Source organism: Carcharodon carcharias, chromosome 10 (assembly GCF_017639515.1).
Source record: "Carcharodon carcharias isolate sCarCar2 chromosome 10, sCarCar2.pri, whole genome shotgun sequence".
Lineage (NCBI taxonomy): Eukaryota > Metazoa > Chordata > Chondrichthyes > Lamniformes > Lamnidae > Carcharodon > Carcharodon carcharias.
The window spans coordinates 29,277,271-29,565,628 of record NC_054476.1 but is presented as its reverse complement, the minus strand read 5'-3'; the positions used below and the strand labels follow the sequence as shown (position 1 = coordinate 29,565,628).

General features: G+C 43.6%; 2 protein-coding genes and 1 long non-coding RNA gene across 9 annotated transcripts; 1 reads left to right on the top strand and 2 right to left on the bottom strand.

Moving 5' to 3' along the window:
* Nucleotides 1-61,936: 61,936 nt before the first annotated feature.
* Nucleotides 61,937-107,286, top strand: rcn1 (reticulocalbin 1, EF-hand calcium binding domain). 3 transcript variants are annotated; one of them, XR_005944197.1, is made up of 8 exons: nt 61,937-62,103; nt 62,204-62,451; nt 83,147-83,340; nt 89,190-89,368; nt 92,593-92,653; nt 98,183-98,382; nt 100,165-100,244; nt 102,838-107,286. XR_005944197.1 is itself a non-coding variant. In XM_041197300.1 (7 exons), the coding sequence occupies exons 2-7, from the start codon at nt 62,231-62,233 to the stop codon at nt 102,943-102,945; spliced, it is 963 nt and encodes a 320-aa protein (XP_041053234.1). In that variant the 5' UTR covers nt 61,937-62,103; nt 62,204-62,230; the 3' UTR covers nt 102,946-107,286. The 3 variants fall into 3 exon arrangements, 2 of the variants coding, with proteins under 2 accessions (XP_041053234.1, XP_041053235.1); XM_041197300.1 differs by lacking the exon at nt 100,165-100,244; XM_041197301.1 differs by lacking the exon at nt 102,838-107,286 and having other exon boundaries at nt 100,165-100,245.
* A 2,151-nt stretch (nt 107,287-109,437) lies between these two features.
* On the bottom strand, nt 109,438-245,042 carry LOC121283147. Of its 5 annotated transcripts, none has more exons than XM_041197303.1 (5): nt 238,594-238,892; nt 228,833-228,967; nt 220,058-220,125; nt 192,685-192,942; nt 109,438-116,107 (listed from the first exon to the last, which is right to left on the bottom strand). In XM_041197303.1, the coding sequence occupies exons 4-5, from the start codon at nt 192,912-192,914 to the stop codon at nt 115,717-115,719; spliced, it is 621 nt and encodes a 206-aa protein (XP_041053237.1). In that variant the 5' UTR covers nt 192,915-192,942; nt 220,058-220,125; nt 228,833-228,967; nt 238,594-238,892; the 3' UTR covers nt 109,438-115,716. The 5 variants fall into 5 exon arrangements, with proteins under 5 accessions (XP_041053237.1, XP_041053239.1, XP_041053240.1 ...); XM_041197305.1 differs by having other exon boundaries at nt 228,833-228,964; XM_041197306.1 differs by lacking the exons at nt 228,833-228,967; nt 238,594-238,892 and adding an exon at nt 244,893-245,042.
* On the bottom strand, nt 153,484-154,799 carry LOC121283148. Its single transcript, XR_005944198.1, has 3 exons — nt 154,614-154,799; nt 154,195-154,338; nt 153,484-153,968 (listed from the first exon to the last, which is right to left on the bottom strand). It is a non-coding gene; the product is annotated as an uncharacterized LOC121283148 (long non-coding RNA).
* Nucleotides 245,043-288,358: the final 43,316 nt, after the last annotated feature.

Below are 288,358 nucleotides of genomic sequence, written 5' to 3'. Positions count from 1 at the left end.
TAATAGTGGAAGGAGAAGGACCCAGTCTTTTAGGCTGAGGCTGGTTACAGAAGATCAAGCTGGACTGGTCTGAGATATGTCACCTGAAATCAGGCAGAGTTCCTGAATTGCTAAGAAAATACATCGAATTTCAGGATGAATTAGGGAAGGTAAAAGACGTGTAGGCCAAGATATATGTGGATCCTCAGGGGACACCATGTTTCTTTAAGGCCAGACCTGTGTCTTATGCATTTAAGAAGGAGGTGGGTGCAGAACAGAGCTGGTTAGAAAAATTAGGCATCATCCATCCTGTCCAATTCTCAGAATGGACAGCACCCATAGTTCCAGTGGTTAAGCCTGACCAGACTCTATGCATTTGTGGGGACTATAAATTGGCCATATATTAGGCAGCAAAACCAGACAAGTACCCCATTCCAATGATAGATAACTTATATACAAAGCTGGCTGGAGGCAAGTCCTATACAAAATTGGACATGAGCCATACCTACCAACAATTAAATCTGGACAACACATCGAGAGAATACGTGATTATTAACATACACAAGGGTCCCTTTGGAATCTCGTCTGCAAACGATATCTTCCAAAGGAAAATGGAGAGTCTATTGCAATGACTTCCCTGAGTGGTAGTATACCCAGATGATGCTCTAATCACAGGGTCAACTGAGACGGAACACTTGGCCAACCCGGTGCTAAGAAGATTCATGGGAGCCGGCGTATGGTTAAAGAAGGAAAAATGCACATTTCAAGCACTAGAAGTTACTTACCTGGGTCACAGGGTGGATGCCGTGGGTTTGTGTCTGGCAGAAGAGAAAGTTTGGGCAATAAAAGATGCCCCCTCACCATCCAAAGTAACCGAACTCAAGTACTTCCTGGGTATGATCAACTACTGTAGCCGTTTCTTGCCAAACTTACCAACTGTGTTGGCACCATTACATTTGTTGTTTAAAAAGAATCACCATTGGACATGGAATTCACAGCAGGAAGAAGCCTTTGTGAAAGTAAAGAAACTGTTGCATTCACCGTGTTTATTGGTACATTACAACCCCTCAAAAGAAAAGAGTCGGCATGAACATGTGATACCTCTGCTTATGGGGTAGGAGCTGTTTTATCACATAGACTGGAAAATGGATCAGAAAGACCCATTGGCTATGTCTCAAGAACCCTATCCACAGCTGAGAAGGATTATTCCCAGCTAGAAAAGGAAGGTTTATCGGTGGTAGTCAGAGTGAAGAAATTCCACCACTACCTATATGGACGACATTCCACCATTGCGTTGGAAAATAAACCATTAATGGGTTTATTCAGTGAGGATAAGGCCATTCCGCCAATAGCATCAGCAAGAATACAACGTTGGGTTATGATGTTATCTGTGTATGAGTATACTTTTATGTACAGCCCTGGCTTACACATTACAAATGTAGATGCACTCAGTAATCTCCCATTACCAGGTAGCATTGTACATGCCCCTGTTCCACAAGAAGTAGTGCTATTACTGAATTTCTTTGATTCTTCACGTGTGTGCGAAGCAAATTAGAAATTGGATGAACAGAGATCCAATATTGTTGAATGTCAGAGACTTTGTTTTACAAGGATGGTCAAATTCACCTGTATCTGAAGATTTGAGACCATTCCAATGCAGAAATATAGAGTTAAGCCATCAAGATGGAATTTTGTTGTGGAGATTGAGAGTTTTAGTCCCAACACAAGGTAGAGAACCACTCTTGACAGAGTTTCACAGTGTGTATCCAGGCATATCAAAGATGAAAATGCTTGTGTGAAGCTACGTCTGGTGGCCGGGCATTGACAGTGACATTGAAAGTATGGTCAAACACTTTCTCCGTTATTAGCAACAACAGAAGTTGCCTGTTTTAGCTCCCCTGCATCTTTGGGAGTGGCCTGGTCGACCCTGGGTTAGACTACATATCAATTATGTTGGACCATTCTTAGGTACCAAGTTTTTGCTAATTGTAACTCTTTCGAGTACAAACACATTTCCATCTGTTTCGGATGACGTTACATTGTTTCATAATTTGCCATTGTGAGATTTGAACTCTTGATCTTGGGGTTACAAACCCAGTACCATAACCACAATTGTAGATGCACATTCAAAGTGGATGGACCTGTACGAATGCCAAATCGCCAACATCGAACGCAACTATCAAGAAGCTACGTTATTGTTTTAGCATATGTGGCCGATCTGAAATTGTGGTTTCTGAAAATGGTACAGCCTTTACCAGCACAGAGTTTCAGAAATTCATGGATCTGAATGGAATCCACCAAATAAAGACAGCCCCTTGGCAACCCTCATCGAATGGTTTAGCTGAGAGAGCTGTGCAAACTTTCAAGTGTGATATAAAAAGGTTATCAGAAGGTACTCCAGAATCTCGATATGCCGGTTTTCTTTTTAGTTACCGTACAACACCATGTTCGACTACGGGTTCAACACCATCTGAATTATTGATGAAACACCACCTTCGTACATGGTTCAGCCTGGTGTTTCCAAATTTAGAGGGGAAGGTGGAGCGGAATCAGAGAAATCAAAAATTTAATCACGCCATACACAGCAAAGCTCACATATTCAGAGTAGGTGACAAGATATTCATGTGAAATTTCAGAAGTGGACCTTTTTGGTCTCCTGGAACCATTGTCTCAGAGACTGGTCCATTATCTTTCCAAGTACAAGTGGAAGATAGAACATCCATAAGCACATAGATCATATTCATGCTAGAGAGACATTCTAACAATCAACTATTCCACCTATGATTAACATTGAACCATCAATTCCTGAGGTGACTGATTGACCTAAAATAGAAATGCCTGATGTCTCTGTAGAGTTGCAAAAATCTGAACTGCCACTTTCTAATGATGTGTCTCATGCTGCAGTTCCAGATCCTGTTAATCCTGTTGAGGAACCTCAAGTGGTAAAGGTACGCCGCTCTATCCATATAAAGAGAGCATTTTTTTTAATCACCTGAAGTTGTATATATGTATAAATCGTTAGATATTCAAATGTTTTCCTGTAAATAGAAAGTGTAAAAACTAAAGGAGGGGGAATTGTAGTAACTAAGGGTAATGCCCCTCCTGTCTATCAGGATGATGTTCTGGGAGGCTCCGACCAATGAGCCCTAAGCGCGGGCAACCCAGGGATGGGGCTTCCTGACGATAGTCCTGATTGAGCATGTTGCACCTGGAAAGCTCTCTGTAATAAAGTTGATCTGTTTCTTGTTGAAACCTGTCTGCTTCATTGAGTCATTACATTTAGCATTGCCATTTTCGGTTTTACGCCATTTGCACTCTGGCCCTGGCCCCTACACTGCCCTCTGGTCCCTACGCTGCCCTCTGGTCCCTGCGCTGCCCTCTGGCCTCTGTGCTGCCCTCTGGCCCCTATGCTGCCCTCTGGGCCAGCCGCTGCCATCTTTTGATGTTGGAGCCGCTGCTGCCATCACCAGAGGCCAAGGCTGCAGGGAGAGAGCAAGGCCTAAGATCCAGGAGCAGGAACACAAGGCAGGAGCCTGACCAGAGGCTTTACCGGGACAGTCACCGCCACCCGGAGAGGTGCCATGGCGGCTCAGGATGGGAAGCAGCTGACTGGGTAGTGAAGTGTGTGTAACCAACCCCACACTGCCTCCCCAATGCCCCCCCCCCCCCCTCCCACAGCTCAACCTGAGACCCAGGGCTCAATCTGCAGCCTGGAACAGGGGCTCAGCCACTGCAAACCTTCAGGAAGGTGTCCAGGCTATGGAGAGAGAGACAGAGTGGGAAAGGAATGAGGGAGAGATACAGTGGGAAATGAAAGAGAGAGAGAGAGAGAGAAGGAACCAGAGTGGGAAAGGAGAGAGACAGAGTGGGAAAAGGAAGAGAGAGAATCCGAGTGGGACGGGACAGAGAGAGAGAGAGAGAGAGAGGGAAAGGAGAGAGATAGAGAGTGGGAGAGAGAGAGAGAGAAAAAGACAGGGAACCAGAATTGGAAAAGAGAGAGGGAGAGACAGAATGGGGAAGTGAGAGAGGAATGAGGGAAAGGAGAGAGAGAGAGTGGAAAAGGAGAGAGGGATAGAGAGGGACAGACAGAATGGGAAAAGGGAGAGAGAGAGAGAGAGACAGAGTTGGAACGGAAAGCAAGCAGGAAGCTGAGCTGAGTTTCAGGAGTGCTGTGCTGCTCAGGGCTTGTTTGGCCAGGTGATTTAGTGTTTTCTAATTTAAATTTATATAGTATTTCTGTTATATTCAGTGATTTATTTCACCTTATAAGTTATTCCAACTAGGAATGCACAGTGATGCACATGTAGGGTACAGTATTTCAACTTGTACATTGGCCTTTCCAGGCAAGAAATGTCTGAAGGAACCCAACTCCAGCTTTAACATTGATTCCTATGGGAACCCATGATTCACGTTAAGTTTTTTCACTTAAAGTCACGATTTTCAGGAAAAGGGCCACAACTTTAAGTGAGGACTTACTGTGAGCAAAACAATCTTGATGTAAGAATCTCAGAGTTACAGCGCCAACCTTTTCTGTAATTACAGAGAGTGAAGATATTTCAGCCTTTGAAGTATTCTGGGGGGAAAAAAATCAATGCAATTAAACAGCAGGTAATGCTAAAATAAAGATTAAAATTATTGGGATCAAGCAGCACCTTTAAGCCATCATGGGTGCTTCCTGACAGGAAAATTATTCCTACGTTTATACAGCTCTTAAAAAAGACCCTCAAAGGTTAATTGAAATTGAATTTATTTGATTAAAAACAATGTTCCAATAGCTAAAAATCAGAGTCTGCGGCCTGCATACGGAAAGGTCATTATACAGAGAGACAACACATGCCATTGGTTCTGCCAGCAAATTCTTTCCTGCCTTTAATATTCAGGCTGAAAACTTTGAATATGTTTAACATTTTAACTGCTTGTCAGGGTCACCCCTGTCTCCTGTCACATTCATAATTATATGTTCTGATAAAGTTTCATTAGTGTCTCTGCGTCCCCCTTTTATACAATTGAAATACTGTCTCCTGGTAAGAAAAGATGAGCAACGTTTTACGTCAGATCATTTGACCATTTGACAACCATTGTGTGATCAAACTAAAATATGAGGAATTCAGCATGCAGAGAGGGAGAGAGGAGGGGGGGAGAGAAAGAAAAAAAACCTGTGGAATATTAGCAATAGAAAAAGCATACACAAATAATAATGTAAACTGACTTCATTTTATTAGTGTTTTACATGGGTATGGTAATTAAAATTGACTGAACGTGTTGTACTTAAATAAATTACCAATTCTTTTATAAAGTGGTGTATTACCTAGAGGCATTAAGTACATCATCTTGTTTCGATTGTAAGTGTCTGCGACAGAGACATAGGATTTAAAAAGCACAATGCAGCATTACGGCTTTTCAGTATCTTTCTGGTTGGTTATGATTATTCCCATCACGTTAGGCGACAGTTCTAAAAAATGCAGATACAATTTTTTGCTTCAGCAAGCCGCAGATATGCGAGATACCATCATGTTTCTGTTTATCACAGATTGATACCAATTGTGACCTGAAATGATGTTTTATTGTCTGGAACTCCAAAATGCTGACACAAACATTGATATCTATTCAGTCATCAACAAAACTGGAGATAGATACAATGGCGATATCATGTACTTCACCGCGGAATGTGACTAAAGCACTTGACTAAATTACAAAAGGGAAAAAATAAACTGCATTTAAATGGTGCAATGAATGATTTATACTTAATCCTTTTAAAAACCACATGGATATCTAAAATTTCATGTTATATATGAAAGGACTTGCACTTATATAACACCATACACAAGCTCAGGACGTCCTAAAGCATTTGATGCAATTAAACATTTTTGAAGTGTAGCCATTGTTGTAACACAGGAAAGGAAGCAGCCAATTCACAGACAACAATCTCCTACAAACAGCAATGCGATTATCATCAGATCATTTATTTTTTAGTGATGTTGACTGAGAGATAAATATTGCCCAGGACACCAGGGGAAATGCCTCAGCTTTTCTTTGAAATAGTGCAGTGGAGCTTTTTACATCTGGCCGTGAGGACAGATGGAACCTTGGTTTAAATGTCTCATTTGAAAGTTGACACCTCTGACACTGCAGCACTCCCTCAGTACTTTAATGGAGTGTCAGCTTAGATTTTTTGCTTAGGTTTCTGGAATGGAGCTTGAAGCCAGAGTCTTCTGACTCAGAGGGAAGAGTACTACCATAGACCAAGAAAACCTCAACAAGCCTCACTAGTGTTTTTTGAGGTGGGGCTGGCGGCAGTGGGTGAGGGTGGGGGAGGGGTGGATGGTGGCCTTGGAAGACAGGAGCAAGTTGGAGTGTTTCAGTGTGGGAGGAAGTGTCAGAATGACTGTAGAGCCTGAAAGGCCATTAAGCAATGAAGTTAGATGATGCACCCTCCTTCACTGCGATGCGGGAGGTGCAGCTGAGCACACATGCTAAAGGTAATATGGTCTTATGGTATAATGGGGAAAGATGATCATCTGTTACTGGTTCCCCTGTGTTACTGGGCCATTGGGAATTAGTTATGCGTTGCCTTTTTCCTGGTGGCCACTGGAGATGGCAAGGAGTACAAACCACAGGCAGGGGCTGATTTGAAAGGATTTTGTTTCTTGTCACTTTTCAAAGTCAAGGTGTTGCTGTCACTCAATAAAAACCAAAAGCCACTGCACATTTTGGGCAGATTCAAATGAAACTATCACATAAAATGGCGACAACATTTAATTATATCCAAATAGAAAAATAACGAGTGCTTCCTAATCTTGAGGTGAGATAATGGAATTAAAATACTATATGGTGTGTAAGGGTGGTGGGGGGATGGGAGAGAGGCTCGAGGCTGACGCCAGACAGTGAATCATTGTTTACAGACCCTGAGCGCACAGTAAATCCCTGACGGGACTCCATTGTCACAAACAATCCCAAATGTTCCAGACAGCACATGCCAAAGTCATATCACCCCCTTATTGCAATAAACTTTCACAGTTTGAAATGCTGTTTTCTCAATCCTGGGAATGTCTTTGGACTGTAAAAATGAAATGTTAACATTACTGGTAAATTCTGATATATCATTTTAGCATCACAAGCAAAAAAATAGCCAGGTTATATTTTACTTTTTTGTACTCTTCAGATTAAAAAGTAACATGGATGCTGAGACTCCTGGTGATACACAACAGGTCTGCCTGAATCTGTAAAGAGAAAAAGCAGCTTAAGATTTTGGCTCCACACTCTTCAACAGAATTGATGCATAAATGGCAGGTTGTGATTCCACCCAATTCTCTTACTTTAAAGCATTTAACAACACTCACAGGCCCTTAACCTTTTGGAAATATATGATTTAAGGCATACAGTCTACAAATGGCAAGTCCTCATCACTTCCAAAAAAGGCTTTACCTTTGCCATGCTTAAGGAGTCAAATATCAACTTTAAATTAATTTGAATTTTTACTTTGAGATACAGCTGCAAGTAGGTGAAAAGGGCAGAATATCCATAGCAGCCAACAACAACTTGCACTTACGTAGCACCTTTAACATAGTAACACGTCCCAAGGGGCATCTTAGGAGTGTCTCAAATTTAACACCCAGCAACATAAGGAGATACTAGAAGAGGTGACCAAAAGTTTGGTCAAAGTCATAGATTTGAAGGAGTATCTTAAAGGAGCAGAGAAAGGTAGAGAGGCAGAGACGCTTAGGGAGAGAATTACAGAGTTTAGGGTCTGGCAACTGAAGGCATGGCCATCACTGGTGGAAGGAAGGAAGTGGGTGATGCACAAGAGGCCAGTGTTGGAGGAACAAGGAGTTTTTTTTATAGCTGATCCAATGAAGTATTCACAAAGAATCTCACAAATTGGCATCAGCATCTAAAGGTTTAAACATCATGCAATAGCCTTCTCATTTAGTTGGTTGTAAGTGAAATGTCCTTGCATTTGTTAATAGATTTATAGCCTTTTCTTACTTATTCCTCAGACAGGATTTTTAAAATAATGTATTTTTGGATAGCGGTCAGTCAATGAGCCTGTCAGAGTGTATTCCTGTACAACTACTGTATGGTCAAAATTATTTTAATGCTTCTCTTTCTGAGTTAGAAAAACCCCTGACAATATTTAACAGAGATTGAATTTGACAACAAATTTTTGCAAACAAAAATATGCCTAACAGCCTCCTTCATAACACAATATTTTTGTAAGCATGTGTCTACGGTACAGTCATGATGAACAATTGGCACACAGCCCAGTAGTGTCTGCTTGTAGATTAAGGCTAAGTAACTTCAGACTACCCAGGGAATGGCAGCAAGTTGAACAATAGGTGAGCAGTGTTGCTAAATGGTCTCATTAGAGATAATTGTGAAGTGTCTGGATTCAAATTGGTTGATCCTATTGCTGCTTTTTAAGTTCAGCGAGGTGCCAGGTAGAAAATTACATCTCAACAAAGACAACTTACATTTATACACAGCACCTTAAACAAGATAAAACATCCCAAGGCACTTCACAGGAGCATTAGCAAACAAAGTTTACACAGAGCCACATAAGGAGATGTTAGGAAAGGTGACCATAGACTTGTTCAAAGAGATAGATGTTCAGGAACATCTTTGGGAGGAGAGGGAGGCAGAGAAGTGGGGAGATTTAGGGAGGGAATTCCAATGTTTAGGGCCTTGGCAACTGAAGGTACAGCTACCAGTGGTGGAGTAATGAAAATCGGAGGATTCGCAAGAAACCAGAATTGAAGAACAGAGATCTTGAAGGAATGTGGGGCTTGAGGACACTACAGGGTTGGGGTTGGAGTCAAGGCCATGGAAAGATTTGAAAACAAGGATAACAAATCTAGGCATTGACGGACTCCGAGCCAAAGCGGGTCAGCAAAAGCAGAGGTAATGGGTGAACAGATCTCAGTGCAAATTAGGGTACAGCCAGCTGAACTTTGGATGAGTTCAAGTTTACGGATTTTTCAAATTGGAGGCTGGCAAGGAGAGCCATTGTTCTTGGCTACAACAGATGCAGAACGGGAACCTCCTTAATCAAGACTAGCACTGCAACATTTAGTTACTACATTCAGTGTAACTAGTACAAATTAAAGAATCATAACATTACAATTTTCAAATTAATTCTCAAGCTATAGGCATCACTGACAAGGCACAAGATACAACAATACTGAAGTTGGTGACTAATCATTGCAGTCAATGCCTCCCAATTAGTCTAAAACAGACCCAGGCATGAGGTGAGGAAAGCCCCAGTGGTGGGGAGCTTTGGGAAGGAGAGATCCAAAGGTTGCTACACTTAGAAGGGAACAGATGCAGCACAGCCTGCAGGATGGAATCACATTGTAACTGTGTAGTTCAGGGGTAACAGATGATGTGAGCCCTGAAAGAATATTGCATGCATGAGTGTGTTGGTAGTGGAGAGGGCAGGGGTGGGGGTGGGGGTGGGGGTGGGGGCAAGAAAGGTTCGTTGGAATCTAACTAGCAAAAATCTACCATGCTACCCATATCACTGCATTTCAGATGAAGGACTTATAAAACCAAATGTCCTTCACAATGCAATCATCACTTTTTATATTAGGCTTTAATCTTGACACATTCTGCCTGAACACAATGCAAAACTAATAATAATAATAGCGGAACAAGGTACTGCCTCATATCCCTGAGGCAAACATACATGACTATGAGACGAAATGCAAGAGAGAGGCAATCTGATTAAAATAAAAGGCAAACAAAACCACGAAGTTCATTCCTAAAGGAATATGATGATGTTAAACTTGTATTGAACCTTGGTGGAGACTGGAGTATTGGGTACAGTTCTAGTATCCTTATTACAAAAGGATTGAGAGGCACTGGAGAAGGGGCAAAGAAGATTCACAAAGATATCAGAACTGAGAAGTTATAACTTAACAGGTCGAGGCTGATTTCTTTGGAACAAAGCTGAGAGGTGACCTGAAAGAAGTCTTTAAAATTATAAGGCGTTTAATAGGGTAGATGTAGAGAAGATGTTTTCACTTTTGTACAGTGCAAACTAGGGATCATTTATATAAGATAGTCATTAATAAATCCAATAAGGAACTCAGGAGAAATTCCTAATCCAGAGAGTGGTTAGAATATGAAACTTATTACCACAGGGAGGTGATAAGTTCATTCAAGAAGGGAGGAAGGGATAAACCAGGGAACCTCAGGCCAGTCAGTCTAACCTCAGTGGTGGGGAAACTATTGGAAGCAATTCTGAGGGACAGAATTAATCTACACTTGGAGAGGCAGGGATTAGTATAGGACATTCAGTATGGTTTTGTTAAGAGAAGGTCATGTCTGACCAATTTCATTGAATTTTTCGAAGAGGTGACCGGGTATATAGATGAGTGCAAGGCATTTGACGTAGTCTACTTGGGCTTCAGCAAAGTTTTTGATAAGGTCCTGCATGGGAGACTGATAACAAAGGTAAGAGCCCATGGGATTCAAGGCAATTTGGCAAATTGGATCCAGAATTGGCTGAGTGGCAGGAAGCAGAGGGTGATGGTCAAGGGGTGTTTTTCTGATTGGGTGCCTGTGTCCTGTGGGGTTCCACAGGGATCGGTGTTGGGTCCCTTGCTGTTTGTGTTATATATAAACGATTTAGAATTGAATGTAGGAGGGTTGATCAGTAAGTTCGTGGATGACACAAAAATTGGTGGGGTGGTAAATAGTGAGGAGAATAGTCTTAGATTACAGGAGTTTATAGATGGGCTGGTCAGATGGGCTGATCAGTGGCAAATGGAATTTAATCTGATAAGTGAGGTGATGCACTTGGGCAGGACAGACAAGGCACAGGAATACATGATGAATGGTGGAACCCTGGGAAGTACCGAGGTTCAGAGGGACATTGGTGTGCACATCCACCGGTCCCTTAAGGTCACAGGACAGGTAGATAAGGTGGTTAAGAAGGCATATGGGATACTTGCCTTTATTAGCTGAGGCATAGAATATAAGAGCATGGCGGTTATGCTGGAACTGTATAAAATGCTGGTTAGGGCACAGCTAGAGTAATGCGTGCAGTTCTGGAATCAGCATTATTGGAGGGATGTGATTGCACTCGAGAGAGTGTGCAGAGGAGATTTACCAGGATGTTGCCTGGGCTGGAGAGTTTTAATTATGAGGAGAGATTGGATAGACTGGGGTTATTTTCCCTGGAGCAGAGGAGATTGAGGGGGGACATGATTGAGGTTCATAAAATTATGAGGGGCATAGAAAGGATAGACAGGAAGGAACTTTTCCCCTTGGTGGAGGGACCAATAACTGGGGGTCATAGATTTAAGGTAAGGGGCAAGAGGTTTAGAGGGGTGTGAGGAAAACTTCTTCCACCCAGAGGGTGGTGGGAATCTGGAACCCACTGCCTGAAAGGGTGGTAGAGGCAGATACCCTCATAACATTTAAGAAGTATTTGGATGTGCACTTGCGATGCCATGGCATAAAAGGCTATGGGCCTAGTGCTGGAAAATGGGATTAGAATAGTTAGATACTTGTTTGACCGGCGCAGACTCAATGGGCCAAAGGGCCTTTTTCTGTGCTGTAGACCTCTATGACTATGGCTTTATTTAAGGGGGAGATAGATAAACATGTAAGGAGGAAAGGAATAGATGGATATGTTGATAGGTTGAGATGAAGTAGGATGTGAGAAGGGTTGTGTGCAGCATAAAAACTGACATTGGCCAGTTTGGCCAAATGGCCTCTTTCTGTACTGCAAATACTGTGTAATTTGCCAAATATAGAAAAGTTGACATAATATGTAAAATTGTAAATCCAGAAATCAAAACCACAACCACTGAATTTGGTTGAAAGAATACCCTACAATTAAAAAAATGGAAAACTTGACTGTACCTACATATATTTTCTCAAGGATGGATTGAACCAGTTCTTATGGACTTTCCAAACCCTCATTTTGTATTATTCCTATTCACCAGCAGGTGGTGCTATTGAAACCAAAAAAGCAACACCAAACACCCATAGCAAAGTGGATGAGAACCTCCTGAATGTTCTTCCCACCATTTGGATTTAATGTGATTTTTATTTGAATGTGTCATAACTTCATTTTGTTTCAACACTTTAGCCTGGAAATTGCTCTTGACCATATATCAGCCTGTAGGGGAAGTGCCAGCCTATTTAAAATAAATGGGCTGGTAACTGTGCAAAAACAGTTGGTTGAGGAATGTTATATGAAAGCATTTGGCCCCAGTACCAATGATTGTAACCCCTCAGCCAATATAAGAAAGTTTACCTGGTGTAAATTGATTAAATATAAATTTGTGGTTAAGACCTCTGTAGGGAAGCCCCTTTGCCTGGTACCAAATAGAGTACTGACTCCAGATTAAGGAGTCTGTAAAGACTCTAAGCAGTGGGGGAATTACTGTTAGTGGGGCCCTGTGCTCAGTTTCATTTTTGGGGCCCCCTGGGGACCGCACCCTCCCCAAACCCACTGGGACCCTCAGGCCAAAGCCAAGAAGATACACAAATTGATTGGTGCTCCTTCACTTGTAAAAGCATGTCTCTGAATAATCGCCTTGTTGAAATCCAAGCTTACCTCTTGTCTGAATGATGGTAAAAATGGTAAATATTGTGACATGAGGTGGGCAAACATGGAACTTGCTGACAAGAAAAGCCAAAAACCGAGGACAGATTATACATAGAGAGAGAGAGAGAGAGTGTCTGCAGGTAGGAGAGGGAAGCTGACCAGATAACCACTCGAACATTGATATGTCAATCTGTTGGTATACTTTTGTTCAAAGGTGGAGACACCAGTCTGGAGCCAACACTTCACTGAGGCAAAACAGCACTGACAACACATTTGTTACTAGGAGACCCGAGAAACATTGCACTTTACTGAGATCTCATCACTCAGTGGAAAATCTGACAATAGTGTTGCTCAGTTGAAGAGCATGAGCTGCTGCTGTGGTTTCAGGTCAGCCCCCGTGACAATCATTTAAATTAAAATCAAATTAAAACTCAGCTTGAGGTCAATGTTTCAACCTCTGACCAAACTGGCCGAAGTTTGATTGAAACTCCCCTCCCCGTCAAAGTCTGCTGATTAAAGAGGGAATGGGAATGTGTGGAGTCTGGCTCCGGAACTGCTCAGCATCTTCCCTCCAACATCCAACCACGATCCGCTTTCCAAACCAGTTTCTGGTGTCTCTCTGCGCTGGACACAATGTCTGGTGTGAGAGCGAAGGAACGATTCTGAAGGTGTTACTATGAAACCAGCTGATAGGATGTAGCCCAGAGCAGTGCCAGGTGAATCTATCTCTATTTATTTCCTGTCATTGAGTCTAACTTGGCATTATTGAGATAAGAGGTTAGCCGTAAGCATGCGTGTGGACTACAATTCCTCCTGTCCCAGCATGATGGGCTGGTACTTTTAAAGCCACCTCGAAGCCATACCAAAATTTAAAGACTTGCAATTATCTCGCACCTTTCACGACCACCTGAAGTCCCAAAGCTGTACAGTCAATGAAATACTTTTGAAATGGGAATGTGGGAAACGCCACAGCCAGTTTGTATCCAGTAAGCTCCCACAAACAATGTGATAATGACCAGAATCTGTTTTGTGTGATGTTGATTGAGAGATAAATACTGGCCAGGACACCAAGGGTAACTCACCTACTCTTCTTCAAAATAGCCTCATAGGACCTTTTACATCCACTTTTACATAGAGTGAGTGAGCTCCCGACTCACATTGGTGATCATGGGCTGAGGGGAGCGGACTGACTTAACTATTGTTGGGCAAAGCAAGTTGGCTCACCATCTGCCCCTAGTGGTCTGCTTTAGGCTTGTTAGCAAATGGCATATCTTATATCAGAGAGAGAATGTATGTGGGAAGAGAGGGATTAATCAAAAAAAAGGGGCAATATAATTGCTGCAGCAACCTGAATGGAAAAAGAGCAATTCCCAGCTATCTGTTATTATAATTTCTGAACATTTCAATCTCCTTTCAAACTTCCTTTTCTAAGCATTGCTTTCCTGGTGGAATAGCAGAGTCTTACTGTTTACTTTGTGATGGTTTGAGAGAGACTGATACAGACCCACTTTGCCAAATGATCATCTGTCAGTAAAATGAATGCATCTGAAAGACGTTTCCTTCAGGTATGTTTTCGTAGCTGATCAGAAGCAGAGAACTTGCCAACGTCACTCCGGGTGCCTGTTATTCCCATCACACAGGACTCAGTCCTAAAATAACATTTACTCGGTGTTTCCTGTTTTAACTTTGCAAATGCAACATCAGTTTGTGCACGCAGTTTGAATGTTTTGTTCTATCGTCACTGACAACCATGGTTAGAAATGATCCCACTTTAAAGGTCCAGTTTCTGATCTTGGGGCTGGTCAGAAAACAAAAATCTGTTCCTAATCCCACCTGGAAACTTAATGAATCCCAGGATTGTCCCTGGCCTGCAGAATGTCAGATCGGCCGCTAATGACAAAATGTTATTCAGGATTTGCACCAACCGCTGATAAAAGATTTATAAGTTGGAGAGACCGCTGCGAATTAACCAGCACCTCCACTGCTGATACCTGGCCCGGTAAAACTTTATCCAGCTTCTCTCACCTGAAGTCACTTGGGAACTATCATTCTTTGATCCGATTTCACATTAACATGATGCCACTTGAGAGACGTGAGAGAGTGACTTTGCATGTGCAGTACACATTAGAAGTCCAAGATATGAACTGGATGTGGTGAAAGTGGACTGCTTTTTTTAAGTCATCAGTTAATAGTTCCCACCTGTCTAGAGTGCTTCCCCAGCACACCAAGTGTTATAGATATATACTGGGGAAAATAAACAAGTTCATTGTAAAGCGATTTGCCTACTCAAAGTCCTGTGTCTACGTGTCATGCTTCCTGACTGGAGTCTGTAACAATAACCAGCATTAGGCCACAGGGCACATTAGACCACAAATCGGATTTGATACTGCCGATTTTGTTGTAATATTGGTAGAATCCATCTCCTTGAGTTCACCCTTCTCAATGTTTTAAAGGTCCTTACCTGCAGAGCAGAGGCGCTGTCTACCGTCGGGAATGTTTTGAAACTTGTTCATTTTGGGGCCCCCCTGTCGTTTGGGGGGTCCCCGTGCCACAGCACAGTGTGTTTCACTGTAAATCTGCCCCTGACTCTACAGCTACAATGCAAAGGCAGCCTTAACATTGCTCTGTTAAAATATGCATTGTTCATTCAATTTTTACCATTAAAATGAATTGTATTTATATAGCATCATTCATGACTTCATGGTGCACCAAAGAGATTTACAATCAACGAAGTACTTTCTGACATGCAGTCCCTGTTGTAATGTAGGTGATATTAGTACAATGATACATCCCTTGGACAGTTAATGATCAGCAGTTAATATTAGGCACATCTTGAGACTATGAAAGGAGCTATGTAAATGCAAATGATTGTTATTTAGCAATCAAAATTTGAAATGTACACCATATTCTAACTAATAAAGCTATTTAAAAGAACATTAGAAAGAACAAGTTTGAAGATTTGAATGGCTTCTCCTGGTGCTTTGTTTCTGAGAGGTCAAGGCAGTCCTTTGCCTGCAGGTCAAGAGCAGCTTTAGGCTCCATTGTGGGCCTACATATGGTTTGAAACTTAGGAACAGAATTCACTTCCAGAGTGGGCAGTTACTGAAGATGAGAAGCCCGGCAAGGCAGAGAACACCTTTAAAGGGAATATTTATGTGTCTTCCTCTTTGACATGATTCAGGCCCCCAGGTGCCTCTTCTTGAAGTGGTAGGGTTTTGCTCTGACTTACACCTCTTCAGACGGGCAGCCACATCTAATGCACCAATAGAGCAGAGGATGCCCACCCTGAATATTTGAATGATCCCCATCCCCAGAATTGGGATGAAGGGTTTATCACTTTTCTACCTGTGGGAGCTTGCTATGCATCAAATTGGCTGCCACGTTTCCTTACATTACCACAAAGACTGCTTTTCTACAGCACTTCATTATCTGTGAAGCACTTTAAGATGTCTTGAGGTTGTGAAAATTGCCATATAAATGTGAGTTTCTTTCTAACATGGGACATGTGAACTAAGCCCTTCTCAATCCTTCCAGACACTTACGCCAACCTGGAGACCAGATTTAGGGCCTAGATGTCTGAAGGTGCAGACACCAATATTGCAACAAGTAAGATCAGGAATGCTCAAGTGGCCAGAATTAGATGAGCGCAGATATCTTGGAGGGTTGTGGGCCGGAGGAGGTTGGAAAGATAGAGAGGGGTGAGGCTGTAGACGGGATTGAAAACAAGTAGAGAATTTTAAAATCAAGGTGTTGTTTAACCAGGAGCCAATATGGGTCAGTAAGCACAGAAGTGATGGGTGAACAGGGCTTTGTGCGAGTAAGGACACGGACAGTAGAGTTTTGGATGACCTCAAGTTCCTTGTGATGCAGCTCGATCCCTTCACTGTAAAGGGATACTTTGCATTAATCATGTACCCTTTCAAATGCAAACAATCTTACTTTCTTAAACAGCTAATATTTTATTGTCAAAGAATAGAATGACTCAGAGAAAGGTTATCCTCTGCTATTCCTCTGGTATGTTCTGGTCTACAAGTTAAACAGGGAAACAGAACAACACTCGACTTGTGTGATCATTGTGCTGCCTAATGTCCCATGTACTGATTTCCAGTGAGGTTTAATTCTGCCAATATCCTCCCAACTTTAGGCTGGTAGTCCCTGCATTATGGATCCTATTCAATTGACAGTGCCTTGGGCAAATGTTTATACTTATTTTTGTGAGTGTAGTTGGTGAGTGCAGAGACAATTTAAAGTATCATGTTGTGAATTAAGTTGTGCTTGCATTATGTTGCCCCTGGAGTGGAAGTGGGGTCCTGGAGTCATGACAGAACCCAGCCCTGGACCCAGCTGCTTGTTTTTTTCATACAGTGAGAGATGCCAGCTTAGAGTTGCCAATTCTCCAGGACTGTCCTGGAGTCTCCAGGAATTGAAAATTAATCTAAAGGTGCTGCTGGGAGCAACCCAGGAGAAAATTAAGCCACAGGACATTAAAAATAATAATTTTCATCCAACATTATTGTTTAATAGTCATAAAAACATTGAAGCTGGAGAGGGCAGAGGCTGTTTGGTCAACAGCCAAGAAAGATCCAATTTTTTTTCCCACTCATTCCTGGGATGCGAACATCAACATTTATTACCTATCCCTAATTGCCCTTGAGATGTTAGTGGTGATCCACCTTTTTGAACTATTACTGTTCAGGTGGTGTAGGTACACCCAAAATGTTATTAGGAAAGGAGTTCCAGGATTTTGACCCAGCGACAGTAAAGGAAAAGCGACGTATTTCCAAGTCAGGATGGTGTGTGACTTGGAGGGGAACGTGCAGATGATGGTGTTCCCATGCATTTGCTGCCCTTGCCCTTGTTCTTGGTGGCAGATGTTTTGCTATATGTTTGGGGTTTTTATACTCCCAAAGAAAGCTGCCTGAGACTATAGTTTCTTAAAACCATTACTCTATTTTTACAGCAACTATGTACATATCAGGACCTCTGCACGAGCTTGGAATTTCAGCTCCTTCCAGATCGCTATTGCTCAGTCATGTGATCTGACATTATTACATCAGCATTATGTATGCTCCTGATGTTAACCCTTTACTGGTGAGTTGCCACAGTGCATCTTGTAGATGGTACACACACCTGCCGCTGTGTGTCGGTGGTTAGGAGGTAAATGTTTAAGGTGGTGGATGAGGCGCTGGTTAAGTGAACTGTTTTGTCCTGGATGGTGTCGAGCTTCTTGATTGTTATGAAGAAACTGTTAGCTATCCAATCGGTCGTGGTTGTGTTGTGTTGTGCTGTGAGAATATACATTTCGGGTGACCAATGGGACAGGGGAACATAGTGGGGTGCAGGGGGTTGCTGGGCAGTTGGAGAGAAGAGGTCATGTGGAATACATCCAGCCTGATTTGGTGACCCTGTACCAGCAGAAGTTGTAACAGTGCTGTTCAGCTGCTCAGTTGTTTGGGTGTAGTGGGGCACAGCTCAGCCAAGCAGTGGAGCAGAATCTGCCACATTGATCCGCTTCAAGCTCCAAACAAGCAAAAAGGGTATAACATCATTCCCTGTGGCTGACTGCTCCTGTCACTGATATCCTGAGACAGTTTTGTGTCTCAGCTGTCTTCATTTTTTGATGAGGAATGAAATGGAATAGTTTCTATTTTAAAGTCTACACCTTCTCAACTCAAGCTTGTCTTTCAAAGCCTCAGGATGTCTCAAAGCTCTTTATAGTCCATGAAGTACTTTTGAAGTGATCTATGTAGAAAAAGCTGGAGCCAATTTGTGCACAACAAGATCCCACAAACAGCGATGTGATAATGATCAAATCACCTGTTTCGGTGATGCCAGTCGAGAGTTGTTTGTTGGCCAGGACGCTGAGGAGAACTCGCTGCTCTTCTCTGAATCCTTTGTGTCTATCTGAGAGTGCAGATGGGGCCTCAATTTAACATCTCCTCCAAAAGCCATTACTTCCGACAGTGCAGCACTCCCTCAGTCCTGAACTGGATTATCAGCCTTGGCTATGTGGTCAAGTCACAGCAAGAAGTGGGAACTTTTCACAAGATTACTCCCTGTGAATATCAAGAATGTCATATTGAGTCTTAGTGAGAAAAATGAGCAGCTTAGTTAGTCACTGTTGGTCACATTCTTCATTGTGCTTTAATCTTTACCAAATAACAGATGTGCAATCAAGGCTATGAGAGCAGTGGAAAGCAGTAATAGATTATTTAACCAATATGCCCTCCTATCAAGTGTTATTCTGAGAGAAAAAAAAAGAAAAAGAGTGAGAAAGCACAATACCCCTTGACATGCTTTATATCAGCTATTGCATATGGCGGCAAATAACATTCACATGAAGGTGTTTGTTCAAGATGGCATGAGACTGCTATCTGCTCTGGTCATCCACCTATATGGTTATCTCTTACAAGAAGGAATAGGAAATAGATTTAAAGTTATTGGTAAAAGAACTAGAGAGGGAAATGAAGATAAATTTCCTCACATGGAGTGTTGATAAGATCTGCAACACACTAGCTGAAACTGTGGTGGAATCAGATTCAATAGGAATTTTCAAAAGTAACTCGGACATATGTTTTAAGAGGACTAATTTGCAGAGAAAAATGCTGGGATGTGATTTAAGTTGGCTAGTTCTTGCAAAGAGCTGGCACAGTCATGATGGGCTGAATGATTTCCTTCTGTGCTATAAAATTTCAGGATTCTATACAATATTGATGAGCCAATATCACCTGCATTCTAAGATGAAAAGGAAGTTGGAAGTTTGGTACCACTATAGGTAATGTTAATATAGTCATCACTGGTGGGCAGATTAAGCTTACAGTTCAAGCTGTCTAAACTGTAATTTTGATATCTTTATATATCAGTTAACAATTGAAAGAATGACACACCAAGATTTCACTTTTTAAAACTTTTACTGTAAGAAATGACTAAAAACACCATTGGCTAAACAGTGTTTTCTTTTTGTAAACAAATTGTACTTTAAACTACAAAAATTTGACTATTGGCACAACTGAAAATCTCCCATTATGGTTATATATTACATTACACCTTAACTGGACACTTCAACCTCCAGAACCAGTCTAAAACTATTCTCAGATCATGATGGCTTGCTTCCTTTCCCCTTTGCTGGACAGGTATTCCTGATCCCAAAACTAATTTTCACTGTGATGGTTACACTGTAAATTCTTCCCTCCAGCCCAAACTAGGCGAATCTTCCCAACCTCCTTTAAATCCTTATGACTTTAGTCTGTTCAATCTGGGCATGAGCTCCCACCCATGTTCTGCATAGTAAACAATAAAGCCAGCATTTTCTTTGCTTCAGGTGCAGGACTGGCTGCCTCTAAGTGCTGCTCTCTGTCTCTGAAATGGCTGCAGACCACATCAAAAAAAATTGCTGTCAGTGTGTGATATTCATGATTTGTAGGCAAGCGTGTAACCCAATCTCAAAAATGGCTTCCTCTGCCTTCTTCCCCATGGCAACATAAAACATATTGGATTTGTATCTAGGTATAAATACTAATGAATTATCTTTGGTTTCAACTCCCTTTCATCTTAGAAGTAAATGGATAGTTTACAGTACAACTGTTTACACCCTGATGCCTATAATACTTTTTTGAGACTTTTGAGGAGTCCCAGTCTACTCATGGTAGACCTGAGATTGCTGCTATTGTCTCCAAGTGTAAATATCCTGCAGCCATCTTCTCAGAAACACAACCTGAGCCCTCCTTTGATCGATAACAATCAAAGCACCCAGGCCTATTGTCAGGCAGATGGCAGATCAGACCGCATGACCCCATTACATTAGCCCTATATTTAAGGCAATGATCCAAATATATAATATTATAAACCTCATAATTGTAGCAATACTGATTTAATATTCATGCTATCCAAGACCAGGCTGTATAGAGTAGATATTAAAATTACCTATGCTCAAGAGTGTGGCATAAAATGAAAGCTGTGATTCACTGAGTAGCACCCTTGCCTTTTGGTCAGGAAATCATGGGTTCAAGTACTTCTCCAGGGACTTGAGTACAAAATCCAGGCTGCAATTCCCAATCTGCCATTGAGGGAGATGCCACCTTTTGGATGAGATGTTAAATTGAGGCCCCAGTTTCCCTCTCAGGTGGATGTAAAAGATTCCACAACACTATATTGATGAGCAGGGGAATTTGCCCCAGTGTCCTGGCCAATATTTATCCCTCAACCAACTTAGTTCTACTTAGCTCTGTCGAAGGGTCATGAGGACTCGAAACGTCAACTCTTTTCTTCTCCGCCGATGCTGCCAGACCTGCTAAGTTTTTCCAGGTAATTCTGTTTTTATCACTAAGAAATAGTTTATCTGGTCTGATTGCACTGGTCCTGCCTGCCTTTTCTCAGTTGTCTTGCATGTGTCTGGCTGGAGAAGGAATGTACAATTTCTTCTGAGATACTGCAGGCACTGGAGGCAATAGTCGATGGTGGAAATGATATCATTATTTAATCATTTTCCTTTCTTGTGATTTAGTTTTCTATTTGTTGTGCTCTTCTTAAACAAAGGGAGCACTTTTGTTATTATCTTTTGTTTAATTACACTGGAGCAAATCCATTGTTTTCTTCTAATTGAAAGAGGAAACACGGCGAAGATGCTGTCAGTCGGTTGAGAGCCGATAGACTTATCTCAACAACGGCAAACAGATTAAAATGACGGGCAGCTGTGGAGCTGCCACCACTACCATCTGCTGGGGAACCTGGCACAGCAGCTTGTTATTCTGCCTGGGCAGATCATTCTTCGGAGCAGTACGCTGGTGTGCGATCATTGCTCATCTTCATCTCTTCATTCAACAAGCAGGCTCTAGATGCAGGTGGGGTTGAGTGAGGAACATTTTTAAAAGCTGATCTGGTGGAGCTTTCAATACCTTTGAATTAATTTGCAGGAGTCAAATCCATTTATTGCTCACACAGGCAATGATCAGGCCACTAAACTGGCACCAGCCACGATTGCCATATTAGATCAACCTAGAACAGGAAGATTAGTTGCTCAAAGAAAGAAAAGGTTTGCATTTATAGACCCTTTCTACAAATTTAGGGCAATCGAAAGTACAATACAACCAATGAAGCCTTTTTAAAGTATAGTCACTGCTCCGTCACTATTCCAATATAGGAAACGTAACAATCAATTTGTGCACAGCAAATTCCCACAAACAACAATGGGATAATGCAATCATCTGTTTTCTGTGATGTGGGTCGAAGGATAAATATTGGCCAGGACACCAGTGAGAGGTCCTCTGTTCTTCTTTGAAACAGTGGGCAAAATCTTTACCTTGGCGAGCGGGTACGCACCCAACCCACTCAAGTGGAAAATGACACGCGTTGATGTTGGGTGAGCATCCTGATGTCAATGTGCAGTCACGCGATAATTCAATCAGCAGACATGTGCACGAATTACCCGCGTGCCTTCTGACATTTAAAAGGCCTGTTAAGGCCATTGAAGTCTTAATTAACTTGATTTACATTTTTTGCTGCCTGTCCAACCATACGGTTGGCTGGCAGGCGGAAAGGTCAAGTGGTCTTTGCACTTTTTAGGAAACCTTATCCACGGGTGGGATGAGGTTTCCAAAAGCAAATAAAAATGAAATTAAAACTTGATTAATAACATGCCCCTGCTCATGTGACAGAGTCACATGAGGGGACATATTTTATAATATTTTATGAGCCTTTATTTATTTCTCTGAAAACTCTTCATCTCCCAGAGGCTGCTCTGTGCCTCAGGGAGATTTGCATGCACGCACTGGCGCAAGTTTGCGCTTGCGCTCCCCTCCCCCCCACCACACCCCCACTGGCAGCGCTGAGCGCTGCTGCGCATGTTTCACTCTGGGCGGACTTTGGCCCGCCAATGTGAAGTCGCGCTCTGGCCCTGATCACCGAGCCTTCCCGACAAGGGCTAAATTCTGCCCAGTGTCTTGAGATCTTTTACCTCCATCTTAGAGACAAGACCTCAGTTTAACATTGCTTTCAAAGAATAGCACCTTCAACATTGCAGCACTCCCTCAGTGTTGTAGTGGCATGTCAGCTTGAGTTACATATTGTACTCAAATCTCTAAATCAGAGGTAAGTGCAATACATAATGGTGTGAGGCAATGAAGTTAAAGCATTGGTTTCACCTTTTGGTCAGACAATAGCTGCTACAGAATTGTTTTATTTTATAGTAATAATAATAAGCAAGGAGTCAGATGGTTTTGAGTATTTAAAGAGGTAACTCAGGCTGATTGGATGAGGAGTGCATTGGGATGTGACAAAGATGGCATGAAGGCTCTGAACTGCATTATGATGCCATCATTCACAACGTCAAGAAATGAGTAAGAGTTAATGAAGGCAAATGATTTGATTTTCCTGTCCCAAATGAGCCAAGAGATGGTTAGCAGATGTCGTAAGATAACTGTTGCAATAAAGGGTTGTTAGTCAAGCGACAATAAACTCACTTCAGATTCTGTCCCATGTAGTTTGTAGCATTCATATATATGTATAAACTTTAAGATATTACTGAAATATTAGTTTTTATATAACTCTCCTACTGCATTACATTGAGTGTTGAGCAATCACTGCAACTGGTTTATTTTTACTCAAATCCTTGTTTAAAGTGATCAAACATATAGGGCAGAATTCTCATGGCCATGTGGAGATGGACCTAAGCTTGGGGTGGAGGTAGTCGGGGTGGCAGAGGTTGAGGACTGGATCACTAGATGGAAAGCTGAGGCTGCTTGGCTCCCCCAAGGCAGGCCAGGATGCGGATTAACTGTCTGCTACAAAGAGGCCGGCAACCAATTTAAGTAAGTAAGGCCCCAGTTAGGGGCATATATTCAGGCTCACTGGCATTTTGCTGATAGCAGGGTGGTCTCCTGTTGCAGGAGGCTGCCAGCTCAAAGGAAGCTCCATGATCCAATGATGGGACTGCAGCAAGGAAAGGCTGTCCCCATGGCTCCAACGCTTTGCCCCAAAGAGATTTCCCCTCCATTCCGCAGGGCCAGCTGCCTTCTCCCCCTCTAACATGTTTAATTATTAGCACTCTACCAAGGGCACCTCCATTTTGAGGCGGCCTCATGTTTTCACACCTGCCTCAGCAGACCCCACATCTCCTGGTGGGGCAGCAAGTGCAGAAGTAGCTAATTAGGAGGCTGCCTCCAGGAGAATAACTCCATTTGATTCCAAGGTCGGGGTCCTGAAGCTCACATAACTGTGCATAATCTTTCAGGGGTGAACAGCTGACCACCAGGTTTCTGATCTTTAAGAGAAGCATGTCCCGTTCTTTTATTATGCAGCTAACCTGTGCTGGCATCTATGCAGAGGTTGACATTGGCTGAGGTCATATGTTTAGGTGTCTATCCTACTTATAGCCTTACAGCTTTCATCTCTGTTCTATGAGTTTTGCTTTCGGTCCTGGGAAATTCAGAAGTCACTCGACCTTGCTTGTTGATCTTAGCAACTGTTTCCTTACTTTGGCCGTACAAGCTGTGGCTCAATTGATAGCATTTTTCCTCTGAAAGTTATGGATTCAGTCCCTCTCCAGAGACTTAAGCACGTAATCTCACCTAACACTCCAGTGCAGTTAGAAGCATGGGATACTTTGACCAATTTAAAACATATTAAGATAATCTAACAGAGACTATTCCCTGAATTCTAGGTCATAGTGGTTTGTCATCACTGACAAGGACAACAGTTGACCTAACAGAATTACTGTAAATTGGGTTGAAATAAAAGCCATTAAACTGCTCTGTGTCTACAATGCAGAAGGGTGATATGAGTTGTCCTGGCATTCATTATTCACAGTGCCAGTCTGTCGCTATTTTTACACCAGATAAAATGTTAGTTGATGTATCTTGTGGAGAATGACAAAATTAGTCCCACAGTTATGGGTAGGCATTCACCATAGCTCAAAGTCCCTGGGCTGAATTTACCAGCTCACTTGATGGCGGGTGGGGAGGCAGGGAAGCTGACTAAATGGTTCACGACGGCCATTTTGCCAGTGGTTGGAAAGGTGGCAGGTGGTCTGTCTGCCTGCAGCCCAGCTGAGCCACTTAATTGGCCAATTAAGTGCTTCTTCCTGCCTCTGCATGTATTTTGCCCATGGCGGGATATCCCAGTCCCAGGTGAATTGTGTCAGCTTCCTGGTGGGCTATGGCATGGGGGTTGGGGGTGTTGGGGAGGTGGTGTCTCTTTTTTTTTGGAAACTCTTTGGCCCTTCCTGCAATCCCAGAAGGGAAAAAAAAACAGTTTGGACCAGTACTCAGTTTTTACTGAGTAACCAATATAGGAGTAGCATGGGCTACCTTTGTAGTCAATAGTCCGTAGTTAGTAGTCAGAAGTATTGAGATACGCCTTGATGTGAAAGCACACATGAGTAGCCGCTGAGTACCTTTGTAAATAAACAGAATGTGTTCGTTTAGGAAGAGAAGCCACTGAATCTCAGAAACATCAAACAATTGGGAAATACGGAAACGGTAAGTAAGCTGAATATGCCATTATTTAAAATTAGCTGTTTCTGTTGTCAATTGTTACTGCTTACGATTTGAGAATTTTGGACTGGAACATGAAATTGATTAATTTTGGTAAGACGAACATGGAGAGACAATATAAAATAAGGGGTACAACTCTAAAGGCTGTGCAGGAGCAGAGGGACCTGCGTGTATATGTGCATAAGTTATTAAAGGTGACAGCTCAGGTGGAGAGAGCAGTTGATAAAGCATAGAGTATCCTAGGCTTTATTAATATGGGTGTAGAGTACAAAGGCAAGGAGGTTATGTTGAACTTGTATAGGACATTAGTTAGATCTCAGCTGGAGTATTGTGTACAGTTCTGGGTGCCACACTTTAGGAAAGATGTCAATGCATTAGAGAGAGTTCACAAGAGGTTTACAAAAATAGTTCCAGGGATGAGAAACTTCAGTAATGAAGATAGATTAGAAAAGTTGGGACTGTTTTCCTTGGCGAGGAGAAGGCTAAGAGGAGATTTGGTAGAGGCATTCAAAATCATGAGGAAGCTGGACAGTAGATAGGGAGAAACTGTTCCCACTCGTAAAAGGATCGAGAATGGGGGGGAACAGATTTAGTGATTTGCGAAAGAAGCTAGTGGTTCAGGTCTGGAATGCACTGCCTGGAAGTGTGGTGGAGGCAGGTTCAATCTAGGCATTCAATAGGGCATTGGATGATGATTTAAATAGAAAAAATGTGCGGGGTTATGGGGAAAAGGCACTGAGTCACAGTGCTTTTTTGGAGAGCTGGTGCAGACACAATGGGCCAAATGGCCTCCTTCTGCACTGTAACAATTCTAGGACTTTGTAATAAGGGAGAATATTGGTAGTTAGCCGTTCTGAAACCAAACGTCACATTTGGATTTTCTCAGACTTCAAATATTTCAAATTAGAACATGAATATAAATTATAGTTAATAACATAAATAGGGTAGAGTTTTTGCTTCAGGATCAATTGGGAATTCTAGCTATTCACAATGTATATTAATGATTTAGATGAGGGAACTAACTGTAATATCTCCAAATTTGCATCTGACACAAAGCTGGGTGAGCTGTGAGTAAGATGCAGAGATTCTTCAGTGTGATTTGGATAAGCTGAATGAAAGGGCAAAAGCATGGCAGATGCAGTATAATGTGGATAAATGTGAGGTTATCCACTTTTGGTAGCAAAAACAGGAAGGCAGATTATTATCTGAATGGCTATAAATTGAGAGAGGGGAATGTGCAACGAGACCTGGGTGTCCTCGTACACCAGTCACTGAAGGTAAGCATGCAGGTGCAGCAGGTGGTAAAGAAGGCTAAGAGTATGTTGGCCTTCATAACGAGAGGATTCGAGTACAGGAGCAGGGATGTCTTGCTGCAGTTATACAGGGCCTTGGTGAGACCACACCTGGAATATTGTGTGTAGTTTTGGTCTCCTCATCTGAGGAAGAATGTTCTTGCTATAGAGGGAGTGCAGCGAAGGTTTACCAGACTGATTCCTGGGATGGCAGGACTGACATTTAAGGAGAGATTGAGTCAGTTGGGATTATATTCACTGGAGTTCAGAAGAATGAGGGGGGGATCTCATAGAAACCTATAAAATTCTAACAGGACCAGAGAGGATAGATGCAGGAAGGATGTTCCTGATGGTGGGGGAGTCCAGAACCAGGGGTCACAATCAGAGGATATGGGGTAAACCATTTAGGACTGAGATGAGGAGAAATTTCTTCACCCAGAGAGTGGTGAGCCTGTGGAATTTGCTACCACAGAAAGTAGTTGAAGCCAAAACATTGTATGTTTTCAAGAAGAAGTTAGATATAGTTCTTGGGGCAAAAGGGATCAAAGGATATAGGGAGAAAGCGGGAGCAGACTATCAAGTTGGATGATCAGCCATGATCATAATGAATGGCGGAGCAGGCTTGAAGGGCTGAATGGCCTACTCCTGCTCCTGTTTTCTATGTTTCTATGTTTTTTCCACCTAAGAAGTGCCTGCCGACCAACTCTACCTATAATATCAACTCAGCCATCCCACAACAATTGTGCAACTGGGTTTCACAAGTCCCAACACCTGTCTTTCAGGGCCCCCAGTCATTGAGGTGCCCATTCCCTACAGCTGCAGTCTTAGCAATGGCTGCTGCTTGCAGTAGCACTACTGAGGCTGCTTAGCTGCTGGTCCTTTTATTGGGATGGCAGTTCTTGGGTACCAGTCCACCATATTTAATAGGGTGGCAGCCCCAACAAAATGAGGCAGAGGGTTCCACCACTTGTCAAAGCGGGTTGGCCCCACCCGCCCACCATTCCTTTCATCTCCAGCAGCGGAACTTCTGCTGTTTCTGCGGCATTGTGCCCCATGGTTCAACTCTTCCCATAAAGCCTCAGTAAGATTAGCTTTTTAATTGGTCGTAGTAGGGATGAATTGGATTTAACGTTAACAGGAAGTGCTGGAAATACTCAACAGGCCATTAACCTTTGTTTCTGTCTCCAATCAAGCTGCCAGGTCTGCTGAGCGCTTCTGACATTTTCTGTTTACATTTCAGATTTCCAGCATCCACAATATTTTCCTTTGCGTTGGACTTAATGTCTGACTTACAAAGTGCAATCTTAATGTCTTAACCCTCTGATAGCCTTCTAGCCACAGCAGCCAGGCTGTAGGTGTTGTCTGCTCAGCAGGATAGATTCTATCGATAAAACCAATTCACATGATACCTGTGGGGAACAACATCATATCAACAATCTCTGGAGCTCTGAAGAAGAGTCATTTGGATTTGAAACGTTGACTCTGTTTCTCTCTCCACAGATGCTGCCAGACCTGCTGAGTTCTTCCAGCATTTTCTGTTTTTATGTCAGATCTCCAGCATCTGCAGTGTTTTGCTTTGGCCATATCAATGATGTTACTTAGACCTTGCTAACAATCAAGGCATGCAACAATAATTTATTGTACTGATACAACTTTTAAATTACATAAGCATGTTCCTTTAGTGAAATTAAAGCTGATAATAACATATTATCAATGCCAATTTACTTATGAGGAGAAGGTGGGAGAATGGCACAAGTATATTGCTCATCTGGAAAGCCATTGCAGACACGATGGGCCGAATGGCCTCTTTTTGTGCTGTATAAATTCTGCGATTATGTGAAATAGCAACATTGCCTTCAACCACTTGTGTTGTACTTTAATGCCAAGATGAAAATACAACCAAATAGAATATATGCACTTGTCTCTTATGGATGCCTATCCATTAATGTTGTTATTTCAACCAGCTAGCTTCTCTCATTTAAATTCATGCATAAATTTAATTTATATGCCAGAGTTTTAATCTGTTTACCCCACCCCCTGCAGTTAATTACTTTAATTAATCTCTTTTTTTCTCTACACAGCTATAAAATTATACATGAAAAGCCATAAGTTCAGTAATAAATAAACCTTATTAGCTTACCCTTTTCCATTCAGTTTGATAGATTTGATTCTGTTGTATGTCAGCTTGGTCACATTATGTTTTTGTTTTCTTGACTGTAAACTCCTGAAGCCAACGGGCTGGCATTTTCTTTCCATCTCTACCGCACTAGATCATGCAGAACAAAATTAGTTTGGAAGACATAAGTCCATTCTATATTACATTGAGTGCATTAATACATTTCATGGAAAGACACTTATAGATTTAAGGTACTGATCCCTAATTCTCTCTCAAGTAGACATTCTTTATTTGTGTGCTCAGGCAATGAGCATCAGTGAGATATTTGACTATAAGAGGCATCAGAACTGGCATCCATCCTCACCCACACCCAACCATGTTGCACTTTTCCCAAGAGGATTGCAGAATAGGAATTCCTCCCCGCTTTCCCACAGCACCTTCCCATGCAAGCACAAGAGATGCAACCTCTGCCCTTTTACTAGCCTTCCTATTATCCAAGGCCCCAAACATTCTAGGTGAGACAGCTAACCTCCAGTAGCTGGTGAGTGTTCAAAGACATTAATTAGGTGAGTAGGTAAGCAATTACCTGGTGAGTTGCAAGGTGACCGAGGTTGGGAAATAAATATTCCAGGGTACACAACATTTCAAAAAAACAGGCAGAATGGAAAAGGGGGTGTGGGATGGGTTGGGTTGGGGGGTAGCCGTGATAATAAAAGATAACATAATGACATTAATGAGAAAGGATCTTAGCTCAGAAAATCAGGAAGTAGAATCAATATGGGCGGAGATTAGGATTAGGAAGGGACAGAAAATTCTGGTGGGTGTAGGCCCCCTAACAGTAGTAATACCATTGGATAGAGCATTAAACAAAAAATTATTGCAACTTGTAACAAAGGCAATATAATAGTTATGGGAGACTTTAATCTTCATATAGACTGGATAATCAAATTGGCAAAGGTGCTCTGGAAGATGAGTTTGTGGAATTCTTTCATAACAGTTTCCTGGAGCAAAATGTTGTGGAACCAAGTAGGGACAAAACTATTAAGACCTCACGCTGTGCAAAGAGGAAGGGCAAGCTGGCACACAACAAGAGGGAGAGGTCACTTACCAGTGGAGGAATTCCTCAAATCAAGATCCTCACGGACTTTGAAAACAGAGCCCTCCAGCTGGCCAGTGAGGATCTGGACTGTTCCTATTCTGACGGCAAGGTCGGTGGTGAGGATCCAGCAGTGCAATGTCCATGAGACAGCCATGCTGTGAATGATGTGTACTGTTTCACAGGCCACTGTCATGCACTAATTATCTCTTGCTTTCGCAGGCACATCCGCCAAACAGCCGACAGAGTCCATGACCCAGGGCATCCAATCAAGCCCCAAGAATCCACTGAAGAGGAATCTGAAGGCACCCTCCCTGAAGTCCCGTCACAACGCTCACCAACACCCTCCACCAGCACAGAGACAGACACATTGGTGGGATCTAGCTTTAGAGTTGCTTAGGGATCACATTCTGGTGAGCACATCACACTTTCTGATCCACATTAGGTGGCGACAGGGACTTCCCCGGTGTCTGGCACTCGGAGGACTGCTGGAGGCCAGAAATTTGCTGATTCTGAGACAGATGACGAGGCTCTGGGCTCGGTCACGTCACAGTTGCTGGAGCTGCAAAAGCAAGCTCGGGAACATCAGGAAAGAATGTCCACTGTACTCCTCAGATTGCAAGGCATGATGGAGGATTCCATCCATCTTCAGGCTGAGGTGATAGCGCCGGTATGTTAACGCACTGAGCTCAACACTGGTAGGATGGCAGCCACCATGGAGACCTTGGTCCTGGATGTCGCTCCTGCACTGCTGTGCGGGCTCAACTCCATCGCTGACACCACAGTTTGCCTCCAAACTGTGTACACGAGAGGGGTGCAGGGCAGCTTGATCTCACCTCAGTTAGCAGGCTGCCTCCAGCTCAGCTGTGGCTGTCTAGGGAGCACCAAGACAGGGTTAGGAAGGTTAAGAAGATGCAATTGCACTGTCTGGGTACGGGTGTGAATCATTTGTACATAATGTTCACTATTGTCAATAAACTCCCAAGGATGTCTCCCTGTCTATGGCTTCTTGTTCTGATGAGCAGTATTCCTGTCACTCAGATGTGAATCCTTCCTGCACAAGACAAAGGCAGGTGTCTCAGTCCAGAGCCTCTTCCCTCTGCTTTGTACAGTGGAGGAAGGTTGATGATAAGATAGAAAGCGGGAGAGATTAACTAACAAAACTACTTGCAGGGCAAAGAGAAGTGGCAATTGGGCAAATAAAGAAACAAAAGAGAATCACAGAATTTTTACAGCACAGAAGGAGGCCATTCAGCTCATTGTGTCTGCGCTGTCTCTCTGAATAAGCAATTTAACTGTGCCATTCTCCCACCTTCTCCCCATAAATAAAGTTGCATTGATAATATGTATACATGATATTATCAGCTTTAATTTCACTAAAGGAACATGTTTATGTAATTTAAAAGTTGTACCAGTACAATAAGTTGTTGTTTCATGCTTTGACTGTTAGCAAGTTCTAAGTAACATTGTTGATATGATGTTTGAAGAGGTATAAATGGCAGTAGCAGAATTACTAACATCTCCTGTCCAAAAAATGGGAGCAGTGATTACGATCTGAAATTATTGAAATCCAAGTCCAAAAGGTTGTCAAGTGTTATGTTAAATCGCTAATATTTTTCCAGTTGTCAGTAACTGAGTCATACTCATTGCCTGTCACATTATATACATTTCCAAGTATGTTTTTGCTATCTGTATAATTCAAACCTCTGTGTTTTTCTGTTCAGTGCATATACATATATGACATGATGTTTTCCCATTTCATTTATTCAGTGATGTCCCTCAAGCCAAAGGATAGTGTGGAAGTAAAGCAGAAACTTGGGAACATTTTTCTTTTGCTTTGGGACCAGAACCTCCTCCGAGTACATCACACAAAACCTGAGTTATTCTGTTGGGTACATGTTGGTCTCCAGCCAAGAAAAATGTCCTCTGTATCCATATGTGCAAATAATGCCAATTGCATTTTAATGTTAAGAAAGAGTTGACAGGATAGTTGAACATTTTACTGACATTAAAAAGGTGAAGCAGTAAACAAAAGAAATCACATGCAATTATATGTTGCCTTTCACCCTTTGGGACATCCCAAAGCTCTTCACAGCCAATGAAGTACTTCTGAAGTGCAGTCGCTATTCTAAATGCTGGGAACACAGCAGTTAATTAGCGCTCGGCAAGGTCCCACAAACAGCAATTAAATCAATGATCAGATCTGTTTTTGTGATGTTGGTTGAGGGATAAATATTGGCCAGGACACCAGGGAGGTCTCCTGTAGTCTTCCTTGAAATAGTGCCATGGAATCTTTTACATCCACCTGAGAAGGCAGATGGGGCCTCATTTTAACATCTCATCCTAAAGACAGCACAAGATAAATGGCGGGAGAGAGTAACTAACAAAGGGAGTGATAGTACAGAGCAAAGTGGAGTGGTAATTGGGCAAGTAAAGAAACAAAAAAGAATCACATTTGTTCCAGCATTGATGTGTCAGCCTAGATTTTGTGCTGGTGGGGACTTGAGCCCATGATCTTTCTGGCTCTGAGGTCATAAATGTTAAAAAAAAATCAAATATGAGCATCAGCGCTTGTGCCTGAAGTGAAGGAGTGTCGTGTCAACTCACCGCTGGAAAGAAAAGCTGCCAGACTGAAGCCGAAAAAAGAAAGTGTGGTAGGTTCTGTGAGAAATGACAGGAGCACAGCGCGTGACAGTGAGAAACAGGGGGCATTGCAAGTCCCAGGATGAATCACTGCAAGAAATAGTCAGGCTCCAGATGAGCCATGTGATTCCTGCCTACTGCACAGCAGAGCACCCCCAGGAATCACAGCAAGAAGCGAGAGCTTATCACAAGATCACTCAAGAAACAAGTGTCCTGATTAATTAGTTAATCCCTGTAAATATCAAAAATGTCACATTGAGTCTTTCCAAGAGAAAAGAGTATCACGTTGTGTCACTGTATGTCATATTCTTGAATGTGCTTTAATCTTTACAATACCAGCAGATATGTGCAGGCAGTGGTATGAGACCTGTAGAAAGCAGTAATGAATTATTCAACCAATCTGTCCTCCAATTGAAGACAGGAAAGATAGAGCAATAACCTATGACAAACATTACACCTGGTAGGTGAATCATGTTTATCTGAATGTGTCTGTTATCAAGAGTGGGGACTGTGCACAAAACAGTGGAATCTTTTATATCCACCTGAAATGAACCTTAGTAAAACATTACATTTGAAAGGAAAACCCAGACACTAATACACCAAAGCATCAGCCTAGATTATTGTCCCACCCCTCCTTAAACCAGTTTATATTTCACCTCTCTTCTATTTTTACTTAGTCATGTTGAAGAGTCATACAGACTCGAAAAGTTAACTGTGCTCCTCTCCACAGATGCTGCCAGACCTGCTGAGTTTTTCCAGGTATTTTTATTTTTGATTTCCAGCATCTGCAGTTTTTTGCTTTTAGCCTAGATTATGCACTGATGTCTCTGGAGCAGGGTTTGAACCCTCAAACTTTTAATGCAGAGGAAAGAGTGCAACCCACTGAACAAAGACTAACACTTTACTTATGCTAAGCCAACTTGATTGCCATGTCTTGGTCTACTTCGGGGCTGATACTACCCATTGCAAATTATGGTGACAGGTAAAGTGTTTGCATTGCCACTGTTCCTGTTCTTTCATTATATAATTTGAATTTGGAACAAAGAAACAAAGAGAAGGAGGAGGCCATCACCACAAACCTGTTCAAGACCGGTCTACATTTTAATTCAGTCTGCCTACCTAGGTTCCATATCCTTACAGTTTGAGTTCCAGATTTTCATTAGATTAAAGCAAAATACTGCGGATGCTGGAAATCTGAAACAAAAACAAAAATTGCTGGAAAAACTCAGCAGGTCTGACAGCATCTGTGGAGAGAAAGACAGAGTTAATTACATTTTCATTGACATTTTCATTATCCTACTTGTGAAGGAGTGTTTCCTGATATTATCCCTGAGGGCCCAGCTCTGAATTTAAGTTTATGTCCCTTCATTTTTGATTCCACCACCACAGGAAATAGTTTCTCTCCATTTACTCAATCAAATGTTTTAATCATCTTAAACACCTCAATTAGATCACCCCTTAATTTGAATTGGTTTTATTAATTGTAATATTATATAATTACATGTGTGATTAATGATTCCATAACAACTATTTGCACAATTATTGGTATCAAATGTATTCATAATAGTCTCAGTCACATAGAGCAGAATTTTCTGCCTGTTGGGTGGGCCATGCAGGAGCGGGCGTGGACCTGATCGTCACCCGCAATCGGGTGCACGCCACCACTTTCTGCGGGCGGGCCAATTTTGGATGGCAAGCATGAAACATGGCTCCCGAGGACAGCGAGAGTGGGAGGGTGGTAGTGGGACTTCTATGACCTCTGGGTCCAGTGGCGAACCAGCAGCCTGTTTTAAAGATCTCCTCCTGCAGCCTTGCAAACACTGTCAATCATGGGCAGCAGAAGGGCTCCCCAGAGCGCTGCTGGAGAGCAGGCCAGGCAGGAGGGTAGGGCAAGGGGGGCCACTGTGCCAGACGATTGCCTTGCTACCTCCTCCAGGAGGTGGCAGCATGGCGGGAGGTCCTTGTCCCCAGGGAAGGGAGGAGGAGGACCTCCCCACATGACCAAATGTGCCTGGGATGAGGTGGCAGAGGTGGTGGGCTCCTGCGATGTGGCGCAACACACCTGGATCCAGTACCGCAAGCGTTTCAATGATCTCTTGTGCTCGGGATGGGTGAGTACCACGTTGGTGTTGGTCACTTAACCCAGTAGGTAGGCTTTCCCCTGTGGTTGCCAGCCACCAACCTCCCCCCCCCGCACCCCCACCACCACCACCACCACACAATCACACACACACACACATCCCCCGCCCGCCCAGCTCTGAGTGTAGTAACTGCATTGAATGATTGACGGCATGTGACCTTTGCTGGGTGGACCAGCAGATATTGCCCATGCCAAGGTCACCCTGAGAGGGTGGTGATGAGATGGGATCTGTACCTGCAGCATATGGTACAATGGCACCCACATTACTGTTTTGGGGGCAACCTGGAGGAGCTGCACCCTGGCGCTGTGCTGGAACTGCAAAGCATGTCAAAGTCAGGGAGCTAATATGCAGGGAGGGATCTTCCAGGTGGCGGGGCACCCATCCACCTGCTGCTCTTTGCGTTTCACATGCTTGCTCCTCCTTACTTTACAAGGTTAGACCATGTGGTGCCAAATGTGATGCAGGCAGCTTTTGGCCAAGTAGGGGCTACAGGCCATCTTTGAGTGTGCAGCAGCTGCAGGTTGAGGAGGCACTGGAGCCCTGCAATGTCCCACCCTGGCTGGGGTGGTATGGTAGTGAAGAGATTCCAGGTACACTAATCAATGCTCTTTTCTCCTTTTCAGGAGGACAATGCTCATAATGCCGCTGAGTGGTTGAGGACTGACGGAGGGCCGGCCCTGTTGGTGATCATTATGAGGTTTGAGCAGGAGGCCCTCGATCTGGAGAGGCGCCATGCGCCCAGGTGCACTAGTGTCGGTGAGGCTGGGGTGCCATGGGCAGGTATACTTGCCCAGCACTGAGGTCACCATCAGTGTCCCAGCAGCCATTGCACTGCTGAATGTTCAGTGATTGAAGTTTGCAACATGGCTTGACCATTGCTTATGGAAGGTGAAGAGCATAATGATCTGGGGGATAGGGATGCACATTGACATTGTCTCCATGTTAACTGATCAAACATCCTTGTTCTTCCTTTCAGCATCAGTGGAGCAGGGCCGGGAGGAGGAGGCACAGGGGCCCCCCTCTCGCACTTGAAGGCCCTGAAGTCTCTGACCCACCAGCGTCACACCATCTCTGCCAGGCAGGTACCAGCGCACCTCAGTGGGAATTAGATCATCGGCTACTGTCCTGGGGCACAGCGGTGAGGGGACTTCACAGTCACTGGAGGAGCTGGCAGAAACAGAGAGTGCCCATGGCACCAGCAGTTGGAGGACTGCAGTGGACCAGTCTCATGCTCAGTTGGTGGCTGATGATGTGCCTCTGGAGTCATCTGTGAGGCAACAAACGCTGGAAGAGCAGCAGGGTGTGTGGGAGGATCTGGCGGAGATGCATGAGGCTATGCTTGGCTTGGTCTCTGTGGTGGAGGAGTCCACGTGGACCATCGCCAATGCAATGAGACTCACGGCCAAGAGTCATGCTTCCTCCATGGAAAGAGTGGCGACTATCATGGAGAGGCTCCTCCAGGAGACCAATCAGGGCTTCCTGGGGATGTGCTTGGACCATCAAGCCCTCACATCAGCATTGACCTCAGCTGGTCAGTGCCAGCGTGAGAGATGGTCTGGGTGCCAAGTTTCCCAGCTCAATGCCCATCCATCCATGGTGAGCAGGAAGGTCCGAAGCGAGCTCATGTCTGCTCAGCAGCTGCCTGTCGTCTCTGTTGGTTCCTCTCAGAGTGCTCCTGATAAGGGCAGCAGCTCCTCCGCCCTTCTGCAAATGACCATTGCATCCGATGAGGCTGCGGTGACTGGGGAGATGCCAGCTGTGGAACTGGCCGGTCCCTCCCAGGCGGGGCCAGCACAGGCTCCACGGGCCAGAGACAGCCACCAAGGTCATCGAGGCCAACAGGATAGCATAGTGAGCAGGCTGTCTCAGATGCCAGTGCCAGCAAAGGGGGAGCGCCTAGATGTAGCACCCAGAAACGTGAATTTAAGGTACCTTAGGCACACCACGGGTTTCTCACTGGTGCTTTTGTGTTGTCCGCAACGAGATCATGATTAGTTGCTGTGCTGTTTAAAATCTTTGTCATTTTGTTTCATTAAGTTCATTTTGTTATATCATTAAATTTAGACATGTGACCATGGCTGAAGGTGACTTTTTTTCTCTGCAGGTGGATGGTTACCCAGGATGTTATGAGTGAGCTGTGTCACATTGAGCTTTATTGACAAGCCCCTTAGTTAATATTCCTATCCAGGCAGATTTAGCACTCAGGCATCGAGTATAGAGCCTGCAGCACAGGCATGTGTTGGACGTCCATCTGTGGCATTCTAGCTGAAGGTTTGTTGAATTAAAGCCTCCCGGTGTCCCTGCCCCTGGAGTATGTGCAGCCGCAGCCACTGCATTGACGTCTTTATCGCCCACTGCGTCCCCCCTTTTCAGCGCAAGATTGTGGAGAGCACAACAACTATCAGCGACACACGATCTGTGCCCCCTGAATGGCCCAGGCATCAGAAACGCAACTTGAGAAGATGGATAGTTCTCTCCACCACAGCCCTTGTGGAGGTGTGGCTCCTATTGTACCGCTGCTCAGCTTCTGTTCTTGGACGTCATGGGACAACTTCTGAGGGGATAGCCCTTGTCACCCTGCAACCATCCATCAAGCCGAGCCGGAGCACTGAAGAGACCTGGAAGTGTCTGAGGATGTAGGCGTCATGGGAGCTGGCTGGGTACCTTGCACAGACTTGTAGAATCAGCATCCTGTGATCACACACTATCTGCACATTCATGGAGTGGAAGCCCTTCCTGTTGACGAAGGCACTGGGCTTACCCGCTGGTATCTTGATGGCCACATGTGTGCAGTCAATTGCACCCTGGATGCAGGGGAAACCAGCAATTGCTGCAAAGCCTCTGGCTCACTGTGTCTGGCTGGCCTGGTCCCAGCGGTAGTGGATGAATGTTAATGCATGCCTGAACAGAGCGTCTGAAACCTGCTTGACACAAGTGTGGACAGTTGATTGGGAGACACCGCAAAGATCACCCGCCGAGCTCTGGAAAGAGCCAGAGGCATAGAAATTGAGGGCAGCCGTGACCTTTAGAGCCACTGGCATGGGGTGTCCACCCACACGTTAGCAGAGATCTCAGGGCCTATCATCTGGCAGATAGAGTTGACTGTCTCCCTTGAGAGACAGAGTCCTCCTTTGGCACTGCACCAGACACACTGAGGTAGCTGCTTCGCCGCCTGTATACCTTGGCAGCAGGATGGTGTCATCGTCTGCAGCCCCTTCCACCTTGGACTTCCTTTTGGCCCTGCGCCACTTGTGCCTGAGCCTCTCCTTGCAAAGGTGGCTGACCTGGAGGCTGGATGTGCATTTCTGACCTCCTCCCCTTCTGGCCCTCCCTTCCTCCTCAGAGGAGGTGCCTTCAGTGGAGAGCACAACTCCTATTCCAAGGCTAAGGGAAGGCTTCCTGAAACCTGCAGGCCCCAAAAAGGATCTTCAACGGTAGAGTGCTGACCTGAAGGCTGTGAGTCCTGTCCAGACAGCTGGTATGAGTTTTGAAGTATTCCTGCTCACACAGGCAAGTATCAGTAACTTTCCAAATTAAATATCTGACTGAGCACCTTTGCGACCCCACTGACCCTCCTATCCCACCCATGGATGAGGTTCATACAAATGTGTCCTACCCGCCTGCCCATTGCGCCCGTGTGAAGACCTGAAGATCACACAGGCCCTGAAAAATCGCCGTCGATTGGTGCCTCAAGGGCCTTAAGTGGCCCGTTAATTAAAGGCAGGTGTGCATGGGAGATTATCATGCGCCCGCCCACCGCAATATCGCGATGGCACGCTGTGATTTCAGGACACTCACCCAACGTCACCACGCGTCATTTTACGCATCGGTGTGCGGGGCTCGTGCCCACACGCCAACAGGAAAATTCTGCCCATAAGGTTTGGTGTCAACTGAAAGTAGGCCACAGGAACACTGCAAATATTATTGCCTTTCTGAACTGATCTTGATGATTTTTGCTAAGGAATCTCTAATTTCTAATTGCAATAAAGTACAAGCGTGAGCAAATGTGCAATATACTTTGAATAACTATTTTATGATGCGACTGAACAAACAAACTAATACCTGGGAAGGTTATATTATCTGTATTCCATGCATCAGTTATCCGATGAGCTACAAGTGACTACCTTCCTTGGGCAAGTTAAGCAAGGTCCTCTTTGGAATTGAGGTGACTCAAAGGTTATATACCCGTTCATGTCAATATTCAATAGTGGAGTTGGTAATCCATTGGCATAAAGAAACAAAAACATTCAATTAAGTAAAGGCTTTCACAACCTTAGGGCATCATCTTAAATCACTTTACAGCCGATACAGTACTTTTGAAGTGTAGTCACTGTCATAATGTAGGAAATGCATTCACCAAATTTGCACATGGCAATGTGATACTGACCAGGAATTCTGTTTTAGTGATGTTAGTTGAGGGATGAATATTGGTCGGGGCAGGAGAACTCATCTGCTCCTCTTCAAAATAGTGTTATGGGATCTTTTATATCCATTGGAGGGAATTTTGGTCTTATCCCAAAGATGGCAACTCCAACAGTGCAGCACTCCTACAGCATTGTACAGGAATGTCAGCCTAGATTTCTGTGCTCAAGTCTCTGGTGTGAGACTTGATCCCACCAGCTTCTGAACCAGAGGTGAGCATTGCACTAAGTGAGTCACCACTCTCACTTGGGTATAGCTGCAATAACTCTGGGTACAGCTGATGAGTAACCAAACAGCCTGTCTCACGAGTGCAAGCTTGGAGGGGGTAAGACCTGTCATCGAGCTGGGATTTTTCTCAATTAGCTTGTGATAACCCTGTAAGCCAACACCACAATGGCTAGGGCAGTCCTATGTGGACATAAAACAAAAAGTGCACTATAGAGGGCCCCCATGCCTTGGTTCTACTAACTTGCATCTCTGCTCTACAAAATTGTGTAAAAGGGGTGAGTGAGTGTGAAGGATTCTATGCGACTTTTTAGAAGAAGAGCAGAGGATTCCACTGCTATCCTGAGCAACCATTATCACTCAACCTAGTGCACCAAAAATATATTAAATAGTAATTGATCTCATTGCTATTTGTGGAACTTTATGACGGACAAATTGACTGTCACATTCTGGATTGGACAGAAGTCGGTTCCTCAATAGCATAGTTTGAGTGCCTGTCAAACACTCAGTCAAATAAAGGAAAAAAATTATATGGTCCACCTACAAGTTGGATCCTCATCCACATTGGGCTAATTATCACCTGTATCAAAACAATCCTTGAGATGTGGTGTCAAAGTGAAACAACATCTTCTGTGAAGATTGTGATTCTCCTAAGTGTTTCTACTCCTCTCTGGCTACAAAAGAACTATTATTTATGCTTTTGGGACCTCTTTTCAGAGCCTGGAATACTTCTATTTAAAAATACCTTGCACTTGTCAAAAATACTACTAGAAAAATCAAGGTCAGGTAGATCCCAGTACAGATGCTCAAGTTAGTGTCAATTGGGTAAGATAACAGGGCAGGTTTATGCTGTAAAGGCAAAAATTCCTCAACTTTTAGAATTGTAACAGTTTTCAAGAGAGAGAAGGCCTATGTTTCTTTGTATCTGGTCAAGTACTGAATCTGCATCTTACATATTGAAGCCCAAGGATAGCTGTTCAAATCAATGAGACAGCCATAATGCTTCATGCTTTCTCATTTTTTGTACTGTTAAGGTCAGTTTGTCATTTCTTGTATAAATCACTGAAAAAAAACCTTCACAAAAGAGTTGCTAAGATAAACAGAGAGAAATATTCCCCCTGGTGGGGACGTCCAGAACAAAGGGGCCATAACCCTAAAATTAGCGGTAGGCCATTCAAGGGTGATATTAAAAAGCATTTCTAAAGACAAAAAGAGTAGTGGAAATCTGGAACTCTGACCCCCCAAAAATTACTGAGGCTGGGGGTCTAATTGAAAATTTCAAAATTTCGTTTGATAGATTTTTGTTCAGTAAGGTCATTAAGGGTTATGGAACCAAGGTTTGTAGATGGAGCTAAGATACAGATCAGTCATGATCCAACCGAAAGGTGGAACAGGCTCATGAAGCTAAATGTCAGATTCCTTTGCCTTTGTTTCTTCACTTGTCACGTTATGATCATTGATGAATAACATAAGCACACTGATTTATATTGTCATATGCATGATGTCAAATAAAATAAAAATTGAGACTGTATTTATATTCTACATTTCACATGCCAAGGACATCCCAAAGTGCTTCACAGCCAATTAATTGATATGAAGTGCAGTTACTGTTGTTTTGCAGACACACATGGCAGTCAATTTGTCTGCAGTAAGGTTCTGGAAAAAGCAAAAGATAAATGACCATTTAATGTGCTTTTGGTGCAGTTGGATGAGTGATAATGGTTGACCAGGATAGCGATAGGATCCCCTCCTCTTCTGGAATCTTTTACACTCACCTGAACACTCACTCACATTTAACATCTCATCTGAAAGGCAGTACCTCCAACAATGCAACATTTCCTTAGTAGTACACTTATATGATTTAGATGATTTATAAAAAACAAACTTAAGATTGGGAAATGCAGGTGAAAATACAAATTGCAGAAGTAAGTGGAGGAGAGATAAAGTGGACTCAGAAAAGCTACTTAAAAAGTTACATTTTTATTGTTAAAAAGTCTGTCAATATTTTATTTATTTTGTTCTTCATGGGGTGCGGACATCATTGGTTAGGCTAGCATTTATTGCCCCTCCTTAATTGCCCTTAAGAAGGTGGTGAGCCGCCTTCTTGCACTGCTTCAGTTCATTTCTGAGGACATGAGACACCACACTTGGAAAGTTATTTTCAGGGCAAGTGAGGCAGTTTTTTATTCTTTCATGGGATGTGCGTGTCACTGGCTAGGCCAGCATTTATTGCCCATCACCCTTGAGTAGGTGGTGGTGAACAACCTTCTTGAACCACTACAATCCATGTGGTATAGGTACACTCACAGTATTATAGTTTGAAGTCAGGAAGATGTGTGACTTGGAGGGGAACTTGCAGGTAGCGATGTTCCCACGCATCTGCTGCCCTTGTCCATCTGGGTGGTGGAGGTACGACTTTGGAAGGTGCTGTCGAAGGAGCCTTGGTGAATTGTGTAGTATCAGGTGTTAATTCTAACTATGTAATTTGCTAATGCGACAGTATACATTATCACAGCGATGCAAGGTCTCGTGAGCTTGCTCTCTCTTGGATAGCTTGTGGCAAGATGAAGCCACAGTAAGAGATGTTCCATTAAAGTTAAATTTAATGTTTTTCTTACCTTAGCAGACACTGTAAATATTCTGTATTAGCACAACGAGACTGAGATTATTATAAGCTGCTGCAGTGTATCTTGTAGATGGTACACACTGCCGTCACTGTCCAGCGGTGGTGGAGGGAGTGAATTTTTAAGCCAGTGGACGAGGTGCCAATCAAGTGGGCTGCTTTGTCCTGGATGGCGTAGATCTTCCTAAGGGTTGTTGGAGCTACACTTATCCAGGCAAGTGGAGACTATTCCATCACACTCCTAACTTGCGCCTTGTAGATGTGGACAGGCTCTGGGCGAGATACTCGTCATAGAACTCCCAGCCTCTGACTGCTTTTGTAACCACAGTATGTATATGGCTGGTCAGTTCAGCTTCTGGTCAATGGTAACCCCCAGGGTTTTGATAGTGGGAGAATTCAGCAATTGTAATGCCATTGAACATCAAGGAGAGATGATTAGATTCTCTCTTGTTGGAGATGGTCATTGCCTGGCATGAATGTTACTTGCCACTTACCATTCCAAGCCTGAATCTTGTCCAGGTCTTGCTGCATTTCAACATGGACTGCTTCAGTATCTGAGGAGTCATGAATGGTGCTGACCATTGTGCAATCATCAGTGAACATCCCCACTCCTGACCGAGAGAAGGTCATTGATGAAGCAGCTGAAGATAGTTGGGCCAAGGACACTACCCTGAGGAATTCCTGCAGTGATGTCCTAGACCGAGATGACCTCCAACAACCACAACCACCTTCCCTTGTGCTAGGTATGACCTTAACTAGTCGTGAATTTCCCCCTAACTCACAATGACTTCAGTTTCTTGATGCCACACTCTGGTGTCAAGGGCACTCACTCTCACCTCACCTTTTTTGTCCATGTTTAGATTAAGGCTGTAATGATGAGGTTAGGAACAAAGCTGAGCAGTATATTGCTGAGTAAGTGCTGTTGATGACTTTGCTGATGGTCAAGAGTAGGCTGCCAGAGTGGTAGTTGAATTTGTCCTGCCTTTTGTGGCCAGAACATATGTAGGCAATATTCAACATTTTTTTCCTTTATTCTTTCATGGGATGTGGGCACCACTGGTAAGGTCAGCATTTGCTGCTCATCCCTAATCTTGCTGGGTCATTTCAGGGCAGTTAAGAGTCAACCCAACCACATTGCTGTGGGCCTGGAGTTACATGTAGGCCAGATAAGGTAAGGACAGCAGATTTCTTCCCTATAGGACATTAGTGAAACAGATGGGTTCTTATGCCAATTGAAGATAGCTTCATGGTCACCATTATTGGGACTAGCTTTACATTCTAGATATATCAACTGAATTCAAATTCCACCAGCTGCCATGGTGGGATTTGAACCCACGTCCCCAGAACATTAGACTGGGTTTCTGGATTACTAGTCCAGCAACATTACCACTACACCACTGTCTGCCCCAGGTAGATGCCATTGTTGCATCACTTTGTGAACTCCTGAGGTCAACTGGAGGCGCAGTTGGCTTTGCTTGTAAATTTTTGGCTCCAATCAGAAGAACTGAGCACATGATTACTCACACTTTTAATTGAAGAGAGAAATGAGAAATTGAGTTGGATCAATGAAAGTAGGATCAGATGAGGCCATAACTGGCTGTAAGGTGTGTTTTATGCCTCAGTTTCTACCAAAGAGGAGACAGGTAACTTAATCTGGAAAGAGAAATAGAAACTGTTGCAGATGTAAAATGTAGCACCATTTACCTTATTACCAAAATGTTTGCTGAACAGGATTGTAATATTAAGGACATAGGTTGGATAAGATGCATCTGAAATTCCTTAAGGAAATAAGGAAAGAAACTGCAGGAACCCTGGCACAAATATTCCAGAAATCACTGAATACTGGAATCACTGGGAACTGGGGAAAGCTAGATGTTACACTTATTTTTAAATAAAGCATCAAAAATCACCCAGCAGTCTTCAGACAGAGGAGCACAATGCCAATTGTAGCTAAGTTACGGAAATACCATTTCAGGATAAAGTCATTGAACATCAGGATAGTAATAAAATTATTAAGGAAAGATCTTTTCAATTTGACAGTAGTTTTTGAGTGTGAAGGAATCCGTATGAAGAAATATGGTAACAATGAGAGGTTATAATGGAAAATGAGTTATTTTTCTATAAATAAGAGATTAAAGAATTTAAAAGGATTCATTAAAAAAAGACAATGCCAAACTACATTTTCTGGTGTGTACAAACTTGTGTCTGTTTACAACAATAAGAGAACCCCTGATAAGAAAGACACAGAACTAAAAACTGCACATCAGAATATTTCTTCTGCACAATGTCAGGAAAAACAATACATTGTAGGATTCGATAATGAGTTTATACTGATAATCCTAGACAATGCTGAACTGGAATTTTTACAATCTAGAATCACATTGTAATCTTAAAACACAAACTCCTGACTAATGGAAATTAACCACTAGAAGTTTTCACAACCTTTGCTTTCCTTGAATCAATGAGATCCATAGCTTACATGAAATTTGACCGTTATATAAATTTTCTTCGAATCATAAAGGGCCCATCCTTATTAAGAAATTAACAGTAATCAAGACCAAATTTGGAACATAATGGGACAAAACCTAATTACAATTAAGATACCACCCCTCTAGGTAAATAATACTTATCTTGATCAACGTCGACAAGACAAAGGGGATGGGGATGGGTGGAAAGACCTTAAAGATTATGGTGAATGGATTTCAGCTCGAACAGGTTGTTACCTTCCACTATCTTGGGACACCCATCATGGAAGATGCAGAGCCTACCAAAGAAATTTGGCTAGACTTAACAAGGGTCATGGCATTGTGGACTCACTTAAAAGAGTATGGGATAGCCACAGCATTTTGATTGCAACAAACATTCGTCTTCTGAAAGCCCTTCTGTGGCTGGTGGCAATGTATGGCTATGAAAGCTGGACCATCAAAAAGAGTGAACGATGCTTGAAGAAGGCTATTTGAAATGAACGGACTCAGACGGATATGACAGGCATCATGGATGGCCAAGCAGACAAATGAATGGGTGCTCAAGAAAGCAGGTGTTAAGAAGAACTTGTTTAAGGCAGTGATATCAAGGAAGCTCACGTATTTTGGACGCATGATGCAAACATGAAGGGAATGTTTGGAAAAAGAGGCAATGCAAGGCAAAATACCTGGAAAATGTGCACAAGGAACATAAGAACATAAGAAATAGGAACAGGAGTAGGCCATTCAATCCCTCAAGCCTGCTCCGCCATTCAATAAGTTCATGGCTGATCTTCTTGTGATTCGATTTCCACATTCCCAGCCAACCCCGATAACCTTTGATTCCCTTGCCTAACAAGAATCTATCTACCCCTGCCTTAAAAATATTCAGTGACTCTGCCTCCACCGCCTTCTGAGGCAGAGAATTCCAAAATCGCACAACCCTCTGAGAGAAAAAAATTTCTCCTCATCTCTGTCCTAAAAAGGTGACCCCTAATTTTAAAACAGTGCCCCCTAGTTCTGGATTCACCCACAAGAGGAAACGTTCTTTTGACGTTGACCTTGTCAAGGCCATTCAGGATCTTGTATACTTCAATAAAATCACCTCTCACTCTTCTAAACTCCAGTGGAAATAAATCCAGACTCTCCAACCTTTCTTCATAAGACAACCCATTCATTCCAGGTATCAGAGTGGACCCAGGGTGACATGGATGAATAGTATCAGAATGTGGACTAGCCTCTCTATGGGACAGGCAGTGAGGGCAGTGGAGAATAGAAATCAGTGGAAAAAGATTGTCCAGTGTGCAACCAACCTTCAGAATAAGTATGGATGAAAGACAAGACAAGATGTAAGAAATAAGCTATGCAGCTTCAAAAGCATTATAAATATTGATAACAGACATAAGATACTTAGGTTCACTTAATTCGCTTAGGCGTCTCCCACCTCATGGTTAAAGTTTTGACTACTGAGGCTCAGCGAAGATAATTCTCTCCCTAACTGGGACAGAGTCTTCTCACTAACTCTGTAGTCCTCACTCAGAGAATTATGGTAAATACTGCTTTAATAGTTAATAGTTAATCCACATAAAATATTTTGCTGTAACAATAATTGAAATTTAAAACTGGATTTTCTGCCAGAAATAAGATTGCATTGTCTCTTTTTTTCCTAGGACCTATTTAACATTGTAATTGATTGTTTCCACCTGAATATGAATTGTATGTTTGGTTCTTTAATGAATCTTTACATAAAAATGAAAAAGACCTGGGAGTCCTGATTGACAATAAATTTAAACTATCACAACAATGCTCAGTAGCAGTGGATAAAGCAAATCAGGGATGCATTAAAAGTTTAATTTTGAACTGAAATCATAAGGCAATACAGTCACTTTATAAATCACTGGTGGGACCGCACTTGGAGTAATTTGTATAGATTTTGTTACCTCAGTTTAGATTACAGCTATTGAAAGAATTACTCCTCCTCCTTTTCCATTCTTTCTGTCTTTTTGAAATGTTGTGTACCCTGGAATATTTATTTACCAACTTTGGTCACCTTGACACCATGGGCAGAATCGTCCCAGATTTGCACTAAGTGCGGTAGAGAGCGGGTAAAACAATGTTTTACCTGCTGGCTGCGATGGTGGGTTTTCATGCCATATCGTCTCAAACCCGCCAGTTTTTATGCATTCCTGGGAAACATGTCATTTCCATGGTGGGCAGGCTCTGATTCGCCTGCCACACCATCACCTCGGCGTTTCATCATGTCAGGCACTATATTTAAAGCACAGCCACCCTCAGTGCTTTCAGCCCAGGACTGCAGCAAAGAAGACGAGGCAAGAAGACTCCAGCCCTTGAGAACCCTTTGGATGCAGTGGAGGCTCACTGTGATGTCCTCTACCCCTGTTCGTGTTGCAGGAGGGGCAACAACATTACCACTCTGGCTGGGTGGGCGATGGCAGTGTTGATCAGTGCCAATGCTGCACAGAAGACCTTGGCTGTCCAATGCAGACAGCAAATGAATGATCTCATCTGTCCAGGGTAAGGCAACCTTCTCATCACTCTAAACTCACACACTCAAAACCATTACACATTCACTGGCATCTCACTCACTGCCAACTCAAGGGACATCACCACCCATTCCCACACACATGTCCTCTGGAGACTGCCTCCTCAGCCCTCACCATCTTGAGGCCACTCACACAGATTAACCTGTGCCCCCCACACACACTCTGGGTTACCCTCCTTCCCCGGTACAGCCCTTGTCCTGCAGCCTCTTCCCTTGCCTGAGACCGCTTCTACCCCTTTGCCAAATAATTCCTTGCCCTGCAGCCATTGAAAAGCTACCCACATACGGCTGGTTGATCTGGTAGGTAGAGACCTGCCATGAGCCCGCCTAAAAGTGATGTGGTGCTGTCTGTGAAGCCTGGTGCTGATGACTGCGAGTGCTGACCGAAGCGAGGTAGGCAAACAAATCTTGAAGTCCTGAGTGAAGTGCAGCCTGCCAAGACTGTTGTGCAACATGTCGGCATGTTTTCTCACCAACGTGGACAGATGATCCAGCGGAGGGAGGACGATTACAGTGGGCAGGCCTAATAATGATATGCTGATGCATTATAACGAGGTTCCCGATGTTCGATGGTGGGGAGCCATATTTTCCACTCACGCCAATGAATGTGCCCGATGCAGGCAGGCAGGGAAGATCCCATCCAATGTCTCTGTGATGGTGATTAAATCTAATCCATTTATCTCTATCTGTGCCACTAGTTCCTCAATCTTATTGCGAATGCTTCACGCATTCAGATTAAGCACCTTTATTTTCTTACCACTATTATTTGCATAGACCTTATTCTCTGATGCACTATTACTGTTAAAAACTCTTTGTCCCTCCCTGTCACACTCTGCTTTTCTTTACTCAAAGCGCTACATTGTTCTATTGTTTCAACATTTCTCCTTAGATTTCTGAATCTTCCTTCACCTGATCTCAATTAGTTTAAAGCTGTTTCCACAGCCCTAGCTATATGATTCACCAGGCCACCGATACCATTCTAGTATAAGTGGAGCACATCCCAATGGATCAGCTCCCTCTTTCCTGAGGTTTTATGCCAGTGTCCCATGATTCAAAACCCCTTCTTCCCAGATCACTCTTCGAGTCGAGCCTTTAATTCTTTAGCCAGACTTGCTGAGTTTTTCCAGGTAATTCTGTTTTTGTCTTTAATTCTTTAGTCTAGCTTAGATCACGGTGTATATGTTGACCTTTGAATCGTCCAAAAATCCTTCCAAAATGGGAGTCGACTTATATGCTGAGCATAAAATATGAATGGCCAGCATGGATGTTGGTGGTCATCATTTTGAAATGTAAAAATAAAACATAACACCAGTAATTCTATTAAATTAATGTAACACAGTTTATTGAATGAATTAATTCTACAAAGATGCCTTTAGCCACAAAACATTTTAAAACCCATAGAATGCATTGGATGCTGAAGACAACGCAAAGATTTCATCAAAATTATTGAGTCACTTTGGCAATGGCATCATTGTAAGGATCCCACATTAGATGAGGCACTTTTGGTTTCACAATCATCCCTCCACGAGGAATCATCTTCATCTCCATCCATTGAATTAGGTATTCCATATTTTTTGAATGAGCTGATGACACTTTGTGAACTAATGGCATGTGATGATTTGATAACGAGACCACACAAAACATCAAACGGGTTAACACACATATTTTCACTCTTTGTGAAGGTTTTTTTCCATCAACCATTCACCTATTCCATTCACCATGAACACAATCCTTCAATGGCTTACTAAGGCACACATCCAAAAGTTGAACTACAGACATTGGGCCCCGGTTATAACTGCACTTTGGGTGTTATTTCTTTGCAAGCATCTTTTGATCTCATTGGTGATATGGGATCTGAACATGTTCCACATTAATAAGTTACATTCTTTCATAGGCCACCGGACTGCCTATTCTATGCATTATCGATCCACAACTTCACCCCATCCTCATCCAACCAGCCGTTTTCATGAACATGCACAAAAACTCCTGCAGGGAACTTGATTTTTGGCATGGTTTAATGTTCAATAATTATCCAGGCTTTAATTTCATTCCATTGGTCATGCAGACTAGTACTACTGTGAGTCTTGTCTCCTCATGTCCTGTGGTTTTTACTAGAAGTGCTTTCAAACTTTCATACTCCACAGTTCAGTTGCTGGGCATATCAAAATTCATGAGCATTTCATCCATGTTGCCAATGTGACATGATGGGTGCTCATGTTTTTGTCGCTGTCTGACGATGAATCGCTGGAAACTGGTGATTTTGGCCTCGAGGTCTTCTGGCAGTCTTTGAACAATTTTGGCCTTTGGCCACAATGAGACATTTTCATTCCACAAAGTGGCTAACCAACTAACTGCTGCTCTGAAATCTTTGGTGGACTCAGGGTTTGATTTGGCCCACTTAAATGTATGTATACGCATTGCATTTCTGATGATGCTGTAACCATTCTCACAATTTTCGAGGACACATTTAGATAAATGCTTTTCAAGATCAGGCCAATGGCTGGTCCCTGTTCTCATAGCACATTTGGTTTTTGGCATCTTCTTTAGGGCGGATGCCTCCTCTTTCCATTCTCGCGCCACTTTATCACTAACACCGAATTCTCTCACTGCAGCAGTTATTTGACGAGTTAGCAAACGTTATGATTTTTAGCCTGAAACCAGCTTCATACTTCATTTGTTTTGTTGGAAGGCTCAATCCTCTTTGTCGTCCACCATGCGCAATCTGCTTTGTATGGGAGTGTCTTGAATTCCGTATCACCTGCCTGTTATAAGGTACCAGTAAGTAAAATATGTATTTTTGGAGTAAGAAATTGAGGCTGACTACTAATGTGAATATAATATGTCATGGTTGAAAAGCGGGGGTCATCTTATACAACAAGTGTATGCAAAAACATGATTTTTTTGGACCGGAAAAATAGGGTCATCTTATATGCTGGGTCGACTTATTCACCATGTTCTACAGTACTTGACCCTTTGCCAATTAGTGTGTGGTTCAGGTATTGATACATAGATTATTATCTTTGAGGTTCTGCATTTTAATTTGGACACTAAATCTTTGAATTCTCTCAGCAGGACATAATTCCTAGTTCTGCCGGACAGGGTAGGGACTGAGAGATTGTTTCCCCTGGCTGGAGAATTGAGAAAATGGGGGCACAGTCTCAGGATAAAAAACTGATCATTTAGTAAGAAGATGTGGAAAATTTCTTCACCAAAAGGTTGTGAACCTTTGGAATTCTCTAACCCAGTGGAGTCCCAATGCTCTATTGTTGAATGTATTTAAGGCTGAGATAGACAGATTTTTGGTCTCCCAGGGGATCAAGGGAATAGGGGGAGCAGGCAGGAAAGTGCAGTTGAGGTAGAAGATCAGCCATTATTGAACTGAATAGTGGAGCAGGCTCAAGGGGCCTTATGGTCTACTCCCGCTCCTATTCCTTATGCTCTTAAGTAAAGCTGTTGAAAATAGAGGAGAGCAGCTGGAAAGAATGAGGGAGGCATGACCACGGATCATAGCCCCAGATTACTTACGGACATATTGGACTTTTAAGTAAGACACGTCTTTTAAAAATGGACCTACAAGCAAAAGCTGGCTGAGGCTGTAAAGTAACCACTTGCTAGAAAATTCCTATATGGATTATATGTGACCAACTAGTCCAGGCAGAACAGAATGTCAAGGCCTCCTTCAAACAGAGATACTTCAAAGGAAGAGATGCAATGCAAAAAATCTGATTACCATCTCAGCAAAAACCATCTCCTGTTGAGTTATATCCCAGACTGTGGGCATGAACTGAGAAAGAAAACAGTTTCTGAGCAAAAGGCAGGTTTCTTTTTCCCTTCCAGGAATACACAAAAAAGGGGTTAAAATGCCAACTGCAACCCTGGATCCTGTGTGCTAGTTTCAGTGTTCTGTTCTGGTGCCAGGTGTGTGCTGTGTAGGTTACAGCTGAAGAACATCAACTAGGCATCCCTGCGCTTATAGGTAAAAAAAATCTCTCTCTGATTGCTGGAAGCAAGTCACAAGTAAGCAAAGTCAGTCATAAAGGAAACAGGACAACTCTTTTCAGCTAACCTGAGAACCAAGGATCTCCAAACCAACTGCTCAACTGCCAAAATCAGCTCTACTGGAATCATCCAACTTAATGGCCACAATATTTCACCATCTACTCCTCATGGACAAGCCAAAGATTGATTTGTGTAGCTTTTTAAACTTTTGTTTCATGATTCACTTCTCATTTCTAAACTGTGTGTATGTGTGATGAGTTTTTATTATTTTTTCTCATGTTTTAGTAACCAATAAAATTCACTCTTTGACTCAAGAAAGCCTGGTTAAATTGGCTCCTTTTGAAACATAAATATATTTGGACTGGGAAAAGGTATCCATGAGGGAAGGGATCCTTTTTAAATTAACCTTGTTGCAACCAACTGAGGGGGCTGAATAAAGAAGGGGAGCCAGTTCATCCCTCCTCAATTGGGAGCAAAACAATTTGGGGTGCCTTGTCCGGGATCATAACAAATTGGGGGAACCTTACCTAGGGACTGTTCGTAACAAACTGGGGGTTCAGTGTCGGAATAGTTCCCACAGACAAAATGAACAAATGAAAGTGGTGAAAGTAAATTGTTCCTTTGAAACCAATTTTAAAACTGCAAAAAGGCTTTCCTGGGTCTGTACTACTAAAGTGTACAAATGTCTACATTTGACGCCAGTGTTTTACTCGGAGAATTAGGGGAAGTTAATTTTGAGGATTTAAAAGTTCTGTCCTTCGAACAGTTAAATGATTTAGCGAGGCATTTCAGATGAGAATTTCGCCTGAAAGCCAGAAAAGCCGAAATTTTAAAAGGGGTGGCAAACGGTCTAAGGGTGGAAATTGAGGACAATGAAATGGATAGAGTAGTGGTAGAGAGATTAAAAACAACGCAAATTAGAATTTCAGGAAAGAGAAAAGGAAAGGGAAAGAGAAAGAGGAAAGGGGAAGAGAGGAAAGGGCACAGAGAGAAGAGAGAGAACTTCAGGTCTGAGAGAAGAAAAGGGTGTTTAAACTAAAACAGCTTGAGCTGAGGGGCAGGAATCCTACTTTTTCCCTTGAAGACACCACTATCTCAGGCTTAAGGGCTGAGCCAACCTAGTTTTCTCACTTAATCCATAAGTTTCATGAAGCAGAGGTGGAATCCTTCTTTATCGATTATGAACGGTTAGCACAGCAGTTATAGTGGCCAGTCCAACACTGGTCCTTCTTACTGCAGAGTAAACTTTTAGGAAAAGCTCCCTCTTGCCTGAGGAAAGTGTCACTGACTGTGAGGCAGCAAAATGGGCTTTTTTAATTGTGTACCAGTTAATGCCAGAGGGGTACCAATTCCATACCCTCAGGAAATGGTCTGACCAGACGTACCTGGAATTTGAAAAGCTTAAGCAACTTGCTTTTGACCAGTGGGTGTGGGCACTTAAAGCAGAAGCCACTTACGAAAACCTCCATGAAATAATTCTTCTTGAGTTTAAAAACCCCATACCCTTCCCAAAAAGAACACATCTAAAGGAACATTGGGTAACAGAGGACAGGCAGGCAGCCTCACTGGCTGATGGTTATCAACTGATCCACAAACTTTGTTCCAGAGGAGACCCTCCCCTCGTCACCCTCAACCAACTGGAAAGGACAGAGGTGGAGAGAGCGATAGGAAACTGGGCACCGATGGGAGAGAGGGAAATGCTGGCGGCCCTCCCCAGGACAGAAAGGGTGGTGCTGAGATGGAAAGTGAGGCCGAGAAGCCTGTGTGTTTTAACTGCGGAAAGGTAGAGGTGGAGGCTACAGGAAAAACCAATGGGATTTAATGGGGCACATATCTCCCTTCCAGAGAATGGGAGTCAGTCAGAGACCATAGCAGAACAGGTTATGGCTCTGACTGCAGCTGCAATTCCCTGTAGCAGCACTCCTGAGAGTGCAATGAGGTTAAACAAATCCCTGAGCGTTACAAGGATTTCGTATCCGCAGGAAGGGTGGCCACAATTCCGCAGGGTGAGGCAAGTAAGCCTGTAATTGATACTGAGGGATACAGGGGCCAGCCAAACTCTGCTGCTGGGAAAAGGCATGACCTTCCTACCAGAGAGTGCAGTAAGTACCAAGGTGTTGGTAAAGGTACATGCCCATCCCCTTATGCCAGGTGCGTCTGGAGTGCGACCTAGTGTCAGGACCAGTGACCGTGGGACTCACCCCCAGTTTGCCTGTGGCTGTTGCTCCTTGGCAATGGCCTGGTGGGATCAAAGGTAATAGCATCCTCAGTGGCCTCAGAGAAGCTCATGAAGTCAGGGAGACAGAACTGCTGCAGGAGAAAGTGCCTAGCATTTTCCCTGACTGTGTAGTAATGCGGTCTATGGCCAGACAATCTCCATCAGTGGAAGCTGAAGTGGCACTGCAGACAGAAGACCCTATGGTCTGGTTACCTGAAGCCTCTTTCGGGAGTCTAGAAGACCCAAAGAAGCTAATAAATAGATCTTCCTTGGCAGCGGCCCAGCAAGCTGACCCACTGTTAAAAAACATAAGCTCAGACTGCACATACTGAAGCCGAGACAGGAGCAGCCCCTGAATGCTACTCATTAGAAATGAGGTGCTGATGAGGAAATGGAGACCCTCTCACAGACATACAAATGAGGAGTGGACAGTGATCCACCAGGTAGAGGTGCCACTGAGGTACCACAAGGAAATATTACGGCTAGCTCACGAAATTCTGATGGCTGGGAATGTCGGTATATGCAAAACCTAAGCCTGCATCAGCCAGCATTTTTACCGGCCACACTTCTACAGGGATGTAGTAAGGTTTTGCAGAACCTGCCACACCTGCCAGCTTGTGGGAAAAGCCCAACCTGCAGTAAGACCTGCACCTATGATTCCCATGCCAGCTTTTGGGGAACCATTCAGCAAGGTGTTAATGGACTGCATGGGGCCCCTGCTCAAAACAAAAGGGGGCCACCAGTATATCCTGACCATCATGGACGTGGCCACCCGCTTCCCAGAGGCTGTTCCCCTGAGAACCACATCTGCCAAAACTGTCATGAGGGAATTGACCCAATTCATTACCAGGTATGGTCGCCCACTGAGATCCAGTCAGATCAGGGCTCAAATTTCATGTCCAAAATATTCCAGGAAGTCATGGGTAACCTGGGCATGACCCAGCTGAAATCTTCAGTGTATTACCTGCAGTCGCAGGAGGTGCCAGAACGGTACCACCAGATCCTAAGAAAAAATAATCAAGGCATACTGTCACTAGTACCCCCATGACTAGGATAAAGGACTAGGTTTTCTTCTCTTCACTACCAGAGACTCAAAATGAGTCCACCAGTTTTACTCCGTTTGCATTAGCTTACAGGCACTGAGTGCGGGGGATTCTGAAACTAATCAAGGAGAGGTTTTTTGAACAGAAGGAGGAAGTCTCCAAGTTAGACTACTTGTTACTGGAGTGACTCATAAGAGCCTATGATGTGACCTGAGAACACTTGAAAATCTCCCAGACAGCTATGAAGAAACAGGCAGACAAACATGCCAGGGCCCAAACCTTTCAGCCAGAAGACTATGTGTTAGTGCTCCTACCAATACCAGGTAAACCCTTAAAAGCCCAGTTCAGTGGCCCATACAGAAAAGCAAAGAAGCTCGGAGAAGTAAACTATCTAATTGACACCCCAGATAGGGGAAAAAAAGCAAAAGCCGCGTCATGTCAACATGATAAGTGACATCACAGCCAAGAAGGGGATAAGCAGGTAATGGGCTGTCCCATTGCTGCTGACCTGGAGGATGAGGATAGCAGTTGGGATGAATTGGAGGGAGACATGGCGAAGGCTCACATTGAACCCCCTATTCTCTGGCTAACCAACACTGAGATACTAGCGAACTTAGACTTATTCACCCACCTAAGTGCAGAACAACAAGCAGACTTCACAAGGCCGCTCACTGCATTAAAGGCTTGTGAAGAGACAAGCTAGGCTGCACCATACTAGCTGTACATGATGTGAATGTGGGGGAGGCCCCTCCCATGAGCCAACATCCCTATTTTCTAGGCCTAGAAAAGCTGGCCCAGGTCCGGGAGGGGATTAGCAACATGTTGCAGTAGAGTCTAGCAGCAGTAGCTGGAGCTCCCCAGTTGTGCTTGTGCCCAAGCCAGACAGCTCCACAAGGCTCTTCATTGACGACCGAAAAGTTAATTCAGTGACCAGAGCCGACTCCTACTCAATATCCAGCCTGGGAGAGTGCATGGATAGGGCAGGTAAGGCAGAGTACATGGCAAAGATTGATTTACTCAAGGGAAACTGGCAGACTCCCTTTACTGTCTGCGTGAAGGAAATCTCCGCCTTTGTAACTCTGGATGGGTTAAACCAGTGTCGAGTCATGCCATTTGGGCTCCAAAATCTCCCAGCCGGCTTTCAAAGGCTGATGAACCAGATAGTGGCAGGCTTAGCCAATTGTGTAGTATACCTAGACAACCTCCTGGTGTACAGCGACACCTGGGAAACTCACTTAGAGCAACTGGAAGCCCTCTCCCAGAAAGAGCAGTCAGCTGACCTAGTGGTCAATCTTGGAAAAGGCAAGTTCGCTAAGGCTCAAGTCATCTATCTAGAACACATAGTGGGCCAAGGACAAATACTGCCCAGGGCTGCAGAGGTACAAGCAGTAGCACAGTTCCCCATTCCCGCAACAAAACAGGAAATCATGAGGTTCTTGGGATGTGTAGATTCTACCGCAAGTTTGTCCCAACTTCAGCACAGTAGCCGCCCCGCTGACAGACCTACTACAGAAAAAAGCAAAGGTAGCATGAACTGAGAAATGCCAGGCAGCTTTAGAAAAGCCGAAGGCCATTTTAATAGGTGAGCCTGTGCTTGCAGCTCTAGACCTTAATCAAGCATTTTAAGTAGCAATGATCTGAGTGACTTCGGGGTAGGAGCTGTCCTCCTCCAGGAAGATGAATCAGGGATAGAGAAACCAAGGGGTACTTCTCCCAAAAACTAAACAAGCATCAGAAACTATATTCCTTATAGTGGACAAGGAAACCAGTTTATTACTGGTCTCAAACACTTTGAGATATATGTCTGAAATGGATACGGAGAGACCATAGTCTATACTGACCACAACTCATTAACCTTTGTGGAAATGTTCAAGGCAAACAATGCCAGGTTATTCCATTATAGTTTGTTTCTCCAACTATACCGTCTAAAAATCACCCACCTTGCGGGGAAATCAAGTGTGATTCGGAACTTAAAGAGAGCCGGTTAGAACTGAGAAGATAATATTGACCAAGGCTAGGAGAATGAATGTGTGTCTGAGTGAGTTTGCTGTTTTATATTTATTTTTTTTTCCTTTTGTAATGAAATGGGAATGAATCTCATTTCATTCGGCGTGTTAGGGAAGCATCATGGCCACGGATCATAGCCCCAAATTACTTACGGACATATTGGACTTTTATCTAAGACATGTGTCTTTTAAAGAAGGACCTTTTAAAGAAGGATAACCAGGGAAAGAGTAGGGCCCATAAGGGACCAAGGGGGCAATCTATGGGTGGAGCCAGAGGACATCGCTAGAGTGTTGAATGAATACTTCACATCCGTCTTCACCCATGAGAATGAGGATGAAGTTATCGAACTCAGGGAGAGAGACTGCGAGGTTCTTAAGCAAATTGATGTCGGGAGTGACAAGGTATTGGAGGTGTTGGCAGGCTTAAAAGTGGACAAATCTCCAGGTCCAGATGATTTGTGTCCCAGACTGCTGAGGGAGGCAAGGGAGGGATCGCAGGGGCTCTGATTCGAATTTTTAATTCCTCTCTGGCCACGGGGGAAGTGCCTGAGGACTGGAGAACAGCTAATGTGGTTCTGCTATTTAAGAAGGGTTGTAGAGATAAGCCAGTGAGTCTCATGTCAGTGGTAGGGAAACTATTGGAGAAATTTCTGAAGGACAGTATCTATCTCCACTTGGAGAGGCAAGGTTTGATCAGGGATGGTCAGCATGGCTTTGCCAGAGGGAAGGTCATGCCTAACAAATTTGAATGAATTTTTTGAGGAGGTGACCAGGTATGTAGATGAGGGTAGTGTAGTTGATAAAAACAAAAAACTATGGATGCTGGAAATCTAAAACAAAAACAGAATTACCTGGAAAAACTCAGCAGGTCTGGCAGAGCCCTCAACCGTGTCCGGCCCATCTCCCGCGCATCAGCCCTCACGCCTTCTCCTCCCTCCCAGAAACATGATAGGGTCCCCCTTGTCCTCACTTATCACCCCACCAGCCTCCGCATTCAAAGGATCATCCTCCGCCATTTCCGCCAACTCCAGTATGATGCCACCACCAAACACATCTTCTCTTCACCTCCCCCGGTGACATTCCATAGGGATCGTTCTCTCCGGGACACCCTGGTCCACTCCTCCATCACCCCCTACTCCTCAACCCCCACCTATAGCACCTCCCCATGCCCACACAAAAGATACAACGCCTGCCCCTCACTTCCTCTCTCCTCACCGTCCAAGGGCCCAAACACTCCTTTCAAGTGAAGCAGCATTTCACTTGCATTTCCCCCAACTTAGTCTACTGCATTCGTTGCTCCCAACGCAGTCTCCTCTACATTGGAGAGACCAAACGCAGACTGGGCGACCGCTTTGCAGAACACCTACAGTCTGTCCGCAAGAATGACCCAAACCTCCCTGTCGCTTGCCATTTCAACACTCCACCCTGCTCTCTTGCCCACATGTCTGTCCTTGGCTTGCTGCATTGTTCCAGTGAAGCCCAACGCAAACTGGAGGAACAGCACCTCATCTTCCGACTAGGCACTTTACAGCCTTCCAGACTGAATATTGAATTCAACAACTTTAGATCTTGAACTCCCTCTTCCATCCCCACCCCCTTTCCTTTTCTTCCCCCTTCCTTTTGTTTTTTCCAATAATTTATATAGATTTTTCTTTTCCCACCTATTTCCATTATTTTTAAATCTATACCTTTTATGCCGTTAGTCTTTCCACCCCACCCCCACTAGAGTTGTACCTTGTGTGTCCTGCCATCCATTCTTAATTAGCACATTCGTTTAGATAATATCACCACCTTCAACACCTCTTTGTTCTTTTGTCTGACATCTTTTGATTATCTGCTCCTATCACTGCTTGCTTGTCCCTAAAACCACAACCCAACTTCTTCCCCCACCCCCCACCCCAACCCCCCACCTTAAACCAGCTTATATTTCACCCCTCTCCTAATATTATTCAGTTCTATTGAAGGGTCATGAGGACTCGAAATGTCAACTCTTTTCTTCTCCGCCAATGCTGCCAGACCTGCTGAGTTTTTCCAGGTAATTCTGTTTTTGTAGTGTAGTTGATGTAGTTTATAAAGATTTCAGCAAAGCCTTTGACAAAGTCCCACATGGGAGACTTATAAAGAAGGCAAAGGCACATGGGATACAGGGTAATTTGATAAGGTAGATTCAAAATTGGCTTAGTTGTAGGAGGCAGAGGGTGATGTCAGAAGGATTTTTTATCGACTGGAAGCCAGTGTCCAGTGGCGTACCACAGGGATCTGTGCTGGGTACCCTATTATTTGACATTTATATAAACGACATAGATGACTATGTGGGAGGTAAGATTAGTAAGTTTGCGGATGACACAAAGATTGGCTGGGCGGTTAACAGTGAGGTTGAGTGTCTTGGGCTACAGGAAGATATAGACGAGCTGGTCAAATGGGCAGATGGAACTTAACCCCATAAAGTGTAAGGTGATACACTTTGGAAGGAGTATTTTGACAAGGAAGTATTCAATGAACAGCATGACACTAGGAAGTTCTGAGGAACAAAGGGACCTTGGCGTGTGTGTCCACAGATCTCTGAAGGCGGAGGGGCATGTTAGTGGGGTGGTGAAAAAGGCATATGGGATACTTGCCTTTATCAATCGAGGCAGAGATTACAAAAGTAGGGAGGTCATGTTGGAGTTGTATAGAACCTTAGTGAAGCCACAGCTGGAGTACTATGTGCAGTTCTGGTCGCCACATTACATGAAGGATGTGATTGCACTGGAGGATGTGCAGAGGAGATTCACCAGGATATTGCCTGTGATGAAACATTTAAGTTATGAAGAGAGGTTGGATAGACTTGGGTTGTTTTTGTTGGAGCAAAGAAGACTGAGGGGTGACCTGATCAAGGTCTACAAGATTATGAGGGACATGGACAGGGTGGATACGGAGCAGCTGTTCCCCTTAGTTGAACGGTCAGTCACAAGGGAGTATAAGTTCAAGGTGAGGGGCAGGAGGTTTAGGGGGATGTGAGGAAAAACTTTTTTACCCAGAGGGTGGTGACGATCTGGAATGTACTGCCTGGGAGGGTGGTGGAGGTGGGTTGCCTCACATCCTTTAAGAAGTACCTGGGTGAGCACTTGGCATGTCATAACATTCAAGGCTATGGGCCAAGTGCTGGTAAATGGGATTAGGTAGGTCAGGTGTTTTTCACTTGTCGGTGCAGACTCGATGGGCTGAAGGACCTCTTCTGCACTGTGATTCTGATTCTGTGACCTACAAGCAAAAGCTGGCTGAGACTGTAAAGTAACCATTTGCTGGGAAATTCCTGTGTGGATTACATATGACCAACTAGTCCAGACAGAAGAGAATGTTGCACCTAAAAAAGTGCCAAGGCCTCCTTCATACAGAGACACTTAAAAGGAAGAGATGCAATGCAAAAAAACTGATTACCATCTCAGCAGAAACTATCTCCTTTTGAGTTATACCCCAGACTCTGGGCATGAACCGAGTTGAAAGAAAGCAGTTTCTGGGTGAAAGACATATTTGCTTTTCCCTTCTAGGAATACACAAGAAAAGGAATTAAAAAGCTAACTGCAAGCATGGTCTCTGTGTTCTAGTTTTGGTGTTCTGTTCTGGTGCTCGTGTGTGCTGTAATGGTCACAGCTGAAGAACATCAACCAGGCATCCCTGCACTTGCAGGTAAAAAGTCTCTTGATTGCCCATGCTTAATTGCACTTGAGAAGCTGGTGGCAAACCATCTTCTTGAACAGCTGCAGACCATGTAGTGAAGGTGTTCCCATAGTGTGGTTGGGAAGTGAATTCCAGCATTTTCACTTACTGATGATGAAGTATTGTTAATACTTTTCCAAGCCAGGATTGTGTGTGATTTGGAGAGGATCTTGCAAGTAGTGATGTTCCCATGCGTTTGCTGCCTTTGTCCTTCTAAGTGATAGAGGTTGTGGGTTTGGGATGTGTTGTCGAAGGCATCTTGGCAAGTTTCTGTAGTGCATCTTGTCGTTGGTAGACACTGTGCTGCAGGTGGAGAGAATGAATGTTTAAGGTGGTGAATGGGGTGCTGATTAAATGGATTGCTTTGTTCTGGATGGCATCAAGCTTTTTAAGTGTTGGTGGAGCTGCACTCACCCAGGCAAGTGAGGAGCATTGCATCACACTCCTGAATCGTGCTTTGTAGATGGTTTTGGGGAATCAGGAGACGAGTTGCTTGCTGCAGAATTCCCAGCATCTGACCTGCGACCTTACCTTAGCTGACCTTAGAATGTGAGATCTGGTTATATTCTTACTGGAAAAGAGAAAATGTGAAAGAGGTTCTTTTTATTTATGATTCTAAACGGACATGACCAGGCTTGTCCAACCTTTTCACTTGGAGGTCCACATTTCCACTTTTTTCTCACTCAAGGGGCTGATGGGCAAATTTCAGAAAGATAAGGTACGATGCAACATTAAACTGAATTTCAAAAAAAAGTTGAGGTATGAAAAGAAACAACTTGCTGAGCAAAAATATAGCAATGTCATGGAATAAATTGATAATTAAAGAGAGATCAACATTATGTTGCCTGGCTCACTCCCACTCTCTTGATGCTCACTCCTTCACCCTCGCCCACTGTGTGAGTGGGTGTGATAGTGTGTAGGGGTGAGGGACAGTGGGAATCCTGAGACTGCGAGTAAGCCCGACGCACACACACACACTCACTTTCTCTCTCTCGCTCTCCCACAGCATCGGGCAGGGAGTTTCTCCCTGCCCCCCACCACTCCCACCCTCACCACATCCAGCCTCCTCCGGCCCAACAGCATCTTCCTCCCCGACCCAGCCTAGCAGCCGGTCTCTCTCTCTGCCAAAACCTCTTTTTCTGAAGAACATTGCGCTGCCGCCAGTGTTGCTGCTCCTCCAATCACAGACTGCTCTCTCCTATATTTGCTGCTGATAGGCTTATGACACCCTCTAGGGGCCACATTACAAGGTTTTGCAGGCCACATCTGGCCTGTGGGCCATGCATTGGACAAGCCTGGACTAGACCATATAGACCATAACAAACTATTTCGCCTTGTCCAGGACAGTAGAACCAGAGAACATGGCTTGCATTTGAAAGGTGGTAAATTCAAAACTAATCTGCAGAAACAATATTGCAGTGTGAGTGGTCAATCCGTAGAATAGGATCCCCAGGAGAATGACAGAATCAGTTTGCACTGATCATTTTCTTGCATATATTTTGCAGCTTTACAGGTCTACATCCCAGTTAGACAACCAAGTCACAGCTGTGTGTCTTGTTAGATGGATTGCCTTGAATCCTGTGGCAAATTTTCATCGGTCACGGTCACTCACAGTGTGGTGAACAGTCTGATCCAAGTGAGCACAGTCACATGCTGGGTTGTCTTGGAATTCCATTTATGGAAGAGGTGTGAAGTCCTTGCCTGGAGGCTGCGGATCCTGTTGAGTGTAGACCACTGTTTGTGGGAGGTTTGAGTCCTGGAGGCTCACCAGGTCTTTGTTGTCGATATTGTTCAGTGCACACTATGCGGAATACGATATCCCAAGAATGACACACGATGAGCAATAAGTGCAAGCTTTTTTTTTAATATGTTGGCTATTGTGGGTGATTGAGCTAGCTTTAACTAAATGATAATAACCATCAACATTTTCCTAAATCCGAAGTCAAAAAACGTCATGGCTCTTGTGACGGTATCAAGCGTATGTTAGATTGAGATTTTTCGGATCCCAATTCCATAATCACTGTCCAAAAGAAACGATCCCACTCCAGTTGCGTGAGAACTGCAATGTGTAAAGATGTGCATAGATTTTTTAAAATGCTAAAATACATCGCTATATTTTCTAAAAGGCATGAGCAGTATAAAGACAACACGTATGCGCACACAGAAACATTTACACCTTAGAGATGAATTAAAAGAGAAGCGTTTAAAAGTTGCTTTCATCTCGATTTCCACCTCCAGCCCTGCAACGTGGCGATTCCAGCCTCTCCACCCCCACGGACACGCCCTCTCACCAATCGGAAGCGCTGTTACAAACCCGCACTCCGCTGGCCGGAAAAGCAAACCGAGTGCTGAGTGGCTCGGCCCCAGGCTCAAGACAAGTGTTGGGGGCTGACACGTGAACCGGAGCGGAGGAAAGCATCAGCCGCTGGGTTTGAAACAACTTTGTAACTTCCATGGGACAGATTTCTGTGCGTCGATTTTAAGAGGCGTTCGCTATTCAACATATCAAGAGGGGGTTGTTTCAAACAGGTATTTCAGATCCATTTGTTCTGCTGTGAAGGAGGAATTGTATGAATGAAGCAGAGGTTTGGCAAAATTGTATCTATTTTTGTGTGTATCCTTGTTACAGCTTTCATTGGTTACAAGATATTGCAACATGGGGAGCCCACGCCTGCTCTATGTCCTGCTTCTCTACATAGCCGGAGTGTGTCCCAAGCCCACTTTGAGACACGAGCGGGTCCACCAAGAACCAGAGCTGAGCGATCAGGTCCACGCCGACTCGGAAAACTTCCACTACGATCATGAGGCCTTTCTGGGCAGGGAAGAAGCCAAGACTTTCGACCAGCTCACCCCGGAGGAGAGCGTGGAGAAGCTGCGGTAAGATTGGGATGTGACTTTCTGTCGAGGTGGACTGATGATAAATTTGGTATTAGGATCTCTTGCCAGCTGCGGCTGCCAATTTCACAAGCTTAAAAACATGCAACCAAAGCTGGTTAGAATTCAGCCCCAGTTCGGAACCGCGCGTTATTGAGATTCTGTTCACCACGCTTAAAGTTGTAAACTGGCTCCTCCGGTTAACTTCACAGTAGAAATGTGCAGGTGAAATGTTGCTCGGGCACCGCAGTTATTAAGTATAAATCCTACTCCAGTACTTCAAAACAAACCGGCGCGACTTTAGTTTCCAAATTCCTTTGCAGTTTCGTTTTATGATCCGCTGCTGTTTCACAATTCCCATAAGAGCAGCATACAGTGTCCTTGGAGAAGTGTCTTGTTCACACAGAAACGTGGCAGTGGGCGTCTGTCCAACGATCCACTGCTTCTGGCATGTACGTTAGAGCTCGCTCCTTAAATAGGAAGAAAGCATTTACATTTATATAGCCCCTTTGGCCCAAGGACGTCCGAAAGCGCTTCACAGCCAATGGAGCACTTTCTTTGAAGTGTAGCCACTGTTGCAAGGAAATGTGATACCCGATCTGCACACACAAGCAGCAACCTGATAATGGTCCAGAACAGGTTTTTTGTTATGTTGGCTGAGAGATAAATAAAGGCCAAGTCAACAGCTCTGGAGAACTCTCCTGCTTTCTGTCCGACCTTGGGGCGGAATCGTCCCAGATTTGCACTAAGTGCGGCAGCGGTGGCGGCTTTTCACACCATATTGTACCAAACCCTCCGCATTAATTATACATTCCCAGGATACACGCTGTTTCGATGGCGAGCGGGCTCCGATTCACCTACCATGCCGTCAGGTTGCTGCTTCATCACACCAGGCACCACATTTAAAATACAGCCACATTCAGTGCTTCCAGCCCAGGACTGTAGCAAAGAAGACATGGCCCCAAAAGGCAAGGAGACTGCACCCCTCAAGCGACTTTTGGACCCTGTGGTGGCCTGCTGTGATGTCCTCTACCTTCAATCTGGCTGCAGGAGGGGCAGCTACATTACCACTCCAGCTTGGTAGGTGATGGCAGCCATGATCAGTGCCAATGCTGCATCGAAGAGGTTGGCCATCCAGTGCAGATAGAGGATGAATGATCTCATCTGAACAGCCAGGGGTATGGCAACCATCTCATCACTCTAAACTCACACACTCAAGCCCATCACACATTCACTGGCATCTCACTCACTCCCAGCTCAAGGGACATCACCATCCATTCTCAAACACATACTCTTACATGTCCATCTGGCCTCATCTCTTCTGGAGACTGCCTCCTCAGCTCTCACTATCTTGAGGTCACTTGCACAGATCAACATGTGGCCCCACACATGCCCTGGGATACCCTCCTTCCCCAAGCAAGCCCTCGCCCTGCAGCCATTGAAAAGCCACCCACATATGGCTGACCTGGTAGGTAGAGACCTACCAGTGAGCCCCCTTAAAAGTGATGTGGTGCTGTCTGTGAATCCTGGCGCTGATGACTGCGAGTACTGACCAAAGCGAGGTATGCACACAAACCTTTAAGTACCGAGCGAAGTGCAGCCCACCAAGTGCACGCCTTATATATACTGTTGTGAAACATGGTGGCGTGCTTTGCTGCCGACGTGGATGGATGATCCAGCAGGGGGGATGAGTCTGGCAGACTGGCCTTATAATGATATGTTGGATGTATTACAATGAGGTTCCTGACGTCCAATGGCAGCCCGACGGTGGAGCGAACAATCGCAGAGTGGCTTCATGATGTCGTGAAACTGATTTTTGGCCTTCTCGCCATATTGTCTGAACATGTCTGATGCCGGTGGGCACGCAAAATCTCAGCCTTGGGTTAATGTTTCAGCCAAAAGACAGTGCAGTGCCCCCTCAGCATAAGCCTAGATTTGCTGAAGTCTTTGGAGTGGGGTTTGAGCCCACAGTCTACTGAATCAGAGGCAGGAGCATTACTGACAGAGTTATAGCTAACAGTTTACCTTAATGTTAAGGGAACGGAGCCCATTGCCAGCCAAGGAACAAGAGATATGCTGAAAATTCAGCATGATTCACGTTAATTTCCGGAGTCCATGTGATTAGGTGCAGTGATTAGTTTTAAAATCAAAATGCATTGTGCAAAAAGGTTGTTTTCTTAGGACTTTGTAATATTCAGCAAAATTAATTTAATATCCCTGTGGGAGATCTGACACACCTTTTCCAGTCATGCACATTGTTTCCATATGACTCTGCAAGGTGTAAAAGGTGGCCATGTAGATTGGAAAATTCTTCAGCCTGCCTGCTATTAATTTAAGTCTTTAATGCCATGCCAACATGCTGCCCACAACTTGTAAACTGGTGTTTAAAAGTTAACTGGTGGGAGAGGACTCACCATCTGCTTGTGCAGAAGTTTTCTCCTCAGCAACAGAATTCGAGTTTCACTTAGACCAAAACGTGCTGAACCAACGTCTTGGACCCTGCCTGCATGCAAATTCATCCCATTAATACTTTAAGAGGCAGACTAATTTACAAGGATGATACCAGAATGATACCTATCATGGAAGCTCTTCTCTCCGGAAATGAGGAGGCTGACAGGTGACCCAGCGGAGGTATTTAAGATTCTAAAAGGGTTTGATGAGCACAATGTAAATAGGAGCACAAGTAGGCCATTGGGCCCTTTGAGCCTGTTCTGCTATCCAGTAAGATCACGGCTGATCTTCTGTGTCAGCTCCACTTTTGCACACTATCCCCAAATTCCTTAATTTAGTGAGTATCCAAAAATCTATTAATCTCTGATCTGAGTATTGATGGGGTGGTCATAGAGGAGATGTTTCTATGCATAGTAAGAGACCAGAACTAGGGGTTGTAAGTAGAAGGGCCCAGATCTTCCAATCTCCAGGTTGTTGGACACCAGACATATGACCCAAGATGTGCGTCAGGACCACGTGGAAGTCCCAACGTGCTGACTCCATGGGAGTTGCCCGGGAAGTTTGAACTTCCGATGGGCAATTTTCTTGTTCCCTGGAACCCCCTGAAAAAGCCTCTGACTCTGAGAGTCAGAGACTTCAGACAGTTCTGCTGCGCTTATAACTGAATAGTTACCCAGGAAATGTTAGGCAGAAAAATCTTTGTATAACTCCTGGGTAACTATACAACTGACACCCCCCAATCACCCACAGTGACCTGACTGCTCCCCCTAATCCCTTGACTATTCCCCCGAATCCTCGATTCCCCTCCGACCTGATTCAACTACCCCAGACCCAACCTGACTAGCTCCAACCACCTGACTAAACCCCCGGAACAGACCTGACTAGCTCCACTCCTTTCCCTCCTGACCTGTTCCAACTAACCCCTACCCACCTCCCCCACCTTCCGCCTTACCAACCTGCCCCTTACCACCTCACCCACCTGCCACCCTTTCTACCTGCTATCCTGCCAGCTGACCATATGCCATCACTGACAACTTCACCCACTTGCCATTCTGCCCAATTACCACTTACCTCACCCATCCTACCCACTTACTTCACCCACCTACCCCTCCTATCCATTCATTCATTCATCGCCTCACCCAATCACCAAGGAGTATGACTTCTGCACTGATTCTTTTGGCTGCTCCCTGTGTGAATTCCTGCACTGAGGGAGTTCTTCTTCATCATTGATTGGAAGTCTGGCCTTTCTAAACGTATCCAGGTAAATGGGTATCTTTCTACCTGATCAGCGTTGGATACAGTGGTCCCAACTCTGATCAGAAGATTTGGGCAAAGATCAAGTTTTGACATATTGGTTGAAGATCAGATGTATCCGAGATGTTAGTTCTTCCTTCTAAACTTTGCATGATTTACCAATCAAACTATCTCCAAGGTACTGGATTGTCTTGCAATATATCACTATCATTTATTGCATGGTTAATAGACAAAACACAGTTTGATGTGATGAAGAATACAGGATTTGTAATACATTCTTGCAACCTGCCAGTAAGCTCCGTGAAATGATTTACAACAACACTTTTAGTGCAAATGTATTCTATGACCCACATTGGCTCTCATCACTTCAGTTTAAAATGTCTCATTTTCATATTCAAACCCCTCCATGACTTTGCCCCTTCCCTATCTCTTTAACCTTTGCCAGCTCTACACCATTCCGAGATCCCTGCAATCCTCCTATTTTGGCTTCTACTGCGTCCCTGAATTTTCATCAAATTATCTTGGCTTCCATGCTTTCAGCCTTCCAGATTCTACGTTCTGGAATTCCCTACATAAACCTCTTCATTTAAGAAACACCTTAGAACCTACCTCACTGACAAACATTTTAGTCACACATCCTAATATTTACTGTGTACATTTTACTGCACTAAAGGCACATTATGAATGGAAATTGTTGTTGTACAATAATCACCAAGTTGAACCACAAAATAATTCAAGTTGATGACTTGAGGAAAATTCAGATCATAGGTTACACATTGCAGACAATTAACAATATTGCCTGTCACTGATTTACTTTTTTATGTAACACTTCCCTGCTAAATAACTCATTATATTGTAAAATCCAAAGTAACAGTTGTGGTGTCTTAAGGCAGATATAAAGCTGAGAATGCCATTCACGTCCAATCATGCATAGAAGTCACAGGAGTAACTAAGTTCCAGTGTCGTCAGCAGGAAGAAATTACAAGAACAAATTAGATGAAGCTAACATTTTGCAATGCTTAAAGTCAGCAGACTTATTCAAACACAGTACTTGCTGTTGCCATAGACACACTAGATGGTGAGTGCTGGAGGTATGAAATTAGTGAATATTGGAACCTAGGAACTCATATACTTTTGACTGACTATGGTCTATGCAAGTAGCTTAATGAAAATGAGCGAGCTCCAATAGGGCATGCAGGTGCATTAATCATACTAGGAGCTATTATTGGTCAGTCGTGGCTTAGTGGTAGCACTCTCACTCCTGAATCAAAAGATTCTGGATCCAAGTCCCTTTGCAAAGATTTGAGCACATAAGCCAGGCTGACAGCATTGAGAGAGTGCTGTCTTTCAGATGAGATATTACAAAAGGTTCCATTCACCCTCTCTGGTGGATGTAAAACATCCTATGGTACTATTTTGAATATCTATGCTGGAACAGCTTGGCTAGGGGCACGGCAAGTTCTCGGAGCACAAGTCTTCAGTACTATTGCTGGAATATTGTCAGGGCCCGTAGTCTTTGCAGTATCCAGTGCCTTCAGCCATTTCTTGATATAATATGGAGTGACTCAAACTGGCTGAAGTCTGGCATCTGTGATACTGGGGACCTCTGGAGAAGGCTGACTTGGATCATGCAAATCCTTCAGCTTTATCTTTTGCATTGCATTGTGCTCCCCCATCATTGTGATGGGGATATTTGGGAACGTTCTTCCAGTGAGTTGTTTAATTGTCCACCACCATTCGTGACTGGATGTGGCAGGACTGCAAAACTTAGATCTGGTCTTTTGGTTGTGGAATCACTTCACTCTAACACTTGCTGCTGATGTTGTTTATACACAAGTAGTTCTGTGTTGTAGCTTCACCAAGTTGGCACCTCATTTTTAGGTATGCCTGGTGCTGCTCCTGGCATGCTCTCTTCATTGGACCAGGGTTGATCCCCTGGCTTGGCAGTAATGGTAAAGTGGGGGATATGCCAGGCCATGAGGCTACAGATTGTGGTTGAGTACAATTCTGCTGCTGCTGATGGCCCACAGTGCCTCATGGTTGCCCAGTCTTAAGTTGTTAGATCTATTAGAAGTCTATCCCATTTCACACAGCAGTAGTGCCACACAACACAATGGAGGGCATTGTCAATGTGAGGACAGGACTTCATCTCTACAAGGATCATGCAGTGGTCACTCCTACCAATACTGTCATGGGCTGATGCATCTATGGCAGGCAGGTTGGTGAGAATGAGGTCAAGTATGTTTTTCCCTCTTGTTGGTTCCCTCACCACTTGCTAGAGACGCAGTCTTGCAGCTGTGTCCTATAGGACTCAGCCAGCTTGGTCTGTAGTGGTGCTACCTAGCCACTCTTGGTGATGGACATTGAAGTTCCCCAGCCTCAGTGCTTCCTCCAAGTGGTGTTCAACATGGAGGAGCACTGATAAATCAGCTGATGGGGGAATGGTACATGGTAACCAGCAGGAGGTTTCCTTGCCCATGTTTGGCCTGTGAGACTTCAGTCAATGTTTAAGACTCCCAGGGCAACTCCTTCCTAACAGTCAACCACATTGCTGTGGATCTGGGGTCATATGTAGGCAGACCAAGTAAGGACAGCAGATTTCCTTCTCTAAATGGGGTAATTTGTCAAACAACACTGGTTTCAAGTTCATCATCAGGCTTTTAATTCAAATTTCATCATCTGGTGGGATTTGAATCCAGGTCCCCAGATCATTACCTTGGTCTCTGGAATACTAGGCCAGTGACAATACCACCATGCTACCACCTCCCCTGGTGTGTTTTCTACCTCACAATAGTGGCTAATCTTCAAAAGTACTTCAATGGCTGTAAAGCACTTTCAGACATTTTGAGGCTGTGAAAGGTATGGTATAAATGCAAGTTGTTCTTTGTACTAATGTTGTTAGTGAACTAACCCTTAATGCATTCAAACATCATTCTCCCATCTGTTATTTTTAATCGGTGTTAAACCATTCTAAATAGGTGCCATTGTTCTAGCAACCATGGGCAAATTCTCTTCAGTTTGTGTCTAATTGAGTGAAGCTGCTGTGGTCAATGGCTGGGAGTGCTTACCCTAGAATTATAGAGTCATTTATGGCATAGAGGAGGCCATTTAGCCGATGAAGTCCGTGCCAGCTTTCTGTGGAGCAATCCAGTCAGTCCTATTCCCCACTTTAACCCTGTAGCCCTGCAAGTTCAATTCCTTCAAGTGCCCATCCAATTTCCTTTCACAATCATTGATCGTCTCTGCCTCCACCACCCCTATTGGCATTGAGTTGGCAGCGAGTTCCAGGTCATTACCACTCATGTTCTACCTTACATTTCCCTCTGCATTTCTTGTCCAAAAGCTTCAATCTTTGAATCCTAGTCCTTCTACCATCAGCTAATGGGAACAGTTTTTCCTTTTCTACTGATCAAAACCTGTCATAATCTTGTCCATCTCTATTAAACTTCCCCTCAATCCCCTCTGCCCTCAAGTGAAGAACCTCTGCTTCCCCAACCTAACCTTGTAGCTAAAATCTCCCGTTCCTGGTAGCATTCTGGGAAATTTCTTTTGCACTCTCTCAAGGGCCCTCACGTATTTCCTAAAATGTGATGACTGGAACTGCACGTAATACTCTAGTTGTGGCCTCACCAGAGCTTTATTAATGTTCAGCATGATTTCCCTGCTTTTGTACTCCTTTTTTTGTACGTATTTCCTATATGTTCTTCTTTAAAGCTGGTGGACAAAAAGTTGTTTAGCATTAAGAAGGAGGTTTTCCTGGCTCTGTGATTTGCTCAGCTGGACACAGTGAATAGCAGAAAGCCGGACATATTCCTTTACAGACATTCAGTTTGACTCATTGGATTTTCCGATATGTCTCACTCCTGGTGATCCAGTGAGGCTGGGCACAGGCCTTGTTAATTATATCCTGCAAACACTCTTAAAAATAAAAATCAAACACATGAAACTATACAATGGGACAAATTCAAAGTCTGCCAACTTTTAATTGACCATTACCAGAGCAAGGGATGATATATAGTTACTTCTTGGGGAAAGTTTGGAAGAGTTTGAAAAAATTCCACTCAAACTATGCCTAAAATCCATTTGCTATTCCATTCTCTCCAAATCTATGGAGCATCTTAGTTTTAGTTACAAAGTTGTAAAGGATACAATCCTAACTGGAATGCAACAGCAGACCGACTGGGGCCATATGTGCACAAATTGTTGAAAGTGGCAGGGCAGATTGAGAAAGTGGTGAATAAGTTATACAAGACCATGGATTTTATAAATAGGGGCATAGAGTACAAAAGCAAGGAAGTTATGATGAATATTTATAAAACATTGGTTCAGCCTGAACTGGAGTATCGTGTCCAATTCTAGGCACCACACTTTAGGAAGGATGTGATGTCATCAGAGGGGTGCAGAAAAGATTTGTGAGAATGGTTCATGGGATGAACAGCTTCAGTTATGTGGATAGATTGGGGAAGCTGGGGCTGTTCTCCTTAGAGAAGGGAAGGTTGATGGATCTGGACACAGTAGATAGGGAGAAACTGTTTGCATTGGTTGAGAACCAGAGGACACTGATTTAAGGTGAATGGCAAAAGAACCAAAGGTGACATGAGGAAAAACCTTTCTATGTGTGGTTAGGACCTGGAAGTATTGCCTGAGAATGTGGTGGAGACAGATTCAAGCATGGCATTCAAAAGGGAATTTTATAATATCTAAAGATTTTTTTTTTATGGCTGTGGGGAAAGACCGGGAAAGAGGGACTAACTGAGTTGCTCTTGCAGAGAGCTGGTATGGATTTGATGGACTGAATGGCTTCCTTCTGTGTTGTAACCATTCCATGATTCTAGTTTTGTATTCTGCAGAATCCAGCAGTTTAATTATGCATAATCTTGCAGTATATTTATATTGTGAGCAGGCAAACTTTTATCAGAGGGTCTGGAAGAGGTGGTGAGAGTCTGCACCTGCCTGCTTCATGTCGTCGTGGTTACAACCTACAACCTGACTATAAAAAAACTTGACACTATGCATGTGTGCATGCTTTGCTATAGCTATCCACTTGGTAATAGACTCCGAGCCAAAGACTTGGGCTACATTGGCACCAAGCGTAAGTCAGGGTGAGACTTTAGTCAAAAACGAAGGAGGGTGAGGTGCTCTTCTAACAAGGATCCCATCCCACATGTCTTGTTTTTTGTTTCAATGTTGCACACAGGCTATCAACATTGTAGCTGAGCTAACTTCATTGATAACACATTTACCTAACATGAACACATAACTGCAGTAAATGAATTCTATCAAGACAGGCTCCAACATGTGCTATCTGATCTTTAACCCCCAGGTCAGGTGACCCCCTAAACTAGTACAGTATCTAATATTGGAGTCCACTGCCACAATCAACTATTATCATGACATTTCCCTTTCTTTTAAAAATTTTTTTATACAACTCAAGTACACAAAGTCTCTTATCTATTCTTTCTCACTCTGTTTTGATCAGTCTGTTTACTCATCTCTGTATCTCTGTGGCTTTTTTCACAATTCTTTCACCGGACGTTCTGAATGGTGACAGAGGTGATCGTGAAGGACAAGGGGCCTTCTCCAGCTTTGTGTCACTATTACCCCTTGGATAGTTTTCAGGACTCTCAGGCTTTGTCTGGTATCTGTTGCTTCACTGGTGCATTCTCATTTTTGATCTTCAGCTACACTTTCTGGTTCAGAGCAGGGTTACGTTTCATTTGTTTTCTGTAAGAATTTCCAGCTTGTCCTGTACTGTTGTCTGTTTGGAGTCTGCACTATGTAAGACCTTGGTTCTCCTGTGATACCTGTGACAATGGCAGAATTCCAGATCCCTCCATGCTGAATCCTCATTGTCTCTCCCCTGTTCAGGTCAGGCAGAGGTCGGGCGCCTCGATCAAAGTACTGTTTCTGCTTCTGCTTTCTCAGTTTGAGTAGGCCCTGCAGAGCTCACTGGCTATGGAAATAACAGTTGGGATGCAGTTGGAAGCTTAGTTCTTAGTCTTTTTCCCATCAGGTGCTTTGTTGGAGATGATCCAATACCCTCAAATGGAATATTCCTGAAGTCCAGCAGAGCCAGGTAGGGGTCTCTTCCATCCACCTTTGCCTTCTTCAATAGGCGTTTTAAGGTCTGCACAGTACGTTCCACCATTCCACTGGATTGTGGATATTTGGGACTTGACATAATGTGACAAAACTCCCAGACCTATGCAAATTTGCAAAACTCAGTGTCTGGGAATTGTGGACCGTTACAATGATGCTCTTACTATCATTTCTCAGCAGCACAGACTCAAAAAAACTTTGAAACCAAGACTTATGAAACCAAAACTTGAAACCAAGGCTTATGATCAGACTCTACCTCCATGTCTTTGCCATAGACAAACTGGTGGAAGCATTCTAGGCCAAGCTAACATTTCTTTCTCTACTTGGGCATACTGCTGCTATGTTTCAGTCGTTGCTTTTGAAACATGTGCCACTGGTGCCTCATTTTGCAAGAGGACAGCTCCCATGTCAGTCTTTGAAGCAGCCACTGAGATCATGACCAGCTGGCTGACATTGTAATACCTTAACACAGGTGCCAGGGTCAGTGTTCTCTGCAGATTGGTCAAAGCTTCCTGGTGACTTGTTCCCAGTGCCATTCCACATCATTTTGCAGAAGTTTTCTGAGAGGTGCTGTCAGGTCTGACATGTTTTGAATGAATTTCCAAAGATAGGTCTCCATTCTCAAAGCCTCTCCAAGTCTTTCTTACATTCTGTGGGTAGCATGTTCACAACTGCTGCGATTTTACTCAGGTCCATCTTCAGTCCCTCACTTGTTAGCACATGTCCCAAGTACTTGATTTCATGAAGACCTATTTTGCACTTTTCCTTCTTCAATTTGAGGTTCCTTTCTCTAGCTCTGGTCATCACCTGCCTCAGTCAGTTTAAATGCTCCTTTCGTGAGGCTCCCCAGACCAGCACATCGTCGATATAGGTTTCTACACCCTCTAACTGTTTAAACAGCTAGTGGGATCAGAATAGATAGCTTGATGGCCGGCACAGACACAATGGGCCGAAGGGCCTGTTTCTGTGCTGTATAACTCTGTGACTCACTGTTCTGTGGAACACCTCCGGAGCTGAATTAATACCAAAAGGTAAGGTTAAAACCTGTATTGCCCATATGATGTGTTGAAGGTACAGGGGTAGAAGTTGTATTCATCAGCTTTCTCTGCCCAAAGCCTGAACTTGCATCCAAGACTGAACAGTATTTAGCATCAGCTAGTTTACACATGATCTCTTCTACTGTGGGCAGCTGGTAATGCTCTCTTTGTACTGCCTGTTTTAGGTCTCTGGGATCCAGACAGACTCGCATATTCCCATCTGATGTTTCTACAGTTACAATTGGATTAACCCACTTTGTTGCTTCTTCAGTTTTCTTGATGATGTGAAGTTTCTCCATTCTGTTAAACTCTGCTTTCAGTCGATCTCTCAGCATTATGGTATTTTCTTGGGCAGGTGTATTTTGGTGTGTCACAGTTTGACAGTGTGTTCTCCTTTTAGGCAGCCAATCCCCTGGAACACATCTTTATACTCGCTCAGGATGTCATCAGTGGTGACAGTCATTATTCTCTTGATTTGCTTCAGATTTTCAAAGCTTTGATTGCAAGAATGGGTTTTGCATCAGTTTTTACCACTATGAATGGAAGTGCTTGAGATTATTTTTTGTAGTTCACTTTAAGTGTGCACTTACCTTCTGCAATTTTTTCACCTGTAGAAGTAGACAGCTTCACTTTTGTTTCAGTTAGCTGTTTTCCTTTGCTTATCTTACAAATCAGGCTTATGGGAATGACATTTGCTTGTGCACCTGTGTCAAGTTTGAAATTCATCATCATGTTGACAATTTTTAAATCAACCTTTCACTTGTCTTCTTTGGAATTTGTTGTTACTGCACCAATGAAAAGTTCAGTTTCAGTGTCTGTGTTATCATCTGCAATTGTGTGCACTTCCTTCGATTTAACACATCTTAGCGAAGTGATTTAGTTTATCACAGTTATTACACTGCTTTCTGTAGGCTGGACAACTATGTGATTAACGCTCTATTCTGCATTGGCTGCATTTAAATGTTTTAATAGCAGTTTTGTTCTTTTTATGTTCAGGTTGTCTATTTGTTCTTTCCTGGGGCTGTTTCTGTTTAACTGCATCTAACTGCTTGACTGCGTGTGGCTTATCATCTTCTACCATCTGTTTAATCTAGCATTTTGTCTCTGCTGCTCTGCAGATATTTATTGCTTTTTCCAGCGTGAGATCAACTTCTCTCAGAAGCTGTTCTCTCAGAGAGTCTTTTGTGATTCTGCAAATTATTCTACCTTGGATGAGTGATTCTTTAAGCTCTCCAAATTCACACAATTTAGCTTATTTTCTCAGCTCAGTTAACTAATGTTACTGCCTTGCGTGCATGTTAAAAATCTGTATCTTTTATACGTGATGTTTTTCTTAGGGCTGCAATAGGCTTCAAACTTTTCCATTATTTCTTTCAAATCATTTAGTTTCTCATCGCTTTCAAATGTAAATGTGTTATATCCTTCTAGGGCTGCTTCCCTTGCTACGTGAAGAAAGATAGGAGACTGTACCTGAGGGTCTTTTTTATCACTGCCCATCGCTGTGAGGTACAGACCGAATCACTGCTGGAATCTCCTTCAGTTTTCTATGAGCTTTCTCTCCAAACTGAGCTCTGTCGGTGGTTTCAGAACCTCCATTGTTGCATTTAGTTTACTTCTGACACCATGCCTTATTTTTTGTTTCAATGATGCACACAGGCCCTCGACATTCCAATTAAGCTAACTTTATTAATAACACATTTTCCTAACATGAACACATACTAACTGCATTCTATCAAGACATGTGCTATCTGACCTTCCCCCCCCACAACCCCCCCAGGTCAGGTGACCCCCCTATCTAGCACAGAGTACCGTATTGTATCTAATACTGGAGTCCATTACCACAATCAACTATCATCATGACACCACTTCGTTCTGGAGTCAAGTCCAGCAATGTTTTTGGATTTGACCTGTTTACATAAGGATTGATGCAATGTCGAACTGCAATGTTGTAGTTGTAGTACAGGTCAAGCTCTAAAGGCTCTGATTTTATGTACATAAATTTGGCTACAAAGTAGAGCACTTGCTCTGATCCCTGCTGCTGAACTTTACCACACCTAGACTTGAAAAGGATTGAAATATGAGCCTATAGTTAGAAGTATCGTACCAGTATAGCAAGATATTCATGTGACAAATGTGATATGTACTCTGATTATTCAGCACTGAGCGACTTGCAGTGCTGTATGTATTAGGTTACAGTAATCAACTTAATATCCTTGGTAAAAATGTAAAGCTCTTTAGCGCCTATTTTTAGTTCCATGTTGTTAACTCTTTGACTTATTTTGCACTGTCTGCAAAGTACTTAATATATATCAAACATAAATGTTCACTTATTCTGCTGTATTTATGTTTTCAGTTGTGTTCTGTAGTTTTACAATTTTTTTGAGTGTGCATTTTGATAAAGATAAAATTTTCCAGCCTTCCGAGGGCTTATCCAAAATCTGTTCATTCCTTGCCAACTCGACGCAGTTGAAGACCCCTGGCTTAATCTCCCATTTCTCTTAGCACCATAGTTGTTGACAGCACAAAATGTGGCCATGCCTCACATCTGTCATGAAAAAAAATTATTCTTCCATGGGATGTGGATGTTGCTGGCTGGGTCAGCATTTATTGTCCATCCCCAATTGCCACTGAGAAGGTGGTGGTGAGCCGTCTTCAAGAACTGCTGCAGCCCATGTGGTGTAGGCACATCTACTATGCTGTTAGGAAGGGAATTTCAGGATTTTGACCCAGCGACAGCGAAGCAACAGCAATTTGGGCTGGAATTTCATCCTCAAGGTGGGTAGCGGGAGTTGGGAAAATTCCTGGATCAGCCAATCTGCAAGGGCTGGATTTTCATTGTGAAGGTGGGGGTTGGCAGGGGTGTGCGGTTGCTCAGGTGCAGGCTGCAATAGGGCCAGCCAACCCAGGAAGATGTTTGGAGGCAGCCTCAGAGGCTGCCAGGTGCAGAGTTGGGCTGTTTAAAAGGCCCGCTTTGATGCTGTAGGATTTTATCCTTGTTATAATAAAAACAGAATGACCCTCTAGCCCTCATCCCTCACACCCCCTTACCCCATACAAATTCTCCATTCCCCTCACCGACCCTCTATGGCTCCTCATACTTCCCCCCACCATGCCAAGCTATGTCCCCAAAGTAACCCTTATGGCCCCCATGCCATGTTATGCGCCTAAATTATCCCCTATTGGCCCTCATGTTGCACCCATGCCAAGCTACGATATTCCATTTCACTGACTATACTCTGTTTAGAAGCAGTGAATGCTATCGTGACAGTAGGAAGTGTAAAAAAAGCTTCTTTAAAAAAAAGTAATTCATTGATAAATTTCCACTTCCTTAAAACAAAACGCCTTTTTACTACAGCCCAATAAAAATGTCAATCATCCAGGCCCTTTAAAGTATCAATAGCGGAAACTGCCAGTACTCAAAACCTCTTTATTTTGTGTAAATAAACATTGTGAAATTGATAGCATAGATCAGAGATCCAGGGCTGTCAATCAAGCAATGTTTTCCCTGCAGTTCAGGTGTTTCAATAGGCTTTGGCTGAGAGCCCAGAAACTCATTAGCCTGTTAAAACAAGATAAAGAGATTGGAAGTTCTTGTAGTTTATGCTATTGATACTATAAAGGGTCCGGATGATTGACAATTTTATTGGGCTGTAGTAAAAATCAGTTTATTTTAAGAAGGTGGAAAGTTATCAATGAATAACTTTAAAAAAAAATCTTTTTTACACATTCTACTGTCACTGTAGTGTTCATTGCATCTATACAGTGTATAGTGGGTGAATGGGCTTAGAAATGCCAGAGCTTGGCATGGGGGGAGTGAAGGGCCATGGGGGGAGTGGTGGGGAACCTACATTGGCGTGGGGGCATGAGGGGCCATAGACGTTGTTTTTAGGGGTATACCTTGGCATGGAGGGGAATGAGTGGCCACAGGGACTGTTTGAGGAGTCATACCTTGGCATGGGACATGAGGAGTACCTTTTGAACTTGCTGTTCAAAAGGATCCCTCTGCAGATTGTGGTTCATGGCCATGTTGGCAATGCAAGTTCTGGGCTCATGACCTGAACAAGCCTGCATCCTTAAAAGGCATTCCTGAATGGGATTGGGAATGCTGGAATCAGGAGCCGCCTGCCATTTTTAAAGGGATCCAGAGTCAGTGAAAATCCAGACTATAGTTCCAAGTCAGAGTGGTATGTAACTTGGAGGGGAACTTGCAGGTGATGTTATCCACCTGCAGAAAGGTGGAGGTCTTCCATCACATTCCTGACTTGTGCGTTGTAGATGGGGACAAGCTCCTGGAAGCCAGGAAGTGAGTTACTTGCTGCAGAATTCCCAGCCTCTGATCTGCTCTTGCAGCCACAGTATTTATATGGCTGGTTAAGTTAAGTTTCTGATCAATGGCAACCCCCAGGCTATTGATTTGGGGGGATTCAGCAATGGTAATGCCATTGAATGTCATGGGGAGATGGTTAGATTCTCTCTTGGTGGAGAGGTCATTGCCTGGCACTTGTATGGTGTGAATGATACATGCCACTTATCAGCTTGTTTCTGAATGGTGTCCAGGTCTTGCTGCACAGGAACACGGATTGTCTTAGTATCTGAAGAGTCACGAATGGTACAGAACATTGTGCAATCATCAGCAAACATACCCACTCTGACCTCATTATGGAGAGTAGGTCATTGATGAAGTACCTAAAGATGGTTGGGCCCAGGACACCGCCCTGAGGATCTCCTGCAGTGATGTCCTGGGGCTGAGGTGATTGACCTCCAACAACTACAACCATCTTCTTTTGTACTAGGTATGACTCAAACCAGTGGAGAGTTTCCCTCCCACTGATTCCCATTGACTCCAATTTTTCTTGGATTCCTTGATGCCATTTCTGGCTGAAGATGGTTGCAACTGCTTCAAACTTGGCCTTTGCACTGATGTGCTGGGGTCTTCCATCCTTAAGTATAGGGATATCTGTGGAGCTTCCTCCTCCATTTAGCTGTTTAATTGTGCACCACAGTTCACAACTGAATGTGGCAGGGCTGCAGTGCTTGGATCTGACCCATTCGTTGTGGCATCACTTAGTTCTGTCTATCGCACGCTGCCTCTGCTGTTAGGCATGCAAGTAGTCCTGTGTTGTAACTTCATGTTTATGCATATCTGGCATGCTCTCCTGAACTCTTCATTGAACCAGGGTTGATCCCCTGGCTTGCTGTTAATGATATAGTGGGGGGATATTTAGAGCCATGAGGTTACAGATTGTGGTTGAAAATAGTTATGCTGCCACTAATGGCTCACAGTGCTTCATGGATGCCCAGTTTTGAGTTGCTAGATCTGTTTGAAATCTATCCTAATTAGCATAGTGGTAGTGCCACACAACACGGTGGAGGGTATCCTCTTTGTGAAGATGGGACTTTTTCTCCACAAGGACTGTACGGTGGTCACTCCTACCAATACTGTCATACGTAGATTGGTGAGGACAAGGTCAAGTAGGTCTTTTCCTCCTGTTGGTCCCCTCACCACCTGCCGCAGACCCAGGTTAGCAGCTGTGCTCTTTAGGACTCGGCCAGCTCAGTCAGTAGTGGTGCTACCAAGCCATGCTTGGTGATAGATATTTACATCCTTCACCCAGAGTACATTTTGTGTCCTTATCACCCTCAGTACTTCTTTCAAGCAGTGTTCAACGTGGAGAGCAGTGATTCATCAGCTGTGGGTAGGGGGAGGTGGGTTGTAACCAGCTAGAGGTTTTGTGGCCCATGTTTGACCTTATGCTATGAAACCTCTGGGATCCAGAGTCAATGTTGAGGATTTAGACGGTAACTCCTTCCCGACTGTATACCACTGGTGGGACAGGACATACCTAGGGATGGTGATGGTAGTGTCTTGAATATTGTAAGGTATAATTCTGTGAGTGTGACATGCCAGGCTGTTGCTCAACTAGCCTGTGGGCTAGATCTCCCAATTTTGGCACAAGACAGCAGATAATAGTAAGGAGGACTTTGCTGGGACCACAGGGTTGGATGTGCCATTTTCGTTTCCAGTGCCTAAGTTAATGTTGGGTAGTCTGTCCAGTTTCATTCCTTTTTGACTTTTCTGTAGCAGTTTGATACATCTGAGAGGCTTGCTAGGCCATTTCAAAGGGAATTTAAGAGTTAACCACAATGCAATGGGTCTGGAGTCACATCAAGGCCAAACCAGTTAAGGCCAGCAGATTTCCTTCCCTAAAGAACATGAGTGAACCATTATCCATTGGATGCAAACAATATATTGGAATCTTAGTCCCCTTTGGCCCTTTCAAAATCTTCTACATCCTCACTCGCACCGTTCCCACTGGGTTTGTGGGGTTAAAACTCCATTTTATCTGATGGCCCTTTTTGCTCTTCTTGTCTTCTTGTTACTCCTGGTAGTGTTTTGAAGAAATTAAAATAATCTCAATCCACTTTCACCAATGTTTCTGATTTCTTTTTGGTTTTCTCTTTGGCTGGGGCTGATGTGTCGGGAGAGTTCAAACCCCTGTGTTACATTATATTCTTTCACACGTTTGTAATCTGATAAATGTTTTGATTCCAATGAGAACACTTTTTAAAAGACCAAACTGGCAGGGATCATGATGGACAGATTTGGACTAGCCATGATGCCTGTAGAGACCAATACCCTTTAAAAAGAGATATGAATTTGCCAGTGTCCAACACACAGGACCACATGACAACATTTTACATGTTAAGACTTTTGCTGTAATAAACAAACTAAAATCAATATCAACTAAACAGGGCATAGTCAGCAACTATTACACTAAACTACAGAAAAGATGTTCCCAATTAACTTCTGAACACAACCGAAAACTCCACAACATGTTTATACATTACATTGCACTCTCCACAGAGATGTATTCTTATAGTTAAAGCACAAAGCTCCTCCTGGATTTAACAAACTCACTTTTCCCTGATTCCCTAAAGTGAATTTTCTAGTATCCTATTAAGCAAAGTCCCCTTTACTCAACCCTTTGAACATAATCGAATGGACTTACAAGGTCTTCTCAAGTGATTCCGTTGTCTTTAACTCTTCACAATTCTTGTTTCCTCGAACAGCCGTTCCGCCATCACCAGCACTCCACTTGATGAATAATCCAAAAGTAGTTCTTCTGCCTGGCAAAGCAGCACCGGTTCGGGATCTTCTTCCCCAAATCTCTTTGTCCGACTGCTCAGTCTGGGCTAGCTGCCTTCTCCTTTGTGTCCAGGTGTTAAAGATTTCACCTTACTTTTGAAAGGTTTTGACCTGGGCCCCTGTCCCCATTAGAAACCTAGTCACACAAGCTTGTCCCCAGATATCTCCCATATGAGCTCAAATGGGCTTGTCTCCAGAAAGATCTCACAGGAGGTGTCAGCTGCCTCTGCAAAATACTCCATTTTACTTTGAATTAACTGTCTTATAAATTTGCATTTGTCTCATCATTTTCATACTCTCAAAGCTTCTCAACAGCTGCGAAGCTAGTCTGCAAAATTCTGAGCAATCAGAAGCCCTTTAAATCTTGATGAAAGTCAAAGCTGAAGCACAGTGAACCTGAAGAGAGAGCAGTTGAGTTCAGTTGTAACATAACCTGCTCATTGAGGAAACTGATGGGACCAGATACAATGTTGGTTATAAACCTTGCCTGATTTTACTCTATTCTTATTGAGGGGATGCGGGTGTCACAGGCAAGGGCAGATTTATTGCTCATTATGAATTGCCCTGGAGAAGGCGGTAGCAAACCACCTTCTTGAATACACCTGGGTGGCTTGCTAGGCAGTTTAGGGAGTGTCTGCCCCATTGCTGTTAAGTCTGGAGTCAGATATAGGCCAGACCAGGCAAGGACAGCAGCTATTATCCCAAAGGACATTAGTGAACCCGTTGGATTTTTATGACAACCTGGTAGTTCTCTCATCCTCTGGCACATCCCCGGTAGCTAAGGAAGATTGGAAGGTTATGGCCAACCCTTCCACAATTTCCACTCCCAATTCCTTTAGCAACCTGGGATACAAGCTATCTGGGCCAGGAGACTTATCCAGTATAAGCATAGCCAGCCTTTCCAGTACATCCTCCGGCTCAATTTTCACCCCAACCATTTCAGCCACTATCTCCGCTTCTACCAATATTTTAACAGCATCCTCTTCCTTAGTAAATACCAACACAAAAGTGCTTATTAAGGATTCTATCCTTGCTCTGCACCTCTAAGCATCTTTCTCCCTTATTCATAATATTATTAGCAAATCTCTTTGCTAGTTTTCTTTCTGAAAAGTTGAATCTTTTTTTGTTTGTTCAATCTGCACTTGTATTTCGGGTAGGCCTGTTGCCCAATCGAAGGGAAATTGCCTGGAAGAGTCACATCACCCTTCCTTTGGCAATGTAACTGCTATTGTTTCTGACTGGTCAGCATCCCTTTTACTCCTTTCAGAACCAGATGGCTCATTGGGTAATGTTCTTGCCTTTTGAGTCAGTAGATTGTGGGTTTAGATCCCAGTCCAGAAATTTGAGCGCAAAGTCTGGGCTGATGCTCCAGTGCAGTCTGATGATACCTCTGCCAGTGCAGCACTCCATCTTTTGGTTGAGATGTTAAACCAAAGTCATGTCTGCTCTCTCAGGTAGACATGAACAATCCCGTGGCACTATTGTGAAGATCATAGGAATTCTTCTCTGTGTTCTAGATAATATTCATCACACAACCAACATCACTAAAGCACATTATCAGATGGCTGGTTGTGAGAGTTTAGTGTGTACAAAATTGGAGGCCACATTTCCTACATCACGACAGTGGTTACAATTTGAAAGTACCTAATTAGTTATAGCTTCTGGGGTATCCTGAGGTTGTGAAAGGAGCTACATAAATGAAAGGTTTTTTTGGCTGCTCCTACAATTCTGCCTCCTGTGCAACCTTGATTTTAATCCTTCCACCATTGGTGAACTTCAGCGGCCTTGGCATTAAACCCTGGAATTCCCTCCCTAAATCTCTCCACTTCTCTATGCCTCTCTCCTCCTTTAAGATTCTTCTTAAAACCTACGCCTCTCTCCTACTTTAAGATTCCTCTTAAAACCTACCTCTTTGACCAAATTTTTGGCCACCTGATCTGATATCTCTGTATGTGGCTTGGCGTCAAATCTTGTTTGCTAATGTTCCTGTGAAGCGCTTTGGGTAATTTTACTATGTTAAAGAGATGGTATGAATGCAAGTTATTGTTGCATCCACAATTTATCATTTTTCTTTTGTCATTGTTTTCATCTGAAGTGAACAGAAGAAACTTAACACTGATCATGTCTTCACAGTGCCAGAGCAATTTCTTGCCTTAAGTGTGCTGTTTAGTTGAATCAAAGCTTTTGTTGGACTACTCACCTTCAAATTTTTCATACACTCTCATGATGTTTTTCTACTAACAATGAGCTATCGGTGGTATCTTTCACTAAAAGCAAAGCCTGCAACTCTCCTCCTCTCCCTGGTTGCTTTAAATGTAGCAACACAAAATCAGTTCTCAGGATGATCCAGTATCTACATGGCTAAATGTCCAGTAGTGGCTGCATTCCTCTGGGATGTCCACCTTGACATAGGTGTGGTGCCTTCATACCACAAGCCCTTTAAAGCTCAAAGTATATCGCCCAAATTGCCTGATGCCATCATTCAGAGTCCTCATAAAAGTATTTGCCATGAGTAGAAGTCATTTTTGAAACCACAAACCCCTGACTGAGCTTAACATAGACTCATGCTGACCTATGATTCAATGTCATGACAGACTATGCCAGAGGCAGAGTATCACAATCAATTACTATACTGACATAGATGTTGATTGTCAGTGAATGTGTACATATTTAACATAGATATACTCAAATGTTTTGTGTGCTTTTGCAGAAAAATTGTCGAACGGATAGATGATAATCAGGATCAACATGTGACCACTGAAGAGCTGAAGGCATGGATTATACGGGTGCAGAAACGTTATATTTATGAAAATGTAGCAAAAGTGTGGAGGGACTATGACCTGAACAAAGACAACAAAATTTCCTGGGAAGAATACAAAAAAGCAACATACGGCTACTACCTTGGTATGTCTATCCTGGTCCAATACTCCTGTCTGTTCATCTGATTGGTACTGTCTGAGTGTATGTGATAAATATCAAGTTTATAATACTATTTGCATTAAAGAAGTACACAATGGTGGTTATGGTCCTGCACTGAGCAGCCCAGAGGTCGAGAGTTCAAATCTCACAACAAGGAGTCATATTTATATAGTGCTTTTAAGTAATAAAACAGCTCAAGGCACCTCACAGGAGAATTATAAAACAAAATTAGACACTAAACCACATAAGGAGATATTAAGACAGATAACCAAAAGCTTGGTTTAATAGGTAGGTTTTAAGGAGAATCTTAAAGGAGAAGAGAGAGAGGTAAGAGAGGCGGAGGGATTTAGGGAGGGAATTCCAGAGCTTGGGGGCCTAGGCAACTGGAACTCAGTCACCAATGGGAGATTAAAATTGCAGATCCTCCAGAGGCCAGAATTAGATGAGCGCAGATATCTCTGAGGGTTGTGGGGCTGGAGAAGGTTACAGGGATAGGGAGGGGGTGAGACCATGGAAGGATTTGAAAACAAGGATGAAAATTTTGAAACTGAGAGGTTGCTTAACCAAGAGCCAGTCTAGGTCAGCGAGCAGAGGGCGATGGGTGAGCAAGATTTGGTGCAAGTGAGGACATTGGCAGCAGAGTTCGGATGATCTCGAGTTTACGGTGGGCAGGTGGGAGGCTGTTAGGGCGTGAATTAGTATAATCAAGTCTAGAGATAATAAGGACATGAATGAGTGTTTCAACACATTTAATTCATCATAGCATCAAACAGCAAATGTGAACATTTCTGGATTGTTGGACTAATACAAACGACAGTTGGATGGGCTGATCTGATATCAACTGTTCTACATTATCACCCTCAGTGAGCCAACAGCAAATACAGTATTCAGGTGAAATAGGGTTAGATGGTGGGGAAGGGAGAGGAGATGGGGGTGAGGGTAATTAGACCAGAGTGAATCCACATAATTCAGCCCCCAGTCTCAAGGCATATATTCTGCCATTACTTTTGTATTTCTGTGGTAAATTGCGATGTCATGCTGTAACTACACCCACAGCCAGTGGTGGCATTTCATCCAGCAAGAACGTATATAGTGTGACAAATCTAGATAAGCTGCTTCCACTATAACTGGGTGCAGGAAGTCATTGTTATAAAAGTTCACAATGAATGTGTACAAACATCTAATTCTTAATAGAATATAAATTGAGACAAAATTTAGAATTATGCAATCAGTGCACATAAAGGGGCCATTCAGTACATCTGACCTGTGCAGGCACTTTGAAATAGCTATTTAGTCAGTCCTACTTCCTGCTCTTTCCTCATAATACTGCAAATTTCTCATTTTCAGGTATTGATCCAATTCCCTTTGAAAGTTACTGTTGAATCTGCTTACACCACCCTTTCAGTTAGTGCATTCCAGATCACAATAACTCATTGCAGAAAACAAATTCTCCTCACTCTCCTCAGGTTCTTTTGCTAAGTACTTAAATATGTGTTCTCCGGTTACCAATCTTTTTGCCACTGGAAACAGTTTCCCCTTATTTACTCTACAAAAAAAACCCCTCAGGATTATGAACACCTCCTTGAAATTCTCCTTAACCTTCTCTGCTCTAAGGAGAGCAAATCCAACTTCTCCAGTCTCTCAACATAACAGAAGGCCCTCATTATTATTTGTATAAACACATTTGGGTACATGTGCATTATGTATTGGATATTCTAAGCCATTTTGGCAGATCCATCCTATTGACCCAGGCTGAATTCTTTTTCTGTCTAGTCCATTGCTATTGACCTCTACTGGAAAATGTTTATGTGCAAATAGAAACAATAAAAATAACAAATTTGGCACAGGTGCAAGTTTTTCCCCATTTTTGAATTTTATTTTTGGCAACTAAAATAATATCCTTGCTGCTGGAAGAAGTTTATGTTCAGATGCTTTACATGTACTTGTTTAAGAATCGTCATAGTCTGAAAGTTTCATACCTTGATTCAGTTATCAAAGAGTTGGTCCTGTTTGGCTATGACTGTGTTGGAATTTGATCCCATATGTGTACCCATATCTTGAAGTTCATCCACCATCACCTTGAAACACTAAATGTCACATTTACCGAATTTGATGAGTGGTTTCCTCTCACTAAATTGGTGGTTCCTTTTGAAAAGCGGGTGTACTGTGTGAGCTGTAAGTGAGTGCAAACCACCAGCCTGTCACCTGGGAACTGAATCAGCATCAATGGAGATCCCTGTGTGTCGAGGTTTGTAATATGCACACAGCAGTCACCGAAACAGCAATTAAAATCCTCAAACTTGATTATCAGTGACTAAAGTCAGTGATATTAGCAGATGAATGCCTAATGAGTTCTTGGGGCAATGCTCTGTCCACTATTTCAGTGGCAATATTAACCATTTGGAAATAAGTGAGTAATGCCTGTGTTAATATAGAGGGCTGAGGAACTCACTACTTGTTAAACATTCATTCGCTAATGTGATCAGTAGTAATTTCTCGGTCTATAATCAGTAAAAATGTCCATCCACCCACCACTTAATTTATTTTTATCAGTTAGAAAGAACACTCTTTCATCAGGAATTTAATAGGACATGGTGAATACCATTTCTTCTTTGAAAAGGATTTCCCATGGTATTTTCTTATTGCCTTGCAGCTGCAGTCTGTCCACATGAGGGTAGTTTTGTACCCATAGCACTAGCTGGTTTTATGTCACTGATCATGCTCCTGGACTCCTACAGCAATTACAGTCCCAGCCTGTTTCATGCAGGAGAATAGAGTGCTGGGGAAAAGAACAAAATCTGAGCAGATCCGTTTTGTTAAAGGAACAACCCGTAGCTTGCTTTGTAAACACAGTAATCCATTCCCATTGCCTCTGTGCATATTTTTGCAGCAAGCTGGTTTATATTTAAAATGACATGACCGACTTGAACTGCTTGGTGCTCTCAACTAATTCTGGAAATGTGCAGTATACAAAGTTTGATTCATAGATCTTTGGGTCACAGAGGTGTGTAACAGAATGCTGCTTTATTTTTGTACCATGCAAGTTCAAATGAATTAGAGCCCCATACTCTAAAGAGAAAGTTACCACGACACCTCCTTGCAGAATACAAAATATTAAATGATACAAATGGACAAAGCAATCCACCTGATCTACATCCAACCCACAGACTTAAACTCCATTACCTTTGTCCAGTGATCACAGTTTGGACCTTCTACAAGATGCATTGCAGCAACTTGCCAAGGCGCTTTCAACAGGACTTCTCAATCCTTAACATCTGGAACATCTGCATTTGAGAACAGAGCTCCAGGCTCTCCTCTAAGTCACATACCATCCTGACTTGTAGATATATCCCGGTTCCCTCATTGATGCCTGTTTAAAATCCAAGAGCCCCTTACCTAAAGCATTTTCACCATGCAGACTTCAGTGGTTCAAGAAGAAGGCCCATCACCACATCCTTAGGGCAGCTAGGGATGAGCTATAACTGCCAGTCTTGCCAGCAATGCCCATGTCCTGAGAATAAATTTTTTAAAATGGAATATTACATCAGCATAAAGTAAAGGGCAGAACGGTAAAAGATAAACTTTAAAATTGTCCCAAATGTTGCTGGAAGCTAAGCTAAGATGGTTGGGTTAATATAAATACTTCAAAGGGCTGAATGGCCAATTCTCTCTCTGATTGCTTTTATGTTCTCTAGTGCCAATAATGTTTGTATTTTGTTATTCTGACTTTTGAGTTCAAGTTATTTTTACAGTTTTTCTGTGTTCTTTAGCTGTAGGGCTATTTAAAGATATAAACTGTCGCTGGATTTATGGGCCAGAATTTTCCAGTCCCATCCGCCATAGGGACTGGAAATCCCCACTCAAAGTCAATGGACCTTTGGCTGGTCCGTCAAATTTTCCAAACTGCCCGCGATGATTCCCATCATGAGCGGAACCAGAAAATCCCGACAAAGGTTTTGGTTGAGCTAATATTAGCCTGATATTATTTAAGTAATAATATTTCCTGCCTTTAATTTTACCATCAATATTTTCATAGTCCTTGAGATTAACAGCTGATCTCAGTGTGGTTTTGAACAAGTGGTGCCGTTAAGTACAAGTTAAGAGGGACATCTTAAATAACTCTAGTGTGGAGGAATCAAACCTGGCTTCAGAAAACTCTGCCCCATTTGCAAACAATGGCCCCATTATTAATGCCAGTTAACCCCATTTTATCTTTTGACACTTAAATGACTTGCCCATCTCTGGTCTAGAGGTTAAAGTCACAGCAAGTGTTGTTGCTGCTGTCGTTGGCCTCAAGTCAGTCTGAAATTAAGATGGTGATATCCCAACACAATGCCTGATGTTCCTCAGAGAGACCTCACAAGTGAGAATTGCTCTGATACTGAGAAAAGCAATGACCATAACTTCAAGTTATTTCTGCCCTATATTCAAATTCTATCACTCCATTCATACATTCTTACCACTAATAAGAGGACAGAAAGATCCCATTATCCCCAAATGGCAAGATTGATACATTTTTCTGCTTTTTGTTTTTTCCAGAGCACCATCTACACCTCCCTGGGTTTACTTAAAACAATAATCAAAAATTCACAAATTCAGGTCATTTGATAGATTAAAGTATTTGATAAGGAGTGCTACAACATACTACTGACTAGTTTTAGTACATCCCTTTTTCTCTGAGGACCCCATTGACCTTGACATTTCTCTAAGTAGAAAAATTTCTCTGAGCTTCTACAGGGACTAAAACTGCATAAAGTTTTCTTGTTTCAAAAAAATAATTTCATTATTCTGAAATGTAAAAATGTGAAGGGATATAGATTTGACTTTTGGTACAGACAATTTGGTTTGTCTAGGGAGGTGATTTTGATCTTGTGGGATAGTATAAAATGGCTGATTGCGAAATAGCAGTCCATTTTCGATCTTCCTTGAATTCTATTTCTGTTCATTTCAAAGGATTTATGGAGAACACATGTGTATTGCTAACAGCTTGTTTTTGGAACATGCTGTACAATAAGGGAGCATTGTTACAGCCGCTGATACATTTTGAGTTTGCTTTGTGTTTATTTTGTTCATAAACTTTGCAACTGACAGAACAATGCCATGGTTTGGATTTTATGATGGCTTTTCTGCATGTCCTTACTTGAGGGCAGTATACATCATTACGGGTCATAGATTTGATACTCTCTCCAAATTTGTATACCACACCCCCTAATGTCCTTACTTTAGGGCAGCATACATCACTACGGGTCATAGATTTGATACTCTCTCCAAATTTGGATAACATACCCTATAATTTCTAGTAACCAAAAAGGTATAATTAGAAATTTGTTTTGTTTTATAGTCTGATATGGACATAGCTGTCACCACAGTTTCCTATCTAATCAGAGCTTTTTGATTTAGCCACACACATTTAGCTGATTGGCAGCTATAAAAGATGGATATAAACTTCCTGCTACACAATCTCAGCAAGCAAAGGACGATTTTTGCTTTTCAAAAATTCTTTCTTATTTAAGTACTGAAGCTGTCTCGCACAGCCATGATGTGTCACATGATGCATCCTGGTCATTTCCAAAGTGGGAAAAATATTTTTCTTTGAATAAAATGAAGAGATGAACTTCACTAAGGGACGGCTGCAATATGATTCTAATGTATAGATGATTCTGCATCTACTTTGTATAGCACTGAGTCCTGATGTGACTCTGATGTATTGGAATTGTCAATGTGCTTTTAATGTCATTGGAGCTTACGGCTGTTATGATGTGGGATGTGTCAAATGTAGTAGGTCTGGATTGCAACAACTCATTAACTTAGAACCTGGCCTTTTATGGACCCAGAGAACCCTGAAGAGTTTCAAGATGCAGCAGATCAGCTCAGCTTTAAGAAGATGCTTCCTCGAGATGAGCGGAGGTTCAAAGCTGCAGACCTAGATGGAGACATGGTGGCCACCAGGGAGGAGTTCACAGCCTTTCTTCACCCAGAGGAGTTTGAGCACATGAAGGAAATTGTTGTTTACGTAAGTATGAAGTCTTCTTATTGCTTCTGAATCAGAGTATGGAATCAGACAATCTTGCAGCACAGAGCGAGGCTATTCAACCCATCATGTCTGTGCCAGCTCTTTGAAAGAGTGAGGTGAAACAGGCAAAGCCTCTTTTTCAATAAATATATACATCATTTGCAAAGACATTCTCTATATCTCAAATCTCAAATGCTTGTCATTTTATTGCTCTTAAAAAATGCTAATATTAAAATTACTATAATCCAGTTATTGCCCCCATCTCATTTTTGAGATGCTGACAATGAATTCAGGTTACACCATGACTTCTTACTGAGAATTTATTTCCTTCTGTTCCTCCTCCCATCCTCCCACCACTCACCATTGTTGCTACCATAGGGGCTGAAGGCAGGGGGGCTGTTTTAATTGGGTCATTCAGGGTGGCACTGAGTTGCCCCAGTTTCACTTGACAAGAAGCCAGCACCACAAGTGCCCTTTTAAGGGTACCACTCAGATAAGAAACAAACATTTGGCCTAAGACGCTTAAAATAAAGCAACAAAGTCCAAACCAAACCAACAAGGGCCTTAAGCAATAAATTGTGATGGCATCGTCCCTGCTTAGAAATTAAGCACCTTGCATTGGCTAGTGGTAGCCTTTGCTTGCCTCTCATTCTTTCCACATAATTAATTAGCATCCTTCCTTTGACTTAACAGTTATTCCTACGCTCGTAACTTTGAGTAAATGTCTGCACGTGTCCCATCTCATCAGATGTTGACCACCAGATGGAACCTTTAGCTTAGTTATATGATAAATTATGAACAAAACTCTAAAGTTTATTTGATAACTACATATTAACCATTCCTTCTCAGCTTTATCTTGCTCATATCATCCTAGTTGTTGAATGGAAAGGTTTTTTTTATACTGTAGCAGTTAATGGATCTTTCAACATTTACTTCATTTGATTTAATATTGAAAACCAAAGGGTTGAGTAATCCAGGATCGGCTGCTAGGAGCATTAAGATCTTGTTGCTGAGGACATTTTGCTACAAAACAATGGAGAAACAATGGCACCTCCTTGTATTGCAATTCTCCAGAGTCACATGAGGGGACTTGTTTTATTAAACTTTTAACAAAAACAAAAATAGCTGGAAAAACTCAGCAGGTCTGACAGCATCTGTGGAGAGGAAGACAGAGATAATGTTTCGAGTTCGTATGACTCTTCTTCAGAACTAATCATCAGTTCTGATGAAGGGTCATACGGACTCGAAACGTTAACTGTATTCCTCTCCACAGATGCTGTCAGACCTGCTGAGTTTTTCCAGCTATTTTTGTTTTTGCTTCAGATTTCCAACACCTGCAGTATTTTGCTTTTATTGAATTTTTACTGTCTTTATTAATTTTTCAAAAAAGTGCATGCACGAACTACACGCTAGGCCCAGCTCTCCCTCCTCCCCCCACCCACACAGGCAGCGCTCAGTGCTGCTACTCACGATGCACACAGGGCCTTAATTGGCCCGCCAACGTGAAATCGTGGAGCAGAGCCAATAGTGGGCGGTGGTCGGCTGCCCGACTGCCCAGTCCGCCCCTGCCGAGCACCCCCGCCAAGGGCAAAATCCTGCCCAATATCTTGTTCCAAGTGTAACAATTCTGAGCAAACTTGTTGATACAATCACCGCAACATTAGCTGCTTGAAAGTATGGGACAGGGATCTCTGCTAGTTTAATGAATGAAGCTGTTGAATGCTGGTCCTCTGTCCGCCAATTGGATACCTGTCTTAAACCATTTATCTTAATGTTAATCCTTAAATTTATTTATTCTCTTGTCAAATTTAAGCTTCAGTGTTAGAGTGACATTAGACATTGAATACTGACTGCCCTCTCACCATGCCCTCTCTAGGTAAAGAATTTTTTCCTGAATTTCTTTATTGGATTTAGCAGTGACTATCTTATATTTGTGATCCCTACTTCTGGTCTCCCCACAAGTGGAAACATCTTCATGCCTACCCTATCAAAACCCTTCAGAATTTTAAAGACCTCTATTAGGCTGCCTGCTCAGCCAAATCTTTGTTTTAGAGAAAAGAGCCACAGCCTATTTATTCTTTCCTGATAGCTATAACCTACAACTGCCCACTTATCCAGATCTGTTGTCAATTGAGTATTATAATTAGCAGCTCTTACTTATGTGACGGTCTCTTCATGTGCAATCCTCCACCTGTGCCAGGAACACGAACTCTTGAAAAATTGTGCACAAAGTGATCAGAGTAATCAAGCTGGAGGTCTATATTATAATTCTTATAGAAGGGAGCATGCAAAGCTAAGTATGATCCAAGATTCTAAGGAGTGTTAAGCTGGGGGACGTAAAAGGCTTAGTAACAGTGCCTAAAAATAAGATTGGCAAGAAATGCGTTCCTCTAGTGGGCACTGGGAATTCCTATCACACAAAGAATCATGACCCCGTGGATACCTTGAAACGTGCACAGTAGCTACCTGTAAGGCACCAGTACAGCACTAGAGCCTGGTTGCCATTGTCCTGTTGTGCCTTCTGGCTGCTAATGTTGAAATGTTTGCCCACTGTTGTGTTTGATGAGAAGGGCTGCAACTCAAGGGCGATTCCTAGGGCACAGTGAAGGTCGGTGCATTTTTCTGTGTGGTGTCACAACGGTCTAAGCACAACAACAGAGCAAGGAGCTTTGCCAGGTTTCCTGGCCAATATTTATCTGTCGACGAATACCTAAAAATAGATGACCTGGTCATCATTACACTGCTTTTGTGGAGTCTTGCTGTGCACAAATTGGCTGCTGAGTTTCCTACATTATGGTGTGACTACACTTCAAATGTACCTCATTGGCTAAATACAACAACTACAGCTTGCATTTGTATAGCAGCTTTAATGTAGAATAACATCTATAGGTGCTTCACAGGAGGGTTATCAAATAAAATTTGACACCAGGCTACATAAAGACATAATAAGACAGCAGATCAAAAGCTTTGACAACTAGGTAAGTTTTAAGAAATGGCTTAAGGTAGGAGAGTGAGGTGGAAATGCAGAGAGGTTTAGGAAAGAAATGCCAGTGCTTCTGGCCTAGGCAGCTGAAGACACGGTCGACAGATATAGGGAGGGGTGAGGCCATTGAAGTGAAAGGGCTCTAGAACGACCTGAGATAGTGAAATGGGTAGCATAAATGCAAGTTATTTCTTTCTGTGTACAGTCAGTAACTGTACTTACAAAGTGCTTTTTTCACTAGGAAACACTTGAAGACATCGATAAGAATGAAGATGGATTTGTCGATGAGGATGAGTACATTGGTAAGGAACGATGCCTTTCGAATCACATATTTTGACCCATTCATTATTTTCTGATTAGTTTCCGTGCAATCATTGGGAAATCTTTCCTGGATTGTTTCCCAATCCAACTGTAACATGACTGTAGCTCCTTGTGTGGGTGTCAAGTCCCCCTGGTGTAGCAGCAGTGCCCTCTGCAGTAATGGGGAAATGCCAGACTCAAGATTTAAAAGCTTCAAACTCTCTATGCCTCTACATTTTCTTCAATGTCTGCACTCAAATCTGAGGGAGGGAAAGTTCAGCAGCCGACAGTGGGCAAAACGAACTGCGGGGAGACAAGGAGCTTTTTTAAAACACAGTGACTTGTGATCTGGAATGCATTGCATGAAAGGGCGATGGAAGCAGATTCAAGAGTAGTTTCCAAAAGGAAATTGAATATATATCATCAAAAGGCAAGTTATTGCAGGGCTGTGAAGAATGCAGGGAAGTGGGACTAAGCTCTTTCAAAAAAGCTGGCACAAGCACGATCAGCCAAACAACTTTCTTCACTGCTGCATTATTCTGTATATTTTCCAGCATCGTCATAAAAATATAATCCTGAGACAACCATTAAATAAACAAGATGTACACTGCTTTTACGACTGAAATCAAACTGACATACTAACTTTGATAGCTATATCTTTATGAAATACAAGTAATAATCGCATGTTCGTACACATTGAAGATATTTACTAAATAAAATGGAGGGATTTTTAATGTAAGCAGCCTGTTCTTATAGATTATTTGTTCAGTGTGATGTCATAGCCGATAGCTGACATGAATACAAATGGCTTTACACATAGATACAAGAATATTGTGCATTAGGAAATAAATTATTAAGGACTGGATCTGCATAATTCACCACCATTTGGTCATTTAAAGAAAGAACTGGCATTTATGGAGTGCCTTTCATGATTTCAGTACCGCACATTTTGAAGTATAATTATTGTCGTCATGGAGGAAATGTGGCAGCAAATTTGCTCACAGCAAGGTCTCACAAACAGCAAAGTGACAAAGACCAGATAATCTGCTTTAATAATATTGAGTGAGGGATAAATGCAAATATATTTTAATTTTATATAAATTTAAATAAATGAAAAATTAATTAATTTGACTTTTGGATCTACTGACAAGTCTTTCAGTTGCGCTGGTGATGGTCCTCAATTGCAGTTTTGCAGTGCCGTATTGTTCTTTGAACAGCCTCGAGCATTATTAGAGCATTAGACTTTGACCACGACAGTGTTATTGAGATCTTTAGGGCCAAATCTTGCTGGAGTGGGGTATCTCACAGCGTTCAGAATTAGTTAGACTTTTTAACTCATCTTTTAGCTCAAATATAATTTGTGTCATAATTTCCTGGAAATGCAAACTGATAACTGGACATCTGGGATCTCAGTGAACAACAGTCTTATCTCCTTAAACCAATGAGATTTAAGGATTGAAGAGAAACTGAGGAACAATGGTGAAGGAATTTGGGTGAATTAGAGCCAAATAAAGTCCAGAAAGAGACATAAACAGAGAGAAACAAATATTGGATTAAGAGAGAGAGGGTAAAAAATATAGAAACTTAAAGTGAACAAAAACAGTAAAAAGTTCTGTTTCATGTTTTTGCATCTCTTGACAACAATTTACTACCTGCAGGAATGAGGTTTAACAGTTTACATCATTCACTTTTTGGGTTAGAGAGCTTGATTGCTATTCATTAACATTTATCGTGTTGTTAAAAGGGTTGTAATTATGAGCCTTGCATTTTGTGGTGGGTATAATGGAGCAATAATGTGCAAATCCAGCAAGATCTTAAAAATAATGGGGAGACAGAGGTGAGATGCTATTTGTGGGAAGCAAATGGTGGGGTGGTGTAAATTGAACAGCAGGTTCTGAGATTCACAATTCACGGCATATCTCTTGAACCCCTAAACTTGCTGGGCAATTTGCACATTAATAATGGCGTGCATTGCTTCTACGCTATTATTTTTGCAGGAAGATTTGGCGCATTGTTTTTGTTAGGATTTGGACCCATGAATTCCCTGGAGGGCACCTGTTGGCAGCCTTGACTGGATTATCTGTGTGAGGCGGGCAACGGTGACTGTAACACAGTAAGATGGGCGCTAGCAATAACATGGATTTCACATTGGTCAGCAATTTACCTATTAATTAACTATGAGCATCTCTAAATAACAAAGAGTACCTAAAAGTAATTCTTTCATTAGTTGCACAGCTTTGTACATGATTTAACTAGTCTGATAAAATAGACCAAGATCTCAAATCCTTTCATGTAACAAAAACAGTAAGTACAGTTTCAACAACAACCTGCATTTATATAGCACCTTTAACATAGCAAACCATCCCAAGACACTTCACAGGAGTGTTATCAAACAAAATTGGGCACTGGACCACATAAAGAGATATCGGGTCAGGTGGGCCAAGAGCTTTGCCTAAATGGCAGGTTTTAAAGAGTGTTTTAAAGGATTAAAGAGAGGTTTAGGGAGGGAATTCCAGATGTTCAGGCTTTGGCAGTTGAAGGCATAGCCGCCATTGGTGGAGCAATGAAAATTGGGGATGTGCAAGAGGCCAAAATTGCAGGAGTGCCAAGATCTTAGAGGATTGTATGGCCAGAGGAGGCGGCAGATATAGACAGGATCCAGGTCAAGGAGGGGTTTGAAAAGTAGGATGTGAATTTTAAAATTGAAGCATTGATGCATCAGGACTCAATGCAGATTAGTGAGCCCAGCAATGATATGTGAACAGGACTCGGTGCGAGTTAGAGTAGACAGTGATTTCACATTAATTAATTTCACTGTAATTAAATTCCATTCAGAGCCATTAGCTACCTGTAATTGCTCAGTAGTTGTCACCAGGTGCTGATATGTGAACAGTGGTGGCTGCTTTCTATGTATGAGTGCACAAGCTGCCTTCACATCACATACGTACTGAACACATTAAACACATGTGGCAAAATTAACAAACCTAATGGTCCACATCTACTTAAAATTATTTTTACAATGTAAAAATGCTTGATTTTAATTAATGGAACAAATTAGGGGGAAAATCTATCCTGAGGCATTTTTTCTCCTTCCTAAGGTAGACAAAAATATTGGATGAATTTGTACTATGTGTATCTGAACAATACACCACTAATTTCAATGCACTCCTAGCTGATGTTCTACCCTCCGTAAAGTTGAGGTCATTCCAAAATTCTAATGCCTACGTCCTAATGTCCTGTTCACTTGTCACTCCTGTGCTCGCTGACCTAGATTGGCTCTGCACAATAAATCCCTCTATTTTAAAATTCTCATGCTTGTCTTCAAGTCCTTCTAAGACCTTGCCCCTCCCTATCTTTGTCATCTTCTCCAGCTCCACACCCTCCAAGGTTGCTTCGCTTGCCTAATTTTGGCCTCGTGAGGATCCCTGATTTTCATCGCTCCACCTTCAGCTACCTGAGTCCTAAACTCTGGAGTTCCCTCCCTATACTACTTTGCCCCTCCACCTCACTTTCCTCCTTTAAGACCTTATGCCTGCCACTTTGGCAAAGCTTTTGGTCACCTGGCCTAATATCTCCTTATGAGGTTCAGTGTCAGGTTTTGCTTTATTAAAGCGCCCTGAGACATTTTATTATGTCAAAGGCACTATATAAATGCAAGTTGTTTTTGTTTGGTGGCCTTTCCTAGCTAACACCGAGTGCTAACTTGCTTATGCCACATTCGGGAACACCAGTGAACTGTATATAAACAAGGCACCCAGTTAATTTCATCTATCTTTTTATAAATGATGGTCTAAATCTTCCAGTCTCCGGATCTTTGGAGGCTGGATGCATGACTGAAGATGCGCATCAGGACCCTGCGGTTGTCCTGACGCACTGATCTCATGGGAATACCCAGGAAGTTTGAACTTCTTATGGGCAATTCCTCCACTCCCCTGGACCCTCCGCAAATGTCTCTGACACTTAAGATCATGGACTTCGGACAGTTTGACGTACCTACCTGAATAATTACCAGGAAATGTTAGACAGATTAAAACCTAGTCTAACTCCTGGGTAGCTTCAGGAGTGGACCCCCCCCCGCACAATCAAACCCCCGACTATCTGTCCTGTGCCTCTTGACTACCCCTCAGGACCCTCCCAACTACCCCGCTGATCTGACCTGACTACCCTCTGATCTGACCTGATTAACCCCCCCCCCGACCCCCGCGCCAACCTGACTAGCCCTCTTGACCTGACCCGACTACCTCCTCACCCAACTAACCCAATTACCCACCTCACCCACCTACTCACCCTACCACTCTACCCATTCACTCACCCGTTCACTAACATTCAAAGGCTGGAAATTTAAACTTAGCATATGAGCTAGTGCAATAATAAGGTGGCATATCCTGTCTTCCCCTAACTCTTACTCTGCTTTGATAGACACTGCACTGCATTTCTGGAAAAGCTGAGCACAAAGTCCTGGAAGAAATGCAGAGCAGTATCAAGTAAGGGGAATTTTCGAATGGAGCAGCAATCCGACAATGATTACTACTCCTTGGAAGATCCGGGCTACCTTGAATGAAGAATAAAACCGGCTTCCACCCAATTCCATCAGTATCTCAATGGGCAGGTTAGATTAGAATTGCTCTCTATAGTTAGCCCTTCAAGGACTGATATTCATTGTATTTTTAATTGGTCATGGAATCTGCAATATTTTGGGGAATAAACTATAATGCAGTCCAACTGCATCGCTACTTGAGAGTGAACATCACAGAGTGAAAACCATTCTATTTAGCACAAAAGTGATACGTGTTGTAGTATTGTCAGGTGAGAGTTAAAGTTGTCACACATAGGAAAAAGGGATGAAAATACCAAAAGTAAACTGCCTTTGTTTTCAGAGGTGTGGGGTATACTTTTATTTATTATGAAAACCATTGGTAAAGCCTCATTGGGGCTTTTGAAGTGTAATAGTTTCGCAGCTGCTGATAATTACAAAATAAAAGCGATTCATGCCATTCATGATGCCACGTTTAGTTACTGTCAGCTTCCCGATTCTGTCGCCTTGGTTTTGCTGTGGGCTTAAATGATGCTGTGACATATTGGCTAACAACATCAATACCACACAGCAATAGTTTTCATTTATATAGCATCTTTAACATTGTAAGGCATCCAAAGGTACTACACAGGAGTATTATCAAACAAATTTTGACATTGAGGCGCAAAAAGAAATATTAGGACTGTTGTGCAAGAGGCCAGAGTTAAAGAAGTGCAGGGATCCTGGAGGGTTGAAGGGATGTAAGAGATTGTAGAGATGGAGAGAGGGCAAAGCCATGGGGGGATTTAAATGTGAGGACAAAAGTTATAAAGTTGAGGTCTTGCTGAATAATGAGCCAACATAGGTCAGCAAGGACGGGAGTCATGTGTAAATGGGATTTAGTGCGAGTTAGGGTGCCACGCTCTATTAAAAACTTCTCCTGCTTGCACTTGCTCTGAGATTAGCAGTGCAAGGATTCATGGGGTCAGTCAGACTCATTTTCTTGCTCTTCTTTTAGCTGATATGTATGCACGAGAAGAAGGTGTCACTGAGCCCGAATGGGTCAAGACTGAGCGGGAGCAGTTTACCGATTTCCGCGACTTAAACAAGGATGGAAAGATGGACAAGTCTGAAATCAAACACTGGATCCTCCCGGAGGATTATGACCATGCACAGGCTGAAGCCAGGCATCTTGTCTACGAGTCTGACAAGAATGGGGTGAGTAAGAATACATTCCTGTAAGACTGGAGAAGTTCTATATGTAGAGTAATAGATTTTGGGATGCAGAAGAAAGCCATTTGGCCCATCATGTCTGTGCTAGCTCTTTGAAAGAATTGTCCAATTTAATCCCACATCCCAGCTTTTGTGCCATTTTCTTGCAAATTAGCCTTCTTCAAGTACACCATACAGTTGTCCTTTGAAAGTTAACATCTAAGTGCTAGACCTTAACGATCCCTTGTGTGCAAAAAATTCTCCTCATTTTCCCTGTAGTTCATTTGGCAGGCATTTTTAATCTATGATATCTGATTACAAACCCACTTGCGAAGAAAGTAGTTCCTTCCCCATTTGCTCTATCAAAACCCCTCATCATTTTGAACACCTCTATCAGATCTCCCTTTCACCTTATCTGCTTTAAGCAGATCAATGCCACTTTCTCCAATTGCTCTACATAAATGAAGTTCCACATCCCTGGTATCATTCTGGTAAGCCTCCTCTGATCCCTTTCCAAGGCCATAACAGACTTACTAAAATGTGTTGCTCAGGACTGCACAAAACACCCCAACTGAGGCCGAACCAGTGATTAGAAAGGTTTACATGACTTCCTTGCTTTTCTATTCAATACGTTATGGATATAGAATTTGTGTTTTTTTATTGTGCGCGATAAAAGTTTTTTTTAATGTGTGCGCTGAGTGTGAATTGTTACCCTCAGGGTGGTTTATCCCAATTTAAATAAGTTTCAGTAGCAAGCTTTTGTGAATTTAAAAATAAAGAGGATTATTTATTATCACATTGTTGCCTCAGAGGTTTTTACTGCAACATCTCACACATACAGGGCAGAATTTTCCAGTCGGTGTGTGGGGGCTGGCCCAACATGCCGACACATAAAAAGACCTGCGATGACATCGGGAGTGCGCCCCAATGTCATCGTGCTCAGTCGCAATGTTTCATTTGTTGGCCGTGTGCCGGAGTTGGCTACGCACCCGCCAATATGTTATCGGCCTATTAAGGCCATTAAGGATCTAATCAAAGTTATTCTAAACGCTGCCTGTCCAACCTTAAGGTTGGCAGGCAGACTAAAAAGGCCAAGTAGCCTTCGCATTTTTAGGAAATCTCATCCACGAGCGGGATGAGGTTTCTTAAAGGTTTAATGAATAAATTTAAAAATTTTCATAAATTTAAAAACATGTCCCAACTCATGTGACACAATCACACAAGGAGACATGTTTAATAAATTTTTACACCTTTCTATTTAATAATTTCATTATCAATTCAATCTCCCTGAGGCAGCTTCATGAAAGAGCACTAGCCCCGACTCTCCCTCCTCCCCCCGCCCACACAGGTAGTGCTGAGCGCTACCAGCGGCATATTACGCTAGGCGGGCCTTAATTGGCCTGCTTGCATAAAATGGCGGCGTGGAGCCGATTGCGGGCAGCAATCAGCTCCATGCCCGCCCCCACTGAGCTCACCCGCCAAATGAAAAATCCTGCCCACTATCACACACATAAAGAATAGATACTGATGAGGAAAAATCAATACAATTACAAGTTGAAATGATTTCAGTCTCTTTCATAGCAGGCCTGCAGTTTCATAACTGAATTGATGTTGTAGCTTGGAGTGGACGTCGGATAAAAACAGAGGATTCTTACTAAGCTGCGAGATTTCTTGTAGTTGAATTGCCAGGCAGTCGGCTCGTGGGTGAACTGGTTGTTGGGGTCAGGGAGAGATTCCTTCTCCCTCTTTCAAGGCATAAGGTTTTACCTTGGCTATGTTGTCTTACAGCTGGTTTGATGGCTTTCAGATGGAATCCCTCATGATGTTTCTCTGATCCGAACAGCTTCTGCTGTAACTTTTAAAAGCAGGTACAAACTATTCAAGTCCAAAGACCTTTCCCAAATAAGGTAGCGGTTTGGGCCGATACACATCCTTTGTTGTGGCCTTTCATATTTTGAGTGTTTTAAGATGAGGAAGAATCACAATACAATGAAAAGTCAATGAGACTCATTTCGTATTTGCCTAACACCCATTGAGTTTGTTGTCCAAGGTGAGGCAGGAAGAAGAATCAGCTGGTATAGTAGTCCTGATTGTTTATAGTTCATCCTTAACAAAAGGACTTGTGAGTTTCACAAGTGACTGGGATTGGTCATATTTTACTGATATATTTGCTTGAGATTCAGGTCTTATCTGGAGCTGACATTGCCAAGATCACATGAGGTGTTTTTTCTCAGACCTTAAAAATCTTAAAAACTGTTGTGTCCAGTGGAACCCAAGAGCTCTCATCCAGGATGTGCCATTGGAATAGTCACCGAAAGTTGCACTCTCTTGTCTCCACAAAGATAAAAGATTGCATTTGCATAACACCTTTTCACAACCTCAAGCATGTCCCAGTGAGCTCACAGCTGTTGAAGTACCTCTGTAGCGTAGTCACTGTTGTAATGTAGGAAACACAACAGCCAATTTGTGCACAGCAAACTCTCACAAACACAGTGTGATCATCTATGTTGGTTGAGGGATAAATTTTGGCCAGGCTACCAAGGCATAACTCTCCTGTTCTTCGAATAGTGACTATGGGATCTTTTATGGCTGACATAGCCCTGGATCAATGCCTCATCTGAACAGTGGCACCCTCTGACAGTGCAGAATTCCATCAGTAGAGCACTGGAGAGCCAGCTAGGTTTTGTGCTCAAGCCTCTGGAGTGGGGCTTAAAATTTTAACTCAAGATGCAAGAGTGTTAATAACTGACCCAAGGTTAAATTTCTAGCCTAAATTCCTGACAACCCAAATGTAAACTTACCAAAATTCAGTGAGGCTGTTTACTGGGAATACCCAGAAATATGTGTCTTTCCCTGACCCCTTGTAAATGTCGCCAGGTTCACCCTTCAAGATTCCACAGATGTTCTAAGTATATATATTGATGCAATAAAAAGGCAGCTTAAAGATAGCAACTTTCGCTGGTGGAATTGGGGAAAAAAGCTGTATAGTGTAGTTTCTATAGCTTGTTTATATATTAACATGACTATTCCCTGTCAGAATAGAGATGATTGGGTAATTCCCCTGTCAATCATGCTTGGAGTCTGCATTGCTGTAAGTGACTATGGTAGATTTTAAGCAAATAATTTATATTGTTTAACTATCCTCCACTCACAGCATTTTACTGGAGAAATATTCAATTGCAAAATGTACCTGTCCTCCACTGACTGGATTTTTCTGGATAAATCACCCTGCTTCTATTGGGAGAAGTTGGTGCAGTTTCAGTCACAAGTTCTGTTTGTAGTAGACTCGGCTTAAACAGACTCTGCAAATAGACTTTGTTGGCTTGTTTGCTTTGCGTTTGCTGACCTTGCAGAAATTCACTTCCTTCAGAGAGGTCATCGTCACAAACCAACAGCAGGATGGATCTCTGCCATGGCAATCACCATTGCTAAGAAAAAGTAAATATAAATAAAATGACCACTACCAATTCCAGTCTGCATTATACAATGCCAATGGATACCCTTCAATGATCAATAGAGTATAATCAAATCAAAAGGATTCCTTCAATTTGACTAATGCCTGATATTCGCTCCTGGATCACCCATCAGAATACATTGTAATTCAGTGCATATAATGCTCACTGTTTTACTGGATGCCCATTTGCACATTATATAGAATGATCTAGAACAAGAGGAAACCATTGAACCCATCGTCCCTGTGCCAGCTCTTTGAAAGAGCTATCCAATTAGTCCCAGTTCCCCTGTTCTTTCCCATAGCCCTGCATTTTTTTTTTGCTTTTTACATAAATATCCAATTCCTCTTTTGAAAGTTACTATTGAAATTGCTTCCATCACCCTTTCTGGCAGCACATTCCAGATCGTAACAACTTGCTGAGTGAAAATATTACTTCTCACCTTCCTTCTGATTCTTTTGTCAATTATCTTCATTTCTGTGTCCTCTGATTACCAACTGTCCTGCCGGTGGAAAGAGTTTTTTCCTATCTACTTTTCCAAAATCCTTCAATTTTGAACTCCTCTATTAAATCTCCCTTTAACCTGTTTTGCTCTACTCTAAAGAGAGCAACCTCGGTTTGTCGAGCTTCTCCACATGACTGAGTTTCCCCATCTCTGCATTACAGTGCATGTAATCAAAGTGTGCATGTCTTATGTAAAAATAATTGTATGCCATCAACTTGATCAAAGAATCATAGAATTTTACAGACGTGAAAAAGCCCATTCAGCCCATTGGACTTGTGCTGGCTCTTTCAAAGGTCTGTCCAATTTAGTCCCAGGTTTTCCCTTGTCCTGCAAATTTATTCTCTTCAAATATATGTACAATTGCCCTTTGAAAGTTCCTGTGTTATCTGTTTCAACCATATCTTCAGGTAATGCTTTCATAATAATCAGCTATTGATAGGCTAGAACTTGTTCCATTTTTTGTCCCAAAACATTTAAGTATCCTGTATTTCATTCTTTTAATAGGATAAAAGATTATCAAAACAAGAGATCCTAGACAATTGGAATATGTTTGTTGGCAGCCAGGCCACCAACTATGGAGAAGATCTGACTCGAAACCACATTGAATTGTGATACCAACAAAGGAAATGATAGCTGACAATGTGACAATTTCCTCCAATTTATGAACACTCATCTGTTTCTGTTGAAGACACAGGAGCGGATTAACAGGCTGCAAGTACTTGCCATATGTAAAGTGATTGAAAGTTCAATCTCACTTGCTTAATGTAGTCCAATCTGTACCTCATTGACTCAAGGGGCCACCTTTGCCCAGACCTTTGTTTACACCAATGATGAGGCAGCGCTAATCCATGTGTATTGGACAAAGACTTTATTTCAATAGACTTGTACAGTTAAAAATGTTGGGAGCATTGAGCACATTCAGTTTTTTTCCCTTCACATGGGACGTAAGATGTCAGATCATTTCCACCACGTTATATAATCTTTTGTCATGAGTAATGAAACACCAGCAAGATCTTCCACTAGGACAGCCAAGAGTTATCTGGCTGGGTTCTGAATAGTACTACATGCGGTTCCATTTGGTGAGCATGGATTACAAAAGATAACATATTCATTTGATTTAAATGCTTCCAGTCTTTGTTTCCTCCCAAACCTGTGACTTTCACCACTTAGAAGGACAAGGTTGCAGATACTAGGGAACACCATCACCTGCGAGCTCTCTTCCAAGGCACACACCATCCTGACTTGGAATATATCGCTATTTCTTTAAGGTCGCTGGGTCAGAATCCTGGGTCTCCAACCCTAATAGCACCATGTAGCTATACCACACATAATGCAGAGTTTCAAGGAGGTGGCTCACCAACGCCATATCAAATGCAGTTAGGGATGGGCAATAAATATTGGTCTTGCCAACAATACCTAAATCTTGAGAATGAATTATTACAAATTCTGCAATCTCTCTTTTCAAATGGCACTAACTTTTCATTGCATCTCTCTTTTTGGTACTGTTTAATGTAAGTGTGTGAAATAATTGAACCACTTCACTCACTGACCTCATTTACATGAAGTCCTTGTGTGGATTTCCAGGTGACCTAGGCTTGTTGAATTGGTTTGTTCTGAATGATGCAATACTTCATTTGCTGTTGGGTAACCTGAACAGGTAACTAGGGGACAAAACCTGACAAGGAGGGACAAGTGGAAAATCAGTGAATAAAAACTGACTGCCTGGGGTTTACAAAGTAGCCGCAAGTCAGATAAATTAGTTTCTGAGATGACAGCAAGATTTGCTGGTTTATTTGTTAGTTATTAGGTTTTTCTGCACATTTCAGATTTGGTCATTCCCTGTAGATTGGTCGACAAATGTTATTAAGTGTTGAAGCCACAACAACAACAACAACAACTTGCATTTATACAGCACCTTTAACATAGTGAAACATCCTAAGGCGGTCCTCAGAAATGTAACCATATAAGATTTTGACACTGAACTATGTGAGATATTGTGACAGGTGACAAAAAGGGTGGTGAAGAAAGGTAAGTGTTAAGGAGCAACTAGAGAGTTGGAGAGGTTTAAGGAGGGAATTCCGAAGCTTAGGGCCTAGACAGCTGACGGTACTGCTGCCAGTGGTGGAGTGATTAAAATAGGGGATGTGCGAGAGGCTAGAATTGGAGGAGTACAGAGATTGCAGAGGGCTGTAGAGCTGGTGGAGGTTACAGAGATAAAGAGGGGTGAGGACATAGATGGATTTGAACAGAAGGATTTTAAAATTAAGGCATTGTTGGACTGGGAGCCAATTTCAGTCAATAAACAAAAAGGCATGAATGAGGGTTTTAGCAGCAGATGAGCTGAAGGCGGTGTGGAGACGTGATGTTACAGAGGTGGAAGTGGTGGTGGGAAGCTTATTTCAACTTCAAATAGGAATTATGATTATGTAAAGCCTGGTCCAGCCTCAAACAGTTGCTCAGGAAATGAATTTGATGGCTCAGAACAGTTTATGGTGTGGACCATGGACAATGGCTTCATTTTTCTGATATTTAGTTGTAAGTAATTTCTGCTCATCCAGCACTGGATCTCAACCAAGCAGTCTGACAAATCAAAGACGCTGCAAGTCAGGAGAGGTGGGGATGAGGTGGACCTGGGTATGATAAGTGAACATGTGGAACCTGATATGTTTTTCATGTTATGTAGCGGCAGTATGTAGATGAGAAATAGGAATGGCACCAATGATCGATCTTTGGGGGACTCCAGAAGTAACGGTGCAGGAGAGGGAAGAGATTGCATGTGATTCTCTGGCTACAACTGGATAGATAGTCAACACACTGTCACATGTGCAGAAGGAATTACTCCAGGTATGCATGGTGTGATGCATTTATATCATAAAGCAACTGATTAGCATGCTAGAATCTTTTGATCTGTTATGTCTGATTGTGTTCACCATTTGTACAAATAGTATCATTTTATGGTACTACTATCAGAGTGATAGTCAAATAATATGCTAGCACTTCCATTTCAGACTTTTTTGTGAGTGTGTGTGTGCATGTATATAGGTATATTCTTTAATGAAGAATTTAATTTTGTGCAATTTAGAGTTGTACCCAGCATAGTTCAATGATGCGGTCTGACCTGCTGTTGTCATGGTGCATTGCTAAGATTACTTGTGGTGCTGAGCAATGTGTGATGATGCATAGGGACCACTTTGTGTGAAATAAAAGCACACATGGCTCACTCCCAGTTCCTTTTCCCCTTTTCAAGTTAGATGTGGATGCTGCTTGGTTGGAGGATCACCTGCGCCTGCCATCTAAATTCTCCAGGACAAAGGTTAGCAATGATTCTAGTGAACAACAGCAACACTAGTTTGTCATATTCTTATGCTTACATTCTTAATGTTAGCTTGCATTTATATAGCACTTTTAAGGTAGTAAAACGTCCTAAAGCGCTTCACATGTGTGATCAAAAAAAAATTGACACAGTGTCACAGAAGGAGACGTAAGGGCAGGTGGCTAAAAAAACTTGTCTAAAAAGGTTTTAGGCGCATCTTAAAAGAGGATAGATGGGGAGGTGATTTAGGGATGGAATGCCAGAGCTTAGGGCCCAGACAGTTGAAAATAGCAGTGAAGCATTAAAATCGTAAAGCCCAAGGATTTAGAATTGGAGGGCTGCCAAGATTTGGAGGATTGCAGCACTGGGGAATAGGGAGGGGCAATGCCATGGAGTGATTTAAATACAACAATGTGAATTTTTAAAATCCGAATGTTGTCAGACTAGGAGCCAATGTAGCCCAGCGAGCACAGGGGTAATGGATGAATGGGCCTTGATGCAATTTAGGATATAGGCAACAGAGCTTTGGATGAACTAAATGGCACTTAATATGAAGCAGAGCAAATGAAGGAACTTAAAGGATGTTTTGAATGGTCTTGAAGCTGCCAAAACCCCACCAAATATATATCACAAGAAAAACAAGGGAGCCAATTAGAATTCCCACAATGGATTTTCAGGCATGGGATGCTTTTTAAGTAGCTATTGTGCAGAGACAGCAACATCACTTATGAGGGAATTGCATTAGTTTTTGAAAAGGTAGCATGTAAAAGGATAGGGGGCAGAGGCAGGGAAATGAGATTAGAGTGGATATTCAGCTAAAGAGCTAGCACAGGTACAAAGGGCAAATGGCCACCATTTTATGATTTTACTCATCCCAAACGAACATTTACAAGTCTTAATGCTACTCTAACATTTCAAATGTATTGTAGAAATAGTATTTATAGACCAGAAGAATACAAAATGTTTTTCAAAGAGTTGCTTTCAAAAATGCTGTCAGCAAAATGTTACCATTCACATGATCATTAAAATAAAACACTTTGATATAATGTTTCTGGAATTCATTGTCTTTAAATAAAACTAAATCTCATTGCGGCTACAATTTGACAGTTGAATTTTCATTGTAAATATACTAATTAAGGTTGATGATTAGTGCTTTAATGAGGTTATATCAAACCACTAATGGACAGTCAAGAGGTTGTTTTTATTCATTCATGGCATGTTGACATTGCTGGCAAGGCCAACATTTGTTGCCCATCCCTCACAAACAGTTAAGAGTCAACCAAATTGCTGTGGGTCTGGAGGCACATTTGGCCAGACCAGGTAAGGGGAGCAGATTTGCTTCTCTAAAGGATACTAGTGAATCAGATGGGGTTTAACCATAGTTTCCATTACTGAGACTAGCTTTCAATTCCATTTTTTTTTAATTAATTGAATTTACATTCCACTGACTGCCATGGTGGGATTTGAATCTGTGTCTCCAGAGTGTTAGCCTGGGCCTCTGGATTACTAGTCCAGCTACATTACCACACCCCATTGCTTTTCACAGCTTACAGAGTTAGGTTGCAGTGTCGGATCCTGAGACTCCTCATTTGAACATCATATGTAAAATATTTCATTAATAAAAGGAACCTATCACCTAAGTTATTCAATAATGTTTCTTTTATCAGTAGGGCATCATAAAATACAGGGCTGTTGCCACCAGGTGAGGAGGGGTAGAATGGTTCCCCTCTTTTCCTACTCCTCGTTTGACCGCAATAGGGTTTTTTTAAAAAAGGATGTGTTTGCCAATTTAGTGCATGTCTAACTGTTTATGTGCCGCGGCTATAAAATACACAAAACAGACAGGTTTCCTTGAGTTTTTAAAAAGAAATAGTATTTATTGTACTTAACCTGATCTAAGTAATATAAGAAAATGCTCTGACTTTCACACACATGCACACTTGAAGCTCACACACACACAAATAGATTACAGAGTGGGGAGGATAGATTAAGTGATTTAGTGTCCATTAAAACTAAAGGGGTATATGGCTCTTGAAGGCTGGTGACTCAGTGGGCTTCAGGCTGAACCTGGTGGTCCTACTGCTTTAGGCATCAAGGTGGTTTAAATATGTAGACAGATAATTTATCTGTTCTTCCAGAGACAGCAGCGCTGGGTTGAGTTCTTTTTAAAAAACCTTTGAGATTTGACCTGAATAGTCAAAATCAGCAAACAGGGTTTAAAACTTTCAAGTTGAATGGAAAGAGAGAGAAAGAAGGAATCCACCCAGGGTCTTGCTCCTTCAGCACCCCAGTTGCTTCTCCTGTTCTACAGAAAAAAAAGTTGTTTAAAAATAACAAGGGTTGGCTTGTCACATGACCCTCTCTCGCCGACTCCCCAGTGACCTAAATATGGTCATGACTACTGTATTCCAGTTCTAAGTTGATTAGACCATGGCTTGGAATACCTCTCTTAGCCAGGGCCCATTGTCCAAGTGATTATGTCTAATTGTTTGTCTCTACTCAGTTGAGTGCCCAGGTAATTGCTTAAGGGATAGGATACTCCTTGAAGGCCATTGTTCCTGGTTCTGCTTTGCAGGGGTTGTCTCCAACTCAAGTTGGACATATTCCTGGGGGGTTCATGATATCGCACTTTGTTTTGTCAAGCACCCTTTCTTTTCCAACTCCATATTTTTCTAGCTAAAAAAATGGAAAAAAATGAAACAAGCACAATTGTTTTTTAATACCTGAATGATTTTCCTCTTGGTTTGAGTTGCAGAAGCATTCAGAAGATCAATCTTTAATTCCTGGAGGCTCCAGGGCAATCCTGGGAGATTGGCAATGCTATTAAAGATTAGAGAAATTGTGACTCTATTGGGACTGGACTGGAAATCTAGCCACACAGAATGACCTGAGAGAACATCCTTCTGAGCAGCAAGCTTGGCAGCTGTGAATGATGACTGTCAACCTCTTACGACTATGTTGGCTGGAGGGAAATCTGTCCATGTTGAGTTGGTATTGAAAATCCTTTTGAGGCAGAAATTTGGCAAGGGTAGCAAAATGAGAGATTATACCCTTGAAATCGGGAGAACTCCCTCCAATCGAATGGGTTGATATAAACTATTTAAGCAGGAAATCCAAAATTTGTCAGCTGAAACTGATTCTATGTTACCTCTTGAGAGGAGGAGGAATCAGAAGACAATGTTTGACTGTTTACTTTGCTGCCAGTTTTGCAACAGGCGATTGTTTACCCTTTAGCTTCATTTATCATTGGCTTGAGACGCTCCCAATTATAAATGTGTTAAGAAGACCATTTAGAGTCATAGAGTTATAGGACACAGAAACAGGCCCTTCGGCCCATCGTGTCTGTGCCAGCCATCAAGCACCTATCTATTCTAATCCCATTTTCCAGCACTTGGCCCGTAGCCCTATGTGCTATGGTGTTTCAAGTGCTCATCTAAATACTTCTTAAATGCATGCTTGAAACGTCATTTCTGGCCAGGAAACACGGACTTTGACAATCAGTGCTGACTGCCTACGTTGTAATCCCACTTACTGTTTGTCATTCTGTTAAGTTTCATTTGAAGTGGTAAATTTTTACCCTCTTTGCTGAGAGCAGATATCTGGTCTGTTTCAAGCAGCAATCAGACAATTGCCTGTGACATCTCAACCCATTCTTGCAAGCTTTTAAAAAAAAATTAAAACCTTATTATTAGAAACTTATTTTTAAGTATTTTAGTGTGTGTAAGTGAAATACAAGTGAATAATCCTTTTAAAACTTAATATTATTGAACTTTTGAAATAAGCATACATGGTAGCAGGTAAAATGTTTATTGTCCAGTTTGAAAAAGCTTTATGCAATTTATAATGTAAAATGAAACCATCTCCAGCTTTGTACATTAGTAAAGATAAGCCAAGTATTCAGTAATCAAAACCGATTATAGTTTAACTTTTGTTTTGCAAGCTTAGATTTTAGCAGTAAACTTCACAAGAGAATATCAACATGAAGGGAGGGAGGGAGGGCCTCTCTTTTCAAATGTATGAGGTGGGAGGGAGAATGAGTACAAGTTGTGCTACAGCTATGTAAAAGACTAGTTTGGCTCAGCTAGAGGATTGTATCCAATCCTGAGCATCACACTTTAGGAAGGATGTGAAGGCTTTGGAGAGGGTGCTGTAAAGGTTTGCTAGAATGGTTCCAGGGGTGAGGGATTGCAGTTATGTGGATGGACTGGAGAAGCTGGGGTTGTTCACCTTACGGGTATTTAAATTCATGAAGGGTTTAGCTGGAGCAAACAAAAAGAAAGTTACCAATGGCTGAAAGGTCCATAGCGAAAGGCTCCAAAGTTTAAGGTGATTGGCAAAAGAATCAGAGGGTGACACAAGGAAAGCCTTTTTTATGCAACGAGTGGTTAGGATTTGGAATGTACTCACTGACTGATAGTGTGGTGGCAAAGCATTCTATAGTAGTCTTCAAAATAGAATTGGATGAAGGAGAAAAATTGCAGGAATACGGAGAAAGAGAGAGAGAGTGGGACTAACTGGATTCCTCTTCAAATGAGCTGCCACAAACTTGATGGGTTGAATGGTCACTAACTGCACTATTCTATGATTCTAATTATGCCTGATGTGTGCTCCAGCCTTAATAAATCCAAACATTAGAAGGAGGAAGAGGTAGGAGGCTGGTTACCTGAGTGAGCACGCCCAATAAGGAACACAGCAGGAAAGGTTGAGAACAATATCATCAATACTCCCTTAGAAGGATCTTGCGAATCAAACAGGAGGACAAAAGAACAAACATGAGCATCTGCCAAGACACAGACATGTCACGTATCGAGGCCATGATAATCTCACATCAGCTGAAATGTACAGGCGATGTGATCAGAATGCCAGGCTCAAGACTGCTCAATCAGATATTCTACTCAGCGCTACATCAGGGAGCCCTTTCAAGGACTAATGGAAATGTTTCAAAGACAATCTCAAAGCTTCCATGAGGATCAGTTCTATTAACATCAATAGATGCCCAATTCCAACCAAAATGGCAACTCACTATCAAAAATGGTGTCAAGACCTTCCAAATAACAAGAGCACCCACTAAGAGAGAAAGGCAAGAGAGACAGAAAGAGAGGGCAACTGTTCAAGCCAACAATCTGCCATCACCTCTGCCATCTGACAACTAATGTCCTCACTGTGGGAAAGCCTGCAAGGCTAAGGTAGGTCTCATAAGCCATCTGTGATCCCACAGCCAACACTGACATATCACTTAAGCCCAGCCATCCGCGAGGAAGAATCCTCCTTGAAATGAAGGATTTGTCAACAGATAGGAAGGGTGTGCTAGTCAGGAAACTGTAGGCCAAAAGAACGTGATTTCTTCACCCACTCCAAAATTGCTCTAAAGTCTCCAGATATTGAAAATTAATTTCCAGAACACTGCTGTATGCAACTCAGGAGAAAAATCAGAGGGGCATTAAAAATGTTTTTTTTTCTTCAAATGCTTTTCCTAATTAGTCATAAAAGTATTGGGGGTGGGCAAAACAGATTATTTGATTGATCATGAGTTATCCAATCAGTAATTAGTAGTCTGTTCACCTAATCAATGGAAAAAAGGGTGCACTGTGAGAATGGAGAGGCCAAGTTGATGGTGAAAGTGTGAAGGAGGGACAGTTGGAAGTAGTGGTCATATGATGAAACCTCCAGGAATATATCTAACCTGAGTTGGCAACCCTGGACTTTGCCTACATAAATGATGGATGGAAAATTAACTTCAGGCTCACAACTTCCCAATGAGCGTTCCTTGTAAGCACCAACTCTCCATCTGATCAAGAACCTGCCCTCGTATCTCACTTTCCTCTTTCACTCTCTGAACACTTAAGATTAACAACTTCAACCCTTAACCAGCTCGCAGACTTCCCTGCATGATTCACGTTTCTATATAATTGGATTGATCAATGCATTCAAATTAATGAACTCTATGGCATTCCTAAGAGGTGTGATGAGGCTTTATGTAATTGCAAGTCTCTCTTTTATTCACATGCCATCATACCGCCTTTCCTGCTAGAACTAGTTTATTCACATTTTGTCTTTCCAATGTTTTTTCACAACATTGCTGAGATATCTTTTAAGTATCATCCAATTCTTTTCACCTCTTTCCAGTGCTGGAAATTTATGAGTGACTTTTGTATTAGTAGTTGGTGCATCTGAATTCTTCACCTTTACTTGTTCTCCCCTTTTCTATTTAGTTTTAGTCAGTCATGTGCCACTTTTATACTGGAACTCTATTAGTTTAGATTATGGGAGACTGTAGTCTATCAGCTGGCACAGCATGTTTATATCACCAAATCCCATTCACTTATCAATAAAGGGTTCAGGAGAAACCTCTATCCAGAGAGTGATTAGAATAGAACTCTACTACAAGGAATAATGAGGCAAATAGTAAAGATGGATTTAAAGGGAATTTAGAGTGTATGAGGAAGAAAGGAAAAGAAGGATATGCTGATAGGGTGAGATGAGATGGGGGGTAGGAGAAGGTTCATGCGCAAAATAAATAACAGCAAGGACTAGGCCTAATGGCCAGTTTTTCTGTTGTAATTATCCTGCAAGTTAAATTGGAAAAAAAAACTTAACCTGGAAGGAGAAGCTTTATGTTACGAATTGGATTTAGTAGTTTAGTAGCAGGAGTTGGCTCACAGAGGTTGTGTTCCATATTATTTACAGCAAAGAAATAGGCCTTTCAGTCCAATATGTCTGTTGGACCAAAGATTTCCAATGTTTTCCAATTTTATTTCAGCTTTCTTTATTTCCTTTTTAAAAAGTTCCCAATAATGGTTTTCACTGGAGGTGAATGTCAGCGCCATAAACTTTGATGTAATCGAGTTTTATTGAGTGGACAGCCTAAGAATAACCAACTGAGGCTTTCTCAATAAAATGCCCCCCAATGATTGGTGGTGAAAGCTTCCAAACATCAAAGGCAACAACAACTTGTATTTATATAGTGTTAGATGTCCCAAGACATTTCACCGGAGCATTGTCAAACAAAATTTGACACCGAGTCACGTAACGCAATGTTAAAGCAGACGGCCAAAAGCTTGGTCAAAGAGGTAGGTCTTAACGAGCATTTTAAAGGAGGAGAGAAAGGTAGCGAGGTGGAGAGGTTTAAGGATGGAATTCCAGAGCTTATGGCCTAGGCAGTTGAAGACACTGCACCAGTGGTGGAGCGATTAAGACTGCTTAAGAGGCCAGAATTGGAGGAGTGCTGATATCTTGGAGGGTTGCAGGGCTGGAGGCAGTTGCAGACACAGGGTGAAGCAAGACCATGGAGGAATTCGAAAATAAGGATGAGAAATTTCAAATGGAGGCTTGCCGGACTGACAGCTAATGTAAGTCAGCGAGCACAGGGGTGATAGTTAAACAGGACTTGATGCGAGTTAGGATACACGCAGCAGGGATTTAGTCGAGCTCAAGTTTATGTAGGCTGGGAGATGGAATGCCATCCTAGGGAGCATGGGAATAGTCAAGACTAGAGGTAACAAAGGCATGGATGAGGGTTTTAGCATCAGGTGGAAATGGACCATTAACTGAGAGCCAAAGGCCTTGGGAGAAGAAGTTTTGGGAAATGAACAGAAGCTGAGAAAAGGAAGATACAGCTTCCATAGAAAAGTTATGCATAGGTCCATAAAAATTATTCTGAAATTTAAATTGAAAGCTGCAATGTGCTTTCGATGAACTGAACCAGGTTTTCTTTCCTCCTCTGGATCATCTCCTCTGTACACAGATTCAATTGGTCGGATATCTAAGGGCTGAAGAAAGTGCCGACGAGGGGAAAGGACAATGTCTAGTCACATGCCTTGGTACAAGTGAGGTGGATGCAATGTTTAGGATGGCCTGGTTTGTACTGCTTGTATTCAGCTGAATTCACATCAAAACTCAGACCATCACTGCACGTCCTCCTGACTGCATACAAAAAAGGCAAGAAAGGACTATGGGCAGCTCCATTGGACAGTGCAAGCTCGGGTAGAACGCTAACTCCCAGGAGAAGGAAAAACACATTTGAGCTCTTAAGCTTTAACAGACATCAACAACTTGTATTTATCTAGCACCTTTAATGCAGTAAAAACATCCCAAAGTATTTCACAGGAGTGTTATCAAACAAAGTCTGATGCCAAGCCAGAGATATTAGGACAGGTGACCAAAGGTTTGGTCAAGGAAGTAGATTTTAAGGAGTGTCTTCAAATAGAGAGAGGTGCTGAAAGGTTTAGGGAGGCAATTCCAGAGCTTAGGGTCTATAAGCAGCTGAAGCCATGACAAACAATGGTGGAGCAATGAAAATTAGAATAAGTAATCTAACCATGCAAAGAATGACCTGAGAGAACGTCTTTCTGAGCAAGAGACCAGAATTGGAGGAGCACAGGGATGGCGGAGAGGGGATAGGGACAGAGCAAGGCATTTGAAAACAAGGATGGGAATTATAAAATTGAGGCATTGCTAGACCATCAGAAAGCCAATTGCTGTCTCCTTGTTTTGCACATATCCAGTCTCTCAGTGAGTCTACTGATTTGAAAGGGTGATCAACAGAAAGGGTGATGTCATGACTTAATGAGGCATTGTTCTGCTGGGCCTTTGTTATAAGCTAGTCCAGAGTTGCTTATTACACACAAAAAACTGCAGCACTGAAATTGGAACAAAAGCGATTGCTGGAAATCTGAAATAAAAACAGAAAATGATGGAAATATTCAAGAGGTCTGGCAGTATCTGTGAAGAGATAAACAGAGTTAACATTTCAGATCAAGGACCTTTCACCAGAACTGAAGGAAGACAGAAATATCGTAAGCTTTGGAAGTGAAAGGAGGCAGGAAGAACAAAATTGAAGGTCTGGGTTAGGGTAGATGGCAGGAAAGATTATATCACAAAAGATTTCATGATACAAAAGGCATAAAAAGTGGTAATGGTTGTAGTAAAGGAATAAAAGATGTGGCAAGAGTGGGTGTGAATGGCAAAATAATGAACAGCTGGGTTCAAAAGCAAAAACGCACAAAACAAGATTAAAACTGGCACATGCAAAAAAAATCAGAAACTAAATGCGGGGACAGAGTTCATGCTCTGAAACTGTTGAACTAAATGTTGAGTCCACAAGGTTGTAAAGTGTCTAATCGAAGGATGATGTGTTGTTCCTTAAGCTTGTATTGAGCTTCATTGGAACACTGTAGCAGGCCAAGGACGGAGATGTCCAGGTGAGAGCAAAGTCAATAATTAAAATGACAGGCAAGTTCGGGGTCCTGTTTGCAGACTGAGCAGAGGTGCTTGCAAACTGGTCACCCTAGCTGCATTTGGTGTCTCCTATCAGCTGTCAGACAAGCATCAGGAACCATCAATGAGAAGCCAGCTAGACTACAAGCAGAATTTTATGGCCCTGTTTCAGTGGGGACTGGGCTGTAAAATACGGTGAGACATTCTAAACCCCACTGACTTCAACGGGAACGTAAAGTCCCACTGTCGTAAAATTCTGCCCTACCGTGGAGATGCCTTTAACAAAATCTAGGTACGCATATGAGGAAGAAAGGAGTAGAAGGATATGTTGACAGGGAGAGGGGTAAAGTAAATGGAGGACAATGTGGATCAGAAACATTGGGAATGGGCTGAATGATCTGTTCTGTCCTGTAAATTTCTATGTAATGCTGTGCACGGCTGTAGGCTGACAAACAGAATTCTTGATATTTTTCAGAAAATATTCAGGAGTTCTATATAATTTATATTGAATGGGAATGGCAATTTTTAATTTTATATTCGGATTAGACATGCCTGATCCAGCAAAATTATTACACAGCAGAAGAATAAAGTTGGCAGAATTAATTTCTTGCAAAGCTCTAATTCTAAGGACTGCTCCTTTGCTAAGGTGTTCATTTGCTCTTAAGTATAAATTTAGCGAGGGTTTGGAGCCAGGGACGAGGGTCTCACTCCAGCCAAAGCACACCGGGAAATTACTCACAGGGAAAAGTCAATGGATGATAAACTGGGGCTGATTTCTTAGGTGACTTTCCAGCCTGTGCCAGCAGTCGCAAAATTTAACTTTTAAGAGAAGGTGATCACTCTTTTAAAAACATTTAATTGGCAGCTCTTGGCTGCATCAGAATCTTTTCAAGTTTCTTCTGGAAGTGCTCGGGCAGCTCCTTAGGCCTCTCGCTGGCTGCGTCCACAAAGACGTGGATGGACCTTCCTGTTGTGCAGGCCATGGCCTCAAACCCTGCCAGCAAGGGACTGCCCGAGTAGCATCCGTCAGAGAGGAGGTCGTAATCCAAGGGCAGCGGGATGCGGCCCAGGTGGGGCTTGAACAGAGCCACCCGGTAATGCACACTAGACCGGCCAATCCTTTCCACCCCCAGTGCTGCCAGTGGGTTCTGAGGGAACATCATGGGTGCATGGAATGAGCACTTGCAGCTCACGATAAATCCCACCATTGACGAGGTCTGCCGATTTGCATTTAACCCGCAGTACCTAGAGCAGAAAGGGAAACAGAGTTATTACACACTCAATCTGTGTGGCAACATAAGGCATCAGTAGCCTCAAAGTCAGCTTGGCTCAATCAATTCCATTCATGCCTCAGATGCACAGTCGCGCATTTCCATCACTTGATCATCAGCAGCCATGCCTTCAGTTGCCCAGGCCCTGGGGGGGTGGATTTCCTTCCCTAAACCTCATCTCTGCTCCTTAAAACTCTGATCAAGCTTTTTGTCACCTATCCTAATATCTCCTTAGATGGTTTGGTATTAGCTTTTGTCTGATAATGCTACTATGAATCACCTTGGAATGTTTTGCTATTTAAAAGGTGCTACTTAAATGCATGTTGTTGCCGTTGTGGGTTCAAGCATTGCTCTGGAACCCTAAACACACAATTTAAGGCTCTATATCGCTGCAGTACTGAGGGAATGCAGCATTAATGGAGATGCTGCCCCATGGATAAGGTGTTAAACCGAGGGTCTGTGAGCCTATTCAAGGGGCAGGAAAGATCCCACAATGCAATGTGATGAAGAACAGGAAGCTTTGATATTTTGGCCAACAACCCTCCTCCAAACAAAACAGAGAAACAGATTATCACATCTCAATTCATCTCCAATGTTCTCACTAAACTGACTGGAAATTACGGAGCGTACTTTGTTATTTGTTAAATACTGCATTCACATACAAAAAATTCACTGACCTCGCATAGCAACAAAAACATTGTTCATCACATTGCTGTTTGTAAGATCTTGGGAATATGGGAACAGGAGCTTCACTCCTCAAGCTAGTTGATTTGGATCTTAACTCCATTTACCCTCCATGGTTCCAAATCACTTCATAAGCTATCAATCTCAGTTTCAAAATTTTCAGTTGAACACCCACCCCTCCCATATCCTCAATAGGTTTTTGGGGAGAGAATTCCAGATTCCCACTGTCCTTCCTGTGAAGAAGTACTTCCTGACATCACTCCTAAAAGCTAATTTTGAGGTTATGTGCCTTGTTCTGAACTTCATGAGGGGAAGTAGTTTCTCTCCATCCATCCTATTAAATCCTTTAAAAATCTTAAACACCTCAATTAGATCACCTCTTAAACTTCCGAATTCACACCTAATTTATGTGACCTATCTTAATAATTTAACATTTTTAGCCCATTGTTCTGTCACAAATTGGCTACTGCATTTTCAAGCATACCAATCAATCGGCTCAATGGAATTCATTGTATGCAAATGACTCTGAGAAATGTTTGAGAAATGTGATAATGTCCAGTGAGTTTCTTTTTCAGGGCTGAGCTCATATGATAGGCTAAATTTACCACGGACATGGGCTGTTGCAAACTCCAAAATGCTTATTGCACCACCACATTCATTATCTTATCACTGCTGGCCCCACATCAGCAATGAAAGACAATTGAAGAAGGCAGATAATGTCCAGTCATAAATGGCTTGTTCCCCTCCCCACCTCCCCAATGATGTTGACATCTTTGTGTACAGTTCTACAGATCCTTCATCGCCTCAAAATCTCAGCAGCAGCACTTTCTTCTACTGAAGGAGAGACGTAACATAACCAAATTCTGGCCGTGTTCTGATTTAACAACTGCTTTCTAGAAAAGAAGTCACTTGATAGTAATTGGAGCAGATCTTCCTCTTGTTAACCAGTTGTATCTCTGGGTAACTTTTGGTAATCTTTCTATTTGGCTCAGCATATTTCTCACCACGTCTTGGGTTGTGTTCCTATGTTGAAGACACTCTGTATACCCAAGCTGATGTATGCCTGGCTTTGTTTCACCCAGGTCAAAGTAATTCCTAGCTAAGCCACTAGGGGAGTTGCTAACGTGATGAAAAGAATGGCATAATTAACATGGGGAAGAGTGTTAAATGTGAAAGGGATTCTCACTTTCAGACTAAAAATGCCACAGGATGATCACATCTAGAAAAATTCTTCATTTTGAGCATCATTCACTGAGTGTCCTTAAGTAAACAATCAAGGCTGACTCTCCCAGTGCAATACTGAGGGAGTGATGCACTTTCGGAGGTGCCACATGGGAAGCATCATCTGAACTCTTAACTGAAGATGAACTGAATATAGTGGGTAGGCTGGAGGATGAGGGTAAGAGAAGAGATAACAGCACAAAGTTACACAAAAGAAAATCAAAGAAAAGTATAAGAAGAAGGAAGACTTGCATTTTATATAACAATCTCAGAATATCACAAAGTGCTTTACAGCCAATAAACTGCTTTTGAGATGTAGTTACCATTGCAATGTAGGAAACATGGCAAACAATTTGCACAAAGTAAGGTCCCATAAGCAATGTTTTAGGTGTTCAGGTTATGGCATCTCTGACAGTGTAGCACTCCCTCAGTACTGTACTGGGAGAGTCGGCCTTGATTGTTTGTTTAAGTCTATAGAAGACACAAGGATAAACATTGACCAGGTCACAGGGGAAGATGTCCTTACACTTATTTTAAAGAGTGCCTTGTGATCTTTTACGGCCACTAGACAGGGCCTCAGGTTAACCTCTCACCCGAAACAAGGCACTTCAGACAGTGCAGCACTCACTTAGTACTGCACTGGGAGTGACAGCCTTGATTTTGTAGTCAAATCTCTGGAGGCAGACTTGAGCCCATAACCTTCTGACTTAGAGGCAGGAGTACTACCCACTGAGCCCTGTGGCTAAAACATAATGGGGAAGCACGTAGGTCATTTCTTCTATTGAAAGATTAGATAGCTAAGTGCAAGAAATATTGCCGGTGACAAGTTAAGGCCTGACCTGGGACTACAAAGTATTGCAGAGTCCAAGTATAGCCATCATTTCTATGCTTCACTGTAGTTTCTGTAATGAGTACAATATGCATCCATTTATGATTAAAAAGTTGCAACCGTAAAACAAAATGATGCATCAGTGGAATAAGCAGGCAGCAATGCTGGAGCTCTTTGTTCCTTGAGGGCAGCTACTAATAAAACTAGTCATGTAATAAAAGAATTAATAGAACAAGAGCCCTTGTATGAATCTGCATTGTAGTAAATTGAGCAACATAACAAGATACAGAGAGAGAGGGGAGGAACCATGGATGTTGGATCTGTAAAGGGGACTATGGTACTGGTACTTTCAGTGAAGTGCAAATGAGATTTGGGCCCAGATTTTTGCGAAAATCCTGGAAATGGCCAAAAATTCTAAGTTCTGCCCCCAAAAATGGCATATTTCATAGGGGCTGGAGTGAAGTCAGGCTGGGGTTCACGCATGCGCGGTTTACGGATGCAGCTGGCCATTTAAATCACCAGCTGCCTCCACTGAAGTGGGATTTTGGTAGGCCAGGAGCCTGTAACCCAAAGTGAACAGATTAGACCTGGTAGGAGGAGGTCTGAACCTGGTGGATTTGTTTGGATAGCCAGTGTACCCTTTTGGAGAGGTAAGGTACCCCTTTGGATAGGGTCCCGGGACACATTTGAGGGAGGTAAGGCACCTTTTGGGAGAGGCAAGGCACCCTTTGGGATTGTTAAAGGTGAACGTGATTTTGCACCTTTTACCTACAAATTCACTGGAACTGTTAGGGTGTCAAGAAACTGTCAAAGAACTGTCCAGCTGTCAAAGAACTGTCAAAGCGGTTAAGTAGCTGCCAAAGGATACTAGGTGAGTTAGCAAGGAAGGGTGCTGGGTGGGGCCATGAGTAGAAATGAGTTGGCACTTAGTTGGCACTAAGTTGGCATAGGGGCTATAAAAGTCCATGGGGATTTGGGAGGCATAGGGGGTATGATGGGCCATGGGGGGGGGGGTGGTAAAGGGGTATGGATTGGCATAGGTATGAGGGGCCAGGGGTGGGTGGGGGCATGTGGTGGCATAGGTTGGCCTTGGATGGATCATAGGGAGTGTGTGGGCGCAGTGAAGGAGCGTGACTGTTTTTTGTCCTATTCTACTTTTTAACATTTATTTCAACCCAGTGCCAGAGCACAGAGGCAGGCCCTCCGCCCAGCCCACCTCTGCACACGGCAGCCTCCGTTCTTGTTCCATTCTGGGGACGGCAGGCCTGACTTCTAATCTAGCCTGCCCACAACCCCCCCCCGCTCGCCCCCGGATCAAAAATCTGACCTGTGGGCGGCCAGGAATTTGCCCATTTCTGTGCAACCAAACCCAAGGCGAAAATCTGGGCCCTGGCCTCACACTCTGTTTTTAGTAAAATCCATTGTCCCATTGTGATTCAAGGTGAACACTGAGAATCAGTGAACGTTACTGTCCGTCAAGCTATCTGGCAATAATTGAACATTGGGATGGACAAATGTTACTGCATGCTAGAATTAAGACACGGCCTTTCCAGTGACATGCACTCATATTATAGAATATGACAGCAGCTGCTGCAAAGAGAGGCAGTTTTACTGCATGAATTTATTATGGAATTAAATCACCGGCAACCTAGTTCCTTCCTGGTTTTGACGCAACGAGAACAACTTTAATTTCGTCCTTATCAGATTACATATATTCACTAATGCATTGCGTGTTCAAAGGCAGAAGGTTAGCAGAGTACAGCGATCCCTATCTGCCCTCAATAAAGAGCAGCGCACTGTATTATTTTCACAGGCTTCAGTCCTCATCTAGAAGAAATGTGCTCCCAGCCCTTTTATGAGCTGGTCTTGGAGAGAACGCACAAGATTTCCTGCATCCCATCATCGAAGGCCGTTCCTCCAGCTGCCTCGACCTTAAGCTCTGGAATTCCCTCCCTAAATCTCTCCGCCTTCCTTGCTCCCTTTAGGATGCACATTAAAACCTACCTCTTCAACCAAATGATTGGCAAAAGAACCAGGGGCAACGTGAGGAAACCTTTTTGCACACAGTGAGTTGTTGTGATCTGAAATGCACTGCCTGAAAGGATGATTGGCAAGCTGATTGAATAGTAATTTCCAAAAGGGAATTATGTAAATACCTGAAGGAAAAACAATTGTAGGACTATGGAGAAAGAGCATTGGAGTCAGATTAATTGCTTTCTCTGTCATAGAGCCAATTTAGGCATGTTGGGCCAAATGGCTTCCTTCTGTGCTGTATCACCCTATGACTCTGTAACTCACCTGGAGCAGTTACAGGCAGCCAAGAGGGCAGGATTCTGAAAGCTAATGGATTGCCCACTCTCCAACTCTCACATGAATCAATGGGTAGTACAAGAAGATGACATCTAGTAGCAAAGTGCTTGATGCAACACAGGAGCAGTTGGCCGGCACTCAGCTCTGCAACCCTATTTCTTTATAAAGTGATAGTGGGCCATTACCTTCTAACAGTAATGAACCCATAACAAAGGAGACCCTTGGTGTCGATTTAGATGCTTCAGGGGACCTTAAGGAGTCCCTGCAGATTGCCAGGTGTCTGTGTACCAATGGTACTTCTTCAGTTGGGAAAACACTGACTACGAAGACACATCTACAACTGAGATGAATAACTTCACAGGGGGAAAATAGAATAGATTGATTTCTGGGCTTAGAGGATTTTCCTATGAGGAGAGATTGAATAGAATGAGCCTATATTTTCTGGAGTTTAGATGAAGGAGAGGTCACCTCATTAAAAGCAGAATTTTATGTCTCGTGGGTGGGTGCGCGTCTGAATGATCGGGCGTAAAGTAGTGTGCGATGGCGTCGAGGGAGTGTCCCGATGTCGTTGCGTACCCGCACGATACCTCGGTCGGCAGGTGCGCGTGAGAGTCAGCATGAGAGTGCCTGCCGACAATTAAGAGGCCTATTAAGGCCATTAAAGTTTTAATTAGTGGTGATTTTTTGCTGCCCATCCAATGTTACGGTTGGCTGGCGGACAAGTCAGGGGTTTTTGAGGGAACTCCTGAATTGTCCGCCGTAGTGGGTGTCTGGAATTCGCTGCCCAAGTTGGTGGTGGAGGCAGAAACTCTAAACTCTTTTAAAAAGCACCTGGATCTGTACCTTAAGTGCTGTAAGCTGCAGGGCTATGGGCCGGGTGCAGGAAGGTGGGATTAGAAAGGGCACCTGGGTGTCCTCGGGCTGGCATGGACAAGAATGGCCTCCTTCTGTGCTGTAACTTTTCTACGGTTCTATGGTTCTAAGGGTGTGAGGAGGTTTCCGCTATCAATTAAATAAAAACATTTGGGCAGAATTTTTATTATCTATATGTTTAAGTGAGTGATTCCGATGTGTGGACATTTTTTTCTGCATTCTTACATCCTTATTTCTTGGTTTTAAAATCCTCAGCTCTCTGAGGCAGCTCCCTGTCTTCAGGGAGCTTTCATTGCACACTCCCCTGCGCCTGCACTGACGTCAGTGCACACCCTCCTCCCACCACCACCCCAGCAGCACTGAGCCTTTCAATGTGCATTTCACGCTGGCTGGCTGTTAATTGGCAAGCCAGCGGGAAATCGCGGTCAAGGGCCGAACACCAGCAGCGGGCCATTTCCCGGTCACTCCCAGGCCTGCCCACCACGCCTACCTGACAACCCAAAAATCCTACCCATAAAATTCTTTGAGGGTTTGTTTGGATCATTGCTGAGAGACAGTTTTCCCCGGCTGAAGACCTTAAAACTAGGGTCATGGTCACAGGGTAAGGGGTCAGCCATTTAAGGCTGAGATGAGGAAAAATTTCTTCATTGAGATTATTGTGAGTCTTTGGAATTCTCTATCAAAGAAAGCTAAGGATGCTCAGTTGTTGAGCTTATTCAAGGCTGAGGTTAATACCTTTTTGGACTCTAAGGGATTAGAGGATATAAGGTCAGACAGAACAGTGGAGTTGATATCGAAGTACAGCCATGATTGTATTGAACGACAGAGTAGGTTTGAGGGACCATATGGCCTATTCCTGTTCCTAATTGTTATGTTCTTAAACATAACAGTAAAACCATGTAAATACTAGCACTGCTCAGTTGAATAAAATTAATTCACAGTTTATGATATCTTGCAGTTGGCTATTCTTTATGGTGCAGAGAAAATAATATGTCCCCAAAAACCAAACGCAGTGCTTAAAGCAAAAGATGCATTTGGGTCCTCTTCTGGCATATTGTTGGAGGCAGTGGTAACATCTGTTCATGGACCTTTAGCCACAGCCTTCCTGATAAACTTGATTCCCCTCAATCGTTACTCTATCATACACAAGTAGCCGACTGTGGTATAGGGTCTCACACCTCCTATGCTCTCTCACTGAAATATAGGTGCTAACAGCTACCTGCCCTCCTACACTGTCTGAAATGTATTTAACAGAAGCTACACCAGGTGTGTAATCGATGCTACCAATATCCTAACTTAGACCAAGCCCTGTTCACCCATCCGCTGTGTAGATGCTGACCTATATTGGCTCTCTTTCAGCAATGCCTCTATTTTAAAATTCAACCTTTTGCCTTTATATCCCTCCATGGCCTCGTCTCTCCCCATCCCCGTAACCACCTCCAGCCCTTCAACTCTCCAAGACTTCTGCGCCCCTACCACCCTCCCATTATCTTAAAGAATTCTGTCATCCTTCAGCCTTCTTATTTCTAGAGAAAAGAGTTCCAGCATTTTAAATATTTCCTAATATGAATAACCTCTCAGTTCTAGTAACATTTCTTGTACATCTTTCTTTCACCTTCTCCACTGCCTCTCTTTCCTTTTGTATTATGGAGACCAAAACTGTGGTCAGTACTCCCTGTGTGGTCTAATCAAAGTTTGATGTAACTCTATTGTAGTGTGAAACAAGGTTTTATGTAAGTGTTCAAGGATTTCTTCAATACCCAGGGCACTTGTTAAAACTATGTGGAGTTGATTTGCATGCCTCCTGTGCAAATGCTCGTCCCATGCACTTTAAAGATTTAAACAGTTTGGGTGGATGCTCTGCACATAGATGTACACAGAGAACTCCATCCTGGGCAGGAGCATTTCAATTACACCCAGGCAACATGAATGGAGTTACTCTTAATGATGTGGCAGAGCAGCAGCAGAGAAGGAAAGGAAGCAAATCCTGAATTCTGGATACCCTGTGGAGACGTCCTGCCCCATGTGCCCAAAATGTGCAGGTCAAGAATCGGCCTGTTCAGACACATGAAGACCCATGGCAGAAACTCGCAACCCTGAGTAGATGTCATGCTCAAAGCGAGGGACAGTTGCCGTGCTGCTAGAGTTACACTGTAAATAGTAATCATACAGAAGCTGCTGTTCTTGAGTCCAGGGGCTACAATATAAATATGCCAGTGAAACACCACTTCACTCTCTCCTTTAAGCTGCCCTCCCTGCTAAACATGCAACATGTTGCCTACACCTTTAAAATTAGAATTGTAGAGTAATACAGCACAGAAGGAGGCCATTAGGTCATTGCGCCTGTGCTGATTCTTTGGTCGAGCTATCCAATTAGTGACACACTCCTACTCTTTCCCAAAGCTCTGTAAGTTATTTTTCTTTCAAGTGTTTATGAAATTCTCTTCTGAAAGTTACAACTGAATTTGCATTAGCCACCCTTTTGGGCTATTTTCAGTCCAGTTCACATCAATTTTCTTTGGAAAAAGGAGCCCTAGCAAAACTGCAGTTAGTGGGAATCAGGGGGGAAACTCTCCACTGGTCGGAATCATACCTAGCAAAAAGGAACATGGCTGTTGGAGGTCAGTCATCTCAGCTAACTGCAGGAGTTCCTCAGGGTAGTGTCCTCTGCCCAACCATCTTTAGCTGCTTCATCAACGACCTTCCTTCCATCATAAGGCCAGAAGTGGGGATGTTTGCTGATGATTGCACAATGTTCAGCACCATTCACGACTCCTCAGATACTGAAGCAGTCCATGTCCAAATGCAGCAAGACTGGGACAATATCCAAGCTTGGGCTGACAAGTGGCAAGTAACATTTGTGCCACACAACTGCCAGACAATGACCATCTCCAACAGGAGAGAATCTAACCATTACCCCTTGACATTCAATGGCATTACTATCGCTGAATCTCCACTAGCAACATCCTAGGGTTATTATTGACCAGAAATTGAACTGGACTAGCCATATAAATACTGTGGCTACATGAGCAATTCAGAGGTTAGGAATCCTGTGGCGAGTAACTCACCCCTGACTCCCCAAAGCCTGTCCACCATCTACAAAGCACAAGTCAGGAGTGTGATGGAATAGTCTTCGCTTGCCTGGATGAGTGCAGCTCCAACAACACTTAAGAAGCTTCACTTGCCTGGATGAGTGCAGCTCCAACAACACTTAAGAAGCTTGACACCATCTAGGACAAAGCAGCCTGTTTGGTTGGCACCACTTCCACAAGCATTCAGTCCTTACACCACTGATGAACAGTAACAGCAGCGTATACCATCTACAAGATGCACTGCAAGAATTCACCAGTGCATGCTCCTTAGGCAGCACCTTCCAAACCCATGACCACTACCAACTAGAAGGACAAGGGCAGCAGATAGATGGGAACACCACCACTTGGAAGTTCCCCTCCAAGGCATTCACCATCCTGGCTTGGAAATATATCGCTGTTCCTCCACTGTCGCTGGGTCAAAATCCTAGTACTCCCTCCCTAACAGTACTGTGAGTATCCCTACACCACATGGACTGCAGCAGTTCAAGAAGGCAGCTCACCACCACCTTCTCAAGGGCAATTAGCGATGGGCAATAACTGCCCGCCTAGCCAGCGACTCCCACATCCCATAAATGAATTTTTGAAAAGTTTCATTATGTCACCATTGGCGTTTTTGCCAGTCACCTTAAGCAGACTATCTGCAAACTAGTTAGAGCATAAAAAAAGGCTTACACTAATATGATGCCTTACATGACCTCAGCATGTCCTAAATGCTTTACATCAAATGAAGCAGTCACTGTTATAATGCAGGAAATGCAATAGCCAATTTGCACACAGCAAGTCCCCAGAAATGTGATAATTACAAGGTAATCTGTTTTAGTGATGTTGATCAAGCAACAATTATTGGCCAGGTCACCGAGGATAACTGTCCTAATTTTCTTCGAAATTGTGCTATCCACCTTAAGAGACCAGACAGGGACTTGGTTTATTGTCTCATCTGAAAGACAACACCTCCAACAGTGCCGCACTCCCTTAGCACTGTACTGGAGTATGATACGAGAGTTTTGTGCTTAAGCCTCTGGAGTGGAACTGGAACCCTTAACCTTCAAACTCAAAGGCGAAAATGCTACCCACTGGACCATAGCTGATACCCCCAAATGTGTGACTCTTGAGGTATAATGCAATAATTCAAAATTCACATGAATGGACATCATGTAATTTAATAACATTCAGAATACAGTTTGAAACTTTTACTGATCTTTTTGCGTTTAGGCTATTTTTTTGGACTCCAAATTCCAAATCGGTTAATTTGAAAGACCCTGATAACTCAAATTTCCTAAGCACTACCATTTTTCAACTTTGGTTGGTGCATTGATAATTAAAATTATTAGATAATTCAAATATTTTTGTGCACAAAGGACAACTTCAAAAGATCAGGAATAAATGGAAACGCTATTTGTTGCAGAATTTAATAACTCCCAATCAAAAGAGCAAAAATTTCCTGTGAGCAATTCTATAAAGCATACTAGGATTAAAGTAGGCAGGCATGACACATCTGAAATAACATGCTGTTCACACTTCTCCAAGTGCTATCATAGCTTCTATAACTGATGAAAAGTTTGTAATCCAGATATGGAATGCACAATACTTATACATAATGGCTTTGCAAAAATGAAGAAAATAGGACTGTAGGAATTGGCAAAAGGTCAAGGTTCATCTAGTTCACCTTCCACCATCCTGGGAGTCACATGATACAAAAAGATAATGCAGATGTTGACTCATCACAGTGATCAATCTCTATCAATTAGTCTACAACAGACCCAAACATGAGGGGAAACAAAGCCCCAGAGGTTGAGAGCTTGTGATAGATCCAAAACCCCAATTTACCCACAGGTGTCTTTATGTCATAAATAAAAATTAAAAAATGCCAGAAATACTGAGCAACTCTGGCAGCATCTGTGGAGAGAGAAACAGAATTAATGAGCAGAATTTTACAGCCCTGTTTCGACGGGGACAGGGTTGTAAAATGCGGCAAGACATTCTAAACCTCATTGACGACAGCGGGAATGTAGAATTGTAAAATTCTGCCCAATGTTTCAAGTCTGTAACCTTTCATCAGCTCTGTTTCTCTCACCACAGGTACTGTCAGACCTACTGAGTTTTTCTGTTTTTATTTCAGATTTCCAGCATCTGCAGTGTTTTGCATTTGTGCCTCTGTGTTGATGTTTGCATGTTGGTGTCTGTATGTCAGTATTCATGTGTTAGTTTCTGACGTCTGTTAAGATTAGACTGGGGAACTTGAGGCTATTAGCATAGACACATTTAAGGGGAGCCTAGGTACATGAGGGAGAAGGGAAAAGAAGGATTTGATGGCAGGTTGAGAAAAAGTTAGGTGAGACAGGTTCATGTGGAGCATAAATATTGACATAGACTTGTTGGGCTGAATGGCCTGGTTTGATGGGGTAAAAGTTTTATAATCTCATGTAAGGTGTGTATGTCAACATATCTGTACAAATGTGCCCAATATTTGTGTGTTTTTTTATTCTTTCGCTGGACATGGGTGTCGCTGGCCAAGTCAGCATTTTTATTGCCCATCCCTAATTGCACTTGTGAAGGCATGGTTATCCGCCTTTTTGAACCACAGCACTCCATGTGGTGTGGGTAGACCCACAATGCTGTTAGGGAGGGACAGTGAAGGAGCGGCAATATAGTTCCAAGTCAGGATGGTGTGTGCCTAAGAGGGGAACTTCCAGGTAGTGGTGTTCCTTCTAGATGGCAGCAGTTGGGGATTTGGAAGGTTGGAGGAGCTTGGGTGAGTTGCTGCCATGCATCTTGTATATGGTACAAACTGCTGCCACCATGTGTCAGTGGTGGAGGGACTCGATTTTGAAGGTGGTGAATGGAGTGACAATCAAGCGGGCTACTTTGTCTTGGATGTTCGTGCTTCTTGAGTGCTGTTAGAGCTGCACTCATCCAGGCAAGTGGTGAGTATTCCATTAAGCTTCTGACTTGTGCCTTGTAGATGATGGACATGCTTTGGGGAGTCAGGAGGTGAGTTACTTTCTGCACAATTCCCAGCTTCTGACCTGCTCTTGTAGCTACAGTATTTATATGGCTGGCTCAGTTCAGTTTCTAGTCAATGGTGACCCCAAGGATGTTGATAGTGGGGGATTCAGTGGTGGTAATGCCATTGAATGCCAAGGGGAGATGGTTGGTATCTCTCTTGTTGGAGATGGTCATTGCCTGGCACTTGTGTAGTGTGATTGTTACTTGCCACTTATCGGCCCAAGCCTGAATTTTGTCCCAGTCTTGTGGCATATGGGCATGGACTGCTTCAGTATCTGAGGAGTCATGAATGGTGTTGAACATTGTATAATCGTCCATGAACATTCCCACTTCTGACCTTATGATACAGGGAAGATCATTGATGAAGCAGCTGAAAATGGTTGGGCCAAGGATACTACCCTGAGAAACTCCTACAACAATGTCCTGGAGCTGAGATGACTGACCCCCAACAATCACAACCATCTTCCTTTGTGCTAGGTATGACTCCAACCAGTGAAGAGTTTTCCCCCTGATTCCCATTGACTCCAGTTTTGCTGGGGCTCCTTGATGCCACACTCGATCAACTGCTGCCTTGTTGTCAATGGCAGTCATTTTCACCTCACATCTTGAGTTCAGTTCTTTTGGTTATGGTTGGACTAAGGCTGTAATGAGGTCAGGACCTTAGTGGCCCTGGGGGAACAGTGGCCCTTCTGTGAGAGATAGCAGGGCACTTTTACATAATAAAAGGCTTGTATCTAGTGCAACTCATGACCTCTGGACATTCCAAAGTGCTCTACAAGATTTTGAAGTACTATTGAACTGTGGCACCATTGCAGAGTAGGAAATGCGGCAATCAATTTGCACACAACAAACTCTCACAAACAGCAATCTGATATGACCAGATATTCTGTTTTAGTGCTCCAACCACTGCCTCCTCTTCCTTACAATGGTGCCATGAGATCTATTATGGCTTCATGTGAGGAAAAATGAGGCTTAAGTTTAGTGCCTCATCTGAAAGGCAGCATCTCTGACAGTGCTGCACTCAATCAGCACTGCACTGATGGGCCATGGTCAGGCTAGAATTTTGTGCTGATGTCTCTGGAGTGGGAGTTGAACCTCCAACATCTAACTAAGAGATAAAAGTGCTACAAATTCAGCCACAGCTCACATTGTATAGGAGCATTGAAAGTAATATTTCTCCCTGTATTAAGTTTCTTTCATCTGCAGCAATAGTGTGTTGTGCAGGTCGTTCACTCAAATGTCCACCTCAGACTGGTTCTTTGTTATATCTTTCCACCATTCTGATCAAAGGCAAAGAATGTGAATCTTGTCAGGAGGTTTGAGGACATAGTGTGGGATTTTCCAGCAGCAGTATTGAGAAAGGCAGGTGATATGAGACCACCTCCTCCTTGTCTTGCCCCTACCAGTTATACCACCAGCAAATAAAAGGGGGAAAAATGTTGGGACAGCTTGAGCACTGATATCGTGCTCCCCTCTGTGTACTATCCCTTTACCTACCCCACTTCCTGCACTATAGTGATGAGAAGCCCAGGTGATGAGATACCAGTTACCAACAGACAATGACCAGTTACAAATGGTGGGAAGGTGTTTTTGTCAATTTTATGCAGTAGCATAAATCTGAATCAATAGGTGAATGACGATAAAGCAGGAGAGAAGATGAGGCAGCTCCAAGCAATATTGATTGGGTGAAACAGTAGCAAAGTTTGCAAAGCCTTCAGAGGGCAGGAGGAAAGTAAACAAAATGTGAATAAAATCCAAGCTCATGGAATAAATGGGAAAATAGGCGCTTGGATAAGAAATTGGCTTAGTGAAAGGAAACAGAGGGTAGTGATAATTGATTGTTTTCAGATTGGAGGAAGGTTTGTAGTGGAGTTCTCCAGAGGTCAGTGCTGGACCCTTGCTCTTCCTGATATATATTAATGACCAAGGCTGTATGATTGCAAAAGTTGCAGACGATACAAAGATTGGAAACATTGTCACCTATGATGAGGATAGTCTTGAACTTCAAAAGGACATAGACATGTTGGCGGATTGGGCAGACAAGTGGCAGATGAAGTTCAATGCAGAGAAGTGTGAGGTGATTCATTTTGGCAGGAAGAATATGGAGAGACGGTATAAAATAAAGGGAGAGCCTCTAAAGGAGGTGCAGGAACAGAGGAACCTTGGTATATACGTACATAAGTCGTTGAAGATGGCAGGGCAAGTTGAGAGAGCAGCTAATAAAGCATGTAGTATCTTTATTAATAGGGGCATTGAGTACAAGAGTAAGGAGATCATGTTGAACTTGTATGAGACACTAGATCGGTCTCACCTGGAGCACTGCATCCAGTTCTGGGTGCCATACTTGAGGAAGGATGTGAAGACATTGGAGAGGGTACAGAGGAGATTCACAAGAATTATTCCAGGGATAAAGAACTGTAGCTATGAGGATAGACTGGAGAGGTTGGGACTGATTTCCTTGGAGAAAAGAAGGCTGAGAGGTGATTTGATAGAGGTATTCAAGATCCTGAAGGACAGGGTAAATAGTGTGAAACTTCCCACTCAAGAGAGCATCAAGAACTAGAGGGCAAAACTTCAAAATAATTGACAAAGGGAGTAAAAGTGATGTGAGGAAAAAAAATTTCACCCAGAGGGTGGTTGGAGTCTGGAACAAACTTTCTGAGAGAGTGGTGGAGGCAGGTTCAATCATGGTATTGGAAAGGGAATTGGATCGCTTCCTGAAGAGAAAGAATGTGCAAGATTACTGGGATGAGGCAAGGGAGTGGGATTAGGTAGAATGTACTTTCAGAGATCCAGTACAGATGTCAAATGGCCTCCTTCTGCACTGTAAAGGTTCTGTAATTCTTCTGTAAAACAGACAGAAGATATAACTCTTTCGAGTACAAACCCGTTTCCATCTGTGCCTATTCAGATGTAGTTACATTGTTTCATAGTTTGCCATTGTGAGATTTAAACTCTTGATCTTGGGGTTACAAACCCAGTACCATAACCACTTGGCTATTTAGGCCAAGCTAGACAGAAGATATAGGTGCACTGCAGTCTTGACGCCTTGAATTGGAGTAGAAGACGCTATAATGTGTTTCAGTTCCCAAAGCAGTGAGGCTTCAGGAGATATACTGTGTACATAGCACTTAAGGTCTCAGCAGTGGCTGAGTGAGTAACATTCTTACCTCCAGATCAGATAGTTGTGGGTTCAAGCCCCACTCCAGGGACTTAAACACAAAATCCAGATTGATATACCAGGACACTACTAATAGGATGCTGTGCTGGCTGTCAGTTGAGGTGCTAAATTAAGACCCTGTCTGTCTTCTCAAGGATAAGATGTAAAAGATCCTGCGGCACTATTTCAAGGTAAAACAGAACAGTTCTCACCAGTGTCCTGGCCAATATTTATCTCTCACCCAACATCACTAAGAACCAGATTATCAGGTCATTTATTGCACTGTTGTTTGTGGAGCTTGCTGTGCACAGTTCGGCTGGAGGTTTCCACAACAGTGACTATGCTCATTTTGGGACATTCTGAGGTGGAAATAGGTGCTATACAAGTAAAAGTTCTTTCCTAGGTGGAATGAAAAGGGCATCCTCAGCTGTATGAAGCTGGCAGACACTTGGAATGTAAAAGGTTAAGAGCTGCTGTCTGCGCAGAGTCTCATTTACCAGAGAAGTCTGGCAGCCTCAGCAAAAGACCTGCTTAATGACATAAACTGAACATATAATACATTAACCTACTATGCTAGTCTGTTTCCTCTGGCCCATTAAAAATGACCAGGTTATCGTCAGGACAAGCTTCGAATGAGTTCTTCCGAGTGAAATACTACCTTGTGCTCAATGTAATTACTTTAATGCTATTTTTTAATATCATATCAGCAAATTACATCGAGTCCCCACAGTGACACTTGTGTCTCAGGGAAAATTATCCCATCGCGTTCTGGTCTCCTGGGAAAATCAGTGACACAATTGGCTGCAGCGTTCCAGCAATTAGCTCCCTCACCACTGAAATAGAATCAAACCCCACAACGTTCAGACATGCCAGTGGAATACGATGCCGTAATGCCCTGGGCTTTAACATGCACCTTGTTTATGATACACTTCAAATCTGTAGAGTGTCATTTTAGAAATCGTAATAAAAAGGATGCATGGAGAGGTAATTGCACCAAGGATAAAATGCAATTTAGTTGTAATTAAAGGCCCAATGCTCCTTTGTTGCTGTCCCCCTAATTAATACAGATTCAGTATCATAGGATCAAGAGCATAGAAGGAGCCCATTCAAACCATCATGCCTGTGCTGCCTCTTTAAAAGGAGTTATCCAATTAGTTCCCAGCCTTGCTCTTTCCCCATAGCCTGAAAATGTTTCCTTTTCAAGGAAAGCAATGTAACGCTCACTTTGTGGTTGGCTCCACAGTGGGGATACCACACTGACAGTTAGTCAGATTCTCTGACTCAGCAGACTGCCTCTTCCCACTCGGATTTCAGGATTTCCCACTCAAACCATCGAACTGATGAAATTTGGAGCTGGAGAAGGTCATTTAGCCCTCTGAACTGAAGAATATAGAGGCAGGAGTGGACAATTCAGCTCCTGGAATATGCTCCAGTTTTCACTTAGGTTATGGTTTATCTGTACCTCAACTCAATTTCTATCAGCACCTTTGCCCAAGAAAAATCTATCAATGTCAGAGTTGAAAGCTCCAACTGTCCCCCAGCATTCACAAACTTTAGGTGAGAAACTTCCAGACGTCTGCTGCCATTGGTGTGAAAAAATGCTTCTGAATTTTCCTCCTGGATGTTCATGCTCCAATTTTAAGATTACATCCTCTCGTTCTTGATTCTGCAGCCAGAGGAAATAGTTCCTCTGTGACTTTTTTATTCATTTATGGGATGTGAGCATCAAGGGCAAGCCCAGCATTAGTTGGCCATCCCTAATAGCTCTTGTGAAGGCAGTAGTGAGCTGCCTTAGTGGCTTGCTGGGCCATTTCAGAAGGCAGTTATGAGGCAACCATATTGATGTGGGTCTGGAGTCATATATAGGCCCTGACTGGGAAAGGATGGCAGATTTCCTTCCCTAAAGAACATTAGTGAACCAGCTAGGTGCCAGCTTTGTATTCCAGAATTATTTAATTAATTTAATTCAATTCACGAATCACTGAGATAAGTTGTGAACTCACATCTCTGGATTAGTATTCCAGGCCTAGTGTCATAATCACAATGTTACCACACCCATACCATGTACCTACCCTGATAATTCCTTTTAACATTTTAAATACCTTAATTATATCACCCCTCAATCTTATATATCCAAAGGAATACAAAACAAGTTTAAACAATGGACATATCCCATTACAATTCTCCGAGATCTCTGCGCTCCTCCAATTCTGGCCTCTTGCGTAGTCCTGATTTTAATTAGTCCACCTTCAGCTGCCTGGGCCCTAATTCTGGAAATCCCTCCTTATATCTCATCGTTTCTCCACCTCTCTGTTCTTCTTTAAGGTGCTCCATGTAATCTGTCTCTTTGACCAAACTTTCGTAATATTTCGTTATGTGGGTCAGTATAAAAACTCCTGTGAAGTGCTTTAGGATGTTTTACTATGTTAAAGGTGCTATATAAATGTAAGTTGTTGTTGTTGAAATTGCAGGTTAAAATTTGCGCACCAGTTTCAAAACACCCCAACATTTGAAGATTGTTTTGCAGTCATAACGGAGTGCAACATCTGCAGTCACAGATCACCCAGAAATAAATGGATAGCATACACTAAACAAAAGCTAGAACAACAAAAACTACTTCATTCAACTCCAGCCTACATGAAAGTGTAGCTTTAAAAAGAGAACTCGTAAATGTTGCCCTTTGATATGAACATAAATTGATGGCAATTCTGTTTAATATACATCAGCTTGAAATGACATATATTTAATAAAGGCCATTACAACTGTAACTAAGCTGAATGCCTTGTGTTAACATTTTCTTAATTTGATATGCCTTCCAAGGCATTGACAAAGTGTGTCTTATATCCACTGCTTCAGTAAGTGCCAAAACGTAAGGTGAATGGCTACCATTTCTAATTTCAATTGATGGTAAAACAGAATTCTTTAGTCATTAGGGTTATCTTCACATTCATTTGTGCTTTTTTTAATTTGAGACTGTAGATGAATAAATTGAAAGTAAATTGCCTCTGGTGTTGTGCACAGTCAGTTAATGAAATTGTTTTTCTTACATGAATGAGAGCCTCAGCAGTCTAAGCCTCTGCGCTTTGGAATTCTTTCCCTCAACCTCTCTGCCTCCCCACTTCTCTGCTTTAAGACGCATGTTAAAACTTGCTCTTTGAACAAGCTTGTTGCCATCCCTCACGATTTTTTGAAACCTGGAGAAAATATGCAAATCCTGGAAAAAAGTGAGACGTTAGCCTCTAAGGAACTAGTTATAGACACACAAATGGTACCCTTTATAAGTAGCCACATCAGGAATAGCACATTTAACTTAGAGGCTAATGGTTGTGGGTTCAAGCCCCACCCTCAGGACCTGAAAACATAGTCAAGGTAGCACTAAGTGCAGTACTGTTGGAGCTGCTGTCTTTCAGAAGAGATGTTAAATTGAGGCTCTGTCTACCTGCCTGGGTAGATGTAAAAGATTCCAGGGAACTATTCAATGAAAAGTCCTGCATAATACTTAGCCCCAAACCAACACTGCTGAAGCAAGTCATTTATCTTAGTCCTGTTAATTGCAATATTGTTAGCTGTGCACAGATTGGCTGTGGCATTTAGCTACAAGCAACAGTGACTACATTTCAAAAAAGTACCTTATTGGCTGTAAAGCAATTGGGATGTTCTGAAGTTGTGAAAGGTGCTATGCAAATACAAATTCTTCCTTTAATTTGGTTGGTGGTTATTTATGGAGCATAGCACCATCTTGTGGAAGACTGGAGAATAAATTACATTAGGACTGACTGTCTGTGTCCAGAACAGCAAATCCCACTTATTACATCATGAATTTTGATAAGCACATTAGACAGTCATGTAGCCCGGAAGAGTAAGCTTTAATTTGATGACTACACAATGAGGGTAATATATTTTAATTTAAGCACTATAAGCCCATTGAGTGCTTAATTAACTTTACCCGTCTTTAGGGGAATAAAGGCAATTTTGATAGGGTCAAAAGGACCTGTTTCAATATCAAACAGTTTTACAGAGCAAATCCTTTTATCCAGCTCAGAGCCACTGATTAACACACAAAATTAACATGTTTGTAAAATTCATTTCCATGTCACCAGGGAAATTAAAATGCACGTGCACAAAAACATGATTACCTCAGGTATTGTCTGATTACACCAAAATAATTTAATGATTTCTGTTTCCAATCACTATAAAGTTTAAAGTTTGTGATGCGGTTGAATTTAGTTGTACCAGGATATGTAGTAACAAAGTAGATGTTCGCACGATGTGCAACTTATACATATCCAGGGCCTTTGGAATGAAAGAGGAAAAAAAAACTTGCATTTATATAGTGCCTATCGGGACTCGAGCTGATGATCCAGGCTGACGTTGCAGTGCAGTACTGAAGGAGTCTGCACAGTCTGAGTTGTTGTCCTTTGGTTGACATGTTCAACAACAATTTGCAATTATATGGTGTCTTTAATCCAATTAAATGTTCCAAGGCATATGACATTATAAAATGTGACAACAAGACAAATAAAGAGATATTATGGCAAGTGACTAAAAGCTTGGTCAAAGATTTTAAGATTAGGAACATAGGAATATAGAAGCAGAAGTAGGCCATTCAGCCCTTCAAGCCTGCTCCACCTTTCAAGTAGATCATGGCTGATTATCTACATCAATGCCATTTTCCTGAGCTATTCCCATACCTCTTGATGTCATTAGTATCTAGAAATCTATTGATCTCTGTCTTGAACATACTCAATGACTGAGCTTCCACGGTCCTCTGGGGTAGAGAATTCCAAAGATTTACCACTCTGAGTAAAGAAGTTCCTGCTCACCTCAGTCCTAAATTGTTTCCCCTTATTCTGAGACTGTGTCCCCTGGTTCTCAATTGCCCAGGCAGGGGAAACATCCTTTTTACATCCACCCTGTGAATAAGAATTTTGTAAGTTTCAATGAAATCACCTCTCATTCTTCAACTCTAGAAACTACAGGCCCAGTCTCCTCAATCTCTCCTCATAGGACAGTCCAGTCATCCCAGGAATTAGTCTGGTGAACGTTTGCTGCACTGTCTGGAAGGCAAGTGCACTCTTTCTTAGGTAAGGGGACCAAAATTATATGCAATACACAATGCTCCAGGTGTGGTCGAACGCAATTGAAGTAAGACACCTTTACTCCTGCGCTCAAATCCATACATGCCATTTGCCTTCATAACTGCTTGCTGCCCCTGCATTTTAGCTTTCAGTGACTTATGAACAAGGACACCCAGGTCCCTTTGGACATCAGTCTCTCGGCATTTAAGAAATACTCTGCACCTCTGTTCCTCCTAGCAAAGTGGATAACCTCACACTTATCCACATTATATTCCATCTGCCATGTTCTTGCCCGCTCACTAAGGCTCTGCCCTTGAAGCCTCTTTGCATCCTCCTCACAACTCACATTCCCATCTAGTCTTCTGTCATCCACAACCTTGGGAATATTACATTTAGTCCTCACATCCAATCATGGATATAGATTGTGAACAGCTGGGGCCCAAGTACCCAGGTAGAATTTTCCGGTCGGCTTGTGGCAGAGGGCCCGACATACTGACGCATAAAATGACGTGCGATGATATGGCGGGCATGCATCCTGACATCATCGCGCGCCATCGCGATATTTTATACAGCGGGTGTGCGCGGAGTCGGCTGCGCGCCCACTGAAATGTCAAAGGCCTATTAAGGCCAGTAAGAAATTAAATAAAGCAATGAAGAACGCTGCCGATCTGACCCTAATGTTGGTCGCCAGGCGAAAAGCCCAAGCAGCCTTTGCGTTTTTCAGGAAACCTCATCCACGGGCAGCATGAGGTTTCCTGAAGCTTTATTAAATAAGTAAATAAGTAAATTGTCAGAAACTTACAAATATGTCCCCATTCATGTGACACACTCGCATGAGGGGACGTGTTTAAATAATTTAAAAAATAATTTCTGTCACGATTTTATTACAAATTCAATCTCCCTGAGGCAGCTCCGTGCCTCAGGGAGATTGCTGTGCTCTTTCGCGTGCATGCGTGAAACGGTGCAGGCCCCGACTCTCCCTCCTCCCTTCACCCGCACAGGTAGCGCTGAGTGCTTTAATTGGCCCGCCCGCGTAAAATGGCGGCGCAGAGCCAATCGCAGGTGGCAATCGGCTCCACGCTTGCCCACGCCCACTCCTGCCCAGCCTGCTCGCCATAGGAAAAGTCCTGGCCCTCATCTTTGTGGTACCCCACTAGCCACAGCCTGCCAACCGGAGAATAACCCTACTCCCTGTAAGAAGTATCTTAAAGCAGGAAAGAAAAGTAGGAAAAGTGGAGAGGTTTAGGGAGGGAATTCCAGAGCTTAGAACCTTGGCAGCTGAAGGTACAGCCGCCAATAGTGAAATTGGCGATGCTTGCAAAGCCAGAATTAGAGGAGGAGATAACTTGTAGGGCTGTAGAATTGGAGGAGATTACAGAGATAGGGAGGAATGAACAAACCCAGGCCTCTGGTTGCCCTGTCAGGTTGATGTAAAATATCCCACTGCCACTATTTGAAGAAGAGCTAAGGGAAACCTTCCCAGTGTCTTGGCCAATATTTATTATCATTGGAGATGTAATATAGAAAATGTGGCAGCCAATTTGTGCACAGCAAGGTCGCACAAACAGCAACTTAATAAATTGCCAAATTGTTGGGGTTTTTTTATTCATTCATGGGATGTGGGCTTTGCTGGCTGGACCAGCATTTATTGCCCATCATTGTTGCCCTTGGGAAGGTGGTGGTGAGCTGCCTTCTTGAACCACTGCAGTCCATGCAGTATAGAAACACCCACAGTGCTGTTAGGAAGGAAGTTCCAGGATTTTGACTCAACAACAGTGAAGGAACAGCAATATATTTCCAAGTAGGATGGTGAGTGACTTGGAGGAGAATTTCCAGGTCGTGGTAGTCCCATCTATTTGTTGCCCTTGTCCTTCTAGATGGTAGTGGCTGTGGGTTTAGAAGGTGCTGTCGAAGGAGCCTTGGTGAATTCCCGCAGTGCATCTTGTAGATGGTACACGCTGCTGCTACTGTGCCTTGGCGGTCAAGGAAGTGCATGTTTCCGGATGTGGTGCCAATCAAGTGGGCTGCTTTGCCCTGGATGGTGTCAAGCTTCTTGAGCGTTGTTGGAGCTGCATTCATTCAGGTAAACAGAGACCATTGCATCACACTCCTGATTTATACCTTGTAGATGGTGGACAGGCTTTGGGGAGTCAGGGGGTGAGTTATTCGTCGCAAGACTCCTAGCCTCTGACCTGCTCTTGTAGCCACAATATTTATATGGCTAGTCCAGTTCAGTTTCTAGTCAATGGTAACCCCCAGGATATTGATAGTGGGGATTCAGCGATGGCAATGCCATTGACTGTCAAGGGGTGATGGTTGGATTCTCTCTTGTTGGAGATGGTCATTGCCTGACACTTGTGTGGTGCAAATGTTACTTGCCACTTGTCAGCCCAAGCCTGGATACTATCCAAGTCTTGCTGCATTTGGACTTTTACTGCTTCAGTGTCTGAGGACTCGTGAATGGTGTTGAACATTGTGAACTCACCAGAAAACATCCCCACTTCTGATCTTATGATGGAAGGAAGGTCATTGATGAATCAGCTGAAGATCTATGGGATGAGGACACTACCCTGAGGAACTCCTGCAGTGATGTCCTGGAGCTAGGATGACTGACCTCCAACAACCACAACCATCTTCCTTTGTGCTAGGTATGACTCCAACAGCAGAGAATTTTCCCCCTGACTCCCATTGACTCCAGTTTTGGTAGGGCTTCTTGATGCCACACTCTGTCAAATGTGGCCTTGATGTCAAGGGCAGCCACTCTCACCTCTTTTATCTATGTTTGAATCAAGGCTGTAATGAGGTTAGGAGCTGAGTGGTCCTGGCAGAACCCAAACTGGGTGTCCATGAGCAGGTTATTGCTAAGCAAGTGTCGCTTGATAGCACTGTTGATGAACCCTTCCATTACTTTACTGATGATCAAGAGTGGACTGATGGGGTGGTAATTGGCCCGGTTGGATTTGTCCTGCTTTTTGTGTACAGGACATACCTGGGCAATTTTCCACATAGCCGGTTAAATGCCAAGGTTGTAGCCATAGTGGAACAGCTTAGCTAGGGGCGTGGCAAGTTTTGGTGCACAAATCTTCAGTGTAATTGCCAGAATATTGTTAGAGCCCATAGCCTTTACAGTATACAGTGCCTTTAGCCGTTTCTTGATATCACATGGAGTGAATCGAATTGGCTGAAGGCAGGCATCTGTGATGCTGGGGACCTCTGGAGGAAGCCGAGATGCATCATCGACTCGTTACTTCTGGCTGAAGATTATAGTAAATATTTCAGCCTTATCTTTCACACTGCTGTGCTGGGCTCCTCCATCATTGAGAATGGAGATATTTGTGGAGCCTCCTCCTCCAGTGAGTTGTTTAATTGTCCATCACCATTCACCACTGGATGTGGCAGGACTGCAGAGCTTAGATCTGATCCGTTGGTTGTGGGGTCGCTTAGCTCTGTCTATCACTTGCTGCTTATGCTGTTTAGCATGCAAGGAGTTCTTGTTGTAGCTTCACCAGGTTGACACCTCAATTTTAGGTATGCCTGGTGCTGCTCTTGGCATGCCCTCCTGCAGTCTTCATTAAACGAGGGTTGACCCCCTGGCTTGATGATAATGCTAGAGTGGGGGATATGCCCAGCCATGAGGTTACAGATTGTGTTCGAATACAATTCGGCTGCTGCTGATGGCTCACAGTGCTTCATGGATGCCCAGTCTTGAGTTGCTAGATCTGTTCAAAATCTATCCCATTTAGCACAGTGGTAGTGCCACACAACACGATGGAGGGTACCCTCAACGTGAAGGTGGGACGTTGTCTCCACAACACTTTAGTGATATTGGTTGAGCAGAGAATTCTGGCCTAGACATCTGAAGGTATAGCTGCCATCATGGGTGGAAGATGTCTAAGGGACCAGAGTTAGTTGAAAATGGAAGTCTTGGTAAGTATTAGAGGCTGGAAGTCACTAACATGGGTTCCGAGTATTGCTGTAAAAAAAGAGACATGCTGTCAAAGCTTTGTGCCCAGTCTACCTCAGATTACCTTGGAAGGATAAGGTGTCTCAAGCAGGTGAAGTTGGCTGCTACTATGCAGTAGTGACACATGTGGCTTTCTCCGCTAACAGGATACTGCTGTCAAGCCAAAAAAGACATCTTGCCTATCACACAAATGAATAATGTGGCATATGAATTTCAATGTCGGTGTTATGTAGGCTGTAGGTCCCTGCGACTGATGGATCGTACCAAGCAGCATGTCCCTTTGGCTGTTTACAACAGGCAAAGTACTGACTATAATAATAATATAAAAACGAAAAAACTGCGGATGCTGGAAATCCAAAACAAAAACAGAATTACCTGGAAAAACTCAGCAGGTCTGGCAGCATCGGCGGAGAAGAAAAGAGTTGACGTTTCGAGTCCTCATGACCCTTCGACAGAACTTGAGTTCGAGTCGAAGAAAGAGTTGAAATATAAGCTGGTTTAAGGTGTGTGGGGCGGGGGGGGGGGGTGGGGGGGGGGGGGCGGTGGCGGAGGGAGAGAGAGAGAGAGAGAGAGAGAAGTGGAGGGGGGGTGTGGTTGTAGGGACAAACAAGCAGTGATAGAAGCAGATCATCAAAAGATGTCAACAACAATAGAACACATAGGTGTTAAAGTTGGTGATATTATCTAAACAAATGTGCTAATTAAGAATGGATGGTAGGGCACTCAAGGTATAGCTCTAGTGGGGGTGGAGGGAGCATAAAAGATCTTAAAATATTTAAAAATAATGGAAATAGGTGGGAAAAGAAAAATCTATATAATTTATTGGAAAAAAAAGGAAGGGGGAAACAGAAAGGGGGTGGGGATGGAGGAGGGAGCTCAAGACCTAAAGTTGTTGAATTCAATATTCAGTCCGGAAGGTTGTAAAGTGCATGGTCAGAAGATGAGGTGTTGTTCCTCCAGTTTGCGTTGGGCTTCACTGGAACAATGCAGCAAGTCAAGGACAGACATGTGGGCAAGAGAGCAGGGTGGAGTGTTAAAATGGCAAGCGACAGGGAGGTTTGGGTCATTCTTGCGGACAGACTGCAGGTGTTCTGCAAAGCGGTCGCCCAGTTTACGTTTGGTCTCTCCAATGTAGAGGAGACCACATTGGGAGCAACGAATGCAATAGACTAAGTTGGGGGAAATGCAAGTGAAATGCTGCTTCACTTGAAAGGAGTGTTTGGGCCCTTGGACGGTGAGGAGAGAGGAAGTGAAGGGGCAGGTGTTGCATCTTTTGCGTGGGCATGGGGTGGTGCCACAGGAGGGGGTTGAGGAGTAGGGGGTGATGGAGGAGTGGACCAGGGTGTCGCGGAGGGAGCGATCCCTATGGAATGCCGATAGGGGGGGTGAAGGGAAGATGTGTTTGGTGGTGGCATCATGCTGGAGTTGGCGGAAATGGCAGAGGATGATCCTTTGAATGCGGAGGCTGGTGGGGTGATAAGTGAGGACAAGGGGGACCCAATCATGTTTCTGGGAGGGAGGAGAAGGCGTGAGGGCGGATGTGCGGGAGATGGGCCGGACACGGCTGAGGGCCCTGTCAACGACCGTGGGTGGAAAACCTCGGTTAAGGAAGAAGGAGGACATGTCAGAGGAACTGTTTTTGGAGGTAGCATCATTGGAACAGATGCGACGGAGGCGAAGGAACTGAGAGAATGGGATGGAGTCCTTACAGGAAGCGGGGTGTGAGGAGCTGTAGTCGAGGTAGCTGTGGGAGTCGGTGGGTTTGTAATGGATATTGGTGGACAGTCTATCACCAGAGATTGAGACAGAGAGGTCAAGGAAGGGAAGGGAAGTGTCAGAGATGGACCACGTGAAAATGATGGATGGGTGGAGATTGGAAGCAAAATTAATAAATTTTTCCAAGTCCCGACGAGAGCATGAAGCAGCACCGAAGTAATCATCGATGTACCGGAGAAAGAGTTGTGGAAGGGGGCCGGAGTAGGACTGGAACAAGGAATGCTCCACATACCCCATAAAGAGACAGGCATAGCTGGGGCCCATGTGGGTACCCATAGCCACACCTTTTATTTGGAGGAAGTGAGAGGAGTTGAAGGAGAAATTGTTCAGCGTGAGGTGTTCCACCCACGGTCGTTGACAGGGCCCTCAACCGTGTCCGGCCCATCTCCCGCGCATCCGCCCTCACGCCTTCTCCTCCCTCCCAGAAACATGATAGGGTCCCCCTTGTCCTCACTTATCACCCCACCAGCCTCCGCATTCAAAGGATCATCCTCCGCCATTTCCGCCAACTCCAGCATGATGCCACCACCAAACACATCTTCCCTTCACCTCCCCCGGTGGCATTCCATAGGGATTGTTCTATCCGGGACACCCTGGTCCACTCCTCCATCACCCCCTACTCCTCAACCCCCTCCTGTGGCACCACACCATGCCCACGCAAAAGATGCAACACCTGCCCCTTCACTTCCTCTCTCCTCACCGTCCAAGGGCCCAAACACTCCTTTCAAGTGAAGCAGCATTTCACTTGCATTTCCCCCAACTTAGTCTACTGTATTCGTTGCTCCCAATGTGGTCTCCTCTACATTGGAGAGACCAAACACAAACTGGGCGACCGCTTTGCGGAACACCTGCAGTCTGTCCGCAGGAATGACCCAAGCCTCCCTGTTGCTTGCCATTTTAACACTCCACCCTGCTCTCTTGCCCACATGTCTGTCCTTGACTTGCTGCATTGTTCCAGTGAAGCCCAACGCAAACTGGAGGAACAACACCTCATCTTCCGACTAGGCACTTTACAACCTTCCGGACTGAATATTGAATTCAACAACTTTAGGTCTTGAGCTCCCTCCTCCATCCCCACCCCCTTTCTGTTTCCCCCTTCCTTTTTTTTCCAATAAATTATATAGATTTTTCTTTTCCCACCTATTTCCATTATTTTTAAATATTTTAAAATCTTTTATGCTCCCTCCACCCCCACTAGAGCTATACCTTGAGTGCCCTACCATCCATTCTTAATTAGCACATTTGTTTAGATAATATCACCAACTTTAACACCTATGTGTTCTTTTGTTCTATTGTTGTTGACATCTTTTGATGATCTGCTTCTATCACTGCTTGTTTGTTCCTACAACCACACCCCCCCCTCCACTTCTCTCTCTCTCTCTCTCTCTCTCTCCGCCCCCCCCCCCCCCCCCCCCCCCCCCCACCCCACCCACACACACACACACCTTAAACCAGCTTATATTTCAACTCTTTCTTGGACTTGAACTCAAGTTCTGTCGAAGGATCATGAGGACTCGAAACGTCAACTCTTTTCTTCTCCGCCGATGCTGCCAGACCTGCTGAGTTTTTCCAGGTAATTCTGTTTTTGTAAAGTACTGACTATACCCAACCAGCCTGTGCTTGCAAAATTCAAAACATAAGGCGGAATTGTCCCAGATTTGTGCCAAGTGTGGTAGTGGGCACAAGAAAGTTGTTTGATCCGCTGTCCGCAATAGTGGGTTTTCGCACCGTATTGTCCCATTCCCAGCACATCCCACCTCATCAACAATGCATGCACGGGAAACATTCCAGATCACTGGCTGGGCGGCCTCTGATTCACCCAACCCACCATCACTCAGGCCTTTAGTAATCCGAACGCCATATTTAAAGGGCATCTCTGCACAGTGTTAACACTCTCTAAGGAATCGAAAGCTGCTGGAAAGTCATGGCTGCCAAAGGGAGGAAACATGCTGCCCTCAGATTTAGCGATGCCTCCCTCAGGCACCTACTGAAAGCAGTGGAGGCCCGTTTTGAAATCTTCTACCCACATTCTGGACAATGACCAGCAAGCAAGGTCACTAATTCAGCATGGGAGGTGGTGGAAGCAGTGGTCAGTGCCAATGCCCTGCAAAAGAGGACAGCCATCCAGTGCTGAAAGAGGATGAATGAACTCCTCCTTTCTGCCAGGGTAAGTCAATGTTCTCATCACTCTCAATTCACATACTGCCAATCCTATCACGCAGCCACAGGGATCTCACTCTCTGCCAGTTCAAGGGACATCACCATTCACTCTCTCAAACACATCATCATCTGCCCTATGGATCGTGTCCTCATCCTGTCCATGGCGCCACTCACCACCGACGCATGCCAGACATCCTTATCATCTGGCCTGGCAGGCATCCTGCTTTCATTCTCTCCATCTGTCTTCATGTAGGACACACTGGCACACAACAAAAAGGAGGTCACAGACTGGTGGAGGAATGCCCAACATCAAGGTCCTCACAGACTTTGAAAACAGAGTCATCCAACTGGCCGGCGACAATCTGGACCATTCTTGTGCTGACGGTGAGATCGGCTCAACCAAGTGAGGATCCAGCAGTGCAACATCCATCAGACAACCATGCTGTGAGTGGGCTCCTATGTTCTGCAGTCCCCTGCCATGCACTAATTATTTCTCCTTGCTTTCTCAGGCACATCTGGGAAGCAGCCAAGGGGGTCCATGAGTCAGGTCCTCAACTCAAGCCCTGAAGACACCTTGGAAGAAGAATCTGATGATACCACAAAAGTCCTGTCACAGCACTCACACACACTCTCCACCAGCGCAGAGATACACACCTCAGTGAGACCTAGTTCTAAACTAGCCTCGAGTGAACACATTGCACTGTCTGATCCACAGCAGGCGGGGAGCGGCAGGGACTCCCCAGGTTTCCGGCACGCGGAGGACTGCTGGAGGCCAGAAATCTGTGGATTCTCAGTCAGATGAGGAGCCTCTGGACTTGATCATACCTCAGTTGCTGGAGCTGCAAAGGCAAGCTCGGGAACATCAGGAAGGGATGTCCACTGCACTCCTCAGATTGCGAGGCACAATGGAAGAGTCTGTCTGCCTTCAGTCTGAGGTGATAGTGGCAGCATGCCAATGCACCGAGGTCATTACTGGTAGAATGGCAGCCATCATGGAGACCTTGGTCCAGGACGTTGTTCCTGCACTGCTGCGCGCGCTGAACTCCATCACTGACTCTATAGTTGGCCTCCAACAGTGTCAATGCGAGAGGGTGTGGGGCAGCTCAATCTCACTCCAGCTTCCTCTTCTCCTCAAAGAGACAGCCAGGGGCCATCGGGCACCCATAGGGAGGAGGACCAGCAGCTTGACACCCCGGGGCCATCCACCCAGGTGACTCAAGGAATATTCAGCCAATCCAAATCCCCTCTTCCTGTGACACCCCTAGCTCCAGCTCAATAGGCCAAGGAGGGTGTAGCTGGGAGGGAATTCCAGAGCTTGGGGCCTAGGTTACGGCCACCAATGATGGAGCAATTAAAATTGGGGATGCACAAGAGGCCAGATATCTCTTGTGGACCTAGAAGAGACTACAGAGATAGGGAATAGGGGGATTTGTAAACAAGAATGTGAATTTTAAAATCAAGTTGCTGTTTAACTAGGGTCAGTGTAGGTTAGTAAGCAAAGAGGTGGTTTGTGAGTGAGACAAGGCACAAGTGAGGACATAAGCAGCAGAATTTTAGATGATGTCAAATTTACATAGGGTAGAACATGGGAGGCTGGCCAGGAAAACATTAGAATAGTCAAGTCTAGAGGTAAAAAAAGACAAGGATAGGTATTTCAGCAATGGATAAACTGAGACAGGGGCACAGTCGAGTGATAAACAGAAGTGGCAATTGGTGGTCTTAGTGCATATGAGATCGGAAGCTCATCTCAGGATCAAACATGACACCAGGTTTCCAAACAGATTGGCTGAACTCCAGACTTTAACTAGGGTGAGGGATGGAGGCAATTTTTAAAAATTCATGGACAGAATGCAGGCATCGCTAGCTGGTCCAGCATTTATTGCCCATCCCTAATTGCCCTTGAGAAGGTGGTGGTGAGCTGCCTTCTTGAGCCGCTGCAGTCCATGTGGTGTGGGTACACCCACAGTGCTGTTAGGGAGGGAGTTCCAAGATTTTGACCCAGTGACAGTGAAGGAACAGTGATATATTTCCAAGTCAGGATGGTGAGTGACTTGGAGAGGAACTTCCAGTTGGTGGTGTTCCCATGTGTCTGCTGCTCTTGTCCTTCTAGATGGTAGTGGTCATGGGTTTTGAAGGTGCTGCCTAAGGAACCTTGGCGAATTCCTGCAGTGCATCTTGCAGATGGTACACACAGATGCTACTGTGCGTTGGTGGTGGAGGGTGTGAATGTTTGTGGGAGAGGTGCCAATCAAGCGGGCTGCTTTGTCCTGGATGGTGTCAAGCTTCTTGATTGTTGTTGGAACTGCACTCAAGTGGAGAACACTCCATCACACTCTTGTAGATGATGGACAGGCTTTGGGGAATCAGGAGGTAAGTTACTCACCACAGGATTCCTAGGCCGTGACCTGCTCTTGTAGCCACAGTATTTATATGGCTAGCCCAGTTCAGTTTCTGGTCAATGTTAACCCCCAGGATTTTGATAGTGGGGGGTTTCAGCGATGGTAATGCCATTGAATATCAAGGGGTAATAGTTAGATTCTCTCTTGTTGGAGATGGGCATTGCCTGGCACTTGTGTGGCTTGAACGTCACTTGCCACTTGTCAGCCCAAGCCTCACCAAGCATCACTCTCACCTCACCTCGGGAGTTTAGCTCTTTTGTCCATGTTTGAACCAAGGCTGCAACGAGGTCAGAAACTGAGCGACCCTGGTGGAACCCAAACTGAGCATCAGTGAGCAAGTTATTGCTAAGCAAGTGCTGTTTGATAGCACTGTTGACGACCCCTTCCATTACTTTACTGATGATGGAGAGTAGATTGATGGGCCAGGTTGGATTTGTCCTGCTTTTTGTGTACAGGACCTACCTGGGCAATTTTCCACATTGCTGGGTAGATGCCAGTGTTGTAGCCATACTGAGGCAGGTTGGCTAGGGGTGCAGCAAGTTCTGAGAACAGAATTTGAAGAAGGGACTGAAAACAATGGCTTTGGTCTTCTCAATATTAAATTGGAGATTTTTTCTCATCTAGTCCCAGATGTCGGATAAGCAACAGTGGAGGAGTTTTTTCCAGGGGTGGATACGGAAGGAAGTAGGGCGGGAGGCGGAAGGGGGATGGAGAGTGATACAAGGAAGTGGGAGGTTGTTGGACAGGATTCCATAGCATTATTTTGAAGAAGAGCAGGAAAGCATGTAGGCTGTGGAGCATGAACCATTTGGGTCGAATGTATTTGGGTTTTTAAGTGCAAAAATACTACATGGCCCATCTGGCTTGCTGTAGTCATGTGACCTCTGCCATGAGAGAAGCTCTTTAAGCAGCCATTTTACAATCAGTTCAATAAAGACTCTTACTGAGAAGGCACTGCTGTCTTTGAATTCAAAACAGAATGGCTTGTTTTTGAGCTGTAGATTCTATGTAATTCTTTGTAATATATATATAGACTGTGAAGCATGAGACCCAAATAGTGTGGGGGGATAAGGGGTGCTGTCTGACACCACTACAAAGAGAATTGGGCCCCAGGACTCAGACTTACACTATAGCGGTAACCTCATCACAAAGTAAAAATCACTTAGCAGCTCCAACAAAATTGCAACTGTACTCTAGGTGTACTCTCCCTGCTCCTTTCTCTCATCCACAATTTACATATTGAACAATTTCTTTTCTTTGTAAAATAACCCTTAGAGAAGAACTCAAAATACACCATGTAATAACACTCCAGAATTTTTGGAAACAATTTTATAATCACTTTGTGAAACCAATGGTAGGTAGGTTAGGACTTTTTGTCACATATCCAGAGTGGCTGCCATTTTCTAGTGTTTCCCCTGCTTGGAGAAGAAGAGATAATATCATTTGCACACTGAATTTGGAGACACCTAATTCATTGGCTGCTCTGCAGCCACTTAACGGCCAAAGGAACAGCTCTCAACTTCCTACTAGTATGCAATTAAATACTCAATATTACTTTAAAGAAATTATGTTGTATCGTTTAGAGTCCTGCCTCAGAGAGCTGCTGACCAATCAGAAGCCAGCAATTCTCCATTACTTTGGGGTAGAGGTGTGCAGCATTAGATGAAGATTTGGGTATGTGTATGGGGGTCTTGCCAAACTGACAGGCCCCAGGGAGAGGTTGGGGGTGGGGGCTGAGCTTTGAGAGGCCATGGGTCGAGGGAATCAAGGGAGGGGGGATAAATTGGGGGGGAACTCTCCATGTTAACCCAATTAAACCTGCTGGGCTGGACACTTAGCTTGGGCCTCTCCTGCCACCGGTTAAATCTTTGTGGTGATGGTAGGATGAGGCCCTTAAGCTGGCATTAATTTCCCACTTAAGGTCCTGAATTGGCCCACTGGTGTGCAAGCCACCCGAGGCCTCTCCCACCACTGGTGCGGTGGAGACAGGAGCGGGTGGATAGGCGAGCGGGCATGCCACCTGCTGGACTTAATGAACCACCCCACCTTCCAACCCATCGTGGTGGGGAACGTTAAATCCAGCCTATTGTGCATGCTGGGTCTACTAGTTGAGGCGTTAATTGTTGTCACCAAATTCCACGGCAATGCTGTACCAACCCACCAATGCATTTTCAATGACTGGGTGATAGGGACCAAACTGTGCACCCCCTCCCCATTCCTGCCCACCTTACCTTATTGGAAAATCCCAAAATGCACACATTCACTTAGAACCTACCAAGTTACTTCAGGGGGCATTCCCAAGTTTTGTTGCTCCTGTTGACTTTCATGAGCTCTGTCACCCTTTCAAGTTTCAGGTACCCCTGTGATCAACAGTAAGTGTTCAGGGTAAAAGAAACACTGATAGCCCTTGTAAATGTGCATGAAGGATGCTGCTTTTTAAGTGGCCTGTAGACTCCTTCCCAGGAGAAGCAAATAGGAATCTATGGCCCAAAATTTTGTCCCCAGTTTGGGTGCACAGAGACCTGAGACATCTCAGTTCTGTGAAACTGACCTTTAATAATGTACATTTGCAGATCAGATTTTCGGTCAGGGCATGCGGGCTGAAATAGGGGTCTGGGTGGCTGATACCAGGGTGAGTGCAGAGGCTACCAGGTGTGGAGGCGGACTGGATGGAAGGCCTGCCTCTGTGCTCCAAGGGTTTTTAAATAAATATAAACTAATAATGAAACAAAAAACTTCCCTCCGGCCCTCACCCCCTCTCGCCCAACCACACAATGCATATGCCCCATCCACGCTAATTCATGCCAACTTATGCTCCCCACCCACCTCCACTGTCCATCAACCCCCTTATGCCAACCCATGCCCCTCTACCCATTCCCCATGGCCTCTCCTGCTTCCATGCTAACTTAGTGCCAACTCTTGCCAATCCTTGCATCCCTTTTCCCTTATCCCTCCATGTCACCTAGTATCCTTGGACACTTCCCTGGAAACTTTGACACTTCTTGACAGCTTTGAAAGCTGGACAGTTCTTTAACAGTTCTTGAAAGCTGGACAATTCTTTGACAGCTGGACAGTTCTTGACAGCTGAACAGTTCTTTGACAGCTAGACAGTTCTTTGACAGCTGAACAGTTCTTTGACAGCTCGACAGTTCTTTGACAGCTGAACAGTTCTTTGACAGCTTGCCAGTTCCAATAAGTTTATGTGTAAAAAGTGCATAATTATGTTCACTTTTAACAATCCCAAGGGGTCCTTTATGTCTCCCTTACCTCAGCCTTACCTCAACCTGCTCCCCCCGCACCAACCCGCAAAAATGGATCATGCCATGTTTGGGAGCAAGACATAGAATTTCCGGCCATTTCTGGGATTTTCTCCATTGTAGCGAAAATCTGGGCCTGTGTCTGGACTGCATGTCATGGTTGCATTTTATCCTCATTATTACAGAAGTTCTGATGACTTATTCTGACACAGGAATCCAGTAGATGTACTCAGTTCCGATTTTTAAAAGTGTCTTCTTTCTGCAGCAAAGCAGAGACTGCACAGGTGCAAGATACTGCTGTCCCAAATTCATAGGCTTTGGGTAATTCCCCAACCCATCCTTCCTTTCAATTGTTCATCAAATTTACATCTTTCCAACCAGCTATTTGCCTTGTCACAGTTGATCTTGTTCCATTTTGCTATCAGTGACATACAAATAGATGGACAACTGTGCGAAATTAAGTAACTTCTATCTTTTATTGAGAAGCCTCTGAGTCAGAAGGTTTGCTGGTCTATGCCCCAAACCCGAGCCCTGAAAACAAAAATCCAGGCTAACCCCCGAGGAAGGAAGTAGTGAGGGAGTGCTACATGCTTGGAGATGCTGTCTTTTGGATAAGGTGTCAAACTGAGGCCCTGTCTGCAATAAGGTGGATATAAAGAATCCTTTAGCATTATTTGGAAGAGAGGGGAGAGTTCTCCCCAGTGGTACCAAAACAGGTTATCTGATCATTATCACGTTGCTGATTGTGGGAGCTTGCTGTGCACAATTGGCTGCCATGTTTCCTACATTACAGCAGTGACTAAAGTTCCAAAAGGACTTAATTGGCGATGGAGGGGATGTCTTGAGGCCATGAAAGGTGCTATATAAATGAAAAGCTTTCTTTATTTTAAAGATTCCAATTGAGCTGTGCATCTAGACTGCCACTTCGATCACAGGTGGCCAACAGGTTGTAACTGAGGTGTCAGCTGGAACTCTGTCACCTCTGAGGCCAGAAGGTTGTGGGCTCATGAGAGACTTCAGCACATAATCCAGACACTGCCAGTGGAGTGCTGCCAGTGGGCGGGTGCGCGCCCAACCCGAACGGGAGTAAAATAGTCGGGTGGGTGGGTGGGTGACGATATTTCACTCAGTGGGCGGGCGCGGGTGCCGGAGCGGCAACTGCCGTTAATTCAGCCCCACCTAAGGCCCTTAACAGCCCAACTGACTGTGATTTTTCCTTGCCTGTGCGATTTTCTGCTCATCACTTGGGCAAATCGGGCCGGTGGCCAGCTGACATTTTCACAAACCTCACCCAAGGGTGGGATAAAAAGGGTCAGCAGCATTGTCGGTGTGAGTAGGCAGGAGCTTTGGAGATAGTTTGCAGCTGGTTGCTCACTGGCAGTTGGCAACTTCATCTCTGTCCGGGGCCTCATTCTTAGCATTCCCAGGCTTCATTTCAGGACTCATTGCTGTCTGCCAGGCCCCAAGAGGTTTCAGGCTGTGTGGACTCTTCCAGGTATCAGACAGCCTTCCCTTACCCTTGGAATGGGGATTGTGGTCTGCACTGGAGGCACTGCCTCCGAGGAGGAAGAGAGGGGCAGAAGGGAGAGGAGGCCACGTGTCCCAATGCAGCTTCCAGGGGAGGGACCTGTGGGAGGAGAGCCACAGGCACAAGAGGTGCAGGGCCAGCAGGAAGTCCAAGGCGGAAGGGACCATAGATGATGCCACTCTCCTGCTGCCAGGGTTTACAGGCGGTGATGCAGCTACCTCATTATGTCTGCGATACAATGCTGAAGGAGGCTCTGCCTCTCAAGGGAGAGCGTGACCTCCATTTGCCAGATGATTGGGACTGAGATCAGCTCCGACGATGTGAGCGGACACCCCAAGCCAGTGGCTCTGAAGGTCACAGTGGCCCTCAACTTCTATGCTTCCAGCTCTTTCCAGGGCTCAGTGGGGGATCTGTGTGGAGTGTCCCAATCAGCTGTCCACAGTTGCATCAAGCTGGTGACAGAAACTCTGTTCAGGCAGGGACTGACCTTTATTCTTTACCGTATGGACAAGGCCAGCCAGGCTGAGCAAGCCAGAGGCTTTGCAGTGATTGCTGGGTTCCCCTGCATCCAGGGTGCCATTGACTGCACACATGTGGCCATCAAGGTGCCAACGGGTCAGCCGGGTACGTTCATCAACAGGAAGGGATTCCACTCCATGAACGCGCAGATAGTGTGTGACCACAGGATGCAGATTCTGCAGGCCAATGTAGCTCCCATGATGCTTACATCCTCAGACACTCCTTGTTGCTGAGGCTCTTTAGTGCTCCAGCCCAACTGGATGGATGTCTGCTGGGTGACAAGGGCTATCCCTTGAAGAGGTGGCTTATGATGCCTCTCTGCCATCCAAGAACAGAGGCAGAGAAGCTTTACAATACAAGTCATGCCTCCAAAGGGCAGTGGTAGAGAGGACCATAGGTCTTCTCAGGATGCACTTCCAATGCCTGGACTGTTCAGGGGGAGCACTACAATACCCCCCAGAGTGGTTGCATGCTGCACTCTCCACAATCTGGCACTGGCAAGGGGGGACCCACTGGAGGAAGAGGATCTTGAGGCAGCAGCACAGGCCACAGATAACGAGTCCAGTAGCAAGTCCGAAGAGGAGCATGGTGAGGAGAATGCAGAAGGCGTGGAGTCAGACCTTGGTAACCTGCAGGGAGGCAGGGACACCAGGGATACCCTGATCCAACCCTCCTTCAGCTAGGTTACCAAAGATCAACTTCAAACACATGCCAGGGCTGCCTCCTCCATCCCAGATATCTGAAAGGGCCCATTCGTTTGAACACAATGAATACTCAGTGCCTGTTCAATAATGTTCAGAGCCACCTATATCGACTATTACATACTGGCGTTCCCTGCACCAATGAAATAAAAAGGTGAAGCATACTCAGGACATGAAGACAAAAACATAATTTATGTAATTCTGACAATTCAATAATGTGAACAGAAATGTTTCATGTATTCAACATCGGACCAGTATGCATAAAGTTAACAAAAATGAACATAAAATCACCTGTGACCTGTCCCTCTTGTGCTCATTGTGCTTTAACTTACATTTGCGAGTGCTATATCTAGGTGCTCCCCCCCCTCACTGGCACCAGCATTGGAGACAGCCTGCTCACTCTGCTATCTTGTTGGCCTTGATGGCCTTGGCTGTCGTCCTTTGGCCAGTGGAGCCAGTGCTGGCCCTGCTTGGGAGGGAGCAGCCAGTGCCACAGATGGCATCTCTCCAGTTGCTGCAGTCTCATCAGATACCACGGTCACTGGCGGAGGGGCGGAGGAGCTGCTGCTGTTATCCAGAATGCCCTTAGAGGAGCCCGCAGAAATGACAGGCAGCTCATGTGCCAATGTGAAGTTGCTCTGGATCTCCCTGCTCATCACTGATGGACTGGCACCTAGTTGGATATTGGGTGCCTCATTCATCTCCCACACTGACACTGACCACATGAGATCAGTGCCTGTGTGAGGGTTTGCAGGTCCCCAACCCCAGGAACCCCTCATTCTGTCCCTGGAGCTGCTTCTCCATGAATCATCATTCTCTAAATAGAGGAGGCAGTGCGCTCAGCCATGACAGTCAACGCAGTGCTCACGCTCCACATGGACTCCTCCATCATGGAGACCATGGCACACAGACCCTCATTGATCTCCACTAGACCCTCCCACACATCTTGCTAGACATCCAGTATCTGCCGCCTAATGGACGACACCAGAGGCTCAAGATCAGCCTTTGTCTGAGCATCATCCTGGTCTTCAGCAGTCCTCCGACTGCAGTCACTCTGAGCACACATTGCTTCCACCTGCACCTCAAGCGATAGTGAAGTGCCCTCACCAATGTGCACCGATATACTAGCCACCATTCTAATGCCCAGTGAGGTGCTGGTCCCTGTGCTGGTGCTTGTCTCAGAGTGCGGGTATGACACAGGTGCAAATGATGCCCAGTGGTCCTCTGGTGTCAGGGGTGGCCCTTTGGGCTCCAGCGATCGAACACCTGCTGGCAAACCTAAAAGGGAGAAGAAGGACATGTCATTAGTTAAAGTCATCACCATGTCATTGTCACACACATGCATGCCAGGCACCCTGGTGAGACAACGGAGGTCTGTACCATGGTGCCCCTCATCTTCCAATGATCAATGGGATCTCCAGGTTTGAGGCTCACATCAATGAAGAGACTACAATAGAATGGTTGCACAAGCCCAAATTCTCACCTCTGTACACTGTGCTCTTACCTTCGTCTGGCACCCTAGCCTCTCCACATTCAGCTGCACGTTGGGAGGCTCTAGGGCATCTTGCTCATGCCTCAAAAGGAATAGGAGGCTAGCGGGGCCTCCGCCAGCCTGCGACCTTTCTATATTGTTGTGGGCAGTCTTCTCCTGAAACAACAGAGGAGCCTTGATTAGTCCACTCTGTACCTGCAGCGCCATTGCAGCCTGGCCAACCCCAGCTGAGGAGCACCTTGTAGGGCACATCCAAGTCATGGCCCTTGAGCCACAAGGCATTCAGTCCAAGCAGCAAAGGCTGACCCTTTTGGCCATCTCCTGCGTCATTAACAATTGGCGCTCAGACTCTAACACCCCTGATGTCCACGGTGGGGGACGGCCAGACCTTAACACATCTGCACACTGACCCATGCCAACACAGTACTCACCCTTCCTATGTGCAGCAGGTCATTGAGCGCCCAGGAGCGCCGTATTACATCACGGTTGCTGAGCAGCGCTGCCACCTCCTCCCGTGCTTTCGTGGTGAGATGCGGTGGCCTCCTCCTCCCATCCTTGGGGACAAGGGTGTTTTGTGGCTGCTCCTGGGCTGGCCCACCACCCCCACCTGACGAAGGGAAAATCCTGCCCAAGGTATTGTAGGTACGAGAGTAATTCACCATCCAGTAGGATGTGTGTAACATAGATGAATTAGAAACATTAAAAATGCATTAGATTTACAGATAATTGGTGAATCTTACAAAGCTAAAAATTACTGTTGGTGATATAATATTTATACACTAATTTACATTCTTCTCTCCACTAACTTAGTAGCAACATCGTGGAATCATTGACTCTTACAGTTCAGAAGGTGTAACCCACTGTATATGTATGGGTTCTTTGAAAGAGTTATCCAATTAGTCCTGCTCCCCTGCTCTTTTCCCCATAGCAATTTTTTTCCTTTTCTGTTATATATCCAATTCTCTTTTGAATGTTATCATTGAATCTGCTTCCACCGCCTCTTCAGGCAGTGCGTTCCAGTTCACAACCCGCTGTATAAAACAATTCTCATCTTCTCCCTGGTCCTTCATATTCGGTTGTCAACCCACCTGCCACTGGAAATAGTTTCTCGTTGTCAAAATGCTTCCTAATTTTGAACACCTCTAATAAGTCTACCCTAAACCTTCTCTGCTCTAAGGAGGCCTGGTCTAATGGGTCAACAATTGTTAAGAAAAGAATTGGGGTGGAATTTTATATCGCCCCTCCGGTGGATTTATAGTTGGGGGTGGGGAGGAGGAGGCTGGGAGGTGAACATAAAATTTCGCGAATGGGCTTCCTGTTGGCTTCTCGATAACCCTGACCTTTCCACAATTTTACGCTGGAATGGGCAAGGCCTAGGCCAGCCCACTCGCCTATGCCCCAACTGAGGATCTAAAGTGGCTTCCATCGGCAGCCCCTTTTAACATTGGGTGCCCCCCAACACCTCTACCCGAACCATGAAGTCTGATCATTTCAGGTCCTCCCTCCCCCTCTGTTCTCTCCACTGACACCCCAACTCCCTCCTCTGTCCACACCCCAACCCCAGGCCTCACCAGTCCTCCCTGCCCTAAGACCCCTAAAACTTACCTGGTCCTAGACTCCCGGGACTTACGATCTAGGCACTGCTTGCAGTCCCAGTCGTGTCCACTGCAGCTCCTGGCACTGCAGGGACTAGAGAGCTGCTGGCCAATCAGATTGAGGGGAGGAAGTCCCTCCTCCAGCCAATTAATGCTCGCTGGATTGTTAAATGTCTGTGGGGCAGGCAGTCTGCATTTCCTGCAGACTCTTCAGCTGGTGGGAAGGGAAACCCCACCATGTTAAAAATCCTGGCCTTGTATTTATAGAGTACCTTTCATGACCTCAGGACATGCCAAAGTGCTTTACAACCAATGACGTATTTTTTGACGTGTAGTCACTGTTGTAATGTAGGAAATGCAGCAGCCAGTTTGTGCACAGCAAGCTCCCACAAATAGCAACATGCTAATGTCAAAATGATCTGTATTTTTTTTGTGATGTAGATTGACATCACAAAAAAAGGGGCACAAACACCAGGGATAATTCCCCTGCTCCTCAAAATAGCACCTTTTGATTTCTTACATCCAATTGAGAGGGATAGGGCCTCAGTTTAACAACTCATCTGCTAGAAAGTGCCTTTAATACTATAGTACTCCCTCAGCACTGCACTGGGATGTTAGCCTTGGTTTCTGGGCTCAAGCACTGGAGTGGGACTTGAACCCACAACCTTACAACACCAGAGTGAGAGTGCTATCAACTGAACCATGGTTGACACAGCTAAAGGAAAGGACTGCTGTTCTTTGTAAACAGCTGTCCTGAGCTGACAACAGGAAGGGCAAGTTCAGAAATAAGTGTTCAGTTTGCTTTGCAGCCTAATGGTAGCCTGCAGCAGAAAGGGGGTGGTCTTTCCTTGCAAGTGGTCTTCGAATGATTGGTTGATGAGGTTTTTTTAACAGCAGTTTTAGGTTGGATTATTTTACAACAGTTTGTTTCGACTTCAAGCCAACCTTACTGATCAGAACATTTGTTTCCTATCAACTTGCTTGAAATGAGTCACCAAAATTTCTTTTAGTTTTGTTGCCTGAGTTGCATTGACCCCGTGACCCCTGTAGCTGTTCTTCTTTTCCAGGAAGGAAGACACTGGCTTTGAACTCACATCGATCAATTCCTTCACTCTTCCATTTCCCAACAACTCGTATTTCTATTTCTTGAATTTGCATTTTTTGCATCTATACAGTGCTTTTCATGACCACAGAATGTCTCAAAGCAATTTACAACCAATGGGGAACTTTCGGAGTATAGTCACTGTTATAATGTAGGAAACATGGCAGCTAATTTGGGCACAGAAAGCTCCCCACAAACACCAGAGAGATAATGACCAGGTAACCTCTTTTTTGTGATGTTGATTTTTTTTATTCGTTCATGGGATGTGGGCGTCATTGACCATTCCTAATTGCCCTTGAGAAGGCGGTGGTGAGCTGCCTTCTTGAACAGCTACAGTCTGTGTGGTGTAGGAACATCCACAGTGCTGTGAGGGAGGGAGTTCCAGGATTTTGACCCAGTAACAGTGAAGGAACGGTGATATATTTCTGAGTCAGGATGGTGAGTTACTTGGCGGGCAACTTCTATGTGGTGGTGTTCCCATGTGTCTGCTACCTTTGTCCTTCTAGATGGTAGTTGTGAGTGTTGGCCAAGTTGGCACTATTGATAGAGTTGATCTGCAGACACTTCTTGAGTGGAAACTTTAGGTTTATTTACAAGATACTCAGCAGAAACTACATGTGTGCTTTCAACTCAAACTCTACATGACTGACTACTGAGGTAGCCCGTGCTACTCTCCTATTGGGTACTAAAGATCGTGTGATCTTCCTTAATAAGTATTATTCTTAAAGGTATATTACATACTAATTAAAGCCATAATTACCACAGTAGTGGTCATGGGTTTGGTAGGTGCTGTCTAAGGAAGCTTGGTGAGTTCCTTCAGTGCATCTTGTAGATGGTACACACTGCTGCAATTCTGCGTCGGTGGTGAAGGGAGTGAATGTTTGTGGAAGGGGTGCTAATCAAGCGGATTGATTTGTCCTGGATAGTGTCAAGCTTCTTAAGTGCTGTTGGAGCGCCCAGGCAAGTGGAGAGCACTCCATCACATTCCTGACTTGTGCCTTGTAGATGGTGGACAGGCTTTGGGGAATCAGAAGGTGAGCTACTTGCTGCAGGATTCCTAGCCTCTGACCTACTCTTGTAGTCACGGTATTTATATGGCTGGTCCAGTTCAGTTTCTGGTCAATGGTAACCCCCAGGATGTTGATAGTGGGGGATTCAGTGATGGTAATGCCATTGAATGTCAAGGGATTGAGGGATAAATATTGGCCCGGATACCAGTGATAACTCCACAACTCTTCTACAAAATAGAGCGATTAGATCTTTTGGGGCCTTGGCTTAACATCTTATCTGAAAGACAGCACCTCCTACAGTGCAGCATCCCCTCAGCGCTTCACTGGAGTGTCAGTATATAGCACCTTTAACACAGTTACATGCCCCAAGCTGCTTCACAGTGTAGGGAAAGTGATGTTTAATGGTTAGTTTAGTTCAATTATCACACAATCAAAATATTTTAATCGATTAAACTTTAGAACCTCAGGGCAGAAATTTCGGGGCCCGCTTGCCATCGCATAAAATGACATTCGTCCTGATGTCACCGCACGTCTTTTAGATTTTCAGTTCGGCAGGCGCGCAGCCGAGTCGGCTCCACACTTGCCAAACTGTCAAAGGCATAGTACGGCCTGTTAAAAACTAATTGAAATAATTAAATGAGATGCCCACCCAACCTTAAGGTTGGCGGGGAGGCAGGCGAAGAGCCCAGGCGGCCTTCATATTTTTCATGGAACCTCATCCACGGGCGGGATGAGGTTTCATGAAGTGTTTAAAAATTCAATAAAAATTTTCAAAAATATTAATTGACATGTCCCAGCTCATGAGGGGTCATGTTTTAAAAGTTTTTAATTTCTTTATTTTGATGTTTAAAACTTAAACAAATCTCTCTGAGGCACGGAGGTGACTCAGGGAGATTTCTGCGCTCTTCTGCATGCACGAAAGGCCACAGGCCCCGACTCAGGGAAACCCCCACCTGCACAGTTAATTGGCCCACCCACGTAAAATGGCAGCGCGGCCCTGATTGGGGCCGCCAATCGGATTTGCACCCGTCCCCGCACAACCCCCACGACGGGGGGAAATTTCTACCCTTAATATAATGTGATTCTGTTATTCTGAAAGCAGGCAGTGTTAATTGCAGGATGCTGCTATATCAGTGTGAGACTTGCAATCGTTCAAGTTTGAATGAGCAATATTCTGTCACTATGCTGATTATTGCTACTCATGACTCTATTAACTGAATGTATAAGGATATTTCACTACCTCACCCTTTAAACACTGATTATTGCTATGCACATATTTTATACACATTCTGCATAGATTTTTAAGCATTACCTATTGTGTAATCCCCTATATTAGTTAAATATTGCTTTGCTTAAAGTTACATGTAACTTTGCAATTTGTTTGAAAAGTAAAGTAGCTCATTCCAAATACAACAGCCACATCACCCAGCAGGTGGCCCCTAAAAGCAGATAGTCATTGGTAAGTGTCTGACTTAATCAACAACCCACATAGACAGTCATTGCTAAGTGACAGATTTAATCAGCAGGCACAGTAAGATAAGTATCTGATTTAATTAGGAATTCACTCCAATTAAGTAAAATCTAAGACAATAAGCTCAAGAGTATTCAGTAAGCGATCATGCACTGTACCTGAATCACCTAGCCAATCAGAATCTAATCATGCACCCCCTGGACCAATCAATGTTCAGGGGTACCATTGGTCAGGTCGTGGGTCGTGATTTGGAAAGGGTTAATAACCAGTCCTCGGTGATCAAGGCGGGGGCCTCAAGTTTGAAGTTGAAGTTCACAGAGCCTGTCCTCCAGCAGAAGACCATAGAAGTGACGGAGAGGAAGTCCGAGTGACGACCTGCGCCCTAAACGGAACTGGGAAGCAAGAACTGTAGTTTGCCCATAAAGTTGCTGCCCTGCTTTGTTAAGTATTATTTTATAACTTAAGTAAAGTTTCCTGAGTTACTTCACCAGGCTGTTGCCTGATGGTTAAAGTCTCATTGGATCAAATGATCTGCGAGTACAGACTTGCAGAATTAGAGTTTGAATTGTACCCCCCCAAAAAAGGAAAAACAGGAACAATCACACAACAATTTGATGCTGAGCCACATCAGGAGATTTGAGGACAGATGAGCAAAAGCTTGGTCAAACAGGTAGGCTTAAAGGAGCATCCTAAAGGAGGAAAGAAAGGTAGAGAGGAGCAGAGATTTAGGGAGGGAATTCCAGAGCTTAGGGCTTAGACAATTAAAGATATGGCCACCAATGGTGGTGTGAATAATTTTGTGAATGCTCGAGAGACCAGAATTGGAGGAACACAGAGGTCTTGATGGTTGTAGGGCTGAAGAAGGTTATGAGGGGATACAGAGGCCACGGAGGGATTTGAACACAGAGATAAAATTGAGGTGTTGCTGGGCCAGGAGTCAATAGAAGACAGTGAGCACAGGGGCAATAGGTGAATGTGACTGGGCTGGATTTTACTTGGAGGCGTTAGCCCTGGAAGACTTGACCAGATGTTATGGTCGTCAGGCAGGTAGTTGCCTGAGTTTGTGGTTTCCACCCCCGCCTCTAAGAGATGCTGACCAATCAGAGGGCTGGCAGCACTTCAGATCCAGCACCACCGCTGGGAGCAGAGGCTATTGCTGGGATTACAGTCAATCCCCAGTGAGGAGCCATGGACAAGGCAGGACTGGAAGGTGAGTTGGGCGGTCTCGCCAGGGCAGTCAGACAGGCCCTGATGAGGAGTGTTGGGGCAGCACAGGAGAGTGGGGGAGTTCAAGTGGGTGCAGCCCATTCTGGCGGAGGGGAGCCCTTCATGGGACACAGTGCCTGATCAGGAGGACCATCCCTGAGCCTGCAGGCAGACCATCTGGGTATAACTGGTGGCCTTGCCATGTGGCCTAGGCACTCCAGACTCGCTGCAAACACCACCCCCCCACTCCCCTTGGTCTAGCCAAGAACTGACAGAACCAGCATGTGGCTAGTGTATCTGCAGCAAACCATGTTCAAACTCAGGGTTCTCTCTATGTCGCAAATCATACAGATCTTATTTGAGCATCTTAAAATGCTGTCAGGCCATCAGTCATGGCTCAGTGGGTTGTACTCTCATTTTTGAGTCAGGCGTTCAAGTCCCACTCTAATGACTTGAGCACACAACCTAGGCTGACCCTTCAGCCCAGCACTGAGAGGGTGCTGTACTACCGGGGATGCTGTTTTCTATAATTGAGGCCCTGTCTTCTTTGTCAGATGGACATTAAAAAATCCTATGACACTCTGAATGAAGAGCCAGGGAGTTATCCCTGGTGTCCTGGCTACTATTTATCCTTTAATCATCGGATCATTATCACATGTTGTTTGTGGGAGCTTGCTGTGTGTGCCACATTTCTTGTATTACAACAATGATTACACTTTAAAAGTACTTAATTGGTTGTAATGTGCTTTGTGATGTCCTGCGTTATGAAAGGTGCTATCTAAGTTCTTTTTTCCCCACATCGCTGGGTCAGTAAACGAATGTTTAATAAGTAAGATGGCCCTTTTGATGATCTGGTATCGTCAAGGTTCACAACTAACAGATCTGAACTTAACCCATCCTCCTCCTCCTCCTCCATTCCTCCCTTGGGGACAAGATTGCTCATCTCAACTAGGTCATGTCTTTTTTTTGCATCGCTGAAGCATATCGTGTGTTGGGTCAATCAAGGAACAACGTTTATAGTGTCCACGGAGATGCCTGGGAGCTGGGCTGTCCCACCCTCTGAATTCCAGAGGCTTGTGTAATCACTTTTTGCAGCTAAACTGCGGGGGAGGGAAAGGGAGAGGGGAGGGAGGGGAGGGGAGACAGTTACAAAAATAAACTGACAAATTTACAACTTTAGCTAATAAATTCCACCAAATGTCTTAATTAAGACTTAAGTCCCCCGATGGCATGAATCAACAAAAACTGGTGACACGACAGGCAGCTGTCACACTCTACAGCCTTACAGCCATTGGTGACATTAAATTCAGAGTCTCTTTTAACAAACAAGCGTGTGATACTTTATAAACAAGTCAGGTGCACACAAAAAAATTCTGTACCCCTTGATCTCAAAGTTAGTGCCAGGTCAGAAATTGAGTGCTTCTGTGTTTTTTAAATAAAAGCCCCCTATGAATGTTGTTGCCTCCCAAGCACAAAGAGCTTTAAAAAGCCCCAATGCAAATGGAAATGAATGGAGCCCAAGCCACCGAGGTAATTAAAAATATATTTTCCATCTCCAAGTAATTGAATTGTGTACAATCCGCGAGTTAATGAGGTCATCTTCCCTCACGTACCGACAGGAAACTAGGAATAATTATCTCTCAATTTTTCCTTATGTAGCAATTAATTTTAACCATTCTACCCTGTCCCCTTCCCTCCCTCCCCCACTGCTCCCCTTTACCCACCCCACCCCTACCCCCAACTTCCTCAGCCCACTCAGTCAAATTGACGGCTAAACCAAATTGACAAGCCAATTGATACGACAAGAGGCACTGGAGCTACCGAGGCACACAAGGCAATCAAGGGGCTCCAGCTGTTCCTGGCAAAGCATTTCCAGGTGAATGTCACCTGGGATTTTGCATTCTGCCACTCTGGAGGGCGCGGGACGTGCGGCAGTTGCTGACAGCACATCTGGTGCCAGATGGGCCGAAGGAGCGATTGCGGGGGGTGGAGGAGCAGACAGGGGGTGGGGGGGAGCTAACCCTGGAATCTTCTTTGGTGAGGAGGCAGAACAGGGAAGATGGGGAAAAGGATGAAATACAAGGAGAAATAAAGCACTCCCCAATCCCCAATAGTTAAATAAAAGGCAGTTGTCAAAAGAGGGGTTTGCAGTTAGGTTAACATTAAGCACCATGTTAAGTTAACTCACGTTGGAGACTCTGTTTCACAACAGTCCTACATCAGTTTAAGCAGAAGCTATATTTTTTTTAAAATGGAAATTATTGATACAGTCATCATGTCACCATCCAGCAGTATTGAGAAGTTGTCAGGCGTCTTTCCAAACCAGTTTTAATTTATTTGCTCTTGGGATACGGGCTTCAGTGGCAAGGCTCTCAGTGTGCCCTTGACAATGTGGTGGTGAGCCACCTTCTTGACTGAGTGCCTCACTCGGCCATTTCAGAGGGCATTTAAACCGTATTGCTGTCTGTCTGGAGTCACATGTAGAGCAGACCAGATAAGGACAGCAGATTTCTTCCCCTGCAGGACATTAGTAAACCAGATAGGTTAATGGTCACTCTCTGAAATAGAGCTATAAGTAGAAGGTGTCAGTGGTGCCTAAGTGACAGACACTCTTGTCTCTGAGTTGCAAGGTTGAGGATTCAAGCCCCAACCTGGGAATTAAGCATAAATATCTAGGAAGACAATCCAATGAAGCACTGAGGGAATGCTGCACTGTCTGTCAGATCAGATGCTAAATACAGACCTCATCTACCCTCTCTGCTTCTCCAATGATATCCAGGATCCAATTCTCCATAACTGTCAAGTGTAAAAGTCAGAAATATGGCAGGAACAAGCAAGGGGATTATGTTAAACCTTTAAAAATCACAAGCTTGGCCTCAGCTGAAGTATTGTGCTCAATTCCCGGACCCCACACTTTAAGAAGGATGCCAAGGCCTTGTAAGGGGTGCAGAGTGGATTTAGCGGATGATACCAAGGATGAGAGATTTCAGTTATGTAGAGAGACTGGGGATAGTTCTCCTTAGAGCGCAGAAGACTATTTAGGAGATTTAATAGAGATGTTGAAGAACTTTGATAGAGTAAATAAAAAGAAACTGTCCTGGGGTTCTTGCAGCATTTTAGGTTGCGGGGTGGGGTAGTGGGGTGTGGTGGAGGGGCAAGGATCTGGGAGGATGTGATATGGTAGGCCAAGAAACGTTGCTATGCTTATAGTCAAAACTTGCATTTACATAGAACCATTTTATGGAAGGGTAAATAAACAAAATTTGGCACAGAGCCACTTGAGATGTAAAGACAGGTAATCAAAAACTCAGTCAAAAACATAGATTTTAAGGAGGAGAGAGAGAGAACAAGAGAAAGAAGAGGTTTAGGAAAGGAATTCCAGCTTCCAATCTAACTCATCGTACCAATTTCTCAACTTCCTGCCAATCCGTTAGTCCTAAATGCATTTAAATGTACTTGACAACTGTTCACATTTGAAGTGTTATTTAATTCTGGACTCTGGGCCCTGAGGGACTGGGAATGGTTTAGGTGGGGAGGTGGGAAAAGGTTGGGAATGGGTCAGGGGTTGCGGGAGTATTGGACAAGGGCAGCTTTATAGGTGTAAAAGATATTAGAGTAGGAACATCATGGTAGGTCATAGGTTATTGTGTCTTCCCATAGACCAAGTAATAGCAGTAGATACCAATGAGAAAGTTTATGGATATTCTGTGAATTTTAGCCAGTTTCTGCACTAGCAGTAGTGCTATGAATGGTACAATTCACCTCTGGGCCTCTGACTTAGGGAAAGAAAGAAACCCCCACTGTAGCTGACACCTGCTGGATCTCTGAGTGCTGCACTGTCCGAGGTGGTCTGCTTCACATGAGCTGTCAAACGGAGGCCCTGTCTGAACTCAGGTTTTGCAAAAGATCGCAAGGCACTATTTCGAAGAAGAGCAGGGGAGTTCTCTCCCGTGTCCTGGCCAATATTCATCCCTCAACCAACATCACTAAAACAGATTATCTGGTCATGATCACATTGTTTTTTGTGAGAGTTTGATGGGCACAAATTGCTGCCCTGTTTCCTACATTACACTGCAGCAATTTGCCAAGGCTTCTTTGACAGCACCTTCCACACCCTTGACCCCTATCACCTAGGAGGACAAAGGCAGCAGTCACAAGGGAATGCCACCACCTACAATTTACCGTCCAAGTCACCCACCATCCTGCTGTTCTTTCACTATTGCTGGATCAAAATATTGGAACTCCCAGATGGACTGCAGTGGTTCAAGAAGGCAGCTCACTACCAACGTCCCAAGGGCAATTAGGGGTGGGAAACAAATGCTGACCTTGCCAGAGACACCCACACCCCAAGAACAAACGAAAGAAAATTACAAAAGTGACTAAACTTCAAAAGGCCTTCAATGACTTTAAAGTACTTTGGGACATTCTGGGATTGTGAAAGATGCTATATAAATGCAAATTCTATCTTTCCTGCACATGCAGACATTTGGTGAAGCCAGGACTAAAACCGTGCAATGGTCCTTCATCCGCCAGCTGAATCAAACAGCTTCTTGACACAATGACCTTGACTCAATGTGTGAACAATAGATGCTTGGCTGAGGTATCAAAGCACTAGAGATTTCAGTGAATCCACATCTCAACAAGAATCAACAGCTTTTGTGACAGGAAAAGAGGAGGGGAAAAATTGACATGGAAAAATATCAATGTTTGCTTAATAGTTCAATAATTAATAGTCTAATATTGTTAACAAGTCCTTGGTTTGAGATGCCAGTACATAATTCGCTGTTCAATGAATGTTCACTCCCCAGACACAAAATGCCCCATTTTGTTTTGATGCAAAAAACTTTTGTAAAAATGGGATCATGATAAAATGCTGAAGCTGAAACTGATTGCTAGGGAGCTTGCAACACTCTAATGTTGGAAGAATGACATTCTATTCAATTGAGACATTTACAATACAAAGTGCACACACCTTCCAGAAGCCAGTTAACTGGCAAGTCCTCCAAAGCCCTTTAACTATACTGAGGCATAGTTTTCCAAAAAAATGTGTGCACCAACCAAACAGTATAGTAACCAGAGAGCAGGAGATTTTTACATCAATCTTCCAAATTTCTTTGTCCCCCTCACCCACTCTAACCACCTCCTTCATAATTAATAACTCTGTTCTCTCAGGTCCAATCCTGACATTGTCATTAAGCCTGCTGACAAGGCTGATGTTGTTGTTGGTTTTTGAACCAAACTTTACATAGCGGAGGCTGAATGGCAACCTGCCAATACTTCCTTCCACCTTCCCCTGGACCATGGCCCCACCACCGAACATCAAGCCATCATTTCCAACACTGTTACTGACCTCATCTCCTCAGGAGATCTCCCTTCTAAGCCTCCAACCTCATTCCTGCCTCTGCAACCCCATACAACCTGCTTCTACCTCCTATCCAAGATCCACAAACAGGACTGCCTTAGTAGACCCATCATTTCAGCCTGTTCTTGTCCCACAGAACTGATTTCTTCCAATCATGACTATTTGTTTTCTCCTTTGTCAAGACTCGACTTCACTGTCTCCATTCCTGGGGATAGGCCACCAGACAACATTCTCTAAATGAGCCCACAGACTCCAACAGCTACCTTGACTATGCTTCCTCACACCCTCCTTCCTGTAAGGACTATATTCCATTTTCCCAGTTTTTCCATCTTGGTCACATCTATTCTGACAATGCAACCTTCCAGCACTTCCAATGTGTCTTCTTTTTACCTAAATCAAGGATTGCCCCCCACCATGGTTGACAGGGCTCTCAACGATGTCCATCCCATTTCCTGCAATTCTATTATCACTCCTTCCCTAGCCTCCCAGAACCATAATAGAGTTCCCCTTGACCTCACCTTCTACCCCATCTCCCTTCACATACAACGGATCATCCTTTACCATTTTCACTAGCTCCAGTGTGATACCACCACCAAACTCCTCTTCCCCTTTCCTCCACTTTCAACATTCCGATGGGGCCATTCCCCCCATGATATCCTGGTCCACTCTTTATTCACTCCCAATACCCATGGACCCTTCCCATGCAAGTACAGGAGATGATTCACCTGCCTTTTTACCTCCTCCCTTTCTACCATCCAAGGTCCCAAATACTCCCTTTAGGTGAAACAGTGATTTACTTCCACTTCTTTCAATTTAGTATAGTGCATTTTCTGCTCAGGATGTGGCCTCCTTTACACTGGGGAAATCAAATCATTTTGTGCAACAACTCCTGCCCTGGTGCCTCTGTCCTCAGCTTCTTACACTGTTCCAATGAAGCTCTTTGCTCAAGGAACAGCATCTCATCTTCTGATTAGGCAATTTACCGCCTTCCAGACTCAACAATGAATTCAACAATTTTAGATCATAACCACTGCCCACATTTTTTCGGACAGCAGCTGCTGGTGATGATTCTGCTTTCCCATTTACATTTCCTCCAGACCCATCTTTTGTTTCTTTACTCATACCATTACGTTCTTCGTTTTCCTTGCACCATCATCCCTTTTGTCATTGAATCTTGCCTGCCTTCCACCCTATCATAGACCTTCCCTTTCATCCTTCCCTCTCCTCCCAGCTCTCCCTGCTTTGCATAAAACACATTATATCTCTAACATTTTCTGGTTCTAATGATAGGTCATTGACCTAAAATATTAACTTGATTTCTCACTCTACAGATGTCCCTGACTTGCTGAGTATTTCCAGAATTCTTTTTATTTTATTTCAGATTTCCAACATCTGCAGTGTTTCAGTGTTTTGCTTTTGTAGAAGTTTTTTGTTTTGTTGTATTTTGTTCATGAAGTCTGTACATAATGCGACATATAGCTCTCTGGCTGAGCTAAACACACAGAGACCTTAAAACTCAGCGCAACACCTTATATTCATAACACCTTAAATGTAGGAAAAACATCCCAATGAGTTCTTATCTTGTGCAGTATGTGGCACCTTATTGAATTCCTTTTGGAAATCCAAATACACTACATCTACTGGTATCCCTTTATCTACCCTGCTCTTTACATCCTCAAAGAACTCTAAAAAATGTGTCAAACATGACTTCCCTTTCACAAAACCATGTTGACTCTGCCTGATAGTATTATGATTTTCTAAGTGTCCTGCTACTACTTAATTAATAATGGATTCTAGTATTTTCCCAATGACAGATGTTGGACTAACTATCCTATGGTTTCCTGCTTTCTGACTCCCTTCTTCCTTGAATTGTCATGTTAAATTTGCAGCTTTCCTATCTGCTTGGACCTTTCCAGAATGTAGGGAATTTTGGAAGATTATAACCAATGCATTCACTATTTCTACAGCCACTTCCTATAAGAACTAGGATGAAGGCCATCAGGTCCAGGGGGACTTGTCAGCCTGTAGTCCACTTTTTCTCGACTGATCATGATTTTGTTTAAATTTCTCCTTCCCTTTTTACTTTGATTTTCTACTACTGTATTCTTGGGATGCTTTCTGTATCTTCTACTGTGAAGACAAATAAAAATACTTGTTCAAAGCCTCTGCCATTTCCTTATTTCACGTTATTAATTCCCAGCCTCATCCTCTGAGGAACAATGCTTACTTTAGCTACACTTTTTAAATACTGTTTTACTGTCTTTTTATATTTCTTGCTAGTTTTCCCCCATATTTCAATTCCTCCCTCATTATTATTTTCCATGTCTAAAATTTTCCCAATCTTCTGGACTACCACTAATCTTTGCAGAATTTTATATATTTTCATTCAATTTGATACTATCCTTAACTTCCTTAGTTATCCATGAATGGTGCATCCTTCTCATGGTATCTTTCTTTCTCAACGGAATATACCTTTGATGAGAGTTAAGAAATATCTCTTTAAATGTCTGCCACTGCTTATCTACCATTTTACATTTTTAAACTATTTTCCCAATCGACTTTTGCCAACTCTTTCTTCGTACCTTTGCAATTGCCTTTATTTAAGTTTAAGACAGTAGTTTCAGACCCAGGTTTCTCACTGTCAAACTGGATTCAAAATATGTTATGATCACTCTTACCTAGAGGATCCTTCACTATGAGGTCATTAATTAATTTTGTTTCATTATACATTACAAGATCTAAAATAGTCTTTCCCATGGTTGGTTCCAGAAAATAGTGTCCTAAGACAGTGCCCTGAATGTAGTCTATGAACTTATCCTCAAGCTATTTTTGCCAACATGATTTGTCCAATCTATATGAAGATTAAAATCTCCCACAATTATTCCAATACCTTTCTTACAAGCCCCTATTATTTCTTGACTTATGCTCTGTCCTACAATGTAGCGATTGTTAGGGGGCCTGACAGTCACTACCACCAGTGACTTCTTTCCTTTGCTATTTTTTATCTCCACCCAAACTGATCCTACATGTTGATCCCCTAGCCAAGATCATTTCTCACTACTGCACTGATCCCATCCTTTATTAATAGAACCAACCAACATTTTTTCCTTTTTCCTTATCCTTCTGAAATGTCAAATACGCTTGAATATCCAAATCCTAGACATTGTTGTTTTGCAACCTTGTCTCTATAATTGCTATCATATTATACTCATTTATTTCTTTTTGGATTATCAATTTATTCAGTTTGTTACAAATGCCATGTGCACTCAGATAAAGAGTCTTTAATTCTCTTTTTTAACCATTTTTGCCTACTCTGACCTTATTTGCTAGTGCACTTTTATGTTCTGTCACTTCCTGTAAAATGCTGGTGATTATTAGCCATATTGCAACCCTGCACTATTGCCTTGTCCTTTCTTTTTAACTTACCAAATCTCCCCTCATGTGCGCCCCCAAACCCCTTCCCACCCCCAGCAATTAGTTTAAAGCCCTCTCTACAGTCTAATTATACGAGTTACCAGTACACTTGTCCCAGTGTGGTTCAGGTGAAGGCTGGCCCAACGGTACGGCTCCCTCCTTTTCCCTGTACTGGTGCTAAGGTCTCATGAATCGAAACCCATTTCTCCCACTCCAATCTTTGAACCACGCATTCAAATCTCTAATCTTATTTGCTTATCTAGTTTACTGATGGCTGAGGAAGTAATCCAGAGATTATTACCCTTGTGGTTCTCCTTTTTAATTTAGTTCCTTGCTGCTCGTACTCCCTCCGCAGAACTTCTTTCTACATCCTTCCTATGCTGTTAATACCCACATGGACCCTAACAACTAAATCCTTCCCCTCCAATTCCAAGTTCCTCTCCAACCCTGAGGAGATGCCCTTAACCTTTCACTGGGTAGGCAACATAGCCTTTGGGACTCATGCTCTTGGTTTCAGAGAACAGTATCTATATCCCTAATTATATTGTCCCCTACTACAACTACATTACTTTTTACTCCCCCAACTTGAATTTCTCACACCATAGTGCTGTGGTCAGTTTGCACATCCACGCTGCAGTTGCTGCTCTTGTCCACACAAGCTACAGGAACCTTGAACCTGTTGGACAATAGCAAGGGCTGAGGCACCTTCTGGATTCCCATATCTGCCTCACTCATAGTCACACCCTCCTATACTCCTGCCCACGGGAAAAACCTGAAGAACTTTGTCTAAGTAGTGTGACTGCCTCCTGGAACAAAATATCCAGGTGACCTTTCTCCTTCCTGATGCATCGCAGTGTCCGAAGATCGGACCCTAGCTCATCAGCTCGGAGCCTAAGTTTGTCAAGCTGCAGACACTTACTGCAGATGTGGTTTGTGTAGATCATAATGGTGTCCACCAGCTTCCAGCTAAAACAGTTTAGAACTGTTAGAATAGCAATTTCCCCCAGCACTGAGCTGGAAACCTTATCACTGTTATTTGGTGTGCTAATACTGTAATGCTATAAGTGCAGTATATATCTTAAATAGCCAAGTTGGGGCTCTTAGCTTACTGTTGGGAATTCATTGCTGGGCATCCCCCTGTCTGCTCCCTCTAAGGCCCTATTGCCATGTTTTCAACCAGGACTAGATGTGTTGTGTTTAATGCACTTTTGCCTACACTGGGACACAGCCAGGGATTCAGAAAAGCTTATCCTGAATCAAGGAATAAGGCAGAAAACAACCAACACTATGCACGGGAGTGAAGAGATGGCAGGAGCAAGCCAGATCATCAGAACTTCATATGTGCTAAGAGTGTGGAAGGTGGCAGAAGGAAAGCTTGGGCAAGAGACATGACTCTCACAGACCTCAGGTATTAGAAGGATTCAGTCGGAGCTAAAGTGCAACAAATACATTTAGAAAGCATTAAGCCAAGTGTGACACAAATAGTCAAATGGAACGGTGCAAAAGGCAGAATGCGTTACAATTGTAGGCAGTGAAGTGCAATACACATCAATCCTACACTAAAATTCTGCAAGCATGCCCTGTTATTTACAGAGTGATTTCAGCCCATTGTAAATGCAGACATACAAGAAGAACCTGCATTTATGTAGCACATTTAACATAATAAAACATTCCAAGGCGCTTCACAGGAGTAAATATCAGAAATAATTTGGCATCGAGTCACATAAGGCAATATTAATACCAGTGACCAAATGTTTGGTCAAAGAGGTAGGTTTTAAGGGGCATCTAAAGGGTAAGAGAGAGAAGTGGAGAGATTTAGGCAGGGCATTCCAGAGCTTAAGGTTATGGCAGCTGAAGACCTGCCGTCTATGGTGGGGTGATGAAGAAAAGAACAGCATGTATAAAACTTTAAAGCTGTGGTTGAATTGCAAGTGCTTTCCCTGGTTCAATTATCCACTAACCCTAAATCCCTTATGGCTCAAAATGATCCTTACCCCTACATCCCACACCAAGGGAGATCAGTTAGTGCCTTGTAATATGGTAAGCAGATATACGCGTTAATATTGATCAATGTTAGTACAGAGTGTAAAGGAGACAATGAAGGAGAGAGAGGATGGCACAGCAGTAATAATCTAACTCTCAAAGGATGTCTTTTTAACTGTTCAGGAACAAGAAAAGCTCTAAATGGAATAATTGTGAATGCAGATCTAACTGGCAATAGCGTGCTGTCAGACCATGATTGCTAAGAAGAGACATTTATTTGGCCACTCTTGCTGAGACAACTGGGCTGATTGGACATAGATCATTTAAATGCTTGTTCATTAGAATCCCCTCCCCTGAAGTAATTTAATTTCAGTGAAACAGTGGAGCATATTCCCCCATGTTAATGGCGATCTGAATTAAATCACAGCCCCACAGGAGAAACCCAGCTTGAAATACACATGACCTTTAGCATGGATTTTCACACCCTGTAAAAATTAATGGTCGCAAATTTCCTCACATTTCTACTTTATTCAATTACAAGAACCAGGGTCCATTATCCTTTCTAAGGCTTTTTCCTGCATCAGTACTTTCCAAACTATGTCGGAAATAAACCTCTTCTTGCCACTCCAATTTAAATGAAATATGCTCAGAAATGGGCTACAATTACCGAGTGCTCCACAGTTATTTTTTTGTTGTAAAGAGCATTTATTGCGTCAACAATATGGGAAGAAAATTCCCCGCAGTAATTAAGAATGATGTGCATTCAACCCTGAATTTTCAGGGAAATAATAGCCTGAAAATCTGATTGACTTTCACTTTGGTCCGTAACAATTTATTTGAAAAAGGTACAAGACACAATAAATTTTCCAGATGAGACATAAATGTCTCATTAGTAAAAAGGCTTCAATGCATCTTCACATGCATTGAAACCAGCTTTCAGCCACTGAGTAAAAGCTTGACAGTAAATGCATTACAACAGAGGCCAGCCCACAGTCAGTTTGTAAGAAAACACAACTGTGTTTCCTATTCAGAAATCTATCGCTCATTTTTCTAGTCCCACAGATTCTACCAGAGGTACTCGAGCACATAATCTCCATTCTAGTGTGGTTTTTTTTAACATGCACACCCAAGAACAAAGGTACCAGCCTTGGCTCAGTCGGTACCTCCATCATCTCGGAATCAAAAAGTTGAAGGTTCAAGCCCTGCTCCAGATCTTACGTCCAGTGTAGTACTGAGGGAATGCTGCAGTGTTTTAAGGTGTTGCATTTTGGATGAGAGGTTAAACGCAAACTCTGTATTTCTGCTTGGGTGGATGTAAAGGGTGGCAAGGTACTATTTCAAAGAAGAACAGGGGAATTTATCCTCAACAATCATCACTTAAAAAAAACTGATTTGTCTGATCATTCATTGCACAAAAATGTCTTACATATTTCCTACATTACAGAAGTAACTACTTGGTACAATGTACTTCATTGGCTGGAAAGCACTTTAGGACATCCTAAGGTTGTGAAAGGTGCATTATAAATGCAAGTGGTCTTTTCAATCTGCATCCTCTCAAACCAAGACAATTCAGTCGTTTTTGCCCTTTAATGCCCCCTGTTAAGTTCTTTGGAATTGGGGTGGCATTCAAAAAAGTTTCTGGGTTTTGTTTTTGGTACCACAGCCTTACTGACAGCTAAGTTCTACATCAGTTGGATTCACAGCATGGGACATTAAGAAGTATGCAAAGTTATGGGCAGGAATAGTATCACAGCTATACTGCTTAGTACAACCCTGATCATCAGATCTAGCTTTTAAGCAATTTCAATGGGGAGATGGTGGCATAGAGGTAATGTCACTAGGCTAGTAATCCAGGGACTCAAGCTAATCCTCTGGGCACTTGGTTCAAATTCCACCATGGCATCTGGTGAAATTTAAATTCAATTAATTTTTTAAAAAATACTGGAATCATGGTGACCGTGAAACTATCATCAATTACTGTAAAAACCCATCAGGCTCACTAATGTCCTTTAGGGGGGGAAATCTCCATCTTTACCTGGTCTGGTTTACATGTGATTCCAGATCCACAGCAATGAGGTTGACTCATAACTGCCCTATGAAATGGCCTAGCAATCTACTTAGTTAAAGGGCAATTAGGGATGTGTAACAAATGCTGGCCTTGCCATCAACGCCCACCTCTCACAAAAGAATAAATTTAAGGACACTGGCATCCATCATAAAATGTAATAAAAACAAGCATGTCCTACCCACAAAAAAAGAGGGAAAAGTTTACTACTCCATGGGCAGGATTTTTCCCTTGGCAGGCATGCTTGGCAGGGGCAGTCGGGAAGCTGATCGCCACACGTGATCGGCATGCGCGCAAAAGAGCACATCAATCTCCTAGAGGCACAGAGCTGCCCCAGGGAGATGAAGTGCTGTATAAAAAAACTAATGAACAAAATAAAAATGTCATAAAACACATCTCCTCATGTGACTCTGCCACATGAGTAGGGACATATTTTTAATTCAAGTGTAAAATTTTATTTTTTCTATTTGCTTTAGGAAACCTTATCCCGCCTGTGGATGAGGTTTCCTAAAAAGTGTAAAGATTGCTTGGCGTTTTCACCTGCCCGCCAACTGTAAGGTTGGATGGGGAGCATAAATTTGAATTTAATTACCTTTTTAATGGCCTTAATAGTCAGCGGACACACTGCTGACTCTGGCGCACCCCCACTGAACAAAATATCGCAGGACTACATGATGAGACGCTCACCCGATGTCATCGTGCATCATTTCACACTTGGCTGAGTCAGGCGTGCGCCCTCCCACCAAACTCAATATTCTGCCCTATTAGTTTCCTCCTAATCATCAGTAAAATGATAGAAGTAATCAATAGTGCCATCAAATGATACCTACTCACCAATAACCTGCTCATCAAAACCCAGTTCAGGCTCCACCAGATTACAGACCTTGTTCCAGCCTAGATCTACACAAGAGCACTCGAGAAACTGAAGTTAATGGGGGAAGGGGTAGGTATAAGTTGGATCAATTGGAAAACCTTATAGTGGCAGAAGTCATACCTCACTGGCCAATATTTAACCATCAACCAACATAATTTTTAAAATTGATTATCTGGTCATTGTCACATTGTTGTTTGCGGGACCTTGCTGCGCACAAGTTAACAGCTGCATTTCCTACATTACAACAGTGGCTATGCTTCAAAGGTACTTGAGTAGGTTCTCCTGGGTGCATGAAAGATGCAATATAATTGCAAATTCCTTCTCTTTTAACCCATGACTTACCTCTATATTGAATGTCTGTTTCAGCAGTAACTATAGACAGCTCTTATGATCCCGGAAGGGGCCAATAACTTTTCAATAGAGATATGAATTTTTCAGTAACCAAAGCAAAGAATTGCACAACAGGATTTCACATTTTAAGATTTTTACCGTGACAAACAAACTAAGATCAACATTGACAAAACATTACTTAGTAAGAAACCGATTGACTGAACTATACTAAACACTATTAACTCCTGAACACAACTGAAAAGCACACAACATGGGTTGTTATGATGCAGCAGATGATGTGTACCAGGTGGATCAAATCCAGGCAGGAAACTTGATCGTGCAATCACAACTGTTTTGCAATTTGTATTTAATTTGAGATGCCTGTCCTGAATTCAGAAATAATAACTCCATCACGACTTCAGAGTATTTTTTAGAAAACTAAATTAAACATTTATTAACAACAGAAAAGATTTCAAGCACATACATAGGTCTACAAATTACTACTATAATATCTCCTAAAACTCCTAATTAATCTGGCTTCCAGTTACACCCCCATTAAGGTAACAGTAAAAAAAAATAGATTTCAGACAGATTCCAGAAAATTAACACAACACCCTGGACAGTAGAATTCAAAGTAGCTTTTCCTAGCTTCAGTTTCTGTAGACAGCAAGCTTAATGCACAAATACTGGAGGCTTCTCACACTTCAGTTAGATCTTACAATGCCCTTTCTGACACATAGCCTCATTCATGGTGTGAATATTGTCAATAGCCTTTGGGAAAAATAAACACAATGTTTGGCCTAGCTTCTCTGAAATTCAAACTGCCCTGATGTATCTACAAATGCAAATTCTCCTCACGTTGCATCCTAAGACTTCAGCCATGTTTACGTATTTAGCATTTCAAATCCATCTTCTTTTGATGGGTCAAAAGCCCCCAGACTAGCTGTCTCCAATTCAATTAAATCATACACACAGAAAAGCTCCAAACCCCACTATTAACCTACTTTTATAATAAATCACGATAACATTATGAGAATTATTATACATTCGTGACAGGGTGCACATTACATCACACTCTCAGCAGAAATGTACTCTTGTGTTTAAAGTCCCACTCTCCTCCTAGCTTTAACAGGATCTCTGTTCCCTGCCCCACCACCAAGGGTAAATTTTCCAGTGTCTTTTTAAACACTCAATCTTCTGAGCATAATTGAATGGACTTCCAGTAGAAGGCACCCTCTGGAGACTGCTTGGTCTTTAACTCTCCACAAGTTTTGTTTCTTCAAACTGGGAATCTATCCTCATCAGCATTCTGCTTGGTGGTTAACCACAAAACAATCCTTTTTCCTGCTTGACAAAAAAGCAACTGTGTGACTTCTCTTCCCCAAATCTCGCTGTCTGACTGACTATGGGAATCTGTGAGTCTGTATATGCCAAGGCCAGCTGCCTCCTACATTGTGTCAAGGTGTTAACACTTGCACTTTACTTTCAGTAAGTTTTGATTTGAGTTTCTGTCTCCATAACAACCAGGTAAGATGGGTTTGTCTCCAGGCAAATACCATAGGAAGTCACATTCCCTCTCTCCAAACTCTATTTTACCATGTATTAATGGAGACAGTTTCACACATAACTGTCTTATAAAGTCCATCATTCATAACACAACCCATGGAATGCCACCAATTTAAAGATTGCCAACTCCCATATTCCTCATCTGATAAATTACTGCTGATGGGAATTTATCCAGTGGACTGATTGATGAATTCATGCAAATTAAACAGCTTAACAACTCAATATGATCCTGATCGCTGGTAATGGGAGCAATTGAGTGTCACTAAATTAAGAATATATGGAGTATCAAACCAAATGTACACAAAAAGCCCACATTTCAGGAAGCAGGATCATCAGGTGTAGGCAAGTGCAATTTAACAAAGGGGGCTTTATACAGACGCAGTTTATAGGTTTTCCCATAATAGGGACTGAATGAAAACCAAAGGCAGAAATGTGTGCAAATAAGATTCCTTCAGAAACACAATATTATGCAGTACCCCAACCCTCTCGCCATATCCATTTTAAATTATATAATTTGTGGTATGCAAATAGCAACCATGTTTAATGCAAATGAACACAATAAAGACTGAAATGAAGTATAACTTGTATTTCTTGTGAAGTTTCATCTTCCTTCTAAAAAGAAGGAAGTAAGTGTTAAGGCTGAGAAAAATCCCAGTCAGCCCATCAAACCACATTCTTCAAATTTCAATGGTCTTCAAACCTTTGTGTTGCGACTGCAAATGCTGACATGCTCCCGGGGACACCATGGGTAAAATTTTTAGCTCGGTGGGCGGGCCTGCGCCCGACCTGACCGAGCGTAAAATGATTCGTGATGATGTCGGGTGAGCGTCCCGACGTCATTGCGCACTCTCACAATATTTCGGTTGGCAGGCAGGCACTGGAGTCAGCAGTGTATATTGAGGCCATTTAAAAGGTAATTGAAGTAAATTTGGTTGGCGGGCACGAGAAAAGGGCAAGCAGCCTTTGCATTTTTTTGGCAACCTCATCCATGGTCCATGGGCGGAATGAGGTTTCCAAAAGCAAATAAAAATTAAATAAAAACTTTAACTTTTCATAAATAACATGTCCCTGCTCATGTGACAGAGTCTCATGAGGGGACTTGTTTCATTACATTTATCAAATTTTTAATTTTTTTTTCAAATCAGTTCATCTCCCTGAGGCAGGGAGGGCCTGAATTGGCCTGAAATCACCTCCTGGGCCCAATCGCTGGCAGCAGCCAGCTTCCTGCCCACCCCCCCCACTGAGCTGTCACGCCAAGGGCAAAACCCTGTCCCATGTAATAACTGACACACACACCCGGGGATCCCCTAACAGATACTGGCATACCCCTAGGACCCTTTAAGCACTAATACAATCCCAGGGACCTCCTGCCAAATATTCACATACTGCTGAGGATTGCCTGTAAATACTGACACATTCCCAGAACACCCTGTAATTATTGACACATTCCTGGACATCACAGAATTCTGCTGAGTTCTAAATGTTTTGCCTCTGTCACTTTGCTTGGATTCCAAACACATCACTCTTAATAAAGGGATTTTTCCTAACTGCTCAAAAATTACTTCTCACTAATTTCCATTTATGTTCTTTGGTTCTTTTTTTTAGAATATTTTAAAATGATTATCTGGGTTTATCTTATCGATAACATTTTATGTGCTTTGATTCAAAAAGCTGTTCTCCCCACTTAACTCAGTTGTTTCTAGACTATAACGTTTAATCTCCTATATTTTCTCTTGACAGGCTAGACCCTTTACAATAACTTGTATTTACACAGCAGCTAGTGGAATTTAAACGGAGTTGAAGACTATTCCCAGTAATAGTGACCCTGAAACTTTCATCGATTGTCATAAAAGCCCATCTGGTTCACTAATAATAGGGAAGGAAATCTGCTGGTCTGACTTACATGTGACTCCAGACCCACAGCAGTGTGGTTGACTCTTAACTGCCCTCTGAAATGGCCTAGCAAGCCACTCAGTTCAAGGGCAATTAGAGATGGACAACAAATGCTGGCCTTGCCAGCGACGCCCACATCCCATGAAAGAATAAAGAAAATAGAAACAGTTCATTTTGTTCTTCACAGCAGTAACTGCTGCTTCCCCTCACATCAGTAAAACCTTTGTCTCTGAGTTTCAGTGTTTCACAAATCAGCTGTCCCAGGCATGAAATCTATCACTCGATTTTCAGTTATAGATCACATAGGTCAGTCTCCAGGCAGTGTTAGTATGATCATTATTTCCAGGCTTTGGGGAGTTAGGAGGTGAGTTACTCACCACTGAATTCCCAGGCTCTGACCTACTCTTGTAGCCACTATGCCACCGTCTCCCCTTGGATTGTGTTAACAACGAAACAGAATGCTTGGAAAAGTTGGTTTTCTGTTCAAAATGAAGAAAACAGGATTGATGTGATGTTTTGAGATTTAAGGAACAAGGAGTCACCAAGGTGGGCCTTGTTGGTGAACGTCAGTTATGGGGCAATCCAGCTGAATGAATCGATTTTCAAAGGACACTGGAAGATTCAATCTGACGTATCGGGGAGGAGGGAGCCTGTTGGAAGCTGGGAGAACATTGAGACTTAAGCCAGGATATTGAGGTTGGTGAGCAGGGCGGGGGGGGCGGGGCCGCTTGCCGACGTGTAAGATGACGCGGGATGATGTCGGGCAGAACTCCCAATGTCACCCCGCGTCATTTCAATTTTCAGGTCGGCGGGGGCGCAGCCGAATCAGCTGTGCACCCGCCAACCTGTTAACAGCCTATTGAGGCCATTTAAAAAGTAATTAAGCTCACTAATGGACCTGCCTGTCCACCTTAAGGTTGGCGGGCAGGCCTGGAGCCCTGGCGGGCTTCAGAAAAAGCATGAAACCTCAGCCACGGGTGGGAAGAGGTTTCATGAGGGTCTTTAAAAATTTAATAAATGTTTGATTAAAAGTGATGGACATGTCCCAACTCATATGACAGTGTCATATGAGGGGACATGTCAGGGAAGTTTTATTTTTGCCCCTTCACCATTTTTAAATTTGGCGCCGATCTACCTGAGGCAGCATTTAGCTTCAGGGAGATCTGTGCGCTATTTCATGAGCATGCGCAAAAGAGCGTATTCTCGGCTGAGGGAATCTGCCCCCCCCACCCCGTACAGGGAGTGCATAGTGCTTCCTGGCGGACGTCATGCTGGGTGGACCTTAATTGGCCCACCCACGTAAAATAGCGGCACACCCCCGATTGAGGGCGCTGATCGGAGGCGCGCTCACATGCACCCGCTCCTGCACTTCCCCTCCCAACAGGGGGAAATTCTTCCCTTAATCTTGTATTGCTACCCATCTGGCAGGAGTGTGGTGTAAAGTAAAAATGTTAATTAGTTAATGTGCAAATACCTTTTCTTTAGTTTGGTGTGTAAGCTGCCGGTTAATGTTAATGTTTCCAATGTTTGATCTATGTTGATTTTAGTTTGTTTATTACTGTAAATGTTCCAAAGTGTGACATCTTGTCCTGCAATACCTTCTGTCAGTTGCCAGGAAGTTCATCTCTTTTTAAAAGTTATCGGTCTCTACTGAGATCGTATTGGGTTCCAGAAGGGAATTCCAGAAATTGGGATCTAGACATTTAAAGGAACAGGCAAGAATGGGAAGACAAAGATAAGAGAAAGATGGCAGATGCATAAAAGAGGCTCATGTCAGAGGAACAGAGGTGGACGTGGAGAATGTAGGGCCAGAGTAGATTTTGGAGGGAGGGACAGATGAGGTCATGGAGGGATATAAATATGAAGATAAAACCAAGAGTTTTAAATCTGAGCACTAGGGAAACTATAAGCTACCGTAGATCAGCAGGAATGGATCTGATGAGCAGGCAGACATAGGATGAGGTGGGATGGGATGGGTTGGGATGGGATACAAGCAGAGTTTTCAGTGAGCTGGTGTCTATAGAGGGCGGGGATGGGAGGCTGGCCGGGAGACCATTTGAGTGATCAAGTGTGATGGTGCGAAGGGCATGAATGAGAAAAGTAGTGGTGAGGGTGTGCTCCACTGTTGGACTCATAAAATTGCCCAAAATTGGGCCGTTAATTATGCAGAGCTCCCCAGTAGTGAGAAAGTGGCGGGGAGCCATCCCGACTTAGCTCCCTACTATTTTACCAGCGCCCCCACACCTGCGCTCTTACCACTGGGTGTTGGTAAAATCCAGCCCTATGTCTTTCCCAACTACAAGTGCCAAAGGGGAGACCATCCTTCCATGTTTGGTTTATGTGGAATGGTTCTAGGACTGTTACAGAGATGTGGAGGAGCGAGATCAAGGAGGGAGTATGAGGATGAGAAAGTTAAATTCCAAGTGTTATTGGGCTGGGAGCCAACGTAGGTCTGCAAGCACTGGATGATGGATGAACAGGGTTTTGTGTAAGTCAGGACATGGACAGCAGAGTTTTAGGCAAAGTTTACGAGGAAAAGTTTATGAAGGCTGGGAGATAGAAGGTGAACAGAATAACCTTTGAATAGTGGTGTTATGTCACAGCAGTTGGTAAAGCTGAGTTATTTAAAAATCCCAGAGGGAAACTTAAAATAACTGTCATAACCTATATTTTTAAATGGTATGTTTGAGATGCAGTTCTAAATTCAGGGATCAGACACCAGTTCTCAAGAGGTTTTTTATATCAAACTACATGAGACATTTATTAACTTAGACAAATTAAATATATACACATGGCTACAAATTACTAATATCATAACTTTTAACAAACTCCCAAACTAATCTCCATTAAGACAACAGCAACCTATAGGCTTTAAGCAGACACCCAGGCAAAGCATTTTCACCTTACAAGTTCAAAATGAGGTTCCTTTCACTTTGGTTCATTTGCAGACACAGTGGTAGGCTTAGAGGCTTTGATCTAACATTACCTATGCCCTGCACACATGAAACTGCTATCTGTTATACCTAGCACATCTAATTGAATGTAAATTCTCACTGTATCACCAGCCTTTTTGAACTCCAACTCTTCTAACAATAAAACCCCTTTCATTGTACCAATTTTATTAGTAATATAAATATTGCTTGGTCTCTGCTAGCTAGGTGCCAGATTTCACTCCCCTTCTTAAATGTTCTATTCAACAAAATGTAAATGCACTCTACCTCTCTTACATCTCAAAACTCGTACACATCAGAGCACCCAAACTAGTTGGCTTTAATCCAGTTAAGATACACACACAGACTAACCCTCTATTTTTAAAAGAATAATCTCCAATAACATTATATACATTAATAGCTTTGTGACAGCAGAGGCTAGAGATATCAAAAGCATGGTTCAACATTAGATGTATGAGGCAGGGGAAGAGAGTGGGAAGTGTTATGGAGATGGATATAGATGGTTTTGGCAATGGAGAAGATTGGAGTTGGAAGCACATCTTGGGGTCAAATGGGAGTTGTGAACACTCTGGTTCAGCCCTGAAGCAGTACTTCAGGGAAAGTTTGCAAAAACCCTTTTCCATCCCTGAGATTATCTCAGGCCAAAAATTCAATATAAACCTATTAGCAAGAGCAATTTGGCTTTTCAATTTACCAACTCCAATCCCATGCAGTGGGACGAAAAAAAGCTAACATTCCTGGGAATGGTCTCGATAATGTCTTGCTGCGGAACACTGAGTTCCACATTCTCCGATGTCAATGCCAATCTCTCAGTGAACACCTCTTATCTCATCACAACATATTCAGCAGATCAGTGTTGTTCTTGAGAATGTGCCATCAAGGTTCTGGATGCCAACCACTGCTGCACAATCGTTTAGGAACAGGCAAAGGGCCTGTCCACCCTCTCAGCTGAACTTAAAAATCCTGTGTCACTATTTCAAAGGGGAGTGGGGAATTATCCATCGTATCCTGGCCAATATTTACCTCTCAATCAACATCAAACACCAATGAAACTGATTATTTGGTCATTAATCTCATCACCGTTTGCAAGAAAGAAAGAATTTGCATTTACATTCTGTTGTTCAAAGCCTCAGGACATCCCATAGTGCTTTACAACCTTACAAGTGTGTTTTCAAGTGTAGTCACAATTGTAATGTAGACAATGTGGGAGCAAATTTGTGCACAATAAGCTCCCCCAAACAGCAATCAGCTAATGATCAGAGAAAGTGTTTTGGTGATGTTGATTGAGAGGTAAATATTGGAAAGAACACTGGGGAAAATTGCCCAGCCCTTCCTTGAAAGGGTGTCACAGGATCTTTTACAACTATTTGAGAGGTAGGACAGGCCTCAGTTTAAAACCTCATCCAAAAGGCAGTATCGTTCTGCCTCCCCTTCTCATTACTGTCCTGGAGTGCTCAAGTACCTTAGCGGCACTTGAATCCATAGGCCTGAAATTTTGCTCCTGGGCTGGGAGCGCAGAGTCAGGACATTTCCCAGCTCTGCAAACCCAACCTGGGAGAAAGTGGCGGGAAGGTTGGATTTTCATTCCAAGGTAGCGGGTTGCCTCATAGTCGGGCCGAGCAATCCCAGATGCCGGGTGTAGGATGTGGGCTGGGCAGAAAGCCTGCTTTGGTGTACCGGCACTATATCAAAGTTTGAAATAAAAATAGAAAAACAATAAAACGGACCTCCAGCCCTCATCCCTCAAACCCCACATTGTCCCCATGCCCTATCCATGCCAACTTATAGCTCACGCCAACCCCCCCATGGCCCTACATACTCTCCTGGTCAACCTATGACCCTCTGCCCACCCCCATGGCCCCGATACCCTCCATGACAACAAATGCCCCTCTGCCCACTCCCATGGCCCCTCAAAACCTCCATGCCAATTCATGCCCCTGCCCATCCATTGCCTTTTATAGCCTCTATTTCAACTTAGTACCAACTCATGCCCCCCAACTTTGCCTTTAAACTTACCATGCTAGCTCAACCAGTACCCACCATGGGCAGACCTCAGCATCTGTGCTGAGACTAAATAAAGTTCCGAGTATCTATGGCAGGCTTTATTTTTTCAATGTCTATCTTCAATGCCTTCAATGTCCATCACCAAGAGTGGCTCGGTAGCACCACTACTTACTGAGCTGGCCGGCTCCTAAATGACATAGCTACTAGACTGGGTCTATGGCAGGTGGTGAAGGAACAAACAAGATGGAAAAACATACATGAGCTCATACTCAACAACATGCCAGCTGCTGATGCATCTGTCCACAACAGTTTCGGTAGGAGTGATCACAGCACAGTCATTGTGGAAACGAAGTCCACCTTCACATTGAAGATACCCTCCATCGTGTTGTGTAGCACCACCAATGTGCTAAATGGGATAGATTTTGAACAGATCTAGCAACTCAAGACTAGGCATCCATGCGGCACTGTGGGCCATCAGCAGCAGCAGACTTGTGCCTGAGCACAATCTGTAACCTCATGGCCCAGCATATCCCCCACTCTACCATTGCCATCAAGCCAGGGAATCAACCCTGGTTCAAAGAACAGTGCAAAAGGGCATGCCAGGAGCAGCACCAGGCAACACCTAAAATTGAGGTGTCAACCTGGTGAATCTATAACATAGGACTACTTGCGTGCCAAACAGCATAATCAGCAAGTGATAGACAGAGCTAAGCGATCCCACAACCAATGAATCAGATCTAAGCTCTGCAGTCCTGCCACATCCATTCATGAATGGTGGTGGACAATTAAACACTTCACTGGAGGAGGAGATTCCAGAAATACCCTCATCCTCAATGATGGAGGAGCCCAGCACATCAACGCAAAAGAAAAGGCTGAATCATTTGCTACAATCTTCAGCCAGAAGTGCTGAGTGGATGACCCATCACGGCCTCCTCCGGAGGTCCCCAGCATCACAGATGCCAGTCTTCAGCCAATTCGATTCACTCCACGTGATATCAAGAAACGACTGAAGGCACAGGACAGTGCAAAGGCTATGGGACCTGACAATATCCTGGCAATAGTACTGAAGACTTGTGCTCCAGAGCTTGCCGCACCCCTAGCCAAGCTGTTTCAGTGCAACTACAACACTGGTAGTTACCCAGCTATGTGGAAAATTGCCCAGGTATGTCTTGTACACAAAAAGCAGGACAAATCCAACCCAGCCAATTACCGCCCCATCAGTCTAGTCTCAGTCATCAGTAAAGTAATGGAAGGGGTCATCAACAGTGCTATCAAGCGGCACTTCCTTAGCAATAACCTGCTCACTAACGCCCAGTTTGGGTTCTGCCAGGGCCACTCAGTCCTGATCTCATTACAGCATTGGTTCAAACATGGACAAAAGAGTTGAACTCCTGAGGTGAGGTTGCTCTTGACATCAAGTCTGCATTTGACCGAGTGTGGCACCAAGGAGCCCTAACAAAACTGGGGTTAATGGGAATCGGGGGAAAGCTCTCCGCTGGTTGGAGTCATACCTAGCACATAGGAAAACGGTTGTGGTTGTTGGAGGTCAGTCATCTCAGCTCCAGGACATCACCGCAGGAGTTCCTCAGGGTAGTATCCTCGGCCCAATCATCATCAGCTGTTTCATCAATAACTTTCCTTCATAAAGTCAGAAGTGGGGATGTTCGCTGATGATTGCACGATGTTCAGCACCATTCATGACTCTTCAGATACTGAAGCCATCTATGTCCAAATGCAGCAGGCTTGGGCTGACAAGTGGCAAGTAACATTCGCGCCACACAAGTGTCAGGCAATGACCATCTCCAACAAGAGAGGATCCAACCATCATGCCTTGATGTGCAATGGCATTACCATCACTGAATCCCCCACTATCAACATCCTGGAGGTTATCATTGACCAGAAACTGAACTGGACTAACCATATAAATACTGTGGCTACAAGAGCAGGTCAGAGGTTAGGAACCATGTGACGAGTAACCCACCTCCTGACTCCCCAAAGCCTGTCCACCATCTACAAGACGCAAGTCCGGAGTGTGATGGAATACTCCCCACTTCCCTGGATAAGTGCAGCTCCCACAACACTTAAGAAGCTTGACACCATCCAGGACAAAGCAGCCCGCTTGGTTGGCACCACATCCACAAACATTCACCCCCTCCACCACCAATGCACAGTAGCAGCAGTGTGTACCATCTATAAGATGCACTGCAGGAATTCACCAACACTCCTTCAACAGCACATTTCAAATCCACAACCATTACCATCTAGAAGGGCAAAAGCAGCAGATAGATAGGGACACCGGCACCTGGAAGTTCCCCTCCAAGTCACTCACCATCCTGACTTGGAAAAATATCACCTTACCTTCATTGTTGCTGGGTCAAAATCCTGGAACTCCCTCCCTAACATCACTGTGGGTGTACCTACACCACATGGACTGCAAGAAGGCAATTCACCACCACCTTCTCAAGGGCAATTAGGGATGGGCAATAAATGCTGGCCCAGCCGATGAAGCCCACATTCCATGAAAAAATTTTAAAAAACAGTCATTCATAAAAACCCATTTACTGCATTTACATTACTTCAACTACACTATCCCTTATAATAAAAAAAACATTTTATTCAATTGCATAATCCCTTATAAAACAAGCATTGGAATTCATTGTCATATTTCAAGGAGTCCATAACCACTTGGCGCTGTCAATCAAACTATGAAATGGCAGGTACCCTAATTGATAACGGACAATTCTGAAATCAGTCTTGCAGCACTAATCCAGTACTGGCAGCCCGAGGCTTACAACAACAGAGTGGAATAGCAAGAATTTCCTGATGAGTGCAAGATGAAATGCTTCGACATGTCTCTCTTTTCAGCAATACCCGAGCTCTGTACAAATAAATATTCAAAAACATTCAATGAAAAAGACACAGCATTTGATTTTTCTCCCAGTCTTGCTCACAGCAGTATCCAGGAGATTCATCTTCAATTTCTGGACAATCCTGGAGAGTTAGTAACCCTAGTCTGGCAGACATTTAAAAATTTTTAGATGTGATTGTTGTAAAATTATTTTAAAAAATAAGTGGAAATCATGTACCACCAACACAACACATGTCTCCTAATTTGATTCTGAATGGCATTCTCACTCACACAGGGCCAAGGGGGATTAGTGTGTGAAATGAAAGATCGGGCAGAATTGTCCCAGATTTGTGCTAAGTGTGGCAGCAGACGCGAAAAAAGTCGACAACAATGGTGGATTATCGGGCCGTATCATCCCATTCCCGGTACATCCTGCCTCATTAATAATGTATTCATGGAGTTGCTGGTGGGCGGGCTTGGATTTTCTCGCCATGTCGTGACCTCAGCACTTCCTAGCTCTGGGCACCATATTTAAAGCGCACCAGAGCACATGCCTACTTCAGGTCTTCAGACCAAGACTGCTCCAGGCGACAGATGGCCCCCAAAAGCAAAGAAGACACCAGCCCCCAAATTTAGTGATGCCTCTCTGGGGCCTGCTGGACGCAATGGAAGGCTGCCACGAAGTCCTCTACCCCCGCCCTGGCCACAGGAGGTCTACCAGAGTCACCAATCTGGCCTGAGAGGCAGTGGCAGTGGCGGTCAACACCACCGTAGCACAGGGCAGGAAGAGGATGAATGTTCTCATCCGTTCCACCAGGGTAAATCAACCACCTCATCCCTCTCAACTCACACACACACGCACACACAAACCCATCATACATCCACAGGGATCTCACAACTTAAGGGACAGCACCACTAACTCTCACACGCAACCTCACATCTCCATAAGAAACATAAAAAATAAGAACTGCAGTAGGCCGTTCGGCCCCTCGAACCTGCTCCACAATTCAATAAGATCATGGTTGATCTGCGTGGGGAGGGTTTTTCCCTCACTGGGCAGGCTGGGCAGGGACGGGCAGGGGGGGGTCGGGAAGCTGACCACCGCCCGCGATCGGGGCCAGACTGCGATTTCACACTGGTGGGCCAATTAAGGCCTGCCCAGTGTGAAACGCGAGCGGCAGCGCTCAGCGCTGTCTGTGTGGTGAGGTGGGGGGGAGGGTGAGCACGAACTTTGTGTTTGCGCGTGGGTGCGCGCAATAAAATCTCCCCGGGGCACAGAGATAAACATTTTTCAAAATAAAAAATAAAGAATCCTGAAATGTTATAAAACATGTCCTCTCATGTGACTCTGTCATATGACCCTGTCACATGAGCAGGAACATGTTATAAATTGAAATTTAAACATTTTTATTTTATTTTTATTTGCCGTTGGAAACCTCAACCCCACCACCCCCCCACACCGTAAAAAATGCAAAGGCCGCTTGGCCTTTTCGCCTGTCTGCCAACCGTAAGGTTGGACGGGCAGTGAAAATTTTATTTCAATTACCCTTTTAATGGCCTTAATAGGCCTTTTAATTGTCAGCTGCTGACTCTGGCTTGTGCCCGCCAATTGAAATATCGCGTGCCATTTTACGCTTGATCAGGTCAGGCGCACGCCCGCCTAGCTAGCTAAAAATTCTCCCCCTTGTGTTTCGATTTCCACATTCCCATCTAATCCCGATAACCTTTCATTCCCCTGCCTAACAAGATTCTATCTACCTCTGCTTAAAAATATTCAATGACCCCGCCTCCACCACCTTCTGAGGCAGAGGGTTCCAAAGTCGCACAAAAAATTCTCCTCATCTCTGTCCTAAGAGGGCGACCCCTGATTTTAAAACAGTGCCTCCTAGTTCTGGACTCACTCACAAGAGGAAACATCCTTTCCCCATCCACCTTGTCGATACCATTTGGGATCTTGTATACTTCAATCAAATTACCCCTCACTCCAGTGGAAACAAGCCCAGTCTGTCCAATCTTTCCTCATAAGACAACCCGCTCATTCCAGGTATCGATCTAGTAAACCTCCTCTGAACCACCTCCAGGCTTTTACTGCCTTCCTTAAATAAGGAGACCACACAGTATTCGAGATGCGGTCTCGCCATCGGGATCATTGGGCTCATATCCCCTGGAGCTCACATCCTCATCCCGTTCATGGCTCTGCTCACCACACAAACATTCCATGCAGCGCCATGTGTCCTGCTTACACTCTCTCCATCTTTTCTCATGTAGGAGAAGTTGGCTCCCAACAGCAGGGAGAGGTTCCAACCGGGGGTGGAGTGGCCTACATTAGGCCCCTCACTCACTTTGAAGAGTGTGCCATCACACTGACTGGTGAGGAAGTGAACCATGCCATCAGCAATGGTGAGGTCAGCAGTGAATACCCACACGAGGATCCTGCACCACATCATCCCTCTCTGAATGCAACTGTGAGTGCTGTCTCTCCTGCTTTTGAGTCTGCCACCATGCACTAATTATCTCAACTTTGGTTCACAGGGAGCTTTACCAAGTGACTGACGCCCTCAGCCAGCCAGTCCCTCAGCCCCATCCAAGTCCTCACCTCCAGCCAAGACAACACCTCCTCCATTGAAGGGCTGGAAATAAGCAGCCTGGAAGACCCAGGACAGCACTTACCCACACTTTCCACCGATGCAGAGATGCACACCTCAGTGGTTCCTAGATCTAGAGCAGGCTCTGCTTCACAATCTGGTGGTCATTGCACGGACATGTGTCCACAACAGGTGGAGGCAGGTTCAGCCGAGCTCCCCGGCATTTGGAGGACTGCTGGGGAAGAGGCATCTGTGAGCTCCAAGTCAGATTACAGCCTTCAAACTCAACATGAAGTATCAGCAGAATGTGGGGCAACATCACGCAGAGCTGTTGGAAGCCCTCGAAAGAGTGGCACGAGAGTCGGAGGAGTGCGTCCTCCTACTCTCTGATGAAGTGGCACCCACATGTGTGTGCATGGAGGTCTCCATGGGAAGGATGGCAAATGCCATGGAGATGCTGGTCCAGCAGAACGCGGAGATTTGTGCAGACCTGCACTCCATCGTGGCAGCCATGGGCGAGTTCCTGCAGTCGCAATGCAAGAGGGAAATGCGGCACTTCAAAGGGTCTCCAGGTGCTCCTTCCCCTCAAGGAGTTAGGCTGAGGTCCTCGAGCACCCGAAGAGAGGAGGAGCGGCAGCTGAACACTCCGGGGTCGTCCACTCAGGAATCTCAGAGGCTGTCATCTCCCTCTGTGTCCCCTTTGCATGTGACCTCCTCAGCCTCGTCCTCTGTCATCACAGAGGGAGAAGGTGCTCCATAGGACAACTAAAGCAAGCCAGGCCCTCAAGGCCATGATCTTCCAGAGGACACATGCCAAAGTCATCAGTGGCATCAGGGCCAACCATTGCACAGGCTGTCTGCACCCCTGCTATGCATGTCAGGGCAGCACCTAGAAGAAGTGGTAGGTGTAGAAAAGTTAAGAAATTCTGATCACAAGTGGTTGCATGTGTGAACACATTTTGTCACTTTATAATCTGAAAATATATTCACTTTCACTGAATAATGTTGCAATGTTGCCGTTCAGCTTCATTGACATGCCTCTCACTGCATTCCCCGCACCACCGCACCCCCCCGCCCCCCCCCCCCCCCATCCCCCACCTCTACTAGCAGTTCAGCTGCATGCAGCCGAACCACAAGAGATTCTGGAGGGGGAAATGCGTGCGTGTGCCAGGGCCTCTCGGAGTCTCGTTCAAGCACTCTCCCAAGTACATGGAACGTTCATCCATCTCACTGTCCCAAGCATTTTCAATGCTGCCTGCTGAGGTTCTTTTTCAGTTGTCCATCTGAGCTGACCTGCATCTCCGCCCACTGATCACACTCCCATGCAGCGCCTGTGCCCGTCCAACACGAGGCTCCGCTCACTTTTGGTTGCTGCAAAATGGTAGTTGTCAAGTTTATCACCATCTCCTCCACCCTTTCCCCTCCCCTAGTCATGCATGTCCTTCCCCCCATCACTGTGGACACCTCCGGCATCACCTTCTACCTCCCCACCTTCACCTACCAACCTGAACCCTTGGCTTTCCAGGATGTCCAGGTGAATGTGCACATTCATATAAAATTCTTCTTCAGAGTCACATCGACTTGAAATGTTAACTCTGTTTTTCTCTCCATGGATGCTGTCAGGCTGCAGAGTTTTTCCAGCATTTTCTGTTTTGATTTCAAATTTCCAACATCCGCAGTATCTTGCCTTTATCTTGGTGCACATTCCCTACCTTCCTGAGAATCCCACCCCCAATCACATTGACCATCCCGACCTCCTCGTTCACACTCACAGTGTCCGTGTCTGCCACCAACCACCCTCGCCATCCCTTCTACTGTTACGATGTACCCTCACCCTCCCACTCTTCAGGTTCCCTCTGCCCCCTCTCATACTGACTGTTCCCTCCTACCATGTCCATCCTCAGTTTGCTCTCCAGGAGGCAGTTATTGACTCCACATATCCCCCCCCAACCTTGTACGTTCACCTATACATCCCCCACCCCCTACTCCCTCCTCCACCTTTACTTCCTCCTCCCCCCATGGACAGCTTCCTCCTCCAAACTCCTTCCTCCCCCTGGACACCTTCCCCCTCTGAACTCCCTCCTCCACCCGGACATCATCCCTCTTCTGAACTCCCTCTTCCCTCCAGACACCTTTCCCCCTCCAACCTCCCTCCCCCTACGGAACCATCCCTCCCCCTCTGAACTCCTTCATCCCCCTGGCCACCTAAACCCCTCCGAACTCCCTTTTCCCCCCAAGACATCTTCACCCCTCCAAACTCCCTCCTCCCCCTACACCTACCCCCACGCCCGAACTCCATCCCCAACCCCCCGAACTCCTTCCCCCACCCCGAACTCCTTCCCCCCTCCGAACTCCAACCCCCCCTTCTGAACTCCTTCCCTTACACCTACCTCCCCACTTGCCACATTCCCCCGTTACACCCTCCTTCCCTATACTCCTTCCTCCCCCCTCCCAACTTCACCTGTCCAACACCTTTGTTCCCCCTTCCCAACCTCACCCACCCAACAACTTCGGCTTCCCCCCCCAAGAACCTCAAACCCACCCCCATCCCCCCCCCACCCCTGCCACTGCACCCCCACACCCACCGCCACCACCCCCCCCGCCCCCACTCTAAGGTGCACCTTCCTCTCCCAACTTTAGCTCTGCAGAAGAGTCATGCGGATTCAAAACATTAACTCTGTTTCTCTCTACACAGATGCTGCCGGATCTGCTGAGTTTTTCCAGCATTTTCTGTTTTTACTTCAAAATTATTGTGATGTTGGGGCTTGGATACATTGCCATGGCGGAGTCAAGGAACTACTCTGTACCTGACTTGGAATTGTTTGATGGGTTTTATCTGCAATGGGCCCATTCTAATTCCCAACACCAGTTTCCCTCACCTTGAAGAGCAGAATTTGTCTGACATAATGTTCTAGCCCTGTCTATTGGCCTATAGCCTGTCCCTTATAACTGCCATTGTTGACAGGATTAACCCTGATCTGAAAGATTACAGCCTTGAGTTGCAAAACGTCCTTTCCAGTTTGGACTATTGAAGGCATTCTAAAGTACCTCTAATTTAACTGACAAACTTGCATCATTTTTCTTCCAAGTATTCATTGTCATAACAACAGAGAGCACATGCACAGGCCTCTCATCATCTTGACTGCTGGGGCTACAGCATGCCATGGCAAAATTGTGTTAAAGCAAACCGATATTTAATTCAATTAATTCCAATCTACCAAATGCTTGACTGATGCTCTCATCGTTTCCTAATGGAACTTCTTCAGAGTTTAAACACAATAGGTCATTTAACTGCAGCCAATTGCTCAGTGATGGTCGGAACAAAAATCTGAATAATTTATAAAGTTTTGAAATATAAAGAACTAATAATTACATTTTTGGTTAATTTATTTTTTCAACTAAGTATCAAACAAGGTTTTCATATCACTTTCCATTGTTTAGCTTTGGTGAGAAAATCCCCACTTGTCCAACAGTGAACATGTTTGTTTTGTTAACGACTTCTCATTAAACTGAAGAGCAATTGTTTCACATCTCAGCTGATTTATGAAAGTGACTGACCCTTGGTGTTCCATCTATCTGGAACGTCTTCAGTGTCCTTTCAGTCCCAATACAGACATAAAGGAGGTCAGTGACAAGAGGGCAGCGATAAGATGGGTTCACACTAAGGGCAGATTCTATCGGTGGCTCCAAAGTCTATCCACTCCCAAAGTCTATATTTCTGCAACACTTTGCTTCCACTGTTCACAAGAGGGAACCAGACAGCTTGAACCTGCAGCCTGTGGGAGACAGGGTTAGGCCTGAACTAGGCCTTTGCAGTACCTCCTTCTAATCCAGACATCCAGGCAGGCCCCAGCTTTCTGACAGCTGTTTTAAACTCTTCATCATCATCTGAAACAGCAGCATGCATTAAGAGGGTAGTATTCCCTTTACAAAGGTGATAATTAGATAACAAGCTGAGATTAAAGTAATTACAGTTAGACAGCTGGCAAGGCAGTATCGCCATGTTGTAATATTGTTGATCCTTCAGCATCTGGTTCTAATAACAGTACAAGCAATAAGATTTTATATTAATTACACCAAATAATTTATTATAAACACATTTAATTACAACTGATAAGAGATAAACTGTTCAAAAGGATTAACCCTTCTATGTACTGTAAAGCTTTTATTTTTTTTGTCACATTAAAACCTTTACTTCAGCATCATTAGATGGAGATAAGTGTAAATAAGAGGGATTCCTTACCTGATAAGATAATGGTTGATTAAAGTGTCAAAGTAGCCGTGATACACTATGTTGTTCACGTGGCCATACTGATCGTTGTCTTGCCAACGGGTCTGAATCGGCAGAAAGTAAGGGTAGGCCTCTTGGAGCCGGTAGGCATTCTCAACGTCTGAGGCTTGAGATGTGGCTGAATAATATTTCACAACAGTGGCAAAGGGACGCAGCATGCTGAGGTGTACCAGCAGTCTCATGGTCTGTCTCCTAAGGCAGCAGGGTAATCTGAAAAATTAAGATGTGATTCAGATGAAAAATGTATCACCCATTATTCTTTTCTATCATCTGTATTTTGTTTTTAAAAAGTGGCAGCCTTGGCTCAGTTGGTAGCCCTCTGAGACAGATGGTCATAGGTTTAAGACCCACTCCAGAGATTTAAGTTGGTAAATCAGGCTGACACTTCAACATGTTACATGTTTCAGCATGACTTTCAGATGAGACATTAAACTGAGGCTCAGTCTGTCCTTTCAAGAAAACGTAGCATGTTTCAAAGAAAGAAGTTTTCCCAGTGATCTGGCCAACACTGATCCCTCAACCAACACCCAAAATAGATTATCTGTTTATTTATATATTTGCTGTTTGTGGGAGCTTGCTGTGCACTAACTGACTGCACCGTTCTCCTACATGACAACAATCTACACTTCAAAAGTCTTTCATTGGCTGTAAAGTGCTTTGGGACATCCTGAAGTTGTGAAAGGTACATTTTTTTCTTCCTAATTTTTAGTTTCTCTCAAGTAGATCTTGAGCCAAGAAAAGGCCATCTGTGCTGAAAGGTATATTACTTCAGCTATTCTACACTCACACAGACCATAAAGCATCATAAAGAGATTGCCTACTAGCCGTGGAATGCTTCAGATCAACCAGCTTGCAATCATGTCTTTTGCAGTTCAGTGCCATTACGTAGCCCTATTCGAATAACAGTAGTCACTGCCTCAGAGAGCAATGAGCCCGTAGGCCAAGGCACCAGTGACCCCTGACCCTGACACAAGTCTTCTGGGAATAATCACAGCTAAAGGTAGCAGGTCTCCTATAATCCCTGAAGCTTGCTATTGCTACCCCCTGACCTAGAGAAGCATTTAGTAGCACAGCTCATCAACTAGCACACAGAATGCACCAGTGGCAAAACAAACCATACACAAAACACAGCAAATCCACACGCACTGAAGCATTTAATATAGATCGAGATAGAGAAAGCTATCGCTATAAATATATGTTTTATATCTATATCTGTGTTCTATATATCTATATTATATATATATAAAACATATTTATCCATGTCGATTTTGTATCTATCTAATGAGAAAGAGAGAGATCTTATATTCTGCAGAAATTAAAGTCCTAAATTGGCCAACAGTGAAGTAACAACACATAAGTTGTGGTTCAGTTGATAGCACACTTGCTTATAAGTTTGTGGGTTCAAAACTCACTTGAGGTACTTGAATGCAAAATCTAGGTTGATACGGCAGTGCAGCACTGATGGTGGAATACTGCACTGTTAGAGGTGGGGGTCTCTATTTGAAATGTTAAACTGCAGTTCTGCTTTATCCTTTCAGGCGGATGGAAAGGATCCTGTTGGACTATTTTGAAAAAGAGCAGGGGAGCTCTCCCTGGTGTCCTGATCAATATTTATCTCTCAATCAATACAACACGTAAAAACAGATCATCTGGTCATTATCACATAGCTGCTTGTGGGAGATTACGGTGTGCAAGTTAGCTGCCATGTTTCCTACAATACAACAGTGGCTGCACACCAAAAGTATTTTGTCGACTGCAGCGTTTTGAGAACATCAGGTTGAGGTTGAGAAAGGTGTTGTAAAAATGCAACTCTCTCCATATAAAACTATGCACGACAGGTAAAACAAATATGCCTTGCATGATTGTAAATGCTACTATGCCTAATAGAAATTAATTGCGAGGTCACTAGAAATCTGGGCAATAAGGCCCTCATGCAGTTCTGCTCTGCAACATCATTCTGCTGGTCTTCCATTGTGTGCAACTGCTCCTCATTTAGGTTCATGGTGAGGTCTCTGTCTATAGAAATATATGTGCATGTAATTTTATAATGCAATTTAATATAGGATAATAATTTTGCTGAGACATGTTATAAGTTCCCCTGTCTCAACTGGTCCAAGAGCCTACAGTATTGCATTTGCACCGCTTATGTCTGCTCATTGGGGGCTTTTGTTCATTACATGCCTTATTGAGCCTGCTCCCTGTTGGACTATGAGGTTGAGTATGGATGCACTGTGATTGAGTATCGTTGTTGAGCCTGCTGTCCAAACATCCTTATTTCGCTCACTGACAAATTAATTTTGGTTGCCTCAGAAAAAAATGCTTCAAAGTTACCGTCAAGGGATCTTACATCAGGTTGCCATAGTTTGAGGCAGGGCTAACATTCTATTTGGAAAATTCTTAAACTAAGCCATTGCTCTGTGTGTATGCCACAGATCATTGTTAAGTGCATGAATGGCTACATATATTGAGTTTATTATGCTTTGTACCTTGAGTAAGTCATCAAATGGGAAGAACAGTAGATATTTTGGTTGCTCGACACTGCTGAGGTGTGGCTGGGTGCAAAGCAATGTTATCTCTCTAAAGGAGCGACTTACAGCAGGTTAGCCCAGGGTATGGTAATATGGTGTTTATGTTACATGACCAATAATCCAGACAGAGAGGGCCTGGAATAATTAACCAGAGAACATGAGTTCAAATCCCACTATGGTAGAATGACAGTTTGAACTCAGCTTAAAAAAAGCTGGAAATAAAATGTTGGTATGTGTGGCCCCATCCCACATCAATGTGACTGACTCTGTCCTCTGAGAGAGCTACACAGTTGTAAAGGTGCTCACCACCATCTTAAGGCAATTATAGGGATGAGCAAGAAATACTAACCTTACCCAAGAACGAATGATTAAAAATATATATTCTCTAACTCTAATCTCTGATGATTAGCTGAAAGCACGCATGGGCTAAAAGTTAAGGATAGTTTTTTTTCTTTCACAGGATGCGGGTGTCACTGGCAAGGCCAGCATTTGTTGCCCATTCCTAATTGCCCTTGAACTGAGTGGCTTGCTAGGTCATTTTGGAGGGCAGTTAAGAGTCAGCTACATTGCTGTGGGTCTGGAGCCACACGTGAGCCAGACCAGGTAAGGACAGCAGATTTCCTTCCCTAAAGGAGCATAAGTGAACCAGATGGGTTTTTACAACAATCAGTGATAGCTATCATGGTTACCACAGAGACTAGCTTTATATTCCATATTTGTTATTAATTGAATTTAAATTTAGTAGAATTTAAATTCTGCCATGGTGCCATGGTGAGATTCAAACCCATGTCTCAGGAGCATTAGCTTGGGTCTCTGGATTACTAAACCAGTGACATTACCACCAAGCCACCATCACCCCTGTGGTAACCAGTATTTCCTCTAATGAATCTGTGAGCAAATTGTTAAATTGTGCAACCCCTTTAAACTTTCTCACACGGCCGTGTGCATGTGGTAATTTCAAGGGGCCGATGTGTGCACAGCCTGCACAGGGGTTTTTGTCTTTCACACATTCAAGCAGCTTAGAGGCAACATCGGTGGTGACCTTTACTGTGGACCAGTAGTGCAATGCATTTGGTTGACTGCCCCTCCAAGACCTTTTGGGCAAGGTAGCACATGCTTCTTGAAGCTTTCTGAAAAAGGTCTGTCATACATAAGAGGTTCACTTAGCTGTGTGGTACAGCAGCTCCCTGGGCTGCTATCTACTAAGATTCATGCACCTCCTGCCTTATAGTGCTCATTCACTACACCATATTCGCCAATGACCAAGCTCTGCGCCAGAAAATTCCTCTGCGCTATTTATTTCTGTCACTATTATGGTGAAGATTTGAAACTTTTCTTTTTGTTAATCACTTCTGCTGAACGTGAAATCCATCAATCTTATGGGCAGCATATATGTGTATGTTGAGCTGAATGCTGGCGGTGACACTAACCAATATTTAATGTCACTGCTAGGTTCAGACACATCTAACTTCAATATTTTCGGAACCTTGGATCTGTTTGATGCCACGCCTGCAGAATTTGACTTCCTTTTGTAATGTCTCTTGTGACAACTTTGTTGTTCCTGAAGTCCTATGTCCAGCTTTATAATGGATTTTGCCTGTGTAAACACCACTGTGACCGAACAAACTGCAGCTCTTTTCTCTAGCAAAGAGAAGGCTGAGAGGTGACCTGATTGTAGTCTTTAAGATGATTAAAGAAGTATAATAATGTTTCCACTTGTGAAGAAGACCAAAACTATGGACCATAAATGCAAGATAGTCAATAATACATCCCACAGGGAATTTAAGAGAAACTTCTTTACCCAGAGAGTGGTTAGAATGTGGAACTCACTGTCACATGGAGCAGCTGAAGAGTCAAGCATAGGTGTATTTAAGGGGAAGCTAGATAATTATAGGGAGGAAAGAGAATTCTGTGTTAATAGGGTTAGATAAAGAGAGAGTGGGAGGAGGTTCACGTGCAGCATAAACAGCAGCGTAGAACAATTGGACCAACAATTGGACAACCAAACTGAGCTTTGATTCACTGATGTAAGTAATTTTTGAAATGCAGTCACTGTCGTAAGGTCAGAACTGCAGGTGCCAATTTGTACACAGCTAAAATGCTACAAACAACAGTGTGAGAATAACCAGATCGTTTATTTTAATGATGTTAGTTGAGGATAAATACTAGCCAGGCCACCGAGGAGGAATCCTCCGTTCTTCTTTGAAATGTGCCAAGGTGTTAATTGTATACTAATTATGCTTAATATGTGCAAGTGATGCAGGGCATTAACTGGGCATTCACTTGAGCCCCTATAAGTAGATACAGACTAAAACTGTGGTTATTGGGTTAGGAGATACATGCTTGCAATGTGTGATTCTAAATAAATATAAGTGTGTGTAAAGATTGGCTTCAGTTCTATCCTTCACCAACTGGCTTTCTGATGTAGGATGCATGGGACCTTTTACATGGTTTAACATCTCACCTGAAAGTCAGCACCCCTGCATGATCACAGAGATTAACGTTCATGATTTTGTTTGGCCATTTTGGTGAAGTTGATGGAGTGGAACATAATTAGAAGGATTCAAATGAAAGTGCGAGAAAGGTCAGCATGGCAACAGGTTCAAAGATGCTGGAGAGGAAAGGGGAATTAGAAATGGGACATCAGATCAGTCTTGTTGCCCTTCTTAATATAAATATATCTTTTATTGTGGCATGGTAACTGAAATTGGGTACAGTGTGGTCTCACCAGCACATTGTAAAACCTTAGCATTCCTTCTTTAGGGGCAGAATTTAGCCCTCATCAGATGGGTTCGGTGGGGGAAAGCGGCAGTGGTCGGGAAGCCAACGGCCGCCCGCAACCAGGCCATGACTATGATTTCATGCTGTCAGGCCTTGAAACATGTGCTGCAGCGCTTGGCGTTGCCTGTGTGGGTGGGTGAGGGGGGGAAGGCATTTGGGGAACTTCGCGCAAGGGGCACAGAGCTGCCTCAGGGAGATGAAGATTTTAAACATTAAAAATAAATAATTTTTAAATGTTAAAAAACATGTGCCCTCATGTGACTCCATCACAAGAGCAGGGACATGTAATTAATGAAAAGTTAAAATTTTAATTTCATTTTTATTAGATGTTGGAAACCTCGTGGATGACGTTTCCTAAAAATTGCAAAGGCCGCTTGGCCTTTTTGCCTGCCCGCCAACCGTAAGGCTGGACAGGCAGCGAAAAAATACATTTAATTGGTATTTTAATGGCCTTAGTAGGCCTTTTAACTGTCGGCGGGTGAGCTGCTGACTACTGCACGCGCCCACCGAAATATCGTGTGAGTGCACAATGACATCAGAACACTCACCCGACGTCATTTTACACTCGTTCAGGTTGAGCGCATCCCCACCCCATGAGCTAAAAATTCTGGCCCTAGGTTTATATTCTGCAGTCCTGGCTATAACTAGCATTCTAAAGGATGGCACCAGGCAATTGTGTCAACTCAATTCAACATTTGTATGGAATCAAAGCAAAACCTGAAGGACAACTGACCCAATACAGCGCACATGTATCGCATCGATAAAATACGTCAAAAATAGGAATGTTGCCATTTTATTGAGTTCTTCCATTAATTAGGCTTATATTACATATTAGTCAATGGGATGCAATGCATTGGAACAACATATAATTGAAGGAAAGTACAGATTTTAGTGATCACAATACAACTAACAATAAAACAGTAGTGCTCAGTTAATTACATGAATTAACACTGCTACACAGAATTGCTTGGTGTCGACAATGAGTTAAGAGGTAGAAGGAAAACTTATAAGTCAACACCAGCCACTAGACCACTAGGAGTTAGAGGTATTTTCACTCAGGAGTGAACATCAGCGCAACAGACCACCAGGGACTGGAGCGACAAGCACTCACAAAAACATGCGCCTGTCTACTGGATATCCTAGAATCAGATGTGAAGTTACCATTTCTGCAAACATTTATTCCAGCTCAAAAGAGGCCATTTACTTTTCAAACTCCATCAATCCATTCTGGCCCATACTCTTTCCTAATCTGATATGTTGCTAAAACAATCTCAGCTCCTTGACTACTCTTATAAATAAAGAAAGAAATACTAATGTTATATCGCACCTTTCATAATCTCAGAATGTCTCAGAGAATTTTGCAGACAATAAAATACTTTCTAATTGCGGTCACTGTTGTAAGGCAGGAAACTGGACAGCTAACCTATGCACAGCAAACTCCCACAAATAGCAACGCGATAACAACCAGATAGCCTGTTTTAGTGATGTGTTTAAGGGCTAAATATTAGCCAGGATACCGGGGAGAATATACCAGCTCTTCTTCAAAATAGCACCGTGAAACCTTTAATGTCCATCTGAAAGGCTTCAGTGTAATGTCTCATCCAAAAGAGAGAGGGCAGAATTGTCCTAGATTTGTACTAAGTGCGGTAGCAGGTGGGTAAAACGACATTTATCAGGCTGCAATGATGGCTTTTCACGCCGTATCATCCCAAACCCACCAAATTAATTATGCATTCCCAGGAAACATGCCGTTGGGCGGGTGGGCTCTCTGCCATGCCATTACCTCATTGCTTCATCATGCCGGGCGCCATATTTGAAGTGCAGCTGCGCGTGCACCTCTCAGTGCTTCCAGCACATGACTGCTGCAAAAGAGACAAGGCCCTGAAAGGCAAAAAGACTGCAGCTCCCAGGTTCAATGACGCATCCATTGAGCGCCTTTTGGATGCAATGAAGGATCGCTGTGATGTCCCCTACCCCGCTCTGGCAGCGGGCTGGGCAGCAACATTACCAATCTGGTTTGGGAGGCGGTGGCAGCAGTGGTCAACACCAACGCCCTGCTGAAGAGGACAGCTACCCAGTGCTGCAAGAGGATGAATGATCTCCTCCATTCCACCAAGGTAAGTCACTCTTCTCATCACCCTCAACTCACACACTCACAAACTCATCACACATCCACAGGGCCCTCACTCACTGCCAATTCAAAGTACATCACCATTCACTCTCTCACACAGGCCTTCATTGTCCCATCCAAGGGACCACTCACCCCCTACACATTCCATGCACACTTATTATCTGGCCTGGCAGGCATCCTGCTTACAGTCTCTACATCTCCACTTATGCAGGACAAGCTGGCACACAAGAAGAGGGAGAGGTCACAGGTCGGTGGAGGAATGCCTGAAATTGTTGTATCTTCTCTCTGCTGCAGTCTGAGGCTACTGCAGGGATGGCATCAGCCACGTCCCCTGTGGGTAGCCCTTGTCCCTGAGGAGCCATTCCTGCAGCCTCTGTGGACCCTGGAGGACATCATGGATCTGTGACTGACTGAGAATGTAGGGGTCATGCACAGTCCCTGGAAACCATGCGCAGACCTGCTGGACGTGTTTGTGGTGGGCGCACACCAGCTGCACATTCAGCAAATGGAATCCCTTGCAGTTGATATAGTTGACCACGTGTTGCGATGGAGATCTGAGCACCACATGAACGCAGTCGATCACACCCTGCACCTGTGGGAAATCCAAGATCTGGGTGAATCCAATCACTCTTGCATGTTTCACAACAGCATAGAAAAGGTGGCTCTCCTGGTCCTGGGTGAAATGCATAAAGTTGTGTGCCCTCGCAAAGGTGGCATCCATGACCTCATGGATGCATTTGTGGGTGGAGGCTTATGATATCCCACAGAGGTCACCTGTGGAGCCTTGAAAGGAGCCACTGACATAGAAATTGAGCGCTATGGTCACTTTCACAGCCACTGGCAGTTGATGCTCTCCATGTCCACGTGGCGCCAAATCCTACAGTAGCTGGCGATGTGACCGACCAGTTCCCTAGACATGAACAGTCTTCAGCGACACTGGTTCTTGGTCATTTGCAGGAATGAAAGGCAGCATCTGTAGACCCTGGGTCTAACTAGACGCTAATCAGCAATGGCTCACTGTGGCACTTCAGTGGTGTGTGTGGGAGCCCCAGCTGCACCTTTTTCCAGAGGCTGCTGCTCCTCCCTCTGCACAGCCAGGCAGCTCAGTCGCTCCCTTTTCCATCGTCTTCGCTCTCTGTAAGCCACAAGGCATACAGCTAGTTCACCAGGCTCCATGATCCTGATGTACTCCTCCTGCAGGATGAAAGAGAGAGGCACCTAGGTTAGAATGGGTGTACTAAGAACCACTCTTGATTAAGTCTGAAGGCCCCTTAATGCATACCAGAGAGTCCTGGCCACCACTTGGATGGCTGGCTGAAACCTCATCTTCCTCCGCTCTGCTCCACCCGACCGATTGGCACCAGCTTTGCCCACTGGACTGCATGCTGTGCTCTCAGCTCAGGCACAGGCATTCTCCTAAACCACACTGCAAGACGGCACTGTTAGCTTGAACCACGGGGGAGACTGGTCCAAACCGGGATGATGATATTGCAAAGGGTCTGTGAACACCTCCGCCAGTGACTGCTCCACGGCCAGCTTTAGCAAGGAAATTGTACACCGGTCATTCAACTGTTCTGCAGACCACTAAAATGTTCATTAGTTTGCAGTCTGTGCCCAAAGGTGGAAAGCTCTGGAGCACCTGGTGGCACTTTGAAACCTCTGCACTATTTGAGTGAGCAGATAAGCTAGAGGCCCAACTCCGAGCATGTCAATGTGGCTGCAGAGGAATGGTCACTTTATACAGGGTGTCCCTAATGTGTCGCCGCTTCCCTTGCCCACCCTCCTCAACGCACCTCAACCTTGAAGTTCAACAGGTGACCCTCATGAGCACTCCACAATGTTACCGTGCACTCACCTCTGAGTTACTCTCAAAGTGCAGCCCGCCAAGTGCATACCTTTTCTATGCTGTTGTGAAACATGTCGGTGAGTGGGCATACGATCCAGTGCGGGGGGATGAGTCCGGTGGGCTAGCCTTATAATGATATGCAGATATATTACAATGAGGTTCCCGATGTCCGATGGCGGGAATTGTGGCCCACCATCAATGGGCTGAGTGGACAATCACCAACTGGTTTCACAACGTTATGAAACCGATTTTTGGCCTTCTCACCATATTGTCTGCTCACGCTACCGAACATGCCTGATGCCAGCGGTCATGGACGATTCTGCCCGGTATCTCCAACAGTGCTGCACTTCCCCAGTATTGAACTGGAACATCAACCTAGATTTTTTACTCAGCTCTATGGAGCAGGACTCAATCTCACAACCTCCTGATTCAGAGGCGAGAGCTACTGAATCACCATCAACACCTATTTATTCACTAAGATAAAAGCAAAATACTGCGGATGCTGGAAATCTGAAACAAGAACAAAAATAGCTGGAAAAACTCAGCAGGTCTGACAGCATCTGCGGAGAGGAACACAGTTGACGTTTCAAGTCTGTATGACTCTTCATTAGAACCAAGGAAATATAGAAATGAGGTGAATTATAAGCTGGTTGAGGGGGGTGGGACAGGTAGAGCTGGATAGAGGGCCAGTGATAGGTGGAGGCAACGAAGGGATTGCCAAAGATATCATAGACAAAAGGACAAAAAGGTGTTGATGGTGGTGATATTAGCTAAGGAATGTGCTAATGGTGACATTAAGGGTAGAAAGCAGGACGACCTATATATTCACCTTCAGTTTCACTCTGCAGGTGCACATTATTGCAAGAGTTAACGTGTAAAAATCAACTTTTGCCTTGCAGAGTTCCACAATGTTTGTCAAGTTATTTTGAAGTAGAAAGAATCCTCAGAATAGCATAGAACACGGAGCATTAAGTTTCAAATAACCTCTATTGTCATTAAAGCACTTTGGTTTCTATCTACCATCTTGTTAAAATTATAGAGTGGTGGGGGGGGGGAGGTGAAATATGGCTTTCAAGGTCTCAATGCATTAATGATTGTGATCCCAGGGATCTAATGTATTTTTAACTGGTTCCTAACAAGGAAATAGCTGAGTTTTAAATGCAAATTAAATCAGCCTTGGCTCAGTTCGTAGAACTCATAGTTGAATAGTGCTGTGTGCTAAACGGTGTGAAAGTTGCAAATTAATTCTTTCTTCTAACAAGTAATCAAGTTAACACAATGAATCTACCCATTTTGCAGTTTTGAGAACACTTAGTGATAAGTAAGTGAATTCCTAATTAAAAACAAGTTGTTAAAAGCAAAGGGGTAATATCCTCCTTTTCAAGAGGTGCACCTCAGTGGTAGCATACTCACTTCTGAGTTGTGAAGGTTGTAGGTTCAAATCCCATTCCAGTGTTTTGAGTCTATGATCCAGGGTGACACTACAATGGATACTGAGGGTGTGCTGTACTATATATCTTAATTAGATCTCCTCTCATCCTTCTAAACTTTAGCGAGCATAGGCCTAAACTGCTCAATCTCTCCTCATAAGACAAGCCCCGCATCTCTGGAATCAATCTAGTGAACCTCCTCTGAATGGCCCCAAGTAAGGGGACTAAAACTGTGCACAGTACTCCAGGTGCAGTCTCACCAATGCCTTGTACAGTTGCAACAACACTTCCCTATTTTTATACTCTATTCCTTTAGCAATAAATGCCAAAGGTCCTTTTGCCTTCCTTATTACCTGCTATACCTGCATATCAGCTTTCAGCGATTCATGCACAAGGACACCCAGATCCCTCTGCACTGAAGCATTCTGAAGTTTCTCTCCATTTAAATAATGTCACCTTTTTATTCTTCCGACCAAAATGGATAACCTCACACTTATCCACGTTAAACTTCATCTGCCAAATTTTGGCCCTTTCACCTAACCTCTCCATTTCCATTTGTAAATTTCTTATTTCATCTGCAAATTTAGCTATAGTACCTTCTACCCCTGAATCCAAGTCATTAACATTGATTGTAAATAGTTGGAGGTGCTGCCTTTCAGATGAAATGTTAAAACCAAGGCCCTGTCTGCCCTCTGAGGTGGATATAAAAGATCCATGAGACTAGAAGAAGAGAAAGAGAGTGCTCCCTTGGTGTCCTGTAATGTATTTATTACTCAACCAACATAACTAGAAAACAGAATATGCGGTGATTTCTGTGGGAAAATTAGCACCTTAAAGGAGGAGATGGAAAGTTGAAGTGGTTTCGGTAGGGAATTCCAGAGCCCAGGCAGCTGAAGACACTCTATCAATGGTGTAGTGATTAAAATCATTGATGCGCAAGAGGTCAAAATTGGAAGAGCATTAAGATCTCTGATGACTGAAGGGCTGGACATTTCCTACCTTACAACAGCGACAACACTTGCAAAGCATTTTATTGTCTGTAAAGTGCTTTGGGGTCATGAAAAATGTTACATAAATGCAAGTTCTCTCTCTCTCTCTCAAGAGCTATAATAGTTGTGACAATGCCTACTCTGAAAACTAAACTCAAAGATTACTGTCACCTGGAAACACTGAGCCTCCAGGATGCGTTTGCTTTGTGTTTTGGTGTTGAAAAAAAATTGAAATCTTGAGCAAGTGCAAACTCTTCCAACAAATGCTGTCAAAATAAAGCCAACAGCCAAATAACAACAGACAGACTTCAGCCAAGGAGCTGTGGTATTATAGTTCAGAAAATCTTAGAAAGACACAAAATTAAATTTAAAATTAGGGTTAAAAATGATCAAGTCAGCAAGAGTGGAGGCTTTCTCCATTCAATGGGTACCATTAATCATAAATCTATTTTTTTTCTAAATGCTTTTTATGATATCAACACACAGATTGTAAAAAGCAATCACACAAATTACAAGACAACTTTTAAAACATACTCATTCTGCAGGTATATAAGTAGTCCCATATAATTGTTGCCAGATCAAAATGCTCTCCTAACACCTTTTACTGAATACTGAAACTCCAGATTTAGTCCAAGTGATATTTTAAACATCAGTGGGAAACCTATATGGTGACACTATTCTTATCCAATTGCTGAATACAATGCAATACTGCTACAGGTTGAGAGGGTCAGAGGAGTAACTCTTTACCAGACTAGCTTTTTAACAGGAGTAAATACTGGGGCCTTGCCATCAATGCTAGTTACCATATTAGTAATTACTTCACTTAAGGTCTGGATAAAAGCTGGTGGAAGAAAATATTTTTATTAAGTGGAAAGTGATCTGAATAGAGCTGAAATTAATTCTAGATAAATTATATCATGTAATAGTGGATGTTAACTAGACTAATTTAATGTTTTCCTGGCTGGACTCCCACCTTGCACTGTCTGCAAACTTAAACTCATTCTAAACTCAGCTGCCTGTGCCCTTACTCACACAAGTCCTGGTCGCTCATCTCCCCTGTGCCTGCTGACCTACATTGACGTTTGGTTCAGTATCCTTGATTTCTAATCTCTCTATACTCACCCCTCACTATCTCCATAACTTTGTCCAGCCCTTCAACCATCTGAGATCGCAATGTTCTTCCAATTTTGACCTCTTACGCATCAATGATTTTACTCGCTACACCATCGGTGGAGTGTCTTCAGCTGCCTGGGCTCTATGCTCTGGAATTCCCTACTGAAACCACTCCCACTTTCTCTCTCCTACTTTAAGATGCTCCCTAAAACTTACTTCTATAGCTAACCTGTTCTAACATCTCCTTATATAGCTCAGGGTCATATTTTGCGTGATAACACTCCTGTGAAGCACCTTGGGACATTTTACATCATCAAAGGAACTATATAAAAGTTGTTGGGGCAGAGGTGCAGGGGAAAAAAGTGATCTTATTAAGGATATTCCTAAAATGATAGCACTAATAGGCATTCGCGACTCCTCAGATACCTAAGCAGTCCATGTCCAAATGCAGCAAGACCTGGACAAAATCCAGGCTTGGGCTGACAAGTGGCAAGAAACATTCACGCCACACAAGTGCCAAGCAATGACCATCTCCAAAAAGAGAGAATCTAACCTTCGCCCCTTGACATTAAATGGCATTACCATCACTGAATCCCCCACTATCAATATCCTCAGGATTACCATTGACCAGAAACTGAACTGGACTAACCATATAAATACAGTGGCTACAAGAGCAGGTCAGAGGTGAGGAATCCTGTGACGGGTAACTCCTCAGCTGACTCCCCAAAGCATGACCACCATCTACAAGGCACAAGTCAGGAATGTGATGGAATACTCTCCACTTGCCTGGATGAGTGCAGCTCCCATTACGCTCAAGAAGCTTGACACGATCCAGGGCAAAGCAGCCCGCTTGATTGGCACCCTTCCACAAACATTCACTCCCTCCAACACTGATGAAAAGTGGCAGCAGCGTGTACCATCTACAAGATGCACTGCAGAAACTCACTAAGGCTCCTTAGGCAGCACCTGCCAAACCCATGACCACTACCATCTAGAAGGACAAGGGCTGCAGATAGATGGAAACACCACCATCTGGAAGTTGCCCTCCAAGCCACTCACCATTCTTACTTGGAAATATATCGCCGTTCCTTCACTGTCACTTGGTCAAAATCCTGGAACTCCCTCCCTAACTGCACTGTGGATGTACCTACACCACAGGGACTGCAGTGGTTCAAGAAGGCAGCTCAACACCACCTTCTCAAGGGCAATTAGGGATGGGCAATAAATGTTGGCATAGCCAGCGATGCCGATATCCTGTAAATGAATTTTAAAAATATTTATTATTAGTTTTAATAAATCACTGATAGGAAGTCAAGACAACGCTGTGGCTTTATTGTTAGATTCAGATGCTGGGGCTGTGTTTCAGCAACATGTGTGCATACAGGGCGTAAAGTCAACAGGATTCAATTTTGCTAATTATCTCCCGATTTGCGTTTACACCACACGGGCACAAACTGGGATCAGTTGAGACGCGCCACTACAACCAAATCAATCAGACTTAAAGCCTCATTCAGATAAACAAAACAGGAACATAGATGCCGTCTCACAGTCGCAGAAAAGCTGGAGGGAAAATAGATGTTGGACCGCCTCCAAATCTCCTCACTAGAGACACGGGACCCATCTGCTGAGCTTTGCATCTGAACTTTAACTACCATTCAAAATCCATCTCCACAGAGATCAATTCACAAAGCAAACAGATGGACCCCTGCTTCCCTGGGCCTCTGTGTTATTTGTTTAATAAATTTAATTAATATCCAACTACAGTGGATTGTTCCCAGAATAGTGTGTGTCTCTCTGAAGCTACACGATGACTGATTTCCCATAAAAGCCTGGGTAACAGTGTCCTCAGGTCATCTCCCCATTCAAAGTGCCACGTGTTTATATAGCTTCAAATACATTCATCACCACACAACTCAATTCTAACTTGGGGCTTTTCTTTTATGTCTTGCAAAAAATGCACCTCTAGCCCACTCAAGTGAACTTCTTTATCTCAATGCATATTTCTAAAGTTGTGTTAGGAACTCCTATTCTGTCATTTCCACTCTCAGCGACATTGCTAACAACCCTTCTGGAGTTTACAGGTTAATGAGTAATGCACCCCTTTAGCCCTTAAGGCATCTGGCTGGCTTTCAGCAGACTTGATAATTAGGCCCTTTGATTTTAATATTAAGGATGTTCATTTCATTATTTTACTTCACAAAAAGATGTCAATTCTACATTGGCAAAATGAAAGGTGATACAGAGATCACATGCAATCTATTCCTGATAATTCTAAGTCATAAATAAAATTGATTTGTCCAAAAGATTGAATTAAGCAATATAAATAACACACCAAACTTGTCAAGATAGTGGTAAAATAAAGTTGAATGATTAGATCGTTGGAATTATTGTCAATCACAGTATATAAATCTACCTTTGAAGTCTTGAAAAATTCTTCTAAAAATGGGCCCGATTTATATGTTGGGTTTAAAATGTGAACTGTTGGTGCTGGTGTAGGCAGTCACCAATTTGAAATGTGAAAAAAGACTTAACACCAGTAATTCAAATTAATTCTAAAAGGACACCTTTAATCACAGGCAAAATGTTTTTAAACCATCAAATTCATTGTCTTTGGCCTCTGGTGCACAGAGTTCATCAAATTCATTTTGAGTCACTTTAACAATGGCAAGACTGTAAGAATCCCACTCTGGATCAGATTTGCCACTTTCAGTTTCAGAATCATCCCTCCACAACAAATTATCTTTCTCTCTCTCCATTGAATTGGATATTTCACATTTTTTGAACAATCTCATGATGGTTTGTGCATTAATAGTATCTCATGATTTGATGCGATACCACACTAAACATCAAGTGGGGTAACACGCATATTTCCACAACTATTTCCACTCTGTGTGAACACTTTTTCTTCATCAACCATCCACCTATTCCATTCGCACGAACATGATCCTTCAATGGCTTGTTGAGGTGCGCATCCAAAGGTTGAATTCTGCATGTTGGAACCCCCTGGTATAACTAAGTTGGGTGTTTTTACTTTGCAGACAAATCTTGATCTCACCAGTTATTTGGGATCTGAACATGTTCCACACTAATAAGCTGCATTCTTTGTGTAGGCTGCCAGGACGCCTATTCAACACATCATCAATCACAACTTCATCCTCATCCATCCAAACGTTGTCATGGGCATGCACAAAATCTTCCGCAGGAAGCTTGATCTTCAGCATGGTTCTACGCTTGAAAATTATCATAGGCTTTAATTTTGTTCTGTCTGCCCTGCAGGCTCGTAACACTGTGAATCTTGACTTCTCTTGACTTGTGGTTTTTACTAGAACTGTTTTTGAACCTTTCTACTCCACTATTCAGTTGCTGGGCACATCGAACTTCATTGAATTGCATCCATATTGCCGATGTAACATTATGGGCATTTGTGTTTTTGTTGCTGTCTGATGATGAATCGCTGGAAACTGGCAATTTTGGCATTGAGGTCTTTTGCTCGTCTTTGAGTGATCTTGGTCTTCTGCTGCAACACCAGACAGTTTTTATCCCTCAGATAGCTACACCAACTAGCAGTCTGAAATCTTTGCTGGACTCGGTGTTTGATTTGGCCCACTTAAGTGTATGTACACACAATGCATTTCTGGTGATGATGTAACCATTCTGACAATTTTCGAGGACACATTCCAATACGTGCTTCTCAAAATCAGGCCAGTGGCTGGTCCTTGTTCTCCTGGCAAATTTGATCGTGGGCACCTTCTTCAGGGCAGATTCCTTCTTCTTCCATTCTCGCAACAGTTTTTCATTAATAACAACTTCCTTCGCTGCAGCACAGTTATTTGGCGAGTTAGTAAATGTTGTGACTTTTAGATGGAAACCAGCTTTGTACTTCATTCTTTTTGCCGGAAAACCCTTTCTGTTCATCATTCGCCATGTGCAGTCTGCTTTGTCTTAGACTCCAACGCATCTTCTTGTATTGCCTGCTTGATCCCATGCACTGACTTATAAGGTGAGTAAGACATGCATTTCTGAGGTAAAAAATTGAGGTCAACTCCTAATATGAGTGCAGCATTTCTTAGTAGAAAAGGGGGCGTCGACTTATATGTGAAGTGTAGGGCTAAACATGAACTTTAGCACCAAAAAAATAGGGTTGTCTTATATGTCCGGTTGATTTATATGTCACCATCTACAGTAATTTTGACCCAAGAGTAGATTTTACATATGGAGCGTTGAGAAGAGCAGTATTGTCAACTGAAACATTTTATTAACTAAAGTACTGCTCTAATTAGAAAGTTAAACAACACCAGCTTGCAATCTCACGATTTTACAGGAGTGCTTTCAAAACAAAATTTGACATCAAGTCTCATAAAGAGATATTAAGATGGGTGACCGAAGGCTTGGTCAAACAGGAAGGTTATGAGGAGGAACTTAAAGGAGGGGAGAGGTACAGATGCAAAGATGTTTAAGGAGGAAACTGCAGACCTAAGGATCTAGGCAGTTGAAGGCAGGGAGCAAAGAAAATCATTATAGAAATATAACAAAAGGACAGGATGCATGACTTTAAAATGAGGATTGAATTATCTGCTTACCCTGATCCCATAATTCTGATTCAAAAACTCCCTGAAGAATACACTTGGCCTTATTCCTATATTCCTTGGTCAAAGGGGTAAGTTTGAAAGTATGTCTTGTAGGAGGAATGAGAGGTGGAGACGTTTAGGGAAGAAATTCCAGAGCTCGGGGCCTAGGAGGCTGAAGGCACAATGGTAGAGTAATTTAAACCAAGAATGGGCAGGAAAAATGCAATAGGAAAAGGCAGAGTCTGATCATGTAAGAGTTTGACTTTAAGTGGCCTTTCTGTAAAACAGTAAAAAGCTGATCAAATTACAAATACAGGCATTATGGGATAAGACTTCCTGACAGTATCATGACTACTTAATGAATTCATATAAAATTCCCACGTGCGCTATTGTAAGACAGATTCACTTTAAATAGGCTAAAAATTATATAAAAGCATTTACTAGGTGCACACATTCATAAGGGGGCACTAAATATATCCCATTTTCACTTGAGAAAATTCTGACGCCTCCCAAATACAGGAGAGGCTATCACAAATATACAACACCTGTCAGAAATTCAGTTCAAATCATTAAGATGTTGTTGTAAAACACTCCGGAGAAAAGACATTTCATGATATTTTTGCAACATTTATTTCCTAAGATTGTAAGATGCTGGGCTTCCCAGTGGTGAATGAAATGCCTTATGATCACCAAAATCCAATCGTTCACTTAAGTTAATCGCCAGCCAAATTAGATAATTACCTAATAATGGAACACTCTGCTACAGAAACCAAAACATATTCTCCCAACCCTCCCTCTCTCAATCCCAACTTCTGCTTAGAATCATTTCAGCTGCCAATTTACAACAGTAAATACTCTCCACAGGCTTCAATTATTCCCAAATTAGGGATCAAGATTGCCCTGAGCCACCATTATAGTTACAGGCTCTTCCGGGGGTGGGGGGGGGGGACTTTAAGATCCTTCTATCAATGTAATCCAAGTTATAGTTATTGAACAGTCTTATGGCACTGCACACAAATTGGCTGCCACATCTCTTACATTACAAGAGTTACTACACTTCAAAAGTACTTCATTGGCTGAAAAAGGCTTTGGGTCTTCCTGAGGTTGTGAAAGGTGCTATATAACTACAAATCTCCCTGTTCTTTTATTAATTATTTTTCAAAAAAGCCACTAGTTAGCAATTTGAAGATTACAACCTCATGTCAGATTGTTGATGGTGGCCATTAGTGTGTTTGGCAGCATTGTCTGAATCCCTAGCTTAGATTATTGGTTTATAATTAATCTCTGATCCGTTATTGCCTGTACAAAATGCATTGTGGCCCAGTTCTCTGGAGCAATAGTGACACATGCATCCTAAATATCTTTTCCACAGGTCATAATCACCTGTCAATCGACACAGAAATGTTTTAAAAATCCTGAATTTTTTTTGGAAACCTAGTATTTTGTCAGTCTACCTTTTGTTCCAGTACAGTTAATTATAATAGTCTCCTGCTCCCCTCAATTATAGCTTTATAATTATCACCTCAAAGTAAAAACAAATTGAATATATATTTGAAAAATTCCAACTTTTTCAAGATTTTTTGTTTGACCTAAAACGGGAACCTCCAGAATGTTTTGCAGAAATAGCACATCTGTCAATCACAGGGAGACTCGGGGTAGTGTGAACGACATAGCTGGTGGGATTTAAACTTTGGCTTTACTGCCACTGGCTGGCCCTCACCAAAAAGACATGTCTGGGACTTTTTTATCATAGGAGATAGGGAAGTAGAATGAATTGCATGGTATCCAGTCCAATCTCAATTCCAGCATAGCTGAGCCTCTGCAGCTTTTGAAAAACTCTGGACAGAAGGGAGAGCTCTGTCTCACTGACAAGACATATTTATTAGCCTGGGGGTCATGCTTTACTGGATTGGATCCAAAGCTCGAGTGTTAGTGTACTCTCCCGTGAATAGTACGACAGTTACAATGTTCACTGAAAAGTAATGACCTGCTTTTGCATTTTATAAGGTGCTCCTCACAGTAATCCGCATTGTATATCAATTACCTCATCTAGCAGAAGAAGCCACATGGTCAATCCTGATTACATCACATAATTTGCTTTATTCCAATCTAGCTGCTGAGACAGTTTTTACTGAAGGTGTGGAGGATATACAGAGTTCGGAACACAGCAATAGGTTGAGGATTGCAGCTTTGCAACTCATAAGGATTTAATTAGAACCTGACCCTGCTTCTGCTGTCACCCTTGTCCTATCATCCTTCATAAGTGGTCTCAGGGAACAGGGCAGTAAGTGAGCAGAGATGAGGTGTCATTAATGCTGGAACATCCTAAATTAGGTTTAAGTTACCATTAAGCCAATTACCCTTGTGTGACTCATTTGTTTTCATGTCAACCAAATTGCTAATTCAATTAGCCATACAGAAACCAGCAACACCATTCCACATCCACACCACCCCCCCCCCCGACCGACCACCACCGCAATCCCTGCTCCCCCCGCACCCCGCCACGCATCCACACATGAGAATAAAACCTTACCCAGGTAAATTACACAAATTACAAATGTTCAATTGGGACTTAAATCAAAAGGCAGCAAGTTCAGAAATTGTACATAAATCCTTTCTCCTTCTCATTCTCAACACTAATCCTCCCCATCTGCAACCAATAAATCTAATATGAATTGTGCCAGGATTGCATATCTGTTCCATTATTATAATCGCTTACATATGATGTCTATTGCTGAGACTGGTAACAGTCCAAATAACAGTTATTTAACTCCCCTGATTGCTCCAACCAACTCCCAGGTTAATTATTTTGCATGATTACCTTCAAAACATTGGCACTGGATGGGCATTGTGACTACATTTGTAGAGAGGTGCTGGATTTTATAGAGTCAAAACAGGGGGAATTTTCCTTGTGGTTGCTCAACCTCAAATCATTCTATCCCCCAGCAGGCTACCTGCTGGTGGGGTATAGCACTGTTTCGCATGGCGGATTGAGGGTGGAAGCTCTATATTTGGCAGTGTCTGAGTACCCTTTGTATAAGCATGACCATAACCAGGAATAATGGGTCTGAAATTTAATTTGAGTAGGAATGCAAAATGGATGGTATCACATCTGCTACCTGTTACATGTCCCATTGACATGGAATTGAATATGGGCAGGTTCACAACTGGTTGTGGATGCAATACCACCAGTTTTGTGACCACATCCAAGACTGGTTTCACCAAGGAGTCTTCGGGTCAGTGGATTGAAACAAACTGAAAACAGAAAAAACAAGTGAAGAGGGCATTCAGTAGACCACATGCCTCTGCCATGCTGTGTTAACTCAAAATTATTATAATTATGCAACTCTTCCTTGAGGCTTTTCCCTGCCTGTTTGATGCTTCATAACCACAAAACTGAAAAAAAAAAGAAATCTTTTTATTTAGCGCTTACATCTTACTTCTGACTTCAGGCCAATCCATATCCAACAACCTGCTCAAAAAACTCTGGTCGCATTTTGATAGCTAAGACATTCCACAACATTCTAAAACAATCAACAACACTCAAAATCAAACAACCCATGACATTCTAAAGAAAAAGTAAATTCACCCCATCTCCCAGTGTTAATGGCTCCTTTAAAAAATTCCAGGATCTGGATCCCAATCCACATCTTTGCCAAAAACTAATTAGTTTCTCCCTGGGTACCCTACCTGTGTATCAAGTTTTGCGGAGGTCTGTCCATTAGTTTTTGAGGTATATTATTTACAGTAAAACAGACTAACAAACAGGGGTGTAAACATTACCTTTGCCCATCTTCAGTGATGGAGCTAAATATGATTGCAAAGGCAAGGCAAGTGAGCATCACTGCAAAGGTCATGCAAACAGCAAAAAGTCACAACTGCACAGCAATCAGCCTTTTGGCAGCTGAGGAATATCAGAACCATAGAAAAATTACAGCACAGAAAGAGGCCATTCAGTCTATCGTGTCTGCGTTAGCCAAAAAATAAAAAAAAACTAGCTGCCCATTTTAATCTCACACTCCAGCACCTGGTCCATAGCCTTGCAGGTTACAGCACTTTAGGTGAAGATCCAGGTACCTTTTAAGTGAGTTTCTGCCTCCACCACCAAAATAGGCAGTGAATTCCAAACATCCACCACCCTCTGGGTGAAGAAGTTTTTCCTCATGTCCCCTCTAATCCTTCTACCAATCACTTTAATTCTGTGCCCCCTGGTAATTGACCTCTCTGCTAGGGTAATCCTCTTCAGGCAGCGCTTTGTTCTTGGGATTCAGGAAAGGCTGCCCAGTTATTATCTGCTGTTCACTGCCTGAAGGTGGAGGAGGATTGCTTTCTAATGATTGTTTTTTCACAACTGAGTGACTTTCTAGAGAGTATTAAGAGTCAATTGCCTTGTGAAGAGCTAGAGTAGCAGGTAGACCAGACCAAGGTAGGGTGGCAGATTCCCTTCCCCTATAGGACTTTACTGAGCCAATTGGGTTTTAATGACAATCTGGCAACTTTCATGATCATGTTTCTCTTTTCCTCCTATGGTGCCAGCCTACAAATTACCAGAGTTGTACTTGGTTTCACAATTTGGCCGGGATTGAACTTAACAAAATCAATTTGAATTTATATAGCAACTTTATCATAGTGCAGCAACCCAAGGCACATCGCGGGAGTGATTATCAAACAAAATTTAGCACCATGCCATATAAGGAAATATTAGGATAGGTGACCAAAAGTTTGATCAAATAGCTGGATTTTAAGGAGTGTCTTAAAGGAGGAGAGCGTGGGTTATAGAGGTCAAGAGGTTTAGAGAGGGAGCTTAGCGCCCTCAGACAGCTGAAGGCACCTTTGGGTTGCTAATTCAGCACCATAAACCATTATATTTATGAAAGATAATGCAATATTAAGGAAATCATTAGCATTTAAAGCAACTGTTTTACTTTTGCTGAAGTTTCTCTTGATAATTTATAGGTAGGTTAGGTTCAATGAGAATTTTGACTGTAAATACAATGATCACTGAAATATGTTCAGGGGCCACATTTCTGAAACAGTTGAATGCTAACAATAAATGACCCCGCTTGTTTTATAAGCAGCTGTAACTTGACGCGCCCATTCACATATAACTTGTGGGTATCCATTATAAATAGTGCGCGATTGTCCAGGCATTAGTTTCAGTCAAAATTATCCCTTCCTGTTCTAAAAAGAGCGAACACCATTTTAATTTCCAGTAAACATTTCCAATGCTAGCCGGATATTCCCTTGAGTACAGAAGATTAAGAGTGATCTAGCTGAGAGGCTTAAAATGATTAATGAGAGAGACTACTTCCTCTGGTGGATGAGTCAAGAACAAGGGGCATAAACTTAAAATTAAAGAATGGTGTCAGGAAACACCTCTTCACAAAAAGGGTAGTGAAAATCTTGAACTCTCTACCCTGAAAAGCTGTTGAGGCAGGAAGTCAATTGAAAATTTCAAAGTAGAGATTAGAATTTTGTTAGACAAGGTGTTAAAGGTTATAGATCCAAGGCAGGTAAATGGAGTGAATATAGATACAGATCAACTATGATTTAATTGAATGGCTGAATGGGCTTGAGGGGCCGAATGGCCCCCTCCTGTTCCCATGTTCCATTTTTGTCACATAATGCAGAACCAAAAGTCAAATTTTGGTAATTATCAGAGTTTAGGTGATAACGAGACACACAAAAGGGAACAGTGAAAACTTGAGTTGGAATGTTCCGTTGCGAGACATATAGCAAATTAACAGGATGACCTCAGATCCAAAGTATACTTCAGTCTTTCAGTATTTGAAATATTCCTCTATTAACTGGAAATGCAGTCTTTGACAAAATGTTTGCAAGAAAACAGTGTCTTCAGTTAAACAATGTTTTCCATCAGCATTTCTCATCATCTTATCATAATGGCCCATCATCCATGACAATTTAAAAAAAAACATTCTCATATGTCAGCATCGCTGCCAATGCTGCCATTATTACTCACCCCTAGTTGCCCTCTAGATTGCAAGCTTTCTCCTTGGACTGCTGCGGTCAATGTGGTGAAAGTTCCTTCCACAACACCGTCAAGTAGGTAAGTCCACAATTTTGACCCAATGACAATGACCAACTGTCAACCTATGTGCAAGTCAATGATATGTGACTTGGAGTTAATGTTGTTCCCATGCACTTCCGCAGTCCTTACAAGTGGTGGAGGTCACAAGTTTGGGAGTTGCTACCTAAAAAGCCTTGGCGAGCTGTTCTCTTGCCTCCAGTAGATTGTACACATTGCAGCCATGATGCAACTGGATGTCAAGGTAGTGGATGAAGTTCTGATCAAGCCGAAAGCATTCTATTGGACTGTGTAGAGTTTCTTAAAAGTTATTGGAGCTGCACTCATCCAAGCTAATGGAGAGTATTCTATTAAGTTACTGACTTGTGGCTTGTAAATGGCTTTGGGGAGTCAAGAGGTGAGTTATGTGCTGCAGAAAGCCCAGCCACTAGCCTACTTGTGTCGTCAGGGCATTTTTGTGGCTGATTCAGTTAAGTTTCTGGTCAATGGTGATCCCCTACAATGTTGATAGTGGGAAATTCAGAGATGACAATGCCATTGAACGTCAAGGGAAGTGGCTATGGTCTGTCATGTTGTAGATGGTCATTGCCTGGAATTTATGAACCATGTCCAATATGGCATGCCTGGCTATTCACCTTTGAGTCTATAGTTGAGACCATTCATTCATGGACCATTCATGCTTCTTGCCCTTCCCTTTCTCCTTTCCCCCAGACTCCATCCTAGTCTCAAGTTTGCATCCCACTCTAGTTTCTCTGCCATTTCCACTAATGCCCTCTTTGAGTTAAGGTCATTTACAAGACCCACGTGATGCTTTTTTGACTGTATTGACATACTTAAATTTCCTTCCCAGTCACCATGCTAGCTAATATTAAATATTTACTTTGGTTGGGTTCTGCCCCCATCCCGTTCAATAACATCATCAACTGCCTCCTCGGAAAAAAAGATCTGTCCCTGCAACCTAACAGCCTATTCTCATCCAATCCGATCGCAACCTCCTTATCTACATGTGTTCCCTTGGTAACAACATCCAAAAACATGCGTTCAGCTTCTACCTGTACACAGATGATACCTAGTTCTAGCTATGTACCGTCTCTGTTGTCAAACTGCTTGTTTGTCATCCAGTCTTATATGAGCCACAATTTTCTCCAGCTGAGCATTGGAAAGCCAATGCTTCCTTGCCTTCATCTTCAACCCCCATCTTAAACTCCATTTCCTTACCACTCGTTCCACCAGCCTCCTCACCACTGTATCAATCTCAGCCAGACTATTCACAGCCTTCATGTCCAAGTTGACCCCAATATTAATTTCTATTCCCAGATTCTTCCCCATCATTAAGGCCACTTCCATGACATTGCTCACCTCCCCAATCTGTCTCATCAACCAGCTGCTCAAACCTTCATCCAAGGCTTTGTCACCTCCAGAATCTACTATTCTAAACTATATTTAAAAAGGCAAAATGACAATCTAATGATCTACAAGCTGGTCAGCCTAACCTCCATTGTAGGGAAAGAACTGCAGGGTGTCCTGTAGGTAAGGATGACGAATATCCTAGTATAATGCAGAACTATAAGAGGCAGGCATGGTGTTATGGTAGGAAGATCATGCCTAACGAATCTTTTGGAGCTCAATGATGAAAATTATATAAGAAAAATACTTGTAGTGAGGGGAAACTCAATGGCGATTGTTTATTTAGATTTCAGTCAAGCTTCTGGTAAAATGAAGGATATGGGATTAATCTACAACATTGAAGAACACACCAGAAATGGCTGTGCCATTGAATTAAACCATGGCTGACCTGCGCCTCAACTCCACTTATCCCCTTTTGCTGCATATCACTTCATACCCTTACCCAAGACAAATCAATGCATCTCCATCTGGAAAGTTCCAGCTGTCCCCAGTATCTACCGAATTTTAGAAGAGAGAGTTCCAGATTTTTAAAGTGGGAGAGACTACCAGAAACTGATTTCTCAAATTCAGGAGAACCTGGATAAATTGGGAAGCATGTGGGTGCTGTTATTTGGGTGGATGGTTTGTTGGGTATTCTGTTGGGTGTGCTGGCCCTGGTTTCAAAACATATACCTTTTGAGTCAGGCCCTAACAGAAAGAAAAACTGAAACCTCAGCTTTGTAGGGAAACTGAAACTGAAAATGTCAGATTTCTGGGAAAACTAAAACTGGTTGAAACCAGATGAAAGACAAAGAGTCATCCAAGCTCACATAACCCAGTGGTGCAATGCAGACAGGCTGCAGAAAATGAAGGCTGGATCCAGGAGCTGGCAATAGGCAAATACAAGGTTGCTGCAGCTATTTCTGTTACTTAAAGCAATTGACTGACCAGATTCAGCCATACAGTGCACAGGGCTGCCACTGAGAGTTCAGATAAAGGTAATACTGGTAGTTCCACACCATCCATTCTGTCATGAGCAGAGCTGACGAGATTCGGAAGAAGTGCGCCATTTTGTTGAAGACTACACCCGTGGCACCCAGGTTGATTGGGAACTGCAGTTGGATGAAAATCAGTGGCTAAATCATTGCAGAAAAGGGGCTGGAATTCTATCTGAAGAAGTTGAGAGCTTTGAAGAAAATTGTGGCTGAAATTTTTGCTATATATGCTGAGTGGACTGCCTGGTAAATCCATGAGACCTATCTTCATTGTAACTGCTATTTACAATTTGTATTGATCATGATTTACTGGTTAACTCAACATTTAATCTATATTAATTTTGTACATGATGTCCTGAAGTGTTACTCATGCATTTGTTGCTCACAGACAAAAATCTTCAGCATATCACAAAAAGAATTAAAAATAAAATACTTTATCCTTGCATTATTTATATTTTACTCACTTTCCACATCAGCTTGCTTTTCCAAAAATTCTTCTCTAATAACTATCTTGTGGCCCTCAAAATCGCTGGATGTAGTTAGCTCCTCTCATCTTTCATCTATTGCTTCAAATTGTGTTTACTTGTGGCAAATTGCATTTATCTTTGTGCTTAATAGACTCTGTTTATATTTTCAAATTATGTATTTACTCCTTAACAGATTAAAATGCAATTCAATTAGTTTTTTTAATTAAAGTAATTAATATGCCTACTGTACTATTTTATTTTCTTTTTATATAAGGGTTAGAGTGAAGTAGGTGGTGATGCATATTTGAGTTAGACTGGAGATCGACACTGTGGTACAGAATGGGGGGTGGCACGGATGGTGGTCCAGGGGTGAAGTCACTTCATTAGAGGCTCAAAAAGGGTGGGATAGGTGCTTATGAGAAGCAAGGATAAGGTGAATAAAGGTAAGGGTGGTCCGTAACCCAGGACATCATAACCAGGGAGTATAAAGCATCTTGGTTGAAAGTGGTTTGGTGAAGTGTGTCGTTTGATGTTCCTTAACAGGGAGAGGAAGCAGGGAAATCTAGGGTCTGGATCCATATGAAAGCTTCTGGGAGTTGAACTCCAGAGACCTGAGCACAAAATTACAGGCTGACGCTCCAGTGTGGTACCAAGGGAGTGCTGAATTTTTGGAGGTGCAGTCTTTTGGATGAGACATTAAACCGAGACCAGCAAAGTACAGATAATCAAACACTCAACCAATGAGGACAAAGAAAAACACAGCTCAACTTGGAGAGATGTGGTTAGTTAAAGATCATAGTGTCGATGACAGGCAGACAAACATCATTGTAAAATTAGTCGTAACCGAGCTTGTGGCAGTACCTAGCAACCTGTGCAGAACTGATTGCTCATAAAGCATATTCCACTACATATTGTAGTGGTAAGGACAAGCCAGGGAGTGGATACATAAACAGAATGTGACAAGTGGGAAACTAAACCACACAAGAGAATACCAATGTCGCTGGGACCTGCTGAAGGAACATTAGCCATTATCTGTATCTCTTACCAGCAAAAGGAATTTTATTGCAATGATCTGATAAAGTCAGTCACACAGCACCACCAGCAGGAGATAGTCTGAAATACAAAAGGAAAGAGAAACATCTGATTAATAGGACGAAAAAGAAAGACTCTCGCTTAATAGTATCTTTCACAACTTCACTATGTCCCAAAGTGCTTTACATACAATTAAGCATTTTTGAAATTCACCACTGTTGTATGTAGGAAATGCGGCAGCCAATTTGCACACAGCAAGCTCTCCTGAACTGCAATGTGAAATTGACCAGATACTCTGTATTTTCAGTGGCGCTGACTGAGGGATTATTAACTGAGTCACAAGAGAGAATTCCCCTACTCTTCTTCAACATAACACCATTGCATCTTTTACGTGCACCCAAGAGGGCAGACAGAGCCTCAAGTTTAACACCATATCTGAAAGATGACGCATCTGCCTGTGCAGTATTTCCTCAGCAATGCGCTGGAATTCGCTTTGATTTTTATGCTCAAGTCCCTGGATTGACACTTGAACCTTTTTGGTCTCTCAGGAAATCAAGGGATATGGGGAGCTGGCAGGAAGATCAGCCATAACCGTATTAAGGTGGAGCAGGCAGTATGGTCTACTCCTGCTCCTAATTCTTATGTTCTCACTCAACAATCTTTTGACTCAGGGGGAAAGTGCTACCCACTGAGCCATGGCTGATACAGACAAGCCACTGATTGGCACTGGACAAAAGGAATGAAGAATCCCAAAAAAACATGTATGCAAAATGCAGCAAACAGGAATGTAATTTATAACTTAGAACAAATTATTTAGAGCATTTTTTTTGTGTGTCGTTGGACTATGGGTGTTGCTGGTAAGACAACTATTTATTGCCCGTCCCTTGTTTCTCCCGATATGTGGTGGTGGTGATGGCAGTGGTGAGCCTTCTTATTGAATACTACAGTCCATGGAGTATAGGTACACCCAGAGTGCTGTTAGGGATGGAGTTCCAGAATTTTAGCAACAGTGAAGAAAAGGCAATATAGCTCTAAGGCAGGATGGTGTGTAGCTTGGAGTTGGTGGGAGGGTGGGTGGGGAGGGGCACTCTAATGTGACAGCATTCCCAAAGACTTGCTGCTCCTAGGTGGTGGAGGATGCAGTCTTTGGATGTGCCACCAAAGAAGCTTTGGTAATTTGGAGTGCGTCGTGCAGATGCTGCACACTGCTGTCACTGTGGTGGAGGGAGTGGATATTTAAAGTGGTGGATGGGCTGTTAATTGAACTGACTGTTTTGTCCTGGATGGCGTAGATCTTCTCGAGCGTTTTTGTAGCTGCACTCATCCATGCATGAGGAGAGTAGTCTATCACACTGCTGACTTGTGCCCTGTAAATGGTGGAGAGGCTTTGGGGAGTCAGGAGGTGAATTCCTAGCCTCTAACCTGCTCTTTGGAGTTGGTATTCACATGGTTGGTCCAGTTAAGCTTCTAATCAATGGTAACCCCAGGATGCTGATAGTGGGGGAACTCAATGCATTGAGTGCTAAAAGAAGGGTGGTTAGACTCTCTCTTGTTGGCGATGATCATTGTCTAGCACTTTTGTAGCACTTGCCACTTATCAGTCTAAGCCTGAATGTTGTTCAGAGCTTCATGTATGCAGGAATGAAACTGAACATTGTGCAGTCGTCAGCAAACATCCCCACTTCTGACTTTATGGTGGAACAAAGTTAAGAAAATAAGCCTAGGGCACTGCCCTGAGGAACTCCTGCAGCCTAAACCTAAATATTGTCTTGATAATCTCAAGATGCCAATCAAGTAAACTTAATAAAACTATTGGTTTGTATTGATTGATTGATCACTACCTCAGCTCTTTCTCTTTTCAAGATGGTAGACATTCCAATCACCTATCACCACTGTGCTCACCATCCTACATTAGCTTACAGTCCAACAATACCTCAAATTTAAAGTTTGCATCCTTGTGTTCAAATCTCTCCATAACCTTTTGTCTCCCTAACTCTGTGATCTGCTGCAGCCTGACATTCCACCAAGAACTCTGTATTCCTTCAATGGCCTTTTGCACATCCCTGATTTCCTTTGCCCCCACCATTGCTGCTGGCCTTGCCTCCAGATGCCAAGTCTCGAATCTCTGAAATTCCCTCCCTAAATCTCTCTGACTGCATCTCCTTCTCCTGTTTTAAGATGCTCCTTAAAACCTACCTCTTTGATCAAGCTTATAATCACTTGTTCTAATAACATATTATATGGCTTGGTGTCAAATTTGTTTGATAATGCTCCTGCAAAGCACCTGGTTTGACTATGTTAAATGTGCGATATAAATACCAAGTTGGTATTGAGTTTATTTGCTGGATATCTGTTTTAAAGGAGAATGCAACATATTGTATTTTTTTACAGTAATTTCTTCCATCTGCAGTCCATTGAAGTTGTATGCAGGCATTAGCCAGGATCAACAGAGGATAATGGGATAGAAGGTGCTAGCATACTGCCTTTATTACCAGCAGGTTACCCATAGTAGAGCATGGTCAGTCTAATGATGCACTGTTTTGTAATGACAGAAATGTTACACCATGCAATGTGCAATATGTTATCCTGCTAAGATGCAGCCATGTCACTCTGGGGCCACAAGGTCAGGCTGTTAGCTCAGGTCATTCAGGATTTAATTGCTATTTGTTTGGGGGACTTCAGAGATTGGAATGTGCTCATCAGTTTCAGGCTGGAGTTCAAAAACAGCCGGCATTTCAAGATTGTTTTGCATCTGTTGTAAGGGTGGGTGAGCTGCTATTGAAGATAGAGTTGATTTGCAGACACTTTTTGGGTGAAAACATTAAGTTTATTTACAATGTACTCAGCAGCTACTACACATGTGCTTTCAACTCCAACTCTATCTCTAAAGTGACTGCTGAGGCAGTCTGTGCTACTATCCTATTGGTTACTACAGATCATGTGATCTTCCTTAACAGCTATTATTCTTAAAGGAGCATTACACACTAAATAAAACCATAATTATTACATTCGTCTCCCTTTAACTCAACTATACATACTATATTTACAAAAACATATTTTTCAAGGAAGCATAATAATTAGACTGGATAAGGAATTTACAGGTTCAGTTTTTCAGGTCGTCTCCTGGTACATGCGGAATGTTGCAGTTCCACAATTTCAGATTCTTTGTCAGGAACCTCTTTGTCCAGAGTTGCCTGAACATCAGGTGCTTCAGTGGGCACTTGCAGTTCTGTATCCTCAAATCTTACAGGAACATCAGACATATCAGTCCTGGGCTGTGTATCCTCAACAGGAAATGAAGATCCGGTCATGTTCACTGGTGGAACAAAATCTTCCTTAAATTGTTCACATGTTTACAGATGACCCGGCCTTCCACCTCCACATGGTAAGACAGAGGTCCAATCATCGCACTTATTTCACCCAGTAACTACTTTGGTCCTTCCTGAAGTTTTTCATGTATACTAGCTCTCCCACAATAAATTTCCTCTCACGACTATGCCAATCGTGTCTAGTTTTCTGGCTTCCCCGACTCCTTTCCACCTGAAAATGCGGCATTATTAAGCTCAATCTCATCCTGAGACGGCATTTCAAAAATAACTCTGCAGGTGTGACACCTGTTGTTGTGTGAAGGGTAGTCCTATAATGGAAAAGAAAGCGTGCTAGCTTGGTTGCTAAGGAATCACCAGTTAGCTTTTTCATGCCTGCCTTGAATGTTTGAACTGTCCTTTTGGCCAGTCTGTTTGAGGAAGGGTGATACGGTGCAATTTTCACATGAGTGATACCATTGAGGCTGATAAACCATTGAAACTCAGCACTCGCAAATGCTATGCCATTATCGGAAACGACTATTTCTGGTCGTCCGTTAATGGCAATACTTTGATGTAGTTTCTCAATCGTAGCAGCTGACGTTGGTAACTTCACCTCATATACATCCAACCATTTTGAATGGACATCAACAATGAGCAGAAACATTGTTCCCAGGAAAGGTCCAATGTAGTCAACATGTAACTGCACCCAGGGTCTACCTGGCCACTTACATTGGTGTAATGGAGCTGTCACTGGCAACTTTTGCAGTTACTGACATTGCACACACTGCTTTACTAAACTCTCTATTTTGCCATCCATCCCAGGCACCATAAATAGCTGTATGCTATGATCTTCATTCGGGAAATTCCTGGATGGACACTGCGTAGTTCAATTAAAAGTGGCTCCCTTCCCTTTGGATGTACTATCACTTGTGCTCCCCACAAAAGATGCCATCCTGGCTGGTTATTTAATGTCCTCTGTTGCAGTACGGTTTCATTTCATCAGATACGGACTCCTGTGATCAATCAAGCAGCACTTGTTCTTGTACTTGAGATATGACTGGGTCCTGACTTGTCCAATCTCTGATCTGTCAAACGCATGATGGCGAAGAATCTAAGAAGTTTAACAGTAAAACAATTTTCTCTGGAGCTGAGACACACTCATTTTCTTGTAAAGGCAAATGATTAAGGGCACTGATGTTTGCGATTTGATTGCCAGGCCAATGTACATATTCATGTACTGCCAGTATTAAAGCCCATTGTTGTATTCTTGCTGAGGCTATGGGTGGTATTGACTTGTCCTTACTAAACAATTCTAGCAATAGCTTGTGGTCTGAAATGATTGTAAAATGGTGTGTGTGTATGGACTGGTGAAATTTCTTGACACCAAAGATGATGGACAGGCCTTCTTTTTCTGTTTGTGAGTATCCCTTTTCCGTTGTGGTGAGCGTTCTTGATACATAACCTATTGGCCATCGTCCAACTGATAAAAGAGCACTGCTCCCACTCCGTAGGGAGATGCATCACATGTCAGCACCAATTCTTTCATCTGGTCGTAATGCACGAATGGATTGGATGAGAACAACAATTGCTTCACCTTTATGAAAGCTTCTTTCTGGAACGCCTCCCAAGACCAACATTGTTTTTTTTTGAGTAGAGAATGCCGGGATGGGGGGCAAGAACTGTAGACAAATTGGTTAGGAACCGTCCATAATAGTTGATCATTCCTAGGAATGATTTGAGCTCTGAGGCCTTCTTTGGCACAGGTGCCTCTCTTATGGCTCTCTTCAACCAGGTGGAGGCCTTGTGAGACCCAAATAGATTACCTCCCTTGCTTGGAACGTGCACTTTTTGTTTTTAAAGACTCACTCCAGCATGCTAAAAATATTTTAAGACTTCTTCGAAGTTTGCCAAATGCTCGTTTTCGGTGAATCCTGTCACCAATACATCGTCTAAATAGACTACAACCTGGGGCAGTCCCTGCAGTAAACTTTCCATTATTCTCTGAAAGATGGCACAAGCGGAGGAGACACTGAAAGACAATTCTGTCTATTGGTACAACCCTTTATGGATATTAATTGTGACAAATTCTGGGGGGGCATTATCCAACTCTAGTTATTGATAAGCATGACTCATGTCAAGTTTCGTGTACATTGTCTCTCCTATCAGCTTAGTATACAGGTCTTAGATTTTTGGAATGGGGTGCCTGTCTAGCTTAGCCACTTTGTTAACCATCAATTCATAGTCTCCACAAATTTGGAGTCTTTGGTCGGGCTTAAGGACGGGGACTATGGGTGCTGCCCATTCTGAGAACTGAACAGATTGTATAACACCCGGTTTCTCTAGTCTGTTCAGTTCAGTGTTGACTCTTTCTCGTAGTGCGTATGGCACCAGTCTTGCCTTCATGAAGTGAGGGCTTGCTTCCAGATTCACATGAATCTTTGCCTGCAGGCCCTGGATTTTCCCAAGTTCTTCCTTGAAGATGGTGGCATATTTTTAAAGTAGCTCTGGTAGCCCTCAACTGAAAATACTCAGCCCATTCTAACTAATCTCCTTTAACCAATTTTGTCCCAGGAGGCTTGGCCCTTCACCTATTACCACCATCAAGGGTGGTTTTACCAATTGGCTTCCATAATGGACAATTACTCTGCTTACACCTTTTACTTGTCTTCACCCGTATATGTTTTAAGTTTGGCAGCTGTTTCTTCTAAACTTAATTGATGTTCATCATTATTCAAATATCCGAAGGTATGTTCCCCAATTACTGTAGTGGAAGCTCTCGTGTCCACTTCCATTCTAATAGGTTTGCCATTTACTTTCACTGTGACAAATATTGGTTCTGTCTTTCCAATTTTCAGCTTAAACAATGAGTAAATGTCTGAATTCGTTGTTTCAGGCTCTTCTACATTGTAGATTTCATTGGGCTTCTTTTGGTTACAAGTTTGCTTGAATATTTCCTTGCATTGTCTCATCATATGTCCATTTTTGTGACAATAGCAGCATTTGCTTTTTTAAAACTGCCAATCACTAAAAGACTGCTTAATTCCACCTCTATTAAAATTATTCTTCAATTTCGCTGCTAAGTTATTTTTCTTTATTCTTCAGCTAGTGGGGGCTGTTTCCCACTTCTCGGCAGAGTCTTGCATTTTGTGCCCTTTTAAGCTGGGGGTTACTGCCCGCTGTGGAGGACGGCGCCATTTTGCGTGCCATGTATTGGTTTTGAATCTCTTACTGCGCCTTCCTTGGCCAGCGCTATCTCTAGCACCTTCTTGAAATCTAGATTCACATTGGACAATAATATTTTCTGAATAGAGTCCTCTTTGACACCACACACTAAACAATCTCTGAGCATATTATTCAGAGTTGTAGTGAACTCACAATGTTCCATTATAATTTGCCACATAGCATGCAATTGTCTCACCTGGAGTTCTGTTTTGCAAATTAAACCTGAGCCTCTGCATCGTGACTGAGGGCTTTGGTTGAAAATGACCTTTCACGAGGTCTACTAATTGATTGAAATTCTTTGAATCTGGGGCACTGGGTGCCCTCAAACTTCGAATCAGACTGTATGTTTTGCTCCCACAAGTACCCAAGAGGATCGCTCACCTCTTCTCTTCCCCCATAATCTCGGTCTCTTGAAAAAAGAAAATGAGGCATTCTATGTATTGAGACCAATACATAGTTGACTGGTTCAAAAGGATAATTTCTCCCAAATTGTGGCATTTTAAGAGGGTAACTTCTTCACTTCTAACGGAGCTTGCCACTTACAGTCACTGGGGAGGTACAGTGCCGATTTCTTTTTAACTTGATTTTTTCTGTTCAATCCAATTTTATCCTCATCGCCAGTTTGTTGTGAGGGTGTCCGAGTTGCTACTATTGATGATAGAGTTGATCTTCAGACACTTCTTGGGTGGAAACATTAAGGGCTGAATATTATGCTCAGCATGTGGATGTGCCCAACACACCCAAGCATAAAATGGCTCATGATGACATCGGACAAGGGTCCCAATGTCATTGCCCAGTCTCATGATATTTCGTTCGACGGGTGCATGCTGGAGTTGGCTGTGTGCCCATCAACAATTGAAAGGCTATTAAGGCCATTCAGAAGCTAATTAAATTCAAATTTATGCTGCCTGTCCAATCTAATGGTTGGTGGTCAGGTGAAAAGGCCAAGCGGCCTTTATGTTTTTTAGGAAACCTCATCCACGGGCAGGATGAGGTTTCCTAAAAAAAAAATCGAATAAAAATGTTATTTTTGAATTAGAAACATGTCCCAGCTCATGAGACGGAGTCACATGAGGGGGCATGTTTTTATGACAATTTTATTTTCTTTTTTTTTAAACAGTGCTCTCCCTCCATCCCCCGCCCACATAGGCAGCGCCGAACACTGCCGCTCGCGTTCCACGCTGGGCGGGCTTTAATTGGCCCACCCTCGTGACGTCACAGTGCGGAGCCGTTCACCAGCGGCTGTTGGCTTCCCGACTGCCCTTGCCCACACCCACCGAGCGCCCCCGCCAGAGGCAAAATTCTGCCCTAAGTTTATTTACAATGTACTTAGCAGCTACTACATGTGTGCTTTCAACTCCAACCCTATCTTGACACTGACTGCTGAGGTAGCCTGTGCTACTCTCCTATTGGTTACTGCAGATCAAGTGATCTTCTTTAACAAGTATTATTTTTAAAGGTACATTACACACTAAATAAAACCATAATTATACAGCACCCTAACATTGTGTGATGCCCAGAGTGTGAGATCTTTAATATATTAGGGACCGAAAGCCACTAACCTCAATGACAATTGGAGACCTTATAAATTAAACATAAATTGCACTCACATCTATAGCTTAAATCATAAGCAAAAATAAAAAATAAATGCTGATACACAAATGCAAATCGTACCTTATTCTTTGGCCAAACACAATGAAAGATTTAGCTCTTGCTGTTAACTATATTCTCCATCTTCCCGTGTTCACTAATTGGTAAAAGATAACCAGCACAGAGGAAAGTTAACCTAACTAGTGTGTTAGATCAAAACGGAAAACATAGCTCTGAAGATTGGAAATCCTATGCCATTAGTCAAATCACCTGCTTCAACCCACAGTAGCTACAGTTTGGAGAGACAATTGAATCGAGAACTTAAGGCTGCCTATCTTTCAGCCAACATGACTGTATTTCTATGAAGTATTTGTTGTGAGTAGGATCTGAGGGTCATTTCACTCCACATCGTGATAACAGAACGTCGGCCAACAGGAACCCACCCAGTACAGACCCCACCGCTTAACAAGGCCGTACTCTTATGAATGTGATTTGCCCACCATGATGACTGGTATAACATGGTAGCGTACGATATAATTTAAAATCACACAATTCACAAGTAAAATCCTCTAAAACAGTGGCTCTCAAACTTTTTTGACCCCTTTTCAAGTGGCTTAGCATCCACAACCACCCCAACCATCAAAATTATAGTACCCATAATACCTCACCTCTGAGTCGCTATGTTCAGAGTTCAAATCCCGCTCCAGGGCTTGGGCACAAAAACCAAGGCGCTCCAGTGCAGTACAAAGAGGGTGCAACACTGTCTTTCCGGTGACATGTTTAACCAAGGCCCCATCTACCTGCTTGGGTGGATGTAAAAGATATGGCAATATTTTGAAGAAGCAGGAAAGTATTTGTCCCTCAGTTAAAACATTACAGAAACAGATTATCTGGTCATTATTGTGTTGCTGTTTGTGGGAGTTTGCTGTGCACATGTTGGCTGCTGCATTTCCTACATTACAAAAAAATACTTAATTGGCTGAAAATGTTGTGAGACATCTGGTGGTCATGAAAAGTGCAATATAAATACAAGTCTTTCTTTCTTTATACCTGGGCAAATTGGAGTTTGGTGCCCTTTCTTTGAGTTTAAGTAGTATTTAAAACACATCCCTCTCTTGAACAAGCCTGGACTCACCTGCCACTCGCCACCAGCCTTGGTAATTATGGATCTACCTGGCAATCTTTCTCCCTCCAAGGTGAGGCATTCAACCCACTCTGCTCTTGCCTCTCAACTCATACTCAGCCCGTTTGTGGCCACCACTCATTTTCATATCACTTGGCTATTTTGCAGATCCCCAGGGAAGTCTCTATGGACCCCAGTTTGAGAAACACTGCCCTAAAAACCCTGAACTCTGCTGCTTCCTCATCCTAATGTACCTCCGAGCCATGTAGCATTTATGCTGGTACTGTACAGACAATACTTCAGTTATATGGAGAGACCAGAGAAGCTGGGATTGTCCTTCTTAGGCAGGATAAGGGAAGATTTGATAGAGGTATTCAAAATTATGAGGGGCTTTGATAAGGTTTGATGGTGAGAAACTGTGTTCACTGGTAAGAGGGTTGGTAACTAGAGGACAAAGAATTAAGATAATTGGCAAAAAAAAATCCAGGGTGAAATGTCTCTCAACTGTTTGTAAAAGATTCTAGGCATTATTCGTAAAAGAGCAGGGCAGCTCTGGCCAGTATTTATACCTCAACCAACATCTACGAGAAATGGGTTATCTGATCATTTAACTCATTGCTGTTTGTGAGGCCTTGCGGTGTGTAAAATGGTTGTCATATTTCCCCACACTACAATAGTGATTACACTTCAGAAAGTACCTCATTGGCTGTGAAGCAATTTGGCATATCCTGAGGTTACGAAAGGTGCTACATAAATGCGAGCTCTTTCTTTCTTTATATGTACTTCAAGCTCATCCAAAGCTAGTTGAGTCTTTTTTTTAATTCTTTCACAGGATGTGAGCATTGCTGGCTGGGCCAGTATTTATTTCCCAACCCTAATTCCCCTTGAGAAGGTGGTGGTGAACCCCTTCTTGAACCACTGCAGTCCATGTGGTGCAGGTACATCCACAGCGCTGTTGGGGATGGAAAGGGAAATCTATCAAAATTTTGATAGTTTAACTCATGGAGCTCTGTAAACCTTCGCTTCTGCAATACTTTATGAGACAGATGTAATGGGATGAATTGAGGCATAAAAATCCACTTGATAGTATCCAGACCACAGAATGATAGACCTGTCTTCGCCTGTCTTCTGGAATCTAATTGTGGTAAAGTTTTCCTGCTTTGTTCCCTATCACTTCTGCTAAGAACCTACTGTAAGTTAACTAATGGTGGGCAAGTGCTTGGCATAATTGGCATTTCTCCATCAACAGTTCCTTCAATATTAGCAAAAAAACAGAATTAGCTGTCCTGTCCAGTAGGCAGACTGAAGATATGGTCCATGGCTGGCAAGGATGGAAGAGTCTAATCATCTGCCCTTGACATTCAGTAGCATTAACATCGTCAAATCTCCCACCATCAACATCCTGGGGTTCAGTGTAGACCAGAAACTTAACTGGACCTGCTATATAAATACTGTGGCTACAACAACAGGTCAGAGGCTAGGAATTCTACATGAGTAACCCCCTGAATCCCCAAGCCTGTCCACCGTCTACAAGACACAAGTCAGGAGTGTGATGGAATACTCCCCACATGCCTGGTTGAATGCGGCTTCAACAACACTCAAGAAGCTTGACATCATACAGGACAAAACAGCCTACTTGACTCGCACCCTATTCACCCTAATTAAAAACATGTATCGCTGTTCCTTCGTCCCACTTGGTCAAAATCCTGGAACTCCCTTCCTATCAACACTGTGGGAGTACCTTCACCACACAGGTTGCAGCCATTCAAGAAAGTGGCTCACCACCTTCTCAAGGTTGATTATGGTTGGGCAATAAATGCTGGCCTAGTCAGAAACGTCCACATCCCATGAATGAATAAATTTAAAAAAGGGTCGAGGCAGATTGTCAGAATTGGAGGTTAACACGAGTTCCAGAGAGGAGACTGTGAGTAAAGATAACTAAAAGCAATACTGAACAAGCAGGGTAAAAATCGTTGCAGGATGTGGGAAAAAAATCTCTCAGTGATGAGCCCATAATGGACCTGACATTGGACTCAACCATCATCATGTGCTTTTGTTCTGAAAAGGTTGAGAACAGGGACTGTGGTTCCAATATAACCTAAAACCTGTTATACTGTGACCTTCTGCATTAACTGGTGAGAATCTGATGCCCCTGCCCCCACCACCCACAACCCAAACTCTGAACTCAGATAAAAGTGCTCTTCTTTATTAAACAAGTTTATTTTTCTTCCTTGTCAACTTAATACAAAAATCAAGGCTGACATTCCAGTGCAGTACTGCACTGCACTGCACCTTTGGAGGTGCCATCCTTCGATAAGATGTTAAACCGAGGCCACATCTGTCTGCTTGGGTGGATATATAAGATTTCTAAGAAGAGTAGGGAGTTATCCCTGGTCTCATGACCAATGTTTGTCCCTCAGTCAACATTGCAAAAAACAGGTTATCTGGTCATTATCACATTGCTGTTATGGGGGTTTGCTGAACATACATTGGCTGCTGCGTTTCTTACATTACAACAGTGACCAACACTTCAAAAAGTACTTCATTGGCTGGAAAGTGTTTTGAGACGTTCAGTGTTCATAAAAAGTGCTATATAAATGCAAGTATTTCATTCTTTCCCTTCCCTTTCTTCTCTCATGAAGACTACTTTGCATTGCCTGTGTGATGCCTGTAGAGAAAGATCAGTCTGGAAAGACCTCGTGGACCCCAGAAGGTATCCACCTGATTGTCTGTCCATGGACTTAAAAAAAATCAGGCAAGCTTCCTTAAAGTTGTGCAAGCCTCCCTGCCCAGTTTTCTTCCATATGCTGTGGGGAATGTTGTAACTGCAAAATCTGCCCCATTGGCTCTACTGTGAAGGATGGTTCCGCAGGCACAGGATACCCTCTCTTACCTCATCCGAGTACCCATTACTAATACTTCAGAAACTGGCAACTGTCTGGTTATCCTATCCTCATCTAACCTGCAGACAGCAGGAACCCTGACCTATTTTACCCTTTCAACTCTGGTGCAGTTAAGCCAACTGCAGCATCCCAGCATGCTGCCTGCTACTCAATACAGATCAGGGTTTCCAATATGAACCATCTAAGTGCCAAAAAAATCTTTTTAGACTTGCATTTTTGCAGTGACTTATACAAATCCAGGCATTCCAAATGTTTCAGAACTAATGAAGCACTTTTTGAAGTATAGTCACTGTTGTAAAGTAGGAAATGCAGCAGTCAAATCTGCACACAGCAAGCTCCCACAAACAGCAATGAAGGTTTTTTTTTAAATACTTGTTCTTGGGATGTGAGGGTCACTGGCAAGGTCAGCGTTTATCACCCATCCCTGATTGCCCTTCAGCAGGTGGTCGTGAACCACCCACAACTTACTTGCTGGACCATTTCAGAGGCCTGAGTATAGGTAAGGATGGCAGATATCCTTCCCTGAATGACATCAGTGAACCAGATGGGTTCTTATAGCAATTCAGTAATTTCAAGATTATTCACGAGACCAGCATTTTATTCCAGATTTATTAATTAAACTTAAAAATTCCCCCCAGCAGACCTTTGAACTCATAACTCCAGAGCACTACCTTAGGCCTGTGAATTACTAAGCTAATAACATAACCACTATGCTACCAGATTATTTGCATCAGGTCTTGGTTGATGATGAATGTTCACCAAAAATGTGCCACTGGGGGGCACCAAAGCATAGATTTCCTCTTCAAGTCTCTTGCAAATCCAACCAGGCAGAACAATAGGTAGCATTGCATATCTTTGATGGCTTCAATCATTTTAGTCCTTCATGGTCTTCTGACAATACTGGCCTAACTACTTCCTTTGACCTCAAGGGAGCTTCCAAATCTTCTGCATTGACAAAGTTTGCAAAAAAATGGGTTTCTTCTTTTGCACCAAACACTTTTTCATCCTTCAGTAAATTGCTATGAAGCCCACACCATGCAGTATTTGAATATCATTCTCAATATCTGTGGTGGCTCTTCTAGTAATCTGTCCCACACTCCTGGGTAGAATACAAAAAGAGGCTAATTGTCTATGACAAGAACTGGAGCAAAGACTGGAACATAAGAACATAAGAAATAGGTGCAATTTGGCCCTTTGAGCTTGCTCCACCAGTCACTGTAATTACTGATGATCATCTATCGCAACTCCACCAACCTGCACTATCACCATGTCGCATAAGTCCAAAAAATTATCAATCTCTGTCTTGAATATATTCAACAACTGAGCATTCACTATCCTCTGGGGTACAAAATTGCAAAGATACACAACCCTTTGAGTGAAGAAATTTCTCCTCATCTCTCCTAAATGGTCAATCCCTTATTCTGAGGTTGAAAATAGAGTGGGGGTACAGATCAGCCATGGTCCAATTGAATTGCAGAGGAGGCATGAGGGGCTGAATGGCCTAATCTCTTTCCTATTATTACTAGGTACCCATATCTAATCATTCCCAAGAAAAATTAGGCAAAGGCTAGTACCTTTCCTTCAACTTTTGGGGAATTTCTTTCACCGTCAAGGACCTATTAGGAAAGCCATTGTAACTCCATGATTACTGCATCACCTGAGTCATCACCATCTTCTTACAGTGAAAACTTGGCATTCCATTCATTTCTCCCCTCAGCATCTTTATTTGAATTTCATGGCATCCTCAATAACACGATCTGCCCTCCTTGTTAACAGTTAAACTTGCTTTGTCAGGTCTTGGTCGATGGGTAAATGCACCTTGTGTCAGATGGTGAACCATAAGATCACTAGTGTTCAACCAAATCCCCAATGCTGAATTAGTGATGTCAGGAGACTAGTGCATGGATTAATTAATACAATTCTGAAACTGAGTTAGAAGAATTTCTTTTTAAACATAGAATTGTTTAAGAAATGGAATGGTCAACCAGAAATAATGGGTAAACATTTGAAAAACAGAATATTTCTAAGGATGTAGCTAGTGAGACTAAGCGGACAGTTCTTTCAGGGAGCCAGCACAGAAATGAAGGGCCAGATGTTGTAGAGGTCTCTGATTCTAATTGGCCTCACTCCCTTTGTACTGCAACTGGGGGAGGGTATGGGGGATAAAAGAGTGGAACTGCAAGGAGTCTCAGTTCTACTGATGTAAACTATTGAGAGGAGGTGCCTGATTGCACTGATAGCTCAACAAGTTTATCCGGTGAACAGCTGAGCTAAGGGGAGGGGAGGGGAGAAAATTGGTACCAAAATAATCACTAAGGGACAGAGCAAGCTACAGAAGGCCAACGTTGCATACCATGGTAGTCAAAGTGCCTGGCAAGAGTTACTCCACTCATGAAAGCATTACTTTACACTCAGCAGCTTTTGATAAGTGTTGCTCAACAGAAGACAGAAGTTACGTTTATTGGAGGTTTGACTATTACTGCAGTTCTGTTGCAGGCCAGCCGATGTCACTGCACAATGACAAACTAACCCCTTTCATTTGACCTTTAGTCTTTTTATTTTACTTATCTCCTGCTTTTTAACCACAGCCTCATCTGTAAAAGCTGTCACGACCACCAGTCAATAATGACTCCAAAAGTAAAGTTGTATTCCAGACTGATGGGGTCTTGTTAGCAAAATACTGATCACTACATCATCTGCACTTCTGAGCTGTCATTTTGTTGGAGATCAGCCTTTATATTAATGTTTACCACAGCTATTAACAACATAGGGAACAAAACATTGAAATAAATAGGCCCTGGCCTAAACAAACAAATTGGCTTGCTGTTATGCAGAGTATAATTAATGTTATCACACAATCTGATCTGGCCGTTGCCTTTTCCCTCCAAACATCCATTAACTTTCACTGCCTGATGCTCACAGCAGCCGGAGCTGAGGTGTTGCAGGGTACAGTGATGGAATATTGAAATGCTAAGGTCTGTCGGCTTGCATCATCAATCTGAGACCTGTGAGGAAAAGGCCTCCCCAGCTGCAGGCTCACATTCCTCAGGGGCAGCCACTGGTAATCTGGAGGCTAGAGAGGGCAGCAGCTTCCTGCTGCGTTTAAAGGCTGCAGTTACTGTTGAAGTGACAGAAAACTTCAGAGAAGGAAACATGATCTGTCCTCAGCACCATGAGTTACCAAATCAATAAATGTACCCTACGGCAAATGCATATCCAATAATTACAGTAATGACTTTATTCAAGCACAAGGGCAGGCAATTTTTAGAAGTTTTCCACTAAACTGGATCGCTGCATTTACTTTTGCCTTAACATATTTCCATCGTCCTTGATGAACACATCAATTTAAAAACTGGTCTGCAAAGCCACAGTTTCCCAGGGCAGAGCCCCTGGGTTCAGGTCACAGAGCACTGCACCCATATGCTCTCCTTAAATGTGTAATTAAATTTAGGTGAGCAGATTTCTCTTGTGAGCTACACAGTACTTGCACCAGCTCAGGTGACCTTTAACCCCATGGGAGAAAATGTGTTTACTTTATGGTTAATGGATTAACATTACATACAATTTCTTCCAGCCTGCAACCTGCTGCCACACTAAAAACTCCCTTTAAACAGGCCAAAGAATATGGGCCAGTGCAGTTAGGATACAGATTTAAGATAATTGGTTAAAGAGCCAAAGGGGAGATGAGGAGAATTTCCTTTTTTCCTGCATGAGTTGTTGCGCCTGAAAGGGTGGTGGAAGCAAATTCAATAGTAGTTTTCAAAGGAAATTCAATTATTTATATGTTTGAAAAGGACGAATTTGCAGGGCTATGGGAGAAAGAGCAAGGGGGAGCGGGAATTACTGGTCCAGTAAAGACATGATGGGCCAAATGGCCTCCCTCTGCACTGTAAGATTCTATGAGAAGGCTAACCACAAAACTTGTGAACATGTGACTGAATCATACTTAATAATTAAATCAAATCCAATTTCAATATATGCAGCACATTTCAAAGTAGAATGTGGATGTTAGGCATCAGCAACAGCGATGTACTCTTAAATATTTTGAATCCAGCTTTTTTTTGCCCTGCCATCATGGAGTTTAAACCTTTTCAGAACAGCCAACTGTCTCCAGAGTTATAACAGCCCATAGTACTTAATATAAATTGTCAGTCGGGAAGTGTTTAGTCTCCCAATCAAAGACCTCTGAAAGTCTGGCAATAGTGAGTGTTAAAGCACACTACACACTAAAGTCAAGAGTATTTAAAAAGCACAATTAAAATCGATATAAGCTCATTTCATAACTCACTTATAAAATCAAAATTAATTCACAATTATCCAGTAAGAATCCTCCGTGTATTTGGTCCAAAGGTGAGTCAAGAGTGACTCAGTGAGTAGCACTCTTGGTTCTGAGTCCAAAGGTTGTGGGTTTCAAACCCAAAGCTGTGAGCACAAAATCCAGACTGACACTCAAGTGCAGCACTGAGTGAGAGCAGTGCTGTCTGAAGTGTCATATTTTGGGTGAGACATTAAATCAAGGTGGATGCAAAAAGGAAAAAAACTTGCACTGATATAGCACCTTTTATAATCTCAGGATGTCCCGGAGCATTTGCAGCCAATGAGGTAATTTTGAAGTTTAGTCACTGTTGCAACATAGGAAACACAGCAGTCAGTTTGTGCACAGCAGGCTCCTACAAACAGAAATGTGATAATGACCAAAAAAAATCTGTTTCTTTTTTAAGTGATGTTGATTAACGGATGAATATCGGCCAGGACACTGGGCTATAACTCTCCTGCTCTTCTTCGAAATAATGCTATGGGATCTTTGACATCAACCTGCGAGGGCAGACGGGATCTCAATTTAGCATTGCATTCAAAAGACAGAGCCTCTCACGATGTAGTACTCCCTCAGTATTTGAATGCACACCTGCATCAGAGGCAAGAGTATTACTCACTGAGCCACGGCTGACACCAATAATGGTTTGGAGATATCACCTCTTTGGTAAGGTTTTTTGTTTTTGAAGGATGTTTTCTATTCCAAAACACCTCATGGGATTTTTGACTTTTGAATTAAAATGTTTCATTTTTAATATACCTTTTGTTCCACAGATTCAAGTTAATATCATGAAAGCATTACTACTCGGCAAGTGTTTACAATATCACATAGAAGTTTCCAGAAAATGGGACTACAAAATCCCTACATTTTAATACGTGAGACTAGCAAGCAAGAACCTTTGTGTTCAAAGAATCTGACAGCACAACAGAAGGCTGTATGGCCCATCGTGCTGTTGTTGTCATTGTAATATAGAAATAATGCTCCAATTCAATGCCTATAAGGTACAGGGAGGAGCAACTCCAGAAAAGACTAACTATAGCCACTGAACTTCAATCAGACCCAATACCTAGCGTACTGACCTTATCAGCAAATGCATTAACTTGGCTTGCTGCTGTTAAGAATTTAGAAAGCTATTGAAAAAAGGAAGGAATGAAGCTCAAAGGAATGCCATCACCATCAATAACATATAGGGTGGACCATTGATAACATGTAGAGTGAACTATTGATGACTTGTAGAGTGGACCATCTTCTGTTTACTTACAAGCCCAGAACATAAAGCATATTGAAATTAACTACCATGATATTGGTGCAGACCATCTCAGTGATGGAAAAGACCAATGGATCATCTCCCAGACATCCTTCTGATTCATAAAATAGGATAGATAGATACACAACCTCATTACTTGGTTACCTGGTCTGCGCGCATCTCAGACTGATGAAACAAAGCTCCCATCTGTTGAGTTGAATCCTAGATTAAGTGCTCAAGCCAAATCAAATAAAACACAGAAAGGCCTTCAAGATCAAACTTGGAACAAAGTGACTCAAGTTGGCAACATCATTCCAAAGGCATAGTGATGGCTGATGAAGGAAATGGAAAATTCCCCATGGTGCAGTTGTTGTTGAGGTCAGGTTGTAAATATATTCTTATGGCAAAAAGAAGGAGAGCTCTATTTTACACCTGCCCCTGCTGTACCCAGCTTAGGAGTGCATAATATCAACACCAAATGTCCAAGCTAGATAACATTCCATTCTTCTGTTCTACCGCCCTTTACCTCAATGCAGTTACTTAGTACGAATGAACATCGAGAACAGACAATAGATTGTAACTGTGTTTAAAACCCACAGTTTGGAGAATCTCTAGAAGTCACCAGAGTTGGAATATTACAAGGAGGAAGGGAGACATAGTTTGGACCAGGAGCAGAGAGCAGTTTAAGTATATAAGATAGGAACAGAACATGTAGCTAAGTGGGTCAGGGAAAACCTAGCAGGATTCGGTTCCTGTGCTGTTGGAGAATCTATCTTTGGAAGGCAGTTGACCAGTACTGAAAAGTATGTTTGAGAAAACATTCTTGAGGTTTGCCTGATTACCTTTGGGATTTGCCACTCATCGGGCAGGAGTGGGGCCAGAAAATGCAGCAAGCTGTTCAAAAGTCCACTGACTTCAGCAAGGCTGGAAAATCCCACCAGCAGGAGAGGCTGTAAAATTCCACCCTTTGTCACTTGGAATTTTCTTTTCTGCACCATTTGCTGTGACCATTTAACAAAGTTGCATTTGCCATTTGTAAGACTTGCTCTTGTCCGTTTAATTTCCACAAGATCCTGCAAGGCAAGTTGCTGCAAGTAGGAGATTAAAAACAGTGGGGTGCCATCTACATGACATCTAGGATCTGTGTGAACAAGATAAGCAATTTCCTTAACCAATCGGATTGAAGCAATGTTAATGAAAAGTTCAGCGTCTCAACCAGGAAGTGTCAGAATATTAAACTAAATGTCTACACGGTACAGAAAGCAAAATAAAGAGATGGAAAAAAATTGCAATAAGAAAAACAGAAATAAATTTAAAATAAACGTTTTTGAAATCTTCAACAACAATTAAAAGTTGAACAATTGAGACACCACAGTTGTAAAAGTTCATTTTCTGTGACAGATAGGTTGTTTGGCAGTAATTAACACTTGTCACTCCATTAAAAAGTTACTCAGACTGAAATGGGCCACTGCCAACTTTCTGTTATGAGTTTAGTCTGTATTGACTACTCAGGCACAGGATTTAACACCATATGATGCATTTCAATGGTGGGTTAAATGGCAAAACACTACTTTTGCAAAGCTAATGGAGCAGTAGCACATCTTGGACAGCAGCTTGCAGATTTTTGTTTTTAACCTCATTTCCACCCTTTACTAAAGTTGATGTACTATTTATGTATAAATAACAAAGAGCGCCAGTAAGTTCTGGCCCTTTCAATTTTCCATGCTTTTTACAACTTTGCTTTAATTTTCCTAGTTTATTTTTTGTCCCAATTCAGGTTGGATGGGCTGCCCCTCCCTGAAATGCTAGCCCTGCTCTCCCGTTTTGAAAGGAAAACATTTGCTGTACCCCAACTGGGGTTGGACTCTCCCCCAAATGAGCTGTGAATAGGCAAAGGAAGTGGGAAATGCACAAAATGTTGAAGGAGCAATGAGATCTCGGAGGGTTTTAGGGCTTGAGGAGATTACATGGCAAGGCCATGAAGGGGATTTGAAAACAAGGATGAAAATTTTAAAACTAAGGTGTTGCCAGACCAGGGCACAATAAAGGTCAGTGAGCACAAGGGTGATAGATGAATGTGACTTTATGTGGGTAAGGATACAATAGTGACTGCGCTTCAGAAGTACTTCATTGGCTGTGAAACACTTCAGGAGGTCATGACAATCGCTATATAAATGCAAGTTCATTCTTTCTTTAATATCCTGGGCCAATCAAATTGAATATGCTCTGAAAACAGATATCAGTGAGCACTACATTTAAGGAAATGATTTAGCACAGTAGGGAATCCTGTAGAAAATCACACAAGTTTGCACATTTTGTGTGATTATGTAGCTATTGAAAGATTTCTTGAAATTGATAACAAATGGCTTCTGATACTCCAGGCTGATGTTCCTGATTGTAAAGATCTGCACACAGCATGATCGGCCGCCCCAGAAACCTGCCTGTTCTTCATGAAAGGTAGCATCTGCTTTAAAACCGTACCGAAGACCTTGCCAGGTATTGACAGCAGTGTTATGTCCTCCAGTTGTTGCAGTCACTGAGGTTCCCTTTCTTTAGCAGCTTGACAATTACTCCTCATCTCCAGTCATCTGGGATGCCCTCAGCAATCCAGATCTTGGTGAACAGGTCTGTGAGCTCTGTTGTGACGGTGTTCTTGCCAAGTTTCAATAGCTTTGCTTGGATCTCGTCGATCCCAGGAGCCTCATTGTTATTCAGGCTCTTGATGGCTCTTTGGACCTCTGATCTGGCAATTTCTCCAAGGTTGAATGACATTCAGCTGTTGAGGTGCAGTGCTGTCATCAAACTCGAATGTGGAGTTGGGGCTGGGCTGGTTGAGGATCTCCTGAAAGGGTTCCACCCACCTTGCATCCTGCTCCTCATCCATCAATAGCGTCTTACTATCCTTGTCCATGATTGGTACAATGGTGTTGTTTCTTGTACCAGTCAGTCCCCATATGATCGAGTACAGCATCTTGGACTCATTCCAATTTGTTGCTTCTTGTGCCTCCCTTCCTTTCAACTCTATCTATTCTCATTTGTCTCTCCTGCAGGTATTCTTTATGACTTTATCCAGTCTTCTGTACCTCTCTTCGCCTTCCCATCTTTGTTCAATGCTCTTTTCCTGGAACCTCTTGCTCTTCACCAGCTTTTTTCATCAATCAATTCCCACATTGGGTCGGTGACCTTGGACTTTGTTGGTTCCTTTCCACCATCCAATGGTGACTTCTGCACTCTTTTTCATCCCTCTTTTGAAAATTTCTCATTTATCCTCAATGTTGCCTGACTTCAGTGGTTTTTTAGAACCCTCCTAACACAAGGTGGTGATCAGATCCTACCAGCACCTCAACACTCCAGACATCTTTTAGGGATGTCCTCCATCTGTTGCTGATGCATATATAGTCAATTTCATTCAGGGTATTTCCATTTGGTGACCTCCATGTCTTTTGGTGGATGTTCTTGTGTTTGAAAAGGGTATTCCCAATGCTGAGCCCAATGCTGATGCAGAAGGCCAGCAGACACTTGCCATTTCCATTGAGCCTGCTTGCTGATCCATGAGGCCCGATCATACTTGTCAGTCCTTGCCGATTGCCATCGAGCTTAGCAGTGAGGTCACTGATCAGTATTTTGAAGTCATAGCTGGATGCCTCATCCTGCGTGTCCTATATTTGGGAGTAGAAATAATTTTTCTCCTCCTCAAGGGGAGAACAAAATAACTAAAAGTGGAAAGAAACCCCATTATGATTCAATTACATAACTTTCCTTTGGTTCTGTTGACATCAAGCTTTATGTGCATTAGTTGAGCCACCTTAAGATTAAGTGCCACATGCAAATTTGTTCCTGTGTTGATGACACCGGCAAAACTGTAGCTCCTCATTTTCTGTAAACTACACACTTCACTAACGAGATAAATGGCGCCATCAGGCAAGGTTAAACTTCAAAAGCCTTCTGTGATTTTTTTAACGAACATTGAAATACTTGGCTACACAATTTGGCCACACTGCATTCTCTCCCCATTCCTTTTCCTTTTGGAAAGCAATTTCATCATGAGGAAGGCGATGGTGGGTACAGACTTTGCTGTCAAATGGCTGCACCATCGGCTGATGGATCTGTATTTCACAGACAACATCGCCTTGCTGGACGGAGGATTGTGTGCATGCACTGCAAGACTTGACCACCAGTCTTGAGAGTAGCGGTGCCAAGTTTGGGCCACGCATCAGCTGCAGAAAGACCACGACAGTGACGGCTGGATGGCAACAAGTCCCCCCCATCACCATCGAGGACATTGACCACTTGCCCCACCAAGGAAGCAAGATCTCCAGGGAGGGCGATATAGAGATCAACGTCCACACAAGAACCAGCAAAGCAGCATCAGCCTCCCAGCAGCTCCATGCAGTCTGGGCTTCCAATACCATCAACACAGCCATGAAGCTGCAATTCTACATGCCCTTTGTAGTACCAGTTGCAATCTCTGCCAGTGAGACATGGAAGCTATAATACAAGACTACTTGCGTGCCAAACAGCGTAAGCAGCAAGCAATAGACAGAGCTAAGCGATTCCACTACCAACGGATCAGAACTAAACTCTGCGGTCCTGCCACCTCCGGTCATGAATGGTGGTGGACACTGGAGGAGGCGACATCACAAATATCTCCATCCTCAATGATGGGGGAGCCCAGCACATCAGTGCAAAAGACAAGGTTGAAGCATTTGCAACAATCTTCAGCCAGAAGTGCTAAGTGGATGATCCATCACCAGCCTCACAGGTGCCAGTTTTCAGCTAATTCGATTCACTCCACATGATATCAAGAGGGCCCTACATACTGAAAAGACTATGGGCCCTGACAATATTCCGACCATAGTACTGAAGACTTGTGCCCCAGAACTTGCCAAGCACCTAGTCAAGTTGTTCCAGTACAACTGCAGCACTGGCATCGATCCGGCAATTTGGAAAATTGCCCAGGTATGTCCTGTACACAAAAAAGGACAAATCCAACTCAGCCAATTACCATCCCATCAGTCTACTCTCAATCATCAGTAAAGTGATGGAAGGGGTCATCAACAGTGCTGTCAAATGGCACTTGCCTAGCAATAACCTGCTCACCGACACTCAGTTTGGGTTCTGCCTGGGTCACTCAGTTTTTGACCTCATTACAGCCTTGGTTCAAACCTGGACAAAAGAGCTGAACTCCAGAGGTGAAGTGAGAGTGACTACCTTTGACATCAAGGCAGCATGTGACTGAGTGAGGCATCAAGGAGCCCTAGCAAAACTGAAGTAAATGGGAACCAGGGGGAAAACTCTTCACTAGTTGGATTCATACCTAACGCAAAGGAAAATGGTTGTGGTTGTTGGAGGTCAATCATCTCAGCTTCAGGAAATCGCTACAGGATTTCCTTAGGGTAGTGGGTACAGCCAACCATCTTTAGCTGCTTCATCAATGACTTTCCTTCCATCATAAGGTCAGAATTGGGGATGTTCGCTGATGATTGCACAATGTTCAGCACCATTCGCAGCTCCCTAGATGTTAAAGCAGGCCATGTCTAAATGCAGCAAGACCTGGACAATATCAAGGTCTGGGCTGACAAGTGGCAAGTAACATTCACACCACACAAGTGCCAGGCCATGACCATCTCCAACAAGAGAGAACCCAACAATTGCCCCTCGGCATTCAATGGCATTACCATCTCTGAATCCCCTGCTATCAACATCCTGGGGGTTACCATTGACCAGAAACTGAACTGGACTAGCCAAAGAATTACTTTGGCTACAAGAGCATGTCAGAGGCTAGAAATCCTGTGATAAGTAACTCATCTCCTGACTCCCCAAAGCCTGCCCACCATCTACAAGGCATAAGTCAAGAGTGTGATGGAATACTTTCTACTTGCCTGGATAAGTGCAGCTCCAACAATACTCAAGAAGCTCAAGACCATCCAGGACAAAGCAGCCCACTTGACTGACACCCCATCCACAAACATTCACTCCTTCCACCACACAGTAGCAGCAGTGTATACCATCTACAAGATGCACTGCAGGAATTCACCCAGCCTCCTTTGACAGCACCTTCCAAACCCATGACCATTATATTCTAGGAGGACAAGGGCAGCAGATAGATGGGAACACCACCACCTGGAAGTTCCTCTCCAAGACACACACCACCCTGACTTGGAAATATATCGCCGTTCCTTCACTGTCGCTGGGACAAAATCCTGAAATCCTTAACAGCACTATGGATGTACCTACGCCACATGGACTTCAGCAGTTCAAGAAGGCAGCTTACCACCAACTTCTCAAGGTCAATTAGGGGTGGGCAAAAAATGCTGGCCCAGCCAGCAAGGCCCACATCCCATGAATGAATAGAGAAAAGTTGGTCAGCTTTCACCAGCATTGCCTACATAAGATCCTGGGCATCACATGGAGAGACAATACCACCAGCAAAGAAGTGCGACAGAGAGCTGGTCAGAAGCACCTGCGGGACATGGTGATGGAGAGAAGACTGGGACTGGCTAGGCACGTTTATTTGCCAGAGTGGCAGTAGAATGGACAACACCAGTCAGAAAAATAAGATGGGTCCAGCCAAAGAAAACCCGATGAAGGACATTTAAAGAGGACGTTCAGGACAGCACCTGGGCTGAAGCGAAAGAAATTGCAATGGACCAGGGCCGGTGGCAGAGTCTTGCTGCCCATTGTCCCGCATGGGACGGAAGGAATTGGGTCTAAGGGCTGAATTTTAGGTCCCGGGGTGGGCGCACACCCAACCCGATTGGGTGTGACATTGTGCAGGAAGACGCCGGGCGAGCGTCCCAATGTCATCGCTCACTTGTGCGATATTTCACTCGGCAGGCTCGTGCGGAAGTCAGAAGCATGTCCGCAGACAATTAAGAGGGCAATTAAGCCCATTAATGGCGCAATTGTCTCCAACTTTACGATTGGCGGATTGGCGAATTGGCCAGGCGGCCGTTCCATTTCTCATCAAACCTCATCCAAGGGCGGGATGAAATTTCCGTTATGAAATAAAAAACAAATAGATATCTGTGGACAGCATTTTTATCAGCTATATTCTCACTTGCCTGATTGTGATGCATGGATTTTCTTTTTGCAGCTTTTTAAACCTCTATTTGATGATTTTCAGGTCTGCAGCACTAACCTGTGTCCAGGAAATGTCATCACCCGCCCTCTTCCTGATCCCAGCCCCACAAATTGGCCGGCCAGCATGAAATCGCAGTCGGAGGGTGCTGATCGTGGTCAGGGGCTCGTTTCCTGACCACTCCTGGGCCTGCCGATTGCGCGCATGCACCAAAGGTGAAATTCAGGGCTAAGTGGCCTACTGCAATTCATAAACTTGACATTAGAGGGCGGACTTGACTGCAATGACAGCTCGTTCAGTCAGCGTTCCTTTGTTAATCTGCTCCCTCAAACTGCAGTATTGCTTTCACTATCAGTTTCGCCAAATTTCATATTAAATAAAAAATCCAGCTAACAAGCAATCACTGATCAATCAGGAAGTAAGTTGCTGTTAGAAAATGTAAGCAACCCCAAAGTGATTGATTTGAAGTGGCCATAAAATTAAAATCATACTCGTGTGAGTTTATGGATTTTAATATAGCTAGCAGTCCTCCTGTGGTGATGCTCAAATGCAATCTAAGGTCTGGAATACTGAATTGCTGTTAAGTTGCCAGCCTGTCCCTTTATCACAGAATTGTTACAGAAGGAGGCCATTCAGCCCATCGAGTCGACATTGGCTCTCCAAGTGAGCTTTATGACTTAGTGCCATTCTCCTGCCTTCTCCCCATAATCCTGCACATTGTTTCTATTTAATCACCTAATGCCCTCTTGAATGCCTCGACTGAACCTGCCTCCACCACACTTCCAGGCAGTGCATTCCTTTAAAGGTCAGTATGAAGTATTTCCAGTGGGAAATAGACTAGCATGTATCTGTCACACTTTTTCCGGCACACTTTGTTACAGACAAAACAAAACAAACTATAAAAATATAAATTAAGTAGATTCTAGCTGCTTTTAAGCTCATGAGGTCAGACAATGGGCAATTGCACCCAGATTCCAGCTCAGAAGAACTCACCATGTCTTTTTGTCATAGAGTTATTACTGCACAGAAGGTGGCCATCCAGTCCATCCAGTTCCAATCCCTGGCTCTATCCCTGTAGCCCTGCAAGGTTATTTCCCTCGAGTGCACATCCAATTTTCTTTTGAACTCATTAACCATCTCTGTTTCCACCAACCCCACAGGAAGCAAATTCCCAATCATTAACACTCGCTGAGTAAAAACGTCATTCCTCACATCCCCCCTACATCTCTTGCCCAATTCCTTAAACCTGTGTCCCCCAGTCCTTGTACCATCAGCTAGTGGGAACAGGTTTTTTTGTCAACCTCATTTCAACCTGTCATAACCCTTATGCACGTCTATCAAATGTCCCTTAATCCCCCTTCTCCTTTCCTCCAAGGAGAGCAATGCTAGCTTCTCCAATCTAACCTTGTAGCCAAACGTCCCTCTCCTGGAACAATTCTGGTAAATCTCTTCCACATCCTCTCAAGGAATATACTATCTACAAGATGCACTGCAGCAACTCACAAAGGCTCCTTCGACAGCACCTTTCAAACACACAATCTCTACCATCTAGAAGGGCAAGGGCAGCAAATAGATGGAGACACCACCACCTGGAAGTTCCACTCCAAACCACACACCATCCTGACTTGGAACTACATCACTTTTCTTTCACTGTCACTGGGTCAAACTCCTGGAACTCCCTTTCTAAGAGCACTGTAGGTGTACCTACATCACATGGACTGCAGCGGTTCAAGAAGGCAGCTCACCACTGCCTTGTCAAGGACAATTAAGGACGAGCAATAAATGCTAGCCCAGCCAGCGATACCCATGTTCTGTAAGAGAATAATAAAAAAGGACCCTCACATTCTTCCTAAAGTATGGTGACCAGTAATGATTCAAGTCCTTATAAAATTTTGCAAAGAGAGTACATCAGCTGGATTGTGGCTGATGCAAAATTCACATAATGATTGACAGGGGTGGAATCTGAGAGATTCAGAAACAAAAAAGCAATGAAGGTTTGGCTATACTTGGTTACAGAAACATTTTAGAAAGCAGTTCCTCCAAGACTTGGTCAAAAGGATCTATCTATCCATCCACCAAGCTGAATAAATTCTGATTAACACAAAACACTTCTTTATTTTACTCATCAAAATCAAAGAAATAAACTCAAACTGGCATGTTTACTGACTTAAAGTTGTAGCTTAAGACAAGATGGGGTAGACTGGGCCTCTCTGGAGTTCAGAAGAATGGGAGGGGATCTCAGTTTAGAACTAAGACGAGGAGAAATTTCTTCATTCTAAGGGGTGAGAATCTTTGAAATTCTCTACCCCAGAGGGCTGTGGATGTTCAGTCAATGGGTACATTCAAGTTAGAGATCGACAGATTTTTGAGCACTAAGGGAATCAGGAGATTTCAGAATAGAGTGGATAAACGGAGTTGAGGTTCAAAGATCAGCTGGGAACTTGTTGAAAGGCAGAGCAAATTCGAAAGGGCTTATGGCCTACTCCAGCTCCTACTTCTTATGTTCTTATGAGACTGTTGCTGCTGCTCTCAAGATTTTGCGGATTGTAATCTATTCCTGCATGCTGACGAGATTAGGTATCTGCTGAAAGTAAAGCTTAAAACAAAGTCACGAGAAACATTACTACAGTGTCTTTCACCACCTCAGGATGGCTCAACGTGCTTGCAGCCAATGAAGTATCTTTCAAAGTGTACTCACTATTGTAAAGAGCTTGGTAACAAATTTTGTTTTATAACACTCCTGTGAACCATCTTGAGATGGTTCGCTACGTTAAAGGTGCGATTATAATGTAGGTTGTTGTTCCTGTTATCTAAAAGATTGTGCAACGTGATGAGCACTGCTTACTTTTTTAGGAATGCTCAGTGATTTATTTAAATGCACTTTTCATGGTCACTGGACATCACAAAGTGTTTTACAGCTGAAGTATTTTTGGAGTGTAGTCACTGTTGTTTTGTAGGAAATGAGGCAACACAGTGAGACTCCATCAATGTGATAATAACCAGGTAATCTGCTTTTATGATGTTAATTGAGGGATAAATATTGACCAGGGCACCATGGGAAATTCTCCTGCTCTTCTTCAAGATAGGGCCATGTGACATTTTGCATTCACTTTGGAAAGCAGTAATTTTCACTTTCATCTGAAAGACAGCACCCCTGACAGCATTCCGAGTTCTGTGCACTAGTGTCAGACTTAACTTCATGGAAAAACAGAATTACCTGGAAAAACTCAGCAGGTCTGGCAGCATCGGCGGAGAAGAAAAGAGTTGATGTTTCGAGTCCTCATGACCCTTCGACAGAACTGGGTCATGATGACTCAAAACGTCAACTCTTTTCTTCTCCGCCGATGCTGCCAGACCTGCTGAGTTTTTCCAGGTAATTCTGTTTTTGTTTTGGATTTCCAGCATCCGCAGTTTTTTTTTTGTTTTTAACTTCATGGAGTGGGATTTGAACACAGGATCTTGTGAATCAAGAGCAAGAGTGCCACCAACTGAGCCACAGCTGACACTGGCTTGCCCTCTGAAGTGGAAGCTCTAATTCTATCAATGGTAACAGACAATAAATGCCAGCTTTTCCAGCGATGCCAATGACCAAAGATTTTTTTTTTAAAAGGCAGTGTTGGGACATCCTCAGGAACACTAGAGTGCATTGTTATAATGGATTAGATGCATGACAGGAGTGACCTGATCACTGGTGATCTCCGGCCTAACATGCATATCGGGAATGACAACCAGAGTTCATAACACCAACTGAGTTAAGAAGAAAGGAGCTAGTGTTTACAGATTGCTTTGTTACATCATCAGGATGTGCCAAAGCACTCCAGATCCAATGAATAACTATTCTCAAGCAGCTGTTGTTTTGTAATTGTGTGACACGTTTACCTAATTTATCACTGAGGGGGAAAGTCACCATCAAAAGTGCCATCTTTCAGATGGAGCTTTGAACCAAGGTATTTTTTATTCATTCATGGGGATGTAGGCATCACTGGCTAGGCTTGCCCAAGAGTCAATCACATTGCTGTGGGGCTGGAGTCACATGTAGGCTAGGTAAGCAGGGGTATTTAGTGAACAGGGTGGGTTTTTACAACAATCATTAAACTTTTAGACACAATCATTAGACTTTTAGTTCCAGATTTTTATTGAATTTCAAATTCCACCATCTACTGGGATGGGATTTGAACCCAGGTCCTCAGAGAATTACTCAAGGTCACTAGATTACTAGCACAGCAATAATACCACAATGCCATCTCCTTCCTGTATTCCCTCTTGGAGGAAGAGCAGGCAGCTTCTCCCCATGTCCTGGCCAATACTTATTCTTTAGCCAGCAGCATGAAATCGCCTGATCATTATCACATTGCTGTTTGTGGGAGCTTGCTTTACACAAATTGACTGTCGCGTTTCCTATATTGTAACAGTGACAACAAGCCAAACGTACTTCAAGGGTTGCAAATTATTTTCAGTCATTGAAGTTGTGAAAGTCACTATATAAATGCAAGCCTTTCTTTTCTTTACAGAATGGTCCCACAAACAGTCATGAAATAAATAAATAAGCAGTTCATTTGATTTGGTGGTATTGTTTGAGAGATAAATATTAGCCAAGACAAAGAGAGAGAGAATCTATCCTTTTCTTCAAGAAGTCCCATAGGATCTTTTACCTGAACAGATCTGGCCTTGATTTAATGTTTCATCCAAAAGAAGGCACCTCCAACAATGCAGAACTCCCTCAGTTCTGTACACTCTTTTGGATGAAATGTTAAAGACCCTGCCTGCCTAGTCAGGTAGAACTTAAAGTTCAGAGGGCATTATTCGAAGAAGGGTAGGGATCTCTCCCTGTTAGCATCCATTGCTCACCAAATATCACCAAAGAATAGGTTAACTGGTTATTTATCTATCTTTCTATTTGCGGCTCTTGCTATGCATAAATTGGCTGCCACATAACCTACTTAACAACAGTGACTATGGGTTGAATTTTCTCATTGAAGGTGAAGTCCTGCTGGAGGGGCTAAAAAGTGGGAGCTGACCCCATTTTAGTCTCTAGCAGGATCCTGGTCAGCATATTGCCAGCAGTGGTCAATTAAGAGGTCGCCACCAGGATTATTGTCAAATTAAGAATGGAGGCCCAACCCCAAGTGGTACTAGCCCAGTCAGAGAGCTGGCAGCTCAGCAGTGCCAGCACTAGTGGTAGCCATTGCTGGGACTGCAACACCAGGGAAGGAACCTCAATGGTTTGGCTCCCTCAAAGAGAGGTGAGTTTGGTTAGGAGTAGCATCGTGGGAGAGGGGGCTCTCCCTGGGTCACCCCATGGGACATCAGAGGCAGGCAAAATGGTATGGCAGTGGTAAAACGTCGGGCTCCCTTCCTTGTGTATTTTCCCACCAGCTTGTCAGTGTGCTTCCTATGGGCTGAGAAAATTCAGCCCTACATTTTAGAAGCAATTCACTGGCAGCAACGTGTTTTGGAACATCCTGAAGAATTAAGCAGCACTGTATAAACGTAAAGTCATTTTTTCCACGGGAGCTTTCTCAAACAAAACTTAATATCAAGCCACCTAAGGAGATCGTCCAGTTGTCCAAAAGCAATTGGTCAAAGAGGTAGGTTTTAAGGATTGTCTTAAAGAAGGAGAGAGAGTTAGAGAAGCAGTGGTGCCTAGGAGGGAACTCCTGAGCTTAGGGCCTCAGCAGCTGAAGGCTGGGCCCCACTGATGAAGTGATTAAAATCAGGATGCGCAAAAGGCCAGCATTGCAGATGGTTCTAAGCCTGGAGGGGGACCGGGAAACAGGGAGGGAGAAAACATAGGAACATAGGACTTAGGAGCAGGAGTAGGCCATTCGATCCATAGAACCTGCTCTGCCACTCAATAAGATCATAGCTGATCTGGTTGTGTCTCAACTCCACTTTGCTGTCTGCCCCCCATAATCTTTGACTCCCTTTTCTATCAACAACCTGTTTAACTCTGCCTGCAAAAAATTCAATGACCCAGTCTTCATTGCTTTCTGTGGACGAGAATTCCACATACTAACGACCCTCTGAGAGAAAAAAAATTCTCCTCATCTCTGACTTAACCGGTAGGTAAATCGTATTCTTAAACTGTGTCCACTGGCTCTAGTCTCTTTCACAAGTAGAAACATTCCCCTGGTATCTACCCTTTCAAATCCCTTCAGGATCTCATATGTTTCAATTAGATCACCTCTCATTCTTCTTAACTCCAGTGGGTAAAGGCCCAGCCTGTTCAATCTTTCTTCATAAAATCAGCCCCTCCTCGCTGGAATGAGTCAAGTGAACCTTCTCCCACAGAGGGATTTAAAAACAAGAATAAGAATTTTAAAACTGAGCCATTGCTTAACCAGGAGTCAACGTTGGTCAGTGAGCAGAGGGGTGATGGGTGAATGAGACTTGGTGCAAGTTAGGCCTCAAACGTGAAGTATTAAAGAAGAGTGCCTTATCTCACCTGAGCAAGAAGAGAAGAGAGAGGTAAAGGGGCAGAAAGATTTAGGGAAGGAATTTCAGATCTTAGGGCCTAGGCAGCTGAGAACAGGATCAAAAGACCCTAAAATCACCCTAGTGAACCATCCCATTGTTTTTCAAATTATTTCAGAGTTTATTATTTCCCTCCAATTAATGTACTATTTTGTGTACGAATCGCCCTGTGAAGAAATATTTCCTAATATAAATCTCCAAATTACCTCTTCCTAGTTTGAACCAGCTGTCCCCTTGTCTTAATCTTACAATAGTCACTGAAAGAAAATAAATGGCATTTTGATTCACAACCATGCATCAATTGATAAATGAGGTTTAATTTTGTCATTGGGGTATTTAGCGGAAACTAAAATTTACTACTTTACTCTAAACAACTCTCCTCCAAATCTAATGTGCAGCCAAATAATAAGAAAGTGGAGAGATCAAGGATTAAAGGAAAGCTGAAAAAGCCTAGTCTGCTTTAGCAATCTGCCTGCTCCTTAGATAGTCCTTCTATATGTTTGTTTTGACTGTCAGAGTGGTTTATTGACAGGGAAATCCTGTATCTCTTTCTCCACCATCAAACACTCCTCACTTAGATTAATAGCATTTGGCCTGGGTTGGTCTTTCAGCAGAGTTTTGAGTGGGTCACTTTGGCCCTTCTGAACACGTCAATAAAATAGTACAGCGCAAAATAACTGCAATGCTAAACTTAACCCAAGGATCAAAAACATGGTCCCCAAATATTCCTGAAAATGCAATAAGGCACAAAGGCCCCAAGATTTTCTTATAACTCTAACTGCCCTTTCACTAATTCACATTCAGTCAAGTGGGATAATGAGGCCATGGTTGGTCTTATTGATAAAATGTTTATTGCACTAAAATGAGCTGGCATTTATTTTGCCTGATCAGATAGAAGGATTTGCATTTATATATTGGCCTTGCATAATCTCATGATAGCCCACTGCCAATGAAGTACATATCTCCAGAAAGTCCCAGAACAGTCACAAGCAATGGATTATTTTTAACCTGCTTTCACTGTATGGGCAAACCATTAAACACTAAAATATCCAAATAAATTGGATTTCTTCTATTTGCTATATTATGCACAAGGCCTGGCATGTGTTAAACTGGAACTCATTTACTTTGCTAAAACTGTCAATTTTTGAATTAAATGAAAATTGAATAGAATGCTCCACTTGTTGTGATCAGACTATGACAACAACGATTTGAATTTATATAGCATCTCTAATGTAGTAAAATGTCTCAAGACTTTTCAAGGAAACATTATCCAAAAAATTTGGCATCAAGCCACATAAGGAGATGTTAGGACAGATGACCAAATGGTTGGTTAAAGGGTTAGGCTTTACAGAAGGTTTTAAAGGAGGAGAAAGAGGTAGAGAGGTTTAAGGAGGGAGTTCCAAAGCTTAGGGCTAAGGTAACCAATGATAGGTTGAAGGAAATTGGGGATGCGCACAAGACCAAAATTGGAGGAACGCGGTGTTCTCAGGGAGCTGTATGAAGTTACACAGATACTATCACAGCACGTCCCTAATGCATCAAGGCTAGCTCAGTGAGCAACTTGACTCTGCATCAGACCTTGAAACTCTCCTGGATGAGAGATAGATGGTTTTCTATTGGCAGCTTTACTATTGTCAGCGTAGGATTGTGTAAAACAACAGGGACTTGACATTTCCACTGTATCACTGGTTTAAAAAAAAGCATTGGCGTGATTTGTAGTTCTGCTGTGTCTGCTTCTCACCTTGTAGGAGCTGAGCCACTTGCATTACTTATTCTGATAGTAAACCAGACCATGCTCCAAAGCTAGTTACTGCCAGGTACAACTAAGCAAAGAATTGAAAGGTACTCCCCACTCAACCCAAAACCCCCTTCATTCTCCCACCCTCAGTCACACCCTTAGACACCCCCTCCAACTCCCCACATCTCAATAGCTCAACCCAACTCCCTCACCATCCTGCACTACCCTGGCCACATCTTCATCAAGCTCCAGCCCCAGCTGGCCCCACCCCCTCCGTTCCTCCACTATTTCCATGCATATTGCTGAAAAGAAGGATTTTGCACCGGAGCTCCAGGTTGCCATCTCAGGCATGTTACTGGAGGTACCATTACATGACCTCCCGTTTCCAGTTGTCCCACCTGGTCAGACAGCCTTTCTACCTCATCACCAATACTTTTATAACTAGTAAATAATAAGGTAAAAAAATGGTTTAAAAAAACTGTTTTCTTTCAATAACCCCTATGACCTCTGTCCTGGTGCATTCTTGGCAGCAGTGTTCAGAGATGAACCTTTAAAGTTTCAGAAACTCCAGGGCAATCCTGGAGGGTTGGCAACCCTATTGGGGCTCTAAGCCAGAGCTTTGCAAACTTATCTGCACAGGGCAACCCCCCAACCACCTACCCACCATCACCGAAAAATATTCACACACTCCCAGGGAACCCCTGCAAAAAATTGGCACATTCCTGGGGAACACACCATTTTAACTTCCCACCATCAGTTGTCCAAAGGAAAACAAAACTATCTATCATTGCAGAGAAAACATTCCCATTAGGGTACCGGGTACTAAAAATGGATTACAGAAATCTCATGAAAGATGTACACAATCCAATGGCCTATAGCTCCCAAGATCCCTTTCCAGGTTGAACACGTAGGCCCATAAGTCTTATTAAATATTCAACAGCCACCAAACAAAGGCAAATTAAAGTAAAAAGTGCACGGTTTCTGTGAGAGGAAAATATTATTTAAACAAAATGTTCCAAAATTAATTAATGCATCAGAAAATAAAATTAAATATGACTTAACATCTAATCACTAGGTAATCCCCAAACAGTCTACATGTCTCCTGCCTCCATACTATTTCAAGCTCACCTCTGTTCTGTTGACGGACCTTGAATTGGTACATCAAATTATGGCTGAAAGAAACTCTAAACAATCTCATCCTTTCATAAACAAATTCCAACAACATGATTTGTTTAAAATGGCTCATAAAACCTTCTTGTCTTTTCCTTTACCTGAGCGGTGGACACGTCACAGGAGGCTTTGCAAGGAAGATCAGTTCAACAGAGGTAGGGTGGTGATCTGCTAAATGGAGAAGGGAAAACATTACTGTTATAGGACTGGGAAGGAACCAGTGGATTAGAGCCAAGCACAGTGTGCATGGGAAAATATTCAAGGCTCCATCCTTATCGCCTCAAGGATTTAAAAACCGTGAGAATTTTTATACGTTTAACAAACTCAGCATTACGTGGCGAAAAGTGAAAACGTTTTGCAAGTTCTTTAAATTAAACATTAAGAGAATAATCACCAAGATGCAATTAAGGGGAAGTCAGATTAAAAACACAAAGCAGAAAACGAATAGAAGGATATGTTGATATGGCTAGATGAAGGAAGATGGGAAGAGGCTGGTGCAGGGAGTCATGAGCAGCAGAACTGAGCAGTTGGGCTGAATGGCCTGTTTCTGTGCTGGAAATGCTATGTCATTCCATGTAATGAGATTAATTATTGCATAGCAATGGGCAAAGAGGGCAAGCGAAAATCAAAATTAAGAATTGGCTGCAAATTTTGAGATAAAACATAACTGAAAAACTCAAGCATAAACATTTTAATATGATACCCTGGTTCCTAATCTCTATGTATTTTCCAAAAATTACATCCCTGTACATTATGTCTGTAAAGGCATATTGTTTTTTTCAAATCTCTATAACCCCAATATAAGTATGCATGCTGCTTATCATCATGTACAAAATTAACCAAAATAAGATATTTTTATAGTTTCTTTTCTTAACATTATGTATCTTGCATTTACACAATTTACAACAAACTGACTGCTGAGGTTCCTTGCAGGATCCAGCAGTTACACTCTCTGGACAGAGTGTACGTGCAAAACTGAAACATATAAGATTCTGAGAGGACTTGACAGGGTACATGCTGAGAGGCTGTTACCCCTGGCTGGAGGGTCTAGAACTAGTGGTCAGAGGGGCAACCTTATCAGATGCATGGAAGTGGCTTTTTAGTTGGGAGGGTGGGTAATTTTTGAAAACTGTGTGTGGGTTTGTCTACCCCGATACAATCCCAGCTCCAAGTGATCTTGATGGAGGTTGTCTCAAAATAGCACCTGCTACCCACCCAACATCAGTTAGTAGCCAATTAGGACTAATTAAGTGCCAACATGGGGACAAACAGTTGGCGCTGCTGGGGTCTTCCTGATGGCAGACTGCACCCCCCGCCCACACCCCACTCCAGCCACTAAGGCCGAAACCCACCAGGCTCCTGGAGATAGGCTCTTACCAGCAGGCCAGGGGGCCATCAATGCCATCTTTATATTGCCCCATCCAGTAGCTGTGGGAATCCGAGGGCCATGGCTGTTGCTGCAGACCATCCTGTGTAGGGAGCCCCTTTCCATAATGATGGCCTGGCAGATGCGGCCACACTTTATTTTTTAAAATTCAAAAGGCTTCAGAGGGTGCTCCATCTTGAAGTGTGCTCACGGCTGCCCACCTCCTCCGACCCATCTCCCTGCATCCCCTCTCCATCCCTCTCTCCCTTCCCTCCCTTTGGTTTCTTCTCCTTCCTCCACTAATCTCCCATCCCCTCCCCCTTTCCCTACCCCGGTCCCCTAACACCTCCCCCATGCCCCATCCCCTCCTCCTTCCCCCACCCTCCCCTTTCCCTCTCAGACCAATCCCCTCATCTCCCTGCCACTCACCCCCTCCACCCCTTCTTCCTTGGCCCCCTTCTCCGCCTCTCCCCTTCTCCCACCAAACCGTCCACTCTCCTCCACTCCCCTTCTGTGCGTCCCCCCTCTTTCCTAACCCTTCCCCATCCTCCCCTTCCACACCTCCCTCTGCTCACCCCTCCCTCCTCCTCTCCTCACTCCTCCCTCTTTCCTCCCATTATCTTGCCCTTCGTCTCCAGCCCTCTCCTTCCTTTAATCCTCCCTCCTCCTGTTGCCTCATCTTCCCATCCTCCCTCCTTCCTTCTCCTCTCCTCATCTTCTCCTTCTCCTTCTCTTTCACCTACTTTCCCCCTCACCTCCTTCCTGCCTGTTCCTTCCCTCCTGTCCTCCCCCTTCCCTTACCCTTTCATCCTTCTCCCTTCCCTCCTCCCCCTCTCCTCTGCTCCATCTCATTCCCTCCTCTCTTTCCTCTTCCTTGCTTCTCTCTCCAGTCCCCTCCATGCCCTGCCTTTCCATCATCACACCTGCCACCTCTCCTCTCCCTCCCTCTCTCCTCCCAGTCTACCTCCTCCCCGGTCCTCCAACCCTTCTCCTCCCCATCCTCCTCCCCTCTACCCCCCCTCTTCTCTGCACATCCCCCTCCTCCTACCTCCCCTCCCCCACTTCCCCATCAACCCTTTTTCTTCCTCCCCTTCAGGGGTATGGATAAGGCAGCCCACCTGCCTGTTGTGTATCATTGCTGATCCCATGTTGTGAAGGCTGTTTCATGGAGAGGTCTTGAGATGTGAAGGTTTAACCATGAACCATTTATTGGTAGTCTTGAAATATAAATATATCCCAGTTATTGTCATGTATGGTGCTGCTGCCATGGATTGCTTCTCAGATTGGAGGTCTGTGACTAGTGGTGTGCCTCAGGGATCTGTGCTGGGACCATTGTTGTTTGTTGTCTATATCAATGATCTGGATGATAATGTGGTGAATTGAATCAGCAAGTTTGCTGATGACACTAAGGTTGGAGGCATTGTGGACAGCAAGGAAGGCTTTCAAAGCTTGCAGACACATCTGGACCAATTGGAAAAATGGGCCAGAAAATGGCAGATGGAATTTAATGCGGAAAAGTGTGAGGTGTTACATTTTGGAAGGTCAAACTAAGGTAGGACATATACAGTAAATGGTAGGGCACTGAGGAGTGCAGAGGAACAAAGGGATCTTGGAGTTCAGATACATAATTCCCTGAAAGTGGCATCATAGGTAGACAAGGTTGCAAAGAAAACTTTTGGCATACTGGCTTTCATAAATCAAAGTATTGAGTATAAGAGTTGGGATGTTATGCTGAGGTTGTATAGGACATTGGTGAGGCCAACTTTGGAGTATTGTGTGCAGTTCTGGTTGCCTAACTACAGGAAGGATATCAGTAAGATTGAGAGTGTGCAGAGAAGATTTACTAGGATGTTGCCGGGTCTTAAGGAGTTGAGTTACAGGGAAAGATTAAATAGGTTAGAACTTTATTCCTTGGAACGTAGAAGAATGAGGGGAGATTTGATAGAAGTTTGCAAAATTATGAGGGGTATAGACAGAGTAAATGCGAGTAGGCTCTTTCCACTTAGATTAGGAAAGATAAACATGAGAGGACATGGCTTTAGGGTGAAAGGGGAAAGCTTTAGGGGGGAACATTAGGGGGAACTTCTTCACTCAGAGAGTGGTGAGAGTGTGGAACGAGCTGCCATCTGACGTGGTAAATGCGGGCTCACCCTTAAGTTTTAAGAATAAATTGGATAGATACATGGATGGGAGAGGTCTGGAGGGTTATGGACTAGGTGCAGGTCAATGGAACTAGCTGAATAATATTTTGGCACAGACTAGAAGGGCCGAATGGCCTGTTTTCTGTGCTGTAGTGTTCTATGGTTCAATGGCAGTAGGCTGCTTCAAGAGTGTTCTCATTCGACTATTCTCATTTGACTGTTCTCTCAGCCTATTACCATGTGACTCTATACATCATATTGCAGATGGTGCTACTCTCCAGGCCCACATTAACCCTTGATCTGCTGAGCATTGTAATTACATTACAATGGCATGCAGGCACGTACAACATCATACAACACTGCCCTTAGATCTATTGAAACCCTTAAGTTGCCAATTAAAAGCCACTTAAGGACCTCATACCACCTCCACCTCTGCTGCCGTAATATGTTGGGAGGTGGGGGGAAAGCAGAAGAAAAGTGACCGGTCTGCAACTTTAATAGCTCTGGCTAAAAGGTGGGAAGAAAGGGAGGAACCTTCTTTGCAGGGTCCCCTGTGCCCATTAGGGGCAGTGCCCCATGCCCAAGATTGCACTCTGCTTTTGTGCCTCCCCACAGCCTCTAAAACCTGACACCTCACCACCTCCCTACACCTCATCATTAGGCCTCTGGTCCCTTTCTGACCAAAGTCTCCAGAATTACCTTGAAGCCCAGTAGCCATCTTCTTTCTTCTCTGGACTCCTTGAAGTCCCAGCAGTGACCACAACTGTGTTCTGGTGCTGTTGGAATAGCTCAGCTTCCAGTCAATCAAATTGGCCGGCAGCTTTTGAGGGCGGGACTTCCTGCGCCTGAGGGGCCATATGTCCCATTCTCACCTTGTTAAGGCTGCCCCCAGCGTATTATCACTGCGGGGCAGCCTGTTTTAAAGACAGTGAGTTGCCAACCGACTTTCTGACTGAGCGGGGCATTGAGGTCGAAGAATACTGCCCACCCCTCCCCTGGCCCACTGTAAAGTTCACCCCACAGTTCCGGCCTCAACCTGTAACCCTGGAAGTGACTTCCAAAATCTCAAAACTCTTTGTGTAAGAAAAAATCCCTCTTTCCCTCTATCTCCAAACTCTTCCTTTTACTCTTGCACCTACACCCCCTTGTTCTTGGCCCCTCAACTACTGGAAGCAGTCCGTTTTTATCTACCCCGCCCAATTTTTCCTTAATTTTAGACATTTCTATCAGATCACCCATAACCTGCATTGATGAAATGAAAAGTTCTCAATTTTCAAGACTTTCTTTGTATTTCCTAATACCAGAGAATAACCCAGTGAGTCTACATCATACCCGCTTTAAAGACTCACTATCCTTGCTATAGCGTAGATTGCAACGCAGAGTACTCTGAGGTGCTAGTTAGGTTTTACAGATATTCGTGACTGCTATATTCTGTACCATGTGATAAAACCTAGAATTCCATTAACTCAATTTATGGCTTTATGAACCTGGATATTACTATCTTCTCATTAATTTGATAACCCTTCTCTCGTAATCTCCCATCATACTGTGTCAAGAACAACAACTTGCATTTATATAGCAACTTTAATGTTAAACATCCTGAGGTGCTTCGCAGGAGATTTATTAAATAAAATTTGACATTGCGCCACATAAGGAGATATTAGTTCAGATGAGCAAAGGCTTGTCCAAAGAGGTAGGTTGCCACCACCCTCCCCACCCCCTTGAAAGTTTGGCAAACATGGGTTTTCAAGCCTGTGCTAACAATACTTTTGTTTTCTCTTTACCAGATACCAAGATTTTACCTACCACAGAGGCTGAGCCAACTGGCCTGTAAGTCCATGGATTAACACTGTCTCCCATTTTGAAAATGGGTGCTAACTTGGCCACTCTCCAGTCTTCTAGCACAGATCCATGCTCTATATAGCCCAGAAGTATAATTTATAGGATGCAGTAATTTCCTCCCTCAAGATCCTAGGATATACCTCATTGGGCCATTGGCACATTGGCTTCGTTCAGCCTAACTTATCTAAAAAATTTTCTTTTATCCATCATGATATCAGTCATCTCACTCTCAGCCATTTCAAGATTCCCCACCCCTCTGATACTCTTCTCTTTAGTAATAAACCATGCAAAGTAAATGCCTCTTCCAATTTTTGATCATCATTTACAAATTGGCAATCTGTCTGCTTGAGGAAGGGCGAGTGTTGTTAGACAAATACTTTGACATGGCACTTTTCTGCCACAAGCTTTAAAAGTCAATAGCTTGAGCCATAGACTAAAACCATGGTTAAAAGTAACAAACTATATTTCCCATGGGTAATGGGGAAGATGCACAGGATAGTACATGCAAAGTAGATTTGTATTTATATAGTGCCTTTCATGGCCCTCAGGACATCCCAATGTTTTTAACAGCCAACGGAGTACCTTTTGAAGCTTAGTCACTATTGTAATGCATGGAAATGTGGCGGCCATTTTGTATGCAGCAAACTTCCAACAACAGCAATACATTAACGGCCAGATCATCTGTTAGGTGTTGGCTGAGGGATAAATATTATCAAGGATACGAGTGAGAAGTCTTGGTCTTCAAAATAGTGCCAAAAGATCTTTTACATTCACCTGAGAGGGTAGACGGTGTCTGAGTTTAATGGCTTATCCAAAAGACTGCACCTCCAACAGTGCAGCACTCCCTCAGGACTGCACTGGAGTGTCAACCTAGGTTATGGGCAGAATATTGCCGTCGGTGTGCGGGGGCGGGCCCGATAAGTCAATACATAAAATGACCCAAGATGACGTCGGGCATGCATCCCGACATCATTGCGCGTCATTTCGATATTGAGTTTGGTGGGTGCGCACTGGAGGTGGCTGCGTGCCCGCCGAACTGTCAAAAGCCTATTAAGGCCATTAAGAAAGCAATTTACCCTTTAACAGCGCTGCACGTCCAACCTTGTGGTTGGCAGGCAAGCCAAGAGCCCAAGCGGCCTTCGCATTTTCCAGGAAAACTCATCCATGGGCGGGAAAAGGTTTCCTGAAGGTTTTATAAAATTAATAAATAAATTTTGTCAGCTTCACAAACATGTCCCAGCTCATGTGACACTGTCATATGAGGGGATATGTTCAAATAATTTTTTACTTTAATTTATAAAAACTTTTATCATCCACTTAATCTTCCTGAGGCAGTTCCGTGCCTCAGGGAGATTGCTGTGCTCTTTCATGCACATGCCTCGGTTCTCTCTCTTCCCCCGCCCACACAGGTAGCACTGAGTGCTTCTGGCTGCGCGTTACACTGAGTGTAAAATGGCATGTGCAGCCGATCGCGGGCAGCGATTGCTTCCACACCCACCCCCCCCGATCCTGCCTAGCCCACCCACCATGGGTAAGATTCTACCCTATGGGTCCAAATCACTGAAATAGGGCTTCAATTCACAATTTTAGGGCTCATAGGAATATAGGAAATAGGAGCAGCAGTAGGCCATTCGGCTCTTCGAGCCTGGTCCTCCATTCAACTAGATCATGGCTAACTTTCTACCTAAATGCCATTGTCCCACATTATCCCCATATCCCTTGGTATTTTTAATATCTAGAAATCTATCAATCTCTGCCTTGAACATACTCAATGGCTGAGCCTCCTCTGTCCTCTGGGGTAGAAAATTCCGAAGCTTCACCATTCTCTGCGTGAAGAAATTCCTCCTTGTCTCAGTCCTAAATGGCCTACCTCTTATTCTGAGATGGTGTCCCTTGGTTCTAGACCACCCCCAGCTTGGGAAACATCCTTCCTGCGTCTACCCTGTCGACAGAGGTTACATTTCCACTCAGGTACTTGTTACCTAGACGATCTGAGCTGTGACAATGAATTCTGAGCAAGGATTTTAATCTCTATCCTTAACAGTGGAGGAGGAGGACAGAATCCAGTCATCAGTGGAAAAGCAAAGAATTGAACAGGAAGCACTTACAGTCTGATCTGACTCAAATCAGCTGAGTATTTTTATCAGATGTGCTGCCATACATTTGTTCAGGGTCCTCTGCTGTTTTACAGATGTTGCTTTGGGACTCCCTCATACAATTAAAGCAGCTGAGCAGTGGATAGTGTGAGCGGGAGTTGAGAAACTGCACTTCTAAATAGCACAAGACTCCCTCAACAGATGTTATATAAAACAAAAGTCCACATCTTGGCGCATTTTTTAAGAAGTGATCATTTCTACTTTCCTGGGCCAGAACTGAATGATTTATACATCATCTCCACTACCAGATTCCTTTTTAAAACGACAAAAAAAATAATTCTGCTGCACAAAAAATATCCAAGAAAAAAATTCAGAAGAAACCTCTTTACCTCAAGTCTTTTGACTGTGGAACTAGCTAGCACAGCATGCAGCTGTGGTGAATAGCACAGACGTCTTTAAGGGGGAGCTGGATATGTACATGGGATAGAAATGAATAGAAGGGCATGCAGATAGGATTAGATGATGCAGGGTGAGAGGAGGGTCATGTTATGTTGGGGCATAAATACAGACAAGGACCAGTTGGACCAAATGGCCTGGTTCTGACTATAAATTCTAAGTAATCACCAAAAGCAGGAAGTCAGTGTGCAGATTGCTAAGTAAAATACACAGTCATATGCAAACCTGTGTTTATATATTCAGCATGCAAATATAATTCTCTGCATCTTTGAGATTATCTCTACATAGGATGGAAAACTGTTACTTTCAGTTAGTCAGGAAAGGAACATCGGAACAGGATTAGATCATGAGTCCCTTAAGGCTGTTCTGCCATTCAACTTAATCTTAGCTGATCTATATCTTAGCTTCACCCACCTGCCTTAGCTCTGAAACCCTTAGGGCAGAATTTTCACATTGGCGTGCGGGCGTGGGCCCTGCATACCGATGTGTAAAATGAAACTCGGTGACGTCGGGTATGCATCCTGACATCACCACCATCGCGATATTTTTGGTGGGCGGGCGCACTATGATCTACGATGCACACCTGCCATTAATTAACGGGCTAGTTAAGGCCCTTGAGCCATTAATAGACGCTGATTTTTTGGAGCCCATGCAATCCTCAGATCATCACTTGGGTGCAATGGGCAAGCGGGTAGGGCACATTTTTAAAAACCTCATCAACGGGCGGGATAAGAGGGGTGAGTGGGCTCGCGAGTGGTCTTTGGTAGACATGTAATGTTTAAACTTACAGGTCAGGACTCTGGAGTAAACATCATTCTTGGGGCCTTGCTGGTTTCAGGAACCCTTCCTTTACCCTGGGAATGGGAGTTGTGCTCTCCACTGGAGGCACCTGCTCTGAGTAGGAAGGGAGGGTTAGAAGGGGGAGGAGGTCAGGAATCCACATTCAGCCTCCATGGGAGTTTTGGGAGGACAGGCGCAGGCACAAAGGGCGCAGGGCCAACAGGAAGTGCAAGGCTGAAGGGGTCACAGAAGATGCCACTGTCCTGCTGCCAGGGTATACAGGCAGCAAAGCAGCTACCTCAATATGTCTGAGGTGCAGTGCCAAAGGAAGTTCCATCTCTCAAGGGAGACAGTCAGATGTTAGGCCCTGAGATCAGCACCAACTGTGTAGGTGGGCACCTGTTGCCTGTGGCATTGAAGGTCCACAACTTTTATGCCTCTGGCACTTTCCAGGGGTCAGTGGGTGATCTTTGCGGAGTGTCCCAGTCAGCTGTCCATACTTGTGTCAAGCAGGTCACAGATGCACTGTTCAGGCATGCATTGACTTTCATTCACTACTGCTGGGACGAGGTCAGCCAGAGCGAGCCAAAGGCTTCGCAGCAATTGCTGGCTTCCCCCAAATCCAGGGTGCAATAGACTGCACACATGTGGCCATCAAAGGGCCAGCAGGTGAGCCCGGTGTCTTTGTTAACAGGAAGGGATTCCACTCCATGAATGTGTACATAGCGTTTGTCCATAGGATGCAGATTCTGCAAGTCTGCGCAAGATACCCAGGCAGCTCCCATGACGCATCCATCCTCAGACACTCCCAGGTGCTGAGGCTCTTCAGTGTTCCAGCCCGACTGGATGGATGGCTGCTGGGTGACAAGGGCTATCCCCTCAAAAGATGGCTCAAGACACCTCTCCGCCATCTAAGAACAGAGGCCGAGCAACGGTGCAATAGGAGCCATGCATCCACAAGGGCCATGTTAGAGAGAGCCATCAGCCTTCTCAAGATATGCTGTTGATGCCTGGACCGTTCAGGGGGCGCACTGCAATACCCCCCAGATCATGTGTCGCTGATAGTGGTTGCATTCTGCACTCTCCACAATCTGGTGCTGGAAAGGGGGGACGCAGTGGAGGAAGAAGATGTAGACCAGGTACTCCAGCTGCACATGATGAGTCCAGTAATGAGTCCTAGGATGAGCATACTCAGGAGAATGTTGAGGGGATAGACGGTGACCCGGGAGGTAGGGACACCCGGGAGGCTTTAATCCAATGAACCTTCAGCTAGCCCACCAGAGCTGGACTTCCAACACACACCAGGGCTGCAGGGTCCATACTCGATACCTGAGAGCAACATCTGCCTGGTTAGGGACATTAACTAAGTGCCTTGTCAATAAAGCTCAATGACAAACAAGTCACTCATAACATCATGGGTTCCTGTCCACTTGCAGAAGTAAAGAATCACCCAGAGCCATGTTCACACATAAAGCATTTAATGAATCTAAAAAATAAAACAGAAAAGAAACTTAATTCAAAGATGTTGAGCTGCACACCAAATTATAATCAACTAATAGTGGGGCATCATAAAACCACCAGTGAGAAACCCATGGTGTGCCTAAAGTGCCTTAAGCTTACATTTTCAGGTGCTACATCTAGGTACTCCCCCCTCACTGGCACTGGCATTCGAGACAGCCTGCTCACTCTGCTGTCCTGTTGGCCTTGATGACCTTGGCGGGTGTCCTCTGGCCTGTTGATCCTTTGATGGGAGGGAGCGGCCAATGGCACGGCTGGCAACTCCCCAGTTGCCGCAGCCTCAGCGGATCCCACGGTCACTGGCAGAGGGGCAGAGGAGCTGCTGCCCTCATTCGGAGCACCCTGAGAGGAGCTCACGGAGACGACAGACAGCTTGAGCACCAACATGAGGTCGTTTCAGACCTCCCTGCTCACCATGGATGGATGGGCACCGAGCTGGGATACTGGGTGCCCAATTGATCTCCCACACTGACACTGACCAGCTGAGGTCAATACCGTTGTGAGGGCTTGCAGGTCTAAACACATCCCGAGGAAGCCCTGATTGTTCTTCTGGACGAGCCTCTCCATGAGAGTTGCCACTCTCTTCATGGAGGAAACATGATGCTCTGCCATGAGGGTCCATGCGCTGCTGATGTTCCACATGGACTCCTCTATCATGGAGACCATGCCAAGCATAACCTCATGTATCTCTGCCAGATCGTCCCGCAGACCCTGCTGGACTTCCAATGTCTGCTGCCTCAGGGACACTCTGGAGGCTCATCATCAGCCACCAACTGAGCACGTTCCTGGTCCCCTGCAGTCCTCTGACTGTTGGCGCCATGAGCACTTTCTGTCTTTGCCTGCACCTCAAGGGAGTGTGAAGTGCCCTCACCGCTGTGCCCCGGGACACTAGTCGATGATCTAATCCCTCAGAGGTGCTAGTATCTGCGCTGGTGTCTGCCTGGCTGAGAGGATGTGATGCTGGTGCTTATAATTCATCCAGGCCCTCAGGTGTTAGTGGCGGCTCTTCTGCCTCCTCTTGCCGGCCTTGCTCCGATGAGGCTGAAAGGAAGAACAAGGACATTTGATTAGTTGAAGTCGAGACAATGTCAATGTGCATGCCTGGCCCCGGATCAGTATGCGCTCCTCCTTCCATAGTCAATGGGAAACCCATGTTGGAAGCTTAAATCACTAAACCGTCAACAGTGGAATGGTTGCAAGGACAGACAAGGTGACCTCAGTGCACAGCACTCTTAACTCCCCCTGGCACCCCAGCCTCACCGCTGCCGGTGGACCTGGGCACATGGTGCCTCTCCAGCTCCATTACCTCCTGCTCATATCTGGTTATAATGGCCAACTGTACCTGGCCTTCACTAGTCCGCATCCGCTCTGGGTTATTGTGTGTAGTCTTCTCCTGAAAAGGAGAGAGGAGCATTGATTAGTCCACCCTGTACCTGGATTGCCAGTACATCCCTGCCACCCCCACCTGTGAGAAACATTGTAGGGCTCATGTGAATCGTGACCCTGGAGCAGCCATAGACTCACACCAAGCAGCCAGAGCCAAGGCCCTTGCCCAGATGCTGCCTCCATCACACTTGTTACCCACGATGTATGACCTTCCAAAGCAAGGAAGCACAACCACATGGAATGCCAAGGGCAGCAGAGGGATGGGTGCTCCTGCCATCTGACAGCTCCCCTCCCAATCAGTCAGCAGCCTGACTTTGACGTGTTTTGGAGTTCCAGCACTGCGCCTAGGTGCAGATCCTTGAGGTCACCCCCAAAACAGTACTGTGGGTGTAAGAGTACTACATGCAGCAGATACAGAATTCAGCTCAGCACAACCCTCTCAGGATGAACTAGGCATGAGCAATATCTGCTGGCCCACCCAGCGAAGGCCACATACCGTCAATGATTCAATGTAGTAACTACACTCACAGTTGGTGGGGGTGGGGGTGGGGGGGAAGCACCAGTTGGGGGAGCCTCACTGCTGTGTTAAGTGACCCATGCCAATAAAGTACCTTATCCTTCCCGATCGCAAGAGGTCATTGAAGCGCTTGTGGCACTGAACCCAGGTGTATTGCACCACACCGTGGGAGCTGACCCTTTCTGCCACCTCTTCTCAGGCACATTTGGTTATGTGGGGCGGGGGGGGTTTGTTGCATCCTCCTCCCTTCCCTCGGCACAAGGATCTCACACCGTGCTGCCATCTCCTCGAGGAGAGCAGCAAGGCACTCGTCTGAGAGGCGAGGGGCACCGTGCCCCCCTTGCCCTATCCTCCTGTCTGGCCTGCTCACCAGCAGCGCTCTCGGGAGCCCTTCCACTGGTCATGGTTGCCAGCCTTTGGAAGTTTGCCTGCGTGCTCATTAAACAGGCCGTCGGGTCGCCACTGGACCCGACAGTCATTACAGTCCCTCCGCTGCCCGCCCGCTCCCGCTATCCTCGGGAGCCACGTTTCACGCTGGGCAGACCTTAACTGGCCCACCCACGTAAATTGGCGGCACGGAGCAGATCGCAGGCGGTGATCGGCTCTGCGCCTGCCTGGGCCCGCTCCTGACCAGCCTGCCCGAACGGGAGAAAATTCTCTCCTTAATATCCTGACAAAAATCTATCAATCTCAGTTTTGAAATTTTCAGTTGACGCTCCCAGTCTCAGCCTTTTTGGGACTGAGAGTGAGTTCCAAATTTCCACTGCCCTTTGATTGAAGAAATGCTTCCTGACATCACCTTTTTAAAATGATTAATTCATTACTTAATTAAAGGCTCTGACATTTACTTAAAATTGAATTACTGCACAGATTCATTCTTATTAAAATAAAATAATGGAGACTGTCACTGCTTTTCATCCGATCAGTCCATTTATTCAAGAGATTCTGTTTAGCACTGAAAAGGATTACTCCAAAATTTAGTTGATGCAGAGTCCAACAGTGTGAGGGACCTGAACCATATTTAAACCTTTCCAAAATCTTAATCTGCTGACATTTCCTGTCAATACTTTTCCATTAAAAATTTCTATGTTCACATTTGTAATAGAAGCTGTGTAAGTGATCTTGCCATGCTGTAGTTGCATTCTCCTACCAATGGAGACACTACTGCACCACATCCAGATTTATGGGAATGGTTCCAGAGATGAGGGACTTCAGTTATGAAGATAGATTACAGAAGCTGGGGCTGTTCTCCTTGGAGAAGAGAGAAGAGGAGGCTGAGAGGAGATTTGAAAAGATGTGTTGAAAATCCTGAGGCTCGAGACAGGTTAGATAGGGAGAAATTGTTCCTCTTGGCAGATGGGTTCGAAAACCAGAGGACACTAATCTAATGTGATTGGCGAAAGAACCCAAGGGTAACATGAGGACAATCTTTTTTTACACAACGAGTGGTTAGAATCTGGAATGTGGTGGAGGCAGGTTCAATTGTGGCTTTCAAAAGGGAATTAGAGAAGCATCTGAAGGGAAAACAAAAATTGCGGGGCTGCAGGGAACGGTCCAGGGAGTAGAAATAGTCAAGTTCGTCTTGCAGAGAACCTGCATACCCTCCAGGAGCTGAATGGCCTTCTTCTTTGCCACAACCATTCTTTAGCCAGGATTTTCTGTCATGGCGAGACCTGCCGCAGGAGATTCGATAATCCTGCATGCACTTTGTGGCTGTCAATTTACATAGGGTAGCTTGTTCTCAGGCCAGTGCTCTAAGACCATTCCCTAAGCAGCCAAAAGAAGTACATTGAATGTTTTTTCGTTTTCCATACCCACTAGTTCCCCTGCCCCCTCTACCTCCCCCCCACCACCCCCCCACCCCCCACCCCCCTGACCCCATGACACATTTTCTCCCACATGGAGACCAAACATCTCATCTGGGTCAAAGCACACTGTAAAAATGGGGAAGAATTGAGTTGTGCCTGGATTTGCCCTTTATTTTCCCCATTTTGTCAGAGGGAGGTCTATGTGCACATCCTCCCACCTGCGTCCACAGTCTCAAGTGGGGTGTGCATGAAGCAGCTCCTAAGTTATTCCAACAAGCCAACCCTGGCACCCTTTAATGGCCTCATGCCAGCTGAGTGAGTGAGTTCCATTGAATCCCCAGAGATTGTCATTCTGTACCAGAGATACAACTCCCACAGGAGCTGAAGATTCCTCAGAGCCACTATTTCTCTAACCCTGGAATGGCCTGTGGTCTCAGTACTCCTTCCTGCTACTGCTTGTCAAGATGGGTACCACTGGCATACCAACCCAAACATGTTAATTATGACCTTTGTGCCTGGATTTGGGAAAGTGTTATCATCCATAACTGTAGGCAGCTAGGAATTCTGTTTCAACAGCTCCTATCCAGGAGCAGGAATTCCCTAGAATTCTAGCTCCATTCTGCTTTCATTGGTTGTTTTTTTTTGGATGTTCCAGTTGACATAATCTGGTCAGATTCAGTTGCACTTGTGTCTAAGACTCAAATGGTGGCATATCAGCTAATGCAACATGTTGTCAGGCTCTCCCTTTACATTAAAAAACACATGGCTATTTTAGTGTTTGGATTTTGACTGTTGAAGAGTTTTACTTTAGTCAGATTTTGTTCTCTTAAAATATCACCATCAAATATCTGGCGAATTTTGTGAAGGCTTCTGTTGGATTTTGAATGATGTTTTTATACCAAAAGAAATTCTTTGTATAATTTTGCAAACTGTAAGTGCATTAGCAGTGGCCCTGTGGGTTGCACTCTCACCTTCTAGTCCATATGTTGTGGGTTCAAGTCTGACCAAAGAAACTTGAGCACAAAAACCTGTCTGATACTCCCAGTGCACTTCTGAGAATTCAGAGGTGCTATTTTAAACAAAGGTGAGTCCAAGCCAATATTTACCCCTTAACAACTGTCACTAAAAAACAGATTACCTTCATGTCTCTTTACTGTTTGTGGGAGCTTGCTGTGTGCAAATTGGTTGTTGTGTTTCCCACACTACAACTGCACTTCAAAAGTACTTCATTGGCTTTAAAGTGCTTTGACCCTGAGGTTGTGAAAGATGCTACAGAAATGTTAGACCTTCCTATCTTTGGATGGTTACATTTTATAAACTGTTTTCTTACTTACAAAGATGTAATGAAGCTAATTATTTTGGGGCCCTAGAGAATTCAATGTATTGCTCTCTCCCTCACATGCCCATATAAATATTTTCTACAAGAAGGATGAATGTAGCAGTAGAGAGGATTTAATCTGATAAAGCATGAGGTTGATGTTTAGAATAAGTATAATAAAGGGAGAAGGTAATCTAAAAGAGTAAGATCATGCCGATGTGCATAGATGTACCTTAGGAAAGATAGGCCAGGTTACGGGAGTGAGACAGTTAAAAAAAAAGTGGAATGGGGCTGGGTAGTGAGAAGTCTGATGTGGCAGGTTTTCAGTGTTTACTTGCAAATATGGAAATGATTAGAAAGATGGTTGGAACTTAGATGGATTAAGTAGAATGGAAGGACATGATGGTGTAACCTTGACAGAAATTTGGCTTTAGTTAGGGCGAGACTGGGAATTAAGTGTTCCTGATGATAACATTTACAGGAGGGACAGAAAAGGAAAAAAGGCAGGAGTGACTTTATTAAAGGCACAAATTCACCGTGGAAAGGAAAAGGCATATCAATGTGGGGATGCTTGGGTAGATTTAAGAAATCTATTCCATTATTGAAAATGCATTATAGACTATTGAATAATGCAAAAAGAAACTAAGGATAAGCTCTATAGGCAATCAGAGAACCCTTGCATTAATCACAGTGTTGCAATTATGGATATTACCTAAAGGTAAGCCAGAATGAGTCAGATTTGTCAAAATAAGGAGTTCTTAGAATATCTCCAATGCTATTTCCTTTATGAATATGTTACATGTCCTTCAAGGGAGGATGCAGTGCTGGACCTGGCTCTGTGTAATGAAGCAGTACAGAAAAGTGACCGGAAGCATAGGGGAACACTTGGGGGAATGATGCGTGCAACCTAATTTGACTCACGGTGAAAATAGTTCAAAGGAAAAGTAGAGTCGAAGATAAAACTGGAACTGAAAACTGGCTAATTTCAATGGGATGAACTGGGACCTAGAGTGAATAAATTAGTTGTATAAAAATTGCAGAGCAATCGTTGGCTTGGACAGGGAAAATATTTAGGTATAAAGTGTTAAGGTGCAAGTTAAATACACCCTGACTGGGAGTAAAAGGGATAAGCAGAGAGATTAGAGCAATAAGAGGAGGCATGTGAAAAATAATAGATAATGATAGAAAACTATGAGAAATATAAGAGATAAGGAAAAAACAACCAAAAAAAAGAGCTTAGGAAGACTGAAAGGAAACTTGAAAGAAGGCTGAGTCAAAATAACAGGTAATAGCAAAGGCTTTAAAATATATAAGAAGTAAAAGGATGGTCAAAAATTGGATGGGATCACCTAGAGACAAAGAATGCCACCTTGTCCTGAGAGTGAGGGAATGATAGAGATTCTTAATATGTGCTAAGAAGGTGAAAGTAAGAGTGGAGAAGTAATCAAGGAAGAGCCACTACTGGAAGAAAAATACAAGTCACCAGTCCCAGATGGCATGCAGTTCAGAACACTGAGGGAGGATAGGGAGGTGATAGCAGAAGAACTGATCAGGACATGGCCTTCATTTGAAGGGGAGTAAGTTCAAAACTGATCTGCGGAAACAATATTTTCATGAGTGAATGGTCAATCTTTGGAACAGGCCTCTGAGGGAGGCAATGGAAGCAGTTAGTACTGAATCATTCAAATGTATATTAGTTTTCTTTCATAAAATACTAATTTGGGATACAGTGTATGGCCAACTTGAGACTTGACTTGTGATAAGTGTAACATTGTTTGGGAGGAACAAGTGAATTTGGACTTATGATTCCCAAAGCTCTCCTCTACTGGAGGTTTCCTCACCTCATGCCTGAGTCTATTATAAACTCATTGATAGAGGTTGATTGCCATGATCAGCCAACAACTCTTGTATCATTGGATCATGTGACTACCTGGATGGTATGGAGTGAACTAGATCAACGTTGATTTTTTTCCGATTCCAATATTCCTCTCCCGGGAGATTGCATGGCTGCTGGTGAGTGAGGAGGCATTGAGGAGAATGAGGCTCAGTCACACCACTATGGCATGGGACAGATTTGATAGACCACCTGGTCATATTTATACGTTCATAAGTGGTGAACCTCTTAACAGAGTGGAGGGACAGAGAGTGTGATATATTACAATTCTAGTCCCAGTTTTTGGGACTGTTCGAGATCAGGCATACCTCCTGATTAACTCCCCTCAACTTCAGCTAGAGGGAGTCAGACTCAAAGACATGTAACTGGGTCTACAGAGCCTAAACAGCTGACATGCAAAGGAAAGGAATCAGTCCTCCTACTTCCTGATAGCCTTATTTACAACTAGTTTTTAGTTGGGTTGCAAGTTTCCAGATATTATAAAGGTCTGGGTGAAACTCCTCAATAGATATTCCCCCACCAAAAGGAAATAGGAGTTGGGTTCCTTGAGTTCTTGGTACAGAGGACTAAGTGAGACAATTTAAATTTTAAAACACATAAATAATAAATAAAGCAAGCAGTGTTTATATGAAAAGCATGAACCGCAAAACTATATAAATCCCAAAATAGAAAGGATAGCTAGTTCTTATTTCTAATAGAGAATCAAAAATTTAAACTTTACATGTGAACAGATGTAATACTCCTAAAAGAAGAAAAGGATGTCCATCAAATATTATAGTAAAGTTACCTTAATCCCCTAGTGCATTTTTTACAAATTTATTCTTTCTTGGGATATGGGCATTTGTTGTCCGTCCCTAATCACCCTTGAACTGAACAGCTTTCAAGGCATTTCAGGGTCAACTGCATTGCTACGGGTCTGGAAGTCACATGTAGGCTAGACCAGGTAAGGGTGGCAGATTTCCTTCCCTAAAGGACATCAGTGAATCAGATAGGTTTTGTGATGATCAATGATAGCTTCATGGTCAATTACTGAGGCTAGCTTTCAATTCCAGACTTATTAATTGAATTTAAATTCCAACAGCTCCCATGGTGGGATTTGAACTCTTGTCCCCAGAGCACTAGCCTGGGCCTCTGGATTATGAGTCTACTATGCTACCATTAGCTTTGAAACAAATCTAAAACAAATCTAATTTTATTCAAATTATGTTCATAGATTTATAGTAAATCTTTTTGAAGTTGTATAATTAATAGTTGCAAGAAAGGTGTTTCTTCGATTCCTAATAGACTGTCCATTATTGATTCCCCATATTTGGTGAAAGGACCACCACCATAATAGTGTCCATTTCAATTTCTACAAAATGTTGTTTTGAATTTATTCTTATAAACTGGACCTTAGCAACAGTTATGTTGGTTAATTTTGCTTCATCAAGGTATCGCATCCAGCAAGATAAAAGGAATTGAGGCCTAATATTCTTCTATCTGATTGCAGTTTTAATTATTAGAACTTGTATTGTATGTCTACGTATTAATGTAATAGAGAGAACCATAAAATATCATCTTTTCGGTGTATATATTCTCTTATCAGTGAATTCACATCGTTGTGAAGCGAGTTAACCATATTGGCCGCAACTTCTGAGCTCCAGGGCAATGTATCTGGGGGGTAACCCAAAGATGTGCTGGGGAACACCCTCCAAAAGTTCCCAGGTAAGGTTTGCATGGCAATTGCCTGGGAAATGCAAATGTCCAACAGGCAATTGCCCTGCACTGGGAGCCATCTGAAAATATAAATTAAATTGTAAACTTCAGATGGTTCCAACTATCTTACATCAATACTTACCCAGAAAAATTTAGAAGAATTAAAATCATTTCTAGCTTCTGGGTAACTATTATACAGACCCATGCCAACCATCAATGGGACTCCCTGACTATTCCCCCACAATGGGACTCCGCCACACTTCTGACCACCCACCTACCATGGGACTCCCCCACTCCTTTTCTACCCCACATATGGGCGCCCCCCCAGGGACTCCCTCCCAGCCCCTGACTATCCCCTCAGGTCCAACCTGACCTGACCTCCTGCACCACTGACTGCCTGACCCTCTTCCTCCACAACTGCTGACCTCCACCCCCACCTCCCCTTCCCTGACTGGTGGCATTCCCCCTCTACTCCATTAAGTGACAGACTGCCCCCCCCACAACCTCCCACCAAATGCCCAACATCCTCCACCCCTCCCCCTCCCGCACTGAGTGCCCAAATCCCCCGCCCCTCCCCAAATTCTAATCATTTACCTAACCAACCCACCTTCTCCCTGGCTTGAAAGTGGCCTACCTGATTAACGGCAGCCTGTGCCATAAAAAAAGGGAACGTGTCCTCCTCATGTCCGACTCTGAAGCCCTCAACAGAAGGCCCCGGGAGTGCACTGCCCTGCATAGCTCTCGCCTGGCCTGAGTCGCAAGGGCGGGCGAGAAATGATAGGCAATTTTTTAAGCTATAAAAGCAGGAGTGGAGTGGCAATCTGACTCTGTATGTCACTCTGAGGAAGCTCAGGCCCATGTGTTTGATAGCTAGTTTTGACTCCTGTTAAAAAAATGTTTCACTGTGAGTTTACCCAAAGTAACTTTTAACCTAATAATCCTGTATTAATTCCATATTATTTGACTCTTGTTCCTTCACAAGAGACCCGAAACAGGTACATAAATCTTTAACAGTGAGTTTACAGATAGAGAAATCTGTCAGCTGGCAGGATTATGTTCTGACACCCCATTATAGGAAATATGTTAAGGCCATGGAAAGGGTACAGTGAAGGTTCACTGGAATAACACCAGGAATGAGAACTTATTGTTATAAAAAAAAGTATGAATGTTTGGTTGAGGCTTTCTCAAACTGAAAGAGAAAAGGTTAAGGAGAGGCCCAATAGAAGTCTTGTTGAAACTGCAAAATGTTTAGAAACTCACCATGAAAATGAAATGAATGATTGGGAGCGGGGAGAAGTTGGAGATTACTTTTATTCACGTGGATTATTATTTGAACATTGAATCTTTTAGCACAAGTGCCTGTTGAGGCAGAGGCCACAATGTTATTTAAAAGGGATTTCAATCAGTATTCTGAAAAAGAAAACATGAAAGGATTTTTTTCAAATATTTATTCCTCGGCTGTGGCGGCCTTTGGCAAGGATGGCATTTATCGCCCATCTGTAGTTACCTTTGAGAAGGTGGAGGTTTTGGATCTTTAGGCTATACAGAGCAAAAGCAGGAACATCGGATTAATTAGCTTCCGTAATGAGATAGGCCAGGCGCAAGCGCAAAGGGCTTAATGGGCTTCTGCAGCACAAAGAGGCAATTGTAAACCAACCAGTAGAATGGCATGGTAGAATGAACAAATGACCCAATTTTACACGCCACTGAAGTCAATAGAGAATGATGTTGGGCGGGGAGTAAACTGTGGGTTTCTTATTGGGCGTGGACTTGTTTAAAATTGCCCGTATATTTTCCACGCAGGAAGATGAAAGTGAGAGTGGCTTCGGTTTTGAACACGTTTTACGCCTCGTTTTATTTCCTTTTTCAAATTTGCCTGTCCACCTCCATGCTTGGAGGGCAGGGCTGCAGCCCCTCTCTGAACAGCCTTGTTTTAGCAAAGGTGCGATCGATCCAACGCTCCTTGAGACACGGGCAAGATTTTAACCCCTTCAAAAGCCCACCACCCACCTTGACAGAGTTAAAATCAGGCTGGTGTTCCGCCGCTGCAATGTGCTCCATCTAGTGGCCTCCCAGTTGACTTCAATGGAACCCACGACTTAATCCTGAGCACTTTGGAAGGAACATAAGCCCGCGGCTCTCCTGCTGAGGAGAGAGGGATCGTCCTGAGAGACCTTCAATTTCCTGGATAAGTGATGAAAAATATCTTGCAGATGTTTTTAGTGTGCAGTGACTATTAGTTTAAGTAACATGGTGAAAGCTCAGCCGCAATAATGGTCCTGATAATTTAGTGCTCCCATCCTCTCAATGAACTGTTTTTTTTTTTACATGAATGAACAGGACAGGAACAAGCCATTCAGCCCAACTAGTCCATGCTGGTGTTTGTGCTCTCGCAGTTTTAGTGGCTGTGACTTGGTAAATCTTGACATATTACTGTTTGAAACTGAAAACAAATATTTTTAGTGTCCATAAAACATGTAACCCTGTGCAACTTTTACTTGAGTTTTAAATTTCCCTGCTCTTCATTTGTGTTACTGTCTCACTGAATTCATCATAACTCAATCTGTGAACAGATGCCAGTTACTCACTACTGTATTTTGGAAATAAATTGGAAAATGTCAGCAAGATGAGGGGGAAAAGTACAGCTGGCAACAAAAAATAACAAAATAATGAAATACAGCATTAAAAAACACAGTCCAGAAGAGGTAATGGAGACCCTGGATTCTTGAAAGAAACCAGAAGTCAGTTGTTAACCTGACTCTAGTCCAAAAATCCTAGGCCTGAAATGATATTTCGTAATAGGAGTCATAAAAAACAAATCTGAGAGATATGATTCCTTTAAAAATGCAGAGAAGGGAGAGTGCAAGCGAAGGAGAGAACTGGCTCCCTGTCAGCAGCTTTCATTGAGAAAATGTAACAAGCGCACAAAATTCATGGCAGAAATTCTTGAACTATTCCTCGCCCTCTGCTCTCACCTCAGCAACCCAGCAGCTTGTGATTGATGTGCGCTATTAATATTCTCTTCTCTTTACAGTAGTAGCTCTTCTCGCTGTTTGAAACATAGTCAGCAGCTCACACAGGAACTGTCCACTCCCAAACCAATCCCCTCGCCAATGCAAACCAGCCTGGCCAGCTGCCTCTTGTCTCCGCTTACTGCACTTTCAGTGTGTCAGCGGGTGAAATCATTGCATGGTACAACATGGTGAGCCTGATGTGCGGCAAGAAGTGTTTTGTAATTCTCTACTGTGTGATGATGTTAGAAAGGCTTTTCCCCCCCCTCAAGTCAGACGAGTTAATATCCTGTTTAAGCACCTCACATCACTGATCAGCCCACTGACTAAGAGGAGTATTTATGAGATGTCTTAATACATAGAAAGTTAACTTTAACCCAATAAAATATGTAAAACTTCAACTAAATCAACTCCCATATTTAAAAACATAAAATACACCAAACCCTGCATTAAATATGTGATTTCTATTTAATGATTTTTTTCCCCATTGTTAAATGTGCATTCAGCAAACTGCACTTCATAGAAACATAGAATCATAGGAACAGGAGGAGACAATTTGGACCCTCTAACCTGCTCTGCCATTCAATTAGATCATGGCTAATCTGTATCCTAATTCCATCTATCCCGTTTTGTTCCATAACCATTAATACTCTTGCCTAACAAAACTCTTTCAATCTCATTTTTGACATTTTCAATTGTGCCCCCACCTCACCAGCCTTTTGGGGGCAAACGTTCTAGATTTCTACTACCCTCTGTGTGAAGAAGTGATTCCTGACATCACCCTTCAATGGCCTGGCTCCAATTTTAAGGTTTGACACCTTGTTCTGGAGTCCCCCACCAGTGGAAATAATTTACCTCTATCTACCCTATCAAATCCTCTGATCATCCAAACCATCTCAAATAGATCACCTCTTCTTCTTCTATTTCAAGGGAATATAAGCCAACCTTATGCAGCAGCAACTCGGCAGAGTTTACAACACATAAACTCTGAATGGATCTGTTTGGTCTAGAGCAGCGATTCTTAAAGGGATTATTGGTAAATGGGACCGCTAGTTAAAGGGGCAATTGGATAAAGGGACCACTGGTTAAAGGGACCACCGAATAAAAGGACTGCTGTTTAAAGGGGCTGCAAGTTAATTGGGATCGCTAGCTAAAAGGACCACTCGTTAAAGGCACCGCTGGTTAATGGGATTGCTAGAGGCCCCTGGGAGAAGGTGCATTTTGTATTTTGTGGTGTGCTCCTCCTGGTTGGCTGTGGGCCTATGCTGGAGGTCCGGTATTTCCTACACCCAGCCAGCCCCCCCAACATTGCCACCCTTCCCTCGCAGAACCCACTTGAGGCCCCTGCCAGTCTTGTAACTGGCTCAAAGCTGCTCCTTCAGGGCACCTGGAGTCATATTTGGCAGGAGGCTCACACCAATCAGCATTCAAAACGATCCAGTTAAATGACCATGCCTGCCTTAAGATTTGAAAAAGGTCTTAAATAAATGGTCTGTTCTCATTCAGTTAATAATTTGATTTGAATATCAGATCTTCTACCTCTCAAAGATTACATGGCGTTCACAATTACTGTGTGAGTGAATAGCTTTTTTAACACAGAAATAATCAACTGTCTAATGACCTCTGTAGAAAGGTGGTTAATGGAAAGCTGTCAATTGAGGACTAACCTTTTAACACTGAGCTCATGTTTGCAAAAATTATGCTGGATCAGTATGGAGCTTGGTAAAGCCTGACATAATTGCAAGAATAATAGCCCACTAAGACACTGATTTAGTGTGAGCCACCACTTTCCGTTTACTTAATCGGGAGTTCTATCAGTGCGATTCTAATCCCTTAATGGTGCTTGGTGTTTATTGAGTGCACCTTCGGATATTCCGTAATTGCAAATTGTTCGATGATGCTCAGGTCATCCACTGTTATCTTATCAGTGAGCTGACTCCTCACAAACTGTCTAGCAGTTTAGTAAAACAAAATTAATGTTGAGTCATATATTTTTCATTTACCAGACAGTCTGGTCAGTAAGGATTAGGAAAATCTTGATCGATGGGGATATTGTTCAGTGATGTAATAGTGGAGATATTGACATTATTGTACTTGACCCCTTTGTCCAATTATCACAACTTTGATGAAGAGCTTTCACCAAAACTTTAATACCTACAAAAGGCTTGCAAGATCATTAAATATCTAAATTGCTTGGGCTGTTCACCATACAATCAAATAGATGTACCAGATGCTCTGAAGAAGAGTCATAAGGATTTGAAATGTTAATTCTGGTTCTCTCTCTGCAGATGCTGCCAGGCCTGCTGAGTTTTTCCAGCATTTTTTGCTTTTGAAATAGAGGTACCTGTTTGGATTTAAAGGAAAACTTTGAGGCAGTGAAAGCAATTAGCTCACGTATGCACTGAGTAACATTGGTCCCCGGTTAAGCCATGCCTCAATTTTAAAATTCTCCTCCTTATATTCAAATCCCTCTGTGATCTCACTCTTTCCTAGCTCTGTAATCTCCTTCAGCCCTGCAACCACATCCCCCCGACAATCTGCGCACCCTCCCCACCCCCACCCCACCACCCCCACCCCCCCCCCCCCCACCCACCACCACCCCCCCCCCCCCCCCCCCCACCCCCCCCAACAAAGATCTCTCAGCTTCTCCAATACTAAATTGTTTCACATTCCTGATTTTCACCTCTCCACCTCTGATGTCCATGCCTTCAGCTGCCCAGACCCTAAGCTCTGGAATCCCCTCCCTAAACCTCTCCACCTCTCTACCTCTCTCTTATCCTTTAGGAAGCTTCTTAAAACCTACCTCTTCTTTGACCAAACTTTTGGTCATCTGTCCTAATATCTCTTTTCAAGTGGCCCAGTGTCAAGTTTTGTTTGGTAATCGCTCCTATGAGGTGTCTTGGGACATTTTACTACATTAAAGGCTTTGTTGAGAATGAATTAAATGTATATGAGATACAAATGGATAAACGTACAAAGAAACACAAGTTGCTATCGAGTGATTACAGAGAAAGCAAAACTTTGAGGCAGAGAAAGCAATTTACTCACACATGCAGTGCAAGAAAAAACAACTGTGAAGTAGATGGATCCATTACCATGAATAACAAAAACTATTAAAAGGAACATGGAGAGCAATGTGCCTTCATGAAAAGGATTCAGCCCAAACAAATGATAAGCATAGAAAAACAGTGTCAGAACGAAATGAAGAGAAAAATAGCAATGTTCAGAATGATTTACTCATCAGTTAAAAGAACGACAAATAAATGATAACAACATAGATAATAACAAATGGGGCAGTGGTTCTTTAAACACACATGTGATCTCAATGCTTCTGTATACTGCCTTCTCAGTTGTTTTGTTTATGCCAGGATTGGCATTTGACCCCGGATGGAGTAAATTAACATCTCGGTTTCTTTTGTCTTTCCTTACTCATCAAGGGAAAGTTCTATCAGCCTCTCGCTGATTAACGAGTGGTCAGAAAAGGCCCAGCTTCCCTTGAATGAATGCAGATGGCCCAGTGAAAAATGAAGCTCCATGACAGACTCCACTTTTATCAGGCCCAGAGTTCACAAGTGGCTAAACTTTATCATCCTTACACAAAGGAAAGTCTCCTGTTTCAGCACCATATCACATAATGCTGTAATGAATTCTTAACAACACTACAGCCCAGATAAATATTACTGTTTATTAATGTTGCTGGTGGTTCTGAGTGCGGTACTGAATTTACAGAAGAGATATACATAATCCTTTCAGGATGTTCAAAGAATGAGACAACATGTATCTTAATCCTGAACCTAGCATTTTGATGTGATTACAGCAAAGTGGTAAAAGTAGTTTAATTTTTTTTTAAAACACATATTGCTTTTTGGTGTCAGAGTATGCTGTGACTCCAGGCCTACAGCAATGTGGCTGGATCTGAGGTGGCCTGACAAACCATTCAATTGGATTCAAGAGTGTGGCTCATCATCTCCTTCTCAAGGGCCACTAGGTTCAGATAATAAATGCTGGGCCTGAATCTTACGTTCCGAGATCAGGCCCACGCCCGACCCAAATGCATGTAAAATTGTGCGCAATGATGCCAGGCGCATACGTGTGCAATATTGAGGTCGCTGGGCATGCTCGAGAGTCGGAGGGGCACTGCCAATTAAGGTCATTAAAAGCCTATTGACCACGATTTTACATTGTCCATACAATTTTTAGCTCATCACACAGGCAAAACACATGGGCGGAAATCATGTTTAAATCATTTCTTCATCCACAGACAGGATAAAAGGCTCCCAGAGCAGCAGCACTTCCTCTGTCATTGCCAGTTTGTTGCTGTGTGAGTACAGAGTTTTCCCAAAGTTTCTTTGTATCTCGTTTGATTGTCAAGCCTTCCTTTCAGTATCTCAGGTCCTCATCTTCCCTGAAAGGCTCCCCTGAGTATCTTAGGGGCGGAGTTTTCTAATCGTGGACCTCCCCTGAGCATTGTGCTCCTTCATTTTCAAGGCACTGGTCCTCTGCATCCCATCGAATGGGGATAATGTATCCTGCTGGTGGAACCTCCTCTGAAGGGGAAGAGAGGGGGCAGGAGGGAGAGGAGGCCAGGTGACTGTGGGCAGTGTCCCAGGGACAGACCTGTAAGAGGAAAAGCATGGGGCTCAGTTGGTGCAGGGCCAGCAGGGAGACCAAGGTGGGAGGGCATGCAGAAGACGCCACTACCCAGAGTCTAGAGTATTCAGGCAGCGCTCCAACCACCTCCAGATGTCCAAGGTCCATTGCCACAGGAGGCTCCAACTCTCCAGGGACACAGTGACAGCAATATGTCACATCATAGGTCCTGAAATCACCCCCAACTGTGTGGGTGGACACCCGATGCCGGTGGCTTTGAAGGTCACATTGGCCTCAACATCTATGCCTCTGGTTCATTTCAGGGCTCAGTGGGGTATCTGTGCAGCATTTCTCAATCAGCTGCATACAGTTGTGTCAAACCCGTGACTGACACTATCTTTAGACACGTCCGCACATTCATCCACTACCGGACAGACGAGGTGAGCCAGGTGGAGACAGCACAAGGCTTCGCTGCGTTGGCTGGGTTCCTCCGTGTCCAGGGTGTAATAGATTGCACTCACCTGGCCATCAAGGCACCAGCAGGTGAACCGGGAGCTTTTGTAAACAGAAGGTGGTTCCACTCATTCAATGTTCAGACCTTCTGTGACCAAAGGACACAGATTCTCTGAGTTTGTGCCCGTTACCCTGGGAGCTCACACGATGCTTAAATCTTGCAGCAAACACAGGTACCAAGACTGTTCGTGACTCCTGCATACCCTGGCTCTGTCAAAGGGGGACCCGCTGGAGGCTGAGGAAAGCGAGACAGCTCCACAGGCCATGGAGGATGACTCAAGTGAAGGCTCAGAGGAAGAGCCTGGGGAGGCGCAGGGTGAGGACCTCGAGGTAGAGGACAGGAACCTTCATGGAGGCAGGGACAGCAGGAATGCTTTGATCCAGCAAACCTTCAGCATTGATGCCTTGTCAAGCCAACGGCCCTGTCTCCTTTGCTAACAATCAATAAATGAGAACCCAATCCAGTACATCAGCACCATACAACGCCATACTTTTACAAGCCTGTGCTGCATCCGGCAACTACGCAAACCATCCAGCCAACTCAGCCATTTTAGTCAAATAAATGTTTATGTTACTTCACATGAACAAAGTGTCCACCCCCAACACAGGCGTCAAAATAATTAACGTAAATAATGTCACCTGTGACATGCTCCTGTTGCACTCAAGGTGCCTCAACTTATGGCTGCGGGAGCTGTGTCTTGGTGCCCCCCCCGCCAACCCCCATCGTTGACAGTGGTGTTGAAGGCAGCCTGCTGACTCTGCTGTCCTGGTGGCCCTGATGGCCTTGGCAGTCGTCCACTGGCCGCCGGAGCCTGACCAAGGCCCACCTGGGAGGGTGCACCCAGCCTCATGGCTGGGTAATCCACAGTCGTCATGGCATCATCAGATGTGGCCTCTGACAGAGGGGCGGAGGAGCTGGTGCCCTCGTCCAGAGCGCCCTGAGAGAAGCCCACGGAGATGACAGGCAGCTCATCTGCCAGCGTGAGGTGCATTCAAACCTCCTTGCTCACCATTGATGGACAGGCACCCAGCAGGGAGACGAGGTGCCTCATCCACCTCTCAAATCTGCAAGGTGCCATCTGCATCAGAGCTTCAGTGGGCTCTCTGGCTACAACAGATCAGTTTCTGATGAGAGGAGCCTCTTATGGTTCTGGTACCCACCACACATGCATCTGTCACCTGCACTATTATCTTCACCCAAGACCCCTACCTCACCACGATTGGAGGAGTGAGCTGGCCAGTGGCATTCCAGCTCCAGTACCTCGCTTTCGTGCTTCATGAGGATGCACAGATTTGGCACCATTCCATCCGTTCTGTGGTACTCTGCAGCATTATGGCTGCTCTTTGCCTGACAGAGAAAATTAGAATACCTCAGTATTGCTCTGTCTCCCTGAAGGTGCTTTTCTGCCCCCCAACCCCCCTGCATTCCCACCACATCGTGCCCACTGACCTGGGTGGCGACCTCTTTCCAGGTCTTCTTGGTCAGGTGGGGCAGCCTTCTCTTTCCATCCCTGGACATTAAGATATGCCGCCTGGCACCAACCTCCTTGACCAGCACTCCCAGGCACTCACCTGAGAAACAGTGGCGGGGGCGGGGGGGGGGGTGGTGGGGGGTGGCGGGTGCAGATTACCCACCTGACTTGCCTCCCACCTTCCATGACCACCAGGTGCTGAGGCCATGACTGCACACAAGGACACTTCTTGGATTGCTTCAAAACAGTTACCTCAGCCTCCCCCACAACTCCTGGCAGCCTTCAGGGAGCTGCCTCTTCCGTTTTTGAACACCTCACACCGGGTCCCCTTTGGACCCAGTGCCCACTGCGTTCCCACCCCCACACATGGAAAACATATCTGGCGGTGGTGTTTCACACTGGGTAGGCCTTAATTGGCCACCCAGCGTAAGATTGCGTTCAGAACTCAGCTGGGAGTGGATTTTACATCCACTTCCGGCTGCACCAACTTCGGACACACCCTAAGGGTGAAATTCAGGCCCTGCTTTTGTTAGTAATGCTCAAGAAAAGGTGAGGCTGTGTTATAGTAAAGAAAGAACTTGCATTTATATAGCTCCTTTCACTATATCAGGATGCTCCAAATCACATGCCCCCCCCGCCTTTCCAATCCCCCTTTTTTCCAATAATTTATATATAATTTTCTTTTCCCACCTATTTCTATTATTTTTAAATGTATTCCATCCATTGTTTTGTCTCTACCTTTTAGCCTATTTTGATCCCTTCCCCCCACCCCACCCCCACTAGGGCTATCTGTACCTTGCTCGTCCTGCTTTCTACCCTTAATGTCACCTAATAGCACATTTCTTAGCTAATATCACCACTGCCAACACTTCTTTGTCCTTTTGTCTATGACATCTTTTGGCAATCTCCACCTATCACTGGCCCTCTATCCAGCTCTACCTGTCCCAACCCCCCACCCTTAAACCAGTTTTTATTTCATCTCTCTTCTATTTTTCCTTGGTTCTGTTGAAGAGTCATATGGACTTGAAACGTTAACTGTGTTCCTCTCCGCAGATGCTGTCAGACCTGCTGAGTTTTTCCAGGTGTTTTTATTTTTGTTTTTGTTTTGGATTTCCAGCATCCGCAGTTTTTTGCTTTACGCTGCTTTACAATGTTGGTTGAGGGATAAATATTGGCAAGGATACCAGGGGTTGAGGGGAACTCCCCTGCCCTTCTTTGAATAGTCCCAAGGGATATTTTATTTTTACCTGAGAGAATAGATATCTCATCCAAAAGGTGGTATCTCTGACAGTGCCACACTCCCTCAGTACTACACTGAAGTTTCAGCCTAGATTTTTGTGCTCAAGTCATTATTTGCGTTAATTATTTTGACTCTTGTGTTAGGGATGGACATTTTGCTTGCTCTTTGTTCATGTGGGACTTGAACCCAAAATTTTCTGACTCAGAGTTGAGAGTAATAATTGAGATACATTAGCCAGGCATTAGTGCTGTGTTACAGTAAGTGAAGCATGTTTTGCCCAGTAATACGCTAATGTTATAGTAAGAGAGATATGACAGCCAAGCATTGGAATGTGTTACAGTAAATTAGATACGTTAGCCAAGAACTGGGGCTGTGTTCTAGTCAATGAGATATGTTAGATCACCAAAATAATTGTGTTATGGTGAAAGACGTTAGCCAGGCAATATGAATATGTTACAGTAAGCGAGATACAATATCCAAACAGTGAGGCTACATAGAACATGGAGAATGGCACTAGGCAAATTGCTCGTTCGGAGAGCCAGCGCAGTCACGATGGGCTGAATGGCTTCCTTCTGCGCTGTAACTATTCTGTGGAGGCAGAAGGGTGAGTCAGCAAGCAAGATTCTGTTAGTATGCATGGGTCACAAGAGGACTGGACAAAATGGAAGAGTGTAACGGCTCGAGTTAACAGCTGCCACTTTCTCACCACCAGCACAACTCCTTACTCTAGTCTCTAGGAGAGTAGAAGGTAATCGTGAGCCAGTCTGCAGAGGACCTCAGGTTTTCCAAATGTGTATCTTAAGGCAATAGATTTAATTTATTTGTCACAGTACCTTGACCTCCCATTCTGCACGCACCTCCTGTTACCTGGTAAGCTGCAGGCACAGCAAGGTTCCTATGCTACATGGGTAAAATCTCAATTCCACTGGAAAGTTGCTGCCAATTGGATGACCCGTCATTGTTAGGCACTTGCCATCACTGCACTGAAGCTGCCTCCAAGAAGCTCATGAGGAGGTGGGAACACTTAGGGGAACTGGCAAATGAGGTGGAATCTTGCTGTGGTATCAGGGATCTCACCTGCCAGCTGGAGAGCCAGCAAGAGACCTGCCTGTCTCTTTTGACGAACGTCAGCCGAATCACACTGCAAATCAGGCAGTGACGAGGCCAGCGGCGGGCCTTCCCCTTGAATCAAGACCCTGGATGGAGGTCTCACCTATGGAGAGCTGCCAGCCAATCAGCTCTTGGGCTCAGCAGCACCCCTGGGGAGGCTGTTGCTGCTGCCAGAAGGACGGGCACCAGAGTCTCAGGATCATGAAGCCACTGATAAGTACTATGGTGGGGGAGGCTTGCAGGTTGGGGGCCATGGGGAGAGGGGTGCGGGGGGGTCGACAGCAAAGGCAGGGTGGGGTGCCTCTCAACAGGGCCCCCCCCCCACTTCCTGATGTCCCGTCACTCAATCAGGTACTGAGTACCTTTGATTGAGGGACCCCACACACCACAGCTGCCCACACAGTTTTATCTGCCATGCGCGCCACTTGGTGTCAGGCCTGCCTGAAGCTGGGTTAATACTAGTAGTGGTGGCAGGATGAGGCCTTTATGTGGTCATTCATTGGCCACTTAAGGGCCTCAGTTGGTGGCAGGGCAGGTAGGTCGAACTTAATTCAGGTGGCAGCGCAAAGGTGGCAGGATTCCGGCTTGCCGCCACACGCCCTTCCCGCCTCCAAGCTGGTCACCAGCGAGAGCACAAGATCCCGGCCAACCTCTTTCTCTGCGATTTTCCTGCATCCAAGTCCTCGGGAAGACTCCCCCCCCACAGTAATTGTACCTCATGAGGCCAGGGTTACAGTTGGTGATTTCCTGGTATTCGTCAGTGAACAGAGATGAACCCAACTCAAAGGAGTCTGTAGCAGCAAGGGAAAGATGAGATTGTCACCTTGGACTTGGAGCTTGTCATCTCTCTGATTCAGTGGGATTTAGTTGGAATCTCCAAGGTATTTTGTGAGAGAATTATACTTTCTGTACAGCAAATTTCTGGAAAATAACTAGAATCTTAGCTTTAATAAGTTAGGTCGATTCCATTCTTGTTCGGATGAATGAAGAAGAAAATTGACATATTGCGGGAAAGACCTTCAGTGAGGCAAGCGGGACATGACAAAATGAACCTGCTCATGCATTTTTCTTTTTATTCATAAAGCGCTAAAAATTGCTGAATGTACCCTGTAGTTGTTTTGTGGTTCACTATCAGCGGCATTGTTGAATTTCCTTAATGTGAAATGAATTTGAGTCACGCTCATCCAGATGGAATTTGGGGCTCCAGCCTACAACAACAACAACAACTTATATTTATGTAGCACCTTTAATGTAAAACGATGTCCCAAGGCACTTCACTTGAGCATTATAAAGCAATATTTGGCACTAAGACACATAAGAACATATAGGACAGATGATCAAAATGTTGGTCAAAAAGTAGATTTAAAGGAGCATCTTAAAGGAAGAAAGGCAGAGGTGGATAGATTCTTGATAAGCAAGCGGGTGAAAGGTTATCAGGGCTAAAGAGGGGCTTACGATCAGATCAGACATGATCTTATTGAATGGCGGAGCAGGTACGAGAGGCCAAGTGGCCTACTCCTGCTCCTAATTTGTATGTCCGTATATTCGTATGAAAGAGAGCTAGAGAGGATTATTGAAGGAATTTCCAGAGCTTAGGGCCTTGGCAGCTGAAGGCACAGTCACCAATATTAGAATGATTAAAATCAAGGATGCTCAAGAGGCCAGAACGCTGATATCTTAGAGGTTTGCGTGGCATGTGGAGATTATAGTGATAGGGAGGGGCAAGGCCATGGAGAGATTTGAAATCAAGGATGAGAATTTTAAAATCGAGGCTTTGCTTGACCAGGTGACAATGTAGGTCATCAGGCACATGGGGTAATGGGTGAATTCGACTTGGCGCAAGTTAGGATACGGGCAGCAGAATTTCGGATGACTTCAAGTTTAGGGAGGGAGAATGTGGGAGACCAGCCAGGAGTGTGTTGGAATAGTCAAGTCTAGAAATAAAAAAATGAATGGCTGAGGACTCCAACAGCAGATGAGTTGGTGGAGTCAAGTGATGTTATTGAGGTGGAAGTAAACAGTCTTCTTAGTGATGGTGCGGATATGGTATGGAGTTTGTAGCAGAGACCAAAGAGAATGGCTCAGTCTTTCTAATATTAAATTAGAGGAAATTTCAGCTTATCTAGTACTAAATGTCAGATAAGTAGTCTGATAGTTTAGGGAGAGGCGGTGATTAAGTAGAGCTGGTGTCATCAGCGTATGTGGAAACTGATGTGATTTTTGGATGATGTTGCTGAGGAGCAGCATGTTGATAAGAAATAGGGGGAGGTCAGGATACCAGAGGTAACAAAATGGGAACAGGAAGAGAAGCCACTGAAGATGATTCTCTGGCTATGACTAGATAGTTAAGAGTAAAACCAGGCAAGTGTAGTTCCAGCCAGCTGGAGAGGCTTTGGAGGAGCTGGTGTGGTCAACCGTGTCAAAGGTTACAGACAGATTGGGAAGGTCGAAGGGTAGTTTGCCTTTATCTTAGACTGTCATTTGTGATTTCGATAAGTACCATATTGGTAAAATGGCACCTGATTGGAGGGATTCAAACATGGAGTTCCAGAAAAGACGGCAACGGATTTGGGAGGTGACAACATGTTCAAAGACTTTGGAGAAGAAAGGGAGGTTGGAGATGGGGGAGGACAGAGGGATCATGAGTTGGTTTTTGAGAAGCAGGGAGATGATGGCAAATTTGAAAGAAAGGGAGAAGGTACCTGAAGACAGAGAACTACACCATTAAAATAGCCTGTAAATTAAATGCTGATTGGTAATGTTACAGGCCCAAGGATGACTGCAGTGGGAAATTATAAAAAAAGAAATTGCTACATTCGTGATTTAGAAAGTTTATTTCTGAGAGTGTGGCCGAGGCACATTTTTGAGGCATTTTAGAGGGAGATTGAGTCTGCAGCCAGCTTTTCTATACCTGACCTGGATGTACTGATAGTGGTATAGTATAAAGGGTTAATAGCTATTATGCTAATAGCTAATATACCTTATTAGCGATGTCAGATCATGTGTCACGGGAACTCAGAAAGAAAAGCTTCTGGAAGGATCCTCATGCTTACCTATCCCTGTACATAGTTGTATATAGTTAATGAATGTTTGAAAGTTCCCAGAAGCCTTGTTTCCAGTGATCTATGTTAAATACACCCTGGGACTGTTTATGAAGATACTCTGGGGGGCTCTGGATGCTTAAAATAAGAAGTTTTCTACTTCCCAAATGTCAAATCACTCACCTCGATCAGCATCATTTTTTTTCAAAGACACTGCCGAAATTCATACCTTGGAAAATCCCACATCCAATCCCAAAACAGCATGCAGTTTACGCAAGAAAATACTCTTTAACTCAGTGAGATTCATAAAAATATCCCCAAATTAATCTCTGCCACTGTTGATACACAAT

Coding starts and splice junctions, on each gene's coding strand:
- rcn1 (XM_041197300.1), top strand. CDS start 62,231: ATGGGGAGCCCACGCCTGCTCTATGTCCTGCTTCTCTACATAGCCGGA. Junction 62,452..83,146: donor GAGAGCGTGGAGAAGCTGCG/GTAAGATTGGGA, acceptor GTGCTTTTGCAG/AAAAATTGTCGAACGGATAG. Junction 83,341..89,189: donor AACATACGGCTACTACCTTG/GTATGTCTATCC, acceptor TTATGGACCCAG/AGAACCCTGAAGAGTTTCAA.
- LOC121283147 (XM_041197306.1), bottom strand. CDS start 192,914: ATGAGACTGCTGGTACACCTCAGCATGCTGCGTCCCTTTGCCACTGTT. Junction 116,108..192,684: donor ATCAACCATTATCTTATCAG/GTAAGGAATCCC, acceptor TTTCTGCTCTAG/GTACTGCGGGTTAAATGCAA.